Genomic DNA, 288,358 nt, shown 5'->3' with positions numbered 1-288,358 from the left:
GTTGGAGGGGATTGGACTAGATCACCCTTTTGATCCCTTCCAACTCCACAATTCTATGGCTCTATGAATGTTTTGTACTGATCCACATATGCACTTAAGTTCTCAGAGAGGTGGGAAAACGCCTAGCTGTACTTCATTATGGGATTCTTTGCAGCCACAGAGGAAGCAAGGAAACACCAGAAAACAGGGCCTTCAGGTAACTCTTCCTATGTTCAGTAGTATGCAGTGGCTCATGACACAGTATAGGAGGGGAAGTTGTAGTCACTCAGGGGCATTGTGCCTGCACTGTGTTTTGAGCCCTGAAGCACAGCGTGGGAAGATAGTGGTGTCCCTCATTGTTGTTCTTATTGTTATTTCCTATCCACCCTTCATGAGATCACAGAACAGGTTAAATATGCAATATTAAAAGCAGTTAAAACAGATTAAAATCAAAGGAAGGTGTGTGTGTGTGTGTGTGTGTGTGTGTGTGTGTATTCAGGTGCCAAAGAACAGGTTAAAGAGCTGTGCCTGCAGCATCCAATTAAGACTACATAATGAAGGTGCCTTGCACATCTAGCCACCAGTCAATCATTTCTATCTTCTGTGTTGCATGTACATCCTGTGATGTTTGCCCATTGTACTTGTACATCCTGTGATGTACAAGCACAATGGGCAAACACTGCCCATATTTGTCTACCCACCACCCAAATGAACAAAAGGTAGGTCTGTCTTCATATTCTACAAAATGCAAAGTGTTGTGTGTGTGCATATATGTGTGTGTGTGTGTGTATTGCATGTATTTCTTTGTGAACAGCAAAATAATTCTCCAGCAGAAAACTTACCTCCTAGCAAATAAAGCTGTGGCGATACTTTTTTTTATTTCTTGGCTTTCCCCATGCCATTTACATGTGCCCCTGCTCTACAGTACCTCTGCATGACCTCTATATTTCAGATGGCAATTTGGTGTGGCTGGATGTCATCTTTGCATTCCTTGCATTAGGGATGTCATCAAGTTAATGACCAGAACTGATCGCAAGCAATTTCTGCTTCAAGGCTGAATCAGCTGTCAAACCTTTATTATTGCCCAGCTTTTTCTTGTTCTCCCACTTGATAGTTAATGGCAATCCTAAATGATTTCAGCAGACCTTTAGAAAAGCAGAAGTTACTTGTGGAATTCCCTTAAGCACAGAAAGTGGGCAAAGATTTTCTTCACACATGTGTTGCTGTTGTTGTTTGTTGTTATTAGTCTTTAAGAACCAAAAGTCCCATCCAGCACAGCATCCATTTCTCACAGTGGCCAATCAGATGTCTATGGGAAGCCTGCAGGGAAGACACAAGTGCAATAGTGTTCTTCTCATAAATTGCTATACAGTGGTACCTCGGGTTACATACGCTTCAGGTTACATACACTTCAGATTACAAACCCTGCTAACTCAGAAATAGTGTTTCAGTTTAAGCACTTTGCTTCAGGTTGAGAACAGAAATTGTGCTCTGGCGGTGCAGCAGCAGCAGCAGGCCCCATTAGCTAAAGTGGTGCTTCAGGTTAAGAACAGTTTCAGGTTAAGTACGGGCCTCCGGAACGAATTAAGTACTTAACCTGAGTTACCACTGTACAGAAGCAAACTGCTTTTGTAGAGATAAGTGGTATCTCTACAATCAGCTGTTTGTACCATAGGCTTCTCTTCTGAAGGCCACAGTATTAAAATGATTTTCCACTGTATTGAATGGATTGCAAAAAGGTCACATCCTGAGCATTTGACAGGTGACATCATCTACACTGAGGTGACCAGCTTAACTCTTCAGGCTACTTTGTCCCTCATCAGGCCTCAGGCAAAGTGAACCAAACTGAAGCCATGTTTAAAATTGCATAGATTATATTAGGGTAGAGTTGTCTCCCAAGACCATAAGCTAGTAGCCAGTCTGCCAACATCTCCTATACAGTCTTCCACGAACAACCCTATTCACATGCAAGCAAAATGAATGACTCCCCCCCCCCCCCGGATTATTATGTCTAAAATGCAAAAGTGAGCATATGTATGATCACAATGAAGCTGCAACATTACTGACAATGTATATACAAGTTATGTGTCAATGAGTAAATGAATTCAATTGTACCACATAGGCTGTGTGTGTACCCCCAGAAAATATACCCTAACATAAAACTCCTTTGTGATGTTTTCTATTTAAGGTTTCTACCCACAGTCATAGTTGACAACAAATGAAAGAGCAAACAATTTTCCTACTTCACTTTAATAATTGATTTCTTCCTTTTTCTCCATATCTTTGCAGCTTATATGAAGTGCCAGTTATTAGTCTCAGGCTTACAGACATCACCCATGTCTTCATATTAGCAGCTTTCGGAAAGAGGAGAGATTGATGTTGGCTTCAGAAAAATATTTCTGCTTCCACAAATTAGCCATCATAAGCCTTGAACTGAATATCTGTCCGGCACATAATGCAATTACACAATGGAAGATTCCAGCAATGCTTCTTAGTCTGATAAGCTCGTTTGGTTCAGTATTTTATCTCTTTTTTGATTGATGGAACTGTGGCTTTTGGTTTTACAGTGTGTGTTTTTTTAAAAAAAACTTGCTCAAATTTCCTGATCAGACTATTCAGTCATTTCAGTGAGTCTCGGGAGACTGTTATGGTCAGCAGAAACAAAGGAAGGCAGTCAATTAATGGAGCAGAAGTGTGATATGGAATGTAATCTGATGCATACTTGCCATAACTGTCACAAGATAAAGATGTGATGTACAGCTGATTAGTCTTGGCTCACTCACTGTAAAGTTTGGAATGGTGTGACAGAATACTTGCAAAGCTAGGAGAGCACAAAGAACTGACATTCTTTTACTTATGTACAATATTCCAGGAAATAAGCTTAATAAGATGATTGGCTGTACGCTGTATTATTCACCACAGTGCTTCTGTGCTTAATACAGTAGTATAGCTTCAACTTTCATAGAGTTTATTTACAAAATCCCCTCTTGACTTCAGTGAAATTTACATTTGATATAAGGCTTTGAGAGTGAGCTGGTATAAGAGGGACCCCATACTCTCTGTTATTGGTCAATAGTGCACCAATATTTGGCTCCCACAGAGTTTCTACCATGGACTCACTATCTGCATAGAGCTCTGTTGGATCAGGACAAAGGTCCAGCTAGCTGGAGCAAGCCCAAGATCCAGCTAGTTCAAGACTCTCTTTTCAGTGACCAACCAGATGCCTAGGAGCAGCCTGCAAGCACAACATGAACACAACAACACTCTCCCCACTTGAAATTGTCAGCAACTGGTAGTCAGAGGCACACTGCCTCCAACAGTAGAGTCAGAATGCGGCCTTGCCCTCCATGATTTTGTCTGCACCTCTTTTAAAGCCAACCAAGTTGATGGCTTTTGCTACATCTTGTGGGAGTGAATTCAAGAGTTTAGCTATGTGCTGTGCATAAAAATTGGGCCTGCACCCCCCAAAAAGAGGTGAAAAACTTCTATGGATTTCACCAGAGCCATAGCTAATAGTAACAAAGGAGATCTGCAATGAAAATTGGCAGCTGTGCAGAGTAGAAGCAGGCTATGCACTGCTTCTGCTCCAGGAGAGAGTGAGGGTCACCCTTAATCAGGTAAACAAGGAGGAGGTTGCCAACGTGGTACCCTCCAGATGTTGCTGAACTATGACTCCCAATAGTCCAACAAGCATGACCAATGGTTGAGGATGATAGGAGTTGTACTCCGAAGCATCTAGAGGGCATCAGGTGAGTGAAGAGATTGTTAAGGCCTTAGAGGGCAGCAGAAGAAGCCCGTAAACCAGTAAGTGTCGAAGAGGACACCCAACATTTCTTCTCTTTCCATGTATACTGTCACTGCTCTTTTAAGTAAGGCTCCAAGGCAGAAGTGGGCAGCCTGCATGCATCAACACTTCTGGTAGGCTCCAATCAAAGCTTTCCTATCCAAGCAAGAAAGGAGGTTCCTGTCCTCTCCCCATCCAAAAAGGGAGAGAAGAACACTTCGCAAGTACTGACATTATATTGACATTTAAGGTGTGAATTTTTCAGCCCAGGAAAGTAGATAAATCAGAAATATTATTGCTTGAACAAATGAATCAAAGTCGTCATTGCTATCACTAATGATTTCTGACTGCCTTGTCAGACTTAATCTAAGATACAAAGTAAAGTAAAGATAGAGCAAAATTCAGCTGTGATTAATTTTACTTTCATGAATTTCTATTACCAGAAAGGTTTGTGTCTAGATCTTTAAAAAAAAAAAATCTAAGAAGGGGGGAAACAAGAAATAGGAGTTTTGTAGATTTCTTTTTTTGCAAAACAAGAATGCTGAATCAAAGGAGCCATTAAGTTCAGAAAATTTATGTAATTGGTGTTATGATTTCTCTGTGACATTATTAATACCTTAATACATCTTAGTAAGTTAAAATGGTGCCATCTCTGCTCTTGGAAAAGTGAATAATACATGTGACAGTGACAGAAAGCCACTTTACACCAGTGAGTCAGGCAGCAACAGAGTGGGGGCTTTTATACAGAAAGCCAATGTCATTTATGTGCACTATGTATAAAAACAAAATTTGCATTTGATAGCAGTTAATGAACTGATCTCATGTAGCATCACACTTGTTTCTATATTTCAGTGGTAAAAATTGAGATAAATAACATGCTCGTTATGTTATGTTATGTTATGTTATGTTATGTTATGTTATGTTATGTTATTTTTTAGTTAAAGCATTCTTACTCATTCTTCAACCAAAACAATTTCCAGAGACATGTAAAAATAAATAAAAATTAGGTTCAATGTATGTGTACTCTGCTGCATGTGTCTTGGTTCCCTTTCCCTCCCGCTCTTAAGATCCTTTTGGTAACGAAGAGAGCCACTGAAGCCAAAGGGGTGGTGAATAGGATTCTCCTATAAATATTCACTGGTTTCCACTTAGCTGTTTACAAGGGAAGGGATGAGAAGAGACACCCACATGTTTAAAGACCCAATAATGAGGGCGTAGAATAGGATTTTGTTTTGTTATTTAAAATGGAAAATAGCAAAGGGTGTTGCTTACCTGGGAAGAATCCATCATGATTTCTAGTTTCCATTCAGAGTTCCATTCAACTATAACTATGATCATGAGGAGTTAACAGAATAAAACAAAAAGACACTTGTGTAGCGGCAAGGCATATTTTAGCATTATTATGCTGACAATGTTTTTGACAATTCCCCCTCCCCCTTGAAACAACCTGGATCATTTTTTTTTGGGGGGGGGAAATATGTTGAATCTGTGGGTTGTTTCCATAAAATTAATACTTCTGGGGGAGTAATAACAAAAGAGTCCTTATGGATTAGGCCAAAGGCCCATGTAGTCCAGTATCCTTTTCTCACAGTGATGCCTACCAGATGCCTACATGCCTCACAAGCAGAACTTGAGCACAACAGCAGTTTTCCCACTTGTGATTCTCAGCAACTGGAGGCCTCCAACAGTGGGTGGAAAACATAACCATCATAGCTGTAAGCTACTGATAACTTATCCTCTATGAATTCGTCTAAATATTATTTTAAAGCCAACCAAATTGGTGGCCATCACTACATCTTGTTTAACTTTGTGCTGTGTGAAGAACCAAAGAATCCTAGCCCAGGAATCCAGAGTGTTTAGAAAGTGTAAAAGGTAAAGGTAAAGGGACTCCTGACCATTAGGTCCAGTCACGGATGACTCTGGGTTGCGGCACTCATCTCTGATTTACTGGCCGAGGGAGCCGGCGTTTGTCCACAGACAGCTTCTGGGTCATGTGGCCAGCATGACTAAGCTGCTTCTGGTGAACCAGAGCAGCACACGGAAACGCTGTTTACCTTCCTGCCAGAGTGGTACCTATTTATCTACTTGCACTTTGAAGTGCTTTTGAACTGCTAGGAGCTGGGACTGAACAACAGGAGCTCACCCCATTGTGGGGATTCAAACCACCAACCTTCTGATCGGCCTTCTGATTGGCAAGCCCTAGGCTCTGTGGTGTAGACCACAGCACCACCCGTGTCCCAATAAAAAGTCCTAGAAAGTGTAAACATGGCCAAATCTTCGGAGCATGAATATCTGGTCTCCATTTCTGCTCTAGAAGTGGCAGAAATAAATTATAACCATACCATATTCCAAGAAAAAAATCTAGTTCTAGTGATGAAGATCTCAAATGTAGTATATGGGTGGCTGAATTTAAATGATGCATATGGGAAGTTAAAAGTCCAGAAAACAAGAAAATAAATAAATAAATAAATAAATAAATAAATAAAAGCAGAAGGAGGGGAGACTATCTGGAGGAACAAGATTATGAATTTCTAGCCTAAACTACGCTTTATTATGCAATATGGTAAATCTACATAAAGTATGTCATGGAAAACACAAAAATTAATGAGCTGAGAAAATGAGAAGCCTTTTCCTACTAAGAGATGTGCATAAGGTCCCAAAGCAGATGGGTCATCAATGTAAAGATTAAAGTCCTGAGCTATCAAATATTTCTCCAAAGAACATCTCAAAGTTATTTGGAGATCAGAATAAGTAGAAGCAAGTGATCCAAGTGATTTAAAGCATTTCATGTGTGTGTGTGTGTGTGTGTGTGTGTGTGTGTGCTCCTCAGAAGTCATCATTCAATGTACAAGCAAGATGGCTGTATATTAAAAATGCATTAGAGAATCTGTCTTGACGAAAACATATGAATTCATTGTCTTATGAAGAAAGTTTAAAACAAAGCATATTTTAATTTCGTACTAATAAAAAATGAGTTGGAACCAGACTTGGGCTCAGTAGAAATTGGTTCATGCTGTACGAAGAGGTCAGGAACACATTGGCTTGCTGATTCTCCCTCCTCCCTGTGGTGTACCACCACCCACAGCAGTGGAGTTGTGTGATCCTACAGTGCCCGGGGTTGGTGCATGTGTGGCTGTGCCAGAGGGGTCAGTGCGTGCACAGCAGGTGGGGCACAAAGGCTAAAGGAGCCCACAACAGCACCCCAGCCCTCACTGCCGACACCACTGGAGAAAATCCACCCTGCCCTGGAGACAGGTAGAGCCTGACTAGCTGACAAGGCATTTGGCAGGCATGAACCAGATGCCTCCAGCCCAGTTCCCCCAGTGCATAACATCCCAATATTCCTTTCCGTGGGCATTGGTTCCTCCAACACCTGAAGAGGAGTATCAGGCCATAATGGGGGCACCTGCTTCACCCCCCTCAAAAATTTGCGCCTGGAGCTACGGTCCCACTGGCACCCCCCATGCTATTCCCCAACTCACTGTTTCTCCAAATGGTTGTAGGACTCTCTGGAACAGTTTAAAAGGTGGCACTGGGAACTGCAAGGAATAGGTATGATTGATAAAAGATAGGCTCACCACTCCCCTTAGTACAGTCAGGAGCTCCACTGGCTCCGAGTTTCCTCCACAAATGGAAGAAGCTTTTCATTCATGGAGTGGCAAGGCTGGGTCCAACGCTTAAGAGTTTGGATTTTTACATATCACACTGATTATATTCCAGTACTCTAAAAGTAAGGAAGCAGAAACTTAGTGTTTCCTTGTTAAATGCTTATAATCACGGTAACATCTGGGTGGGTGTGTTTTGGTGGTAGTCTAATTCTAGTTACCCCTCACCCCCTAAGCATGCCAAACAGTTGGGCTGGGCTGGCCCAAATCATATTGCTACCTGAAGTGAAGGAGAAGTTGCCAGCTGGACTGGCCATTGAAACCGACTTCAACACTGAGTAAAACCAATTCAAGTCACTCTTGAAATCTTTGTTGTCTTCTAATTCTTTTACAGGTGGATAACGCAACCAGGTGCATTAATTATCCCCCCCCCCACTCATTTCCTCATTTAGTGCTCTTGGATAATTCTAAATCTCATCTGTCTTCAAAGCTTGAAATTTGGATCGGATCCATTCATGTTCCATTACAGAAACTGCTGAAACAATCTAAAGGAGTTAATAGCACACATTAGAGAGAATGAGAGTTTGATTCTATAATGCTGTTGCCAGAGAAAGCATTCTGAAATGGCTTTAATAAATAAAACCAAGTACATTTATCCTAGCTGATGTTTCTGATGTTAACTAACCAGGAAAAGGTCTAAAAAGTCACCAGTGAAAAGGTAGCTTTTTCTGGGCTGATTCTTATATTATGGTAGCAGGATGGTTGTCAGTCTCCCAAGGTCACTTCCCTGCAAGACATCATATGATGTAAGCACATTACTTGCCTCTCTCATGTGACTCATTTCACTGATCTAATCTTACCAGTTGCTTGGGATGGAGCTCTGGGGAGAAATAAGAATTCATTCCTTGTTTTTCCTCAACAATCCATGATCTCTTTCTTCCTCTTGTTATCTTCCCATTCTCAAAATATATGTTGTATGCAGGAAAAATTAATTATTAAATCATGCGGGGAAAAGGACAGAAAAAATACAAATTGCACTTCCTGTTTCTGTAGTTTGTGTTTGAGCCCAAAGTGGAATTTTTGCTTCTTTCCCTGTGTTAAGGCAAGCTCTCAGTGCAGAGACAGAATTCCTATCTCTCCATTTGGCACGGACTGCTTAGCTACCTGGAATTCATTTGTGGAATATATTAGCTGTTGGACATGACAAATGCATTCTTCACTCTTTGATGTAAGAAAGGCTCTATTGATGTAAGAAATAAAATAAATAAAACTAGATAATGATTTAATCTTGGTCACATTCAGTAAAAGAAAAAGTACACTGGGCTTTTGGAACTTCAAGCTATATTGGTGAACTTCTTGGTGGGACAGGTGCTCCTTACCTGTAATTGTTGTGATTTGTTTATTTTGGAATGAAACAATTCCATTTCTTCTGTTTCTTAGCACATGGTTGTTGTCGTTATAATATTTTCTTGTTATAAATAAATTTGAAGTAGAATATTTTTAAAAAAACACACAGAGAGAGAACTGGAAAGAACACAGATCAATCAGATTCCTTAAGAACGTAAGAAATGTGTTCAGGGACCGTTTTCTAGGATGTAATTAGTGAGATAATAACATTGCTAGACAAGCACTGTGGAATTATCTCCATTCCCACAGACTATTTCAGTAAGTAGAAATAGTGCTGACAGGAACTACAATGCAATAACAGAAAGTATATTCTGCCAAAGTGTTGTTTTGTTGCTGTTTCCCCCTTGTTAGCTCACTTTGTGTGGACATTTTTAAGGTGACATCATTCTCATATTATTCAGAACAGGGTTCATTGTATCAAGATATAGTGGTACCTTGGGTTTCATACGCTTCAGGTTACAGATGCTTCAGGTTACAGACTCTGCTAACCCAGAAATAGTACCTCAGGTTAAGAACTTTGCTTCAGGATGAGAACAGAAATTGTGCTCCGGTGGCACGGCGGCAGCGGGAGGCCCCATTAGCTAAAGTGGTGCTTCAGGTTAAGAACAGTTTCAGGTTAAGAATGGACCTCCAGAACGAATTAAGTTCTTAATCCGAGGTACCACTGTATAACATTATTGTAACTTGTTACCTTCTTATGTGTACTTCTGTATCTCAAGGAAAACATAGCAGATTCTTCAAGGAGAAAATGGTAGATCTGAAAAAAAGTATCTTTCCTGATGTTTAGTTTCATGGCTGTTTAGCACATAATGATGTCAGTGGTGACATATGCATTTCTGGAACAATACTTACTTATGTTCTCTGGGGTTCTCTTTGCTTAGAAGTGAAGCAGGCCCCCAGGTTGTTTTTGACATTTGTTGAAAACTTTTCTCCAAAGCATTCCTAAAGGACAGAGCAATCTAACCCTACCCCTGCCCCTTAGATTGGGTGGAAATATTCTTCTACCCAACTTTCCTAGCTCAGCTGGCCTCCTGCTGGCTGCTGAATTGGGGGGAAGGGCAGGAGACATGCTGGTGGGTACTCTTTCAACCAATGAGAGCCAGCTGATAGCCCTGGAATAGGACATATCAAGGGTAGGGAGAGAACAGGGCTGAACCCACAGCGAACTCCTGGATCTAGAGCTGGTCTCACAGCAGTTGCACAAGGGCATCAGGCTCAATCCAGGCCTGGTCATCCTGCTCTCACCATCTGGTGCTATGGCTGCCACAAGCACCCAGTATGTGAATGTGGTGGTGGACCTTGCATGCTCATTGTAGCTTTGTTGCTTATGTTAATATTTTTATTGTTGTGGAATTATTTTTGTTTGTTTGTGCTGTATTATTCTGGAGCCCACTTGTGGATATGGGTCATTCAAAAAATTCAATAGGCATAGTTTAAATAAATTAAATTACAAAATAGGAAAACTTCATGTCTGCTTCCTTGTCAGTGGAATAGAAATACGATCAATATATCAAAAGTGTATGGAACATCTCCAGAGTTCGATAGAAATACTCTGTATGGGTTTAAGTATTCAGATGATGCCATCACAAATGAACTAGTAAAATGTTTTCTAGCTAAGTTAGCTACTATCCTTTGCATTTTTATCACAGAATTAAAGAATGGAAAAACTGGAATGGACCTTAAATGATCCGCTCCTGCATTTTAAGTAGGGACAATGGTAGTAAAGTCAGTGTACAGTAACTTGATGGAGTTGCTGATGGAGGGAAATGAAGTGACAGGAATTTAACAATCTCATCCTGGAAAGGAATTTATTATGTGTTATTAACCATGTACGAAGTCACATTGAAGACAATAGGGCTACTCAAGGTATTTAAATTATGTGGACCCATAAATTCTTCAATGGCTCAAAGTCTTAAGTGGCATACTGAAGGTCATGGTGTGCTGATAACTTTAACAGAGTACTGACTATTCCATTATCAGTCTAGGTAGCACACATTCTGTACTTTTACGGCAATGTAAAATGTGGAAACAAGTAGGGGGAATGAAAGATTTTTTATGTGTCATATGTTCTGAATGTGGATGATGTGAGAACTGACTTGGCACAACCAAGATCTCCTACCCACCGAAATATACATGTATCTTTAAAACACATAAAAGCCCAATGCATATTTGGTTAATTTAAATCACTTACAGAACTTTAATTAACAAGTTTTCATACCTTTCAAGAACCAGGTACCCAAGAATGGCTGGTGTGTGTGTGTGTGATGTATTTTGCACTGAAGGAATCACAATTTGAGACATGAGCAACTCCATCTTTTCTCCTTTAAGGTCTGTGTGGCCAGGGACCAGTTACAACATTTCAGGTCCGTCTTGGGACTTCCCAGATACACCTGCTCAACATAGTTTTATTGGATTTTTTGTTTCTGTTTTAAAAACTTTATTGAGTAATTAAAATATTTTACAATGCAGCAAAACAAAGAACCAAGATCTGTAATGCATGGTTGCAGCAGTATGTGGTGGATGTTTTGGATGCATATAAAAAAAGGGGGGGGGGACTTATGGCTGGCAGGTTCCCACCAAAATAGATTTTATTTGGTATTGCTTACATGTGGATACTCATTACTATTAACCCTCTTCACTTTTATGAAAATAATATTCCCATTCTTTTGACTGATCCTGGATTGAACCTTTTAATGGTCTGAAATAATATATCCACATGGAAATGGTAATTCTTTGTAAATAGCCCCAGCCATAAGGCAATCTAATCCATGAAGCCTTTAGCAACAAGTATCTAAGAAGTGATAAAGAGGCAGGGAGGTGCTTCACAAGATTGACCTCAGAAGCATGGAACTCCCCTGCTCAGCGCCTGAGGGCCCCAGTCCTGCCACTCAACACCTGGCCTAGGGCGGGGTCTGATAGGCTCTATAAAGGACTGCTGCCACTGCTGCTGCTGGGCAGAGAGGGCTCCATTTTGTTTTGCTCTTGGTTTTGTTTAAATTGCTGTTATTTTTTACCTATGCCATTTTAAACTGTGATATTAATGCTGTATTCTTAGTTTTAGATTTTGATTCATGTGGAAATTGTTTCCCATTTGGTTGTGCATTTTTTTGATGTGGTTTATTTATTGTTTATGATTTTTGTAATTATGTAAATCTTGTTATGCTGTAAGCCGCCTAGAGCATTGTTTTTTTAACTGTGGAAAGGTGGCATACAAATAAAAAATGATGATGATGATGAAAATGATGAAATTAATTTGCAATTATTATGCCATTCACACAGAGTGTCTTCACCCAGGGGTGTCTGAACATTTCTGAGAATTTTCACTCACTATAACCAAACAGAACCCAGGAGAATGAGGACAAAGCTTCTGAATAAATGTATGAAAAAGAACTTGTGGGGACCTACTTTGCCCATGGAAGTGTGATTAGAGGTCATGCAACTTGTTCATGCTTTCTCTCTCTTCTGCATGTAAATTTCATCCAATACTGCAAAAAATTAAACATTATATATTTTCATAAATATAAATAATAACCAAATTTTAAAAGTTCCCAGCACACACCCACACACCCTTTAGACCTGTTTGCCTGTAATTTGTCGGGTTTTATACACTCTGGGGAGGCTACTATGCCTGCAAATTCCATCCACTTATGTAAAAAGAAAAACACATAACTGTTTTTAAATTTCCAGATAGTGAATGGAAAGGAAACAAAGTCTCCTGTTTTTGAAGTGTCCTTGGGCCCTTAGACAAATCAGGAAGCTTCTGAAGTACTTCAGAATGAGACAAGCAGTTTTTCAAGATGACACATTAGGGTCCAAACCAAAATAACATTTATGTATTTTTATTTATTGCATTTATATACCATCTTTTCTCCCAGGTGCTAAAGGTAGGGTATGGGGTTCTCCCCCTCCTCATTTAATCCACACAACAATACTGTGACATAGGTTAGAATGAGAGGCAGTGGGTTGCCCAAAGTCACCCAGTAGGCTTCATGATGGTATGAAGATATTTGAACTCTGGGCTCCCAGGTCCCAGTCCAACATTCTAACCACTTCACAACCCTGGCTTTCTTCTGGTTGGTATATATTCATAACCAATCCACTTTTAAAACACAGTGATTTAACATTTTGTTTAAACTTGGTGACTGACGTTTGCAATATGTTGTTGAACGGAGAAAACGGTGAACAACACTTGAGCCACAAAAGGGCACTTCAGTCACCTGTGATTCTGTATAAAAAGAAGGCAGCAGGAGCCAATGTGCGCACATAATGATAGACAAAACTCAGAAATAAGGACTTGATCTCGGTATATAGAATGGACAGTACCAAGGTCAAGGGGAACAAAGGCATACAGAACAGAGATGAGGATATCATTTACTGTAGTGCAGGAAAGCTATTTCTATACTATGACCAGAACAATACCTTGATTAAAATCAGTCAAGGGTATTGTTGTGTGAGAAGTGATTTCAGAGATGATACAAGGCTACTTTCCTAAGCACTTTTTTTAAAAAAAGAAAGGGAGTTAGAAATGAGATGTTAGTAAGATAAATGGTTGGCAAGGTCAAGAGAGTTTTCAAAAGAGTTGTAATTCTGGATATTGTAAATCTTTTTTCCATTCTGTTCTTTTTTCGCCCTACTATTTTTGCGATAATACTGGACCATCCAAAATAGAAAAAAGTAGTACTAGGTGCTTTATTGAATATATCAGAGTGAGAAGATAATGGGATAAAAATCGATTCTAACAATGTAGGCTGGTTTGGTGAAAATGTCACAATCGTGGGAGAAAGTTTCAATAAAGATGCAGTGATCTGAAGAAACAGCAGCAGAGAAAAACACGAAGTTGTAGGCATTTGCAAACTATCTGAATTAAAAACATAGATGAGGGGGGAAAATATGTTTTATGTACATGGAGAAAAGCTAGCAGGAACAGATGAAAATTGCTTATGCTCAATGTTTGTGGGAAAGAGGGAATCAATCTATTTGCTCTTATATAGGTCCCCCCCCCCATGGTAGATGGCCACATTAATGCATGAAGGTCTAGAGCCAGAGCCAGAGAACATACAGTGGTACCTCAGGTTACATACGCTTCAGGTTACATACGCTTCAGGTTACATACTCCGTTAACCCAGAAATAGTGCTTCAGGTTAAGCACTTTGCTTCAGGTTGAGAACAGAATTTGTGCTCCGGCAGCACGGCGGCAGCAGGAGGCCCCATTAAAGTGGTGCTTCAGGTTAAGAACAGTTTCAGGTTAAGTATGGACCTCCGAAACGAATTAAGTACTTAACCTGAGGTACCACTGTATCCTGCATTGGGATGATTTTGCCCCATCCTCATACCCAGAGTAAGGCACTCTGGGATTCTTCAGTTGACACCAATCATATATAGGGGAGCCAGCCAATCAAAAAGGAATGTGGTTCGCCTATAAAATGTTGTTCTTTCCCTTCTCTGGACTCTTTAGACTCATTGAATAGTAGAGCTGGAAGGGGCCATCAGTCATCTAGTCCAGCCCCCTGCAAAGCAGAAATCTTTTGCCCAATGTGGGGCTCAAACCCATAGCTCTGAGATTACAAGTCTCATGCCCTACCAACTGAAGTACCCACAGGGCTCTGTTTGACTTGGTAACCCTCACCCCTTGTCAGTGTGGGATTAGTTGTTCACCTATTTGGGGACAGAGTAGGCATTTATTTGGCAATTCTATTTGCAATTCACACCTGGAATCATATTTCCTCCCACATATTCCTCACCACATGGTTGATCTGGATGTGGTTGCCTAATTTGCTCTTGGGGTTACATGTTTAGGCCTCAGCTGGGCAGGTAGTGTAGTCAGGAGGCGATATTAAGATAGCTGGGTGAAGTGATACCTTCCCAACTTGCCATTGCCAGTCAACCTGAAGGGAATAAGTGAGAGGAGTGTCACCCGAGCCCAGGAGGCTTCCTCCTTCTGAATGCTGGACAGAAAGTTTGAGGTGAGGCAGTCAGGGAGCCCCTTTGCTGGCATTTAAAGTAGGCCAAAAATGAAAGAAGAAGCATCCATTAAGAATGCAGGGCCTGAAGTACCTTTTCACACAGTAAGTACATTATTCAATCTACAGAATTTGCTTCCACAAATTGTGGTGATGGTCATCAGCTTGAGTGGCTTTAAGAAGGGTTAGACAAACAGATAAGGCTGGCAATGGTTATTATTCATGATGGTTCTGTATTTCCTTTAGTATTCGAGGAAGTATGCCTCTGAATAACGCTTGCTGGAGTAGGAAGAGTGGTGGGAAGAGCAGTGGTGTGTTCATTGTCCTGCTTGTGGACTTCCCAAAGTTTGCTCTGGTTGAGCACCTTGAGAACAGGTTCCAGGGCAAGATAAGCTTTTGGTCTGGTCCTAATGTTCTTAATGCTGTCTGCTATCTATCACATTTACATTTCTGTTAGGACCACTATAGCATTAAACAATACCTCGGGTTACAGATGGGTTTTTGGGTTGCGCCAAACCCAGACGTACCGGAACAGGTTACTTCCGGGTTTCAGTGCTTTGCGCATGTGCAGAAGCGCCGAATTGCAACCCACACGTGCGCAGACGTGGCACCGCGGGTTGCGAACGTGCCTCCCACAAGGATCACGTTCGCAACCTGAGCGTCCACTGTATTTCGTATTACAGAAGGAGGAGAGTTAAGTATTGTTCTACAGGTATTTCTACCCTATTCTTATAATGAAAAGGATTGGGAAAACACAGAGTTTCATCAAAATTAAATATTTAATTACCATTATTCCTTTCATGTGCGCTCAGGAATGTCTGCATATAAGCATTTCTCTAAAGATAATAGTAAGTGCCTGTATTCTAACTTGAGGGTTATTATAGAGGAAGTGATTAAAAGAACAAAATTTGCTGAGCTGTGAGGCAGTTATCTAGGGAAAGGGAGAGATTAGAGAACATTACTGGGGGATTATAAATATCTAATAATACTAAACTAGTTTGTAATTACAGCAATGGGAGTTCAAAAACAAAACTACAGAATTAGTTAAGATAAAATAAATAAAAGGCCACTTCATGACATGGATAATCAGCTCACTAAAGCAAATCCATTGTAAATATTTTTTTTGCCTGCTTTGGCTTTAATAACATTTTTGTAATGAATTCTGGCTTTTTCTATGCTTCATTTAAAGTTTGCATTGTTTGGTGAGACATATACTGGGTTTATTAATAACAACTAACTTAACTGAGACCAGAGATGGGTGAATAAGGGGATTTCCAGTCCATCTGATTTATCCTTAATTCTGGTCTTTCCCTTTCCCACTTCCATTTGCAATTTAAAAAGAAACTGAAGGTGTGAATCGAACATTTATTTTTACTTCTTTCACATACACATCCCTGAATAAATATGGATTTTCCAATGTGTTTTGATATATTTTTGAGCTGAAAAGTACTCAAGAAGGTCTTACTGTGCTAGTACCTGACTTAGCTATCCTGCCACTATGAAGGAAGATGAATGATGCCTGAGCCAGGAGAGTTGGGCTACTCTGGGAGCTGTCCAACAGAAGCTGAGGCAAGATCTGCCGGCAGTCTGGATCAACAGAGGAGCTGTCCAGCAGGAATTGAGCCTGAAGGGTCTGGTGAGGGACCTGCTTCATGGAGCTATTGTACTAGGAACTTTCTGGAGCTCGGCCAGCCCTTATTAGGAGCACATGCTAGTGCTTGATGCTGCTTCCTTCCAGGCTGAGGGAGAAGACCTAGATTGTCAAACTGGCAATGCAGCAATAGTGTTGGGCTTTGGCGTGACACACTCTGCACCGCTTTTCCTGCAGTGCCAGGGGTAATGGTGCAGAGTAGGGAATTGGAGTGACATGGCACTGGGTCCTTTGCTATTACAGCCTCCTTGGGCACCGTATTATCTGGGAGATAGACTCAGACTGCCAAGAGGGGATGTTGTCACCTTACAATTCCAGTTTATGCTGTAGGACACAATACCTCTCCTTTTCAGAGGAGCTCTCATCAGGTTTGACAGCAGTCACGAAGTTAAAAGATGCCTGCTCCTTGGGAGAAAGGTGATGGCAAACCTAGACAGCATCTTAAAAAGCAGAGAAATCACCTTACCAACAAAGGTCCGTATAGTTAAAGCCATGGTTTTCCCGGTAGTGATGTATGGAAGTGAGAGCTGGACCATAAAGAAGGCTGATGGCCGAAGAATTGATGCTTTTGAATTATGGTGCTGGAGGAGACTCTTGAGAGTCCCATGGACTGCAAGAAGATCAAATGCATCCATTCTTAAGGAAATTAGCCCTGAGTGCTCACTGGAAGGACAGATCCTGAAGCTGAGGCTCCAATACTTTGGCCACCTCATGAGAAGAGAAGACTCCCTGGAAAAGACCCTGATGTTGGGAAAGATTGAGGGCACAAGGAGAAGGGGACGACAGAGGACGAGATGGTTGGACAGTGTTCTCGAAGCTACAAACATGAGTCTGACCAAACTGTGGGAGGCAGTGGAAGACAGGAGTGCCTGGCGTGCTCTGGTCCATAGGGTTACAAAGAGTCGGACACGACTAAACGACTGAACAGCAACTCATCAGGTTTGAGATCTGGTACCAACAACCAGCTTTTTGAGGTGGTGGGGGTGGTGACAGGATATCTAGCAATGCGGAGGAGCATTTCAAAATGGCATCTCATGCCTGAAGCAATACTGATTGCTCTCCTACCTCAAATTTATGTCACTTTATGTATGTAGGCCACCCCATGGTTAAGCACATTATGCTATTGAAGTCAATGGGATTAAGCACGTTTAACTCTGTGTAATATTATGGCCAGTTGTGTTGTCAAACCACTTTGCAAATTAAACTTGTGTATACATATTAGCACACAGTCATTGCAAACATCACCTGCTTGTTCAGGAATATTAGGGCATAACTTTCAAAGGGGAATATATAGATATTACCAGAATACACTTTCAAAAAACAATTTGCCCAAAAGTAAGTGGCTTGTACGGGTCCTAAAGCAGTTAAAAAATAAAAACAAAGAAAAAAGCTCAAGCAATTACAAGGCTTCATTAAGTCCTAATCTTTATATTTACTAGCTAACTGTGTTAAATAAACCATTTCATTTTATTAGCAAAGCATGATGTAAAAATTACTTACCTATTAGGAGGACTTTGCCCCCCACCCCAAGCTAATGCAAAAACCTCAAATAGTGCACTTTAAATTAGTTTTTCCTCAAAGAAAGGCATTCATAAATATTTTTCTTGTTTTGTATCAAGAGTTTTGCATTGAATTCACACCTGGACCATGCTGACAGCAACCTTTCGCAAACAAGTTATCCAAGACAAATATACTTCTTAGGTAGATGACTATAGGTCCAGAATTAAGCTGAATGAGAACTAATCTCAAGAGATCCCACTACAGTGTAGTAGCTGATCCCCCCTCATGTATTTATTTATCAAATTTGTACCTCACCTTTCTTCCCTGGAGCTCAAGTTAACATAAACACTTCTCTCCCCCTCCCCCAAATTTTATCCTCACAACAACCCTGTGAAGTAGGTTATTCTAAGAGACAGTGACTGGCCCAAAGTTAGCCAGTGAGTTTCATGACTGAATGAGGATTTGAACCCTAGTTTTCCAAGTCATAGCTCGACTCTAACCAGTACACCACATTGGCTCTCAACCAGCTGATGTGGGCTTTCCAGGTTGTTGACCTCATCTGGCTTAACTTAACCAGGAAGCCTGCGTCATTTGCCCATGACTGTTTCTCTGCCCCTCAATGCTAGGTATGCAGAGAGCACTCTAAGGATAGAGAGACCTATTACAACGAGAGCATTTTCTCTGGTCACTACCCTCTGTGCTTCTTTTGGAGATGCAATACAAAGAGATTGGCCTCAGATGATGAAATGTGTGCCTGTGATTAGGCCCATGTCTAACTGCATATCTATATCTCTTAATGGTGTGCCGGAATTCACCCTACACCTGTATCCATGCTTTTTAAAAAATGATCTGCTTCTAAATCTGTTCACTTCAGTCTGTGACATGTCAGCCCTGTATCAGCCTGATTCACCTTATTATTTGGCCCCAGCACTGATAATATCTATCTATTGGGAGGACCATGCGACTGCACTAAAAACTACCTTATGTACAGTGGTACCTCGGGTTACATATGCTTCAGGTTACAGGTGCTTCAGGTTACAGACTCCGCTAACCCAGAAATAGTACCTCAGGTTAAGAACTTTGCTTCAGGATGAGAACAAAAATTGTGCTCTGGCGGCGCAGCAGCAGCGGGAGGCCCCATTAGCTAAAGTGGTGCTTCAGGTTAAGAACAGTTTCAGGTTAAGAACGGACCTCCGGAACGAATTAAGTACTTAACCCGAGGTACCACTGTATTGCTAAGATTATCTGCAGCAGCTTCTAACATATGTACTGAAGTTCAAAATACATAGACATAGTCATATTCAGATCATAGACACATACATAGTAAAGGGCTGCATAGGGGTAAACTTAGCTTTGTTTCTTCTGGAGTTTGTTGCTTGAACATGGCTTGGGAGCATTCCTAATTCAAAGTTACATGCCTAGTTTTGATTGCTGAAGTAAGGCACCTCTTGACCATGGATCTCCTCCTTTGGCAGCAGTGGCACCAATGCATCACACACTTGGCAGAAACAATTATTAGGGTGTCGCATGGCAGAATCATAATTCCACACTTCTGACATTTCCCACACAAAGAAATGAAATTGATTTGCAATGCATTCCTTCTGTCATTCTCTTTCACTGTGCCAAATTTATCAATGTCCTCTATTTATCTCCTTTGTAGGATGAAGAGGGTCAGGAAAAATAATGTGAAAACTTTTTATGGGGGGGCAGTTTCATTGTAAACCAGCTCTTCTGCTGATTGTGATAAATTTGTAATTTTGTTCCAAAAGAATTGTTCTGGGAGCCATAAACAATCCATTGGCCAGGCTTCTTTTTGCAATTCACAACTCCTATTTCACATAGAGTATTCTTTTTCGACCCAGTTCAGGAGCCCTGGGGAAAAGCCAAGATCCCTTAAGATTATTTATTTATTTATCTGGAGGAAATGCCCTCTCCAAGTAGTTTACAACCATGTACAAATAGGAATCCATAATACCCAACTGTAAAACCCGTTAAAGCAACTAAAATTTACCTGGGAGTAAGCCCCATTGGACTAGATAGCACTTACTTCTGAGCAGGCATGCATAGAATTGCATGGTAAGCTGATCAATGCCAATGAGCTATTTGGCATGCTTTGCTGATACGACCTCAACACCTGAAGTCTGTAAAGCACATAAATTTGCTATGAAATTTTGCTGTTGTTGATTTGCCTTGATATTTACACAAATGCACTTATTTATATGCCAGACATTAAAGTGTACACTCATATGCATTCTAGTAACAATCTCACCCTTACCAGCATTAGCTTGGAAATGTTTCCTTGCATTTACTTAGAAACTGTAAACATCTCAAGCACTGAATAAAGAAGAAGGAATAGTGCACACCTCATTTCCTCTAGAGAATCTGCACTCTTCATTTTCTAACAAAAAAGCCTTTCACATGTACAGAATCATTCATGACTTCAGTCCCAAGGCACCTTGCAGTACAAGCTTTTTCTCAGCGAATATGATAATCACATACTACAGATTGGGAGAGATAGAGAAAACAAGATCTGCTCTAACACTGCTCCCTGAATGCCAAATAAATATAGCAACAAGGTTGCTATACATATCTATACCTTATTGATATCTATTCAGATGGTGAGAAACAGGTAAGAAAAGGAGGCGCACGTGTCTGACTCCCATCAAGGCAGCATCATATTCTCTCTACATAAGAGGTCAAAAATCCTGTCAGGGGGCCAGAATAATTCACAATTAAAGCATATGGTGCAGTGCAGAGCTGGTTGTTCACTCCCTTGTCCATTTATATCAGGGATGCAGATCCTGCGGCCCCCTCGGATGTTGTTGGACCCCAGTCTCCGATGTTGGGAATCAAGCCTATATCGGGAGAAACTGGCAACTCTCCCAGGCACCCGGCTTGATCTCCGGTTGACCTCCCTGGCTGCATTCCCCAGCAAGATCCAGGCTAGGTCTCAATAAGCGACTCTTCCCAGCATGGGAAGAGCACACACTCCCTCCCTCCTGCTCCCCCTGCAGGGAAAGGAGATAGACAGAAACGTATTTACATGCTTTTATTTCTGTCTCTTCAGCATTACAGAAAACGTGTCTGTACTCCAGCAATCAAGTGACAAAGACTTCCTGTACGTTCTGTACATATGCAAGAGGAAGGTCTCAAATTACATTCTGAGCAAATTCTGGTGCATTGCCCTGTGAACTGACAGTCCCACTGATTCCCACGGACAGTCCCAACATTCCCATCATGTGATGTTTTCAAGCTAGCAGTTTGCAGCTGCGTTGCATCCATATCGTAACATCCATCAGCCCCAGCTGGCATGTCCAGTGCTCAAGGATTATGGGAGCTGTACTCTAGCAACATTCACATATGTGGAAAACAAGAAGTGGTCTGACACACACAACCCAAAGCATGAAAAGCAGGCAAAATAAGTTTGTTTCTTCTAGACAATTTAGACCAAAAAGTGTTGTTGTCCCTTCCTCCGACCACAACCTTACAAAACAGAATGGACAGTGCAATTCTCTGTGTATAACCCTATACTACTTAGCCCATCTGTCACTGAGCTACTTCCACAAAACACATAATTTCCAGGTGGGATTTCCAGCCGCAGTGTGTTGTTTTCATGGAGTTTCATGGATTTGTAGAGTTGGAAGATACCCCAAGGGTGATCTGGTCCTAGCCCCTGCAATGCAGAAATCTCAACTAAAGGATCCATGCCAGATGATCATCCAACCTCCGCTTAAAATGAAGCAGAGTCCACCACCTCCCAAGGGAGACCATTCCAGTGTCAAACAGAAAGGTCTTCCTGATGTTTAGTTGGAATCTGCCCTAACGTCCAGCCTTGGAGGCACCATTAGGGCTGTTGCTTTCATGTCATGCTGGTGGACCTCCTAGAAGCACCCAGATGTCCACTGTCGGAAGCAGGTGGGTGGATTAGATGGTCTGATCTGATCCAACAGGGATCTTATGTTCATGCCATGTCTTATATGGGAACATGGCCAGCGTGTGGATGCTGCCAGAGGCAGCATATTGTTAAAGGGCAGCATATTGTCAGTTGTTGCTGCTATTACACTTAGTATTGCTGCCTCAGGCACCAAAATGTTTTGTACTGCTAGACAGGGATTCTCTGGAGAGAGAAAAGGGCATTTGAACTGGCTTATAGGACCAGGTGAAGAGATTATACTCCCTCTGGGCAGAAAACATTCAACTTCTCATTTCTGTGCCTAGCGCACTCTTGTTGTTAGTAACTAGAAGAAAAAGTGCCACGAATATTCGGATTAAAAGCCAACTCACTTTACTGAACTACTCTGTAATGAAATATAAAGACATTGCCATTTTGCAACCAGATATTTTTCAAAAGCTCAGAATAGTCTCAACTGCAGACGCCCTGCTTTTTTATTATTGAAACAGGTGTGTAGAAATTTATAGACTTTGGAGTGTAATTATATGCTGTTATTATGTATGACATACTGGCAGTTAAAACTGTTTTGAAAATAACTTGATTTAGCTCTTTTTCTCTCTTCTCAAAAAAAATCATAGAAAGTAATATTTTTTGTTTGTTTAAAAGGGAAATGTATTAAATCATACTGCAAAAAAGAAGTTTAGATTTGCTTTCATAGCATGCTGCTCTGTGTTATTAGAAAGCAATGATGAAGTAAGAAGAATTTGCCAGCCCTCAAATAATGACTGCTCTCCACATTAGGAGGAGGGTGCTATTTGTGTGGCCATGTGCAGCACCCCTGATCCTATGTGACTCCCAGGTAAGCAGTCCTGGAGTGCCTCCCCAAGTTGCAAATCTGAGGTTCCCACCTTACTCACCTCAATGAACCAATTGCAACTGGGGAGGCGTAGCCAGGGGAATAGACCAGGTAAGGGGCGGACCGCCCTCTTGGCACAGTAGAGGGTGTAACCTACCTGGGAGTCCTCAGTTGGCTCCAGAAGTTCTCCCAACCTACCCTTCCTTAGTTTATGCCTTTTATTGCAGGTTAACATCTTCTTTACAGGTATGCTGGCACTGCTACAGTCTTTGATGGTTGCTGTTGAAGGACCGGGAAGGAATTTCCCTGCATTGGCAGGTTTTGCCTTCCCTGTAGCAAAACGTCACAACTTTGGTGATTGAGGCCTTGGGTGGAATCCTTTAGTCTATCTTCCCTAAATTGGGGGGGGGGGGGCGTGAAGCGGTGACACAGGCCCCCCTGCGGTGGCGATTCCAGGGTTCCCCGTTAAAAGGGTTGTGTTGAGGGGAGTCACTGGCCATACGCCATTAGGTTGTCAGTGCTCTCCCCTGCGTTGTGCCGAAATGGGGGGGGGGGGGCTCTCTGCTTAAACATACGTCTTCCAGAGCCAGCCCAAACCCCAGACAGTTTGATTAACCCTGATGTGCTCCAGATCCCCGACCGGGAACTGAGAGGGATAAACGCCCAATGCCTAAGCCAAGGTCTTCCTACATCTGAAAGTTTAATAAAGTTGTGGCCAATTTTAATCCCATAACACATTGTCACGAGTCATTATTCCCCCCCCCCCGGTGTTGCCTGGGGTCAGTAGGTCTCTGCCTGGGCATGCAATACTTCAGTTTAGTGAAGGTTTTGTTACTTTGTGACCTGATTCACAACCCAATGAAATCAATGGGACAAAACAGTCACAAGCACTCCAAACCTGAGCCAAAACTTATATTTTAAGAACTTTCAGCTCAGCCCCAGGAGTGACAACTGCACTGATAAACTATACCAAATCCCTGCCAGTGATTCTGCTGTTCCTGGAGACGGCAGGTACAATCTAGTTAATTTTAACTTGAAAGAAATGGGATAAGAAGTAGCAAATATGAAGTGCAATTGGCTTGGAGCCTAAATTCCTGTGAGCATATCTCTACCCACAGAATGCTTCCAGTGGCAGAAGCAGGGGAGATGGTTTTGGGTTTTTCTGCCCTTTCTACTCCAGCACCTTTGTGTTTTCTTGTGGTGAACCCTCCACAACATTTGGAAAACGTATCTGGGAGAAAGGAAAAATAAATGGAAATCACCTCTCCCCTTCTACAACGGCAGCCTCCACAGGGTCAAAATCCCTTCCATGAATGAACAACTTAGGAGCCAAGCCATCAATTTAAATGGCATTTAGGTAGTTGTTGCTTTCTCAATTGTGCTCAATGAGCACAATTTCAGCGTGTGTGTGTGTGTGTGTGTGTGTGTGTGTGTGTGAAGCTTGTGAAAAGCTGCTCAAGGTCCAGAAAAGTATATTTTCCTAGCACAAAACAACTCTGAGGTACATTTGTAGTCCCCTCTCTGCTGACAGGAAAGAATGAGAATAGGCTATGAAACCTGCAGACTTCGAACCACTTAGGTTTGAATGGTTTCATTAACTTCAGTGGCACTGTTCCAGAATAAATGGTCTGACAATTGCAGCTTTAGTTCTGGCTCTCCCCTCCTAGGGTCTGTGGATGCCCCTTTGGTACGATTGCAATGTGCTGTTTTCTATTCAGGGAGACTATATGGAATCAGACATTCTCCTTTACTGTCTGAGAGCTGTGCCTCTTCTTTCTAGCACTTAGCTGTGTTCCTGGAAGAAAAGAGAAGTCTTCCCATGTGCCCGGTGCTTTACAAAGGAAGGCACAATTCCGAATCATGGGAGGTCAAACATCACAAAGCTCGACCTTAAATTATTTTAAAGTCTAAGCCTGAATGTCAGCAGTTATTTGGAAACTGATTTATGCAAGGCGGGTTGAGGTCGAAGAATACTTTAAACTATTTCCAAGCAGCAACAAGATATTTGTGACAGAAATTTGGAATATTTTTCACTAACGTGGAACATGTTGGTTCATTAGACTCTAGTGGCCAATCTGCTCCATTTGTGCAAAATTCACAGTGTTAGTAAAATAATCTCATGTGCTTCAGTAAAGATATTTTACTCAACTTCTAAGCATTCCCAATAGTATATCCAGCTTTCTCACTGGCGGCCCAGTTGGCCTTGATGACTGGGAGCTCCTTTCAACAGCTTTAGCTGGTATGACAATTGCAACCATCCCTGGACTCAGATAGCTGGATCATTTTGGTCAAGGCATTGGTAACTTCATGACTGGATTACTGCAAAACAGTCTATGTGGGGCTCCCCTTAATGCTGGTCCAGTTGTAAATAAGGTCCCACAAAAAGTTTAGTAGTATCCTAAAAACTAACATGTTATCATGGTAAACTCAGGGTTGAACTGAAATTTCTTAGAAGATGCTTTGTTCTGAGAAAACAACTATTTTCTTTTTTCTTTTTCTTACCCCCCTTTAAAAAAAAATGGCAACTTTGTATAATATTCCCCAAGTATTCTGCACTTTTGTGTCTGGAAGTTTGTGATGACTGTCTCTGCCCCCTGCCCCAGAGTCACAATGCCTCAGAAAGAGGTCCAGGTCATTGTGGAGGGTTGAAAACAGTGACCAGGCTGCCATCATTAGGAAAAACAAAAAAAAGTTATGTTACTATGAGCAGCACCCCTAAGAAGCTGTTGTAGAATTTCTCTTCCACTGGAGAAATTTGGGGAGATTTTCAAGAGGCCATTCAAGAAGTGGGGATTATTGTGTCAGTTTTCCTGCTTATAATGCTAGCACTTCTGTCCTGGTTTCTAATGTTCCTCTTTTCACTGCATGACCTGTTGCCTTATGGAACTGTGGCTTTTTGATCAATACATTGCCATATCACTTTGCATTTCATTCACACCAGCGGGTGTGGTGTGTCACAACAGCAGACGTCATCAGATAACGCCACAATCACCCAAGTGTTCATGTGCACTTCTGTTCCCTCATGATTTACCCATGAAAAGAACTTTATGCCAGAATACTGCCCTCAATTTTGCCCTATGATTATTATTTTTCAGTTAATGAGGTTGCATGAAGATTCACACCCCCCCCCCCCGGAAACAATTAATACTGGAATGACCACTAAATTCCAGATAGATTTCCTGAAGTGGCTTTTATTTCCCGTGAATGGTAGCAAAAACTGCAAATATTATCAGGTAAGGAAGCATCAGTAATAAAGTACCGTTGGAATGAAGCTTTAGGTGCACATTTGAATAATGCACATGTCCTCTGATCTAGCACATGACTATTTGAGCCCATGCATATTTCCTTATTTAGATCCAGGCAATTGTCTTTTGCTTTTGTACTTTTCTTGAAATGCATGCAAAAATAAAGTCCCATTATTACCAGTGAGAATTAAAGCAAGAGTATAGAAGTTCACCAGCGTCAGGTGTGCTGAGGAGCCAGGCTCCTCCCTCCATCAATTGTCACCTGGCAGCAGCCATTATATCCCTCTTTTGCAGAAGTTATTCCATTTGTGCAGCTGACAGCCCAGCAATTTTGGTTCTTCCCGTCCTTGAACATTTCCATCCCTGCTGGTCCTTAGAAACCCTTGAGCTTATATCTAAGTTTGGTATTTCCCCACTCTCTCCCAAATCATTTTTCTTTTTTGTGTTGTGTTGTAAGCCTGAGGAAAGGGACATGTTTGTAGGGATCTGTAAACGATGCTGGGAGCTGAAGAGTGACAAAAAACTTTATATATATATAGTGTAGCTCCATTGGAGTGCACAGGTTTTTAACTATATGCTTCATCTTTTTCAACTTCATTTTTGTACTGAAATTACCTTATTACTGAACATCTGGGTTGCGGTGGGTCCTTTTCAGTTGAGAGAACAAATCTTTGTTGTTCTTTCCTTAGAACCACTCGTTTCAATCATATATCGAAACGTCTTGACATTAGCAAATTCTTTCCCTCAAGGCATTTTTTTTATTTCTTGTGCCTTTTTTTAATTAAGCTTCCTCAAATCCCATCACATTTAGTTATCTAGGATCAGTGATGAGACGAGTCTAATTTTTTTTTTTAATATCTGAAATGAGAAAGGCAAAAATGTTATTGAAGCATTGCTCAATAAATGGGTTTTTTTTAAATAAAAGAGAATCATTAACTTCAAAGATCAAACATCTTTTGGGCTGATGGAAAGTGTGACACTCTCTTCTCTCCCCCCCCCTTTCATAATTCATGGAGGAACGTAAATTTTCTTTTTGGAACCTGAATAAAGTTATTAGAGGCAGCAGCAGGTATTTTATCATTGTCATCAGCAGGCAAAGGATTAATTGCTGTCACTGTTCATACGATGGCACCTTGTGGGGTACAAATTACATTTTTGTAACCTCAGGACCTTAATCAAAAACAACACGATCAAAGCTCACATTAATCTGTTGCAGCCAGCAGCCGTCGCCTTACCCATTGCAAACGGATGCAAGGTCAGCAGTGCAGACTTTTGAAAAAGAGGGAACACACTTATCAGGAATGTGCACATGGTGTGGTCCAGGAGCAACAACATTGTGGAAATCAAGTGAACACAAAATGAAAAGGCACATTTATTTTAATGGCCTTTCAGTTGGTTTGCTAAATGCTGAATCAAAACAGTTGTGTGTATTCCAACCTCCCTGCCAAAAAATCTCTCCCCCCCCCCCAATGCCCACTGAGCCTTATGAATTGGGCCAGCGTGGAAATGTCGACAGGAGTGGAGGGAGTAATTGAACTTTTATTAAATAGACAATGGTCAAAATATTTTCCGATCCAAAATGCAGTTATACTCTTGGTGGCTAATTTCTAAAATAAGATCCACTGAGACTGCTTTGAAGTATTATGTCATGAAGTAGATGACTTCACCTTCTCATGTTGTAATTCCAGATGTGAGTGGGCTGGGCTGGGAGGGGGAGGCAGGACTATGATTATTAAGCACCAACACATGTATACCAGAAAAATAATCAAGATTGACAGCTATCCAGGGATCGTACCAATTCAGAACCTTGGTGGCAGATCTCAAATATGAATGCTTCATTTTATTATTATTTTAGCCTCCATAGTTATGGACATTTAGTGAATCATTGAGATGTTCAGTAAATTAGACCCCTCTCTGATATGAAGGAGCACAGGACTGCCAAATAGAGGACTGTCATAGGTAAGTAAGGACACATGGTCATCTTAGAAGAGAAGTAGATAGGATCTGGCCTGTGGGACCTGTTTTCTAGTTATGCAGTAAATGAAAAGAGGTTTTCAAGTTGCTTTGCTTTCAGAAGTAAATGTAATGAGTATGAGTTACTCATGCATAAACTGGTGCCTCTCTAGGCTAAGTTGCCTTGTTAAACCTTTCTGACTGCACAGCCCTTTCTCATCGTGGCTGCCTCAGTCGCTGGCAGAATCCATCAGTGGGCGTTTCTTGAACCTCTTCCAACATAAAAGTTGTTTGACACCCAGTCTCCTCCTCCTCTCACTGCGCGGGAGTCTTCTGCGCAGGGAGGGCGTGGGTAGCGGAGGACCTGTCCCCTCCTCACTGAGGTCCAGTGAAGAGTCCTGGAGCCCTCTCTGACATCCACCTCCCCCCCAGAACCCCCTCCACCCCTGGACCGACCTGTGGGATCAACTTTGTCTTCTTCGTCGGCCGACGAGGCGGGGAACCCCCGGAAGGAACTGTCACCATCTTCTGTGGATTCGAAACCCGCTTCCCACCCGCTCTTACACCTGCCAACGGGGTGGTCCTCCCAGTCTGATTCTTCTTCCTCCGAAACCTCTCCTCCCTCCTTATCGGAGTCAGAGAATCCCTCAAAACCCTCTTCATCATCTGTGGTTCCAAATTGCTCCTCCCAGAATCTCTCCAGGGGTTTGGGTTTGTCCGGGAACCGGCAGTGGAATACCTCCACCAGATACCTGTCCTCGAAGGCTTCCGTGGGAACCCACGTGTTTTCGGACCCGGGTTCCCCCTCCCAAGCTACCAAGCTACCAACCTGGTGCCCTCGCCACCTTGAGTCCAGTATTTCCGTGGCCCTGTGATGGTGTTCCCTTTCTTCTACCTGCGGGTGTGTGGTGACTTCTCCCTCTTGCCCCTGGAATTCCCGCCCCTCCCTATGCGGTGAGAACATATTCCCGTACATCCTCCCTCACCCTGGGCCACCAGAACTGCCTGGTCACGAGCATCATGGTTTTGTGCTGTCCAAAGTGCCCTGCTGTGGGGTTGTCGTGGAGTTGTTTGAGTACCTTTCCCCTCAGGGTCTCCCCCAGTACGTACAGCTCTCCCCTATAGTACAGTACCCCTTCCTTCACCTCAAACCCTTCTTGGGTCCCTCTTCCGTCTCGGAGTTCCCGGATTTTAGTTTGCGTGAACACGTCGTTTCTGGTCAGCCCGGCTAGTTCTCGTTTCCCCACCAAAGTTCCCCCACACACCCATCGGTCCTCGGGGATCACGTGCCATTTCTCCGGCGGCCCCTCTCCTTCCAGGTACTCCGGTTTACGCGAGAGAGCGTCTGCTCTTACGTTTTCCTCTCCGGGCACGTATCGGATTTCAAAGAAAAACTTGGAGAACTCCTGTGCCCATAGAATCTGTCTCTGGTTGAGTACTCGTGCGGTCCTCCAGTACTCCAAGTTCTTGTGATCTGTGCAAACCTGGATCTGTTGTTGCGCCCCTATCAGTAGATGATGCCAACGACGAAAGGCCGCGTAGATCGCCAGCAGTTCGTGGTCATACACCGTATAGTTTTGCTCCGACTTGCTCAGTTTTCTCGAGGAAAAGGCACACGGTTTCCATTCCTGCTTGCCCCTCCCTGGCTGCAAAAGGACCGCCCCGATGGCTCTGTCAGACGCGTCGGTCTCTAGCCTCAGGGGTTTCTCCAGATCTACGTGCAGGAGTTGCTCTTCCGATGCGAACGCCTTCTTCAGTTTTTCAAAGGATTGCTGGGCCTCTTCTGTCCACACAAACTTCTTTTTGCTACTGAGACAATCCGTGATGGGCGCTGTCAAGTGGGCGAAGTTCTTGATGAACTTCCTGTAGAAGTTGCTGAACCCTAGGAACCTCTGTACGTCCTTCCGTGTTTTGGGAGCCTTCCACTCCAGCACTGCCTGCAGCTTGCTTGGGTCCATCGCTAAGCCTTTGTCTGACAACTTGTACCCCAGAAACTCGACTTCTCTGGCGTGAAACTGACATTTTTCCAGCTTGACCCACAACTGGTGCTTCTGCAGTCATTGTAACACTTCCCTGACGTCTCTCACATGTTGTTCCTCATTGTCCGAATAAATTAAGACGTCGTCCAAGAAGGCTACGCAGTTCTTGTACAGCAGAGACCCCAACACGTGGTGCATGAAAGCTTGAAAACAGGCGGAGCCCGACTGTAATCCAAAAGGCATAACTAAGTACTCAAAGGCACCTAGGGGTGTGAACATTGTGGTCTTCCATTCGTCCCCCTCCCTCATCCTGATCAAATTGTATGCGCCCCTGAGGTCCAGCTTGGTAAAAAATTTCCCTTTCCTCACCTGTGTCAAAATGTTGTCAATCCTGGGCATAGGGAAGGTCATGGGTTCTGACACCAAATTGACGGCCCTATAGTCCACAACGAGCCTGGGTTTATTTGTGTCCTTTTTGTCCACAAAGAACACCGGACTGCCCCCCACCGCTTTCGATTCTCTTATGAAGCCTCTTTTCAGGTTCTTGTCAATAAATTCTCGCAACTCCTTCATCTCCCTGTCCGACATGGCATACAGCTTACCCACTGGCAGCTGAGCCCCCAGGAGCAAGTTGATCTGGCACTCAAAGGTCCTATGGGGTGGCAGTCTATCTGCCTCCTTCTCGCTGAAGACCTCCCGCAGATCTGCATATTGCGGCGGCACCTCTCCCTTCCGCTCCACAGCCATCCCAGCCACCCTGGCCATGCTCATCCTTGGGGTTGCTCCTCCTAGACAGTGTTCCAGGCAGTAAGCTGACCCAAAGGTGACTGTCCTCTGATGCCACGCCACCACTGGATCATGTTGTGCTAGCCAGCTCATCCCTAATATTATTGGGGGCCCTGCTAGTGAGGCGACGTGAAAGGCGATGGTCTCCGAGTGCCTGGACACCCTATTGCCACCTTGGGGGGGTCTGGTTGGGGCACTTTTACTGGTGGCTGGCCTGGCTGCTGTGCCCCTTGATTGGCAGCCAAGCGTTCCCGTTTCCCTGTTCCTGTTCCTTTACCACCTCCTCCTCACCCCCTGCGGCTCCCACCATTCCTTGCCAGGCCTTTCTTTGAGGGCAGGCGCTGGCAAAATGTCCTGGCCGCTGGCAAAGGAAACACTTCTTGGTGGTTTTCCAATCCTTTCCCTCCTTTTTGCGCCCTTCGCTGGCGCTTGAAACTTCCCGTGTGCGTGCCCCATCTATTTCCATTGGCTCTGCTGGCGGGGAAGGCTGCCCTGGTATTTCAGGAATGCGGTAGTCATGTCAACGTTGCTCTCTCCCTTCCCGCCTCTCCTGGGCCCGCGCTTCCTGCTGCACGCCAATCGCAAGCACAGCCTTGGTCAGCTGATCCATCCCCTGTGGGCGGGGTGCGCGGGAAAGCTCATCCTTAATCGTTGGGGACAACCCCTCCTCGAATAACATTTGTATGGGTTCAGAGTGCAGTTGCCACCCGAGGCGGTGAACTATCATGGCAAAGCGCGACCAGTAGTCCCTAACTGACTGGCTCCCCTGTTTACAGTTCATCAGTTCCCGCTTTGTCACACTTTGTTGTACATCACTGGAAAACATTGCGTCCATTGCCTGGAAGAATTTCCTCAGGTCCTGCATGGCGGCATTCTGCGTCGCCATAAGGGGCCTGACCCATTCCCTGGCCCCATCTTGCAGGTGACCCACAATATATGCCACCGTCGCTGCATCGTCTTCAAAATCGTCATGCTGCAGTTCCAATGCGTACTCTATTTCCGTTCGGAACGCACTATATTCCTGCGGCTTCCCCCCAAATTTGTGCACCAGTCCCGGTACCTTCCTTGCTATGGGTGTGGGCCTGACCTGTGCATCTTGAGACCGCCTTTCGTCCAGCCGCGCCGTCAGAATGGCCACATGCTGCTCCAACTCTCGGTTCCTCTCCACCAAAGTTTGCCCTCCAGCTGCTCCCTCCTGGGCGCTCGCTTCTCCGGGTTTGCTCATGATGCTGCCTGCCTGCTGCTGCGCACGAGCAACTTTCAGGGACTGACGGATTGCTGTAGTGGGTATGAGTTACTCGTGCGTAAACTGGTGCCTCTCTAGGCTAAGTTGCCTTGTTAAACCTTTCTGACTGCACAGCCCTTTCTCATCGTGGCTGCCTCAGTCGCTGGCAGAATCCGTCAGTGGGCGTTTCTTGAACCTCTTCCAACATAAAAGTTGTTTGACACCCAGTCTCCTCCTCCTCTCACTGCGCGGGAGTCTTCTGCGCAGGGAGGGCGTGGGTAGCGGAGGACCTGTCCCCTCCTCACTGAGGTCCAGTGAAGAGTCCTGGAGCCCTCTCTCCGATTCCCCCATCTGCCCCCCTTTATCCCTGGTGTTGCGCTTAAATGCTTCCCCCTCTACTGAGCTGTTTCTCCCCCTGAGCTATCTAACTGTTAAACAGCTTGTTCAGATAAAGTCACACTGCTCTCTACTTTCAAGAGTTTCCCAGATTCTTAAGCATCACCTTAGCATTTTGACAAGAGAGTCATGAAACTCTTGAAGCACATTGAGACATACTGTATTTCTAAAACTCCATTTGATGGCAAAAACTATTTTTCAACATCTCTTGTCTGAGAAATTGAGGTGAGATGAAGCCACCATGAGTTTGTAGGTGTGGAGGACAATTGCTTCCCCCACTGTAATTCTGTTCTTCTTTACAGATACATAAGGAAATGGTATCAGTTCCTGGAGGAATGTTTCACATTTACTAAATGCTCCCGGGGCATCAAGATAACCACTTTAAAATGTTGAACTATTAAACGTTTTGTTGATTCATTCTTTCACCTTATTTCAATTGAGCCTCATGACACATAATACCTTTGCCAAGTTAACAAGCTTTAGGGAAAGCCACTTACTCAAGAAATGCTGACTGCGCAAGTCTTTTGTCAAATTTCAGGTTGAACACAAAACTAAGTCTGCAAAGTTTTCCTTTCCACCAGTGTTCACTAGCGCCTTATGTGTGTGCAGACAAACTGAACAGGCTCTGGAAATGACCAGACTAGGCATTCAGTGACTGCTGACTTTGCAGGTAGTGACTCTGGAACCTTTCCAGTCTGCTTTTATAAAACAACCAGCATTGTTGAACAGGATTCTGAAGCCATATATGCCACCACTTCCACTATTTCCATCTTTAAAAATTAACAAGTGTTCATAAATTCATAATTTTTTTCCAGAGGCAGGCTGTTACCAGAATATAATCAAAGTTTTATATTTGAAATGAAAGACTTCCATCATGTTTCCATGAAAGAAAGAAAGAAAGAAAGAAAGAAAGAAAGAAAAAGAAAGAAAGAAAGAAATGTATTTAAAGCCCAAGGACAGAAGTATAAGCTCAGGAAAACTGTTTTTTCGGTAACGGAAGTATTTTCTTTTCTCCCCGTCCCCTGCCCAACTATCTGGTGTGTAAAATATATGGACACCTTATTACTTGTAGGTGGAAAGATCCTTTTCCTATTTCCTTTTATTAGGTCTATCCTTATTGGAAAAAACAAAACCATCACTCAAAGCAACTTGCTTATCAGACTTTTCAAACATAGCTTTCAAACATTCTCAGTCTAATATTTATATTAGTCTATAGTTGATAATAGACTTTTTTATTGAAGACAGGTTTTTGTGCATTAACGAATGTTTGCACTTTTAGTTATATTTTGTTTAGGCAGCAATCCTATACCCATTTCTCTGGAAGAAAGTCCTATTTAATTCAGTAGAACCTATTTCTGAGTGGACATAAGCATTTCATTGTTTTAAAGGTTGTTACTTAAAATGACAATTAGAAACAAGACAATTATAAACCCAAATATGGATTATTATTTTTTAAAAAACTGTAAAATGTGAAATTATTTTTGGAACATACACATCTACTGAAGGCATATGCCACTACAGTATAACTTCCACCATGATAAAATCAACACCCTTCAACCATTCCCCCATAATCCTTCCTTCTGATTTAATCAACAGAGCTGTGAAGATCCTACTTGTGTTGGTTATCCTTGCCCATTTCTTTGGCTCATACAGACCTTAAATAATCTAGCAAAACTAGAGAGCTGAAAGTGGTTTACAAACAATAAACAACAATAATATAAGAGTACATGACAAATATGAAATTGTATAGAATCATTAAGATTCCTCTGGAAACAGCTCCCTTATGAAGGCTCTTAGGGCTGGAGGGTGGGGCAAGGCAGGTGGGAAAAGCCATAGTTACTACTCATGGCTTAAAGGTAAAATCACTGTCTGTATGACTGAGGTGGATTGTTATCTATCAATAATATAGCTGTTGGTGATTCAACAGCCATATTTTCAGCTTTTGTGCCTCCACCTTGTCTCATGTCCTTTAAACATAGGAGATAGTAAAGTGAGGGGGGTATAACTGTCTCCATGTAAATACTGAGGGCAGCCATGTTTACTGCCCCACCCCTAAACTCAATGACATTCTCATGTGAAAAGTGGCAATGCCAGATGCATATCCCTTCCACATATTCAAAAAAGAAACAAGTATATTGATTTGTTAACTGTACATAAGTTATTGTATCATGACCTAAACGTGATTTTCAGCGTTCATTGGTGAGAATGTCCAGAAATTCCCTATCATACCAACTGCATTATTGCTCAGGATTTGTTCAGTGTTTGTGATCTGCGAAAGTACCACCAACTCAATTGGTGTGCACAGGTTTAACAAAGTGGAAATACTGCCCAGTTATGAAAGATGACATGTTACAAAATCTGAGCAGCTTCCTTAGCTGTTACTGTTGTCTTATTCATTGTGTCATTGCAGTTTTCAAATGTGCTGGTCCTGGAGGGTTAGACACTCCCAATGTCTCCACATATAACTCTTGTTTATCATTGAAACCTCCCATTGTGTTTATAAGGCACTCTTTACATTTAATATTTATGGTAGCTTTTAAAACGCAGACTAATTAGAAACTGTCACATTGTCTTCCGTTAATGTATCCCCCTACACAGCTTGAGACTGCAGGGAATGTTAATAGCTCTGAAAAATGCAGGCCTTGTGCTTTTACAAAATATAGCTGCAATGATCAACTTTGCAAAATCTTTATTAGTCAAGATTCTTTCTTAAGTTCAGTTTTGGGTCACGAGCAACTTCCTTTTCTTTCCACCTTGATTGAGGTGGGGTTTTCCCCCCTTCCCTTTTATTTGGTCAACCAGTCCAGAAAACTGAATCTGGACAAACTTCCTTGCAGAAGATAAAGTGAGAAAAACCTGGAGTCCTTGTTCTTAGTGAACTTTTTCATAAAACGATGGCTAAATCCCTATAATAATAATAATAATAATTTATTATTTATACCCCGCCCATCTGGCTGGGTTTCCCCAGCCACTCTGGGCGGCTTCCAAAAGAATATTAAAATACTATGATACATCAAACATTAAAAGCTTCCCTAAACAGGGCTGCCTTCAGATGTCTTCTAAAAGTCTGGTAGTTGTTGTTCTCTTTGACATCTGGTGGGAGGGCGTTCCACAGGGAGGGCGCCACTACCGAGAAGGCCCTCTGCCTGGTTCCCTGTAACTTGGCTTCTCGCAGTGAGGGAACCGCCAGAAGGCCCTCGGTGCTGGACCTCAGTGTCCGGGTAGAACGATGGAGGTGGAGACGCTCCTTCAGGTATACTGGACCGAGGCCGTTTAGGGCTTTAAAGGTCAGCACCAACACTTTGAATTGTGCTCGGAAACGTACTGGGAGCCAATGTAGGTCTTTCAAGACCGGTGTTATATGGTCTCGGCGGCTGTTCCCAGTCACCAGTCTGGCTGCTGCATTCTGGATTAGTTGTAGTTTCCGGGTCACCTTCAAAGGTAGCCCCACGTAGAGCGCATTGCAGTAGTCCAAGCGGGAGATAACCAGAGCATGCACCACTCTGGCGAGGCAGTCCGCGGGCAGATAGGGTCTCAACCTACGTACCAGATGGAGCTGGTACACAGCTGCCCTGGACACGGATTTAACCTGTGCCTCCATGGACAACTGTGAGTCCAAAATGACTCCCAGGCTGCGCACCTGGTCCTTCAGGTGCATATGGTGCATATGGTGAACTTGGAGGTATCTGTGGCTAGTCAGAGTGAAGTGGGATCTCTACAAGGTGGCCCAAGTCAATGCAAGGTTCCTGGTTGACCCTTGGTGATCTAGGCATTAAAAAATGCTGCAGACAAGAGTAATACTGTATATCTAAGTCTATTTGGTAATCTGGCACTGGCCACAGGGCTGTTCCAGCAGCCTCTTTCCTATGTTCCTAATTGTTTTCTATTGCTTTAAAATGTGGATTTATTTGGTATTATTTGCATATATTGGTGATTTTTTTAAATAATGCTCTAAACCACTTTTGGCAAAATATTAAGGGGTATATAAATTACCAGGCAAAAATAATAGCCCATAATCTTAATGAGGCTTCTTTCCTTCTTCCCTTTCTACCTATGGACTTTCATATGGACTTTGATTCTTCATCCTTCATTTTGGAAATGTGTGTTTGTGTGTGTACATGCAAGTAAGGGGAGGGGGAAATCTTGGCAAATATAATTTCTTTAAAAATGAGGGTTATGGCATCCATGGATGTTCTGAAGATGAGGGTATTTAAGCACCTTGATGAAATCCACAGCAGGGGCTGCATTCTTTATTAGTTAAAATGGTAAAATGTCAGCATGGATTGAAATTAGAATTCTTTCATATCCGCAGTCATCTCAGTTATTCTCCACCCCACTCATAAATACTTGTGAAGTGAAAATAGCTATTACTCCTGTTAATCTCGGCAGGAAATAACGTGCTCCTGCTAGTTTACACAATCTGTGTTGGTTGCTATGAGGCAAAGACAGATGTTGTCAAAGGAGCAACAGCAGGCATTCCTTTAAGAAGCATCTGCATTAGAACTGCATGATATCCAGACAGCAAAGCCAACAAGTTTCCTTTGGTTTGGGTTCATGCCACATCAAATGGGCATAAAGGTTGAATGTGATAAAGTGTTGGAATAAGTAGCTTTACAAACAGCCAACTGAATGTATGTAAGTAAGCAGGAAATTTGAATTATGTCCTGGATGGCAGCCCTGGATGAATGGCAGTCAATGGACTGAGGTTGAATCCCGACAAGTCAGAAGAACTGTTTCTGGTGGACAGGGGGAGGGCGGGTGTGGGGAACTCCCTGGGCCTGAATAGGGTAACTGTGGGCCTGAATGGGGTAACTGTCAACATGCAGAGGGCTGGGAGGCCAGCTGGCAAGCCCAAGCTGTGCCGTCTCCTTCCATTGGCCCGTGCTCTGACATACATCAGTGACCTGGACTTCAAAAGCTAGGGCATGCTATTAGCAGAGTGTACTGCGCACACAGAATAGGCATGAGGTTTGTGAAGTCATTCTACAGCTACAGATTTATTAAACATAAATCAGGACAAAGAAACATGTCATCTCTCTCTCTCATATTGTCTCAGAGAGAACAGTAAAAGCAAAAGCTATACACAAACAGAAGTTCCCAGCATACTGTGCTGGAATGTAAACAGTCATGTGACACACAACAATTCCACATGCCTGTTCCTTAAGGTGGAATGGAATTCTCAACAGTAACTGTGTCCTAAAGGACCAGGTGCACAGCCTGTGAGACATGTTGGACTCACCACTGCCCAAGGAGTTGCAGGTCAATTCTGTGTCCAGGGCACAGCTCCATTTGGTATGCCAGCTGATACACTACCTGCCTGCACACTGTCTTGCCAGAGTAGTACATGCTCTGGTTATCTCCCATTTGGACTATTGCAATGCACTCTACATAGGGTTGCCTTTGAAGGTGACTCAGAAACTACAACTAGTGGACAAGTTGCATTTCTATCAGAGTGCTCGTCTTCATCCCTTTCAGTGCTATGTCTACTTATTTATTTGTTGCTATTGTTGTTACCAAAATCAGTGTGTGTGGGATCGTGTGTGTAATAACTGACCAGGGTGCTTGATTAGACATCTGAACTGAGAATTAGCCACCCCTGTTCTAAGCAAAATCCTACTCCTGGTTAACCTTCATTTCAGCAGTATAATTTAGAGCAGAGGGAAGGAGTTTGTAGTTATTGTTGTTAAATACATGGGAGTCAGAAATGCTTGCCTGTCTCCTGCAAATCATTCAGAAATTTGCCAGGAGACCCCAGTCTGTCTTCTGCCTACCTGTGATCTATAATGTGAAAAGAAATCCTCAGCACTGGGACTTGAACAGCACTATGGAAGAAGCACCCAAGTCATTCTGATGAAAGTAATATTGGTTTTGTTTAATATATACTGTGGCTATATATGTATACTGTGTTATGTTAATTACTGTACAGACATAAATAACTGCTAGTATCAACACAGTCACTTCAATCTCATAAAACTTCCCCAACACTGTATAGTGAATGAACAGTCATGGCTAATTCATCCGATATTCATTAAAACTTGTGTGAATTCATTTCATATTCATGAAGTTGTCACAGAATATATATGCCCAGTGAAATTTGATTGTAGAAACAGTGATATACGCTGTATAATTTTAAAAAGGGTGAGGTATGCTAACTTTTCCCTTAATAATCATAGTAACAATAGTAACAACAAAACAACTAAAACAAACATGGTAGCTCAGAAAGAAAATGCATCTGCGTCAATAAGTAAACAATTTAATAGTAAAATCATAGTCATATCTAGGATTATGTATAGGTGTGTATAACATTGCAGTCATAATTACTTATATTTTAAATGTAATTTTTTAATATGGTTACAAAATCAGAGTTCAAAGTTCTGTTTCTGGTTGTCGCCCCCCCCCCCCCCCCCCCCGTTTACAGAAATTGAATTTTTCTTGTATCGTGATTGATTAAAATGCTATTACTTCAGATTGTGGCATTCTGCATTAACTTTGCATTCACTTCACGTGTTTTTAAAGGCTGGACACCCAATTATTTGTAGTTACTTTATGATATGGGTATGCAAGTAGGGAGAAAATGTCTGAACTCCCTATTCAGTCTCTAGACAGACAAGTGAGGCATACACTGCTGGGAGCTAGAAATGGCAAATCTTATTCTGTCTGACCTGTGCCACTTTCATGTAGAACCATAGATTTGTAGAGTTGGAAGGAACCCCAAGGGCCAATATAGTCCAACCACGTGCAATGCATGAATCACATCTAAAGAATCTCTGACAGATAGCCACCCAAACTCTGTTTAATGTAAACTCTGGGTTACATATTGTAACGCATAACATTCTTTTCCATTTGGTTATCACATTATTGTGTGACTTAAAAAAACAACAACAACTCAAACTCTTTAATATTTGTGACACTCACTGGTGATGGGATGGATTTGGATGGGAGGCCAGGATATATTATTTATTAATTATCCTTCCTCTTACTTCAGTAAGATTAGCATCTAGTTTAGAAGAGTTCAAAATGTACATCATCCTTTACAGCTTTAACATGGAAACTTGGGAAAAAGCTGTGTAGCTTTCTATAACTATCCAGGATGCCTTTGGCAGACTGGATCTTCTCCTTTATTTATCCATCTAAATAAAATAACAACACAGAAGTCTGTAATGTAAGAATATAAAAATATTGTTTACTTACATAAAGTTGCAGACACAATTGAAGCAGAAAGTGGTGAAATATGTCAGGCAAAATATACTTCTAGATTACAAAATACACGGCTTAGATAAAAGATGGTGCCTGTGCTCAGGAGCTCACAGAACCTGCATCCTACCCCCAAGGCTGTATGATGAGAAAGAGGCTGTTCCTCATAGGAGGAAGTAATAAGGAGGTAATCTTCCTACCTGGGCAAGCAGAGGAAGTGACCTCACAGTGTGACCTGTAGGAATCCGCAGGGAACTCCATGTGTTGCTCACCTAGCAAGTGTGTAATTTTGTATTGTGACTGGAGCACCATTTTTTCATAAGTGGTAGGTAGCCAGGTGTGCAATGTCACCCTTCTTCGCCACTCTGATCCAACGAAAGGTCCTGTCTCTATTCTGATATAGCTTAGTAATAATTTAAAAAAATGATAAACTTAATAGGAAGATTGGGTGGACACCAATTGGGTGGACACTTATGATACTACCCAAAAAATAGTAAGCAGTGACCATAAAGGGATGGTGACAGTTACTTTAATAGTCCACCTGAAGATTCTAGCATTGCAAATATTTGTGTTTTCAGGCATTTCCACATAATCTACATAAATGCATTACCTACATAAATGATGTAAATAAAACAAAAAGAAAGAAACCCAGACCAATGATTGTATGCACACAAGATTCTTGCATGTTGCCTTGTTGCTTAACTTATTGGTCATATTTAAGTAGCACTTTATAGTGCTTGAAAGTGTTTCACATACCGTATATCATCACATTTCTGTAATCTGTCAGTGTGCAACAACCCTACAAGGTTGGTTATGGTTATTATTCTAATGTTTCCTCTGTGCGTGGGTGCACGAGAGAAGTATGACTAAGGCCTCTCTCAATAGTGAATTCATAATACAAGAATATTTGTAGTTCAGTCTCCTTGATGCTACATATACCAGTAGTCAAAACTGATGTACTTTTTAGACCAATGTAATGATTTATTTCTGAAGTGGTAAATATATTTTTAGAGTTTTCTTTTACCCTTCCAATTACTCTTATCTCAAACCACCTAAGGTAAATTTCTAATGTTTAAAAATATACAACGGTTTGCATAAAAAGTAAGGAAAGTAACCTTGCATTAAATACCTCAGGGGTAACATAATCTCAAGTAAATGACTCCAGAATGTCAGCTCTGTGGAAAGTGACTGCAGAGAACATTTTGTGTGAGCGTACGTGAATATGTGTGTGTGCAACATAAAGCACATTGGGGAGAACAATTCAGTGTTAATGACAATACTGTGCCCTTGTGTTTACCTTCCTTTAGAAAGAAAATGGGATGCCCAACTTTATCTTGTTCAGAAAATGTCTTCAGGCTTGTTTGCTGTTCTTGCTCTTACTTAAAATTGTTAGTTATGTACCTCAGTCAAATAAATCTGTATGTTCTTACCTGTTGTTGTTTTTTAATGCAACCCCCGGAATCTATTACAGTTGTGTTTACTAGGCTTTCAAGAAAGAGTGGATCCATACCTGGTTCACATATTACTCAGAAGCAACAAAATGTGTCATCATAGATCTCATTTGCATTTAGTGCTGGGTTTAGGTGTGCCAAAGAGCTCCATGTAGGGAACTTGCTGCTGTGTGCCCAGACTCAGCAGAATTTTTTTCCTTTTGTATCAGCTGATGTGAAGGGGGAGCAATCCTGCTTAGCGCTGGGTCCCCACTTTGTGCAGAGCTTTAAAGGCTCCTGACAACCAGACAGTGGTGGGCTTACATTTGGGGGGCCCTGAAGCTTAAACTGTTATGGGGGGGGGGGCTTCACACCCAGTAACAAGGTCTGGATAACCACTGCTATCAGTGAGTTTGTATCAAAACAGATTAATACAAATTCTACATGAGATTGCATTTTTGGGTATCCACTTAAGTACATTCCTCTAAGGTTTTGGCCTGTGTTAAAAGGGGAGACAAAATACCAACTTATCACGGTGCTCCACATTTACAACATCTGTGCTACTGATTCTCAACCTTGGGACTGGTGAAATATATACAACCCCCTCCCCCACAACTGTACACGTGTGATTCAATTTGGGTCTACTAGACCCACAATTTTTAAGCAATGTGGACGAAAGTTGCTTCTGGGGCTCCTCCAGCATTAGGGGTCCTGAGGCTTAAGCTCCATTAGTTTCATAGTAGATCTTCTGCTGCAACCAGGTGGTTGCTGGCTCTTTGGGAGAAGATTTGGTCAAGCCCCACCCATATCTTTGTAGCATAAGGTATCATACAGCATAATCTCCACATATCTCCTCACACCCAGTGTAACTGGAGGATAGGAATGCTTGTCTGCAACAACAATGGATGTAAATGCAATATAGTAACACACACACACGACTGTAAAGATTTTAGAATTACCGTATCTCACAGATGGCTGTCAGTTTACCTCAGATTCCATAACATTTGCAAAAATACATTTTGCAGATCACTTATAAACTCATTTATCCAGATGGCAATTAATCACAACTATCAAAATAGATTTGACAGTGCTTTACAATTGCCAAAGCAAATTTAGCGGCTTGTTGCATTATCTCCGTATTATCATTAGCAAACAGCAATTAATTTTTGTTGTTGTTGCAAATTGGAATGCTATGGTCCTTTGAGGAGATAAGGAACAAAGCTTTGATTTGTACTTGCTTGAAAAGTGTTTCTTCCCTTCACTTCTGTGTTACATGGAAAAGGGGATGGTTCCAGGTTTTGCTGGATGGGGGAAGGATTTGGCAAGACGTCCCCCTCCCCTCCCCCCATCTCCTGCAAAGGGAGAGGGCACATGGTGGTAATGGCAGCCAGGTGGCGTTCCTTGCCATTGCTGATACTTGCTTATGCACTTTGGGAGAAATAGCAATGAGCAGCATCAGCTGTCACATGCTCACTCACCTTCCTTTTCCTTCTGGATGGCAGATCTTTGGCACACCAGCAAGCAAGCAAGCAAGCATCTCCAGTGGTGAGAAGCAGGATACACCACAGTGTCCACCCTCCCCAGCAGACAAAGAGGAAGAGATGTCATCACAAGTACATAGGAACATAGGAAGCTGATGAACTGAGTGAGACTATCTAGCTCAGGATTGCCTGTTTTCATGTCTCTGATGTCTCTCCTAGCTCTATTGGATATGCTGGAGACTGAAGCCAAGATCTTCCTCATGCAAAACAGATGCTCAACCATTGAGCCTTGCTAGTGATGAGGCATCAAAAAAGGGAACCCTGTTCTCACCACACCACTTGGATTGGCAGTGACCTCTGCTGGTCCTCCAGTATGGAAAGGGATGAGGGGTTTGCTAGCTTTAAGGGGTGGGGGGTTGGCAAGGAAGGGGACCAGGAGGTCTTGGTTTTGGCAAGGGGGCTCGGTACAGGGTAGGGGAGGTTGTTAAAAATGTTGCCTGCAGAGCACCAAAGAGCTCTGAATTGTTTCTTTAATAAGCAGTGGGGAATTATTTGAGAAGCACATGCAAATGCACAAACCATTTTGCCTAACTTGATGAATAAAGAAAAAAAAGTATCCTTGTGTTAAAGTATAATCTGCAGGAATTTTATCTGAGCCATTTGGTTCATTTATTAAGTTAAAATAACAATTTCTGACTCTCCTTATTGCCTACATGGCTGTGGTAGCTGCACATAGGCCGCATGTTTTGCTAAGTGCTGTGGAATGAAAATTGGGGATATTAAACCCAGTTTTGTTAGCCATCCAGCATGACCTGCAGTCAATTCAAATGAAATACAGTTCATGAAAAGTAGGAATCAACTGAAATTGCTATCCAGGGATGTGAAGCATAAATGAGATTTCTGTTTGTATAGTTTCTTCCTTTGGGGGGAATGTGACAAATTAATGTGTCGGTTTACCTGACAATAACTCAGAGAACAAACCACAGGATTACAGCTATTGCACATTTAACAAGTAAGAGCCCTTGACTGTGGAAGCAGGATTTCAGTACATAAAGTTTATTATTTTACACTAATAAACAATTACTTCCTCCTATTCTTTCATTCTTGCCAGATATGATCCATATGTTTGCTAGGTTTGGACTCTGGAAGTGTGGGAATTTCATGTTCTGTGTGGTGAACGCCATTATTTGAACTATTTATAATATTGGTGCAAAATAATATCACAGTATGTTAATGGTAAGGGACGCGGGTGGTGCTGTGGGTAAATCCTCAGCGCCTAGGACTTGCCGATCGCATGGTCAGTGGTTCGAATCCCCGCGGCGGGGTGCGCTCCCGTCGTTCAGTCCCAGCGCCTGCCAACCTAGCAGTTCGAAAGTACCCCCGGGTGCAAGTAGATAAATAGGGACCGCTTTATAGCGGGAAGGTAAACGACGTTCCGTGTGCTGCTCTGGTGCTGGCTCGCCAGAGCAGCTTCGTCACGCTGGCCACGTGACCCGGAAGTGTCTGCGGACAGTGCTGGCTCCCGGCCTACAGAGTGAGATGAGCGCACAACCCTAGAGTCTGTCAAGACTGGCCCGTACGGGCAGGGGTACCTTTACCTTTTTATGTTAATGGTATTTATATTGAGATTCAGTGCAGTACTGAAATCCATATCTACAAACAGACAAATTGACATGCTTATATTTCAGGATAAAATAAATTCAGGCTGCAGGCTCTTGAAGTGCCCAGGGAAATGTTTTTTCATGCAAGATCTTGGTGGCCATTTTGGGTGCTGTGCTCCTGTGCTCTCTTGCCCAAAAAAAGCACTTTTCCCAGGGCTATGATCTTGCATGGCACACAAAAATGTGCACTCTTGAGTGCTACATGAGATCTCACCCCCCCAAAAAAAATGCTTTTTGGAGGAAGAGTGAGGCCCAGGTCATGTGACTCATTGGGAGCGCATCCTGGAAGATGTGCACCCCAGTTTTCTGTCGGAAAAAGTTGGATGGTATGGCTCTCTCTGCCCAACCCAAAACAGTTCCACTAGGCCTCTAGTCTGGTGTGGAGCTCAATGTATTGAGAGCCCTTTTAGGCATTCTACTCATTAGTAGAGCCATCACATGATTTTACGCCATGACAAGTGGGGATAGTGCTCTCCACTACAGTGGTACCTCAGGTTAAGAACTTAATTCATTCTGGAGGTCCGTTCTTAACCTGAAACTGTTCTTAACCTGAGGTACCACTTTAGCTAGTGGGGCCTCCCGCTGCCACCGCCACCACCTTGCGATTTCTGTTCTCATCCTGAAGCACAGTTCTTAACCCGAGGTACTATTTCTGGGTTAGCAGAGTCTGTAACCTGAAGCGTCTGTAACCTGAAGCATCTGTAACCCGAGGTACCACTGTATTCTGAAGTGGGAAGCTCTTACACTCACAGAGGCTCCTCATGTGATTGTGAATAGAATGTAAAAGGATTGTTACATTTTCACGCATGCTGCAGCACCTTTGAGTTATAAGAAAGCTATTTTAGGGCAATTAAACGAGTTTCCAAAGAAAAAGCACTTTTTGCATTTATCAGATCTACAACACAGATATAAAATCTGCACCGGCAAGGATATAAGTTGATTTAACAATGTTCTCTTTAGTCTACTTACTTGCATTAGGATCAATTACACATGACCACACATAGTATAAAGAAAGCTGATAGGAATTCTCGCAGCTAAGGCCCAACTTTCTAATCACCCACATCCACCTGAACCCGAACAGTTGTGTCTAGTGCTCTAGCAATGAAAATAGGATGCACTTGACTCATGTCAGCATTATACCATAAGAAATCATCTTGTAGCTCTCTAGAGAGACTTCAATATGACCTTGTTGTTGTTTTTGTACTCCTAGATGACTTTGGCACTGCATAACTACTGAAATGTATGCCCTTCATTCCCATCTCTGTCTAGCAAACAGGTAGGAGTGGTTTCTTTGAGGTGACTTGAAATCTGTCCATCAGTTGGATGTGAAGTGAGATGAGGCTGTCTTGATGTGTGCTACAGAATGATGGAAATAACTTCTTCCAGAGGAGTCTCTCTCTCTCTCTCTCTCTCTCTCTCTCTCTCACACACACACACACACACACTGCATCAAGCAGCATTTTAAGTATGAAGTAGCACTCTAAAGTAGCATGTGTGTTTGTGACTGGACATTGCATGAATGAAACTGCACCAGGTTCCATTCTGGGGAATAATGTTCTTGACAGGGCAAGTTACAAACAGGGCTGACCAAAAAGGTCTGAAAGAGGTGTCCCCCCCCCGCCACCCCCATGGCTTAAATGTAAGATGGAGGAGGACAGGAAGCTAAAGATTTCCTCGTGGTCCTAGCTTGCCTTTCTTTTGCAGCTGTTGCCTACTCACTCTCTCCTCGGTTGCTAGGCACTATTTATTTCAAGTATCTTTCCATCCTTTTCTGTCTGGATATGAAGCACTGATTTCATCTTCTGCCCTCATTCTGATGGTATTCTCCTGAAGCCAAATTTGAGTGAGGAAGCTATGTTTCCTGTCTGGAGAGCAAAATCTAGAATGGGGGGGGGGGGCAGCACCCAGCAGCATAGGGGAGAGTGAGTGTCACTGCCAGTTAAACATGGTGAAGATTTTTCCCTGTGCAAAGGTCCTTCATTGCTGAAATGTCATTCATTGCTGAAATGCCCCCAAACTTTGTAGCTTATGAATAAGGTCATGGACTTAGGTCAGGCCATTTACACTCAGGTCTCTGTATACATGGAGAATCAAATACATTTTGTGCCCTTCAGAGACAGCTGAAGTGTTATCAAGTTCTAAATGCCAGTGTTAACTTATTGTAAATGGAAATGTTTGCTGTCACAGTGCCCCAGTTTAGTTCAATATTTCCCCCGCTTGAGTTTTACTTTCACCTGTCTTCTAGTATCATCTGGCAACCAGGCAGTCCCACCACTGGTTTTTGCACTGTATCTGCTGTACCATTGATTTTTGACAGACCAAAGAATTTGGGTTTTAGTTTATTCCAACAGACAGTCAGCACATAGCGTTTACTGCAGCTCTAGGCTGCCTGGTCACTGCTATGAGGTAAATATTCAGCAAGGTTCATGAGACAAGCCACAACTTTTATATTCCTGGCCCCCATATGATTCAACAGGAGTCCTTTGATTTTGGCCAGGTTTTAGCCCTACTGAAGATAATGTGGATATGTATCACATATATTAATGGTGAACACTATTCTCCAAGTGTCAGTCCTCATGCTTAACACAATGCTCTTTATGCTATCAGTGCCTCTGTATACCAAGTGCTCAGAATCACAATTGAAGGAAGTGCACTGTTGTGTGCAGGTTACGCCTGTGGGCTTCCTATGGGCATCTGGTTGTAAGAACAGAACAGTGGACTAGCTGGGCTTTTGGTCAGCAGGACATGCCTTTTTTCAGCAGAGAGATTTTGGTGGGTATGCTCTTCTTCTGTAGCCAAAATGGCACTATCCACAAAACAGGCTGATGTCAGCAGACTTGGGGGAAGTATAAGAGAAGAGGAAGAAAAAGTTAAAATAGAATTGGCGAATAAAACCTAGCAGGAGGGGAGAAATGAGAACTGAACACTAGGGTGGAGGGACAATGGAATGGAATGGCTAAAGATCCAATCCACATTCACACCATACATTTAAAGCACTGTAATACCACTTTAGAACCTCATGATACCCTCCTAAGGAATTATGGGAGCTCTAGTGGTTAAGGGTACTGAGAAGCAATAGGAAACCCTTGTTCTTCTCAAGGATCTATAGTTGGCAAAGTTCCCTGGGAAAAAGGATTGGCTGCTAAACTATTCCAGGAATTGTAGCCCTGTAAGGAAGATAGGAGGGACACGGGTGGCTCTGTGGGTTAAACCACAGGGCCTAGGACTTCCCGATCAGAAGGTCAGTGGTTTGAATACCTGTGATGGGGTGAGCTCCCGTTGCTTGGTCCCTGCTCCTGCCAACCTAGCAGTTCGAAAACACATCAAAGTACAAATAGATAAATAGGTACCACTCCGGCGGGAAGGTAAATGGCGTTTCCATGCACTGCTCTGGTTTGCCAGAAGCGGCTTAGTCATGCTGGCCACATGACCCGGAAGCTGTATGCCGGCTCCTTCAGCCAATAAAGCAAGATGAGCGCCGCAACCCCAGAGTCGGCCACAACTGGACCTAATGGTCAGGGGTCCCTTTACCTTTACCTTTAAGGAAGATGGGGGGCCGCTAGGGGTGCCTTGGAAGATGGCCGACAATACCATCTCTCCAGCTCACACAAGGTAATTAAGAGGCTGATATGGGAGTAAATCAGCCTCCCAAAATTCTTCCTGGGGAAGGGAAGATGCAGCCTTGTTCGCGGTTGCCCACAAATCACCCCCGAGTTCGAAAGAAGGAGGGGGTGAGGGCACTGGACGGAAAGCCCTCAAGTGAGCTTTGGATCTCCCGGACGCTGCTTCTGAGAGCGACGCTAGTTGCATTACTTAATATAAAATATTGGATATAAAAGTAATTGCACATGTTTCGAGCAAAGAAAAGGGTATATCAGCTGCTAATTAAGCCTGCCACTGAGAAGTTAAGAGTGATGGAATGGACTGTACAGAAGATAACATCAAAGAATACCTTTAAGGAAGATAGGGGGTCTCCTAACAACTTTCAGCTGCCTCAACAAACTACAGCTCCCAGAATGCTTTGAGGGAAGTCCTGAGTGTTTAAAATGGTATCATGGTGCTTTGAATATATGGTGTGGATGTGGCTCTGAACAGGAATACTCTACACTGAAACATCTTGCTGCACTTCCCACTTGTGCACTTTTGGAAGTGCGATGCATGAACAATTCACAAACAAGTCACTGTTCTCAAAAAGGAGCCTTCAGAGAAAACTGGCATGTGAAGTGCCCTATTTATGGCCCAGACAACATTGGATTCTGTTTGTTTTGCTTCTTACTTAAAAATAAAATAAAAATCAGACTAATGAGATTATGGTGTAAACTGTGCTTACGTTTGGAAAAATGAGAAATGGAGAGAAACCAAAAATGATAGTTTCATCTGTTCCTAGTTCGAAGTAGTTATAGCAACTGCTTCCCACCCCCTTCAGAACAGCTATATTACTTGGAAGAGTTTCCACTTTCCTTGTTTATTGAAACTCTGCAGTCTCCACCAGCTCCTTCTGATAACTGAATAGATTGGCTTTAGGTCACAGTATTTCAGCTGTGTTTGCTTTCAAAATCTCTGATAAAACTACAACAGAAAAAGTGCCAGAGATGATACACAAAACATTTCAAAGGACCAGGAGAGTCTTACATTAAAAGCCTGGATTTCTGGCCAAAAATAACCACAGCATTCAAAGAGGTAGGCAGGCAGGCAAACCTCTTTACAACCAGAAATCCTCCAAAATGGGTAGCTTCTCAGATTCCTTCCGATATTACTGTATGTCTTTGTCCTGTGTGATTACCTTCAATGCAGGAAACTTGTGGATGCGGCAGACTACAACTCCCACAATCTCTGAACGCTGCTCATGCTGGCTGGAGGTAATGGGAGCTGAAGTTCAGCAGCCTCTGAAGGGTCACAGGTTCCCATTCTTGCTTTAAGAGATAGTGTAATAGCCAATTGTGTGCCAACAAAGACAAGAGAGGTGAAGGAGTGGGGGAGTTATAGAATATTGAATGTGTCCTGGAAGTGGGGGGGGGGGGATACTGTTAATAATCCAAATCATGCCTCTACTACTTGGGGTTGCTGTGAACATCCACAGTTTTACATTTCAAGGGTGAAAACTGCATATTCATTATTGTTAATAGGTGTCCTGAATGGGAAGCCGGATTGAGACTATTATTGTGTGGTTCCTCTGAAAGCAGACAACGAGGAGTGCAAGCTGTTCTGCATTTGCAATGTGCAGTGATGATTAATTGAGCTTCTGTATGGGGAACACAGTGCGCAGTTAAGCCAACTGTGGTTGCTAACATGCAGGCAATGCACAACAATGGAGGATGAGCTTTCTCATTCTGATACTCCTCCACGAGCTGCCTCTGCTCTCTGTTCTGCTCTGCCTATCTCCCATTCTAAAGTTCTGCAATCCATTTCAGAATTGGCATGTGGACAATCTGTTACTGGGGCAACTCTCTGGTTTCCTTCCAGGTAATCTGCATCCATGAGCAATTTGACCACTGCAGCAAAGCAAATGGCAAACAAGGGTTATAGGAGTACCCATAAATTTTATGTATGTGATGCACAAGTCATGTCAACTGGAAATGCTGGATTTGGATAATTAGTTTCGGCTGATACGCACCTCTAGACACTCTGCTTGTCTTCCTTTCCAAGCTCTCACTTGTCACCACTAATCTCTTTCTTAGCCAGTGGTGATGGGGTGTTAACCAAACATGGCAATATCAACAAGGTTACGCAACCGTTCACAGTGCGATTTCTTCATAAGTAAGGATATTTAGGCAGGGTCTTCAGTAGGATCATATGGTTCAGTGAAAAGCAAGTTCAAATATTGTCACTGGATAAATAAGAAAATGGACTAGTTTTGTTTCTAAACTGGAATGAATAGATTGCCTCTTTACTAGGCAGCACCACAAACACCTATTTGGAAGCCCATGACACATACCCTCCAACATTTCTCCAATGAAAATAGGGACGTCCCCTTCCATAATGGGAATTTTATTATTTATACCCCACACATCTTACTGAGTTGCCCCAGCCATTCTGAGCAACTTCCAACATACATAAAAACATTATAAAACATTTAAACATTAAACATTAAACATTAAAAACATTAAACATTAAAAAACCTCCCTATACAGGATTACCTTCAGACAGCTCAGCGGTTGGATAACTCCACACTCTCCAACATTTCTCCAATGAAAATAGGGACATCCTAAGGAAAAGCGGAACATTCTGGGATTAAGTCAGAAACTGGGGTAGCTTCTCTAAATCAGGGACATTCCTGGACAATAGGAGCACTTGCTATAAATTCCTGTGCTGCTTTTTGGCTCCAAAGAGAACCCCCAAAGCAGTTTAAACCAAGAAAATATCAGTGTGTGTGTGTATTTGTGTTTAAAGCATGTAAGTCACAATCATATATCTTGTTGGAATCTATCTGTCTTGGGAGACAATGGAGGGGTGCACCTTTGGGAGTGAGGTCTACCTGTTGGAAGGTTGCAGCGCTTGCTGTGGCTGTAGAGACTGATGTGGGAGACACATGCTTTGTTGCAGATCAAGTCATCCAGTTGTGCTGCTGCAGATGCATCATGACATTTCTTGTCTCTGCTCTCCCAGCAGTCATTTCTCCCTTGGTCACTGCTATGTATACACAACTTGACTGCTTGTTTCCAGGCTGCTGTCATCTGCAAGGGATTCCCACATGGCAGAGTTGATGTTGCCAGCCTTCATGTCATGTTTGCAGACATCTTTGTAATGCAGAGTTGGTCTGCCAATTAGCCGGGTGCCGGAAGCCAGCTCCTCGTAGAGCACATCCTTGGAGATCCTGCCATCTTCCATTTTGTGGACATGACCAAGATGTAATGGATAGAATGCCGTTAAATTCTGGCAGAACAAAAATGGCTGATCAGCTCACCTGAAGGAAAACAGAGAAGAGGTATGTCTCATCTGCTTTGGCAAGGAATTCCCCAAATGGGGTACTACTACAGAAAAGGTCCTGTTCCATAATCCCCCCAAGCATGCCTGCCTCAGTGGCAGAACAGTCGATCTGAAGATGGCCATAATTGACAGGAGGAGGCAAATATCCTAGTCCACAGTCATTATTTTCTGCTTTCAGTGTCTGTATCAGTTCACACTGGCATTCTCAAACTGATATCCCACCTTTACCTTTTCCATCCACTGGTCTTTCTTTCATAGAACAATATCTATAAAAAAAATCCTTCCAGTAGCACCTTTAAGACCAACTAAGTTAGTTCTTGGTATGAGCTTGGTATGAGCTTTCGTGTGCAAGCACACTTCTTCAGATACACTGTATCTGAAGAAGTGTGCTTGCACACGAAAGCTCATACCAAGAACTAACTTAGTTGGTCTTAAAGGTGCTACTGGAAGGATTTTTTTTATTTTGACTATGGCAGACCAACACGGCTACCTATCTGTAACTGGAACAATATCTATGTGAGGGTTGCAAGTACCTAAATGATTCCTTAACCATTGCAGAATACTTGTCTTGAGAATAATAATAATAATAAATCCTGCATCATGTTCTTTTTATTAGGAGACTACTGTGCTTTATTTCCCAGCTCTTCATTTTGTATTTGAACCATGTTCCTCATGACAACGCCACCCCCACCCCCTAGCCAGGTTTGCTAATACATTTACAGGAGAAACCTATATTCCACCTAAATACTTTGCCCATATCCCCAGTAGCAACTGACAGAATAAATGGAAAATTCCAGAGTGGATGACAACTCAAAACAATAGATGACTATATTTTTGCCAGCTAGTTCACTGTGTCAGATCGAAAGCTCCATTTCTCACGAAGAGGGCTTTTTACGAGGAAGACGACAGATAAATGGCTGAGACATATTGTAGAGATAACTTATAAAATCTAGTCTCCTATTAATCTTTATTCTTAAGTCACTGCATTATGGAGCATTGCAGGGAACTCCTGTCAAAGGTTTATGATAATATATGGAGCATTTGCGATTAAATGCATAGCATGTGAGGTAGACATTAAAAGTTTAATTTGAACTAAATTGCATTTCTGTCTACTGGGAAACATTACTGAGCAAAATAAGAGGCACACAACAATATACATTGATTTTGCATCATATCTTCCCCTGATGCGTTCTTTCTTTTCCCCTTACAACATAGACATGGCTTCCCTTTAAAATGGCCAACCCCCAACCTTTTTTCTTTCTTTTAATGAAAGAATCACAATTGTGCAGACATTCCTAATTTCTTCCCTGTGCAGTGATCAAGTTGCTCAATTTGCATTTCCTTCACTGATGAGTGGGGAGATGTTTCGAAATGAAACTTTTTACTTAAGGCCCCAGAAAAATCATGATTCCCCCCATCTACTCTGTGACTTCTGAATCAAGCCATTTTGCCCTGTGCTGCCTACCTACCCCAGATTCATCAATTTCCCACAGATTTAGCCCACTGCATGACACGTTTAATGTAGTATCATACCACTTCAATAGTCATGGTTTTCCCCAAAGAATTCTGGGAACTGTACTTTGCTAAGGATGCTCAGAGTTGTTAGGAGACCCCTATTCCCCTCACAGAGCTACAATTCCTAGAAATCCCTAAGAAGAGGGAATGATTGTTAAACCACTCTGGAATTGTACCTCTTTGAGGGGAATAGCAGTCTCCTAACAACAGATGGGTCCTTTCATATTGTTCTCTTAGAAACCAAGTGGACGTGAAAATAGGGTAATTGCAGTCAAGGGGAAAGGGTTTAAAGTGGGAAGATTAAATCCCCACACAGTTACTCTCAGAAAACTCTCATGAGAATTTATTTTGCTTATTTGGTGTTGAATGAAACTCTATTGTTAGTTCATATTACTAGGCGGAAGCAATGGGCTAAGAAAGCAGGACTGGAAGGTATATAGCAGTAATGGGGAGCCTTTTTCAGCCAGAGGGACAGATCCAGAGCTGGCCAACGCTTTGTGAACCAGTTCTGACAAGTGGGTGGGCTCTCCAACCAGCCAGTCACCTGACATCAGATGACTTCAGATTATTCAAAATTCGACCCAGGAGCAGACATTTTTATTTTAGCAAACAAGAACTAATAATCTCCCTCCCACAAACGCATTTAAAAGACCATAGGATGTTAATCAGTCAAAGGCCTGGTTATAGAGAAACGATTTCGCCTGGCTCATAAAGATATGTAATGAAGGTTCCAGGTGAGCATCTTTGGAAAGAGCAAATGGGGAGCAACCACAGAAATGTTCCATTCTTGTGTTGCCACCCTCCAGACCTCTCATGAAGGGGATGCACAAAGAAGGGCCTCAGATTATGATTGCAGAGTCCGGGTTGGTTCATATGGAGAGAGGCAGTCCTTGAGATTTTGCAATCATGAGCCATTTACTATAGTTCAAAACCAGCACTTTGAATTGCCTGAAAACTAACAGGCAGCCAGTGCAGTTGGGCTAGTATTGACATTATATTCTCAAACCGGTGAGCAAACTGTCCGCCAAGTTCTGCACCAGCTGAAATTTCCTAACTTTCTTCATAGGTAGCTTCACATGCAACACATTGCAGTAATCTAACCCAGACCAGAGGTAAGACATCCCTTATATAGTGGTACCTCGGGTTACATATGCTTCAGGTTACTTATGCTTCAGGTTACAGACTCCAGTAACTCCAGAAATATTACCTCGGGTTAAGAACTTTGCTTCAAGATGAGAACAGAAATTGTGCTCCAGCGACACGGCAGCAGCAGGAGGCCCCATTAGCTAAAGTGGTGCTTCAGGTTAAGAACAGTTTCAGTTTAAGAACGGACCTCCAGAACGAATTAAGTACTTAACCCGAGGTACCATTGTATCCAATCTTAGCACTTGGCTCTTAAAGCAGAAATCCTGACAAAGTGTGTTCTCCCTCGTGGAGAGCACAGGTTGCGGGTGGGGCTGACAAGACACCTCACTGTTACTAGGCAAATGGTTTGGCCATCCTTTAAGCAGGGGTGGGCTGTTACTGGGGAAATCTAGATGTTGCCATTTGTTGATTGACAGCCCTATTTGTTAAATACAATGCTCGCAGCGAGGAACTTCCTCTTTTCGCTGCTTACTTCGGATCACCCGCCCTCCCTTCCCTAATTTTAGGCTCTTTGCTTGACCTTGCTATGCCTGTCATGGGGTCGTCTGCTTTGGGGCAGGGGCCTGGTAGGAATTTTGTCCATTTGGCTGATTAGTGTGTGCCACTTGGTTTTTGCCTACTGCGTAGCAAATCGTCACAACTTGTAAGGTTTGCGGTTAGGCATTGGTCTTGGAATTGGTTGGTGGAGGGGTATGGATTTGGCTGTGCCTGCCCCTCCAAAATGCTGCTGCAGCTGCTGCTTCAAGGGTTTTCCGTTAAAGGAACCCAGGGGCTCCCCATGCTTTTGTCCGAAACCCCCTGGCAAGGGGCTAGGACACAAGCCCCTGGGAGCATTCTGGGGAGAGGTGAGGCATGGTTCCCAGTCCCGTCTCTCTCCCCAGGTGACTTACCCTTGCTGACTTCGCGGGGGGTGCGAATGTCAGAGCTGTCCCCGTGCGGGGTCAGTTAGTGCTACCAATGCCTAAGCAACCACTCACATTGCTGTAATTTGAATAACGTTGTGGCCAAAATTATGCCAAAAACCTTAAACAAAAATTATGTGTCAATTGTGTTTTTCTTTGGGGGGGGTGTCTTGGGGACCTCGACGCGCAAAACCCTCTGACCACCTTTCCTCAAAAACGGGGTGCTAATAAGTGGCCAGTAGTTAGCACACAACACTGGATCCAGGCTGGGCTTTTTATGGAATGGATACACCACCACCTCCTTAAATGGAGTGGCCCCCACCCCATCATGGAATGACGCATTCACTACACCCTGAATCCACCTGTTCACCCCATTCCAGTTATCCTTAACCAGCCAAGATGACAGGTGTCTGAAAAGTGGGCTTGGTTTGCGTAAAATGTCCTCACAGGCCAAATTCACTGGCCTAGCAGGTCTAATTAGACTCAGGGGCCAGAGGTTCCCCACCGCTAGAGTAGAGGCCACACTCATTGCATCCTTCGGTGATATTAATATTAAAATGTTGAAAATTCACAGTTTCACACAAAATTCGTTGATGGTGAAATGGACAAAGCCATTTTGCAGAAGGAACTAAAGAAAAATGCAAATTTGTCAGGGTTCTCCCCCCACCCCCAGGAAATATTGGCTCAGAACTAAGACAGGATCAAAGCTGCAGTCTTGATCTGTGGAAGGTCATATCATGCCGTGAGAGGCATTAGACATGAGGCATGATGAATTGTCAAAACAAGAGCACCAAACATAACTTTTAAAGAAAGTGAACATATTTGTTAAAAGTTACCTTTAAAGCTGGCTAGAAATATTTTGGTCCGTTTTGTCTCTTCTTCAGTTTTTGTTTTTGTTGTTTTCTTATAATTGGCAACTTTCAGTAAAGGATTTAAATGGATAATTGTTTTGTGAATAGAGGCTAATTATGTAACAGTATGCAATAAAAAACACCAGTTGAATCATTGCGATGCCAATTATGGAAACGTATTGCTATTCCAGAAAATGTGACCTTTTCCAGCTGCTTAGCGCCTGCTATCTCTCAGCTGTGTGGGATAAAGATTTTCTTTCTTAAAACAACTTTTTACAACCAAAACAATGATGCTTGGAACCTTAAAGTAAGAGGCATGTTATATCTGTATTTATTCAGAATCACTATTAATAAATGCCGTCAGTCATTAGTCAGTTAAAGATCACATTGAAGCACTCTTTGTTCTGTGTTTGTTCAGATCTTTCTTACAGATACCAGGTTCTTCCTCCTTTCTTCTTTGCAGCTCCCTCCCTCCTTTACATGGTGGGTTTTGCTAGTTGTCCTGTTGGGGCTGATTAGGAACATTTTTGGGAGTCCCTGATTGGCCTTTGGGATGCTTCTTTTTCACGTACTGCAAACTGTTAGGTGATTCTGATTGGCTGCTGGAATGGCATGTATGAGTATTTGGTTTAATCTGCATTCAGTACACGCAGGTGAGGAAATATTAAGAACTGGTTTGTTCCGTGCCTTAGACATGGTTGGGTTAAAGGCACTCTTTAGTCACCTTATGTTGCCTTTGGCTTGGAGAGTCCTGGAGTTTCCTTTAGGCTTGGCATGCACATCTCAGTGAATGCTGGAAAGCAAGGCCAGAGTGCATGCATCAGGTTCACATACCCACTGTTTATATCGCATCATGGAGGAAGGGTTTTCTTCCAGTCCTTTGCTACAGGGCCGGTTTGTGATTCTAAAATTCCCAGACTCCTATGATTTGATTAGTCTACTTAATTACATTTACAGATCTTTTAGTTTTGTATTTTTTAACAAATATAACAATTTCACCATATATTTTGCATTTTGAGTCTTATTTAATCGGTGTTTTGGCGATTTCCTATTTTCTCAGCCATTTTTACTACAGCTAGGCTTGAATGAATAAAAGTCATGCACCATGATGCAGCTCTACTCACATGCAAAAATGGTGTCTATGTATGACTAGGTGTACCAGAGTAGAGATGGGGAAACCAGACAACAACTGTGTTTGGACTAGAGTGGAGCTGAAATTTCCCAGGAGACATTTTCTCAGAACATTTCTGAGATTTTTCTTTTTATCATCCCATTGAAAAAGAATGCCACTTGGCAGGGTTTTCTCCGAATGTTTCCCACCATTTTGTTGTGCTTTGGGCCACCATTGCCAGCACTGCAACAATTGCATGGAACTCTGCTAGGTCTGGGGCAGTCTGGAAGATACAAAATGGAGACAAGACTGTCAACACAGTTGAAAGGAAGGCACTGTCCTACTGTCACTGTTAATGATGAGCCCTACCCTTAGCAAAGTGTTGGAGAATTTATCTCCCCACTGGGGGGGGGGGAAATGTAAATTGTTTCCCTCCCCAACACACACCCCAATTTCTCAAATACTGTGAGAGGTTATTGGCTTTAACTCTTATAGATTGCTGCAAGGTTTTATATTGAGAATGCCCGGTGCATATTTCCTCATTGTGCTCCTCTTCTATTGCTTAGGTTTAAGAGTGTTGCTATTGTGATTATTAAAATTATTTTAAGGAACACTGGGAATCCCAACTGGAAATTAAGGATGGAGGAGGAATCCATTTTAAATCAATCATTACACTGAATTTGACAATTCTGGCCTGATCAAACTTTGCCTACTTAATGTCCGAAACACGTTGGCATTGTCAGTTGTTGTTATTTTAAACCCAAATAATTATATGCAGAACAATATGCAAAATATGTATATTATATGTATAAAATAGTCAAGCCCCACGGGGTACTAGGTTTCTGAATATAATTTTGTAAATATGAATACATGAGTAAGGTAAAGATAAAGGCCCTCTGGACAGTTAAGTGCAATCAGAGGCGACCATGGGGTGTGGTGCTCATTTTGGTTTTCAGGCCAAGGGAGCCGGCATTTGTCCACACAAAGCTTTCTGGGTCATGTGGCCAGCATGACTAAACTGCTTCTGGCGCAATGGGACACTGTGACAGAAACCAGAGCACACAGAATCAGTGTTCACCTTCCCATCGCAGTGGTCCCTATTTATCTAGCACTGGTGTGCTTCCAAACTGCTAGGTTGGCAAAAGCTGGGACAGAGCACCAGGAGCTCACCCCATCAAGGGATTTGAACTGCCGACCTTCCAAGTACTTTTATACAGTTATGTGCATTGTTTTATGCATCTGATTACGTGTCAGTTACTTTAGGAAACCTGAAGTGTATTTGCGTATAACTTGTATATAATGATCCATATAATGATGTGTATAAAAATGCATGTATTATGCAAGAATTATTTGTTAAATGAAACCAGTAATTAACAACTCAACAACAAGCTCTTATCAAGATCAAGGAATGAGACAGGAATGAGGAAGAAAATCCATGTGGTTATCTTCTTACTGAAGATGTTGGATGTAAATTCAAACTGAAAGACCTGGGCTCACACTTCAATTCCATGTAAAAAAGCCTGTTTTAAAATGAGATAGTGACGAGCCAAACCATGTTCCCTTTATATTACCACCTCACCATCCATGCCAAAACCAATAAAAATAAACTCATTTTAAAAGTCCCTTCCACGTTTTCTATTAAGACTCATGTGGGCTATCAAAAATCAAGGGGCTGTCTAAATCCCTTTAAAGGAGCACTTAGAGTTTACCAAGGATAAGAAAACAGCCATTTAAAACTTTATCGTTCTGTGCCATTGCTTTAATGCTTTTATACAGCCAGATGAGGTAAATTGAACTTTCATTCAGGAGTTCACCTAACAGAATGGCTCCTCGTATTTTACTCGAGTAACCAGCAAAAAATATTGGGTAAGCTGTTCTTTATTACAATGTTCATTTTCCTTGTACTGCACTGCCCCTGGCCTTGGCACATTTCTTGTGAGCTGATGCCGGAAAATTCTCTGTGCTTGGCAGGTCAAGAATTTATGATGTGCCTCTGAGCAGCACTGAGGCAAACAGCAAAAAGAGGGGGAGACTCAACACCCCCCCAAACAAAAACAAAACTATTATCCTTACAGCACAATCCTATACCTGTCAGCTCAAAAGTAAGCCTCATTGAGTTCAGTGGAGGTTACTTCCAGATAGATGGATACAGGGTTGCAGCCTTTGTTATTTCCGTTGCAGTACTGTCTATTAGATTGCACAGTAAATCTGAAATGTTAGCTTCAGATTCAAATAATGCTTTAGCATTGCTTCAGTGTCAAAGAAGCACCACCCCACTGTGATACTGAGCACAGGCACAATGGCACCACTACAGTGGTTAACATCTTTAATAATAATAATAATAATAATAATAATAATAATAATGATAATAATAATAATTTACCCTTCCCATCTGGCTGGGTTTCCCCAGCCACTCTGGGCGGCTTCCAACAAGATCTTAAAATACAATAGTCTATTAAACATTAAAAGCTTCCCTAAACAGGGCTGCCTTCAGATGTCTTCTAAAAGTCTGGTAGTTGTTTTTCTCTTTGACATCAGGGGCACAGTTACCCCATTCAGGACCAGGGAGTCCTCCACACCTGCCCGCCTCCTACCCCCAAAACAGTACTTCTGTCTTGTCAGGATTCAGCCTCAATCTGTTAGCCGCCATCCATCCTCCAACCGCCTCCAGACACACACAGGACCTTCACTGCCTTCACTGGTTCTGATTTGAAAGAGAGATAGAGCTGGGTATCATCCACATACTGATGAACACCCAGCCCAAACTTCCTGATGATCTCTCCCAGTGGCTGCATGTACATGTTGAAAAGCATGGGGGAGAGGACAGAACCATGAGGCACCCCACAAGTGGTTCACCCCAGGGGTCTGAACACTCATCCCCCACCACCACTTTCTGAACACGGCCTAGGAGAAAGGAGCGGAACCACTATATAACAGTGCCCCCAGCTCCCAGCCCCTCTAGATGGTCCAGAAGGATGTTATGGTTGATGGTGCCAAAAGCCGCTGAGAGATCCAGCAGAACTAGGAAACAGCTCTCACCTTTGTCCCTAGCCCGCTGGAGATCATCGGCCAGTGTGACCAGGGTAGTTTCAGTCCCATGATGAACCCTGAATCCCGACTGGAAGGGATCCAAATGGTCCACTTCTTCCAGGTGTGCCTGGAGTTGTTCAGCAACCACTCGCTCAATCACCTTGCCCAAGAATGGAAGATTTGAGACTGGGTGATAGTTGGTCATATTGGCTGCATTAAAGATGGTTATTTAAGAAGCGGTTTGATAACCGCCTCTTTTAGCGGGTCTGGGAAGGCTCCCTCACAGAGAGAAGCGTTCACCACCCCACAAAGCCCATCACCCAGCCCTCCCCGGCTAGCTTTTATAAACCAGGATGGGCAAGGTTCAAGGAGACAGGTGGTTGGTTTCACTTGTCCAAGCAGCCTGTCCACATCCTCAGAGGTAACAGATTGGAATTGATCCCACGCAATCAGACAGGACTCTAGCACTCTCCCGCCCTGGCCCTGCTCCCATGGTGGAGTCTACCTCTTCTCGAATCTGAGCGACTTTATCTGCAAAAAACTTTGCAAAATCATTGCAGGAGATCATGTGGCCCGTACTGGGCCCTGATGGAGCAGGTGGTTCCGCTAAATTGCGAACCACCTGAACCACCTGCTGCTGTTTTCTGCAGATGCAATAGAAGCGGTGAAGAAAGTCTCCTTCGCCGTCGCCACCTGGTAGGATTGACACTGAGCTCTAACCTGTGTCTGGTCAGCTTCAGAATGAGTTATCTGCCACCAGCGCTCTAGCCGTCTCAGCAATTGTTTCATTGCCCTCAGATCCATGGAAAACCACAGGGCTGTCCAGGTTCCATGCAATCGGAGAGGGCGCTTTGGAACCAAACAGTCAATAGCCCTGGTTAACTCCACATTCCAGCGGGCCACCAGGGAATCAGCTGAAAGGCCATCAACATGGGATAAAGCATCCCCTACCACTCTCTGGAAACCATTTGGATCCATTAAGTGGTGGGGGCGGACCATCTTCAAGAGAAAACAAAAGGAAAAACAGTGGTGACATCAGATCAGTCCCCACCCCAAGAAACAACCAAGCAGGTGGCAGCATTTTTGAAAACAAAAAGGGGTTTACAATGAAAAAGAATTTGGTGCTTTATGCTAAACAATTTGCCAAGTACTCCTTATGTTACGTGTTCTGTTGTTTCCTGAGTCATGCATCTCTGGAAGAATTAGCTGTAATATTGCAAAAGCTAAAAAAAAGTCCCACCCCCTGCACACACACACAAAAGGTAAATAAAGTCATTAAAAAGAAATTGTGATGGGCTTCACAATGAAAACAAAAAATGCAGCTTTTCTTACACCTGTCTGCCCCAGACTGATTAACAGCATTTAAATACAGCAGGCACTATAAAGCACTATAAAAAGGGATCATCTAGTCTCGTGTCTCGTGATCCTCAGATTATGAGGTTGTCTTTAAAGAAGATGGAAGAGGAACACAAGCTGAAGAAATCCAGCTCTCAATAAAACACTCAGTTATCCTATTAAATTCATAGGGTCTTGTATATGTTCAAAGGTCACACACACAAAGACATGGGGCCTTACCGAGGCTGAAGAGATTTATTCTCTGTCAACATTTAATTTCTCAAATACTAATAAAGGAAAAGAAAAAGCCGCTTAATGGATGTTGTCCTAAGAATGCTGAAGAGGCGGGGGGATATTGAGGAAGGACATGCAACACAAAATGAGTTTGTGTGGGAAATGAAATGGTTTGGACACTCTCCCTTAATTTCTAAAGGTCAGTTCACACATGCATTTTGATCTCCGCCTGCTTACAGTCAGCTGAGTATGATTATTATTCACAAGATTTTGGTAAATAAGGGAGCATGTGAAATGGGGACACTGGAAAAGTGCATCTTAACCACTTAAATGTCAGCCCAGCAGCAATTTGGCCAGCATACATCCAGCCACTATGGAATGAGTAGATGCCTAATATATTGGAGGCCCTCATTATAAATTGAAAAACTGTAACACCGCATTGCTGTTGTAGATTATAGCCAAATTTGGGTCACAATGATACCGAGCGGCACATATCTTTGATTATGAATTCTGCAACAACAACCACACACACACACGCACGCTTTTAAAAAAAGATGTCTTTTTATTTTTTAAAAAAATCATTAAAGTAATCAATGGAAAACATTCCTCTTTGTTTCCCCGTGCTGCAGCTTTGCTTCTTAGATCTAATCCCATCTTTTTAATGAGAATCCAGCTCAAGATGTGTGTGATGGTTCGGAATGCTAAGTTGTTTATTTCATTGACTGCCTCAATTACTTTCTACCACTCCAGTTTGTCTTCGTTCAAAGGTTGACTGATTTATCAATAAATGTGCTTTTCTTGACAGCTGTTGTCCATTCTTTTAATCAACTCTTTTTTTATTATGTTTTCCTCTCACTTCTAGATCACTGTCTGTCACACCAAGCCTATTTTATTTTTATTTTTGTAAAGTTACCATCCTGGAGGCAGAAGTCACGACTCTGGGGACCAATTTTGAGATGATGAGCTAGTTATAGCAAGCATGCCATTCATATACCACCACTCTGTTCTCGAAGGTGATACCCGGAGAAAGAGAGATCCAGACATTTCAGTGAGACTTGTATCCCAGTAAATGGTCCAGGATTGCAGTTTAGGGCCTTCTGGACTCAAGCATCCTTGAAACAGAAGTCAAAAATATTCCTGGAATAAAACTTACACTGTGAATTAGTTTGTGAACTTGAGGGGCATAAAGTCAAAATGCCTTTGGGGTGGAACAAAAATAGAGGAGTGGAGAGCTCACCCCAAAAAGCCACTTTCTCCTTACTGTTATTTTCGCTTTAAAAACAAACAAACAAACAAAACCCTGCTTTGGCACAGTAATGGCAGTGCTCCCCCCAACAGCCCCGCTGCCATGGTTTCCTCACAAAACCTGCTGTTTGTGGGGTGGTCTCCCCAGTGAGGTTCAAATGGCACCTTCATTGTACACCTTTAGGTGCCAGGCAAAACCGTTCCTCTGTAACTTTTATTCCTGCTTTTATTTTTATTATATATTTTGTGTTTTTATATTGTGATTTGATGTTGTGAACTGCCCTGAGACCTGTGCATATAGGGTGGTATACAAATGTAAATAATAATAATAATAATAATAATAATAATAATAATAATAATAGAATCACACTACATCGTGACTTATAATTGTAATGGAATATTACTCCAGGTGCATTGAAGGGAGTTCCATAAAACTAGGCCCATGAGACCCAATGCAGGGCTCCTGGTGTATTCAAGGGGGAACTGACTCTCTCCAAGTCCTCCATACAACCGGACAGAAATAAGTGTTGAAGTGCTGAACAAAAGTCTCCCCACCCCCTTTTACATTGACATTCAGAAAACGCATGTAAAAAGTAAAATGGGTTGACTATTTTATACATGAAATGATTTGCATTTAAACTTGCTCTACAGTATCATGCCAGCTTCACTTTTTTCTATCCGTTTTCTATTGTTTTTATCCTGCTTGGAATATTATCTCTGAAGCTTGAAACACAAATTAATTTTCCCACTATACTTATCTCAAGCTTTCCTCTTTTTTAAAAAAAGAAAAGAAAGAAGGAACCAAAATATTACACTGATGTGCCATTTTAATAAGTCTGCATTTGAATATAATGATATCCTGATGGATGTTAGAGATGTAGTACTACTACCCACCAGAGATTAATCTTTTGTAATAGAATACCTCACAATTACATTTCAGCACTATTCCCAAATGATACAATGAAATGTTTATGAGAATGATTACCATTTTTAACCAATAAGCTACAAAGTAAGGAATGCCCCCCAATATTTTCATCTGAGTCTATGCTTCAATAAAACAGCCTTTCCTGTGGAGTGGATTACTAGAGGGAAAATGTTTGTATCATTTCAACTGTAACTAAATCTAGCATGGGATTCCATTATGTTTCCTGTATTCATCTTCATAGTCATCAGAATTCCTGATTATGAGAGTTCTCCGAGGGGATGATCGTCTTTCAATTGCCAGGTGGATTTCTAATGGGAAATCCTAAAAGTTTGCCCAAAAACACTGTACAGGGAAGTTTTTAATGCTTGGTGTTTTATCGTGTTTTTATATTTTACAGGAAGCTACCCAGAGTGACTGGGGCAACCCAGTCAGATGGGATGCATATAAATAATATTGTTATTAAATTATTGTTGTTGTAAGGAGTCTGACAACCAAATGAAGATGTTTTACGTGCAGCATGTCTGGCCTGCTGTCTACTGTGCTGGGTATAGGTAGTCAGAAAGCAGAAAGCAGAACTGCAGTATTTAGTTCAATTGTCAAGTGATAAAAGGAAACCAGAGTCTGACTGGGTTCCTCATAGTTTTATGCCTGCTAACAGCTGACATTGCATCTGGAATGACACCCTGGAATATTCTCAGGCTAGATTTGAAGTTTGATTCCTGTTGGGGCTTAGGATTTATACACCACTGGATATTTAAAGCAGGTTTACATTAAAGCAAGCCTGATGAGCCTCAATATACTGTTACACTTGAATTGTGTGGCAAGGTCCTGAACCCTCCCCACTGTTGGAATAAAGACACTAGACACAAGTATTTTAGGTTAATGGGCTAAAAACAGCCACAACTTTATTGGTTACAGAATGTGAGTGGTATTGGCTTAGGCATTGGAACCAAACCAACTACCGTATTTTTCGCCCTATAGGACGCACCGTCCCATAAGGCGCACCTAGTTTTTTTGGGGGGAAATAAAGGGGGGGGGAATTATTTCCCCCCCAGGCGCGGGGCTGGGGCGGGGGAAGCCCGAGCTTCCCCCGACCCCAGCCCCCAGAACAGGCAACTCTCCGCAAGCCGTGGGAGCCTGGAGCCGGGCTCCCGTGCCTTGCGGAGAGCTGTGCGAAGCCTGGGCGCGCTGAGCTCAGCGCGCCCAGCCTTCGGCATGCAGGCAACTCTCCGCAAGCTGCGGGAGCCCAGCGCTGGGCTCCCACGGCTTGCGGAGATCTGCACGAAGCCTGGAGAGCGATAGGGGTCGGTGCGCACCGACCCCTCTTGCTCTCCAGGCTTCAGCGAAAGCCTGCATTCACCCCATAGGACGCACACACATTTCCCCTTCATTTTTGGAGGGGAAAAAGTGCGTCCTATGGGGCGAAAAATACGGTATATCTGACTCTTGCCCACCTGCAGGAAGTCTCAGAAGGGTTAATCACCAGTACGGGGAGCCCTGCCGATGCTCATAAACTAGGAACTCCCCCCAGGGTCACCGATAGGGGTTGTGCCATGGCCCTAGCCCCCACCTAGACTTTGGACGGGGATCACGCCCCCCCCCCTAGATTCCTTTAACGGAATACCCTTGAAATAGGAGGGGTAGGTGATGGCCACTACCTCCCCTCACCTCCAACCAAATACTCCAGTGCCTAACCACCTTACAAAGTTGTGACTATTTGCTACAGGGTAGGCAAAAAACCAAGTGGCTGGTGTCAATTTGCCAAGTGGAAAAAAAATTCCTACAGGCGACCAACCGAGGTCCATAGCAAGGTCAGATGATTAAGAGCCTAACCATAGGGAGGGAGCGAGAACTGTGAGAGTGGGAAACAGAAGAGAAAGCCTGCATATGGCCGGAAGCAGGGAGGGTGTCGAAAGCCCAGGCCTGTGCAAAACAAGGCTTTGTTTGCTGGCACTGCTTCTCCAAAGGCCAAAAGCAGATTTATTGTCGATTCTGGAGCCACGAGGCACATCTGTGGAAATCAACCCTGTTTATTTCCAACCAGAAGCCGAAGGGGTGATTGGTCGGCCTAGTGAGTGACGCAGCCGGGGACTCCCTATGACGCTGGGGCTACCTATGTCCCCCTCACATGGGTTGAGCTCATGACCGGCCCACAACTCCATTTCTCCGGGGAAGGGAAATGGCTCTCCCATCAGCTTCAGTCAGCATGTCTGATTGTCAGAAATGTTGAGAACTGCAGTTCAGCAATCTCTCTCTCTCTCTCTCTCTCTCTCTCTCTCTCTCTCTCTCTGTGTGTGTGTGTATGCGTTTGTAAACATGTTCCCCAATCCTGTAATAAATGCCAACCACTTTATTATTGGTAACATCAAAAGCTTCTACAACTGGTATCCATTTTCTACACTCCCATATTCAAGAAAATAGTTTTCTACCTGTATCACATTAGGAAAACATCTTCATTTTTGAATCCATGTCCTGCTGTGTACTAGTGTTTTCAAATAACAAAATAGTATAGTGAAAATCAATATAGATCTCAGCTTGCAAGACTATTTGAGGGTGGTGGCTGCTGTTTTTAATGGTGGGATCATTCCTATAACTCTTCAAATATAATACAGCTATGTATCTCCTTTAGGAAATCAATACATTCTCAGCTTATGGCCAGCAAGATTCTCAAGACAGGCTACAAATGCTTACAATTGCACTCCACACATTTCGTCCTCCCGTGCCATTGTTTGTTGGAAACTGATAGTAAAAAGCATTGTGATGCTATGGCTAGTGTCACATGCCTAGCTCCATTTAATTCAGTGGGACTTATTTCTGAGAAGAACAACTTTAAATGCCTTACCTTTATGAAGAAGGAAAATCAACCTTAAAGAGAAGAAACATTTGAAACTACGGACAGCATTGCCGGAAATTTCAAAGCCATGAAATATTTTTCTAGGATTGTAATCCTGGACACAAACTTACTTCTGATCAGACATGGCATAGGATTTCACTGTAAATTACCTCCACAAATTTAGAAGAGAGATCCCTACTGATATTTTCATATAAAATATTATTTTTAATTTGGTTCATAGCTCCGATTTTTCAGGCAAACCTAGAATTCTAATATTTAAGGCATGGTTCCTCAGGGATATTTGTTTCCCTTCAAGAGACTGTTCATTCAGAAATAGTTTTGGTAGTCTGTGTTCTTGCATACAAATGGAAAGCAGCACCCAGGGCACTTATTTATTTCAAAAGTTGTTGACTTTCACAGCAAATCCTCACATAAAAAACCTGTATACCCCCCCAACCCATAATGAAAAATATAAAACATTACCCATGCAAGTCTACTTAGAAGCAAGCCCCATTGCATTCAGTAAGGTTTACTCCTAGGTATAACATTACAGTAGTCACAATACAGAGAACCACATGTCTAAATCAAAAGTTTCATTATCCTGAAACTTGATTTCTGTATAAAACATCTGTTTAAAAGCCAGTAAATTCAGAACCATATGCACTTTTCTACGGAGGGAATTACACAGATAGGTGCCTACCACTGAAAAGATTTGTAGCAGGGGGTTTGGGCTGGGTGTTCATCAGTATGTGGACGATAACCAATTCTACCTCTCTTTCAAATCAGAACCAGTGAAGGCGGTGAAGGTCCTGTGTGACTGTCTGGAGGTGGTTGGAGGATGGATGGCGGCTAGCAGATTGAGGTTGAATCCTGACAAGACAGAAGTACTGTTTTTGGGGGACAGGAGGTGGGCGGATGTGGAGGATTCCCTGGTCCTGAATGGGGTAACTGTGTCCCTGAAGGACCAGGTGTGCAGCATGGGAGTCATTTTGGACTCACAGCTGTCCATGGAGGCACAGGTCAATTCTCTGTCCAGGGCAGCTGTCTACCAGCTCCATCTGGTACGCAGGCTGAGACCTTACCTGCCTGCAGACTGTCTCATCAGAGTGGTGCATGCTCTGGTTATCTCCCACTTGGACTACTGCAATGTGCTCTACGTGGGGCTACCTTTGAAGGTGACTTGGAAACTACAACTAATCCAGAATGCGGCAGCTAGACTGGTGACTGGGAGCGGCCGCCAAGACCACAGAACACTGGTCCTGAAAGACCTACATTGGCTTCCAGTGGTGAAAGGCTTCTGGGAGAAGATATATAATGAGATGAAAAAAATGTTGAAATATACATTCGTAAAGAAACCAGAAGCATTTTTACTGGGCATTGTGGGGAGTGATATAAATAGAAAGGAATGTAAGCTCTTTTTATATGCAATAACAGCAGTAAGAATATTACTGGCCCAAAAATGGAAGCAAGAAGAATTACCGATGATTGAAGAATGGAGAATGAAGTTAACGGACTATGCAGAACTAGATAAACTAACAGGAAGGACTCGAAACCGGTGGGACCAGAAATTCATGGAAGACTGGAGTAAATTTACAGACTACTTGAAAAGTATTTGTGAAGATCAGACGACGTTTGTAGGTTTGCAAGAAGTTTTGTGAGGAGTATTATTGGAAGTATTGCAAAATTGGAGAAGGGGAAGGATGATTTGTTAAGAGATGTAAAGGCAATATAAAGTTAAGAAATGCATAAGAAGTGGTTAAAACAGTAGATCATCAGAGGTGCTGTTGGAAGTCTAAAAAGATTGTATAAGTGATAAGTTTTGTGGTACATTTTATAATTTATATGTTAAAATCAATAAAAAAAATTAAAACAAACAAACAAACATTGGCTTCCAGTACGTTTCCGAGCACAATTCAAAGTGTTGGTGCTGAACTTTAAAGCCCTAAATAGCCTCAGCCCAATATACCTGAAGGAGCGTCTCCACCCCCATCATTCTACCCAGACACTGAGGTCCAGTGCCAAGGGCAACAACCAGGCAGAGGGCCTTCTCAGTAGTGGCGCCTGCCCTGTTGAACGCCCTCTCATCAGATGTCAAAGAAATAAACAACTATCTGACTTTTAGAAGACATCTGAAGGCAGTCCTGTTTAGGAAAGCTTTTAATATTTGGTGAATTATTGTATTTTAATATTTTGTTGGAAGCTGCCCAGAGTGGCTGGGGAAACCCAGCCAGATGGGTGGGGTATAAATAATAAATTATTATTATTATTATTATTATTATTATTATTATTATCACCATCATCTTAGGCTTTGTTTTGGGTCATTCAGTGGGCAATATCTAACTACGCGAGCACAATTCAAGGTGTTGGTGCTGACCTTTAAAGCCCTAAACAGCCTCGGTCCAGTATACCTGAAGGAGCATCTCCACCTCCATCGTTCTGCACTGACACTGAGGTTCAGCGCCGAGGGCCTTCTGGCAGTTTCCTCGCTACGAGAAGCCAAGTTACAGGGAACCAGGCAGAGGGCCTTCTCAGTAGTGGCACCCGCCCTGTGGAACACCCTCCCACCAGATGTCAAAGAGAAAAATAACTACCAAACTTTTAGAAGACATCTGATGGCAGCCCTTTTTAGGGAAGCTTTTAATGTTTAAAAGGTTATTGTATTTTAGTGTTCTGTTGGAAGCTGCCCAGAGTGGCTGGGGAAACCCAGCCAGATGGGTGGGGTATAAATAATAAATAATACTTATTATTATTACCTTGCCAGGACAAGGATTTCTCCTTGCACAATGTAATGTTCCCCCCTCCTTTCCTTGCAGCATTCCATACCCTCTAAAAATCTACTCTAGATTCTTAGAAGAAAGCCCAGAATGGTTTCAAGGGGTACATGGGAGGAGGAAAGGAGAGAAAGTTCCATTGCACAAACAGAAACCTTTGTACACATAGGACAAGCTAGTTGCACACCACCCAGTGAAAATGGGACTTAAAACAGTTAATTCAATGGTGTTTCATTGTACACAACTCACTCTGGCAAAGGGGGAAACACAAAGAAAAATTAAACTAGGAATATAAATTCTTTAGGGTTTTTTAAAGATCATATTAACTAATGTTCTCCCCTTTTCGTCTTTTGTCTGGAAGGATACTTGACATAATTATTTTATTTGTTCCGCCCACAGATAATGAAAATGGAATTGCCTTCCAGTCTCACAGTGGATGGCTGCAATGATGGCTTGTTCAAAAAAGGCCTCTGCTCTCTAAGATTACACTAATGTCAAAATTTCTTTATTCCTATTCTGCAAAAACCAGGGGTCAATGCATTAAATAGTGTAATGCATTATTTTGTAGATTGAACATCATCTTTTTTTTTCTTCTAGCGTAAAAACCAATTTAATGAGATAATTATCATTGACATTCATGTTTCATTTCCATAATTATTACAAGAATGGTGCCTAAGCATGTAAAGGAATTAACCTTGAGGAAGTAATTATTTGCCAAAGACTTCACAAAAACTTTTAAATACATGTAAAAAGAGCTCATCAAACAAGTTTCAACACTGCAGTTGTTCCGTTAAGGGATCGTAGCATCTTTCTTGTGCCTTCAGCCCTCTAAGAGTGGAGTCCAGAACTAGGGTAGGAAACTTGTTTCAGTCTGATCTTGGCATCTCAGCATCTTCCTGGATGCAGAGAAACAAATGTAAATTTTATCTTTGTACAGTAGGTGAATTCCAATATGCACTCACATAACATTTTTGTTCTTCCATCCAAGCAACCAAGTTCAAGGGCACCTTCAGGTCGATGTGAAGTAGGGTTTGTGAGTGGCGTGGATTGGGAATGAAGGGTGTGGCTGAGTAGTGGGTGTGGCCTGGGGAGATTCTTAAGGGCTAGATAGCAAGAACTGCATGTCAAAATTTTGCCTCTGGGCCTGAAGTTTCCCATGCCTGGTACAGAGTTTGCTCCCACCAGTAAGGCATCCTGTGAGCATTGTTCTGCTTAGGAAATTGCCACTGGGCAAAGTAGAAAAGGTGACCTCCCATACTATTCTAGAGTTTCCCCTGAAGCAGATTGTCAGGGAACATAGAGAGATGCAATGAGAGGGAGGCATGGGCAGAAACTAGCTTCTTTCTTGGATTAGAAAGCTTCTACAGTGGTACAGTGGTGCCCCGCAAGACGAATGCCTCGCAAGACGGAAAACTCGCTAGACGAAAGGGTTTTCCGTTTTTCGATGCGCTTCGCAAGACGAATTTCCCTATGGGCTTGCTTTGCAAGACGAAAACGTCTTGCAAGTTTGTTTCCTTTTTCGTAAAACCGTTAATACCCAGGGTGCATTGCTGGAAGAGGTGCAGTTGCGGCTTGACTTCGAGGAGCAACACATTGCACGCGGTGTGGTAGCCTTTTCTGAGGTTTTTGAGGACTTTGCTGATTTTTGAAGCTTTTCCAAAACTTCTTTTGCAGCTGTTTGGTAAGTTAAACTTTTAAAACTTTTTTGGGGGGTTTTTGGATTTTGGGTTGGGGTGTTTGGAATTCAAGGGCTTGGTGTTGGGGAGAGGTTTGCAAGAATCTGGGAGCTTGTGTGGTTTTTTTTCTGCATTTTTATGATTTTCTGTGACCATTGGGGCACAGTCTCCTCCTACTCTCCCTGCGTGGAAGCCTTCTGCGCAGGGAGGGCGTGGGTAGCAGAGGACCCGTGCTCTCCTCGCTGATCTCCGGCGAGGAGTCCTGGAGCCCCCTCGCCGATTCCATCTGCCCCCCTTTATCCCTGGTGTTACGCTGATTTCTTTCCCCAGCTGGTGAGCCGCCTCTCCCCTTGCTGGGCCCTTCTCCAGCATCGCTTGAGAGCCTAGCCTCCGCCTCTGGCTCCGATGTCAGTTCCCTGACATCCACCTCCCCCCCAGGACCCCCTTCACCCCCGGCCCAACCTTTTGATCCAACTTCGTCCCTTTCCTCGGCCGACGATGCGGGGAATCCCTGGAAGGAGCTGTCGCCATCCTCTGAGGATTCAAAACCCGCTTCCCACCCGCTCCGATCTCTCCCCGCGGGGTGGGCCTCCCAGTCTGATTCTTCTTCCTCCGAAGCCTCTCCTCCCTCCTCTTCGGAGGCAGAAAAACCCACAAAATCCTCTTCATCGTCTGTGGTTCCAAATTGCTCCTCCCAGAATCTCGTTAGTGGCTTGGGTTTGTCCGGGAACAGGCTGTGGAATTCCTCCACAAGATACCCGTCATTGATTGCCTCCGCGGGAACCCACGTGTTTTCCGACCCGGGTTCTCCCTCCCAAGCTACCAGGTACTCCACCTGGCACCATCGCCACCTTGAATCGAGTATTTCCGTGGCCCGGTTGTGGTGTTCCCTCTCCTCTATCTGCGGGTGTGTGGTGACTTTGCCTTCCAGAAACCAGAGGCCTTTCTTCTGGGCATGGTCGGCCAATTGGTGCGAAGGGAGGATAGAATTTTCTTTATGTATGCTACAACAGCAGCAAGAATACTCATCGGGAAGTACTGGAAGACACAAGAATTGCCCACCCGAGAAGAATGGCAGATGAAAGTGATGGACTACATGGAACTGGCTGAGATGACCAGCAGAATTCGAGACCGGGGAGAAGGGTCGATGGAAGAAGATTGGAAAAAATTCAAAATATATCTTCAAAAGTACTGCAATATAAAAGAATGTTAGAAAGAGGTCGGAAAAAGAATATTAGGTCGTTCTGGTAGATATGATATAATGGACTAAGCAAAAATGAGTTGATGAAATTGATGAATTAGAGGAGGTCTAATCACATTATTTTAATTTTAAAATACGTAAATGAAAATAAGGTTAGAAGGATTTGCTGGAAACACGATCTGAACTAGAATACAAAACTGGGAGGTGAGAGGAGGTCATGGAAATAAGTAAAGGGAAAAGGCTATGTAAAGGTTTAATCTGTTTTTGTTTTATTTTAACTCAATGTATTTTTATATTTTTTGTCAAGTTCTCTTTTTTATTCTATCTTATTGTTCTTTTTTACTTGTTTATTTCTTGCTTTGTTATGGCTAAAGTTTTCTTTGTATTTTGTATGGTTTTTCTTTTTCTTTTTTGGAACTTTAAATCTGGAATAAATATTATTATTATTTTTTTTAAAAAAAGAAGACTTTGCCTTCCCGCCCCGGGACTCCCCGCCCCTCCCTGTACGGTGAGAGTAGGGACCTATGGAACACCGGGTGTATCTTCATGCTGTCCGGCAACTTGAGCTTGAATGCCACGGGGTTCACCTGCTGTGTTACCTCAAATGGCCCCAGCCACCTTGGCTGCAACTTCTTGCACCCCCCCTTAAAGGGTAACCCTTGGGTTGACAACCACACCCGGTCCCCCACCCGTATAGTCTCCCCTTCCCTACGGTGCTTGTCTGCCTGCCTCTTGTAAATTTCCTTGGCCCGTTCTAAGTTCATCTTAAGTTGCTGGTGCAGAGCCTCCATTTCTTCCACAAACTGCTCTGCCGCAGGTACACTCCACCCTTCCTCCCCACTCCCCGGGAAGGCCCTGGGGTGACACCCATAATTGGCCATGAACGGGCTCATTCCCGTGGACACATGTTCAGCGTTATTGTACGCAAATTCAGCCAGCGCTAGTTTCTCTACCCAGTCGTTCTGCCTCTCGCTGACGTAGCAGCGTAGGTATTGCTGGAGTACACTGTTCGCTCTTTCTGCTTGCCCGTTGGTTTCCGGATGTCTCGCCGTCGAGAAGCTCACCTCTACCTGCAGCAAGCTCATGAACTTCCTCCAGAACCGGGAAGTAAATTGTTTCCCACGATCCGAAATTACTCTCAAAGGGATTCCCATGCAACCTGAAGATGTGATCCACAAACAACTTGGCTGTCTCCTCTGCGGTCACCGCATGTGAACAAGCTATGAAATGGCACATCTTTGTCAATAGATCGACTACTACCATCTTTGTCAATAGATCAACTACTACCATGACCATGTCTTCCCCCGGGACTTGGGCAAATCAGTCATAAAATCAATGGACACCACCTCCCAGGGTCTTCCCGGCGTGGGTAAGGGTTCCAGTAACCCTGCGGGGGCAGCCCTTTCCCCCTTTGCCCTTTGGCAGCGGTCGCAACCCCATACATATTCCCGTACATCCTCCCTCACCCTTGGCCACCAGAACTGCCTGGTGACGAGCATCATGGTTTTGTGCTGTCCAAAGTGCCCAGCTGTGGGGCTGTTGTGGAGTTGTTTGAGTACCTTTCCCCTCAGGGTCTCCCCAGGTACATACAGCGCCCCCTTATAGTACAGCACCCCTTCCTTCTCCTCAAACCCTCCTTGGGTTTCTCTTCCATCTCGGAGTTCCCGGATTTTAGTTTGAGCGAACATGTCGTTTCTAGTAAGCCCGGCCAGTTCTCGTTTCCCAACCAAGGCTCCCCCACACACCCATCGGTCCTCGGGGATCACGTGTTGTATCTCCGGTGCTCCCTCTCCTTCCATGTACTCCGGCTTCCGGGAGAGAGCATCTGCTCTTACGTTTTCCTCTCCTGGCATGCATCGGATTTCGAAGGAAAACTTGGAGAACTCCTGTGCCCATCGAATCTGTCTCTGGTTGAGTACTCTTGCGGTCCTCCAGTACTCCAAGTTCTTGTGATCAGTACAAACCTGGATCTTGTGCTGTGCCCCTATCAGCAGATGTCGCCATCGGTGAAACTCTGCATAGATCGCAAGCAGTTCGCGGTCGTACACCATATAGTTTTGCTCCGACTTGCTCAGCTTCCTCGAGAAAAAGGCACATGGCTTCCATTCCTGCTTGCTGCTCCCTGGTTGCAAAAGAACCGCCCCAATAGCTCTGTCGGACGCGTCGGTCTCTAGCCTCATGGGTTTCTCCAGATCAACGTGCAGGAGCTGCGCATCCGAAGCGAATGCCTTCTTCAGCCTTTCAAAGGATTGCTGGGCACTTTCTGTCCAGACAAACTTCTTTTTGCTACTGAGACAATCTGTGATGGGCTCTGTCAAGTGGGCGAAGTTCTTGATGAACTTCCTGTAGAAGTTGCTGAACCCTAGGAACCTCTGCACGTCCTTCCGGGTTTTGGGGGCCTTCCATTCCAGCACCGCCTGCACCTTGCTTGGGTCCATAGCTAGGCCTTTGTCTGACAACTTGTACCCCAGAAACTCGACTTCTCTGGTGTGAAACTGACATTTTTCCAGCTTGACCCACAACTGGTGCTTCTGCAGTCTCTTTAGCACTTCCCTGACGTCTCTGACATGTTGCTTCTCATTGTCCGAATAGATTAAGACGTCGTCCAAGAAGGCTACGCAGTTCTTGTACAGCAGGGACCCCAACACGTGGTGCATGAAAGCTTGAAAACAGGCGGAGCCCGACTGTAATCCAAAAGGCATAACTAAGTACTCAAAGGCCCCCAGGGGGGTGAACATTGTGGTCTTCCATTCGTCCCCCTCCCTCATCCTAATCAAATTGTATGCTCCCCTGAGATCCAGCTTGGTAAAAAAATTTCCCTGCCTCACCCATGTTAAAATGTCGTCAATCCTGGGCATTGGGAAGGTCACGGGTTCTGATACCAAATTTAACGCCCTAAAATCTACGACCAATCTGGGCTGGTTAGTCCCTTTTTTGTCCACAAAGAACACCGGACTGCCCCCCCACCGCCTTTGATTCCCTTATGAACCCCCTCTTCAGGTTCTTGTCAATAAACTCCCGCAACTCCTTCATCTCCCAGTCCGACATGGCATACAGTTTACCCACCGGCAGCTGAGCCCCTGGGAGCAAGTTGATTTGGCAGTCAAAGGGTCTATGGGGGGTAGTTTATCCGCCTCCTTCTCGCTGAAGACCTCCTGCAGGTCAGCATATTGTGGTGGCACCTCCCCTTTCGGCTCCACCGCTAACCCAGCCACTCTGGCCACGGTCATCCTTGGGGTTTCCCCCCCCCCCAGACAGTGTTCCAAGCAGTAAGCTGACCCAAAGGTGACCGTCCGCTGATGCCATGCCACTACTGGATCATGTAGTGCCAGCCAGCTCATCCCTAATATTATTGGGGATCCTGCCAGTGTGGCTATGTGAAAGGCAATGGTCTCCGTGTACCTGGAAACCCTCATTCTCATTGGTGGGGTCTGGTGCATCACTTCCTCTCCCAGAAGCTCCCTGCCATCAATGGTGGTCACTTGCAAGGGAAAATCCAGGGGCAGCAGGTGGAGCTGGTGCTCTAGGGCGAAGTCCTTACTGAAGAAATTGCAGGAACTGCCTGAATCCAACAGCCCCTTCACCTTGACTGGGTGCCCATTCGGGAGTTCTAGCACCACTTCTATGGCTATGGCCGCTCTGGGGGGGTCTGGCTGGGGCACTTCTATTGGTTGCTGGCCTGGCTGCTGTGCCCGCTGAGTGGCAGCCAAGCGTTGGCGTTTCCCTGCTAATGCTCCTTTCCCCCCTCCTCCTCACCTCCAGCAGCTCCCACCATTCCTTGCCAGGCCTTTCTTTGAGGGCAGACCCTGGCAAAATGTCCTGGCCGCTGGCAGAGGAAACACTTCTTATTAGTTTTCCAATCCTTTCCCTCCCTTTTGCGACCTTCATTGGAGTTTGAAACCTCCCGCGCGCGCGCGCCATCAATTTCCATTGGCTCCGCCGGCGGGGAAGGCTGCCTTGGTATTTCAGGAATGCAGTAGTCATGGCAACGTTCCCTTCTCCCTTCCCGCTTCTCCTGAGCCCGCGCTTCCTGTCCTATGCCAATCGCAAGCACAGCCTTGGTCAGCTGATCCATCGACTGCGGGCGGGGCACGCGGGAAAGCTCGTCCTTCACCGTTGGGGACAACCCCTCCTCAAACAACATCTGAATGGGTTCCGAGTCCAATTCCCACTCGAGCCGGTGGACTAACATGGCAAAGCGCGACCAGTAGTCTCTAACTGACTGGTTCCCCTGTTTACAACCCATCAGTTCCCGCCGAGTGACACTTTGCTGCACATCACTGGAATACATCGCATCCATCGCCTGGAAGAATTTCCTCAGGTCTTTCAAGGCGGCATTTTGCGTTGCCATTAGGGGCCTGATCCATTCCCTGGCCCCATCCTGCAGATGCCCGACAATGTATGCCACCCTCTCCCCATCGTCCACAAAATCCTTATGCTGCAGTTCCAAAGCGTATTCTATTTCCGTTCGGAACGCGTTGTAGTCCTGGGGTTTCCCCCCAAACTTGTGTACCAGTCCCGGTACCTTCCTTGCTACGGGGGTGGTCCTGACCTGTGCATCGTGAGCCCGCCTTTCTTCCAACCGTGCCGTGAGAAGAGCCACATGCTGTTCCAAATCTCGGTTCCTCTCCACCAGATTTTGCACTCCAGCTGCTCCCTCCGTGGTGCCAGCTTCTCCGGTTTGGCTCATTCTGCTGCCTGCCTGTCGCTGCGCACAAGCAACGTCAAGGACTGATGGATTGCTGTAATAAATGTAGGGGTTGCTCGTGCGCAAGTTGGTGCCACTCCTGGCTAGGTTGCCTTGTTAAACCTTTTCTGTCTGGACAGCCCTGCACTTCATGGCTGTTCAGTCGCTAGCAGAATCCATCAGTGGGCATTTCTTAAACCTTTTCCAGCATAAAAGTTGTTTGACTCCAAGTCTCCTCCTACTCTCCCTGCGCGGAAGCCTTCTGCGCAGGGAGGGCGTGGGTAGCGGAGGACCTGTTGGGTGTAGTGAAGGGTTAACCTTCTGTGTCTCGAGGCTGAGAGGAGGCGCTTACAAGGGAAGTAAGCCAGGACGTGACGAAAGCAGCTTGGAATGCTGTGAGCTGAGTGAAAAGTGAAAGCAGCTTAGTTCCGCAGCTGCAAGCTGAGAGAGAGAGACGCAGAAATGCAGCTTCAATCAGATGGTGTCTAAGAACTGTAAATATGCTATTTCTGAGCAAATAAAGTGCTATTAGGAAAGAAGAAACGTGTGGGACGTCTTTTACTGCTCTTTCTACACGGACGCTGTGCAATTCTGCTAATTGCTTTATGACCTGCAGAGGCCCGCAGGGGGAAGTGTGCTGGACGACAAGAGTAAAGCAATAAATCTTACCTAACATGGTTATGGGTCAACGTGAAGAATGTGAGGAAGGGCTTTGAAGTTTTATCTGCTGATCGTCAGCTTGATCGACTGCCGGAGACTTCAAAGAGGCAGATCGGAGGAGGCTGACGGAGGCTGGGAGCCAAGAGCCATGACGTCCGGAGTTTCCAGTTTGACTGCTGAGTGAGTACCTTTGGGAAAAGCCAACAGAAGGTAGGGCAATGGCTCAGCCCTGTGAATATGGCTTTGAGCTTAAGCTGCCATGTCAGAAACTGACTAGCCAAAATTGGCTGCAGTGGAGCTTTCAAGTGGAGCTTTTGCTGGTGGGGGAGCAGCTGTGGAATGTAATTCACCCCACACAGAATGCAGCTGGGAAAGCAGAGGCTGATAGGGCTGCAGAGCAAAGTGAAGTGGAGAAGCGTGTGCTTGCTTTTTTGGCAGAAAGTGTGGATGCTCATCTGGTGCCTGTTGTCCTGGGTGCAAGAAGGCCAGAGGCCGCTTGGCTAGCACTCCAAGAAGCTTGTGGAGCTGGAGTGGGAAGCAAGGGCCGAGAAGGGGCTGCATCCGAAAGGGGGAGGCAAGATGGCGCCGGCCACATCCTTGACTGCCGATACACAGCTGGGCGGAGCTGTGAGCCCCCACAGGGGGGCGAAGGGACTGTTCCTGTTGTTGTTGCTAGCAATGCTGCTTGTGCTTTTGCTGAGCCTGGGAGCTGTGTGGATGCTGCAACGTGTCTGTGTGAGAAACCTGAAGAGAGGCCAAGTGTTAAGAGCCCTTTACCCTTCAGAGGGGGTGCAGAAAAACGTCCTCAAGACCCCATGAGCAGTGGGGGGGCAGTGAGCAGTGAAAGCTCAGAGACGCCTCTTTCTCCAAAAGCTGCCAAGAGTTGTTTACGTCGTGAGTCGGAGCCTGGGAAGCTGAAAAGTGCTAGAGGCTTCAAGGTCAGCCACCTGCACCAAGTAGAGATAAGAGCTTCAGAGTTGTGTGGGAACGCCGAGACAAGTCCAGTCTCCATGGCAACTGAGAGAGTTGCATCTACGGAAGCTGTGAAGGTCGTGGGCAAGTCTTCCTGCCGGGGGGAGTCTGTTGCCGTGACAACCAGAGAGAACATCTGCAGAAGCCCCAAGGAGGGGGGTAGTGAGGAGATTGTTGCCCTGGCGACCCAGGAATGTAAACAACAAGACTTTCTCACTGTAATAATAGACTCTGGTGCCTCAAATTCGCTAGTGCCATCTGCTGATCTTTTGAGGAATTGCAGGACAGTAAAAACTGAGAAATATGTTACGTTTGCAGGTGGAAGCAGAAAAAAGCTGACAGAGACAGGACTGTTCTTCTGTCCTTTCCTTAAGCATGAAGTCAAAGCTTATGCAGTGCCCGGTTTAACTAACTGTTTGTTAAGTGTGCATGATCTATTGATTGATAATTTTCAAATTTCTTTTTCAGGTGACAAATGTGAATTTTCCAAGGATGGGAAACACGTGTACACAGTGCAGTCTAAAGATAATTTGTTTGCTGTAAATGTGCCTTTTTCCACAGGAGAGGATGACACCGAAGATGCGAAGGGCCAATGTGTGAATGTAGCGCCCCACAATGGTTGTTTACATATTTGGCACCGACGCTTCGCTCATTTAAATTGGAGATTTCTCCAGAAAGCACCAGAGCTGACACAAGGGTGCAAATTTAATGTTTGTGACAAATTTCTAGATTGCAATGCATGTAAACAGGCGAAAGTTGTGACATGCTCATATCCAAAGTCAGAGAGGCAGACCACGCAACCCTTTGAATTAATTCATGCAGATTTGTGTGGGCCCATGTCTGTTGAGTCACTGGGAGGTTCGAAGTATTCTTTGCTTTTGATTGATGATTTTTCGAGGTCTGCTTGGACCTTCTCTCTGAAAACGAAAGGGGAGGCAGCTAAAATGATCAGGGATTGGATCACTGCAGTTGAGGTAACCTTTTCCACCAAAGTTCGTGGTTTTCAAAGTGACAGAGGTGCTGAATTCACTGGTTCTGCTTTACAGGATTTCTTTAGGGAGAAGGGGATTAGCCACAGACTGACCGCTCCTTACTCTCCGCAACAGAATGGGGTCGCAGAGAGAAAGAACAGGACGGTGCAGGAAGCTGTGTCTGCGATCCTGTGGGACGCAGGGCTACCCCAGAAATTTTGGTCTCAGGCCTGGCACTATGTGGTCCATACGCAGAACAGAGTGTACAACTCTAGTGTAGGAAATACACCGTATTTCTTACTTCATGGAGATAAGCCTAAGGTACACTACCTTCGTGTGTTTGGTTGTGAGGCTTGGGTGCTTATTCCAAAGGCTCTACGCAAAAAAGGTGAGCCAAGATCTAAAAGGATGATCTTTGTAGGGTATGAGCCTGGCTCAAAGGCCTGGAGGTTTGCATATCCAAGTGGAGACCAGTCTAGGTTGGTTATCAGCAATAGCGCTGAGTTCTGTGAGCAAGCTGGTTGGAAACGTCTGCACGCTAATCCAGACGTGCTTCCACAGCAGTTCTATGACTCAGATGTTGAGGAGGAGGAGGAACTTGGAGCTGGAGACCACGGTCCAGAGGGACAGAGTCCAAGGCAGGGACAGCTCAGGATCCCTCAGAGGGGGGAACCTAGAACACCTCCTCAGGCAAGTGTCAAGTTTGAGCCAAAGAGTGAGCCTTCTTCACCTGCTGGACCAGCTGTAAGGCCCAAGAGGCGCAGCAGGTCAGAGGGGGAAGACACAGAGGATGATTTAGCTGGACCCAGTGAAGTGGCAGGGTCACCAGGAGTCACACTGAGGAGATCAGCGAGGACAAGGAAGCCTCCTGATCGGTACGACGCTTCAGGCGTCTGGGTAGGTTCTGCAAGATGTGAACCTGAATCCTTCGAGGATATTCAGAGTTTACCTGAGGAAGAAGCAGGCAAATGGCACAGGGCAATGGACAAAGAGATGAAGTCCATGAAAGATCTAGGTGTGTTCTCACTCACAGAGTTGCCACCAGGGAAGCAGGCGGTGAGTTCCAGGTGGGTTTACCGCTTGAAACCCACTGACGCTGGAGAGCCGCAGTATAAAGCCAGGTTAGTTGCTCGAGGATTTACTCAGAGGAAGGGAATACACTTCACAGAGGTGTATTCGCCAACGTCACGAGCGGAGACTTTGAGAACGCTTTTAGCTTGTGCGGCACAGAGAGGCTGGAAGGTAAACCACTTTGATGTGGATGTTGCCTACCTTAACTCAGATCTCCAGGAGGAGCTGTACATGATTCCTCCTCCGGGGTTTGAGAACTGAAGGCAGGATGTTGTGTGGAGATTGCACAAATCCATCTATGGATTACGTCAATCTGCTAGAAACTGGAACATGTGCCTGAATGAAGCTTTGGAGAAGCTAGGTTTCAGGAAGAGTCTTGCTGACAGTTGCCTGTTCCTTAGAGGATCAGGAGACTCACAGGAACTGGTGTTGTTTTTTGTTGATGACGTGCTTTTCGTCTCAGAAACAGATGAACAGGCGGAGAAGTTTGCCAAAGAGCTAGGTAAACGATTCAAGCTTAAACAGCTTGGTGCTGTCAAAACCTATCTAGGTGTCAATGTTGAGCGTGCACAGGATGGAAGTTTTTTGCTCAGCCAGAGAGGTAAAATTGAGCAATTGCTTCAGAAGTTCAGAATGAGTGATTGTGCAGGAGTGAGAAGTCCTATGGAGACTAGTTTTGTGAAGGACAGCCAGCAAGCAGAACGCGCTGCGTTCGAAAATACTGAAGTGTTTCAGTCAGCTCTAGGAAGTTTGTTGTACTTGTCCCAGTGGAGCAGACCTGATATAGCGTTTGCTGTCAATCTGCTCAGCAGGGAGGCATCAAACCCTAGTGTGCAAGCCTGGAATGGCGTCAAGAGAGTTCTGAGGTATTTGCAGGAGACCAAAGACTTTTGTCTTAGGTTGCCAGCACAAGGAGAAGTGAAACTGACTTGCTTTGTGGACTCGGATTGGGCGAATCTTGAGGATCGCAAGTCTGTGTCTGGCCTAGTGGTGAAGTTTGGGAACTCAGTAGTTGGATGGAGGTCCAAGAAGCAAAGTCTTATAGCGCTCTCATCCACTGAAGCTGAGTTTAGTGCTCTTTCAGAGGTGTGCAGAGAAGTAGAGTTCTATGCTTGTTTGGTGCAGGAACTCTGCGAAGTGGATTGTCTGCCGATCCGTGTTTTCGAGGACAATCAACCATGCCTGCGTTTGGCAGAGTCAGGTCAGTTCAAGGCCAGAACGAAACACCTAGACATTCGCTTTCGGAATGTGTGCCAGAGTGTTCAGGAGGGATTAGTTGCGCTGAAGTACTGTCCCTCTGCCAAGAACCTAGCTGATGGGTTCACGAAGCCACTCACCTTCCAAAGACATGGGGAGTTTTGTGAAGGTCTGGGTTTGGGACGACCAAGGGTCGATTCTCCCATCAGGCGCGAGACAAGAGGGGGTGTTGGGTGTAGTGAAGGGTTAACCTTCTGTGTCTCGAGGCTGAGAGGAGGCGCTTACAAGGGAAGTAAGCCAGGACGTGACGAAAGCAGCTTGGAATGCTGTGAGCTGAGTGAAAAGTGAAAGCAGCTTAGTTCCGCAGCTGCAAGCTGAGAGAGAGAGACGCAGAAATGCAGCTTCAATCAGATGGTGTCTAAGAACTGTAAATATGCTATTTCTGAGCAAATAAAGTGCTATTAGGAAAGAAGAAACGTGTGGGACGTCTTTTACTGCTCTTTCTACACGGACGCTGTGCAATTCTGCTAATTGCTTTACGACCTGCAGAGGCCCGCAGGGGGAAGTGTGCTGGACGACAAGAGTAAAGCAATAAATCTTACCTAACAGGACCCGTGCTCTCCTCGCTGATCTCCGGCGAGGAGTCCTGGAGCCCCCTCGCCGATTCCCCCATCTGCCCCCCTTTATCCCTGGTGTTACGCTGATTTCTTTCCCCAGCTGGTGAGCCGCCTCTCCCCCTGCTGGGCCCTTCTCCAGCATCGCTTGAGAGCCTAGCCTCCGCCTCTGGCTCCGATGTCAGTTCCCTGACAGGCACCATCCTGAAGATGAGGGAGAAGATCCTTGCGACTGATGCAGCCAAGGGAGTCACCAGGATCGTGAAGAACCGCCCAGCTGTTCTGGAGGAGGTCGAGAAGTTGCTCCTCATCTGGATAGAAGAGAAGCAGCGTGCAGGGGACACAGTGACTGAGGCCGTGATTTGTGAGAAGGCCAAGGCCTTGCACGCAGACCTCATCCGGGAACAGCCAGGAACCTCAGGCGAGCCAGAAATCTTCAACGCAAGCAGAGGCTGGTTTGACCGGTTCAAGACGAGATCTGGAATCCACAGCGTGGTCAGGCATGGAGAGGCTGCCAGTTCTGATGTTCCTGCGGCTGACGACTTTGCCTTGGAGTTCCTGGAGGTTGTGAAGACGGAGGGCTACGTTCCACAGCAGGTCTTCAACTGCGACGAGACCGGGCTGTTTTGGAAGAGGATGCCCAAAAGGACTTTCATCACTCAGGAAGAGGCCAAGTTGCCTGGCCACAAGCCCATGAAGGACCATCTGACCCTGCTCTTCTGTGCCAATGCAAGTGGCGACCTGAAGATCAAGCCCCTGCTGGTGTACCACTCGGAGAACCCACGGGCCTTCAAGAAACACAAGGTCGACAAGGAGCAGCTGAGTGTCATGTGGCGATCCAACAGTAAGGCTTGGGTCACACGTGTGCTGTTTGTGGACTGGGTCAATCTTGCTTTTGGCCCTGCTGTCAAACAGTACCTGCTGGACAACGACCTGCCGCTGAAGGCTTTGCTTCTGATGGACAGTGCTCCTGCTCATCCTAAAGGCCTTGAGGAGGACTTGTTGGAGGAGTTCAGCTTCATCAACATCATGTTCCTGTCGCCTAACACCACGCCACTGCTCCAGCCGATGGATCAGCAGGTCATCGCCAATTTCAAAAAACTCTACACCAAGGAGCTTTTCAGGCGATGCTTCGAGGTGACTGATTGCACCACCATCACCCTGCGGGAATTCTGGAAGGACCACTTCGACATCGTCACCTGCTTGAAGATGATCACCACGGCCTGGAAAGGGATCAGCCAGAGAAATTTGAATTGCGCTTGGTGCAGCCTGTGGCCGGACTGTGTGGCACCAAGTGACTCTGATGCACCAGAGTCAACAGTGATGCAGGACATTGTTGCCTTGGGGAGGACCATGGGCCTGGAGGTCACAGAGGAGGACGTCAGCGAGCTGGTGGAGGAGCACGACCACGAGCTGACCACCCAGGAGTTGGTCGAACTGCAGGCAGAGGCTGCGCAGGAGCAGGCCTCGCTGGAAGAGGAGGAAGCAACTGAGGAACGGCTGTCCTCCAAAGAACTGAGGGACATTTGCCTGAAGTGGAAGGATGTGCAGGCTTTTGCAGAGCGGAACCACCCTGACAAGCACATGACACGTGACCTTGCGAACACTTTTGATACAAGGGTCATGTCATCTTTCAGGGAGGTGCTGAAAAGGCGGATGAAGCAGCAGACCATGGACAGGTTCTTAAGCAAGAAGCAAAGAGTGGAAGAGGAACCTTCTTCGAGTGGTCCCCCAGAGTCTTAGAAAATGTAATGTACCCTTTTTTGATTTTTAAATGTTTTTCCTGTCATGTTTAGAAACTTAATTTATTGTTCCTTCAATTTTTGAAATGCTCTTTACAGTATGTGTGACTTTAAAGAGCAGTTAATAAACTCTTGTTGTACCAAATTTGGCTTTGTTTGGACTTTTTTTGACCATAGGAACACATTAATTGGATTTCAATGCATTCCTATGGGATTTCGTGCTTCGCAAGACGAAAAATTCGCTAGACGAAAAAACTCGCGGAATGAATTAATTTCGTCTTGCGAGGCACCACTGTACCTCGGGTTACATACGCTTCAGAAATTGTGCTTCAGGTTAAGAACTTTGCTTCAGGTTAAGAACAGAAATCGTGCTCCAGCGGCGCAGCGGCAGCAGGAGGCCCCACTAGCTAAAGTGGTGCTTCAGGTTAAGAACAGTTTCAGGTTAAGAACGGACCTCCGGAACGAATTAAGTACTTAACCTGAGGTACCATTGTATAAATAAAAAGTTCCCTTCCATTTTCAGGAGGCTAGTTCTAGACCCAGATCCAAGAATTTATGCTTTTAACATGATGCAAAAACTGTGCCTCATTAAAAGTGGACAGATGTGCTGTTATCTTCTTGCACTTTAAAGAAACATCAGGATTCAGAAGCTTAAAAATACCCTGATACACATGTGAGAAGTTTCCATTTTGAAAGGATCCTGAGGAGCTTCCAAAGTTGGAAGATCAAAGTTGTTCAGATCTCATTCAAGTTAGTTTGATAAGGCAAAGTGATCAAGTTCACATTTTCCTAAAAATGCCAAAGTATGCATGTATTAGTGAAAATAGCGCACAAAAAAAGCAATACTTTAGGAGAAACTGCTTGGCAAAAATGTGCATATTAGGTAGAATCGTTTATACAGATGTACATAGTAAGAGAAATTCACACAAATGGAGATGAATTTTCATGAGCACTTAAAAAAAGAAAAGAAACGGATGTAGAAATGCGGAGAACTGAACTTAAGTTTGGAAGAATGAAAAACAGAGAGAAACCAACACTACCATATTCTCCTATCCCTGGTTACTGGGCTTTGCATAAACTGTTGCTTTGTGTGAATTGGAGATGTGGAGAGGAGGAAGTGATTATGATGTAAATATTGGGTTGTAAGCAAATGATGAGACAGCAGAGTTCTGCTAGTACAATGGGGATTTCAATTCCTCCCCAAAATAAAATCTGTAATGATGGAGGTTGTTGTTGTTGTTGTTGACATCCCCTTAGCGTTAAGGACTTGTCTATTTGAGGAGTCACAGAACCTGGGCAGCTCCTTCGACCTTTAGTTTCAGTTATAGCAGAGGGTCTTAGAAGCTCTTCTGAATAAAGCCCTTTGATAAAACTGTTCCTCATTCTTGGTGCCTGTTCTTAGATCCAGAAACATTACGAAATCTGCTCCAGGTTCTTCTCCCAATCCCCTGGAGCTGATTTTGAGGGTGTTTGGGTAAAGTGGAGGGAACAGGAGAGAGAGAGGAAGCTCTGTTGTCTGTTGCACCATCAGAGCTGCAATGTTGAATATAATGCTAAATTTAATTATTTTCTATTTAGACTATTGTTAATGTAAGTTTACAAAAATTCTGCCTTGGGCAGAGAATGGGAGCAGTGAGTTAAACATATATTGCTCATTTGACAAGATTACATATTTTGAGGCAATGCTAAGCAACTTAGATAACAAGAATCACTGGGGAATGATGGATTGCTTGTAAATAAAAGGCCAGCCAGCTGAGGTTTCTTCTTCTTCTTAGCTTTGTCTGGCAAATACCTTTAGATATCTTTAGACTACATATAGTCACATTGTGCTTTATTATGCACATTTTTATATTATAATTTTATAACTCATGCCCATCTCTTTAATGCTGAGCTATAAGGATTTACTTCCCTGACAGCTCAGATTTCTTTCCTTTTTGTGGTGATGGGGGGAATTGTTGGAAGTGGGCTAGAAATAGACGTTGCCAATTATTTTTACTGTAAATATATTCTGACTTCACTGAGGACACATGCTGCAACTTTCTTAACAAGGAGAGAATAAATGTTCAAAATTCCAAAACAATACTTTGCAAAATAATGATATCCTAGTAAAGCACAATGTTTGAGAAATATCATTTCTGATCTACCCACCTCCTTGTAAATGAGTATTGGAATCAAGCAGCTGTTCAGACTTGAATTTCTGAATTTCCACACCAGCTTTTATTCTGTTTTCTCAGTCTCCAAGTCGGATGTCAGATTTTACATTTGGTCTGGCCCTCTCAAATACTGATGAAGGAGGGGGTCAAGCTGGTGTTTGCACATGAAATGTAGGATTGTGTCCTGAATATGCACACTATTTTTCACAATCTCAGCACAACCATTCTCTCAAACCTCGTAACATTGGAATGAAATTTGGCACCCATTGTTAGACCATGGTTCTAGGTTCAGCTAATATCAGCTGAACCTGTCACTTGTTTACACAGCATGGAGGGACAAGCAAAAGATATTGGGATGGGTTGAAAGGTTAGCTTCTTAAAATGAAACTTATTTCATTCATGGGAAGAGAACCGTTGAATCCAGCCTAGTATAATGCAGTGTTTGAAAGAAATATAGGGTTGTATCCAACACTGTAGTTCAGTAAACATAAGCATTTTCCCTTGTGCAATGGAACATCCCATTCGTCTCTTCTCCTTTCCCTCTGTACCCCTGAACTCCTGTGCCATCAAATGCTACCAACCATTACTGCTTAGGTTTGTATGTTTTATCATCATCAATCTTTATTATGGTCCAGAGACCCAACAAATCATTACAAAGCAATGCACAATTCAGACAGCCTACCTCCAGGTTAAACAAACATTTTGTTCAGACTTAAAGATAGGGATCATTGGTTCTTGCAACCACCGATAAAAACTTTGCCACTGCTAATCTTCTAGTGTTTGTTCGGTCTTCCAATAGGAACCTGACATGGTGAGCGTCTGATTTTCCCGGGAAAGGTACCAGCAAGGGTAATATCAGTTCATCCCTGGCTTGTTCATATTTCGCACAGTGCAGCAAAATATGTTTCATAGAATCGATGTCTTGAACATGGTAGGTTTTATGTTTGTCCAGTCCTCTTTTAAAACCATCAAAGCTGGTGGCCATCCCTACATACTTTGGTAGGGAATTCCAGAAGTTAACTAAGTGAAGAAGGGCTTTCGTTTGTCCCAATTTTTCCAATATACAGCTTCACTGGGTTCCTCTCAGTTCTAGAGTTATGAGAACTCTGCTCCACTTCCTGTTTGCACCAGAGGAAATTGGGAACTTTTGCTTCTAGTTTTAACATATTTGCATTTCCCCATGATGTCAGAACTCAGAGAACTGTGATTTCTTTAAATTGTGGTAAGTTGTTGTTATATATTTATTTATACCCAACCTTTCCATGATGGGACTGAAGGTGATATGTGAAAACTCAGGATCAAACCATGTTTACAGCTCTTGACTTGCTATGGAAACAGCATTTAAACACCATCAACTGTCCTATGAAAAGAATCATGGTTGTTGTTTTTTAGGGTGCTAATGTTGTTTACTGTATTTTGAAAATAGGCAGTTGAATGTTACTTGTAAACGGCATTGAATTTGGGCATCACCCAGAACTGTGGTTAGTTTCTTCTGATTTCCTCCTCCAGCACATGAAGGAGAGGGGGTGTATGAACCATCAGCTGACTGCAGCTTGTTCACTTATCCAGAAACCATGGTTTCCCATTACATCTGAGCAGGCCTTTCAAGTTGGAACTAAGTTTGAAGGAGCACTGGTGGAAACCTCAGTGTTTAAAACACTGTTTAAAACACCGAGTTGCAAGTCAGCTGCTGCATACAGAATATATGGTAAATAAAAGATGTGTTTTCACATGCAGATGGACTCAATTAATAGCCCTTATGTGCACAGAAATTCACTGAAAATTATAATTACAGTCTGTATTTGAAACATGTTGCTTGCCATTACTCCATTTCAAAGTCATATAGGAAAATTTCCATTTACATTAATTAAAAAATAATCTTCTCCACAGTAAGCAAAGTGCTATGCACAGTTCCATTAGCAGGAAGATATTTATTTTGACAGTTCTGTAAAATATTTGAATCTTGCTTATCAATATAAATGGAGAGCAGCAGCCTTATATGTCAAATAATTCATTAGTCCAGAAGCGTGTAACAAACACCATTTATCAAAACAGCGTTGTGCAGGAAATAACCCATGCTGTGTGTGTTGAGATAACAGTTATACAACGTATATCTCCTTTTAAAAAGAAATTTTATAGAAATGTGGTCTGTATTCCTTTACATACACACATATGTATATTAGTAAAAAACACAAAGAGGTACATGTGTATGTTTAATGACATCTCAATTCTGCATTCATTGATAAAAAGCAAGCTTCATTTTATGTACTACATACAAGCAAAAATATAAGAAAATTAAAGCTATCTGAGTACTGCAACACTGGTAGAACAAGATGGCATTCAAGTGGCCAATCTGCCAAATGAAAAAATTCCTACCTGGCCCCGTCCCAAGACAGGCGACCAACCAAAGTCCAAAGCAAAGCCAGAGGACATCTAAAATAAAGGGCGGGTGTTCGGCAGCGTGAAGCAGGTGCCTGACACATGTCACGCTGCCACTTTTATATCCCCTCACGATCATCCCCCACAAAAGTGATTGGCCAAGAAGCCAGGGTGATCGTGGTGCCACCCTGGCATGACGGCATTACTCCACCCACACCTGGGGGGGGGGGGAGGAACCGGCCTGGGGACCTGCCCGCGACCAGGACCATCCTTAAAGATGATCCCACTTAGCAGAAGGAAGAACAGTTGGATGTCATCCTAGTGTGGATACTTTGAACAATCTTTTTTATGTTTAACTGACAGACAGAACATTGGAAGTCCTTTTTATTTTATTTATTTTATTTTACTTTTGTTTTCTTCCTTTCCCTATTTCCTTTTTTTGTGTATGTGTGTCCTCCATTCTGAGTCACTATTGGGATTATACACACATGAAGCTGATGGTTGGTTGGTGAAGGACCCTGTGTGATAGGCTGGGAGAAGAAAGGGAAGCTCCCAAGTGAGAGCTGGGAGGGTCCACCCTTTTCTGTATGAGACAAGGGTTAAGATCCACCTTTTAGAAAGCACTCAGCATTTTCTTTTCTCTTTCTCTTTTGTTTTTGTTTTAATATAAATTAGATTGTTTTTGTATTGTATTATGAAAAAAGCTTCAATTAAAAAATTTACAAAAAGAAAATGAGGCTGGTTATTGCACAATCCAGAGGCTTTGGGGAGCCAATAAAAACCTTCCTGGTGGCTGGTGGGTCTGCTATGGCAGGAGATTTTTCACTGCCATTGTTGTAGCAGTGGCACTTGTGGCAACAAAAACAATGCACTGGCTGGCAAGAGCTAGCCATGTCATATGACTGCAATTTAATTCTCGCACGATGCCCCTGGGTCCTGAGAGTTGTTTCACATTCACTGCCTATCAGTAATTATCAGCCTCCAGGACTGCTGTGGAGGCAAAATGGAGTCACCCTGCATATGCTACCTTCATTTCCTTGGACAAAAGAGTTTACTTGCGTTTTGAAGAAATTCTCTGGAGATTTGATCATCAAGCTATAGCAGCAAATTGATTTTGATAATTGCACATAACAAGGCTACATTATGTAGCCTTGTTAATGAGATTTTAATTCACCAATTCATCTTATGAATGAGTGTAAGGAGTGGTAGTCAGCCATAATGCGTTGTTAGATACTGTACACTTATTAGCCAGCCCATGGTTCATTGTTTATTCAATCCCAGTAGGAAAACCATTTCCCCCTCCCTCCAATTTCAGATACATGTTCTAATACTCAACCAGACAAAGATGAGCTACAGTCTGATTTATTTAGTCCCCACCCCCACCCCCAGGAACATCACAAAGAACCGTGCTGTTCATCTGCACAATGAAAACATCTGCTTTTCAGAGTCTTCCCCCCTTCCTGTTATATCATACTGCAGGTCATTCCATGGTGACCCATGCTCTGGTAGCCTTTGTTTGATATGGGAGGCTACCTTTGAAGCTGCCTAGATACAGGAATTGATTCATTTGGCTGCTAACAGGGACTGGGCAATAGGAACACATCTCACCAGTGTAGAAATAAGTCCATTTCCAAGTACAATTCAACCTTTCAAACTTGACTTGGTTTGGTGTAGCACTGATGGTAGATCCATTCCTTGATCCAGATCAGGATTTCAGAAGACTTTGACACCTTGGAACATATAATAGTCTGGCAGAGCAAGAGCATTGCTGGAAGAAAGAACACCAGCCTACATGTAGCTATGTGTAAGGAAAGAACTCCTAAATAATCCAGAAGCTCAAGTTAGTCAACGGTTGTTGACAGGAGTGAGATCCTGCCAGCATATAACAACTCTGCTCAGAGTACTGAGTACTGGTTGCCAATTTGCTATCAGGCCAAGTTCAAGTTGTTGCTGTTAGTATATAAAGCCCTTAACATAAGAGCATAAGAAGAGACTGCTGGATCAGGCCAAAGGCCCATCTAGTCCAGCATCCTGTTCTCATATTGTCCACTAGATGCTTGAGGAACTTCTGCAAGTGGGACCCAAGTGAAAGGAAACTGTCCTCTCCTGTGGTTTCCAGGAACTGGTATTCAGAAGCATACTGTCACTGACTGCAGAGGCATTGTGACACTGATAGCCTTAAACTCCATGAATTTGTCCAATCCTCCTTTAAAGGGATCCAAGCAATCCAAGTTTGTGGCCCTCGTTGCCTCTTGTGAGTTCCATAACTACGTGCTCTGTGAAGAGGCACTTTCATTTATCTGTCCTAAATTTTTAATTTATAGAAATGTGTTTTCTCTCTTTGTAGCTAGTGCTGATTTTAATATTATTTTCAACATGTGTAATAATGCTATTGGCTTTTATGCCCCACCGGCTGCCCAGACAGGCGGGCAGCCAATGCCCTTTTAGCCAGCAAGGTACACCCTCAAAGAGGAGGCCTCTCATTGGCCAATTTGAAATGCAGGAGCTGGTGGGAACTCTAGCCAGCTGCCCAGATGGCCTGGGGAATTCTCCAATGGTTGCCTTGCTGTGTGAGTTCCGCCTGCCTGGGGATGGCAACTGGGTGTGAGGATCTGCAACAGCCACCCACCCAGTGGAAGGAGTGGACATCCATTTTCAACATTTTTAATACCTGCTTTTAACTGTTTAGTAGTAGATAATTTTAATGTTTCATTTTATTTTGTAAACTGCTTAGAGAGATAGGTTCTTTTTACAATCAAGTGGTATATAATTTTTGTTAAAGGAAAGAAGGCTATACATCCACAGAAATGTAATCTGTACCTAGATTCCAATTTCTAATAGAGTCCCAGACCACTGAGCCCAACATCTGGATCCTGCATACTGAAGAAGAGCCCTGCTGATACATGTTGAGTCATCTTCAGAGGTCATATTATGAGTGCCCTCAGTATCTGAGAGGCAAATCAGATGGATGGATGGCAAATGGAAAGAGGGCTCTCAAAGCTATGGTGTCCCAGTTATGGCATATCTCTCCTATTTTACTTGCTGCCTTTATATTGTTGTTGATTTATTGCTGTTGATTTTGTTTCTGTCATTCATCCTGGAAATGGTTGTTGTTTTTGTTAAACTAAAGGGAAGGATGTAGGGAAGGATTTATTTCATATAACTGTTTTTCTTCTGTAGGTAGCCAGGCTCTAGTTCTTATTAATAATGTCCCTTATGCAGCACCTGTTGAGATGCAATGTGATTTTGATGGCTTAAAATCAGTGAATGCTATACCACATCATCTACAATGCATCCTTTATAAATATTCTATAAAACAAACTATTAAACTGCGATGATTAAGTTCATGGTGTTATAATGCCAAGGCATTACTCTGTCCAGTCTACAGCCCAGTTAAACTCAGGCTGCAAATCTGTGCCGAGACACATTGCTTACAGTGGGATTTTCTTCTAAGTAGACAAGTATAGGATTGTGCTGCAAAATACGTGGTGTTAAATAAATTCAATCAATGGGATTAAACAATACTAAATCCTAGTATATTGCTTCAGTTGAGTTCTGTATAGAGCAATTGGTCATCCTTTCTAAAATGGCTAATGTACAATTTTATTTTATTTTTTTATTTTAATAATATTTTTTTATTGCTTTTTCCAGGTACAAATATATATTCCGGTAAATAACAAAAGCAACAGAACAAAAAGAAAAAGAAAATAGATAAAATTCATCTTTCCAGAACATCTGTTCATAACCAACCGGACTTCCCCTCATCTCCCTCACCCTGCATTCTTTACAATAAAGATGTCAGCAAATTGTTACCTTGTTTCATGCATTTTTTGTGGTTTCAAATAATTATACTTTAAATTTAAAATACTTATTATCAAATTTCTTTTATCCTAAAATAGGCATATTTTAAGTTTTGGTCCTTTCATAGTTATAACTTAATTTCCCAAATCATCAAATTTTATTGCTGAAGCTAATTTTTCCCAACCATGCAAAATCTTAACATTCATATAACTTATGATGTTTTTGTAGATAATCCTTAAACTTTTTCCAGTCCTCCTCCATTGTTTCTTCTCCCAGATCTCGGATTCTGCCAGTCATTTCGGCCAATTCCATATAGTCCATCAATTGCATCTGCCACTCTTCCAGCGTGGGTAAATCTTGTGTCTTCCAGTATTTAGCAATAAGAATTCTTGCTGCTGTAGTTGCATACATAAAAAAAGTTCTATCCTTCTTTAACACTTTCTGGCCAACTATGCCCAGAAGGAAGGCCTCTGGTTTCTTAGGAAAGGTATACTTAAATACCTTTTTTAGCTCATTATAGATCATTTCCCAGAAGGCCTTCACTTTCGGGCAAGTCCACCAGAGGTGAAAGAATGTCCCTTCAGCCTCCTTACATTTCCAGCATTTGTTGTCAGACAGGTGATATATCTTTGCAAGTTTGACTGGGGTCATGTACCACCTATATATCATTTTCATAATGTTTTCTTTCAGGGCATTACATGCCGTGAATTTCATACCGGTGGTCCATAACCTTTCCCAGTCCTCAAACATAATGTTATACCCAATATCCTGTGCCCACTTTATCATGGCTGATTTAACTGTCTCGTCCTGAGTGTTCCATTTAAGCAGCAAGTTATATATTCTTGATAGAACCTTAGTCTTTGGTTCAAGTAATTCTGTCTCTAGCTTCGATTTTTCCACCTGGAAACCTATTTTTTTATCCATTTTAAAAACCTCTTGGATTTGAGCATAATGTAACCAGTCTTGCACCTTGTTTTTTAGTTTATCTATGCTCTGCAGTCTCCAATTATCACCAATTTTGTCTATTATCTCCCAATATTTTGGCCAACCAACCTCCATATTAAGTCTTTTACGGGCCTTAGCCTCTATTGGTGATAACCACCTCGGGGTCTTGTTTTCCAACAAGTCCTTATATTTAGTCCAGACATTAAATAAGGTTTTTCTGACAATATGGTTTTTAAACATTTTATGAACTTTTGCCTTGTCGTACCACAAGTATGCATGCCATCCAAAAGCATTGTTAAACCCTTCCAGATCTAGGACATCAGCGTTTTCTAGTAAAAACCAATCTCTCATCCAGCAGAAAGATGCAGCTTCATAATATAACCTTAAGTCCGGCAGGGCAAATCCCCCTCTTTCTTTTGCATCGGTTAATATTTTAAATTTTATCCTGGGCTTTTTGCCCTGCCAGACAAACTTCGAGATATCTTTCTGCCACTTTCCAAAACATTCCACTCTGTCCACGATCTGTAGGGTTTGAAACAAAAACAACATCTTTGGCAATACATTCATCTTTACGGCTGCAATTCGTCCCAACAAGGAAAGTTTCAATCTTGACCAAGTTTCAAAATCCTTTTTGATTTCAGACCAGCATTTTTCATAATTGTCTTTAAATAAATTCAAATTTTTAGTGGACAAATTGACCCCTAGGTATTTCACTTTTTTGACCACATTTAACTCTGTCTCCTTCTGATACCCATCTATTTCTGAAGTTGTCAAATTTTTTCCCAAAACCTTGGTTTTTTGCTTATTCAACTTAAATCCCGCCACCCGACCAAATTCATAAATTAGTTCTAAAACTCTTTTTGTACTAGATTCTGGCTCCTGTAATGTTAAAACCAAGTCATCTGCAAAAGCTTTCAATTTGTATTGTTTCGCTCCGACCTGTATCCCTTGCACCAACCGGTCTTCCCTAATCAAATTCAGAAGCACCTCCAGGACTGAAATGAATAACAGTGGGGAAAGAGGACACCCCTGTCGTGTCCCTTTTTCAATTTTGAATTCTTCTGTCACCACATTGTTTACTATCAATTTGGCCTTTTGCTCTGAATAGATTGCTTCTATGCTATTTTGAAACGCCCGTCCCACTCCCATCCCTTCCAAATTTTTCTTCATAAACTTCCAAGAAATGTTGTCAAAGGCCTTCTCTGCGTCTACAAAAATTAAAACTGCTTTCGTATTGATATTAGTCTGCAATAATTCCAAAATGTCAATAATATTCCTGGTATTATCAAACAAATGTCTACCTGGGAGAAAGCCTGCCTGGTCTTTATGAATTACTTCATTTAACACTTTTTTAAGTCTGTTTGCCAAAATGTCAGCAAAAATTTTGTAATCCACATTAAGGAGTGAGATGGGACGGTAGTTCTTGGGTTGGGTCTTATCAGATTCCAATTTAGGTATCAATGTGATGAAAGCTTCTTTCCACGATTCTGGTGCTCCTTTCCCCTCCATGATCAGGTTACATACCTCCATTAATGGTTGAATCAAAAAGTCTTTTAATGTCTTGTAATACTTGGAGGTAAGTCCATCTGGGCCTGGAGATTTACCTAGTTGCATATTCTGAATGGCACCCTCGATTTCCTGTTGTGTTATTCTGTAATTCAAGTTTGTTCTCTTCTCTTGAGATAGTTTTTGTAGTCCATTAGTTTTTAAAAATTGGTCTATCTCAGTCTCTTCCTGAGGCCCTTGCGTGAAGAGTTTTTTGAAATATCTCTGGAAACACTTTCTAATTTCTTCTGGTTTCTGAATATTTTTCCCTTCAACCTCCAGATTGGTAACAAAGTTCAATTTTTGTCTCTTTTTCAACTGCCATGCTAGCAGCTTTCCACATTTATTCGCCGATTCGAATGATCTTTGTTTCATTTGTTTAATTTTCCATTCAACTTCTTGATTTATCAAATTCGCATATTGTGCTTGATGGAATTTAATTTCTCTTAAAACTTCTTTTGATTTTGGTTTTAATCTCAATTTTTTCTCTCCATCTCTTATCTTCTCTAATATCTTATCCTTTTTTCCATTCCAGAGTTTTTTCTTAATCGTATTCTGTTGTATCAGAAACCCTCTCATTACCGCTTTACTTGCGTCCCAGATTGTTCTCTTTTCCACCGAAGTGTTCAAGTTTATTTCAAAGTAGTCTTTCAGCGTTTTTTGGGCCTTCTTCACAGTCTCCTGATCTCTTAACAGGGTGTCATTCATTTTCCATCTGAAGGAGCCGATTGGAGTAAGTCTCAATTCCATTTTCAAAGCGTTATGGTCGGAGCAGGTTTTTGGGCAGATTTCCATTTTTTTAATCTTAGGTGCCAGCCCTCTAGTTGTCCATATTTGGTCGATTCTTGTCCATGACAGATGGGCCTCGGAGAAGAATGTTCCCTCTTTACCTAGGGGGTTCTTTGTCCTCCAAATATCAATCAAGTCCATACTGTCAGTTAGTTCAAAAAAAGTTTTAGGTAGTCTGCCATCTTTAGTTAAATTTTGACTTTGTGACTTGTCCATGTAGGTAGAGACCACCCCATTCATATCTCCCATCATAATGATGTTAGTATAGTCTAAATAGTCCAGCATTGTTTCATGCAGCTTCTTATAAAATTCTGATTTCCCCTCGTTTGGTGCATAAATTCCTACTATCAAAAATTTTTCTCCTTGTGCTTGTATTTCGATTGCCAATATTCTTCCTTGCTCATCTTTAAAAAGAAATTTCGGTGACAGATTCTCCTTTGCATAAATCACTACGCCTCTTTTCTTAACTTTGTCTGATGAAATAAATTCTTGGCCTAATCTTTTGTTAATTAACACTTTCTTGTGGAGTCTAGTCACATGTGTTTCCTGCAAACAGATAATGTCCAATTGTTCTTTTTTCAATATGTGAAAGATCCTTCTTCTTTTCTCCGGGGAATTTGCACCATGAATGTTCCAACTAAATAGCTGCAGAGACATCCTGACTTGTATGTCTTATAGAGGTGTGTCTTCCTTTTCGTTCAGACCCGAAGGTGGTCCTGGTGTTAATTCCGGTGCAGGTGGTTGCCAGGCTCCTGCTACTCCTTTCCGAAGGTCCTCCCCGTATTCGTTCAAAAACTTCTCCTGGTCCTCTGCTGTTCTAATTTTTACTTTTTTCCCTTTGAAATTAAAAGATAATCCTTGGGGGAACTCCCACCTGTAAGGAATTGTGTTGTTTCTCAATAATCCTGCTAGGTCTTTATATGTAGTTCTTAAATCCAAAAGTTGTTTCGGTATATCTCTGTAGATTTCTGCTTTTTTACCTTGGATCACCAGTGGATTTTTAAAATGTAGGCCTAGTATGTTATCTCTTTCTTGCCTGGATCTCAATATGACCAGGCAATCTCTGGATCTATCCTTCCTCACCAGTCTTCCCAATCTAAAAGCAGTGGTGATTTTAAAGTCCTTATCTTCTTCTATGCCCCAGAACTTTGATAATTCTGCTGTCAAAAAACCAATCAAATCTTCTTTTTCAAGTTCTGGTATTGCTCTCAATCTGAGATTGCTTTCCCGGTTTTTCAATTCCGCCATAGACAGATATGCCTGTTGTTCATTGATTTGCCTACTCAGTGGCCTTACTTCCCTTCTTACTTCCTCTACCTTTTTATTTGCTTGTTCTGCTTTTTGATTTGCTTCTTCAGCCAGTTTACGATTCTCTGCAGTTGCTGTTTGAATATTCCCAATTGCTTGTGTATTTTGAGAGACTTGCTCAGTCAATTTGTTGATAGTGGCTGTCACTTGGTCAAATTTTAAGGCCTGTTCATCAGCTTTTTTGTTTAAATTAGCCAGTTGTTCCAAAATTTCTTTAGAAACTGGGTCAAGCCCTCCTGAGGCCATATCCCCTGAAGCTGGCTGTTTATCTTCTCCTTCTTGCAAGCTTAAAACCGTAGGGACAGATGATCTACATGGCTGCACAGTCAAAGTTGTTTGCAACAGTTCAGATTGTTTAGCTCTTGATTTGGCAGCCCTCGTTTTTCCTGCGCCACTCATTCCACAGCTGTCTATGTGTCAAGGTCAAGTTGTAAATCCCATGGGAAAGACAGTCCAGAATATAAACATCCAAACAGAAGATAGACAAAACAATTTGCAGTTCTCAGAGACTAAATATTCCACAGTCCTCTAGGGGGAGCTCCCCAGTAGTTAGAGAGAAAAGGGAAAAAATTTTCCACCATTAAATTCCCAGTGGACCAAAAAAGAAAAAGAGGGGTGAGACCCCTTCAATGTCCTTTTAGAATTGCAGAGCTTTACCTTAGTTGAAAACAAAGTCTCAATAATGGTGCAAGCAACAGTTTCTTATTTGTATCCCACCATAAGGCTCAAATGTAGCACTTTCAGCTTTAGATACAGTTTCCGCAATTTGACAGTTCTTTTATGTCCTGACAGCCCCCAGACTGGTCTCTCAAAATTTTTGTAATCCACCAAGGAAGAGTACAGTCCCAATCCAAATCCAGTCCATTTACACAAAAATAGTCTTTTTTTTTTTTTTTTAGCTTCTAAATGACGAGTTCTAAATTTGCACAGTAAAACCCAACTTCTTTTAAAGTCCCCTTTTCAGCGCTTCCCGCTTGTCAAAGTCTTTGCTTTGAACTCTAAGCAGCATCGGGAGATGGACTTCCTTTTGACGTCTCCCGTTTTCAGCCAAATTCAGTAATTTAATTCCCCAAATCTTGTAATTCTTACTCACGAGTATGTTGTTTAAAATCGAATGTTCAAAGAAGAAAGGTCAGCGCTCATCAGCAGCAGCCGCGCGGCTTCGCTTCCGCGGAAAGAGCGATGAACTCACAGCACCGCCCCCCCTTTCACGTTCCGGAGCCCCTTACGGGGTTCCTTCTTCGTTTCCAGGGTTGCTTTTGGTGCCCGCCGAGTCCCACGACCACAGGCTCACTCTACCTGTGGGTTTTCTTAACGGGTCTCCGCTCTGCCGCAGCGGACGACCCTTTTCCGCGGAGCCCCTCTTCACAGCGCAAAGAGGACCGCCATTGCTGTTTTGCGCCGCCTCCGGAAGTCTAAAATGGCTAATGTACAATTTTAAACATCATAATGGAGAGTCTATCTACACATTCAAAACAACTCTGCATAATGCTGCCCCATTAATTTTTTTCTCTTTGGATTGAAGGTAGCAAGTTTTTTATACACCACACATTAAATATAAAAAAAATCATGCTCTCTATGCACATAGAAAACCTTTCTCCTGATGTGCTAGTTGTCTTAGGGCTGACAATTTATTACACAGGGGAACATTTCAACCTGCAGTCTGAAGTAGTACAATCCCACATAATGATGTTGAATGTCCAAATTGAATCTGTTAAATCCTCTTCTTGAAGCCTACCATTAGGGGTGTGCATTGGCTCTGTATGATTGGCATCCATCTGTCTTGGGAGACAATGAAGGAGTGTGCCTTTGGGGGTGAAATCAAACTGCTGGAAAGTTACAATGTCTGTTGTGGCTGTGGAGACCAATATGGGAGAGACATGTTTTGTTGCAGTTGGGGCAGATGAAGGCATCTGGTTGTGCTGCTGCAAATGCACCATGGTGTTTCTTCTCTCTGCGCTCCTCCCAGCAGTCATTCCTCCTGTGGTCACTGTCATGTGAGAAGGGTATTTGAGAGCAGAAGCAGTAAAGGGGTCTAGAAATGTTGTGAAATGCTGAAAAGCTGCAGAATCTTTTAGCATGCTGAATCATTGTGACTCATCTTGAGGATGACTCATTCTCTGTATAAGTATTGTATCTGCTTGCAGGCAGACTAGGCAGTGGTGGAGCCTGTGCTCAGTAAAGACTGTTGGCGCGTAATGCCTCTGTGTGACTCAGTAACTCTGTGTATGATCTGAAGCTAGTTTAATCTTCTGTTCACTATGCTGTTATTTGCAAACAAGTTTATTTTAACTCAGTAAAGCTTTTATTCTTTTACTGAAGAAGACTTTGCATGATTAATTTATGCTGCACGTCAGTCACTGCTATGGATGCATGCTGAGACTGATTGTCTCCAGCTACTGCAGTCATCTGCAAGGGATTTTGACATGGTGGGGTTAATGTTGCCAGCCTTCATGTCACATTGCAGACATCTCTGTAACACAAAATTGGTCCGCAAACAGGCCTGGTGCCTGAAGCCAGCTTCTTGTAGATGGATCCTGCCATCTTCCATTCTGTGGACATGACTAAGCTAGCATAGACATGGGTGGGCAGAAGTATCACCCACCAATTCCCCAGAAAAAACCCCCCAAGCAGGGTGTGCTGGGGGCAGGGCCTATTTTTGTTCGGGACCGCATCATCAGCATATAAGAGCACTGAGATTGGTTTTGTGGCCAATTTAGGAGCGTGGAACTCCGGAGATGTTAAGCTTTTAACCATATCATTGATATATAGGTTAAATAATGCTGGGGCTAAAATGCAGCCTTGCTTAACCCCTTGGTGGCTGGTACAGGGCCTATAAGTTGGGCATTTGTGGAGGATCTTACGTACAACACAGTATCTTTATATAGGCCATTAATCAAAAATAATAATCTTTTATCTATACTGGATGTATTCAATTTGGCCCAGAGTCTTACTCGTGAAATTGAATCAAAGGCCACTATCTGAATGATAATCTTGCTCATTTGATTGTCCTTTTTACCGATTGTTGTCTTTTTAATTGTATATATTGCTTGTTTTATGTTGCTATAGCCGTTAGCTAATGCAAATAAAGTTTATCTATCTATCTGGGGGCAGGGAGGAGGTGGTCCATATTAAAATATTTTCCAACAACAGAACTACCAGAATTGAAGGGGAGGTGGGGGGGATTAACAAATTCTTGGAACAAAATGGATGCTTTGCTCAAGAAAGCATGCTTTTTCATAATGACATTATTTTACACAGATTTCTTACACATGAATGCCATCGAATGTCTATTACACTCGATTAATATTATTGATATTCCTTCCCATTTTAGTAGCTATGCATCTATAGACTGATCAGCCGTGTGGTCTCCGTGTCTGCTTCTGGTGGCCATTTTGGTGGAGTAGCGGCTAACCTTGAAGATCTACGGACTCTGGGAAGTGTGTCCTATTGAAGCAAGTGGTAGTCTCCGTGGCACGCAAGCAATATTTCCCGAATATTCAGACCCAAATGTCTCAAATACATTCATTTTCCCTTCCACACAAAAAGTCCAAAAGTGGTTATCCAATTACTGTTATTGATGGATATAAACAGCCAGCCTCATATAACGAACATGCTTAAGTCTAATTAATACCACAGAGTAAGTTGTCCTGCCAGGTTTAGCTATGTCTACTTTCCCTCACCTTGGGAGAAACTAGATAATCAAGCCTATTGTTCTCTTTCAGTTTACTTGAAAATCTCAGTGTGTATGCTCTTTTCCAACTTCCCCAGGCCCACTGTGTGACCAGTGCTGGCCCCTGCTACACTTCTGCCTCAGTGTAGCAATGCTTGCGAACATCCCATAGTCATTTGGTTAGCCACTGTGAGAACAAGATACTGGACTAGATGTGCCTTTGGTCTAATCCAACACACCTCTTCCTATGTTTTTACTTCAGAATCTTAGATTGTTCAGTGAATTTATCTTACTTTTTCATTTACATATAATAATTCTAAACATTTTAACTAGTATCCACTGTTGAATTAAACTTCTACTTGAAGGAACAAGAAGACCGTTTCTTTAAATAAAAAACCTGGTAAAAAATAGGTATTTGCTAAGGTCACAGCATAGTTATTTTTCATTTGGATGCATCCATTCTGCTAACTTTCATTTGTACTTTCTGTCTACAGATTTCAAAGATCTCACCAGATGGGATTTATCAGACATGATGCATTTACCTTTGTGAAAAAAACCTGCTCTTTAGTTTACTGTGCAAGTGGCAGGGTGACATTACAATTTGGCAATCGGTTGGAAATGAATCAAATTAGGAAGCAAATCAAAGACCAAAGGTCACAACAATGGAAAGAGGCTTGCTAGATCAGGCAGGGGGTCCTGTTTTCTACAGTCACTTAGCAGATGCCCCTAGAAAGCCCAGTAACATATTAATGACCCTCTCCTGCTGTTGTCCTGGCCCCCAACTGGTAATAAGTGGCACATACTGTGCACACTTTTGTATGTCTACTCAAAAATAATGAAAATCTGTAGGACTCACTCAGAGGCAAATGTGCATAGGATTGCAGCCAAGACCTCTGAATGTGTTACCATACAGCAATGATGGGTAAAAGCTGCTGATAGCTTTATTTTCCATGAATTGGTCCAAACCCCCTTGAAGCCAGCTACTAAGCTACTAAGTAGAAGTGGCTGCTACATCCTTTTTCTGCAGAAAAAGGGAAGGAGACATAACTCAGTGGTAGAGCACTTGCCTTTCATACAGAATGTCCCAGGTATAATCCCAGGCATCTCCATGTTGGGCTGGAGATGTTTCCTGTCTGAAACCTTGGAGAGCCCCTGCTGGTCAGTGTAGACAATAGAGAAACAGATGTTCGAAGGCAGCTTACGATATTCCTATGAATTACTAAATTACCGTTGAGTTGTGTGAAGAAGTAAGTACTTTCTTTTCTCTGTCCTAAATCTACTACCAGTCAATTTGTTGGGTGACCAGAAGCTTGAATATTTTGGGAGAGGAAAATACAGTTTCTCTGTGTCTCAGAAAAATAACTTTATTAACCGCCATCATGCCCCCTTTTTAGGACCTAACTAACTCAGTTATTATGGGACGCGGATGGCACTGTGGGTTAAACTACAGAGCCTAGAACTTACCAGTCAGAAGGTCGGCGGTTCGAATCCCCGTGACGAGGTGAGCTCCCGTTGCTCGGTCCCAGCTCCTGCCCACCTAGCAGTTTGAAAGCACGTCAAAGTGCAAGTAGATAAATAGGTACCGCTCCGGGGAGAAGGTAAACAGCGTTTCTGTGCGCTGCTCTGGTTCGCCAGAAGCGGCTTAGTCATGCTGGCCACATGACCCGGAAACTGTATGCCGGCTCCCTTGGCCAATAAAGCGAGATGAGCGCTACAACCCTAGAGTCGGTCATGACTGGACCTAATGGTCAGGGGTCGCTTTACCTTTAACTCAGATATTAAAGGTGACTTCCTATTTAATATGTTGTCGACTCCAGTATTCCAGATTTGTCCGGGAAAACCCGGATGTATGGCAACCCTATTTTCCAAACCCATGATCATTTTGGTTTCCCTTTCCTGCAAATTTTCCAGCTCTACAGTGTCCTTTGATTCTAAACCTAGCCTCTCCTTCCCACAGAGCAGAGGTGATGCTACCACAAGGAGATAGAGCTTACCAGGAAAAATGAAATCTAGTGCACCTAATGTAGCTTTTCGGAGTTGAATTATATGTAAACATGGGACAGAATCCATTTTTATTAGGATTCAGTTCTTATGCCTAGAACTACCTCTATTCAAAATTTAGGATCTGAAACATTTATGTTTGAGAAGACAGTTGCTAACTTACATTCTACATTTGTTAATCTGTGCCACAGACCCAGTTCATTTCTTTAAGACTGAGGCCTGAAGACCAATCCAAAGTTTAGCAGATATTCTAAAATGCATGTGGAAGTCCTACCTGGGCAATTGCTTTGCCATTCATTTCAAGGGCAGCTCTGAGGAAGATTCCCCTGATACTGAATCAAGGACTAGATGTGAGCTCGACTGAATGTTTTGCTTTAAGTGGGCATTTGGCCTTCTACATATGAGAATGGGCTCTATATTTCAATGTCATGGCAATTCTTCAATTTCTTTCCTGGACTCTTTTTCTGGTCAATTTATAGACCATCCTTCGAGCACAAGGCTCCTAGAATATTTCAATTCTTTTTCCTCCTAAGATTGGTTTGTTTGGCTTTACTTTACAGAACATTCCCCCCTCCCCTGAAGCCAAAACATGATAAGAACTGCAAAATACAGCAGGCTGGAGATAAAAACACACTGCAAATATTACCTTGCTTCTGAGCGATGTCTACTGCCCACAAAGTATGAACTTGATGAAATTTTAGATCACTTTCACCATAAATTGGATGTGATTCATGAAGTGTCATCAACTCCCTCCAAAGCATTTTTTGGGCAAACAATATGTTCATCCTCATCCTCTGCTTCTGTAATAAAAGCTAAAAACCAATTTGATTGTTTAATAAACAATAAAGGAAAGGTGTCAGTTCCATTACTGCCCACGTCTTTATCTGGCACCATTATCCATTCAGGACTCATCCTGAATGGCTGATATTAATCTATCAGATCAGACTTGAGCTTAAGTAGTGACATTCAATTTGTGAAGCCAGAATGTTCTGCAGTTGATTTATCATTTGCTGTTGTTGTTTTTTGTCCTCCACCTTTTCAATTCATTGCTCTGGCTGATCTCTTGTCTCCTGAACATATTAGTTAAAGCCTTATCATTTGGCTCCATGGTGCATCAATATTTTCTTCCTACCATCTCTAACATATTTCTTTAATACATGCTGGAAGAGAGATGCTGTTTACTTACAAATAATTACTCCCCAAATGAAAACTCAGTACCTTCTGCTAAACAACAACATTTTGAATATGAATATCAAATATGCCATGGAGAAAAGGTATTTGACTGGCTGAATGCTGAACTGAATTTCCCTATAATTAAGATTTGACTCCATGCTTTATTGCTTCATATCCCATCCTCTCCTGTGCTTGTCTAGAAGACAATATTGTTCTGGATGACACTGATATCATTCCATGCTTACATGCACAGCATAATGACTGAGCTGCACATGAATAGTGAAAGCTATGCTCTGATTTACATTCCATTTAGTTGTAGCTGTTGGCATGTAAAGAGCTTCAATGCATCTATATTTTTACCCATTTTGCATTAGAAAGCAACTTTGTAGCATTTGGTCGAAAACTGGAGTTGATGTTAATGTAATGGACAAATAAACACACAGTTTCTGCCAGCATATAGAAGCAAAATGCATCGTTTATATACTTTTAGATGGATAGCACCCCCCTAAACACTTTAATGGAAAGTAAATGGTTCTAATATTACTCGTTCTCCATGTTGGGAAAAAGCACACTACACTGTGTGAAGATGTGATGAGCATGTTTACAGGAGCTGTGTTCATATTCAATTCCCAAAGCATGTGGTATGTGAAGAATTATTGACAGTGTAATACTAAGCATGTTTACTCAGAAACAAGTCTAATTGAGTTCAGCAGGGCTTATTTCAAGGTAAATTGGTATAGGATTGCAGCCTAGATCTTACTAATCAGATTGTTGCCTTGCTGAAGGGCATGGATTGACAAATGCAGCTCTTGGTTTAGGTAATAAATTGAGCCATGAAAATCTGGTCCATAAGTCTTCTCTCCAATACTAATTCTTCTAAAGCGACTTCAGAGAGAGTAGAAAAAGGAAGGATTTAAACAGATGAGCAAAGTGGTAAGCCTTCTTTCCCCCCTCATTATATGGTATAAAACCAATATTTTTCAAAGGAACAGAGATGGGGGACATTTTATATTTCCTGCCTTGGGTGGCTATTGGGACATTTTATTTTTTATTTTTTTTTGCCATTGCCAGCTTTAAAATAGGTTCAAGCATGGAATTGTCTCATTTAATTCCCCAGAAGGTAGGTAGATAGATTTCTCAAGGTTATTTCATGGTAGAAAAGACATCACTTTTTAAGGTAAAGCTGCAATGCTATTTCAGGTCTTCTGGACAGTAGCCAAAGAGTTCATACGAGGTACTATAAGCTCTTCCAGTTTATTGGGGATTCCAGTCCTATTTCAGTTCATTGCATTCATTCAGTTGATTCTTTGGGTATGTCATTTATATGGACCATCTAACAGCATGATCCTAACACTAGATAAGCCAGAATGCCAGGATATTGGCTGACTGAGTCCCACAAACATCAACAGAATGACAGGTGCTTTTTTTTAGGCTGCAAACCTACAGAGATTTTCCTATTGATAAATAAGAAATGTTTATTAACAGTTAATGCTGTTTTCTTCTGCAAATTGTGTTTCTTGAATTACGGCTGTGACAAGAGAGTTTCTTTCTTTAAAAATCCTTTATTATTCATTGCTTTTGTTTTGTTTCTGAGTGCATGTAATGCCTGCACAATTTTTGTAGTGTAAGTCATTCATTCTAACTAAAAACAAAATTAGAAATCCGGAAAGAACAGTCATAAGCAGTCTTCAATTGGTAGGTCATCGTGACCCACTTTGGGGTTCCAGTATCACCTAAAGCAGAACCAAACAAATCCATGGAAGGAGGAGGAGGAGGAGGTTCCTAAATGAATATTTGAGTTCCAGGAATGAAGGACAGAAACTTAGTACACAAGGAAAAAGTAGGTGGAGCAATGGAACTTCAGTAGATTCCATTCCTGAAAGGCAAGCAAGAGGCATTATCACAGTTTAATGACACATTTGGCCCCAGGGCCTGTGATTTCCAGCCCCCACTCTAGAGCAGTTTATGACACAGGTCATTCATGTTAGCATCTGTCTGAGAGACAATCAAGTTTGCCTCTGGGGGTGAAGTCAAACTGCTGCATCAGCAGCACTGAAGTGACCTCTCCAGGCGCAAGCCTCGGCAGTGTGAATGGAGATCCTGGGCTGCCCAGATGACAAGACCCCTCTTTCAGCCTCACCAATATGTTCCAAAGGAAAGCAGAGCAATACATTTAGTACCAACTTGGCTGCAGGGAGTTGCCAGAAGAAGGCGTACAAGACACCATCCAACTGTCTTAGGGGCTCCACTCTGGATTTGTGCAGGGTTTACTCCTTATCATTTTCTCCTCCCAAAGATAACCCGCAAGGCAGAGGAGGTTTAGGATCAGAGTTTTCATCCTAGATTGGCTACCTTCCCAGGTTGACAAGCTCCAAATTCCCCTCACTTCCCTCTACAGCAGGTGCAGAAACTGCCTTTGGCTCCACTATTGTCTCGTCCTCTCAATCTGCTGGAGACTGTCTTCATATGTAAGGGAAGTCCCTAACTCACCAAGCGTTTGAGACCCATTAGCTACTCTCACCTGGTTTAGCTGGCGGTTGAAGCTGTTCCCAGGGTGTGGCTGCTGTTGCATGCTGACTGCTTTTAGGAGCCACAGGTGAGAGCTGAGTGCATGGTGGTGACCCAAGGTGGACAAACTACCCCAGAAGGAACACAACGTGTACCCCACCAGTGGTACCTCCCCTCCCCTAACACCCCATACACCCCACAAAAGACATTATAATTCATTATAAATTAGGAAGCAGGCATGTTGGCACAAGAACAGAAAAATATGTAAAGAGAAACCACTCAACACATTCCTGCCCCTGTACAGTGTTCATTTTGTGCTGCTGTTGTTATTTACAAAGTATAATGAGCTATTGCAATAACACTTTTTAATGTACCAAAAATTATTTCAGTATATCATGTCACAAAGCACAATTGAAAGATAAACTAAAATGAATCATCCTTCCGAGTAGGGAAACGCAAACTTGGAAATTTTAATTAAAAATAAATGTGTTGTTACTTCTCCTTCACTGTGTCGTGAAATTCCACCAATGTTTCTTTAATTAAGCACACTCTGGTATTTTTATTTTTATTTTTAATGAAATAACTCAATTACTCCAGTCTAATTCTGTATCTAGCCCATAGAGTGGGTGATCATCCAATACTAAATATCATTGTTGTATATTGTTAGATAGTTTGGGTTATAAAATCATATTTACCATTAATACATTTTCAAAGGTAACTATTTCCACTTTGTATTAACTTCAGGGTTTGATGTGCTGAAAGAATGCAGTGAATTCTTTACCAACAATGCACATCCAATGTCCCAAATGTGGTGGAGAAGTATGCTTTGGAGTATCTCCAAACATCCTTTTTTGTTGCGCAAAAACTTCCCACTTCAACTGTCTGGTAAGGTTGATTGGATTCTTCCCTTTTTCTTGATGTTGATCTTTATTCCCCATGTATTCCTGATGGAGATCTTCACTCACCCCTTCTTCCCTGGCCAGGGGGAGGGCGCACATATCTGTGGCTGTATGTAATCTTGGTCACATATTGTCATTGTACAGAAGTTAGTTCCCTCTGCCTGGCCCAAACGGGTTCAAGCTGGGGCAGTTTTATATAACCAGTCAGGATCGTGGCCCCACACTTAATCCCAATTCTGGCTGACACACTCCTAGGCTTCTACATGCTTTTTAAACCCTAATATAAATTAAGATGGGTTAATTTTGCATGCCATTGGTTTTGCTGAATGCTAAGCTTGGTGGTAGTTAAGTTTACAACATCTGGTAACAAAAATAATCTTGCCAGGCTATCTTTTGTTGTGTAATGTATCTTAAAGCAATGTAGTTAGCCAATGTAGTTTGCTCCAGATGTTGTTAGACTCTAACTCCCTGCAGCCCCAACCAGCATGACCAATGACATGGGATGGTGGGAGTTCTAGTCCACCAAGATCTGGAGAGTATTATATTGGCTACCCCTTTCCTTTTTTTTAAAATGTATGTGAAGGAACAATTTGCGTCTTTAAGGACTAGCCTCATCTGAGACATTGTGCTGGAAAACCACAAGGCAAAGTCTGTCCTTGTGAGAGCCCATATATGATTTAAAAGCCTATTATGAACCAGTAGTACAAGGGAAACAAATAATTGAGCACCACAATGCCAGCATGAGCTAGGAAATAATATTCTAAAGGCACAGCTCCTCTAATGAGATTTCCCTTTACTATTAGTATTACATTCATCCAAGAACTGCTTCCTTATCATGAAGTACAGGAGCTCCTTATTCAGCAGGCCTGAATGAGATTTTAGTAGTGTGAAACAGCAACAAGACTGTTTTATAGATGAAAAGCAAACAGTGATTGTTTTGCGCTTCCCCTGCTTCTCCAATCAGTAGGAAGTTGCAGAGGCAGCCAAGTCTTTTCTCTGTGTGAAGAGAGGGTATGTGTATTAGGGATGCTGCTGAATCAGACCAAAGGTCAGTCTAGAGCAGCATCCTGTTTTCCAGCTGTGGCCAGACAGATGGTCCTGGGGGGAAAAGTCCTCTATGTAGCTAGCATCCCAGCAACTAGCATTGGGACACATAATAATTCTGAATATGAAGTTTACTATATGGCTGGAAGAGCCATTGATAGACCAATACACCACAAATTTGTCCAATTCTTTTCCAAACCATCTAAGCCTGCATTCCCATTCCCATTATTGTGCACTCACTGGATTTCGAGTTCTGTGCTCTTAATCTGTGTCCACACAATGTTATTGAAATGCAGATGTATCCCATACTTCCCTATATGATACAATTTTCATAACACTTACATAACTTTTTCTCACCAAGTTTAAAACTCTTTCCAGACTGATAATCAAAAGTCAGCAATGCCTTTTGATGATAATCAAAAATACCCCCCTTCTATACACACAACACCCCTGGAAATGATGCAACGTCACAACATAGCATTGTTCCAATTGTATACAGTGGTACCTCAGGTTACATACGCTTCAGGTTACACACTCCACTAACCCAGAAATTGTGCTTCAGGTTAAGAACTTTGCTTCAGGATAAGAACAGAAATCGGGCTCTGGCGGCGTGGCGGCAGCAGGAGGCCCCATTAGCTAAAGTGGTGCTTCAGGTTAAGAACAGTTTCAGGTTAAGAACGGACCTCCGGAACGAATTAAGTTCTTAACCCGAGGTACCACTGGATTTTATAGGGATGGAGGATAGAAAGGGTTGCTCAATGTCTTAAGGGGCAGTGTACCTTGTTCTATAAACAAATAAGGGAGAAAGAATTTTGACCTTCTTCCGCCTTGTCTTATTGCTTATTCCTCTAGTGCTACTGGAAATTTTGCCCTCACCTTGAAGATAAGACAAGCATTCACCTGTCCATTTTTTGGCCTCCCCAAGCCCCCCCCCCCCGAAATGCAAAAAACCAGAGAGAGAAAAGAGCAGGGTGAATAATCTGCTTCGCTCTATCATATTTCCATAGTTTTTGCACTCAGAGCAAGTTGTCCTCCTGGGACTGTACCACTTCAAAAGCAGATGGAAGGCTGCATGTTTGAATGAAGCTCTACATCAAAAACTGCATGCAGAAAACCAGGCAAGAATAATTCTCCCTAACATAGCAGCTTTCTATGGCCAAGGTTGACGTGTGGTATCGTTCTGAGCTGTGAATATCATCTGCATGTGGCTAATGCCACTTGTAAAGATGCAGCCAATGGATAAGGATTGTTTATTCCCCCCAAATCTACATCCAATCCAAAGAAAGTATGTACATTGATACTGGCAGAACTATTTTCATGAACTTTTTAAATTTCAATTAAAAAGATATGAATGTAGAAAACCTTTTGACATGAAAGAAGAGCATGCATCTAGAATTATACAAAACTAATAATGGAATAATAATTGCATAGGCCAGCCTTACCACGAGGGAGTGTAATATAGCCATATCAGGAGGCAGATGCTGGGGAAGAGCAGTGGCAGTGCCCCTGGCCAATCTTCCTGAGACCCTTGACTCTTCCTCCTGAATTGCTAGGCCAATAGCATCCTCCTGAGCCGGTATCCTGATGGCAGCAATGCTTCCTTGTTGATGGCATGTGTTGGTTGTCTTGCCTTGTAACCTTCAGGGGTGGGAGAAAAATTAGTTTTGTTTTCATTTTAATGTGAGCCTGCAAAATTTGTAGCTTGTGAAATAAGATGGGAACCAAAACACAGCTCTCTAGCAAAATCCACACCTATCTGAATTTTGCACTGCAGTTCCCCAACCAAGAAATGGGCATAAAAATGTGCATATTAGTGAAAAGAATGCGTAAAATGCATTCTATTGAAGAAAAACGGCTTGCAAAAATGCATCTACTGGGGAAAATAGTTAAAAATGCATTTTTTAAAGAAACCTGCAAAAAAAATTGTGTGAATTTTTATATTAACTTCTTTAATGATGATGATGATGCAGATGTATGGAGAAATGGCGTGAGCATGAACAAAGATGATGGTTGCCTCTAACAAAGCTGGAACAAACTCCTAATAAAACTCATTTTTAATTACAAGCAATTTGGCACACTAGAGTCAGGGCCCATTATATGTACAGAAGTTACAAATCACCAGTAAGGAATATTTTGGGTGCTCAATCTATCTTAGAGTTCTGTACAATATGAGGGAGAACAACTCCTCAGTGGTAGAACATCAGCTTTCTATACAGAAGGTCTCAGGTTGAAACCCCACTATCTCCAGATAGGACTGGAAAAGTCCCCTGCCTGAGACCCTGAAGGGACACTACCAGTCAGTGTTGACAATGTCTAAGTGACCAGCACTGGCCTATGAGCGCTCCAATTGGAGAACAGCCTTTACCAAAGGTGTCTTGTGCTTTCAAGACGCTTGAACTCAAAATGAAAGAGAAAAATGTGCTAAGAGGAAGGCACACTTGGCAAACCCTCGCTGTGATAAACTTCCACCCAGAAACCTATTTCCCCACTGTGGAAGAACATGTGGATACAGAATCAGCCTTCACAGTCACTTACGGACTCACTGTTAAAACCACTCTCATGAAAGACAATCTTACTCAGCTATGAGCGATCGCCAAGAAGACGCTGCTGCTCTCCAAACACTCATTTGCCTTCCCTTGGAGCAGGCTTCCTCAAACTCAGCCCTCCAAATGTTTTGAGGCTACAATTCCCATCATCCCTGACCACTGGTCGTGCTAGCTAGGGATCATGGGAGTTGTAGGCCAGAAACATCTGGAGGGCCGAGGTTGAGGAAGCCTGCCTTGGAGTGAAGTTCAGTCAGTGTTTGTTTATGGTCTTGGCAGGGATAGAAAGACCTTGGTATACTTGTGCTTTTCTCTATCCTGCCCATATAGAACATCTACAACGCACTATGCAGAAGGGCAAAGTGCAGTCATCTCATCTTTCACACAAACTAAAATGAGCTTCAGAACTAAAAGTATTTGTTAAGATAAATAGGAAATACAAAGAAACTATACTTTATGAAATAATTACCCCCTCCCCAAGTACAGGGATGTTTTGAACAATTATGATAAATAAGCTGATTGCTTTTACAGCTTTCTCAATCCTTTAATTATGTTCGAATGTTATTTTAAGTAATGTGTAATTTCGGGATGGTATTTTGCTAAAGGTCTTAATTAATGATTGATGCACGAACACTGAAAGTAAATGAGCATCTTGTAAAGGCTTTGAAAAAAGAACACAATAATATATAGTGTGCGTGTGTGTGTGTGTGTGTGTGTGTGTGTGTGTGTGCATATTACGCATCAAGGTTAGCTGTATGGAACATTCAGAGTTAGTCCAGTCATCCATAATGCACTGCTGTCTCCAAGATCTCAGGAATTTGGCATAGAACTCCAGAGCCCCAGTGAGCAGCATGAGCAGGATGGCACCGAAATGCAACAGAGCGGGCTTAACACATTTTAAAATGGCCGAAGTAATATACATTGCCATCTAAACAGGGGGTGTTTAAGACCATTAAGTCTGTAGACTAAAAATAGCCAACTGTCAAGATATCATCCTGCTTAAAGATCATTTAAATAGAAATGTCAGAAATTGAATCTGTGACCTTTTGCATGATATACCCTAACACTGAAATATAGCCCCTCCCTTCATCCAGAATATATTCCTTTATCAAAGATGGGCTGTTTCCCCTCCTGGCTCCAGCCTTTTCCTCTCTGCTCTGATCTGTCTACTAAAAAAATCATATTCTCTATATCTTGTCCTAAAGCTAAAAACGGCTTTCCAAAAACGCTTCCCCCCCCCACTGCCTATGATCTACAGGCTTAAAACTAAAAAGCCAACAGTGACATTCAGATGTTTGAAGAGGGCTATTAAAGTAAAGCTGCTTAGAATTACAGAAAGTGGGGGGAACAGATGGGAAAGGAGGAACCTTAAAGAAAGAAGACTCTTTAAAGGAAAAGAAGAGAACCACACATGAGGCAGAAGGGTAATTTGGAAAAGAGCATAGAGAAGATGATAAACTTGGTAGGAAGCATCTTAAAATAAATTATAAGGCTGCATCCTGTTGTGTCACTCTGCTGATGAGATGCTCTTTGATCCAGCAGAGGATTCCATGAGCAGAACTGGTTCCTTCCTTCCTTTTCTTTCTTTCTTTTTTCTTTTGTAAGGGGGTACTTTTCAGTTGGAAAACTAGCCCCCTCGGGAGAGGCTGGCAACTCTCCCAGGCTCCCGGGCTTGTTTACCGGTGATCTTCCTGACTGGCATCCCCGCAAGTCCAGGGTAGATCTTGATAGGCGACATTTCCCAGCGTGGAAAAGGCACACCCCCTCCCTCCTTGCATACCAGCAAGAGAAAGGTGATAGACTTTCTGACTGATTTACATCTCTTTATTCCTGACTTTACAGCACTACAGAAAACATGACCGACCAGCTCAGTCTCCATCGAGCAAGAGACTCAAACTTCCTTTACATACGCAACAGGAAGGTCTCATATTACACACTGAACAAAGCTTTGTGAAGCCTGTGAACTTCCGGGAAGATTCTTTCCCACAGCTAGCCACATCATGTGATGTTTTCACCGAGCTGCCAGTTTGCAGCTGCGTTGTACTCATATTGTAACAGTTACCCCTTCACTTTGAAGTCCACTGTTCTCTCATATCTGCTCCAGGAAGCTGGGAGAGGAGTGGAACTGGGCCTGTAAGAGAAAGGAGAAATTTGTGAAAATTAACGCCGCCCCCCGGCCTTTCACATATTCAAACTGCAAATTGGATCAAAGAGCCTTCTGTCGGTGGGGGATGCAGCCCTTTGGATATGGCTCACAATAGGTGGGATCCAGAGAAGCACAAACCAAGTTCCAGTCCTGCCACAGGGCTATTTCTCTGAGTCAGGAGATTCTTTGGACATCTGGGAGACTGCAGCTGCAGAATGGAACAGATGAAAATGGAAGAACCTTTGTTGTGTGGTCAGAAGCATCTTGCCCTTATGCGAGGATTCTAGTGGATTGTGAACACCATAGTAGCAGGGTAGGAATCAAGGCAGAAGATATAACTAAAAGAGGTGCTGAGAATTCATGTCTTTCCAAATTCTCTTCAATTAACACATGCCCCAAAGCAAGTACTAATATTAAGATGAATATAGAATATTATGTTCTAAGCAAGAGAAGTTTAAAGTATTTTTATTTTTTTTATTTCAGAGAGAGCAAATATAAGGTAGTATTTAATTTTCCACTTAAAACCAATTTAAAACTGCTTAACTCTAGGAAAGTTGCCCCTGGTATGCTTAATAATTCAACCATGAGTTAATAAAAATGTATAAAAGCCTCAAAGCTTAGCACTGGTAAAGAAAAGAGCAATTGTTCAGTTGTAATGGGTTCCAAGACATTTGAAATAACTTTTAATACCTGAACCTTGAAACAGAAGATTGCCTTAAAAGGAAGCCAGTTTGGGAACAGTGGACCAGGGTGAAGTGATTAATTGCACTGGTGGGAGCCAGGAAAATGAGTCCCACTAGCACAAAAGGACTGTCCCTCTTTCTTCTCCCTGCCCCCCTGTCCCCCAAATCAGCGGGGGGGGGGCTGTAGAGTACCCCAAGAACAGGAGAGGGGTGATCATTCCACCTGGCATGTTGAAATGTTTGCACTGATGAAACTATTGTAATATGACAACATTGCATTCTAGCCACTGATTTTTGAGACTTAACTGGATTAAATATAAGCATTCTGGCTAACCTGTGGTTAGATTTAGGGTTGGACTAAACTAATTTTCTGACAAATCTTTAAAATTTTTCTTTTCAAATTCCTCCTGAATTATTGGAGATTCAGTCTTTCCTTGGTGGATATTTGGAAAATGCTCTTTCATTACATTGCAGACAAATAGCACGGAGGCAATTTTCACTCAGCTTTTCTTTTATAATCTATAATTGCATGAAAGAGTCCATTGCATGGCAGGCACTGATTGATTTTACCACAAAATCAGCCATTGAGGGATTTGCATCTCATCAAACACATAGCAAATAGGGAGTAGGAAGGGAATCAAATACAGGATTGCATCTTCTTCAATATAAATTCCCCAGTCTCAAATCTTTCAGTTAATACTAAATAGAGGAAAATCTATACCATGTTTTTTGTATTGTTATTTTTTGTTTTTGTAGATTTTCCAATTTCCTACATTGTGAAATTTATTGAAGTTTGCATATGGAAAATTTTCTGGAACTTGATTTTGTCTTGATTCATTTCCTATGAATTGTAGTATGGCGTTTCATGCTTAAGCACATTATAGTATTAATCCATCAAAAACACAGCCTAACTATTCATTCATTTTATCTTGCTAGTTTGTCAGTAAAGGTCCTTCAGTTCTGCCAGAGCCACATGACTCTGTGGAGAAAGTCCACATTGCAACAGTCATTGATAAGTGATGGGCCCTTGCATCCTCCACATGGATTTTTGGGGAGCTGGCCTCTTCTCTTGAAGAGATAGCCATCTGTATTGATTTGCACAGGGAAGGTGAGTAATAGAAAAATCCCAAGGGAACAGCCAGTGTCTCTATTACACATCAAAAGGGCCTTCTTACCCCAAGAGTCAATTGGAGGGTATTCTTCGGCCTTATATTCATATATGTAACTCACATATACTGTAATAATAGACATGCCCATCAACATGAAATATCCTCCCACCTTCTCAATCTCTGGACATTTTCTTTGTCAGCTTCATTTCATTTTTCATGGAGAAGGTGTGTGTGTGTGTGTGTGTGTGTGTGTGTGTGTGTGTGTGTTTTCAAGAACTGAGGCCACATTGCCACTTGAGAGCTTAGAGAATCCCTCATCTGTTTGGAAATTCCTTGTTAATGGTGTGATCCAACTCAGAAATGTGAGATCCTTTCCTGAATCACATAAGTTCACCCATGATTCAGGATACACAGAAAGCTAATGCATACCTCGTCAAGCTTTTGGGGGGAACGCAATAATTTCACACTGAAATCACACTGAAATTTTTGTTTTTTATCTGGCCATTCTCTTCTCAGTTTTATGAGTTAACTTCACAGAAGATTAATTTGAAATATATTGAATTGTGGTTAAAAATAGATATTCAACTAAATTAATTATAGATCATCACCACAGGTGTTTACATCTTTTAATGCTGATACCAACAGTGCAATATCCCTCCTTCTTAAAGAATTGCATCCCTTCCTTCCTGATTTATTACATATAACCTTCAGTATCCTAGATGGGCAATTTCATTTCATCAGGCATGGTCATGACATTGGACTTTGATGAGATACATTTCACTCTGAATAGTGGCACAAGGTCAATGACATGCCCCTCAGTTTTGCTTCAGCTTTGACCTTGTGAAAGCCTGCTTAGAATTTACAAGGTGTAAAAGCATATTCTGTGATGATGGTTGAAGGACAGTACTTTTTGACCTGACTTTCCAGTGGATAACAATGTATCACTTGGAAGAAAGCTGCCTCACACTTCATCTAGCATAAATCTGAGGAGAGTCTAAAACTCTCCTTTAAACTGGTCACATTTATCAAATCTTCAGTTTTCAGAATCTTTGTAATTTTCCAAGCACGGTGATTCATATTAGCTCTTAGGATGCTTTGTTTGGTATACTACTCTGGAGTATGCACTTCCTTTGCCCTTACATCCTCTTTTAAATTAAAATGCAAATGGATACCTACAAATCCATCAGAGAAGATCCAGTTAGTTCTATCACTAGCCACAATTTGGATTGGGGTCTTGACTCAGGGCTATATCATTGAGAAGCCTGCTCCCTGTCCCTCCTGAAACTTGCTAGCCACCTCTCTCGTTCAGAAGACCTTTCCTAGATGTTCAATGAACACATGAGTTGAGAATGAGAACTAGCAATGCTGCACCAGCAGTCATACAATTAGGTGTTATTGCAAACCAGGGTTCCTCTACCCTGGCTAATTAGGGTTCCAGATTGCATGAATGTGACCAACATGTGTACTCCTGAAATGCTTCTAGAAAACAGGTAGAGAACTTTTTTCAGGCCAAGGGCCACTTTACCTTGTGTCTATCAGAACAGGTAGAGACCAGTCCAAATGTGTGGCCAGACCTACTCATAGGCACATATAACCCACCCACCACTCAGGTGCTTAATTCTTGGCAATTCTACTCAAATTCCACCATCTCTTTAATTCAGGCTTCTTGTTTGTTGTTGCAAAGTTTGAAACAGATTTTATCCAAGTGGAGCTGAACTGCACTATTTAAACGCCCACCCCCAGCTCCAAAATGGAATTGCATCCCAAAAAACTGCATGAATGCAGTTGCAAAATGCACAGACCACTTTAAAAAGAAATACTTTTAACAAATCTCAAGTCTGCTGAAAAATTCCCTTCTCTGCTTGCTTTGATCTTCTTGTATCAGAGCCCCTTTCCATATGCACTGACCAGCTGATGGAGTGGAGGCCATACCTGTTGTAGAAGATCATCTCTAGTTTGTTCAAATGTTTTCATTTTAGAATTATATGAGTCAATTAATATCTGAGGCTAATTGTGGGGGAAGGTATGGGAGCTCAAATTATGAATTCTCAAATCTGACATGCTGTGTTTTGAGTGTGATTTGGGATGGTCCTGCTACAACTCTCAACTCAGCCATGAATTAACTGACAAGATTTAGATAAGTCAGCCACTGTCTGGGAGACTCAGTACCTCTCCCTCAATCGGTAGTACAAGCATAATAGAACTCACTTACCTTGCAGAGATGAGAGAGTTTCATTATTACCATACGTGAGCACCCTGAACACCAGAAAAGTGCTCATATGATTTATTAGTTGCTTTATTCTGCTTCCTTGCAGACAGCCATACAGGAATAGAATGCAGATGTGCCTATCTGAATTTCAAAATCCTTTTAGATGATGTTTGACATGCAGACTTGTATCAGAGCCACACTTAGGTTTGTCAACCATGCTTCTTTTCTTAAAACCCACATAGTACTATGACAGGGTTCCTGCCAGCCAAATTGGCTTATCAAAAGGCTATGCAAGAAACTGCTTTGTCCCAGGGCTCTCCAGGGGCCGAATTGAGCTTTCATGTCACAGTACTGCACTGAAAGAAGTTACACAGTTGCTATTTGGTCTAACATGTTTTTTAAAGGATCAAAATACTAGAAAGGGAAGGGGAGAGTTAAAGCAAGACCAAACTCTGATGCTTTCATACAAAGCATATTTCTTTTTTTTTTTTGCTTGAGTCTTTTGACCCAATGAAGTATTTTCTAGAAAACATTATTTTCAGACAACACACATGAAAGCCAACACACATGAAAACTTTGTCACCACCTGAAAGAAATGAGAACATCATGCGAACATTCCAAATAGATGGTTGGATCAAGGCATTCTGTGTTTATGAACAGAGTGATACATATTTTATCATCTGAGCGCAATATGAATTCAAGCATTCAAATAAATGAGCCTGAAGAGTGTTCATGTAATTTCACCAAGGAAATTGTAAAGAATTGTAATTCATCCTTTGCAGCATGTAGATAATTTTAAATTGCTGTTAGCACAAAAAGATTTTTTCCCATCATAGCAGTCACTGAAATCAAAGAAATATTCTAACAATTAAAGAGTCTTGGACCTTAATTAAAAACCTCAGCTTTTGAATCAGCGTGATTTTCCCAATTCAATTATTTTTATTAATTTCCCCAAATGAGTCCATTTCTGTAAGGTTGTGAAGCATTTTCTCATGATAATCGTATTTTTTTTTTTGCAGGGGTCACAAACATGAAGTTCATTATAACTGTGATTGTTGGGGAGGGAAACATAAATGTAACCTATGCTCTTGTTTCTACAGTATTTTGATAAAACAGTAGGAATGAATAGCTTTTACTTATACTAGTCTAATGAACCATTTCTGATCTCCTCCCTCAGAAAAGAAATATATTTAATTGGAAGCAAAGGCGATATTCAACCATGTTTTACTCAGAGTAGACCCACTGAAATTAATGGACCAAACTGTGAGTAAAATGTAGTTGAATAATTGGGAGATTAGAAGCGTGACAGGGTCACAGCTCAAAATGGCTTAATTTGAGCTATATTCACATGAACTCTTTTGGGGTGAGCCCACCCTGATCTGAGGCTTATCTGTTACTCCTTTCTCTGTAACTTTGATAGAACTTGAATTACTGCATTTTTGTACAGTCATTATAGTATCTAAAGAGAAACACACAGTGTTCAGATATATATTCAGCTTGGATGTGTATCCACCCTCCCTCACAAATCCATCTTTGTGGACTCAGCCTGATTATCTGCTACTAAAAACATGTGCATAAATGTACTAAGAACTTGTTTTCAAGGTAATATTACTTTGCACCTTTGCATTATAGAATAACAACTTCCTTTCCTTTTTTAGAAAGAATTTTACTGGACATCACTATATCACCTCCCAAGAAATACCATGACAGAATTTTGACATTGCAGCATCATTTAAACAGACATTTATTGAGACTGGTTTCGTTTTATTTCCATTTAGTATTCAGGGGAACATCTCCACAGGCGTACAATGACATTGTTTAGTCTTGACATTATAACATAATCTGCATAAATTTGCATAAAGTCATTAGGCAACGCTTGTGAATCACAAGCAATCATGGTATGTGTTCTGTGGTCTCACCTCAGCTGACAAAACCTATATAAACTTCATTTCATCCTGAAAGGTCATAAAGAAAACAAAACTTTATTTTTGAACTCTTTAATAAGGGAGAGAGGGAGAGAGAGAACAGATTCACAACAACTCCCCCCACCCAGGGAAACTCAAAAAACATGTTGTATATTGGATAGTAGACTCTTAGATTGTCTGTACCTGATTCATTTGATGCCCATGTTCCCCCAAATATGCCCAGTTTGGCTCTAGTCTCTGTCAAAACTAGTGCATAGCTCTACTTTGAGGGACTATAAAGGATCACAGGGAGTGGATAGGAGGGTAATTCTGTCTTTAATCTGAGTCAGAGAAAGATTTTGGGGTTTATTAAAGCTCACTTTCCCTTTGAGGCAGAGCTGAAGTTTTAAAGATGAGAGAACTTGCTGTATCCCTAACACAGAGATTCCTCCATGTAATACATGCATTAATCAAAATGCTTATCAATACACTAAGCTTGCAGCTCTCTCTGTGCCATTTTCTAATGTCTCCTTGGCTTGTGGGATATTTTGTGCTACCAGTGCTGGATATATCTTGGTCACAGAAGTATAGAGCAGCATACAGATGGATCATGGAATATAGAAAATGGGTCATGGGAAAATTTCAGCATGCACTTGAGTATGATTGAGTATAGCTATGAATTCAACAAATCACACATTTGTCCAAACTTTGTTTGCTCACATTTCTTTAAAAAGAAAAGAAGGAAAGATAGTTTGTACATGCACTGTGCCCTCCAAGGGTCTTGATTGTAAAAAGAAAATGAAATAAATGATCTCCTGCAAGACTGTTTCATAAATAATTTGTGTTGCAGAGAGATGCTGTTCCATATTTCAGCTATTACAGTATTGTTATTTTGGAAGCCCTCCATGTGAATGACATGTTTTCGCTACAAATCTTTCTTTACAGCAGTTTTGTGTGGTGTAAATCATTAACATTGCCATCCTGTGCCCATTTACTGGGGAGTATCCCCATTGAGATCAATAGAACTTACTTCAGGATATATATTTACAGGCATGCACTGTCTGTTGGCTGAAGTGCCCCTGCACAGGAATAGCTGATCACATGGTAACAGCCACCATGCAGAGGTGGATAAAGCATTTTCTATGTGAAGGATCAGGGTGGCGCTGTGGTCTAAACCACAGAGCCTAGGGCTTGCCAATCAGAAGGTCGGCGGTTCGAATCCCCGCAACGGGGTGAGCTCCCATTGCTCGGTCCCTGCTCCTGCCAACCTAGCAGTTCGAAAACACATCAAAATGCAAGTAGATAAATAGGTACCACTCCAGCGGAAAGGTAAAGGGCATTTCCGTATGATGCTCTGGTTCACCAGAAGCATCTTAGTCATGCTGGCCACATGACCCGGAAGCTGTACACCGGCTCCCAGAGTCACACAACCCCACAGTCATCCGCGACTGGACCAGGGGTGATTCAGGGGTCCCTTTACCTTTACCTATGTGAAGGCTATTATGTATGTACCGTATTTTTCTCTCTATAAGACGCACCAGACCACAAGACACACCTAGTTTTTGGAGGAGGAAAACAAGAAAAAAAAATATTCTGAATCTCAGAAGCCAAAAGGAGCAAGAGGGATCGCTGCGCAGTGAAAGCAGCAATCCCTTTTGCTGTTCTGGCTTCTGTGATAGCTGCGCAGCCTGCATTCGCTCCATAAGATGCACACACATTTCCCCTTACTTTTTAGGAGGAAAAAAGTGAGTCTTATAGAGCAAAAAATACGGTAATCTGTTCCACAGCATCACATGATTCTAGATATTTATTCTAACCTTCTATTATAAAATTTTCTGATTATATTTCATTAGCATCCCAATTCAAACCTGATAGTAAATTTTAACAGATCCCCCACAGAATCCCACTTCATGCCTTCTCAGAGTGAAATATTATTATTAGGTGAGCAATATCATAGCATATGCTTCAAAGACACCCCCCTATTTTATTTACAAAAGTACCATGCAAGACCATACTGTGTGCTCTCTGAAGCATTAATTGCATGACCTCCAAACAGGGAAGGCTATTCAGATACAATACCAAACGGGCATTATAGTTGGGGTTTGGCATTATGAGACTGAGCCTTGAAGCTCCTTCCCTTATTCCATCACATCTGGTGACTAATAACTTTCAGTCTTATTTTTCAGCTTACTGGTTTGCCTTTACACCCAAATATGGAAACTATGGTCTGTGCTTGACTGCAAGCCATGGTCAACCCCCCCCCCAGTGGTGGTGTTTTATCTGAACAGCACAAGGATCATGCAGGCAATCATGCCCATAGAAAGCAGCCACATCAGTCGGCACCTAAACTGTTAATAATTAAATTACATGTTTTTAATAACAAAGGAACGAAAACGCAAGGTTTGCATTTTATCTTTGATTTTGAAGGACGGGTTTTCAAAGAACTTCCAGATAACTCAGCCACAGTGCACATTGCTCTTGCAGGTAAAAAGAGAGATGTCTATCATCGTGCAATTAATTTATTTTGCTATCATTATAACTTTGAGGAACAATGTCCTTTTATCATAGTTTATTCCATTTAGGAAAGATGTATTTCTCAACAGGGAGAAAGGGAGAGGGAACAGGAGCGATGATTTTTGAAAGTGAAATTGGACCTGCATGAGAAATGTACCATTAACTCTTCTTATGATCTGTGTTCTATTTACTCCAGGGAAGTCCTAATAAAACAAACAGAATGATCATTACAGTGGTACCTCGGGTTACATACGCTTCAAGTTACAGACTATGCTAACCCAGAAATAGTGCTTCAGGGTAAGAACTTTGCTTCAGGATGAGAACAGAAACCGTGCTCCAGCGGTGCGGCAGCAGCAGGAGGCCCCATTAGCTAAAGTGGTGCTTCAGGTTAAGAACAGTTTCAGGTTAAGTACGGACCTCCGGAATGAATTAAGTACTTAACCCGAGGTACCACTGTATATTTTTGTGGATTGTTAATTTCTGCAATATGCCTCCCTCCCTTTGACTACAAGTCAAAACTAGTCAAAATACCCTTGCCTATGTCCAAAAGGTAAAGCAGGCACTCATATTCTATACATCCACCTCCCCTAGATCACCCTGTAGTAATTACACTGTTATTCAGGATGATGCAAAGTGTTGTTGCTCTTTGCCTCCCATCTTGGCAGTGAGTTATTCGTAGACCAGAGAAATCCCAGTATAAATTTCACCCCTCCCAAACAGCAATTTAACTTCTTCAATGAAGAGCACCTATTGAAAGCAGTCTCTGTGACCCCTCCATCCCGGCCAAGCTTGGATCCAGCAGTGATCCCTAATCTGACTGCTGTTTTGAGAAAGGGGAACTATCTATCCTAAGTAACAGGGATATAAAAATAATGTGGTGCATTGTACCCTTTGTATGAAGCTCGCTCTTGGTCAAGTGAATGTGTTAGAGTCTATGCCCAAATGGTTTAAATTATCCTATAATCAAAGTTCTGGTCTGCTTAAACTACAATTACTCCATCTATTTTCATTAACAACTCGGGGGTGAAAGGGTAAAACAGAATTTTTATTTTTATTTTAAATTACTTTCATTTTTTCTCCATCAGAAAATGGAACAGTGTCTATGTAGACGGCACTCTTAGTGATACTGCTCTGTTCAGATACAAGAATGGCTTGGATTATGATTTCTTTTGCTTTTAAATTGGGCTCTGCCAGCTAATTAAACAACAGTAGATGAAACATTAATTTGTTTAATCATCTAATGGAAATTCTGTTTTTTTTCATACTGAGTGGATATTTGATCATTCAGTTTATAAATTATAGTTTAATATGCTGAATTAAATGTATGAAGAGCTGATTTCCCAAACCAAGGTTCCTATATATGAACTAGAGACTGAAACATGGGAAATAAATTGTATGTCATTCCTAGATATGTAAGTTAGGAATTGAAGGGCAGGACTCACATGACCACTGGAGATGGAAGGCAGGGAACTCAAGCACTGGGTGTTGCCAGAGCCAATGACAGGCACAGCCAAATTATAATAGTTTTGCCCCAATCCTCCTCTCTACCAAGTTCTACAGTTGTGTAACATGTAGGCAGTGCTTTAGATAAGGAATAGTCACATTTGGTATATTCAGGTCTTAGCTACACTTCCTCTTTTCCCACTGCTTTCCAGTTGGGAAAACTGCTCTTTAGTGCTCAATTGGACCAAACAGCAAGTTGGTTTTTCTCTGGATTGATGTTTGCTCTGATTTCAAGCTAAAGGGTGAGTTTCCCCTGAGAAAGGATGGGGGGCAAGGGCAAAACCACTCAAACTGATGCCTAAAAAGTGAGGGTCAAGTCGAAAACTGCTCGGACCCATGCTTTCTGAACATGGGACAAGAATAAGTGTGGACAAGCCCACTTGAAAATAAAGCATTGAACAGGAAGAGCTTTGCCATTAGGCACAGAGGCCTACATGCATAGTGGGTGGGGGTATAGATCCATAGAGAAGTATAAGGTTAAAATGCAGAACTTCTCCCTTTGCTAGTTTTGAACACAAATTTCCCAGTGAGTGAAACTATGCACCATTTTCATATGACATCTTGATTAATATTTGGCAGGACTTCTGGGGCCTAGGTAAAATTGCTTGGGGGCTGAATTTGGCCTTCCAGCAGCACAGCAGTCGTTCCAGCTTTAAACAACATTCTCTTGGGCAGAATCCACAAGTAATCCTTAACATTTATTGTGTTTCCTGCATCAATAAAATGCTGCTACGTTATCTGCAAGGCACATTTGATTTTAAAAGAATCTTCCATTTCAACAACAACAACAACAACAAACACAATTCAACTGTGTGAATAAAAATTAATGCCAGGCTGACATTTTTCTGGCCAGTTTAACATAGCTGTTAGCCCCCTTTGCAAATTCAGACTTTCCTTTCCTTTCCTTTCCTTTCCTTTTTTAAAAAAATAATATTTATTAATAATTTCAGAATTACAGAAAAAAATAAAAAAATAAAAAACAACACTACAATACATAAAAAGAAGAAAAAACGCAAAACATAGAAACCAATACAACAATACAAATATATATATATAAAGGAAAGAAAAAAAAGACACAAATCCCATATAACTCCCATTTGCTTGTTTCGTTGATCTCCTCGCACCTCCCTTTTTGTGTTCTAGTTTAGTTATTTCAGAAAATTCTTTCCATCTTTCTCAATTTTTATTAAATAATTTATCTTAACAATTTAACCTATTAATTAACTCGACAGATCCTTTCCATCTTTCCCCATATTCTGTTATTCAAATTACCTTAATTTATTTAACCTTATCTTACCATAAAATACCTTAAAGCTTGAAACTTAATACTCATTTATACATAACCCCTGATATCATTTCTGCTAGAGTCATATAGTTTCATTCCAACATTTTCCCTAATATTCATTAATTTTAGGCTAATTCCCTAAATAAAAATTTTTCTTTATAAATTTTCTTCCAATCTTCATCCAACGTCTCTTCTTCCTGGTCTCGGGTCGTGTCAGTCTTTACTGTCCATTCCATCTAGTCCATCAACCTGGAAGCCTTATGTCCGAGGCCCTTAAGTCTCTTCCATGTCCCTTCTGCAGATCTTCTTCTTCTTGTTTATACTTGCACTTTTCCTTGTCTTTTGTTGGTCTCTTTCTTAATTTCTTTCCTTTCTCGTTGAGGAGTAGGTCTCTGGGGGGTTCCAACCCAAAGTTATCTCCGTCTCCCTTCATCAAATCAGCCCATTCCCCACAGTCCCACTCCCCACAGTCATCAATATAATCCAAAAAATATTTGCGAGCATATTTCGAAGTCTCTCCAAAGTTAAAAGCCTCCTCAGCTCCAGACTCCCCCTGGCCGACTCCAACTTCAATCTTCAAAAACAACGGCTTATGCTCCTGTGTGGCCTTGGGCCTCTCCATTTGTATTATTTGAGGTGCAACCGCAACCTCCTCCATTGCCTTCTGCACTTGCCCAATCAATACAGGTTCCTGAGTTGGACCCTGGATGGTTTCTGTATCACTATTCACTAATTGTCCACAATTATTGGCCACAACAGTCATCAAATCCATTCTCTCATTCATCAAATCCATCTTCTCATGCATCTGTTCCAACAAAGCACTTGTCTTGCATAGAGCAAGCACCAAAACTTCCTTCCAGCTCATATTTAATCAAGGTCAAAAGGACTAATCCCACGATCTTAATCTCACAGCTGTGGCTGCAGCAACAATTTAGCAAGCTCCCTCTAGAGGAGACAATTTCTATTTGTATCCATCTTTTTAAGGCAAGTCCAACAAAGGAAAATTACTTTCATTTTTTCAGATATTTTGTTTCTTTAGAATGCAAATGGCAACATTGGAATCAGTTTATTTCTCTTCTTTAGCTATCTGTCAAAGTATTCCATTCACAGTCAATGAACCTCTCCAACAATTTCTGTCTCTGACACCCCGTTCCCAGGTTAGAGACGGTGGAAACTTATCTTTCTTCACTCCCTCTCCTGCAGGCGTTACACAACCCCCCCCTTTTCTCCTGCTTCCAAGGGGGTTTCAGTAGTTGTAAATGAAGGAAATTTAGGCTTTTTTAATGACTTTCCAGGCTTTAGCTTACAAGGTTTTTGCTTCAGTCTATATACAAAAAGCGGAAGGCGGACTTCCTGTTTTGAACCTTCCCGCTTTGATGTCAAATTAAGATATTTCTTGATCCAATTTTCCGTTTCTACTCACGGGTACTTGTTTTAGATCTAATTGTCCACAGGAAAAAGTAAGCGCTCTCCGGTGATGGCTGTGCGGCTTCACTCCGTGAAAGTAGCAGTCAGTTCACAGCACTGCGCCGCTCACCCCACTTCACTCCGGAATCCCAAAAAGGGGTTCCCCGTGAGTAGGGGGGCGCTCCAGGTGCCCTGCCGAACCCCACGTTCCCAGGCTTCCTCCGCCTAGGATTTCTAGCAGGTCCCCACCTTCGCTGTGGCGGGAAGACCCAGTTTCCACGGAGCTAGTTCCTCCGGTCGGAGGAACTCCGCCATTCGCCGATGGCGCTAACCCGGAAGTCTCTTTTCTGCACCTTTTATAGATACAGCAATGATATAAAAAGTTTTAGAGGGACAATTGTACTGATTTTCCCAGGACTTTCCAGAATTACAGAAGCCATTCTGGCTTCTGTTTTGATCCCAGAATGTCCCGTTTCCCCCCTCCAGCGCTGCCACTGCTGAGCTCAGAGGTGGGGGTTGATGAGCATGAGCTGGTGCTTGCAGTGGCGTCCCACTGTCATAAGAGCACAGCACCAAAAGTCATGCATCCCAATTTACATCATTGGAATATTGGAGGATATGGGACAGGGCTTATTCGACTTAATTTATTTCCCTGGACTAGGTGGCTGAGGCATCAATATTTTTCTTTCTCTTTTTGTAAGGAAAATCTCAGCTCTGTAGCCCACAGCAGCTCAGAGCTCAAGCTGGTTTAAAGCGTGGCAGCACTTCATGGAAGCCCCATGTGACTCTGCAATGTTGCTGTAAGTTGGCATAGAGAGCTTTCTGTTGCTGCAAATATGCACAAGTCTTTAAAAAAGTATTTAAAGAGCAGATTTGCCACTAAGTTTATTCTTAGCACTTTTCAAAAGGCTTGTAAGAACCTCTGTTGGAAGGGACTTCCACAAATGTGAAATCAATGCTAAGAAGATCCTCTATTTCATTCCCAGGAACTCAGTTAATCAACCAGTCATTGCATTTATAACCCATTTTTTTCTCCAAGGAGCTCCAAGTGGCATATGGTTTTCCCCCTCCTCAACCACTCCACACAAGAACCCTGTGAAGTAGGTTAGGTTGAGAGGCAAGGACTGTAGTCTCCCAGGTCCCAGTCCAACACAGTAGGGCACACAAACAGGGCCTCCAAAGTTGGTCACAGGATCCCTCTCCTCAATACATATATTTTAAAAAAATATGTTTTCTCTTTCTTGGTATGTGCATCTGAGTGCATGTGGATCACTTATAGGGATATCTATTCGCTTCAAAATAAATACCTTCTTCCTCCACTGAAATGAATGAGCCAATCTGCGCAGGATTGCTCAACCCTCAGATCAGAACTTTTATGCCTGTAATGGATCCTTTCCCTCATTTGCTTGAAATTGGGTGGGGAATTGTTTTGGTCTGGTGGGCTACATCCTCACCTCCACCCCTCTGCCCAGACCACCTTAACAGGCAGATGGGGCAGCTCACCTGATAATCATCAGCCAATATGACAACAGAAGACAACTTTAGGTGATCAGCAGTGTCAGTGAATGTACTTTAAGCACCCAAATGTTCTTTTGCAGCAATATCTTTATCTGCCACACACCTGATGCCACATAGGATATAAGGTGTGAGACGGGTGGTTGTGGTTTAGAGAAAACAGGGTTATGGGCCAAATTAGGACCCATACCTGGCCTAATGAAGCATGTGTTCACCACCACTGCCTTAATTGTAACAATTCAAATCTCAGGAGTAAGCTTCTCAGAAGAATCCCAAAGAGCCAATCCTATCCTCTCACAACATCTGGTATGACAGCAATTAGATATCTTGAAATGGAATTTTGATCAGAGCCCTCTTTGTGGTAATCAGGTGTGACAAAATCATCTACCAAATAGAAGCAACTATTGTCATTTCCCTGAAGAAATGAGAATCAAATTTGGATGTACTTGCCAAGGGAAAGCCATTACGATTAAGCAACTTCTCATTCCAGATCAGTCAAACCTAATTTACTGAAGTGATTGGAGGAAACAACTGCAAGAGCACATTTCCTCTGAAGAGGAAGACGTTGTCAGGCACTGGAATGCCGCTTGCTATTGTACATTGTTCTGACATGTAACATGATCTCAGCTTTATTTTATCCACAAAATTTGGATGTTTGGTTCTCGTGACTGAAGAGGAATAAAAGTACCACTTGTCATCCACTTCTACTTAGCCGAGTCTGCCTAAAGGATACTTCATCAAGTTACCACATCTGAGCATGATTAATCAAATAACTAACCAATGCTTTATATGTGGAAGAAACAGGATTTACTCAAAATGCATCACATGGTACTTAATTTAGTTGTAACTGGCACAACTGAAAATGAAAGTAGCCTATGCAGTCAAATTTTTCCTCAAATGGAAGAAGTGTATGTGAATTTTCTACCTGCAAAGCAAGTCAGCATATTCATGTACAAAAGTACTGTAAAGAAAATATGCTCAGAAGTAAAATTGGGCCTACTCTCAGATAAGGTTAAGATCACAGCCTAAGGCTTCCATTCACTAGGACTTTGGGTATTGCTTGGGGTGTTTCGTTGGGTTTTTGTTGTTGCCATTATTTTTTGTATCTTTATTTTTAGATCGTATTATGATTTGTATGGAAATTTGGTTTTTGTACTTTTTGATGTGTTTCATTTATTGTTTATGACTATTGTTATGTTTGTAATTATGTAACTCTTCTCATATTGTAAGCTGCCTTGAGCATGGTTTTAACTATGGAAAGGCAGCATACAAATTGTATGATGATGATGGTGATTTAGGCAGTGATCAGGTTCAAATCCACACCCAGTTATCTTCACCACTATTGCTACGCTGTCAGACCATTCGCTAAACATAGTCATTTCAATATACATTGCTGAATAATAGTCAGTAAACAGTTTAATCTCTGTTTAGATAAAAGAACCAAATTAGCTGCCTTGTACCAGGCCAGACTATTTATGTTTAACCCAGTATTGTCTCCTTTGACTGTCAGCAGCTCTCCAGGCCTTAGACTTGCAGAGGTCTTTCAAATCAGCTGCAATCTGATCTCTTTTCTTTTAAAAAATGAGATTCCAGGAAAAGCATGAAAAGCATTTGCTGTCCTTACAAATATACACAAGTGGTGGAATTCACCTAACAAACTCCCTCAGTTAAAGTCCTACTCAGGGGCTTCTACTTGCACAACAGTTTCCCCTTCTCCTCCCCCACCCCCCAAAATTGACTGGGGGGGTTGCAAGAACTCCCAGAACTCACATGGCGTGGGGCAGCATGGGGCTCCATCTGGTAAGATGGTATGTTTGCACAGATGGTACATTTGTAAGAGTGTAATGTACAATTCCACCCACTGGATATATTTTACGCATTCCTATACAGATGTCAATGAAAGGCATATGCACATTATTCTTCATGTTAAAGACTGAAGATGTTCAATTCCTGTGTGTAAAGCTTCAGTTGTCCATCCTGATCTTTTTGCTTAATGGTGTTCAACGTCCATTCAAGGTGACAAAATCTCTCTGGGGTGATCATTAGGCACAATGATTGGCTCTTCAGATGTTCCATCACTGTAACGTACATTAAAGACATGTACTGAGATAACAGCCCATCATCTCCTGGAAAATGCATGAAATGTGGATTTAACAAGGAGACATTGGCAGTGATCTTGTCTCTGTGACATTTCAGAATACTGAAACTTCTGTTGCTATGACAAAGAAAAAGTCATACCATGCTGGTGGTCCCGCCTCCAATGAACGTTTGAAAGCACAGTCTATGTTGCTCAAATTAAGCTGGGGGGGAAACTTTGGATCCACTCCACAGCTAAGCTGATAATTCTCAAAATGTGCTTGATGAATAAGCATGTTGTTTTGCTCAGTCTAGAGTAATAAGTAATTGGAAGTCTGTAGCCTAGGAAAAAATAGAATATGGAGGTAGTATGTGTGTTCTTGGCATGATTTAACTTTGTAGGGCAGAAGGAGTTATGATGCTCATCCTATCTCAGACAATGCTCATAGGTGTGTGCTTAACATGTAGCAGGCATATACTAATCTTGCTTTTCCTTAAGTAACTGCAGCATAAAGAAGCTTGATTCTCACTTCAAAGGTAGCAAATGGGGAGGGGAAGCTTATCTCATCCCTCCCTCACTGCAATCAGAATAGAATTCTCTAGACTCCCACTGATGGAAAAATCCCCACTGGTGCCAGTGAGGAAGAAAACCCCGCAGACATGGCAGGGGCAGAGGCCAGAAGCATAAAAGTGAGTGAAGCAACAGATGGGACTCCTTCTGCAGAGTGGCCTACATTCCAGGCATGCAAAATCCCAACATTTCTACAGCCTTCCCCCACAAACCCCTCTCCATGAGGCAAGCAAGTGGAATGATCACAGTTCAACATTCCAACTAGGAATAAACATTAAAGGGGGAAATAGAGCAGGATCAGTGAGGGCTGTGGCTTGGGAGGCAGCTTGACCGAGAAAAAGTCCTGAGGGCCAAATAAAGAGACTTGGGGGCCACATTTGTCCCCTGGAGCTGAGGTCTATATGAATAGAAACCCCATGATTTTTCCTTCTCAAACAGGGAGATAGCATTTACCTCCGCCATATTTGTGTAGTGGCCTCTGCAAGCAGCATCCCTCTCAAAGGTTACCTTAAGGTATATAATGTAGGAAATGGAAATTCTCCACCCCTTCACAATAAGCAGAGGATTGCCAGATGGTTAAGTGTGTAGACAGGCTCACTGTTGGGAATTATGGCATCACAACTCATTCTAACCAACACACAAATTTTGTCTGCTCTATTTCTAACTTTATAGCATGACAGATTGAATAATATAATGTTCTTCATATCCTGAAGATACCACCATATCAAGTTTGCAATCCAGGCATGATATAGAAATGCAAGGAAAATACTACTGTATTGTATTTATATCCTGCCTCTCTTCAATAAAATTCAAGGCAGTGAGCAAACTTTTCCCATCCAGAAACTGGCCACATCCAGATCTGCTTTGCTTCCTGAAGGTTACTTTATTATGTCCGTAAGGTATCATGAAACATGGCAAATAATGAAGTAAAATGATTAAAAAGTTAAATATCACTTTACAGTGCAAAGGTCCCGTTTTCATTATATGTACTGTTTGCTCTGAAAACTTCACCCAGCAAAAATTATAACCTTTCCGTTATTCTGAGCAATTATGCCTCTTGATTCAACCGAAGAGAACTCGTTTCATTCTGAGTATATTGCAAACTAATATGGATTTTGAGGGCCTATTAAGTACAAAAAATTCATGCCCTTAAGAATTTAGAGACCTAATACTATTATTGTTATTATTCAGTCATAGTTTATTTTTGGTGAAGTGACAGGGCTGCCTGCGATTAGGCGATGTGATATACCTCGCCCCACCAGAAGCAGTCTTGGTAGAGACTGGTGAAAGAGGAGTGACCCAGGAGGGGAAAGTACAGAAGTTGGAGAATTTGGATGAAAGCAGAAACAGCAGTGAAAATCACTGATGTTCACTTATTTGCCCCATGTTCTGAATGGAAATCAATCCATCAGATAAGATCAGGGGTTTTTTTTGCCAAAAATGTTATTTTTATTTCAATCAATCCCAGTGATAAGTAACACGAATTGTTTTAAGGACTGGCAGAGAGACATTTCAAGATTTATCTGGAGAGGCAAGAAGCCAATAATAAAATACAGTGATACCTCTGGTTACGTACTTAATTCGTTCCTGAGGTCCATACTTAACCTGAAACTGTTCTTAACCTGAAGCACCACTTTAGCTAATGGGGGCCTCCTGCTGCCGCCGCGCTGCCAGAGCCTGATTTCTGTTTTTATCCTGAAGCAAAGTTCTTAACCTGAAGCACTATTTCTGGCTTAGTGGAGTGTGTAACCTGAAGCGTATGTAACCTGAAGCGTATGTAACCCCAGGTACCACTATATAAGCTATTAACAGATCTTAAAGAAAGAGGTGGCTTCTCGCTACCAGAAATAAAACTATACTATGAAGCCTCTTGAAGAGGCATTAAGACAGTTCAATGATCAGGCAAAATCACTCAATGAGTGGGAAGAGCAGGACTCTGTAGGAGCAAAGCCTTAGGCAAGGAGGTGTGGCCAGGGAAGGGGTGTGGTCTGAGTTCCAACATTGAGGACTGTATTCTGTCTCAGGGTCTTAAGTTCCTCACCCCTGTTATCCAGCCAGGGGAAACCTGTGGCACTATTGCATTTTGGCCAGCAATAAGGGAAGGATACTCTAAGGGGATACTTTTTAAATGATAGTGACATTTTTGTGTGTGAAGGGCTAAATTTCCTCAGGGTGACCTATCAGGGACTGCATCTCACAATTTTTTATTCAGCTCACATCTTGACTCGGAAGAGGGGTACTGACAAATAGTGCGGCCTATCATGTGGCAACATAATATATACCCTTGGTAAATCAAATTCAATCTTCCATAGATTCTTCAAGACTGCCCCAAAAGAGAAAAGCATACAAAACTACGTCTGCACTTCACTGCACAGAAATGCAACGACTGCAGTGTACGAGGAAAGTTCCAGCAAGTGAAATAATTGAGTAATTTATTTGAACAGATCAAGAGAGATAATTTATGTAATGATTTTGGAATGATGCAGTCTAAGCATCCAAAAGCCATCTCATTCTGGGCCTCCTTATCAAATGAAGCAGCAACGCTTAATTTCTGTTTTAACAGATTCCCCTTCCCCTTTCACAGTACATATTTAAACCTGTCAGGAAGATACATTTGTTTTGCCAACAGCTAATTAAATAAAATAGAATTAAAATAACTGTGCAACATAAATAATTCAGCAGGAAAAACAGAGTTAAAAGCAAAGCAGGTCTGTCTGGCTTTCTCCAGGTGGAATTGTCTTGACCTATATTTTACTAAATGCCTTGGAACCTTTTCTTTTTGACAGGCTCTTCTCACGCCATGCTATGGTTGAAATAAACTCAGGCACACAATCTGCTTGCAATGTTCTCTTATGAAAATGGAAAGGGCATCACAGTGTGCACCTTAAATACTGTGTGTGAAATGGTTTGCTTATATGACTCAATTTCTCCCAGTTCCCCTCTAAACAAGCCCAGATCCAATCCCCAAGCATGCCGGAAAAACTCTTGAATATCTGGCTCTTGGCAGAAGTCATTTTTACTGTGGATTGACACATGTACCTGGCAAGAAATATATGCTGGAACACATGCAACATGACTGCAGGATAAGTATTCTGAACACCCCACCTTTCATTCTTTTAAAGATAGATAGACTCTAGTTCTTATGTTTGCTAATATCTTGAAATACGGATGACACAAGCCTGATGGAAGAAGAATACAACTTCTGATGGCAGGGCATGGACCTTCCCACCACTGACGGAGGCAGTATGCTTCTGACTACTGGTTGCGTGGAGAGAGTGGTGTTGTGGTTCGAGGACCCGAACCCCGCACAGTGGAATGAAACACAAGGACGCGTGATATAAGGTTAATGGGCAAGAAAAGGCCACAACTTTATTGATTACAGCAAGTGAAAAGGTATTGGCTTAGGCATTGGATTACGTCAGCTGACTCCACCCACTCGGAGAGGGGTGAGTCTAAAAAACAAAGGGGGTTTATTCACCAGTAGGTGGAGCCTGTTGATGCTAATCCAACTATAAGCTCTCCCCTGATGTCACCGAGGGTCGTGCCATGGCCTCCCGCCAAGCAGGCATCGGACAGAATACACGACCGCCGGATTCCTTTAACGGAATACCCAAAAATTGAAGGCGCAGGCGATGGCCACACCTAGCCCTTCGACACCACAACACATTATTCCAATGCCTAACCGCCACCCGAGCCCATGTCGTGCTGAGGCTCTGCTTGTAGGCTTCCCCTATAGGTATCTGGTTGGCCATTTGAGAACAGGATGCTGGACTTGATGGAACTTTGACCTGATCCTGCAGGGCTCTTCTTATGTTCTCCCAAGAGACTCTCATTCATGGTTAGTTTAGTAACGTGAGTTAGGGGCATGCTGCCACAGAAACTAAATAGCTGGAGATGTTGCTAGTATGATGAAAGAGGACATCTTTCTCCCACCCACCTTCCTTCTCTGGCTGGAGGTGATGTCATCATAGAGGGACTACACTATGTGTGCAAAAGGAGACAATTGATGGACAGTCATGGGACCAAATCTGAAAGGGACACAGAAACTTGATTTGCCACCTGTGAAAATCCTGTGCTATAGCATTGGGGAGTTCCCTAGAAACCTAATAGGGAGATAGATCTGTTGGCGCGTTGATGCTGTGAACCACCATTTTTTTGCTCAACCTGCACATTTGCAAATAAAGCCATAATTTACAAAAATGCTACACGTCCATAGTAACCTTATTTAAAGGAAATCAACCCAAGGTACACACTGAACCCCATAGAACCTCTCACCACTCAGAGATAGGGGTGCACAGGGCAGCATTTGAAACTGCCAACAAAGGATAATGATTTGTTCATCTAATTAATTAATCTCTACTTCATTAAAGCTCATGTTTTAATGTTTTTACTGCACAATAGTAACCTTCTAATATTGAATAAGGCATTCTGAATCTTTAGACCTTCTTATCCAAAACTTGAGTGTTGTTTTTTTCTGTAGCCTCTGTTCTCCAGTTGTTATTTCTGGGGACTTTGGAGACAGCTCTTGTCAGTCATCTTATCAACCTTATTGGTCTGTCTAATTGCTTTTTGCTGATAGCATCTAGTAGCTGCCAGCCTTGAGTTATGCATAACCGAAACAACTCACTGCTGTCGTGAAAGTGCTTTGTTTTGAATTTTGGGTGAACTGCAAGGGAAAATGTTCTTTTAGCAATTGAATATGGTAATACCCTAGTTCCAAAAGCTTTCCATGGAATTAGGTTTCACAGAAATCAGTGGAACTAACTTCCAAGTAAATGGGTTGGTTCTGACTGAGGTGTTATAGCTACATTCAACAATACTATACTCTTTGACATTAGCCCTGCCAATTAGCCCTAACATTAGCATTTTCAGGCTCTGGAGGGGATGCTTCCCCCATCCCCAATCTCCTCATGAACCCTGGCTCCATCCTCAAACTACCCAGACTGAGCAGAGAGGTCTGAAGGGGATTATTAGATGTGTAGAGTTGAATGCACTTAGAAGCCTCCCCATGATCGAGAAGCCTTCATCATTCGGATTCTTACTCATCATCATTATCATTATCATCATCATCATCATCATCATCATTATTGCCAGCTGTTCACCCTGAGGTCCGAGGGCAGGTTGCAATAATTTGAAACACACGTTAAATACAATATAAAAACAATATTAAAAAATACAATATAAAACAACTTACACTCACAAAAAAGGACACTTCCTAAAATGTACATCAATGTGGCAGGTAAAGAGGTGTGTCTTCGCATTTACTGAAAACTGTATAATGAAGTTTCCAGACATACCTCTGTGTGGAGAGAGTTCCACAACTTAGTGGCTGCCACACAGAATGCCCTCATCTAAGCTGCCCCCCCCACAAGCTTCTGAGGGTGACAGAACTACCAAGATGGCTCCCTCTGCTGCATGGTCTGTAGGAGGCAGTTTTTTCAGATATTTGGGTCCTAAGTCATTTTACATAAAACTAACATGCACACCCTGAGCTGAGCTTGGAAATGAACTGAAAACCAATTAGCAAGTGCTCTTAAGAGCTTTCCACTCAATATGGGAAGGTCAGTGATGGAATGGGTCAGGGGGTGGGATGAATGCATATGCAGAAACTGGGAGTGGGACTTACATGTGGAGCCTCATGCCTCCTACCCATGTTTTGATTCCCTGTTCAGGGATAAGGCCTTCTCAGGTCTACTAAAAATGTGAAATATGGAAAAGCCAACTAAATTTCCATTGGGCAGTATTTTATTTCCTTGTTGCTTTTTTATTTTAAAAAATGAAATACTGAATGTGCCAAATTGCCACTATCTGCCTAGATCAATGGCAGTAAACATAAGTATTTATTTGGGGCAGAATAAAGAGGAAAGCATGTGCTAAGGGCAGATGTTCACTGAAGTGAAAGAAAAGAATAACAAGGGAAAACCCATTAGCTTCTAAATGAGGACCAAATTTCACACATTATTTTATTCACGTTTCCCAGAAAAAGCATGCTCCTACTCTCCACATTTAAGATGAAGAAAAAGCAGCTATATGGAATGGGTTCTCTCTATATTCATTTATTCCATTGAACATATGGATAGTGAATAACTGGCCAGAAAGAAAGCCAGCTTTATTAAACAGACAAGTGTTCAAAAAATTTAAATATTCATCAAGAATGATGAAGTCATGAGCCAAATAAACAATACATTTCATGAAAGCACAGTGATGGAGATCATTGGCAAAGCAGCCAGTCACTGAACCCAAGCTAATATTCCCTCCTTACCATAATATCTACCAAATTTTCTGTAATGAGATCTTCTGGTTCTAGTTGGAAAAAAACCCTTTTGCACTGCATTATGGAACATGCCATGCTAAATTTCATTCACACCAGTAGGTGCGGTGTGACACAAGAATACATGCATGCTTCTGTTCCACCATGATTTACCAATGAAATGGTGGGAAAGAAGTGTATGTCAGAATATCACTCCAAATTTCATGACATGGAGTGATCCATGAAAATGGTGGGGAAACTATAGCACAAAACCCCTGCAATTTTGGGGACTAATGGGTTGCAGACAGATATTTCCTGCAAGCAATTAACACATAAATAAATGCTCAACTTCTGCTATAGAAGTGGTTTTTACATTGCATGAAAGATCACATAAAACATGGAAATTGTCAAGTAAGGGAATACTATATGTCTTGAACATATTTCTTGGTTCCTCTATTTTTATTCTTCCACCCCAACTAATTATTCATTTAGTCAGCTTGATAATTTCCTGTTCAATTAAAAATATCAGCTCCATATATCTGATTGATGAGTCCATTATATTTCTAACTATATGCTTTTACTTAACTGGGAGTCAACAATAAAGGTACAGTTATCACAAAATAATGCACTCCTGCTGATTCTATTGAGTGTTCTTCTTTGGCATTTGTCTGCTAGTGTCCTTGGCTGAGCAAGGCCTACCAATCACCATAACTCTGTCCAGCCTTATGCCTATGACAAATGATGTCCTAGAGAAGAACCTCTAGATCATGTGCAAACATGAAGTGTTCACTATGTTTCTTTGCTAATGCTTATGGCAATAGATGAGAACAACACTCTTTGCTGCCACCTTCAAAATACAGGGTGGGATTCATCTAACTTGTTGTGTGCATGGAATAGTCCACTTGTACAATGGGACTTCCTTCCCTCTCCTCCCCCTGTGAACCTCCACATCCCCTAAATCTGCTTGGGAAAGTTTGGGAACCCCCAGAATAGGTTTAGGGGTGTTCAGGGGGTTAAGGTGGGAGGAGAGGCTGGAAATGTCTTGTTGTGGAAGTTGACTTTGTTCCACAAATGCATACCCTCCTTAGTACTACATTGAATTACACTCATAATCCATAGCTTCATTGTAAACAAAAGTTTCAGCTTTAAGAAACCTGGGGTTTTATAGGCCCTTCTTTTTGCAATACACTTATGAGTCTATTATAACAGGACATAAATAACAGTCCCCATCCAAATCAGGAGCACATTCTGGATCACTTCCCTGCAGCTGCTTCAAAATTAAAGTGAGCAGTTGAAGCATACTTCTAAAAGACAGGAATGACATATGTAGACTTTGGCCCTGGGTCTTTGCAAAAATGTCTTGGGCCAGCCATACCATAACTCTATGGAGGAAGGGTAGGATAAAAATACAAATCATATCATATCATATCATATTGGCTTAGCATGCCATTATATACCTTACATTAGAAATTTAAAAAAAAAAACCACTCCAACATTTTCTAATTATCCTATGTAATAAATAATCCTGAGGATTAGTTGTAAATTCAGGAAGAATTTGTTGTTTTCTGAGTGCTTGTTAAAATAGGCTTTTGTCATGCTCAGGAGTTTTACTGCAACAAAGTATTTTAATCAGACATGCTTATATTTATTCCTGCATCATTGTTAACTACTGAACATTCCTTAGCCCATGAACCTTTGATCTCACTCTTCCAATTTCTCCTAATTACCACACCAGCTAGAACAAGCCAATTTTGTTTTGTTCTAAGCACTTTGTGATTATCTTCCAGCAGCATGCATGCAGACGGAGCCAGGCTATACAAAGGCTGATAAATGAACCATTTATTTGATACAGTAATAATCTTATTTATCAAAGGCCCATGCATTGGCAGCCTTACAGATGTATTAATCAGTAGCCTCTAGCTGAACTTCCTCAAGGTGACAACTGCCTATGTCCTTCCAGAATGCCTATTTCCTTCTGTACCGCATACAATACTTTGATGTTTGCAGTTGCCTGAGAACGGCACTGAAACCTATTGGGGGGGTCACTTCTCCCCTTCACTGGGATATTTTTAGATAACACTGAGTGATCCTTTGGGTTTTCTCTATGTAATTCTGTATATACTTCTCTAGCAGTCTAATACAAAATGAGAGAGAAAGCAATTTTACAATTAATGCATGACTTATACATCTAGAATGTTAGGTGGTTTATCATTATGGTTTCAAATGGGCCTGGGCTTTATTAAGAGACTAGGCAAAAGACATAATATTTTATGTCAAAGTCTCTCAAGCAAGGAGAAATATAAGACCCCCAATGTTTCAATATTCCCAGATCAGAGATGCCTTATGTTCCTTAATTAGAAAATGTGGAGAATGAAAATTTTCATCTTTGAACAAAAAGGAGCTAATAGCTAAATTTGATTCAATATTTATGGGAATAAGGAATAAACGAGGAACATTCATGGGAAAGTGGGCAAGGTACATAGGGGCAGAAATTCTGCAGAGTGGAATGGAGCTGGATTCGGGTAAAGATTTTGCCAAGATTGACAGCAGTAGACTTGAAATAAATTTTAAAGTAAAATTATATACTAATGATATGTAACTAGTACATGCAAATGCAACACTATAGAATCTGAATGTGGCTACCCACACCCCAAAAAATTGCCACGAGCCTTATTAATATGCCCTATTTTTTTGCAACTGAGCAGCAGCAATGCCCGGAGGGGGGAAAATACCTTGTGATGCTTATTGTGTTTTTACCTATATGGTCTAATCCTGCAGTCACCCAGGTTGCCAAGGAGATCAAGAATTTAGCATGAACTGTGCTCAGTTTCTGACTGGTTTTTTGAGCTCAGATATCATGAAGCAATGCACTAGAATCCTAAAAACAAAAACAAAAAACCACAAAAAACCAATTTGGTCATGCCTTGAGTTGACTTAAACTTCTTGGATTAAAACCCATTTGACCAACAACTCAAAGAGAATGATTAAAATCACAATGAATAGCAGAAATTAAGATTCAGTATAGGCAGATCCTCTCATCTGAATGATCTAAACTTTACACAAGGGAAAAGTCAGACCCCTCACCTTCCTAGCATAGTGCTATAAGAACCTTGCATAACCCTCATGGAACCCTCTCCTAAAATGTATGGGTGTTTTCATTAGAGCCTTCAATGTGGTATGCAGGAGCTGTAGTCAGAAGAGGATAAGGAGATCCTAGTGCTTAGACATAAACATAAGTTTTTTTAATCTCAACATTTTAAGGCCATTGGATTGCTTTGGTGCGCTGTAGTTAAAATGCAAATTTCCTGACGTCTTGGTTTCTGGGTGTAAAAGTGGCATCAGAGAGGATTTTTGCCAAATTGGAAAAACGTCAGGTGAAACCTCGATGTATGGCATGATGGAAAAAGCAGTGAAAATGGCGCCAAAAGTTTAAAATCACTATTTTGGGTGGAGGTTAATATTGACTGAGATCAATATTTCTCAATCGTTACTGAGAAAGATCCTCAGAAACTGAATCTCACATAAGGAAGAGCTCACTGATCTGTATCGAAAGAGAAAGAGAACATGTGTATATATTGCTGGAAATTCAAACATTGAATACAAAATTCAATCAGTTGAGATATCACCGTGCATATTCAAAGGTCAGTTGACAAGTCATTGCATGGTCTAAAGAAACCTGCCTATTCTACAGACTATTCTCAACATCAGTGTTTCTATGTGGTACTTGATAGTATCGAAGTAAATAAATAGTAAATCAAAGCATGTGTAAATTTGGAAAGTGGGAGTGCTAAAAACTGTCATAAGTGCAGGCTAGTGATTCTTATCAATCTCTAAGCCCTTCTTAGCAATCACAGCCCCTATATGGTTTCTAGACCTTTATGTGAACCTGTGACAGAAAAGGAGATTTCCTATGTGCATATGCTGCATACATAATATATATTTAAAGCAAATGGTTTGCCCCTAAATATCCCGGCAAATAAAATTTACCCCTCACAGCACTACAATTCCCAGCAACCTTAAAAAAAATAATAATCTGGCTGCTGCATGTTGAACCGATTGAAGTTTCTGAATTGTCTTAAATGGCAGCCCCACATAGAGTGCATTAGCATGGTGCTGAACTTGGATGTGTGAACTCGTCCTCATACACCCAGCAGTGGTATACTGAACTGAGGAATTGGTTTATGTCTTAGGAGTTTGAAAAAAAAATGAAGATGGGGAGGGAGGAGGGAGGAGGTTGTCCCTACTTTGGTAGTGTTCATATGCAGTGCAATTCATGTCAATTCAAAAGTAAGCCTTGCTGAGTTCAATGGGGCTTACTTCCAGGTGAGTAAAATACTGCGGTTGAAGCTTCTTCTTTATACTTTCACAGCATTTTAACTTTTAATTAATGAGAACTGAAATCCTAAAGACAGATTTCCATTCTAATAATACCTCATGTTCAATGAAATGTCACACATTAAAGCAGAATTATCAAGAAAAGGGTACTTGAATCTGACATTGAATTTTGTTTCTTCGATGCTACCATATTCGGAAAATTTATTTATTTAATAGTGTGAAAGCAATTGATGCACCAGTTTTTAATGATTAAAGAGTAGATGTTTTCCCAGTGAATACTGACCCTCCTAAACTTTTATTTGCCCCAGGAATGAAACTTTCATTGATGCTTGAACACCGGTTTCACTTTGCTGATCTTCGTTACATTGAAAATACGTATTATTATTATTATTTCTTCTATACCACCCTACCTCTTGAAAGAAACAGTAGCAAAATGCAATTGAAATAAAAACATATATCAAAAATTTAAAACAATTTTAAAGACAGCCACATAGCCTCACAGCTAACAGTTTCAAGGTTGCTAAGAGCAGGGTCTTTCATCCATCCAATGCCTAGTTGAAGAGGAATGCTTTTAACTTCCTTTTGAACATCAATAATGCGCCTCGCTGGGACAAGCCTTCCACACATGGGGAACTACCTCTGAGAAGGCCCTGTCACATGTCAGGGCCAACAGGGCAGCACCCAGAGGTGACACCACCAATGGGATGAGCTCCCCTGCTGATCATAAGGTCCAACATGCAATAAGGGTCGTCCTGTCTCTCTATGGTGATCAGCTGTTATGAGTAATAAACCCCACATTCCCTCCCAGGAATCCCAGAGCAGTATAACATCTGGGTGTAAACAGTTGTGGGATTGGGAGGTGGGTGGGGAGAGAGAGAATGCAAGGGCCTAGATTACCATGCAGCACCTCCAGCTAAACATTCTCTGACAGGATGGGATTTGATCCAAATTTTAACAAAAGAAAAAGGAGGGAAGGTAAGAATCATTCCACATTGCATATGCACACCCCCTTTCTTTTGAAACTGGTTTGGGAATCAAATTGTAGTAGATCCAATTGATCCTGGATAGGTTTCCGCTTTCTTCTATCTGCCACTGGAATGCTTTGTTTCAGAGCTTTGTGCTGGCACAAGCACACATTTGGCTGGCAGACAGGGAACTTTGCACTTGTGGGGTGATGCTGGCATCACTCCACAGGTGGAAGCCAGCAGGAGGCTGGTAGAGACAGCTACCTCCACCCAATCCAACACCATCACTGCCCAGTACAAAGCAGGTTTGGATTGCTATGCCTATGAGAATGCGGCAGAGTAAGTAGGGACTTATTTCAATTGGTTGCATCCTGTTGATGCACAGCTAGCCCAAACATTTACTTTTGCAGTTGTAGTCCAAGGACACATAAGATGGTCTAAGAAGCCCATTCACGTGGCTCCCAGACTGTGCGAATGTCAGCTTTTGCTAGCTGAACAGTGTCATGCCCACAGATTTCAAGATGCTGTCTGTAGCACAGACCCTAGTTCTTTCTCCTCTCAGAAACACTCGTCCATTGGGCTCAATCTCTGACTTTTGTCTTCTGGGTTTCTGGGGTTTTTCCTGTTGTTATTCTGTCTCTCACAGCTACAATAAACCATTAAAATTATGGACTGGTCATTTCTTCGTCAGAGGGCAAATTCAGCAGGGGGTCAAATACTTTCCCCCCTCACTGTAGGTGCACTGCATTTTTTATCACAGTCAAATTCAATTTCCATTTGGTGGGCAAAAAACACATGCTTTAAATAAATAATAATAATTATTTTGCTGAGCTTTGAGGAACACATAAACTCATATTATCTACTAGTACCTCCATCGCTCTTAGCATAACATGAAAGGAATGTCATTAATAACTTCAATCACAGCATGAAAAATGGATATATATTTTCTTCACTTCAACTAAATGTGATTACCTTTTCTTCCTATTTTTTTCCATACAAAAAATATCTGCAGATATAATCACAGCCACTAATTTGTGTGTATTTTCTTTCTCATTTCTTCATTTTATTTCTTCCCTGTGATGCATATTCCCTATGGACAGTTGAAAGGAAATAATGTGGTTCATTTGTAGAACAGAGTGGCACAAAGCCCTTCTAGGGGTTTCTTCCCATGTGCTTACAGATCTCTGTCTACCACAGTTGGCAGTAGAAGTTCAATTCATACATACATAAGGTCATCTATTCACATAGTTTTCCTCACTTTGCTGATATGTGTTGTATTAAAATTGTAGCAATTCTTTCTAAATTTACATTGTTACATATACTTTGGCACATGCAGATTTAAACAAATCTGCCCTATGCTTGGGCTAGCAAATCAGGTTTCCTTCCTGTGATATCTCCTGGCTGCTGGTGACAGATTTCGCCCCAAAACTGAATTTCCATACCAATATATGGTCTAGATGTGTAACCACCCCCCCACCCCACCCCACTCACCAGGGAGTTTGATCCATTCTTAATGAGAATACATTCCTAGGGAAGAATGATTAGGGGCTTCAATTTGTTGAAATTAAAAGCCAATTCATTTTTGACATGGTGACATATCTTCTGAGTGTTTTGGCATGATAAAATAGCATCTGTTCACAAAATGAATATCAAAATATGGGCTGATCCAACAGGTGTTGATACGCAATTTACTCACGTATCATAAATGGGCTTGAATTCTCACAAGAGCATCATCCCTAGATGCCAGCTAATTCAACAATTTCATCACAACAAAGGTCCTAAGGCCCTAAGAAATTATTATTTTCTTGACTGGGTAATATATATATATATATATATTAAAAATACTTTATTCATTTTTTATGTTTTCAAGAAGACATATTTCCTCATCCCTTCTGTTACATCAGCAACATTCCCCAGGGGAATTTTATGCATTAAGAGTTGGAAGGAACTGTGACCATGTTATACGCATGCCAAGCTGGGAGTAGAGTGGATTTGCATGGCAGCTGCTCGTTGCCGTCTCTAAACTACTGTTAATACCAACCAAATACGAATTTATCTGGAAAAATCTGTTATAATCTCCTCCCTTGCTACTTTGTACATATTCCTGGCATTTGCCATTCACTCAAATGTCTCTGGCCTCTCTGAACTGCCCATCTCACAAAGATGAGTATCACCTCAACATGAGCAAGGAAGAATATATTCCTATTCTTCTTTCTTTATCTTTTGAATTTTCTTGCTATTTTTGAATAGTCATAAATATTTAAGAAAATGCAGGGACCATCACAACAATTTTGCTAGTCCTATCAAAAGCATTCTGGCTTCTTTCAGAATTTTTCAGACATATCATTTGAGGCAAAACTCTCAAATTTCCTGCAAATTCAACTTCGGGGCAAATTTGGTGAGAACAAAAAAATGGTGAAATTTGGAAAACCTTGCTTGCCTTGTAAAAATTAGTTTCCTCACCTGAAACACTTTTTTCCTTTGGAGGTTTTGCTTGAACAGTATTCAGACAAGCTCAAACATTGCTTCAAATGAAGTTTTGGTTGCAACCTAAGCTATCAGCTCACTGGTTCTCTGCCTCTCTTTTGGTACGATGAACATTGTCCAACAACAAACAGGAGCAGTGGAGCAAATTTCCCACTGACCAGTTAATATTTTTTTCTTACAATAGGAGGGATACACTCAGTGGCTGTGCTTTATTTCAGGGCCATTCCTCCAATCTACAAATGAAGAGAGGAAAAACTCTGTGCGAGAGAAACTCTGCTGCTTTCCACTTTGTAAACATGTCTTAGGATGACAGAAGATCAATACATCACCAGCTGGATTTTCCCTTCTGTTGTGATACCACAAAAGGAAAAAAGACACTCTCAACTAAGTTAACCCTTGATCTTAGACCACCTCCCCCAAAAGTTATAAAGTCTACCAGACAGTAATGAAACAGCATGACATTTCTTTTTTCCCCCTTGTTGGGTCATGTGGGGTATGTGAGTTAAGAGCAAATAAAAAACTGGGGTTAATATGTGCATGCTATACGGACTTATGCTAGGTCAGACAACCACTGGTCTCTTTTGACAAATGTTATCTGCCTTAACAGGCAGCGTCTCATACAGGGGCACTTATCAGCCCTGCAACTTGAAATTCGTTAACTGGAAATGCTGGGCCATTTTGGGTTCAACTGTTTTTTCTTTGAGGGGAGTAGGGTTCACCCTTAGCTTGTGGCAGTAGCACAGTTTCTTCCTGCCCTCGTTTGATGTCATCATTGCAAGTGGGGGGATGAAACTGTTCTGGCCACAGCTGTGCATCTTTCACATTGCCCCAAGAATCATTCTGGGGTACTGTGCATGTTGTGGAATGGTGGTCACCACAGAAAATATTTGATGAGCGTTTAGCAAACTGACCTTTTTCTAGGGGGCATGAATGAGAAAAAGAAATAGCCTAAATGTTCTCAGAAAAATGTCTTCTAAGAAATTTGAGCTGAGCTCTTGCATCAACAAAAGATAACATTTCATGCATCCATTTAAATGGACTTAAATCTTTGGAAGCTTCTACCACAAAGAAACTGTGTGTTTTTTTCTCTTCCCTATTATTACGTATCAACAGACTTATATTACTACTTCTCTGTAATTTCATTTAAATTATTTCAATACGGAATCGCTTTCATGAAACTTCTCATGCCATATATAGATTTAAATAGTGTATTCTGAGTGGATTTGCTGGTTTTTCAGCACTGTCTAAAAGAAACATTTTCTTTAGTCCCCTCTCTACATGCAAAGCAGATTCATCAGGAAAGATCAAATAAAATGCAAATGAGCAGGATGTGACTGGCTTAATTGTCCCAGGGTCACTGACACAAACACACATAATCATAAACAAGAATTTATGTCTTTCTCTCTCATACACACTTTAATCATTTTGGAAAACCATTGTCTAATTCTCTTTTTAATCACTTTGGAAACCATCCAAGCAAGGTGGAATAATTCAGAATTGGATTCTGTTCATTATAAAAGGCCTTTGCACATGATCTAAAATACAGTCCTCATAAACTACTTTTATGAAGCTAATTAATAAAATGATTCAGTTGATAGAGTGACAGGTAGAATTATATTAAATTGATTTAATTGCTGTGGGAAAGTGTTGTGATGCTTAAAATCATAGAATTGTAGAGTTGGAAGAGATCCCAAGGGCCATCTAGTCCAACCCCCTGCAATGCAGGAATCTCAACTAAAACATCCATAACAGATGGCCATCCAACCTCTGCTTTAAATCTCAAATGAAAACTTCTTTTTTTCCTATCTCTCTCTCACACAGACACAAAAATCCAAATACAGTAAGCTTTCCTTGCAGGGAAGCTGTTCAATTTTTTATCATTATGGTTCTTCTTTTCCACATCTTTTCAAGGGCTAGAATATCATGAGATGGTAGATTTATATTAAAACGTTACTCTTCTGGCCACCTTCATCTGAATTCCTTTCCAAATAATTATTGCCTCTTTTGCTCCTTTTACACTTAGTGTTCATGTTTTCAGTGATTTATCCATCATAACCGCAAGATCTCTTTCCTAACTGGTCACAGAAAATTAAGTCCCCATCAGCATATATGGGAATGTCAATGCTCACTGACAAAAAAATTGCACCCCCTGTAGTTCAGAGTAAAATATATTTGAAGACTTTCACCTAAATGTCAGAAAGTTTTGAGAACGGAGCAGCCGCCTGATGAGCTCAGCTTAGAACTCAAAATAAATGGCCTTCAATCCTTGAAATTTCCCACTGTTTTCCATGCCAGGGTAAGTTATTCTGTACTTCTTCCTCACAGAGAGCTCCCCACTGGTGTCAGTAGGGGGTTTGTTCCTGCCAAACCTGAAAGTGCACTTTCAGTTCCAGGTGAAGAGGTTCCTTAAGCAATCTGGAGAGGGCAATTTAACTTCTCAGATCCAAATAGCAGTGTGAAGGAATATGTAAACAAGCCGCAGTAGTTTAGCTGTCCAGCAGAGATGTGTGTCAGTTTATGTTTTCAACCATTTCCAGTTGAGGCTCTGAACAACTATACCGGTACAATGACTAATATCTGTCAGGGAATGATCGGAATCAGAGGACTGGGAAATGCCTTCTCAGGCAACTCAGCCTGAAGAGGTGCAGGAGGGGCAAGATTACCCCACTCCACCCCCGTTTCCAGCGGTTTCATGAGTAGAGAGAGACACAGACACTGAGCAGCTTCGACAGGAGTTGCCGAGTTATGAAATAATGGAAAGAGAAACAGAAGGGAGGGAACAGCCAGCAGAGATGTCATTAGAGAGTGTGGGGAACCCTCCCTCCCCAAGAACTAGGAGGTCTGTATTAGAGAACAAAGGATGCAGAGAGAAGGAACTTCCCGTTGATGCCCAGGATGTTGCTGGGGATGGAAGAGGGAGGATTTAGAGTAGCCAACTGCTCTCCTTGTGGAGAGATGTGGATTTTTGCTTGCAACCAGATGACCAAATAAAAGGGACTGTAAAATATAAACTACTTGTTAATTCTTGTCTGTGAAGTTACTGAAGAGAAGGGAGGACTCTCCACACCCTGACAATAGCTAACCTGTTTTAAAATGGATTTCTGATCACAGACTGACAGGTGCAAACACAAAAGCACTTGAAATGACTGTAGGTGTTTCTGCCCAGGTTTCCCTGGGACTCAAGCTAGGTAAAGGTAAAGATACCCCTGACCATTAGGTCCAGTCGTGGCCGACTCTGGGGTTGCGGTGCTCATCTCGCTTTATTGGCCGAGGGAGCCGGCGTACAGCTTCCAGGTCATGTGGCCAGCATGACTAAGCCGCTTCTGGCAAACCAGAGCAGCGCATGGAAACACCATTTACCTTCCTGCCGGAGCGGTACCTATTTATCTCTGACGTGCTTTCGAACTACTAGGTTGGCAGGAGCAGGGACCGAGCAACGGGAGCTCACCCCATCACAGGGATTCAAACTGCTGACCTTCTGATCGGCAAGTCCTAGGCTCTGTGGTTTAACCCACAGTGCCACCTGCGTCCCAAGCTACACAGCTGCAAATAAAAGGTTTTAAGTGTGCTTTAACTGCAATATACAATGTGACACTAGATGGTGAGCCTTATGGAATATTCAATGCATTTTCAGAAGGTTTTTTAATATGTGTGTAGATTGCACCCAGGACGCTGGTGGCGCTGTGGGTAAAACCTCAGTGCCTAGGGCTTGCCGATCGCATGGTCGGCGGTTCGAATCCCCGCGGTGGGGTGAGCTCCCGTATTTCGGTCCCAGCTCCTGCCCACCTAGCAGTTCGAAAGCACCCTTAAGTGCAAGTAGATAAATAGGTACCGCTTTATAGCGGGAAGGTAAATGGCGTTTCCGTGTGCTGCGCTGGTGCTGGCTCGCCAGAGCAGCTTCGTCACACTGGCCACGTGACCCGGAAGTGTCTCCGGACAGCGCTGGCCCCCGGCCTCTTAAGTGAGATGGGCGCACAACCCTAGAGTCGGACACGACTGGCCCGTACGGGCAGGGGTACCTTTACCTTTTTAGATTGCACCCAGGAGCAGGAATCTCTGGAACATGGGCCAGAATCTCCAGATGCATTCTGAGGGTCTCCCTTCCTGTCTGCATCCCCCATGTCCCGGTGATGAAACTTTTTAAAAGTTTCCATTGATGTGAATTGAGGCAATTCTAGACTACCTGAAAGAGTCAAAGCAGAAGCACTATCAATACAGTGAATTATATTCAGGATAGTAATTAATTCAAAGCTGCTTGGTCCAGAAAACTTTGGAAACTTTAGGGTACTGTGTCCCTACAGGGTAAGAACTGTGATTTATAAGCACTGAGGTATTATAGTGATAAATGGGCAACTTGCTTTTCCTTGAATACAAAAGGTATACAGAGACAAATGACCAGTCTACTGAAGCACCTAATTTAAAGAACCCCTCTTTGAGGGCTTGCTCTGTATACCCTAGATAATAGCAGAGCATCTATGTCTATTGGATGCTGAACAATTTTGAGTTTGCTACATACCAGACAACCATACCTTTAAATGGGTAATTTTCCTCCTCCTGCCCTTTATTTGCTTAAAAAAAATATGCACAGGTCTATCCTATACACGTCTATTCAGAAGTTACTTTTATTCAATGGGACTTCTCTCCATCTCTCTCTTGCATGCTCAACATTGGCCAGTCAAGAGGTGTAGCAATTGACAGTAGAGTCAGTCCCTGGAGGCATAAGTTAGTTAAATGTAAACTGAATTGAATTTCTCCATTACAACTCTTGAGGGAGTTTTTAGATCAGACTGCTCAGTTTTGGCTTTATATTTTATTGCCACCATTTTACTTAGAAAGAAAGTGTGCTGTTGATTTGTATGTTTATTGGATTTTTGTATGTTTCTTTTGTGAACCACTTGAAGGTTGCATTCAGACATCAGGTTTATTGTGTTTGTTTTACTGACTGAAATGCTGCACTTCTGTCCTGGTTTCTAACGTTTCTTTTACACTGCATTACCCGTTGCATTATGAAACTGTAGCTTTGTGATCAATATGCTACCATCCCATGTTAAATTTTTTAAAAGCCGAGAAGAATTATATGCCAGGATACCACTCTACGTGAGCAGCATTGACTTGAGTGTGGAAATTACAATGCAGAATATCTGTGAGTTAATGGGGTTGCAAAAAGGTCTTTTCTGGGAACAATATGGAAATGAGCACTAAACTCCCACTAGATTTTATGTTGTGCGAAAGATGACATAAAATGTGAAAATTATCAGGCAACTAAACATTGGTAAAACAAAATAAAGCGCTCACTGGATGCTACTACAGCAAAGTGGCATATAAACTATATTAAATAAATAAATAACATGTTATTCTTCTCAAAGTAGGTACCTTTTCTTAAACAATTAACATGGAAGTATTGCTCATTGATTTCCAATGAAGTTGAATATCATTGTATTTAGAATTATGCCCTAAGATATTGAATTCAACTCTTCAAGCCTGCCTGAATTTAAATATGCTTTTTTAAAAATAGGAAACATTAAGCTACTTCTTCCATCTGATTAATGTAAATCAGATTGTATGCTTTTCACAGGAGCAGACAATGGGTCAGTATCTTTGCTTTTTTAAAAAAAGATCTTCCCCTAGTAGTTTCCCCCTAGTAGTTTATGTATCTAGATAGTACATAAGATACGGTATGACCTGTGGAAACAGAATAACCTTCTGTTGACATTTACAGAAAATGTTAAATTGTTGGGACATTGTCCTTTACACAACCCTCATTTACTGGTTTGCAGAGGAAAGAAAACTGTATTGAAATATTTGGCTTGGATGTGCCTGAGGCCTCGTACATATATGAGTTTATAGGAACATTTCTGTGGTGGAGAATTCTGAAGCAGAAATGTCTTTTAAAGGTCACAAACAACTAAGTAGCAAACCCTGCAGATAGTCTGAAGTTAAATGTGCATAATCTAAAACAGGATGTGAGGAGTTACACGGGGCTCTCATAAAACTAGGAGAAAGAACAGCAAAATGGCAGATAAAATTCAGTCGTGATGTGTGCACAGTGAAGCACACTGAGAAAAATAACACCAACTGTTCTCAGTGAGGGTTGGACAGTACATTACTTCTGCCACTCATGACAGAAACCCTGAAGTAGAAAAGAGACGGCTATTGATCTGAAAGAATAATCTATTGCAGGATTATAAGAAATTATGAGTGGGCAGGAAAAACAAATACTGGAATCAGAGACATTAAATTAAATTAAATCTTACCAGGTTAAAATACCCCCCTACATACCAATGATACACAGTTGACTGTTAGAACATTCTTTCTAGGACAAAAAATGTATAATCTAGTTCAGTAGAAGACAAGAAAAAGGAATTTACGATGGGGACATTAACAGCAGCTAGGAAAGCGATACCATCTCTTTTTGATGCTTGAAAGCATATACTCAGACATTAGATGCATTGAGAGCAATCCAGAGAGTGTTAAGTGCTTTTAAATCACATTCAAATGTATGTGAAAAGCTTCTCCATGGCCTCCATTAATGTGGTGAACTGAATCTTGCATTCTGCTAGATTTCCAAATTGTTATATGGGGTGGTTATGGAAAATTATTAATTGCCAACCACATAGTCAGTTGAACATAACCACACAGTTATGACAGCTATGCAGACAATGGCAACCTGATTCTCAAAGATTCAAAATCAATGCTGATTCATCCTGTGGCACAGAAGATCTAGATCTATGCAGACATTAAGATAATGTTTAAAGATAGAGATTTACAGACAAGGTGTTGGATCCATCTAACTTTTACTGAGAATAGATCCATGGACATCAATGGGCATGACTATCTTAGGTCCACTAAATTCATCCACTAAATCCATTAATCTGCCTGGAGATATATGAATGAAGGGCGGTATACAAATATCATCATCATCATCAACAACAACAACAACAGATGGATCTACTCTTTGTAGAGCTCACTTGGATACAATCCGGGGTACTGAAGTCTAATATATTCCTTGTACATATTCTTATGGGCTGTCTTCTATCTTTTGATTTAACTGCTCTACGGTTCCTTTTAATTTTAGGTCCTTTGGTGTGTAGGTCCTAGTGAAATGGCTTCTCCTTTCATGCCTTTACTCATCAGTAAACTTCAGTTGAGATAATGCAATTTACTCCTGAGTGACGCGGGTGGCACTGTGGGTTAAACCACAGAGTCTAGGGCTTGCCAATCAGAAGGTTGGTGGTTCGAATCCCCGCGACAGAGTGAGCTCCCGTTACTCTGTCCCTGCTCCTGCCAACCTAGCAGTTCAAAAGCATGCCAGTGCAAGTAGATAAATAGGTACCGCTCCGGCAGGAAGGTAAATGGCATTTCCGTGCACTGCTCTGGTTCGCCAGAAGCGGCTTAGTCATGCTGGCCACATGACCCAGAAGCTGTACGCCGGCTCCCTCGGCCAATAGAGAGAGATGAGCGCTGCAAACGTAGAGTCGTCCATGACTGGACCTAATGGTCAGGAGTCCCTTTACCTTTTTAAGGGTCAGTAGGATTGCCCTGTAGATGCAAACAACAGAAACCTTGAGTTTCAAGGATGTGATAACCTAACACATTTTACTTTGAACCCGAAGGTGTGCAAATAGCTAATCATTTTACTTGCATAAAAATCTATGGTTGACTCATATCATATTATCAGTGCTTTTTTCTAAACAAAATGTTTAGGGATACTCTCATTTTCCTACTCATATTGAAATACTGCCCCTCAATGAGGCCAAACTTAGATCCGCAAAATATTTAGGGATATACGTACCCCTGCATCCCCCAAGAAAAAAAGCACTCCATATTACTATATTCCTTATGAAATCTCTTATGTAATCATTATATATAGTCATTATATCAGCTATAGCGAACAAATGGCAAACAATTATTAAGAGTTTACTCAATTCTTTTATACCAGTTTTGATTGTTTATTTGTTTTCGTGAATATTACTACATGTTTATTCTACCTTTTCTCTGGGTAGCATATCATTTTATATTCACAACAACCCATTGAGATATGTTACAGTAAGAGACACTGACTGACTGACCTAAGATGATGATGATGTTGATTTATTAAATTTGTGTACCGCCCTTCATCCATAGCTCTCAGGGTGGATTACAACACAAATTTACAATACAAAAAACACAAAATACATATTAAAAAAGAACACATACAAACCAATATTTCCCCCTACTGCACTTGATAATGTTTGAATTGCCATTTTTAAACATTTCCTTCCTTTTGCTGAATGTTCAATTCAATTCTCTTCTCTTATGGTTCAATTGAAGAAATGTAAGACAGGAAACCAGGGTTCTTGAAATCAACCATCAACAATTAACACCTAGATAGGCACTTGATCATTCTTCCCTACAAGGGGCAGAGTACTGCTATTCTATTTGAAGCAAATCACTACTCTTCCCAAACATTACAGTGGTGCCCCGCAAGACGAATGCCTCGCAAGACGAAAAACTCGCTAGACGAAAGAGTTTTCCATTTTTTGAGTCGTTCCGCAAGACAAATTTCCCTATGGGCTTGCTTCACAAGACGAAACGTCTTGCGAGTTCTTGCGAGTTTGTTTCCTTTTCCTTAAAGCCGCTAAGCCGTTAATAGCCGCTAAGCTGCTAATAGCCGCTAAGCCGCTAATAGCCGTGCTTCGCAAGACGAAAAAACCACAAGACAAAGAGACTCGCGGAACGGATTAATTTCGTCTTGCGAGGCACCACTGTATCAAAATTACTGCATGGTAGACACAAATGATGACATCCAACATGATGCAGTTGCAGGTGTCCCCCACTCAGATTTTTCTTTGCCCATACTGCACCTTCCACGAATCAAAGAGGCAAAGTACCACATCCTGCCTGGTGAATGACACTTATTTCCTGGGAGTGGCAAGCACAAGATAAGACATGTTTCTGTGCAGTTAAAGTCCAGCTAAGGTCCAGATGGCAAGGGCTGAGGAACTGCTTCCAGAAAGGATGAGAGGGTGGGGGTTCCAAAGTGCTACTTTCCCCCCACAAGTCACTTTGAGAACGTATTTAATTGAAAAGTGACTTACAAAATAAATAAAGAGAAATAGGTACGACAGAGCTGAATGTTCATGCATGTCTGCATGAGATTAGCTAAGCATCCAACCAAAGAGGCTTGAGGTTTACGCAAGAATGGTCATTGTTGTTGTTTTTTTGCTTTTTCACAGTCATGTTCATCAATACAGAAATGTCAGTTCAATGGCAGCTGCCCTATTCACTTTAGCTCCTCATCCACATGAGGCTTGAAAATAATTGAGTGCCTTCTTAGATTTAACTTCCTTCTTCCAGACTGGAGATGCTATTTGAAGCTTAACATCTTCCCTAATCCACCAAAAAGAGAGTCATCCAATGGAACAATATCACACATTCCCTTTGCTTTCATTCCTCCATCTTTCATCATTTCATTGCTAATCTCTCATGTTATTCCAAAACTGGAACTTCCTCTTGGATCATTTTAGCTCCCTTTCTAAACTGGAAAGGCTGATATTTGTCAAGAAGCCGATGCTCTAGTCAGAAAGATTATCCAAATATTTATTGGTGATGCAGTAGAGATTAATATATCATTTAATGCTTTGGTCTGCCATGTTGATTCAAAATGGCATCTGGTGGTATCCAAGTTTAGATTAAAACCTGCTCCTTCATCTCAGCAACTGTTGTGCCAGGTTTGGTGATAATGTCTTCAGAGGTACCCAAACGCACAGAGAACAGACAAACCACTTCCTAAAATACATAGCAAAAAAAGAGAACTAATGATGATTATTTAATTACTATCCCTCTTAAGAATGTCTATAATGTGTATGGAAAACTGAAGCAAAAGTAGGCAACTTTTTTAAAAAAAATCAACTCTCAGCTCACCCACAAAAGTCTTACAATGAGAAGAATTCCTGGAAACAGCAGACATCAGACTAGTATCTCACTCTAGACTTGCTTTTTATGGGCAGGTCTAATGTGTCCCACAGCTGTGTCCCATTCAGCTGCACTCTCCACACCCAGTTCTGGGTATGGCAGGTTTTTTGAGTTTCCCAGGAGGTCCAAAGGATGGGAAAAGCCCCCTTCCTCTAGCTGCTCTTTTTTCATCCCTACCCTCTACTCTTCTTCCAGAGTCCTGCACTCCCAGACCAGGTGGAAAAAGGCCTGCAAGACAGAGAGCAGGTCTTCCAAGACTCACAGCCAAGGAGCTCAAGAATATAATTGGAAGGGACCACAAAGCTCATCACTACTGCCATCACTACCAAATGCTACATGCCTCAGTGGAAAAAAAATGTTGACTCATGATGATAATGTATACACCTAAGAGCATGACTGTGTTCTTGGGAATATCTCAGGTGGTTCGGCATGCAAAGCAGGAAAAAAGACAGGCGATACATTACCTACATTAAGTTTCACTGCTTTGGGGCTTTTAAAGGGACCAGAACCTATTGACTGACAAATTAAAACTCAACCAGACAGTCAAGCTTAGCGATCAAATCATGGAAATTAGTTTGTACTCCTTTCAGAATCTTATGTCTTCACTCATTTCACTGCTTGGAAAACACTAATCCAAATGTATAATCCCAGTAATTCTTGTTTGCATGTGATAAGATTGTAATTAAAAGTCATAAAATCACTGGAGATTTGCAGTGTTGGTCCAAAGAGCTCTGCAGCATAAAACTGGCTTGACTGAGCCAGCAATGTTGTATTTCTATGCTGAGGTATATTTTGAGATCTACATATTTTTAATCCTTGGATATCTTTTGCATTGTTAAGAAATGGCTTGTATTCCCCGCCCCCTTCTACTTTCACGTTAATTTCCCCCAACACTTTGCAGCCTTCATGGATGCTTCCCTTCCTGATCTGAAAAAGACCCATGAGAGGAATTACCTCATGGTGGTCTTTAAGTGAAGTCAAGTCACCCCTGAAGGTGACAGATGGCAGACCACAAGTGAGATAATTTTAGAATGAAAAGGTCCATAACTCTTTGGGCACCCCAGAAGTAAGGTAACCATGACAAAACCCTGAATCTGACCCACAAGAATTTAACAACAACAAAATCTCCTTCCATTGATAATTTAAAAGTACAATTTATTTTCTCATTAATTAACGGGAAGTGCTCAGAAAAAGTGGAAGAAAGTTTTGGCACAGCATAACATGTGCCGTCTGCCTTTCAGCTTCTGTGACAGCACAACAGTATAGCCAGTGAATGTTCATAGACTTCATAGATGTTCAAACTGTGCTCACCTCATTTTGAGTTCCTCTGTGCTTTGGGGAAGGAACATTGTCAAAACAATGCTTTTTGTGGCAAATGCACATCTAGGCTTAAACAGTTGTTTAGAGATAGGAGACCTGGGAGGCACAAAGGTAAGAGATAATGGTAAAAAAAAAGTCTTAGGCTAGGAATAATAGATGCTGGATGCTGTTCCTGGGAAGAAGTTCAGAGAGGTAAGGATATTGGAACCACAGACAGTGAGTTAAATTAACCAGATCTGGGACTGAAGAGCTCTAGTTTTCAGATCTCCCACCAGCAGCAGGAGAAGAGTAGAAGCCAGGTCAACTGCAAAGTAGGTAAAACTTTTGTTACCATCTTCCTGCTTCACTTTGCTACTGTTCCCCTGTGAAAGCAGAGGAAAGATGCAGGGTCATTCCTGGAGGACACTGGACCACTGATTTGCAACAGCTGGTCTTGACACCCGGCTTCTGGGTGGGGTGGGGAGCGTAAGGTAGAAAAAATGTTGGTCCAATGAGAAGGTTTGTTGGACTAGGTGGAGGTGGAGATTTGGTTCAGTTATATTTATTTGTTAATTAGTGGGCAAAATATTGCACTGTCTATTATTTGAGTATGTTTTTATGGATGCTATGCTATATGAAATATTAATGTATTATATGATTCCCTCCACTCCCTCCCCCCCACCCATGGTATTATGTATTGCATTTCTTCTTCTTCTTCTGTAAGTCGCTTGGAGACCTTTGGATGACAAGCGAATAAAAGGTCTAATAAATTATATGTATTTAAATAGGTATTTGTTTTGCCAACACAGCTCACTGTACAAATCATACATTGCCTAGTTCTTGTGGGATGTAATCCACTGGAGCAGTCAAATGCAACATTCCTTATTTCCCTAGAGTGGGCACAGGTAGGAGGACATCCAGTCAGTGTAACTTCCTGTTCCACTGGTCTGGAGCATCCTGCCCCTGCATGTGACCTGGGAGATGGACATGGCTCTGGCTGACTCCATAAAAGAGCCAAGTCATGCAGCCATTTTCTCAGTTCATCTTGATTAGTCGTCTTGGTTCTTGCTGTCTTGTTGCTGCTCTCCTGCAGCCATTTTGTCCTATTAATGTAATTTTACTGTCTGCTGGGTCTTAGCCAGCAGCCCATGAGTTCCATATGGGATTAACTCACAGTTTCTTTGTGTAACTACCAAGTAAAGTCTGCCTTTCGGGATCAAATTGTGAACTGAAATGTCAGTAATTTTTTTGTTACTTTACTCAGAAAGACTCTTGTGTCCTTATTCTTTTAAAAGGGATTAAAGGGGACACCAGGAAATAATCTTAACTGAGAGATTCAAACGGATCTGCAAACTAGCTTCCAGCTATATTGAGGGGTATTTGCTCTGAAGGATAATGCTTATCTGATATATCCTTTCCTACTATCTTTAACATTCCCACAGTTCTGACATTTGCTGGTATCATTTGACTTATCACCTGATACCCATTAGATGTTCTTTAACAAAATATTTTGTGACTTTTGCATCTGTAATTGTCACATTTGACTTGCCCTACCTATAGCTAATCAACTGTATTGAAACAGCTGTTGGTCTCTCTCTCTCTCTCTGCCCCCCCCCCCATGCTGTATTTCAGATGCCAAAGTACATTGGATAGGAATGAGCCAATATGTGATGTGAAATGTACTCAAATGAACAGTATACAATAAAACAAGGCAGATTGCTACCAGCATAGACTTTCAAAGAGATTGTAAAGTTTTTGAAATGGAGAGCATTCATGCGAATCATCGCTCTCACAGAGTGAAATAGATGGCCTATACAATCTTGCAACTAAACAGGGCAGTGAATGTACCCAAAAGAGGTTTTCCAAACACATCTAGGGGAAAACATGATTGCAGCTTGGGTTCCTACCTCTTGAAGAGGAACAGCTGCTATGAACACCTGCAGTAGCCTATTAGATAGTCCCCTGATACTGTCTTGTTGTTCCACATGTCTATGAAGCCAACTAAGCATGTCATTATTATTGTAATAACAATTATTACCTTTATACCAACTGTCAAGTAAGGTACATTTTTGTGCTAAGTTCTTCTGATGGGTGGCAATTTCTGTGGATGTGTGTAATAATATGCAAAATTCATCATCATTGCTTTATTGTTTAACCCAAAGGCCTCTTTAACAATGATAATCACTACAAATTGAACACACAGCGGTACAGTATCACTCCAGAACAATAATATAATCATTTAAGTCGTAGCTTAGTATAAAAACTCTTTACCTGGTCTAGCTGCCATACCTGAACACTGAACTACTTTCTGGAAAACCTTCCGTATTATACTGTTTAGTAATAAATAAATCTCAACTGGCATATCCATAAAGATAATCTGATTTAAAATTGGCTCATAAAACCTATCTCCAGTGCCCTCTGTGGCACTGCAGAGTCTGTATTGCTCCTTAGTATTCAGAGTATTTGCAGACACTGAAGCAAGTTGGATTATGTCTGGAGTGCAAATGCTGTAGAGCTTGCTGTGATGAATGTTGGAACCCTCTGAAGTCTGTTCTGACAACTTTGCAATGCACTTTAAGGATAAAATCACTCTGTTTTGTGATGGCTTGGATGCCATTGTTCTAACAGTTCATCTGAGATGCCCAGCACACCATCTAGTCAGGTGTTGTGGGATCATTTTCAGCTTTGAAAGCCAGAGTACATTGACAAGGTATTTGCAGATGTTCAGCTCTTGACCTTGCCCACCAGGGTTGATTCAAGCAAGCTAAGGAAAAGGGTGTCAGCCCAGGATGTGGTAAAGTTCCCAAGCTTGGAAACTTTAGCTGGTGCTGGGAGCTGGAAACAATGTTTTGCAATGCTGCTTCCTTCAAGGCAGATTTCAGACAGTGGCACTGAGTGACTATATCTTGTTCTTGCAACAGATATACTGTGGGGAACCAACCTGTCCTCAGCTTCCCTCTCCGCCCTTGAAATGCCCTTTTTCGGGGCTTTTGGTTGGCCTTCATTAGTCTGCTCACATGGAGTGATACACTCTCAATGGCAGCTGGCAGGAGGCTGGAGAAGCGAGGAGAGCTGAGCAAAGGGACAACTCTGCTCAATCCACCATCACCCCAGCCTCGCATAAGTGGGGTTTAGAATGCTATGTTAATGGAGATATCGTCTTAAACCTTGATATAAATGAGAGAAATAATAAGACAAGTCTTTAGAGACTCCTAGAGCTATAAATCATTCTAAGTAAAGTACTATTCAGAATATAATACCGTTGAAAATACCAAAAATCCAATATACAGTGCTTATGATTTTCAGATTCATTAACAGCTTTTTGAAGGAAAACACATGCACATTTGAATGTAAAGCATAACTTTGAGGTTTTTTTGGCTTCAGAACATAGGATCTATGCTATATACATCTTCAAGTATCACCTGCTTGGAATATTTTTCTTATTAGCAACTTACATAATTAGAGCATCTATTATCCATCTCAAGATGTAATAGCTTAACAGTTCTCAGTGGCCTCAATTACTTTCTGGCAATATTGTCAATCTGTGTAAATAACAATGTATTGCATAGTTTTCCATAAATCTGAGTCTTCATAGTTACATTTCAAGACAGTTTTTTTATGTCACTTGGGCGAATGATGCCATGATCGAGTAATGTCATAAGGAAATATTATGTGACTGTATTTGAATACAGATTATTCTTTTGTATCTGCACAACATCTGAAAAGAGTCCTCTTTTATTCCTTGTTAGTCTGTTGGTATGTTTTGAATCATTACCAGAGATTGTATGTTAGCGTTTCAGTTGAAGAGGCATCGGCTGATAGGTCAAATGAAATGTCCATGCATCTCTCTGCATTTTATCATGTAATTTAAAGCATATACAGCTGTACCTTGGAAGTTGAACAGAATCTGTTCTGGAAGGCTGTTCAACTTCCAAAATGTTCAGAAACCAAAGTGTGGCTTCTGAATGGCTGCAGGAAGCCCCATCGGACATTCGGGTTCCAAAGAACGTTTGCAAACCAGAACACTCACTTCCGGGTTTGAAGTGTTCAGGAGCCGAAAGGTCCAAGGTGTTCGGGATCCAAGGTATGACTGTAGTTTTAAAAATCCAAATCCTGATTAATGAAGCCCCTGTAAATTGTGATTCTTTTCTGGCAAACATAGAGTGATGGAAAAGAGAGTAATCCAGTTGTTATCCATTCAGATGTCATGTTGCGTATTTATGATTTCCATTCAGATTACAAGCACAGATATAGTACAGTGGTACCTCGGGTTACAGGCGCTTCAGGTTACAGACGCTTCAGGTTACAGATGCTTCAGGTTACAAACTCCGCTAACCCAGAAATAGTACCTCGGGTTAAGAACTTTGCTTCAGGATAAGAACAGAAATCGTGTGGTGGCGGCGCAGTGGCAGCGGGAGGCCCCATTAGCTAAAGTGGTACCTCAGGTTAAGAACAGACCTCCAGAACGAATTAAGTTCTTAACCCAAGGTACCACTGTAATATAATACAGAGTATGTATATACTAATATAATGCATGTCAAGCATTAGTAAATCCTGTGTTATGTTCATCAGTCCAGAGAGTGCTTATGTGTATTGTGATGAGAGTTTGTAAAAAAAGAGAATTTGGATTTGATATCCCACTTTATCACTACCTGAAGGAGTCTCAAAGCGGCTAACTATCTCCTTTCCCTTCCTCCCCCACAACAAGCACTCTGTGAGGTGAGTGAGGCTGAGAGACTTCAAAGAAGTGTGACTAACCCAAGGTCACCCAGCAGCTGCATGTGGAGGAGCTGGGACGCGAACCCCGTTCACCAGATTACAAGTCCACTGCTCTTAACCACTACGCTAATTGATCATAAGGAAGGTTATTTGGGTTTGGTGCATTCAGACAACTGAGGAACAGTAGTGTGCTAAGGTTTGGTGCACTAGTGGCTGGGACTTATGGGTAGAACTTAGGGATCCTGGGAATGTAATGTTTTCATCTAAGTAATTGTGAGCTGCCTAGAAATGTACAGCTTTAAGCAGATTCTAAATTATTGTCTCTACATTTTCTTGCTTTCCCCCTCCTTTTGTGTTGGTCTGTCTTTATTAAAACATAGTTCAATAATAAAAGCCATAATAACCACCTTTTATTTCCAGCAGCTTCATTAACAACCATTCAAGGAAGTGTCAAACAGCAGACGAACCTTGAAAGTTCTAAATACTGCAGAGGAAAAAGGGTGGAAAAAAAGAAAATGCCAAGTTCCAAGATTGACCTTATTCATTCAGTTCTCTGGGTTTCAATGAGCTATTTTCTTTCTTTGTCAACAGTTCACTAGTACCTTTATTTACCCACAGTCTAAAAGACACATATTTCTTGTACAGAAGTGCAAAGCTGAACGTAGCATGGGATTTGTATACAATTAAATACTTGGAACATTTGGAAATAATCTCTTTAAAGGCCAGATTTAATTCTCTCCCGACATTCTGTCACACTCTTATTTTACCAAAGAATGGCACTAGGAGAAAGCCTGGGCAGATAGGGGCTGGCTTGGTTCTCAATGGCATAAGCAGGAGCAGGGTGAAAGTTTAGTGACCTAGATGGTGTTCCTCTGAGTGTATGGCTTTGCTTTATCCTGTACAGTAAGTGAATGGTTGGCTTTTTACTCATGTGGGTAAATGCATGCTGCTGCCTTCTGCGACACTTCCTCAGCATGGGCAGGACTTACCTTCCTGAACCTGGGTGGTCTGTTGTCTTTTAATGGGGACCCCACATGTAGGGACAGCAGGGACGTGGGTGGCACTGTGAGTTAAACCACCGAGCCTAGGGCTTGCCGATCAGAAGGTCAGCGGTTCGAATCCCTGTGACGGGGTGAGCTCCCATTGCTCGGTCCCTGCTCCTGCCAACCTAGCAGCTTGAAAGCACATCAAACTGTAATTAGATAAATAGGTACCACTCCAGCGGGAAGGTAAACGGTGTTTCCGTGCATGGCTCTGGTTTGCCAGAAGCAGCTTAGTCATGCTGGCCACATGACCTGGAAGCTGTACGCCGGCTCCCTCGGCCAGTAAAGCGAGATGAGCTCCGCAACCCCAGAGTCAGTCATGACTGGACCTAATGGTCTGGGGTCCCTTTACCTTTACCTTTTCACCACATGTAGCATGTATCTCTTTGTATCCCTTCCCATCATAATAATATGTATTTTGTGAGTATTTATTAAAAACAATGGCAGAAAGGGTGCCAATTTGAATAAAATCTTGGGGTGGTGGTGGTAGGTAAGCTGTGCCCCACATGGCATGGCACACAAACTCCATTTGAATGGCAATGCCTATCCACTTTTGGGGGCGGCCCCCTCAAATATTTTATTGGGGGGCAAAGGGACCTCAGCCCCTAGGAGTTGGCTCCTATGATCATCAGGCATTTTGGATGACAAAGGGTCCAGGTTAGAAAGTTATAGATGATAAAAGAGTGTTGATTTCTTCATCACATACACACACAAAAAGGCAAAAGAGGGGTGCATTGTTCTTACCCATTGAAGATAATAATGATGATAATCTCCACCAGCCTCTTGAATTTCCAGTTGTCAAAATCCCACCATCCAAAATGAAAAAGGTATGATGAATAGTTTTCTATTGAATCAGACACTGCTGAGGTTCATAAACGGAGTCACACCAGCAGCTTTCACTGATGACTTACAATGAATGTTTAGAATGATTCCTCCCTCTCTAAACAGCAGCATCCATTTTCATTCTTCTCTCTGCGCCTGTTGTATTGAGTTTTAAGTGGTCTGTATCTTAAACAGAAAGGCAGGGGAGCTATTGTTTACATTGAACACATTTTACTACAGATGTGGAGAAGCAATCTTTTAAAACTGATTAAAGACAGGCACTTAGGGGACCGTCATGTTCAGAGCTTATTATCTCCAGCAGCATTTAGAGAAAAGGAGGGGGTAAATCTTTAAACACTGCAGTGTTAATATAAAAGTAGAACTAACAGACAAAATGTACCCAAAGTGCAAACACATCTAGCCAACACATGGAGAGGGCAATAGAAATGCTCACCCCAGGGATTTTCACCAGGCACTTTCATTATATATTTTTAGGCACCAGGTGAAAACGTTCCTTTTCAACCAGGTCTTTGGCTAATTAATATTCTACAGCCTTATAAATGTGTCTGTGGGAAGTGGGGGTTATTGTTTTGCTGTTTTGTTTTACTTATTTACTGGTTTTTATCCTGTATTTTTTCTGCGAACCACCCTGAGGACTTATGATGAAGAGTGGTAAATAAGTAAGTAAGTAAGTAAGTAAGTAAGTAAATTAGTCCAGACCCAGTCTCAATGCCCATGTGCTGCCATTCTCCATGTGTTCAGCTGAACAATGGGAAGGCAAGACTATGGGCATGCACATACAAGTATATGAACAAAGGTTCTTCACCTAAACAGGAAACCTGAACCTCTAGGCTCTCAGTGAAATAGTTTGCATCTCTTTGATTTATTTATTTATAAAGGTATTTATATAGCACCATCTCATACTGTATACGGTGATCATTAAAATGACTGGTTACCCAAGAAAAACTTAAATGACTGCATAGACCTGTTAGTATTATTATTATTATTATTATTATTATTATTATTATATTAAATTTATAACCCAGACTTCCCAAGAAACACAGGGTGACAAAATATTACACAGAAGCAATTTTCTTCTATATATTTATTCCTAGCTGGAGGGAAAATTACTTTAAACCAGGAGTTGTGCTGCAACACTCAGTATGACTCAGTATACCTGAATGCGAGTAGCTCTTTGAAGGAATCGGGTGTTTGGGAGAGAAGCTAATGGAGCAGTTTCAATCCCCACTTCCTATTTGTTCTTCCCAGCCAAACAGCAGATTTTTGCATGGATGATACACTTCCGTAGTTTTGAGTCAGGGTTAAAGGGTTTAGCAAGCTACAGAAACCATTCTGAATTTCCTTCATGTATAACATCATGCAATCAAAGGACAGATTAAATTGTAAATTCACTGTTTAAAATATTAGACTTCATTGGAGTCATGAGAGATAAGACTCTTGGTGACAATGATTACTCAGGACAACTCTAGAAATAGTCATACTGATTTAATTCCACAAAGGTTAATGGTGGACCATCAAAAAGTCAGTGATTCAGAAAGAGATAAATAATCATTCATTTTGTCTGAGCACAATGCTTCTACTTAATAATCACTTAGGATTTCTGAAAGCCAATTTGCAATGAAGGGAACATATGGCATTGTAGTTTGGTGATGTCAAGGAATATATGATAGAGGAAGACAGGTACCATGTTACATTTACACAAATCTGGACAACATAAACCCAATAAAGTGATTGAATTGAATCAATTGCCCTGTAATTTGACACACTGTTAATCATAAATCATCTATATGCAATGTGCACTGACCACATTATTCAGTTCAGACCCCATTGGGTGCTTTGAAAAACAACCCACCTCAGTTTGAGGCATGTCATAGGTTACCCAGTTTAACTCTTGAGTCAAATCTGAGTCATCTCTTTTTGGTATTCAGTATTAGAAATTTAAAAAGGCTATGTGTATATCTCTATCTCTATCTATCTATCTATCTATCATCTATCTGTCTCCTTTGCATAGAAATTTATAAAATTTATAAAATTTGCAAGAACAGTAGCACCTCCAGAGTGAATAAAGTCTGCCAAATCGCAATGAAATGGATCCAGGGGTTTTTAGACACCATTAAAGCTGAACTTTGGGTGAGCAGGACTAAAGAGGCTTTGCTTTCCAGGTAAATTCATTCCAAGCTTTACCTGTTCGTCACAATGGAGCTGCCCTCTGCCCTCTCCTCAACGTGGTGTTTGTTTTCCCTTTCCCCATCACCTCACCCTGCTGTTGTGGCATTATGTTAAGCTCAGGAGACATTACTTTTACTTTGATCAAATACTTGTCAGCAGCATTTCTTTGATATATGGATCTTCAAGGCACCACAAAGTACACATTTGACCAGCCCAATATGGCTCTCAGGCACCCCTGCTCCACATTGGGTTATGAGATTCACCCAAATATGATGCACACTCATTTCTTAATGATCTTAATAAATTTCATATTTCACACACACACACACACACATTTTGGTAAAAGCAAAAAGAGTGGAGTGTTGCTGCAAAGTGAGGCCAAGGGGCCATGCAATACAAGGGGGGGGGAGTATGCTATTAATATGCAGAGTCAAATGCAAACAGGGACCAGAAAAATGATAGTCCTATTGCAAAAAGTAAAAAAGGAAACTAAATAATATTGAGGTCAGATTCTTGGAACAAAAGGTGGGTTTGGGTTACATAACATTTTTTATCCATACCTATATGATTGCTGAAAAGAATCTATAGGTGTGCATTTAATCTGCTAGTTTGGACAAACATATTTTTAGCTTAATAAGATGTACACTAAATGTTTGCTTATGCCCAAATTCCCTTCATGCAACCATGGTTAAACTAGGAAACTTCTAATTAATCATTGTTTCTCATTTTGTCTAAACTGGGAAACTATTATTATTATTATTAATAATAATAATAATAATAATAATAATAATAATTTATACCCTGTCCTCTCTGGCCAAAACCGGCCCAGAGTGGCTAACAGCAAATGTATAACACATTAACCTAAAATCAGGCAATCCATTGAAATACATCCTAAAATCAGATCAGGATCAGAATAAAATCCAATCAGATGGCAACCCGCAGATTAGGATTGGGAACCTTAAATGCTCACCAGGCCCAACTGTTTCTGCTGAACTTATATGGGCCTGTGAGAAAAAATGGGAGGCCACTTTCATGCAAGTTCTTATGGAAGGGGAGGGGGAGTCAGACTGAATCCCGACCAAAGGTGTGGCGGAACAGCTTCAGAAAATGTCAGGATATTAAACTTCCTTCAAATCATGGTTTAAGAACATAAGATAAGCCTGCTGGATCAGGCCCACCACCCATCTAGTCCAGCACCCTTTTCTCACAGTGGCTGGACAGTTACTTATGGGAAGCTAGCAAGCAGGATTTGAACACAAGAGCATTCTCCCCTCATGTGGTTTCCATCTACTGGTATTCAGAAGCATGGCTGCTTCCAGCTGTGGAGGCAGAGCATAGCTATCAGGGCTAGTAACCGTTGACAGTCCTCTCCTCCATGAATTTATCTAATCCCCTTTTAAAACACTCTAAGGCAAAATCTACACACATATAAAAAAGCTGTTAATTTTTTAAAAACATTTTGAAAAAATGTTTTGAATTTGCCATAGCTCACTGTCGCCATCTAGTGTCACGTTTGTATATAGCACTTTACAACACACTTAAAACATTTATTTGCAGTTGTCTAGCTGAGTGGTGGCCATCGCTACCTCCTGTGAGTGAGTTCCATAGTTTAACTATGTGTTGTGTGAAGAACTTTCTTTTATCCATCCTGAATCTTCCAACACTCACGTCCATTGAATCTCCACAAGTTCTAGTGCTAATGTTTTGTTCTGCTTATACCACAAGTGGTGGGCATGGCTCCCTGTGGATGAAGCTTCTGGGTCAGGTTGCTTGCACAGCGGAGGGAATGTGTGAATGAGCTGTGTTCACCAGCAAAAGGCTTGTTTATATCTCCTCTTACTAAGCCAAGATATGATTGTCAACATGGGAACTGTGAGAAGAGCTTCTCACAGGGGACATGCAAAATCTATCAAGGGCAGCATGATTCAGCTAGAGAAGCTGAAGGACAGTGACATGGTGAAACTCAAACTGTCAGAATGTGCTGGGGTGCTGTCAGTAGTTATCATGATACCATTTCTAGGAAGTGATAAAAAAATGGTTCTCTTCAGAACCATTTCCCTCCTTTAAATATATCTGAGTGAAATCAAGAGCTTGCTTTTTCCATTGTATTGTTGGAGAGAAACAATAAAGTCCTTGTCTAACTGGAAGATGAAGTGCATGGTATAAATTTGATGAAGTGCATGGTATAATAATAATAATGATAATTTACTGACTGTGTGGCCACTAAGCCTTTCATGACAGACATGCTGTAGAAAAGTGCACCAGGAGGCACAGTCGTGCCCCTTAGAATTGGTAGCCTTCTCACAGGCTTCTGTAATGGTGTTCCACATCACATTAGGGTAACAGAGAAGGCGGGAAGAAAAGGGGAAACAGCCCCCCCCCACTTTCAGTGTACCACTGCTACCTATTCCGTCACTTCTTGTTAGGGATTTGGGAAAGGCTTGGGGGTAGAAAAGGAAAGAGAAAAGCTGGCAATTCTTCATTCTTTTGTTACAAGCCAGATAAAGATTCAGAAAGCTTGTGTCTCCTTTGAGGCCACCTTGTTATAATCTCCCAAAACTAATTTCTAAACCATGCTTGTGAAAATTTCCCTGGCACCACTAACATATACTTCTCGAGAAGAGCATCTGTTTATGTTCAGTTGCAAACATATGGTTAGTATTGGAATCTTGTACAAATGCCAATAAAGGTTTGAGAATATGAAAAAATGGTTACTACTGCTGAAATTGTAGGAGGGTGCTATCAAAGCTGTTAATAACAAACCAGCAATTTTACAGTTGGTAGAACAGACTGGAAGTAGTTATTTTTTCCAGTAGAAGTTCCTATCACTCCTTCACTGCAGCAGGCAAATTTCTCTCCCGCAGCCTTGTTTACTCTCCCCTTCCAATGTCCCCAGTCATGCAAAGGAAACTTTTGGGCCAATGGGTGCTAGGTGGTCCAATGGTAGAAGATTGTGCTTCAACACTTCAGCAGAAAGCCTTCCTTCAGCACCCTGAGAGGATAACAATAAATGGAATTTTAACCACCTGGACTTGTGTAATGTAGCTTTATACACCAGTGCGTGACTAATTCTAACCATGAAAATTCAGTTCTGCTTTTTCACTCCCACATAAATAAAATATAATACACAGGTTTGGGTTTTCAAATGCATCACAGCTAGGATTGGGGAAAATGTTTATCCCCAGCTTTTCATGAGAAACTGCCTAAATCACACTTTTCCAACCAATATGTGAACAGAAACAATTATCTTTCAAAATTTGCACTTTTCTGAATTTTGTGATACAATTCTCCCACCAAACAATGTGTACAAAATGCCTATATTAGGCAAAAGGTTAATGAAAATGCATGTGTTAATGGGGGGGAAATGTACAAAACTACATTATGTAAGAAAGAATACAAAAGTGTGTGTATTGGGAGAAATTCACATTCAAATGCTAATGAGTTTTCCCCAAGGGCTTTTGAAAACAAACACAAAATTGCAGGTTGCTGCAAAAATGTGGTAACTGAATTTAGGATTGGGAAAATTGTGACAACCTCCACCCCACAAAATTGGCAGATTCATCAATATAAACCAAAAAAGAGAATTTATCTCCAAGATGCTGGAAGGGATTAATGTTTATCATTAAATTAGCCCCAAGCGCTTCTGTTCACGTGCCATCTTCAGGGCTTTATTTATTTGTTTCTTTATAAATTGCTCAGAAATATTCTGTTCCAAAGAGTTGCAGGACAAAAGCTGATTTCCACCCATACATAGTCACAACATTTCTTTACTTTGGACCCTAGGGGCTTTCTAATTTCTCAGCTCCTTTTCCTCATCTAATTACTGTTGATCTGACAACACTGGAGAGTTTTTCTCCCCTTCTGATTTCTTCGCTGAGGTCCCTTGTATCAGGACACCAACAAAATAGCCTCTGTGCACCTGCTGTAGCCATGGGTGTGCCCAGGATTTTTGTTATGGGGAGGCAGGCCTTTTGTTGGGGTGATAGAATCTAATTTTGCTATGTATTTTAGTGAATTTTATTGACTGACGGTCAGCTGCCCCTCCCTGTCGGAGCTTGCGTTCGACCGAACTCCTCCTCCGGTCGAGTCCTTCGGAAGCGCCTCTGACGATAATTAATGACCTGAGCCTCTGATAAGGCTCCAAGCACATTCCCCATTCAGCAAAGTTTCAAAGCAGCACAAGTGATGAGATTTATGAGCTACATGCTAAGAGTTTTATTACTAAGCTACACAGACAGAAAAGAAATACATCCTCTCTCTGTGAGAGCAGAGAGCAACAGAAAAACAAAGGAACAGGAAACCAGTAACATCACATCCGTCTCCTGTCTTCCGTGAGACTTCCAACAGCCTGGAATGTCTCTGGAATGTAAACAGAGTTTTGTGACTCCAAGAGCACTGCACAGTGGCAACACACAGAAAACAACACTCCCTACCCCCCTCCTTGGCTACAGCCATGCACCTAGCCCATCTTAATGAGCATTTTCATATGCTGCAGGACTTTCATTTGGGTCAGCACCTATAGCCTCCTACTTTGAAGGTAGGGCTGAAAATGCCCCAAGTCCGCTCATCTCTCTTGGTGCGGCGGCATTGCTGGATGGAAGAGGCTTCACTGGGGCCCCGGTGGTGGAATTCAAATGGCAGTGCCCTTCCTGATAGGCGGGGGGGTGGGGTGTATATGCCCCGAATACCTATCAGGGGCTGCACCCTGCACCTTTACCTTCTTGTTGCAGGAAAAGGCATCAGACTTCCCATACCCCAACCCATATAAATAAGAGACCAATAAGAAGTGTTGCAAGGGGTTCACATTTTTTAAAAATCCTCCCTCCCTATCTTGTTGACCTACTTAAACCTGGGTCAGTCTGGATTCCTGAGGTAGGCACTTCATATGCAGGCCCAATTCAGGGACCATAATCATGTCACACTGTTCCTAGGACTGTGGGCGATGACTGAAAGCAGACTGTTCAAGTGTCCCTATTTTTCAGGGACAGTCCTGGATTTACAGAAGCCGTCCTGGTTTCTGATTTGATCCTGCAATGTCCCACTTTTCCTTAGGATGTCTCCATTTTCATCCAAGAAGTGTTGGAGGGGACATCTCTGTGTGGGTATAAAAAGAATAGCATTCCCTACATAGCAAATGGCTGCTGGACTTCTTTATTTAATAAAATGCAATTATATAGTAGTTCCCCCTGGCTGGGAGCCAAAAGGAATTGTCTGCACCAAGCATCCCTCCATAGTCGGCACAAATCAAACTAGTAGATGCAAGACATTTTCTACTTTCGTCCTAACTCTTTTCATATGCATCAGGCAGTAGATTCAGATTTGCTTATTTGGTATCTAGTCATCAGACTATCACAAAAGAAAAGTTTCAAAATGAAAGTGACACAAATTGACATCAATGGAAGTTTTCTCAGACCCTTTGCATCAGTTGGGGGATATTATTCCTTACATAATCAACAAGATGAAAGGGGCATAAATGAAAATGGCAGAAGCAAACAAAACAAATTGAAGAAACAGCACAGTTAACCATGACTCCTGAGCAGAACATAATGGAAAAAGAATGCACTGTGCACCTTTAAAGCAGGTGCAAAAAAAAAAATAGCAGTAAAATGCAATGCAAGAGGATACCATTATAAAGACTTAAAATTACAAAAAGCATAAGGGAGAAAGATTATTTTGACTGAGTGTAGTTTGATTGAAGAAGAGAGAAATGGCAGGGAAGGACACTCATAAACAGCAGATTACAGTAATCACGACAAGAAATGTGCAGAGGGGGCACAGGCATTTGAAAAGGAAAGACAAAAATGTCAGGTTTTGCTGATAATATATGTAACAAAACCTGTCCAATTTTAGTATTAATTTAATAGTATGCATGTGTGATGAGAACAATTTATGAGATATTAGAAATTGCTTCAAAAAAGGATGGGCTTGTGAAATTATTTAGGCCTTTGAGGTGTGGACATAACAACAAGACTTACAGTATAATCTACACATGCTCATGCAGCAGTAACCCATTGTGCTCAGTGGGGATCACTGCCTAGGAAGTGTGTATTGTTAGGATTGCAACCACAATGAGATTTTCTTTAAGTCAGTGATGTACAGAAGTCATGGCCCTATTGGTGCCTACAAAAGAATGCAAGTGTGTCCACATCTTGCACTGAACACAGGTGCAAGCTAGGCTTACCTGCTCTATTCCCAACTTCCTAGCATCACTGGTGGTTAGTGCTCATTGTGGCTAGAGAGCCCAACAGTAAGTAGAGCCAGAACCAATGACAGGCAGGGCCAACAAATTCTGATTTCTCCCTGCTGAGTTCTAGGAGGGCAACACTGAGACCAAGGAGCAGGAAGATGACAAGCAGTGGCACCCCCGGACTGGTTATAAGGAATAAGACAGGCAGGTGGCAGCAGACTGAGGCTAGTGGGGCAGTGCCCCGTTTGCCCTAAGGGGTCAGCCTAATTTGCCCTAAAGGGGTCAGGGTTCAGTTAGCAGGCAGTCAGAAGTAGTATTAACTTTCTACTTTAATCATGCTCCCACAGTTTGATCTGCTGCAACTCTCCTCTGCTCTGAAGTTAATAAAGTTGTGGACCTGGTTACCCTCATGTCAAGTGCTTCACCTTTTTGTTCCTAGATGGAAGTGCAGAGCTAGAAAGGAATGAAAGGGGGGGGGGAATACAGGAGACACGGTGTCACAGGGATAAAGATGGGCACTCTTGCGATATCTGTGTGAAATGTATGAGAGAAGGAAATATCACAATGAGCAAGATAATCAAGTGCCCATTAAGGTAATAAGAACCAAAGCAAGCTAACAAACAAAAACTCAGCAAAAAGTGTTTCTTCATTTCTTCATGAATATATTTTTAAGATTTTTCACAGGTAGAATTCTACCAGCAAGGAACTTATGACTGTGCTCACGTCTTTTAATTTTTAAACATTTCCATCTTCTGTTTTATATCCCATAGTGCAGATCTTTGCCCGGTGCATTGCTTTATAGCACCACTTTGCCATCCTTTGATGGCTCTCGTGCATCCAAACAAGGATGCCAATTCACAATCCTTTGGGAATGACTACTTGGAAACCATAAAGAATTAGGCAGTTACATTTCTGCAGCTGGCCTAGAATAACAGAAAATGCTGAGACCGTGCCTGGAACATTGCTGATGTGTCTTGGCAATGCATATTTGATAAGCTGTAAAAATGTTTGCATGTGGCCACCAGCCTTTGTAATAGCTCAAGCCCATTTCCTCTTCCCAGGAAAAATTACAGGCAACTACCCACTTGTGTACATTCGAGTCATGTACGACCTCTGACACATGTGCCATGTTTGATGTCAAAAGGGGACATGGCAGGGACAGAATGAAGCACAGCGTGGGTGGAACAGAGCAGACCGGACCAGAAGGAACTTATGGGTAAGTGGGGATTCCCCTGTACTTCATTCTCAGGGTGCACTTCCAGAATACGTTTAAGAGCAGAAGGTAAATAGCAAGATTTCACAAGTATTCTAACTGTCAATCTGTTGGCATGTGAGTGGGTATGGACAAATCTATTTACTTTGGTTCCTCTAAGTTTTCTGCATCAGTTTGCAATTTTTCTCCTAGTATACACATTTTTATACGTAATTTTGCACAATATACACATTTTACATGCAGCATCCTCTAATATTTTTGTGTGCCCCCACAAATATATGCATTTTTATCCCCAATATGCACAATTTTGTGTGCATTCTTCGATTGGAAGTTCACGTTATTTATGGGAGTGCACATTAAATGGCAAATTTATCCTAACTTCCCAATTCAAAGCAATGTTACATGGCATTATTCATTTGGAACAATTCTACTACCACCACCCCAAAGCTTAAACCCTAGGCTGCCAGATTTCTATCTCAAAAATTACAACACTGATAGATCTGTACCAGCAGACACAAAGAGCCTAATTCTCAGCTAGTGAGAACTGGAGTAACATGACTGATTTCAGTGTTGTGCCTAGAAACTGTGGAGAATGAGGTCCGATGTGTTTCCCTATGCGACAGACAGATCCAAACCCATGCACTTGTACTCAGATGAAAGGTAATAGCTTCTTATGAATCACATCTCATCTGCCTTCAACAATTAAACTGAAAATTTGCAAGCATGCTCTTGATTGTGTATGCCACTGCTTTTCTGTTCAAAGGTGGACTGCATAATGATAGTATTGAGAGCAATTTAGGAAACAGCTGTTTCCTCAAGCTTTTACACCTGCACACAATTTGGGAAGGCAATATTGTTCAAAACAATACAGTGTCCACCCTGGCTCAGGAACCTCAGGCTACCTTAATTGAGTGTGGATTTTTTCAATGATTCACTGACCTCTCAGGCTGAATTCCCCTGCTCCAGACTGTGTGTAATTGTTCTGACTGTGCTCTTCAGCAAATCAAGGTGATGCAGTGAATCACTAAATTCTCACTCCTTACTTCCTGTCATAAACTGGCAGGACAACAGAGAGGAGAAAGAGGATCCTGGTGAGGGGTGCAGCTGGGACTGGCACACACTGGGTAAAGCTGGGGATAGGAAAGGAGAGGTTGGTTGTTGTTGTTTAGTCATTTAGTCATGTCCGATTCTTCGTGACCCCATGGACCAGAGCACCCCTGGCACTCCTGTCTTCCACTGCCTCCCGCAGTTTGGTCAGACTCATGTTTGTAGCTTCGAGAACACTGTCCAACCATCTCGTCCTCTGTCGTCCCCTTCTCCTTGTGCCCTCAATCTTTCCCAACATCAGGGTCTTTTCCAGGGTCTCTTCTCATGAGGTGGCCAAAGTATTGGAGCCTCAGCTTCACAATCTGTCCTTCCAGTGAGCATTCAGGGCTGATAAACCATATATTATGAAGACGCCACAGTCTCTGCTGTGCCTCAGTTTTCCAAAAGGAAACATGGACCCTGTGTAAGCACTCCAGGACTCTTGCACTGCTCTGAGGAAGTTTGTACTTACTCCAGTCTGAATTGTCATTCTACGAACAAAGACTTGGATAGCAGCTCTGCTCCCAACCTCACATCAGCCATAGATGTATAAGGACTGCATTATACAAGCCATTGGTCTCTTAGCCCCATCTGCCTCTTGGAGCTAAAAGTACTAGATTGCATTGGACAACTAAGGCAATGTCTATGAAGAACTTTACACACTTGAAATGCATTAATATCTGCATATTAATGTATGGGCCGTAACAGCTAAAGAACCATTTTATATAGCAAAACAGAAGTATTTGTTGGTGCAGAGCTGCATCAGGGTTAGGAAGTGGGAGCATTGCTGGCAATTAGGATTCAGAATAGAGATAACAGGTAATCCTGCCTCTCTTCTGTTCCATCCATGTCTCACCAAAAGCCTACTAGAAGGTGCAGAGTCATTTCAGGTTTCCAGTGACTGCTGTTCTGTGTCAGGAGGCATGGCTGAATTTTAGTGTTGGAGTAAGAGAAAGATATAGCTCTGTATGGTGCATTCTAGTCCTCACACCCTGGCCAATCCAACCCTTGCTGACCCAGAAACCACATATGCTGAAACTGGCTGGCCCTGAATTAATTCAGGGATGGGGGTAATATGTAATGAAGGCTTTTAAAATCCTAGTTAAACAGATGGTGGGTATCGGGGCAGGGGAAGAATGAGAGCAAGAGGCTTCTGTCCAGGTGTAGGACACTTCTGAAGGAGCATCTCTCAGCATTGAATCTCAACTCATGTTCCCCAAATACCCCCACACCAGGCCTCCTCATGTCCTGTTGCCAAGGGAACCGCCCAGGCCCACCCCTAGCCACAGCACACCTTCCACAGCAGGGACTGGGTCTCACTTGGGTTCTACTTGCCAGGGCTCTCCACTTGCTTCTTCCTGACCATGTTCCAGATCCACAAGCCCTGCAGCCCTCACTTGCAGCCCAGCAGCAGCTGGTGGTCAGAGGTTGTCTGGGCAACAGAGATTTTAGGCATTGTTTTCATTCCTAACTGGAGGCATACCTACTCGTTCATAAGAACAAGAAATATACAGGGAAGTGATTTGCATTTTATACCTGATCAGAGAAACATCTGCAATATATTTGTAAGACAAAACTCAATAATGTCTCTTGAGAGTGCAGTGACAGCTTTTAATATCTTAATTTGACAGCTGGTTAAATTTCTTCACGAACTTATCATTTCACGTCATGCACTTCTTTTCCAGCAGAATCTGTAAGAATGCTTGAAACTCACAAAGACTAAAGTAAGTATAATGAAGACTAAGTAAGTATAACAAAGGGTTGCTTTTATTTTTATCTGCTCTCAAGCAGACAAGAAAATAAAAATAAATCACACGCTTTCCAATCTCCTTCCCACCCACTGTTATGTACATGTAAATTTTGTCATTCTGCTTTCCTTTACAGATGTGACGCCATCTGTAATAAAATATTGATTTTACCTTGAAATGGAAATAGGCTACCCATTTTGTGACAAATATTTAATTTAAGGGCAATTGATGGTTGGCAATTTGCTACTGGGCTAAGCTCAATGTGCTGTTTTGGATGCATAAAGCGCTATACAACTTGTGGCCAGAATACCAGAAACATTGTCTCACTTCTTACATACTAAATTCATCACTGTGTCTCTTGCAGATCCTATCTTACTTAATCCATGGCAGATCACATCTGCTGCCAAGTTAATAAAAGTTGTGACTTTTGTTAACCCAATTTCAAATGTCTTACCTCTTTATATCAGTGTGTGGCTGCAATCGCTGAGCCATCCTCACTTAAGCACATTTGACAACAGATTGGAAGGTATTACCGTTGGATTTCACAAGATTACAGGAGCAAGTTTGGCACAAAGGGGTTAATATTGTGAGATGATGGATGAATGGGTAGTGCTTGTTTGTAACAATGGCAATTATTAGTCAGCCGCTGACAACTTATGAGGGTTCATATTTGAAGCCTACGAGGCTCAAAATTATACAGATTTCAAAGGAAATTAAAGATTCAAATTTCAAATGCTGCTGTGAAAATGCGCAAGTCTGAATATTAATAACAGGAGTTCTAATTTAAAAATGCAGAGTAAAATGGGAAAATTCATTTACTTCAGCTGAAATACCAAGTGTGTATGAGAGAATGATGCAAACCAGAAAGTGACATGTTTATCAGGTTTTCTATATGAAACTGATTGTGTATTGTCTGGGCTCCATTAACTTCATTTCAAGTAATCTTGGTCCAGCTGGAGGATCAAACTGTTGAATCCTATTTACAAGCACCTTAAAAGACTCATCTTGTATAAAGGATATTTATACAAATGGCTTCCAAACTATTATTCTACCAGTGCTTTTACTTATACATCATTTTACAAAATCAAATCAAATATAGGCAGTGACCATTTCATGTGGGGGTTCCATTCCCAATGCCCACATGTGTCGGAGACGTGTGCATAAGCATGTCCCACCCTGTTATGCCCTATTACATCCCACACCTGTTACACCCCACTCTGCCCCCGTTCGACTCCCATTATGACCTCTTCCAAGTCCAAAAGGACCCGACCATCGGTGATCATGCGTCAATTGGATGCAACAAAAATGGTCTCCACCTGTACAGTGGTACCTTGGGTTACATACGCCTCAGGTTACATACGCTTCAGGTTACAGACTCCGCTAAGCCAGAAATAGTACCTCAGGTTAGGAACTTTGCTTCAGGATGAGAACAGAAATTGTGCTCCGGCAGCACGGCGGCAGCAGGAGGCCCCATTGGCTAAAGTGGTGCTTCAGTTAAGAACAGTTTCAGGTTAAGAACAGACCTCCGGAATGAATTAAGTACTTAACCCGAGGTACCACTGTATACCGTCATCATAAAATTGCTATCATATGAAAAATGAAATGCTATATGCACTTTTCCTTGTTTATTTGTTCATTTTGTAAGTCAATGAACTCTTTAATAAAAAACTAATTTTTAAAATTACTATTATATGGGAGTGGAAGAAATAAGCCTTTAAAGCAGTAATGCTATATAGGGATCTCCAGGAATATCCAAATAGTTTCGAGATTAAAAGGATGAAAAAGAAAATCCAAGTATGGTTCCTTCCCTTCTTTTCTTTTTTAATGGTCAATTCGTCACTACCTGTTCTTGTCATTTTAGTACTGCTTTATAGCTGTAGCAAACTATTCTAAAAATATAGTGCTGTTGACATTTCTACTTGTCTGAAAATGTATCTCCAGTGTGAAATAGTCATGAGTGGAGTGGACCTGAAATGCCTAGTCCTTCTGGGCTTGCTTTTAAAGCTCGTATTGGTATTTCTAAATCCAGCAGACATGATGTGAAGCAGACTCTTAACAATGTCACTTCTCAGGTATGAAATGAATGAACTGCATTTCTAGAGTGGCATTCACAGTATCAGGTAAAAGGGCATGGGGTTGCCACCTATTTTTTATGTTTCTGGCATGGCTCCTGTGCCCTTAACAACAAGATGAGTGACGCTCATCTGTCAGTACATTTCCATGTTCCCTCAAGAAAAAGAAAAAATGTCCAGAGGTGACGCTGCTGGCACACAGTTTGCTTTAAAATAAAAACACTTTCATTATAGTTTTCCAGCTCTGTTTCCTCCCTGAAGGAGATAAACAAACCCAGACTATTCGCAGTCACAGTATTCCTCAGGCCATAGAAAGAAGTTGCAAACTTTTCTTCACCCAGAAATATTCTTCACTTATCTGATCCTGTAAGATTCATTAAAAATTGTTGTTATTCACAGTGAATGGATGTTGTGATATTGTATGAATGTTGCCTCTGTTTGTTCTGACAATGCTCTTCTCTGTTAAGTGATGGACAACATACAGAAATTCAGCAGGGAGCTTTTCAGTTTTTCAGCACTTCTGTTTTCTAGATATGTTCTGGTTTATCATCCCTATTACACAGCTAGAACCTATCACTGTTTCTTCATACCCACATAGGTGTGGGACCTGCAACAAAATGTTGCAGTTCACCAGCCATTAACCTCCAGGATAGCCAATTTCATTCCAACTCCCGGCATCAGGCTAGTGTCTTCCATTCACCATCCCAGTCCATTCCACCTTTCCAAGCCCCAACAGTGAGTCAATATTCAGCTGTGTCGGCTTGGCCCTACGGCTGGGGTTACCTGGGGCCCTGCAGCATACATGGCCCTGGTACCAAAATTTGTGGGTGCCTGGCCCCTTCATTGGGGATTTTGTGGGTCCCTGTGCACCCAGGGCCCCAGGGAGTTGGCACATATGCTCCCTGCAAGGAACTATGGCAAGAGTCTTCAGAAATATGAAAGTACATTATCAAGACAATAGAAAGCAGCATTAAAAAACTCTTTCTGGTAAAGGAAGAATTTAATGAATTATTAATAGTACAATAATAATCATAGTAGTTACCATACTTTCCCATCTATTAGATGCCCCCATGTATAAGACCCCCCATATTTTGGGGGACTCAATTTTAAGAAAATGAGGTGAGGTGGCCCAAAGTTGTTGAGCCTCACTCCCCATGCAACTGCGGACAGGAAACACTCCCTAGATCATTTCCTGCAGGCAGGTAGGGAGTGTTTCCCTCATGCAGCAGCATTGAGGGAAGTTGCACTCCAGCCAGCCAGCCGGTTGGCTGGAGGGCACCTTCCCCCATGGGAAATGATCCAATGAGTGCTTCCCACATGAGCAGCATCAGGGGAAGCTGTGCGCTGCCAGCCAGCGCCCCCAGATCGCTCCCCACGCAGCTGCGGCATCTCCCTCCCTCCATGCCACTATCCATGTATTGGATGACCCTAGTTTTTTGACATGATTTTGGTGTCAAAAAACCTCGTCCAATACATGAAAAATACAGTAATTAATAATTAATAAATGCAGGTATATGGGGGAAGAATTCAGAAGCCCACATGAAACCCAAGTTAGTTTAAAAGACAAGGATGATAATTTTTTTTTAAAAAGCCTTCACCTATCACTGAAAAGATCATAAAAAGGAGGTGACTCTCTCTCAGAGGCAATTCCATAGCCAGGGGTTTATCACTGAGAAGGACCTCTCGTTAGCAGGCACCCTCTTCTCCTCATTTGGCCCCTGATCTTATATCTTTCTTTTTTTAGTTATAAAAGCAACAAACAAATATAATCTATATCACTGAGTGCCAAAACAAAATCAAAATATAATATCCTGTGCATAGGTAGAACTGCAACCAGCCTACACACGTTTTAAAAATCACAAATCTGAAATTTTGACCAAAAAAAGTGGAGCAACTGGTTGCTAAGCATTTCAGTTCTGATGACTAGGCCCTGCCAAGCTTATTAAAAGCTGCAATAGAGAAGCCACCTCATCCTACAATGTTAGCAAAGAGGAAGAACTTCTGGGTGTACACACTGGACGCATGAACACCACATGATCTCAATCTGGAGGATAGGGCCAGCATCACTTCTCTTCAATAAATGAAACCTTTCTGAACAGTCCATTCTCAAAATTCTATAATGGCCATCTTGGCAACAGCATCCTTTCATTTTTATCAGAGCCACTGACGAACATGGAAGCTGAAATGTTTTATCAAATAAATAAAATTTCTACAAGCACAATGCACAATGTTTTCATGTGGAGTAGTGCTTTCACGCCCACTTCAATTTGTAGTCTGTTATCTACTAGCTTTCATGTAGTCTGACTTAAAAGTAATTCAGTGTTGTTATGTTTACAAAAAGAGAATCTGCTGCTTCTATTAGTTTCGAATGATGAGTGCTCATCAGTCTCTGAGTGGAGTTGAAGTCTCTCACCCAAACTTGTACATTTGGCCGTAATCATATAGGAAAGTGGAAAAAAATCCCCCCTACCCATTATGAAGTTTTGATTTCTTGGGCTCTCAGCATCAGTTTTTCATTACAAACAGTAATTTCAGGGAGTGGAAAGTAAGAAACACACAGATTGGTTGACTGAACATTTTGCAGCTTTCCTAGATACCTTCAGGCACTTTTAAACTTTTTGGATTTGAGGCAGTTGAATATCAACTGAGGTATAAAGCAGGGCTTATTGAGCATTAAAGGAAAATCTACTTGAGCATTGCAAAAGGGTTTACAAGTTGATAAGTATTCTCGTTGAGTATTCATGGTAAGCTGTAGCTCCTTCATATGTGTGCACTGCCTGTAAATTGCTCATCTCCAGCTGAAGTCCTTCTTTTGGGGTTCTACTGATGTGTGAAGTTGTGATGGATGAAATTGCCTCATCTCAATTTGTAATTGGCTCACTCTTTCCCATACTTTACGGGGGAAGCTACTATTACTTTGGAGAATTCTCTTCTAGCTTGGGTACATGTACACTGATGATTCCCGAGACATGCACATAGGACTCTGGGACTTTGGGGGCTTACTTGTTTCACACTTAGAGTTATGGGACACTGAGGGGGTGTGAGTCAGGAAGGCTCTTTTCTTCACACAAAAGGGTATTGCATGGGAGGGGGGATAGCATAATACCCACCTCTCCCATACCCATTCATAACAAGCCAAGGATTTCGATAGTTATTGAAGCATTTTCCTGCACATTGCTTCCTTATGCAGATCTAAAGCTATATATTTAATAATGTGGTCCTAGATTTGTCACATCTTTTGTCTTCCCTCTTTATTTCAGGCTCTTCACACAAGTAGACATTTTTTTAAAAAAGAATTATGCAACTCAAATCCCCTCACAACAAAGATAGGGTGTCATCAAACCAGTGGGGATCGACATAGATTTGCTTTTACCAGAGATTCTTGGAAAATGTCAATACTTCCAGGCAAAGGAGGATGTTAGATTCAGGAGCTGAAATAGGAATGTATGGGTTCCACAATACTCACAAAGAAGGGAAAAATGAGAACTCCCCACTCCACAGTAATACTGTAATGTAGTCAACTACAACTCAAGAGAAAGCAACCACCCAGTCTTGACCTAGGAACAGAACTAGGAAGTTGAGTCAATTATTTGTTGTTGTTGATGATGTTGTTCAGTCGTTTAGTCGTGTCCAACTCTTCGTGACCCCATGGACCAGAGCACGCCAGGCATTCCTGTCTTCCACTGCCTCCTGCAGTTTGGTCAATTATACATACTTACAAATGAAACTTTAAACCAAATAGCTCCTTGGTGAAGTCTATTGGGAGATTATTTCTCAAACAAGTATAGGGATTATAACTGGAGACAAGCATGCAATACATTTCCAAAAGAGAATAAGCTCACCCAAAGTGAGTACAGCAATGGATTCTTAGCTGTGCACACACACCATCTCCTGATATAAATCAATTACCCAACATGAGTCCAAGTTTAGTACACTGATACTTTTGGTTACCTCTGGATACAAATTTAATTCGTCCCAGAGGTCCTTTCTTAACCTGAAACCGTTCATAGCCTGAGGTACCACTTTAGCTAATGGGGCCTTCCGTCACCATCGCGTGGTCGCTGTGCGATTTCTGTTCTCATCCTGAGGTAAAGTTCTTAACTCGAAGTACTACTTCTAGGTTAGCGGAGTCTGTAACCCAAAGTGTTTGTAACCCGAGGTTTTTTTAACCCGAGGTACCACTGTAAAATGTTTATGTACAAGTGTAGCTAGGGGTTCTATAACCAGGCTGTGTAAGATATATTTATTTAATGAGAAAATTGTAACTGTGTCATGTGTCAATCATCACAAAGGTTGATATTCAACTTAGTTTTACTCAGAGTAGACCAAATGAAATTCATAAACAGCTAAGTTTATTAAGGTCTACTATGAGTGAGATTTACTTTACCTTTTGTATATGCATGTTTTGAATGAGACGCAGAAATGCAAGCAGTGTGTTATTTGTTCAGGCAACAAGAGCATCGCCAGCTGATCAAATTCACATTATGAATCAGATAATTACAAACATCAGCCTCATCACAAGCATGGAGTAGCAAATAACTACTCAAACTGGAGTCTTCCCCATCAAAAAATGATAGCCTAGCTGTTCAATAACCTATTCAATATCCTGTTGCAGTTATTTATGAATGCAATTCCCCACCCTCCCAGGCATTGGATTTCTTAAACCACAGAAATGTTTTCAGCAAATGAACTAGGAAGGAAGAAGCCAACGTATTTGTGCTTTTAAAAGAATGCAGTCATTCTGCTAGTCATTGGTAAGCTCTTCTGCGACAGGCCTCTTAAGTCAGCACATGCCTGGCTGCTGATGGTAGGAAAGACCATATTTATATAGATTATTATGGATGCTAACATGCCATTTTATTTTATTTTTAATCCCAGAACTTTTATTTGTATAACCCAGAGAATAGGTTGCAAACCGGGGTAATTTTAGAAAAGGAGCCATCTTCCCACGGATGCCCCAAACCCAGAGGCAAGCTGTGAAACTCAGAACAAGAAGAGCTGGCCAGTGTGAAAATTATCAGCATTATATTTCATGTTCAAAAAGCCTCCAATCTGTACAGAGTTAGGCTGCTAAAATCCCCCTGAAGTCCCTGAAATTTAGACAGCATAACTCTTTTTGGAGATTTACAGCCAAAGGACTTCAAGTGATGTTCCTTAATGAGGCTATTGGCAGTTCACAAACATCAGCTGTCTTTGGACTTATGGATTTCTCCACAGACATGTTTTACTTACCTTTGAAATTAAGTCTACCAAAAATATGTCATTAGTACCAGTTTAGCAAAATGTATATCTAGGCATGATCTGAAAGCATTGGGCTCTGGTGCAAGACTGTTGGTGCAATGTCTATTCATAAGTAAGTCTCACTGAGGTCAATGAAATTTACTCACAGGTAACTGTGTTTAGGACTGCAGCCATCTAGTTTGGAAAGTTGTTTGTTGGGCTGCTCACTATACATTTGGACATCTCAAAATATTGTGACCAAATTCTGCATGATGGTTCCTGAGATCAAGGAGTAGGTTTTCGTCTATGTTTTAACACAGTTGAGTGCCATTATGGAAACTTTTCCAACGTGCACTTAATTTTTTGTTTCTTAGTATTCCAGAGCAATGCTGATTATGATAATACTAGTAACAATCTGTATATTCCATTGCTGTTAAATATAGTATTTGTACTTGATAAATATTTTTTGCTTTTCGTAAAGTTATACTCATTAAAGATGGATGGAGGTAACTGGCAAGTGTTGCTTAGTTAGGGACGAGCAGGTGTCCTTCACTGCAGCAGCCTTCCAGTTTAACTTGAATAATTTTTTTAAATTAATTTCAGTGTTGCGACCTGTATAGTTCACCACAATTTGTAGTTCATGCCTTCCCCCTCCCTACAAGTTAACTAATGCATGGGAGTTGATTAAAGCACCTTTAATAAAAGAAAAAAAGAATATTGATTGTGTCATCACATCAGGGTTCCCCCCACTGTGATTTAATCACTGTGCATGAGCCATGTGTACACTGGCTAAACTGAAAGGAATCTGCGAATGTGATCCTGCTATGGTGGACTGCCTATGTATTGGTCCATTCCACAAACAAGTTCAAGTTATTAATTCAGATCTCCCAAATCCAGATAAAAATTTGCATGGGGAGATGAGCATCCCTAGGGTCAGGCTTTATTTGGATAGAAAATAAGTTTGTTCTGCTGAGAAGCAGCTTATTTATTCTTTCTTTTTTATTTTCCCACTAGAGTCCTTGGAGGGGAGGGGGGAGTCCTGTACAGCAAATACTTAATCTCCCCCTCCCCTGTTTCTGGACTCTCAAGATGCACTTAATTGATCAAAAGCCGGATTCGAAGTACCTTATGTTAATAAGAACAAGAAGACATGCATTATTCAATAAGTTGACCTATATGCAAATAAATGCAGAGGAGAAATAAAAGTGATTTTCTATTAATCTTATCCTTCACATCACAGTAGTGTGGCATGTTCATGTAGAATCTAAGTCTTTGAAATGTAACTCACAAAATAGTACAATTTTGTTTTGTCTTTTTGCTTGCAGATGGCAGAGCCTCGTTTAATGAGTGTTTGTGCTGGTCACTGCTGGAATACTAACTTGAATCCTACCTTACTTTTAGTGGCAGTGTTGCCACTGATAGTATGACTTAGATTCTATAGGTGTTCAGGATTCAGAAATTTAGAAGCATAAAGCATTCAGGTGCCAGTGCATGCCAGTGACAGTGAATGACACAGACCACACTGAACACTGCTAAGTCCCAACAATTGTCCAACACGGAAAGTAGAATCCTAGAACTGTAGAATTGGAAGGGACCATGAGAGGCATCTAGTCCAATCCCCTGCAATGCAGGCAACTTTTGCCCAATGTGGGGCTCAAACCCATGTACCCAAACACACGGCATTTCTGACTGGGTCATGCCAATTACAAATTTGGTTTGCTATCATTAGCATCCTATGCGTGTTAATATAGAAGTAACCTCAACTGAGCTCAGTGAGACTTGCCTCTATGTAAATATGCTAAGTAACTGAAATGCTATCACACAGTCCTGTTGAGCCACAAGTGGTTTTCCTTCCTTACTCCTCTGGTGCTTGACACTAAAGAAATGCCAGTTGTTGTATACAACACAGGAATGACCAGAGTGGCTGGGGAAACCCAGCCAGATGGGTGGGGTATAAACAATATAGTAGTAGTAGAATTGTATTTACCCAGGTAGACGCATTATGTGATCCATGAGAGCAGCAAAAAACAACAACAAACCACTGTACAAGTGATGGGATAAAATCAGGCCAAATCTTTATTGACAGCAGTAGGCAGGGTAAGGATTGGTATGACATTGGGTCCCAGGATCAGTTCATCATTCCACAATCTCCATATTGATGGAATGGATCCGCTGGGTTTGGATCACTCCAAACCTCTACAACGGGAGTCGGCCAGTGTTGAACCTTGCCGTGGTATAAGCCAAGCAAGCTAGGTCTCAATGGGGAACCAGGGTGCTGATTCCAACAAGGCCTGGTGTCTTCATTACATATCTGATGCACCAGGCAAAAATGTTTCTGCATTAACCAGGCCTTTGGCTGACTGAACATTGTATTGCTTGTGAAATGTGTTTCTGGGGTGTTATTGGTTTGTTTATGTTTAATTTTGTGTATTCATTTTGTATTTTTATGTTGTGAACTGTTCTGTGATCTTCAGATAAAGGGCAGTATATAAATCTAAATAATAATAATTGAACTATGAGTGAAGAAGTACCTGCTATTATCTGCCCTGCATGCTCCAACATTCAGCTTCATTGGATTTCCATGAGTTCTAGTGTTAGGAGGAGTGAGAGGGGGGAGAAAAACCTTTCTCCTTCCATTTTCTCCATACCATGCATAATTTTATAAAGTTCTTTCATATCACCTCGTACTTGCCTTTTCTTGAAACATGAAAGGTCCCAGACCCTGCAACCTTTTTTCATAAGGAAATTACTCCATTCTCTTGATCATTTTGGTTCCCTGTGCTGAACCTTTTCCAATTCCATTATATATGTTTGAGATGAGGCAGCCAGAATTGTACAATGTATTCCAAATGCAGTTGTATTTTTTTCACAGCTGTTGTACATAGGATCGACATCTTCCCCCAGCTATCCACTGCAGCCCCAAGGTCTTGTTCCTTGTCAGTCACTCCCACTTCAGATCCCATGAGCATATATGTGAAATTCAGGGGTTTTTTGCCCTTGTACTTCTTTACAGTGAACTACACTTGCCATTTTGCCACCCATTCATTCAGTTTGGAGAGGTTATTTTAGAGCGTTTCTCAATCTCTTTCTATTTTAAAGACTGAACAATTTAGTACCGCCAGCAGTCCTGGCGAACAGATGCTTTCAGAGCACCTGATCAAATAAGGACACACATGCATACATAAATACATAGCTTAATAATTTTCCACCACTTGATGTCACTTCATTAGCTAACAGCCAAACACAAGATGCTTGACGGACCTTTGCAGAGAAAATATGCCCAAGCAATTCACAAGGTGTGTCTTCATTTATTAACCAGTCCATCCACACTAGTTCCATATGCAAAAGAATTTATTTTTTGTATCTGATTATCTGTGGAACAGGAAAATCCAGATTAAATGGGGAGAAAGTGTGGGCTAACATTTTGATGAGGGCAACGTCATTTGAACACTCCCCCCTAAAAATCTTGCATGCATGAAAAGCAGCAAATCCATAATAAACTCTCATGTAGGCAATCCCATCAAATGAGATGAGAAACTATGAGTGTTGAAGTGATATTACAGTGCTTTAAATGTATAGTGTGAGTGTGGCATTTATCTTTACTATCTACTGTACTGTGTGGGGCGATAGAAGAAAATGCTTACAAAAGAAGACGATAGGTGGAATCAACATTTAAAAATCTCCAGTGGATCTACCAGGCTTTTTAAATAAATGCAGCACCTTTGCTGCAGTTCTGCAATGAAGAAAAATATATTTTGCAGGCATGTCTACACCTGGCAAAAATCCCTAGTGGACAAGAAGTAAGCAGCAGCACAATCTTTTATGTTGCCCTTTCGGTCAAGTGAACACTATCACCTGTCTGCTGCCTTTAGGTCGTTCCCAGTCTTTGATATTCATTGGAAGAAACTACTCTTTCCCAGAAGCCCTGAACAGTTCAGTTGTTTGCTCCCAATACTCAACAGAAGAATGGTGAGCCTGTACTAAAGATTGCCCATAGCTGCTACATTTTTTTTTTTTTTACCTTACAAATGAAATAAAGCTAGACTGCTCAAGACTTCCTGCAGTTTCTTGCTAACGGTTCTGTGTTCTGCCATCCTTGTTTTAATCAAGGTCTTTGAAAATGGTAATTGTCCCTTTCTTCTTTCGCTTCACTGAGCTGGTCCACAAATGTTGTGAATCAGTCCCATCTTTGTGGTTAGACAGAGCAACATAAAACAGAATGCAGATGTTCATATGTCATCTGAGAGTTATTTGTTACAAAAAGACCCATGAGATCTTAGGAACATTTAAATTATTGCGACTCACTTAAGCATATTTTGCACTGTGCAAATTTCATATTCAGATGCAAGTATGCATTTTAATGGAAACTGATTTATTACAAATTGATAGTTTTATGCTGAAGGAACAGCAGGGATTGATTCCAGTTGCACATATTCTATGTTAAATTAATGGAATTGATTATATTTCTGTTCTGGCAGAACTTTAGATTATCGGCTGGCAGACTTCAAAGGATTTGAAGGTTGGGAGAGCATTGGAGTTCAGAATGCAAATTCATATATGACACCAGACTGAATCTTAGTGGTGACACTTAACATTTCATTCCTGTTCTTGTGACATTTTAATTGGTTTTATCATTTTGATTTTTTTAAAAAGGCCAGCCCTACCATTAGCATTAGGCAGATTGAGGCATCTGCCTTAGGTGGCAGAGTCTGTTGGATAATAAGTTGTTGGCCTGCTCTGCACCCCTTCGCAGGTGGTGGTGGAAGATCATGGGTCAATTGCCAGGCTCCTTGGCTTTTGTTGATTGGAAAGAGGGGAGATGCATCTGAGGCAGCAAAGAGCCTTAGGATTTCATTTCTTTATAACAGAATAGCCATGGTGTGAGTGCTGTCCCATGCTGACAGCTTCTAGGAGCCACAGGTGAGAGCTGAGTGCAGGGTGGGGGTCAAAGGCGGACAAACTATCTCAGAAGGAGCACAATGTGTCCCCCACCTCAGGAACTACCCCTCCCCTAAAACCCCATATAGCCTGACATAGAAGCATGTTCTCAGCAGGGGCACATCAAGTTTTACTACATCATCTTAATGTGCAAGGGAGATACACAGAGTCTGCCCATCATCTGATTTTGAACAAAGGCTTCACTTGGCTCAGACAACAAACATATTTTATTTCAGAGGACCCTAAACTTTATAAAAAGCATCTGAAATGTTAGCACTCTCACACTCTAATTCATTTCAGAGGAAAGGGGGAAAATGTTGATTATTCAAAAACTGCCAAGTACAAAGATCCAGATGGAAATGGGTAGAATTGCTTAAAATATTTACAACACACTGACAGACTGAAACTTACAACTGTAATTTCCAATGTGGCCTGATGCCAGAAAATTAGCAAACAGCAGTGCTTAAGGAAAGCCTCCATGTTCTTCATTTTATGATAACTTGCTTCTCTAAATATAGGCTATAAATAAGATTCCACAAACAAGCCCTAAGAGTTATCTTTAAAACAACATTTATTGCACACATAGTGATGGGATTTTAACACAGCTGCATATGGTGACTACAAGGGGGGGGGAGGGACCTAGTAGCAGGTGAGGAAAGAGACAAGCAGGCTTGCAATCTTCAGAACAAAATTGATAATGGATCCAAGGACTGAAAATACTTCTGGGAATGAAATTGACATGCAGAGATGCTGGAATTTACAGTGGTACCTTGGGTTACATACGCTTCAGGTTACAGACTCTGCTAACCCAGAAATAGTACCTCAGGTTAAGAACTTTGCTTCAGGATGAGAACACAAATTGCGCGGCGGCAGTGTGGTGGCGGCACGGCAGCAGCGGGAGGCACCATTAGCTAAAGTGGTGCTTCAGGTTAAGAACAGTTTCAGGTTAAGAACGGACCTCCAGAACGAATTAAGTACATAACCACTGTATGGTACCACTGTATCTCAATAGCAACTGATTTCCTGTTTCCCCCCTCTTTTACTTTATTTTGCTAATAGACACCCAGGGACTTAGCACACTGCTGAGGCAGAAACAGAGGAAATGTTCCATTTCAGTAGTGGGAGCTACTGTCCACCCAGATTTGACACCAGGTTCCAAGGAGACCTCATCTATTTGCTAGCCCCCTTCTATAGTATTGAACCCTTCATCCTATGGGCTTATCTTCTGGTGGTGACAGTGTCAGCAGCAGCAGCACTGTGATCTGCACGAGATAGTTAGTCCCGTGGGAGATAACATTGACATTTTCTATAATGCCCTGATGACAGACTGTATTGCAGACATTGTGAAAAATTAAAATGGTGGGCAGCTCATGCAACCAACTAAATGAAAAGGGAAGCCAGATGTCAATTGTGGGTTGTGGTGGAGCCCTTGGGCCCTGGCAGCTTTCTGTGGATACTACTAATGCTGGTCCTGTTTTCACCCAGTCTCCAATATAATAGTTAAAAAAGCATCCTGGATTCAAGAAGGACACACTTTTCCTACTATGTATGTACAAGACATATGTGCAGGTCCATTAGGGAACCCTCCTTTTCCAAAAAGCTTTGGAGAGCTGCTCAAACACACTACATCCAAATATATGTTGTATTTATTTTACACAATTTATGCAATGTGCATGCAATAAAACATAACACACTATTAAAAAAAACAACAGTACAGATATAGCCTATGCAATCGGTGAGATGGCTGAGCACCTTTTCATGCTTATAGGGTGAATTTGGTGTGCTGCCTTTTCCTAAGATGCCTTGGCCATGAATGATGGCTATTGTCAGATGCGGGTGGTGGTTGCTCGTGAGTAACCAAGCAGGAGTCTGACCTGTCTTTTACAGATTTTATTTGGTACAAAATTATTTACAGTGCATGACCATAAAGTTCACATCCGTCTTAGTCACTTGCAGAATCCAGGAGTGGCTCTTTCTGGCTTCTCCCCCAACATAAGAAGTTTGGCACCCCAAGCCTCTGCCTCCCCTTCCTTGTGTTTCACCTCTCTGCACAAGGTGGGCAACGGAAGTGGCGTGTATGCCTCCTGGCCAGCCGGGCTAGGTAAGGCGCTTGGGCTCTGAGCAGCATCTTCGAGCCCTCTCCTCGCTTGGCTGGCCCCTTCCCTCTCTGCTCCATTGGAGGTATGGCTTTCCCCACCGCTGGACGAGGAGCTGCTCCTCAGAAGCGTCGGAGGCTCTCTGTATTCCCCTGCCTCCCTCCCCTGTTCCGATGGCAGTCGCCTGACAGCTATGTTGTACCTTCTTAGCTGTTGCTGAGAATCACAAGCAAGGAGACTGCCGCTGCACTCAGGTCTTGCTTTCGGACTTCACATAAGCATCTGGCTGGCCACTGGCATAATAGGGTGCTGGATGAGATAGGCCTTTGGGCTCTTCCTATGTTCTTTTGTTGGTTTTTCAAAGTTATGCCTCTGTTTACTTTCAAGGGGTAAAGCTGAGATGTTCTTTGGAAGGTTAGGGCCACCATTCTCCGACCCCCGATCCCTGAGAACTACTCCTCAGTGCTGTACATCCCTTGGAGCTGTCCCATATGACCCATCCTGTCATATGTTTCTGCTATTTCATACGTACATTACTGGAATAGTCTAGGGTGCAATCATGCCTCTTGGTTAAAATAGGAATCAAATGAAAGAGTGGTTCAGAAGGAGCTATGGGTGACACAGTACGTAGAGTGGCAAGCTGCTAATGTTTAATTTTAAAGCTTTTATGGGTCAATGAGTTGTTAATCCTAAAAGCTGCTTCTGAGAGCAACTCCGCAGTTATTTCCTTCTATTCCGGGAGACAACCAAGCTGTATGATTAATGGAGAATGGTTTTGATTATTCTATGACTAGATTTATCATCTCACTGTTTGTTCAGCTGATTGTCATTTTGGGAACATTCCCCTTTTAACAGTTAGTTTTTATTGTTTTCAGATATAACAAACAGAGGAACATACACACCTGCCTTGAAGACTACTGCATCTTTTCAAGCAAAACATCCAGTATTCTACACATTGTTTCTCATATCAAACAAAAATTTCTACCATATGGATTATTATAGGAATATTCTTATATATGCAATTAGAATTGAGTTCAGTGTGAGGAATATATTTGTTTCATATTCCACACTTCCCCAAGCATTGAGTGAAATGTTTCTGGGGGCATCACTGCCTGTGTTAAGTATCCTTTAGATGTGAGCACTGGAGGCTTATGACATTTTGGTAATATTTGCTTTATTTGCATGAATGCATGCTGAGCATAAGTGGAGACAAAAGAAAAGCAGTCTTAGAAACCTGTGAATATCAGATCCCTAGAGAGAAGTTCTTGCCCTTGAGGTGCCTTCAACCAGTTCACCATGCATGCTGTTTCATTCTATCTCTTTTCCAGAGTGCTACCTGCTGAACTCTCTCTCTCTCTCTCCCACCCCCTTGCTCTCATGCACACACTTTTCCTCTTCCTCTTCCCCTTGGGATGAGTGCCACCTTCTCCAAGTTCTGGTAGATGTGGGGGGGGGGGGAGAGAAAGAGAGAGAGAGAGAGAGAGAGAGAGGAAGGAGAGGAAAAGATATTTCCAACTCTCTTCTAAAGATTTGCACCTATTGAGTAAACATCAGCCAATAGTTCTGGTCAACTATTGAGCAAATTTGCCTAATTATTGCTCCGATATCTATGGCCCTATTCAGTGTGCTCCCCTAAAAGCACATTGTTTCAATGCTGTCCATAAACAATGGTTCCTTGTGCTATCTACGTATTACTGGCTAGAATCAGGCTATAAGAGGAAGAAAAATGATGGATTTATTGTTGAATCATGGAGGCCAGGCTATCTCTATCAAGGCAGGATCATGCTTAAGCTGGTGGAAGGCACCCTATGAATGGGGCACTGCCTTACCAACTTTGGTATGTCTTTATCAGTCCAGCGGGTGACATCCTCCTTAGTCTCAGGATTGCCCTTGTTAGGGGACAAACTAGAACTAGCTGTCTGTGCTGGTCATTGGCTCAGTCTACTGTTGGCTTCCCTATCTTCTGCTCTGCCTGACCTAATGAGTACCAGCCACTGTCATGGAGGAAACCTACATCGTTAATGACAAAAACAAATCAGTGGTGACCTTCAGGGGGCATGCCCCCTATTCAGACCAAGGTGAACACCACTAACACAAACAGATTATTGTATGTCAGTCTTGTTTTCAAGCTTTTCCGTATGTTTTCTTCTTCCAGGGATGTAGCAATTAAATGCTAGTGTGTGCAAAGCAATATCCCAGGTGGTACAAGTGATTTAGCCTTTGCAAAGCCTTTGCTTCATAGGCACTGGTGCCTAAAGCCTGACACCTAAACTAGACACCATGGAAGAAAGCCTTCTGCATAATTCCAAGGGCCAGCACTAGAAGCTTGAATATGCATGTTCCTTCATTAAGAAAGACAAATGAGCATTGACTGTAAGCAACACCATGGAATTACATGAGCTTCTGATGCTTCTGTTTCAAAGTTCCTTAATAGAAGCCAGCTGAGTGTAGTGGAACTTCTTTCGGAATCACAATGCTAATGATGCTGAGATGAAATAACAATCTCTGTGTTATTCCAGACACATACTTTACTCTGTGTTTAGCCTGCTCTTCTACAGCAGATGTTTTCTTTCATTTTCTTGACATCAGGGCTTCTTGGAATACACATAACCTCTTGGCACACAGCAACTCACCAACTGAGATAACAGTACTGATTGTACTTACAGAACATGTTTTGATATTGATAAAAATACTTTTTCCTGCTCTAGTTTATGGTACATCATGCAAAAGAAGATGCCTTCAGTTCATGCTAAAAGCCCCAGAACTTGTTCATTACTTACTGCAACAGTGTGCATCAGAACGTAAGCATGCATAAATGTTCACTTTATCCTTCGTCTTTTCTGTATCTGCAGCTCTAGTAGATCTCTTAAAACAAGGGTGGAGTATCTCAAAAACCCCAGAGCCAATGTGGTGTAGTAGTTAGAGTGCTGGACTAGCTGGGGGATCCAGGGTTCAAATCTGCACTTAGCCATGGCATTTACTGGGTGATCTTGGGCCAGTCACTCACTCTCAGCCCAGCCTACCTCACAGGGTTGTTGTGAGGATAAAACAGGGAGAACAATGCATCTTGAACTCCTTAGAGGAATGTGGGATATAAATGTAATTAATAGTAATAATGATGATAGACTATAACTCCTATCATCCTAGACTACTGGGCATCCTGGCTGGGGCTACTGGGAATTAGGATCCAACAAATTCTGGAGGGCTGAAGCTTCTTCATCTCTGCCATAAAATTCAGATGATTATAAATGTTTTCATTTGTTCATTCAAAGTATTTATAGCCTGACTTTCATTGATACTCATGCCAGAGTTGGGTGTAATATACAATAAATCATAAGCAACAAAAGACACTTTTAAACACAAGCTAAAACAGCTAAACAGAGGTGAAGGCAGTGGATGCTGGTCCATATGGGCAAATGGGACACTGACCCCAACCTCAGTCTGCTCCCTTCAACCTGCTTGTCTTCTCACTTTTAGCCAGCCCAAGGAATGGCACTATCTCTCCATTTCCTCCTGCTTAGTCTCGGTGTTGCCCTTGTAGAACTCTGCAAAGAGGAAAATGGGGACAATAGTAGTTGGCTCTACCTGATGTAGGTTCTGGATCCATATACTGTTGACCTCTCTGCCTTCCACCCCACCAGTCTCACCAGCTGCCTGGGGCCATGTTGCATTACTGCAATAAGAACATGCTGACTGTGTAGCTGCAGAAGATATAAATTCACTCCCCAGTCGAGCTTGGATTGAATTAAGAAAATATTAAAGTGCATTTGATCCAAGTCTTGGTTCTTAAACATATGATGAACATACAATATTCAACTTATGAACTGACCAACTTCAAGTTTTGGTAGCATCACACATTGTTATTTGTTCCTCTATGCCATGGACCTATCAGAGCTGTTTAAAGCTTACAGATCTCTTTTCTTGCTATCTTTGCTCCATTCTCTTGTATTAGCATTCTGCCCTATCAGTCACAATGTGCACAAGCCTAGCCGAAGGCTAAAACCGACATTCATTAGAAACCCCAAAAGCCTGAATAAACAGGCACATCATCACTTGACACTGAAGTGACAATACTGTTGGCATCTCATGTACTTATAAGATTCATATACAGAGCACTGTCATGGCTAGGCTCTATTCTGTGTTATATCAAGCAAGCCTACCTGAATAGTAGAATGCGAAAAAGAGACACTGCTGACCTTGTAATATCAGCAGACTGATGTAGGGAAAGGCACTTATTTAAGTATTTAGGACTTTACAAGCAAGCACAAGCACTTTGAACTGGACTCAGAAGCAAAAAGCCAGCCAGTGCAGTTGTTTGGAAATCAGTGAAATATGACCCCTTCTGGCCTGTGTCAGTCAAAACTGTGTCAGTCACACTCTGTACTAGATGAAGCTTCAAGTAATCTGCAAGGGCAGCAACAGAATATAATACATTAGAATTATCCAAGCAGAAGGTTACCAGAGTATAGACCTCTGGGTCCAGGTTATCCTTATGTAAGAATTACTATAAACTGGAAGTAACTTCACCAAATCTGAGAAATACTTTTGTGTTATATATTTTGCTGGATAGTTCCTATTTGTGTCATTAACATGCTCTGCTCCACATGTATCAATCTGGCTTCTTCAATGAGACACTTTCTTTCTTTCTTTTTAAAAAAAGACTAATTAAGAGAAATGTCAGTGGAGGGGAAAGTTATCATAAGATATTAATAGTCACCTGCTGCTAGGTAAATGCTAAGGCAATAATTGATGGAGATGAAATCATTTAATCTGATAGGTGTTGGTTCTGTGGGCTGACAGTTCTTGGTGTGCCATTATTAAGTCTCCAGAAGATTGTCATTGTTGAAAAGATTTCATCCTATTTTTCAAGGACAGGCTCTCTTTGTGTTTACCTACAATCATTTTTTCCCATCCCTCTGCCTTGCACTGGTAGAATTCTCCCCTTTTTAATACACAAAACAGCACAATTAGGCTGTGATCCATGTAAGCAGGAATTTCCAGTGATCTCAGAGAGCCAGAGTAGTGTAGTGGTTGAGAGTGGTAGACTCGTAATCTGGGGAACTGGGTTCGTGTCTCCGCTCCTCCACATGCAGCTGCTGGGTGACCTTGGGCCAGTCACACTTCTGTGAAGTCTCTCAGCCCCACACACCGCACAGAGTGTTTGTTGTGGGGGAGGAAGGGAAAGGAGAATGTTAGCCGCTTTGAGACTTCTTCGGGTAGTGATAAAGCAGGCTATCAAATCCAAACGCTTCTTCTTCTTCATAGCGCTTACATCCACATAATAACTCAGTACTGGAAAGTAGTCCTTCACGTCTAGGGTGAATATTTTGAATTATTATTATTTATTGAATTTATATGTTGCCCTATACCTGGAGGTCTCAGGGCGGTTCACAGAAAAGATCAAGATAAAAACCACAATATATATAATCAAAATAAAACAGCAACCCAATTATACCTACCCCCAAAGAAAGATCCACATTTTAAAAGGGCAAAGGATGTCAACCACACCAACCAAAGGCCTGGTTAAAATGGAATATTTTTTCCTGGCACCTAAAGGTGTATAATGAAGTCGCCAGGTGAACATACCTGGGAAGAGCACTGCAGAGAAGGCCCGTTCTCATGTTGCCACCCTCCAGGCTTCTCAAGGAGGAGGTACATGAAGAAGGGCCTCAGAAGATGATCTCAGGGTCCAGATAGGTTCATAGGGAAAGAGGTGATCCTTAAGAACACAAGAAGAGCCTGCCCATCTAGTCCAGCATCCTAGACCCACAGTAGTTACCAAGATGTTTGTGTGAAACCCCCAAGCAGTACATGAGAACAGCAGCACTCTCCCTGCCTGTGGTTTTCAGCAACTGATTTTTTAAAAATTTAATTTTAATTATAAAAAATATTTATACACAGACATCATTTAACCATTGGCATACAGAAGCATTACTGCTAGTAGCTATTGATAGCCTTAAACTTCATGAATTTATCTAATCCCCTTTTAAAGCTATCCAAGTCATCACTGCCTCCTGATGGAGTGAGTTCTGTAGTTTATCTATGAATAGTCCTTAGCAGGGTTCCATCAGTATGCCTATGACTCTATGTTATTTTTCTTGATAGCATCTGAATCAGGAGAGGCTGCATGGGCCCTGGACTGGCGCCTGAATATAGTGGTGGGAAGGATGAAGAAAAACAATATGAGCTTCCCTCCCAGCAAGATGGAGGCATTCTGGTTTGCAGTTCCCAAGCCATCTTTCATCTCAACTCAAGAAACACTTGCTGAGGAAAGTAATGTGGAATAAGTGACACACACCAATGTGTGCATGCACAGTCATAAGGGGCAAAGAAAAAATTCCTCTTGTATCCAAAGAGTGATGAAACTCATGTTATCCTCTTCAGAGATGGGTATTAGTCTGATGTGAACTGCTGTAGGATCTGGGAGAAGAGGGAAGAGGACCAGTATATAAGCCCACAGAAGCTCTACTTCCTTTCCCATCCACAACGCAAGGAAAAGAAAAGGAGGAATTCATTTCTGTGAAGCAGAAAGTCAGTACTGAACTCTACCCCACCCCCCTTTAAAACCATTTTAACCAAAATGTTACATGCTCACGGTTAGTTAAACTGGCTTGAATTTTTACAAATGGGTTTGGGAACCCTGCAAAATTCTCTTCCCATGCTGATGACTTATGGCTCACTAAACTGCAGCAGTCAGTTGGCAAGAGGGTAATCTAACATAAAAAAGGTATAGGTGATCAATCACAATTGTTTGATGTGGAAAAATGGAGAAACGCAAGGCATGGAACATTGTGAGAAATTTAGCTTCAGGTTGTAGCTGCCTGAAACATTTCCATCAAGATCTCTGATGGATGGTCATCACCACAATATTATTTGTAGGCTGCAATCCAGGATAGAGTGTTAGGGCTGGTTAAGCCCCACTGAAATCAGGCGTGCATTGGTGTGCATAAATCCACTGTTCAATTATGGCCATACAAAACAAACTTGTGCATATAATAAGTCCCACTGTAGTCATATATTACTCCCAGGTATTGTGTTTACACATAGGATGACTACCACTGTGTCCAGTGCAACACTATTTGGGTGGAAGCACTTTCCATATCCCTCATCCTCTTTCAGGTTCACTTTTCCTTGCCATGCACCAAAAATTCAAACTTTTCTTCCTTGGTGTTCCTTTATTATTATTATTTTTAGTAGCTTATCCCACCTTTTTATATATATATAAAGGAAGTATATGAGCTCTTTGTTTTAAATAGAAATTGAACTCTGTACACCATAGACTATCATCAAAAGCATTCGTCTGCAAGACCAGTTTGAGTGTTTTAGCTGTAATTTACAGGTCATTGACTTCTTCATTATGGGAAGCTCTTGGGTAAAAGTAGTTGCTAAGGCACCTATGGTAGCTAAGCTGCAAAGAGTGGGCACTGCAGCAGCTTGCCTGAGACTGCAGGATTTGAATATGCATTTAATAAACATTTGCATCCAGCTTGTGCTTACTAAACAAAATTAAGTCCTGCTGGGAAGAAAAACAGGAGATGGGACAAATGGAGACAGTCGACAAATTTCCCTCCATTTCAAAGAGTGATATTTCGCAACATTAAACTTTATTGCCATTCAAGACCTATAGCAGTGTCTGTGTGTGTGTGTGTGTGTGTGTGTGTGTGTTTTAATGATAGGAGCAGTTTTCAAAATGACAAACCTGCGAGAGTATCATAGACACCGTTTAAATTCTCAGAGGGTAAAATGGGTTTCCCAAATCACTTTGTGGTTAATAGCATTGCCTGCATATGTTTCATATTAACCAACCTGTAATATCTCAGTTGGTGTGCTCTTAGTACAGGAAAAGAGTTCCTAAGTAACATAGAATTTTGCCTGTAGTCACATACTGAGACATACAAAGGATGAGCAGATATGACTAGGAAAAACCCATCCAGCTACATCAGTCTGTTTCTTTGTAGATTTAGAGATGTTTTCAAAGCTCATGAAAAGATATTTCTTTTACCTATCAAAGTGCATGTGCACCTAAATATGTGCTTGCTCTGCCTTTCTGTCTTTTTTCGGGGGGGGGGGGGCAGGCATGGAGAGCAGAGATGGTGGCATCCATGACTCTTACCTAAAAATCAAAATGTGCCCAGATCATTGCTACCTAGAGGGGTGGGGGACATGGTTATGAGTTTGCAACTAGGAGTTAGGAAGCTTATATTGAGTCAGAACTTTGGTCCACCTAGCCCAGCATTGTTGACATGGAGTGACAACAGCTTTCCAGGGTTTCAGGCAAGGGTTTATCCCAGCCCTTTCTTGAAATGCCAAGGGTTTAATCTAAGAACTTTTGCATGTGAAGCCTGTACCCTGCTGCTGAGCTATGGTCCTTTCTGATGAACATTATATTTTTAAATCTCCCAGATCAATGGACTGACAGCTGGGCTTCTGGATAGAATACAAGAGGAGAAACGACATACAATAACTTCAGCCCAAGATGAAAGACTTAATAAGACATTGAGAAATATAATAAACTATGGGATTAAAACCCATCTGTGTTGGGTATGCCTGCTCATTGTGGTGATGAAAGTGACTACCTTAGGCAGCAGGTGCTTTCAGGTCGGGAGCAACAGCTTTTTCAAAGCATCCAGTACCTCCTCTGAATGTGCTGATTCCAGTTAGCAATAATGACTATTAAGTGTCAATGGAGGTGTCCCAAATAGCAGATTCACTGAATTGTAGAGTTGGAAGGGATCCCAAGGGTCAAATAGTCCAACCCACTGCAATGCAGGAATCTGAACTAAAGCGTCCAAAACAGATGGCCATATAACCTCTGCTCAAAAACTTCCAATAAAGGAGAGTCCACAACCTCCCAAGGGAGTCCATTCCACTGTTGACTTGCTCTTACTGTCAGATAGTTCTTCCTGGTGTTTAGCTGGAATCTCCTTTCTTGGAACGTGAAGCCATTGGTTCAAGTGCTATCCCTCCAGAGCAGGAGAAAAGAAGCTTGCTCAATCTTCCATGTGACAACTCAACTCTGTAGATGATGGCTACCATAGCTCCTCTCAGTCTCCTCTTTCCCAGGCTAAATATACCCAGTTCCTTCAATCATTCCTCATAAGGCTTGGTTTCCAGACCCTTGATCATCTTGGTTGCTCTCCTTTGCACATGTTCCAGCTTGTCAACATCCTTTTTGAATTGTGGTGCCCAGAATGGTCTGACCAAAGCAGAATAGAGTGGTACTATTACTTGATCTGGACTCTAGTCTTCTGTTGATGCAGCCTAGAATAGCATTAGCATTTTTTTGCTAATGGATAGGGATGGGTAACCTTTGGCCTAGGCACTGAAGATGTTATAAGGCTACACCCCTTAATATCTCTGTCCACTGGCCATGCTGGCTGGCGCAAATGCCAGGATTTGGCACTTTCACACCTGAAGCAACACCTTGAGGTAACAACTCCTGAGTTCATTTTTAATGATACTCAGCAATGGTGACTCAGTAAAGGAAAACAGCACCTTCTGTGGAATCTTTTGCCTGACATGGTCAGTTTGTGCTAAGACTGGCCCTGCTTAGTACTAAGAATTTGCACCTACTCTCCCAAAGTAGGGTCATTTTGACCATAGTGAGATTTATAGTTTGCTTAAGCCACTGATAAGGAAGGTGGACAGTTTACTTTATTAGCACTAATAGATAACTACTTTAGTTTTTTTATCAGATAATAAGATACAACTAAAGAGCCAATCAATTTATCAACATGGTGTGGCTATTAGTGTGCTGAGTGGGGTAAAGGATTTAAAAGTAATCCAGGTTCTTTGTTTATTTTTCAAAGCATAAAGGAGGGGAGAGGTACTAGAGAGAAAATAATTGTTGTATCATTTGTATGAACTCATCCAAACAACTGTGAAGGGGTGAAAATACTGTGTTTGAGGGTTATAGAATGATGATTAGTTGGAATGGATGTGCATTTTGAGCATAGATGGTATAGATTAATCAAATATGTGAACCTCTAACACAGGCTTCCAGAACCTCGGCCCTCCAGATGTCTTTGGCTCACAACTCCCATGATCCCTAGCTATAAGGACTAGTGGTCAGGGATGATGGGAATTGTAGTCTCAAAACATCTGGAGGGTTGAGATTGGGAAAACCTGCTCTAACATAAACAGAATCAAAAGTTGCTTACATATTATTAAATAGGTATTAATCCACAATAAGACTCTGTCAGTCAGATTCCCCGCCACAAGACTACATTAATATTAGTATCCCCCCTCAAAGGGATTTGTTACTGTTTCACCAGGAAAATGTACCCATCATAATGCAGTGTGCCTCTTGAAATGTCACACCACTTTAAATACATTTTACTTAAAAGTGGAAAGAGAAATAACTTTCCAAAGTTCAGAAATAATAGTGTATCACTTAAGAGTATATCATTACAACCATCAGCTTTAAATGATGCTCAAATAAATTGCCACCCAAACTCTTTGCAACATATAATTCTCCCCACAGACATTTCATGTACCGTACTTCAATTACCTTACTTTATAATCTAGGGACCATACTTCCCTCTATGCCATGGGGCAGGGGGGAGAGAACCTGTGACCCTTGAGATGTTATTGGACTGTGGCTTCCCTCAACCCTGATCACTTGCTAAACTGGCTTGGGCTGATGGGAGCTGGAGTCTGGTGGGCCACGGGTTCCCATCTCTGCTGTAAGCTGTAAATATTTTAAAAACAGGTTTTTAAAATTAAGTAATCTCTGTTACAGGGACGTGGGTGGCGCTGTGGGTTAAACCACAGAACCTAGGACTTGCCGATCAGAAGGTCGGCGGTTCGAATCCCCATGACGGGGTGAGCTCCCATTGCTCGGTCCCTGCTCCTGCCAACCTAGCAGTTCGAAAGCGCGTCAAAGTGCAAGTAGATAAATAGGTACCACTCCGGCGGGAAGGTAAACGGCGTTTCCGTGAGCTGCTCTGGTTTGCCAGAAGTGGCTTAGTCATGCTGGCCACATGACCCGGAAGCTGTACGCTGGCTCCCTCGGCCAATAAAGCAAGGTGAGCACCGCAACCCCAGAGTCGGCCACGACTGGACCTAATAGTCAGGGGTCCCTTTACCTTTACTTTAATGTCTGTTACGGTGTCACAAGGAAATGGTTTTATCTCAGTGACAGTAGGGAATCACACTACTTATCTCTGGGTGTTCATCTTAATTACAATGGTGTGTGGGGCACAGCATGATATGTTATGTGTGCTTGTTTTTCTTTGAAGTTGATTCTATATTTGTAAAATGTTTAGAAGCCACTTTAAACAGTATCTAATAAACAACTGTTGTTGTTGTTGCTGCTCACCTTAAACACAGGGTTGCTAGATTCCCAGTTCACTGTGTGACAGGAAAGAAAATGTTCAGAAATTTGGGACATACAACATTTGTAATCTTTTAATATATGCCAAAGAAGCTTTCGTTGAAGAAAGGTGAACTATAATCAACTCTGGTATCTGAATTATATGCAGTGAATTAAAAGTGATTTGCCCAAGCAGTGTCCCTCTCCTCTTTTCTCCAGTGAACTTTCTTTTTGAGAATAATAAATACATGGAATCATATTCCAATGGCAACAAAAGACATCAATCTTTGTCTAAAACTGGTTTTGTTTCTGTTTGACAATTGTGTGCAATGTCTGGTAATTCTGTGTATAAAATTCACCCCTCAGAAGTTACTCTTATGGTGGGGGAGTAGGGGTAGTTTTACCATTTGTCATCCAATACAAAGACCAGCATCACAGAAGTAAGTCGAGGAAGCACATTTGGAAAGTTATTAAATTTTGTGGAGCAGTGTTAGCTGTCATACTTTCTTAATGTGGTCTTATGCATATCTAGTTCAGTAAGGGCTAATGCTGATGATCACCAAGTCTCTTAGAAAGGTAGAGCAATGGGAGTGAGAAGAGTAGAGGTGAAGGATTTGGTCCTTGGGTTTGATGTAGCCTTCAAGCTACCTACTATTTATGTGGTGACAGCAAACTCATAGGCATATCTAGAGTGAGTGCTTTCCTCACGGGACGCTCTCCAGCCAAAAACACAGAGAGTTAAGCACCAGCCCAAATTTCTTCCACGGAAATCATGGCACTTTAAAGTGTGTTATTTCGCTTGGATTGTGTCCAAACTGAGTTTCTGTTCAAGGTGACTTCTGTTAAACCAACATGATAATAACTCCATTTCCATATCATTGCACCACATTAGCTTTAAATTAGGTTATCAGAATTTGGGATTAGGATGTGGGATTTCCATGTTTTTCATCATCTTACTCACAGACTCAAGAAGGACACTGTAGTAAATGTAAATGAGAGAAATGAACCCCACGCACACACACCCAAAAAACCTCCATATACCATTTTATTGCAAAAGTGTGCTAATAAGCCATTAGGGGCTTATTTAAGAATTGTTAGGTCACATTTTTCGTTATTTGGTGCATGTGGAACTGAGAACTATAGCAAATTGTTCATTAAGGAGGAGGAATCTGTGTTCCAAATTGCTCCAATGTAGGTGTCTACTGTATATTCAGCACTTGTTCTGCTCACATGCATCACACTGATGAAAATGGATATCCACACAGAGTAAGGTGATTGCACCCTGAGGCCCCCAAGCCCTTTCCCTGAAAATAACTTCACACTGACATGTAATTTTAGTTTAAGTTATTGGGCAAAATTTAGACCACAACTTTATTGATTACAGCAAAGTGAGCGGTGTTGGCTTAGGCATTGGCAACAGACTATAATTGACTCTTGCCTCTCTGGCTGGTACTCCGAAAGGGTAAACACCAAACGAGGAAGCAACATCGATGAAGACCAAGAAGCTCACCCCGGGGTTCCTGTGGTCCTGGCATGGCCCTAGCCCCTCAAGAGGACTTTGGACAAGATCCAGGACCCCCAGATTCCTTTACCGGAATACCCTTATTCATGGAGGGGCAGGTGATGGCCACACCTCCCCTCCCACACACTTCAATAAGCCAATGCCTAACCACCAAACCTTACAAAGTTGTGACGATTGCTAAGGGCATAGGCAAAAACCAAGTGGCTACATCCAATCTGCCAAATGGAAAAAATCCTACCCAGCCCCTGCTCCAAAGCAGGCGACCTAATCCAAAGCAAGGCCAAAGCAGCAGCACCTAAAATTAGGGAGGGAGGGCGGGTGTTCGGCAGCGTGATGCAAGTTCCCTCAGTCACGCTGCACTGCTGCTTTTATAGGCCCCAGGAATCGCACCAACTGATTGGCCCAAACAGCCTGGCGCGATCCTGGGGCCCAACAGTTAAGGCTTGGGCCACACCCAGCAACAGTCTCCCAGTGGGGGTGGCTTCGGGGCCCGCACGCAACCAGGACCCTCATTAAGGAGGATCCCATATACAAGACAATGGAGCACAGATAGCAGGAGGAAAAAAGGAAAAATAAACTGCAAACAGCTTTGATGGGTCCCTGGTGTAGAGGGACAAACAACAATGAGTGATGCTACCAAAACTTGAAAGTGGTCAGTTTGCAAGTTGACTCTTGTATGTATGAATGTATGTATGAATGTAGCCAAGATTTCATTATACATGAACAGCACTTTAGTATTTTCTTAATTCTTAATTCGATACAAGATTGATCAAGGAGTGAATTTATATCTTCTGCATCTACATAGCATGTTCTTTGTAAACTTACAGCAGTACAAGGTGGTTCAAGGCAATGGTAGCTGGTGCCCACTGAGACTGATGTAGTGGAAGATAGGAAGACCAGTAATAGCTGGAGCCAGAGCTAACATCAGAAAGAGCCAGTTCCAGTTTTGTCCCCATCTTCCTCTTCCCTGCTGAGTTCTACAAGAGCAACACTGTCACTAAGGGCCTGACAGCCAGTGCCACCACACCCTGGACTAGATATAAGTAAGCAGTCAGGCAAGTGGGGCTGAATGAAGTTGGTTGAGTAGTAGGTCAAAACAGCGGCAGAAATAACCTTGGAAATGGCACTACATGATAATTTAGAGCCATTTCCAGATACAGTAAGGCGGTGAAAAGATGGCTGCCCTCATGTGGAAGAAGCAGTCTTTTTTTCTCTGTACAGATCCTGCAACAACTGTATACAGTTACATGTGCTTAGGACTAAGGGTAAACAGGAGGCTGAGGCACTTGCTTTCCAGAAAGAAAAACTTTGCAAAAGGTAAGCAACGCAGATCCCACCCACTAGGCAGAGAAGGAGCAGGATCTTGCTTTGCTCTTTCCTGCCAGAAAGTATACGTGGGTGCAACTGGCAGTGGCCCTTAGACTGCAGTGCTGAAGGCAGACCCTCCAAGCGTCCCTTTTCTAGAGACGTCCCTGATTTAGAGAAGTCATCCTGGTTTATGATTTGATCCCAGAATGTCCCACTTTTCCTTAGCATGTCCCTATTTTCATTGGAGAAATGTTGGAAGGTATGGAATTATCTGACCCCCAAGCCGTCTAAAGGCAATGCTGTATAGGGAAGGGTTTTTTTTTTAATGTTTAATGTTTTATTATGTTTTTATATATGTTGGAAGCTGCCCAGAGTGGCTAGGCAACCCAGCAAGATGTGTGAGGTATAAATAGTAACATCATTATGGAATGGAATTTCCCTATTTTCATCGGAGAAATGTTGGAGGGTATGTGAAGGGCAACACACTTTAGCCTCTGCTGCTAGACAGGGAATCAGGGCCACTGGAAGTACTGTAAAAAGATTTGAACAACAAATGAAATATCAACAAGTGTGCCATCAATGAAGATCACAGTGTTAACTGTAGTCCTGAAGTGCGGGTGCTTATTGTTCATTATCAGCTATCACACTCGACTTTCAATGGAAATTTAAACAGAGCAATGTTAAGATGTCTTGTGTGTCGACACACACCCTCCCACACGTGAATAAAGAAAATTTGAACTGTAAGCAGTTCTTTTTTAAAAAGAAAGAAAGAAAAGATGTTTGAAAGACACTCAAGTATTCCATTAGAACAAGAAGGATGTCAGTGATTTCGCTATAATATCATAAATCAGTGGCCCAAATTTTATCCGTGCTGTAATTCCACTGAGTTCAGTCGAATCACACTGGGGACTAATTTAGCTCATTATTGTCTTTTATTACGATCCATTGACAACCACATTTTAATTGCATCCCATGAAATTTTAATAAGGACAGGTTGGGAAAGTTCTGTGACCTTTGGGGAACACTGACACTATTTAAAAATTAAAAGGAGCATATTTGCCCCCCCCTTTTTCCAAAGCCAATTCAGAATGCAATTAATCAGAAGAAACAGACAAACATCGCTGTGAGCCGCAGTATTAGCAATGAAAAGTTTTCATTTGACAGATGGTCCAGAGATATATTTTGCCTCGCTGTAGCTGAGCTATTTTTGCATGAAATTGAGTTCTCCAATTGCCTTATCCGTGCCCACCATATTTCAAAGTTAGACATGGATTTATAGCCCCATTTAACCCTAATGTAATTGTTACATGTGAATTGAGAACAGGCATTCTGCTATGGATAACACATGGACCAAGCCCAAAGCAACCATTGCTTGAACTGAATTGAACCTGCACCATTAGTGCACTTTTGAAAAGTTTCTGGGGTTTTTCCCTTTCTTTTCTTTTTTTAAAGAAAAAAAAACGCAAACCAAATACACACAGATAGCTGCAGACATTCTGTCAGAAGAGAAGTGAAATCGGGTGAGTTGTGGCAACAAAGGACAAACTGCAGCCATTTAGAACTCATGCTGTAATTCTGTAAAATGAAAGTAACTTCTTGCTATTAAAATGTCAGAGGCAAGACGGGCTTCAAAAGAAATGGCATGATGAAAGAGGACATCACATCTGCTCTGCCAGCCTGTACATGGAGACCAAAGGGAAGTTTCTTATTTTCCCAACAGCAAACAAACAATCAGAAAAAGATTGCAATTATTTATGAATGTATGTTTCAGCCTCTCCCATCCTAGTGCTCTCCAAGTGTTTTGGATGACAGCTCTTGACCATTGGCCATGCTAGCTGCGAGTTGAAGTTCAAAAACATCCCAAGGCCACCAGACAGGGGAAGTTTAAAGCCTACCACATTTGCAACTTGGAATACAACCCAGTAAACATAGGCCAGGCCCTATTGTTGTACCTCACCCTTTCCCCCCGAGGACAATGGGGCGAAGGCCTCTTATATACCTGCTGGGATTGACAAGGCATCTGACGCTCACCTGAATCTCATAACTCTCCTGACAGGTGATTTGGTCTGCAACCACAGTGTGGAAATAAAGGATGAGAATGCCTACCAGATACCAGGCACTCTACTATTCAAATTAGGCCCACTCTCATCCTAAACATGGGACTGTGGAAATGTGTGTTCCCCCTTTACTAAGGAGGTCACTCGCCCTAAAAGCAAGAGTTTTGAGAACTGTGCTGCTTTGCTTTCTGAGGCGATCTGTATCCCCTTGCTGTTCTCCTCCCTCTGATGCGGCAGGGGAGCAGCAAGGTCCTTTGGCCTCTGCTGTTGCTGAGACAGTGGGAGCTGAAGTTTTCCAGCCATGGAACACCAGCCAGTTGCCTGGGCTTTTCCTGGCTAGCTGCCTCCCTCCCTCACCTCCTCCTTCATCTGGCACAGACATTGTGCATGACCGCAGGTGGACTCTTTCTCCTGCCATGGTGTCTCTCCCACGGCCTCCCAGCTCCTCCAGCTCCTGCCTGACCCAACCTGTCTGTGTCTGATGGAGGGAGACTGTGTGTTGTGCCTGTCTCCCTGGCAGTCTCCCTCTCTCCCTCTGCAAAGTAAAAAATATGAGAGAAGGTGATGGGAGAAAGAAGAGGTAACACTTCCTTTTTCGCTCAGTTACTTCATGAGGGAACATCTGTCTCTCCCCTCCTCTCTTCCTCTGTAAAGTTAGGAGAAATCAACCAGGAAAGTGAGTGGGGTGGGTGTAGGGCAGTGATGGCCAAACTTTGTCCTCCAGCTGTTTTGGGACTACAGTTCCCATCATCTCTAACCACTGGTCCTGTTACCTAGGGGTGATGGGAGTTGTAGTCCAAAAACAGTTGGGGGGGCAAGTTTGACCATGCCTGGTGTAGGGGGTATCATGAAGAGATACTGTTATCATCTGTTGAAGTCCCATATTGACTTCTCCTTCCACGTGTTTCATCGTGACAACATTACACCATGCATTGCTCCATCTCTGTTGGTGGTAACGAATAATATGGAGGTACAGCAGAGAACTGCACAATGTAATGGTGTTAAGACATGGTATAAGTTGCTTTGTTTGTTTTGGGGGTAGGTGGAGCAAAGACCTCAACGTGAAGCTGTCAGTATCTGTGGTAGCTCCATATATCTCACAACGAGTAGTTCTGTTTATCAGGTTTGTAGTTCTCCCAATTCCACTCCTTCTTACGCTGTGAACTCAAAAATATTAGATATATGGAATTTCAGGAATGTAGCACAAAGTCTCTGCTTTGCACTATCTATATGGCAGTTTCGGCTGATGAATAATGACGGCATAGAAAGAACTTTATTCATGTCCACTGCTTGTCTCCCTCATTTTAACTTATCAGGCTTGATTCATTGCTTAACTTTCTAGAGGGTAAATGAGATTAAATTTCCATCAATAAAAAAGAAATTAAATTAAAGCAACAAATGTGGACAGGTTTTGATTTAGTGAAATAAAAGGACCTCATGTTAATCATATTTTTCCCAGGAATTCTATACTGTTCATTTTTGGAGTATTTATCATCAGTGTACCATGAAGTATGTGTTTGTGTATGTGTGTCACTCTATCTATCATCGTATTGTAAGCACAAGCTTTCATAACTTAGTTATATTCATAACTTAGTTCTACCCAGTCATATGGGTGGGGTAATAATAATAATAATAATAATAATAATAATAATAATAATTTAAACCTTATTTTATTTAACCTTTCTTCTTTAAGAGACGGTGTAAATACATAGCATATACTATTTATGCTTTAGCCTTGTGCTGCACAGCAGGTTGGTTTGGAAAGTAGGTATGGGTAGATATGCCAATTTCAGTTCCTCTGTTTCTCTTTTCTCCAGTATTAAGTTCAGCTCCCCACATTTCCACATAATTTTTGGATTTTTTAATTAAAAAAACCCCATAACTCCTCATAAAAAAATCCATCAGCATTTTAGTGTAAATTTCTCCTTATGTAAATATCTATTCATGGAATTTTGCCTAATATACACATTTTTGCAAGGCAATTTTCCTGAATAATGCAATTTTTATATTTTCCCTCACTAATAAATGAATATGCACACTTTACCCTATCATATATACCCTAGCAATATTTGGCTGGAGAATCACACTGCACTATTCAGAGAAGGGCGAAGTTTCAAAGGATGTCTGTATTTTAGTTTGCATATTGTTTCATAAAATGTGAATTAGTTAGGCTTGCCTCAAGAGATTCAGATTTCTCCCCTTTTGGAAAGTGAGTTTAGAAAATATGTGAGGCAAGTATCTGCCGTCTGGAGTGAAAAAGTCAAAACTTCTCTATGGGCAGTGCTGGCCAATAAAAAGGTTCTCTAGGTGAAACCACCAGTCACCACTATGTGGTGAGGAGGGAGCGACCATTCCACTGTTACCTTTGGACTTCAGGAGGTAGCAGTGGAGGTGAAGGGTTCCCTTAATGCTTTGTCAGGCTTGCAGCCTCCATTTCAATTCCCACGCAGTGGCACATTCCACAGGACATTGTGGGGGAGATATATTCATGAAAGCTGCCACTTTCTCTAAAACGCCTCTCAGATTGGGGAATTGTGGGAAGAATAACATGGTGGCCACTAGACCAATGGAGCTCCAGTAACTTAAGTTTTGTCTCCATTCTCCAGAATTAACCAAATCTACTAGGGTAGTCCAAATGCTTTCCTGCACTGCCACACACAAAATTTTGGAAGGGATGGATTGGGTTCAACTCGAGAGAACAAACACACATCCAGATGAATCCAGAATTTGGATCCATCACAACAATGTGGTCTAAATGTCCTGATTTGTACAACCACTGCTCACAAGACAAGATCATGACCCTATAGTGTGTAGTATAGGAATAGTCAGACACTGGAAACAGCATAAGTTTAGACTGATGGGTCCCATAGCCTGAGTCATTCTGAATCTGTGTTGTTGTTGTTGTTGTTTTAATGTCAAGTGAAGGTAATATGTCATTCATTTTTTTAAAAAGCAAGGATATACAAAATGAAACAGAAGGGTTATGCAATCATTAAGAGAATTCATCCTTAACACAGCATGAGTCTTGTGTGTTTCTACCTTCACACCTTGGAAACTTGATCTCTTCATACCACTCATCATTCAAGTGTGGTCTTTGTGTTTCTGCAACAGGGGAAATGCAGTGAGAGAAAAATACAGCAGGGAGACAGAGATTAGCTGCAAGTAGCCACAGAAGCATGAGATCTTAATTCAAATATTGCCGTCAGGTGTTACCTGTCACTTCTGACAAAATATTGAAGTGGCAAAAAAAAAAATATCCTAAGCAAAACTGGCAGATCCAAATTGAGTGGAGGGCCTGTAATTTAAAGCATCAATGTATACGTATGCTTTCATTTTCAAACAAAAGGTGATGTTCACTGTGGTGTAGAAAACTGGGAGCATGTTATACATAATCCAGAAGGCTGTTTTAACATACCAAGGTCACAGTACAGAGGAGCAAGTTTTGGAGAATGAATAGCAGCATAACTTCCGAGAGCATACTACTGAGGAGACAAGTCACTTTTGAAACAGAGCAATAACTTGTCTCTTTGGCAACTGGATGAGCCGTTCTCGCATTGGTAGGCACACCAGTTGGGGGGAATGATTGTCCAAATATAATGTCATATCTCATGAATTAAATCTATTCTGACTTGGAATGTTTGGTTTTAGCATGTTCTTGGATCTTGATAATATTTGCTTGCTAGAAGATTTAAGTTATAAGAGGAAACTTAGACCACAGAATTCATTGAAGCATAGAATTGTAGAGCTGGAAGGGAACCCACGGGCCATCTAGCACATTCCAAGAACAGTCACTTCAAAATCAAATAACATGGAATTTTTTAAAGGGTTGTTTGTATATACAGTCGTACCTCGGGTTACAGACGCTTCAGGTTACAGACTCCGCTAACCCAGAAATAGTACCTCGGGTTAAGAACTTTGCTTCAGGATGAGAACACAAATTGCATGGTGGCGGCACAGCAGCAGGAGGCCCCATTAGCTAAAGTGGTGCTTCAGGTTAAGAACAGTTTCAGGTTAAGAACGGACCTCCAGAACGAATTAAGTTCATAACCTGAGGTACCACTGTATTTGAAAGCTGGCTGGTAGGAAGCATCTAGAAGTACTGTAAAGGAGTGTTCTTCAACCTTGGGTCCCCATATATTGTTGGATTACAACACTCATCATCTCTGATGATTGGTTAAACTGTCTGGCGCTTATAGGAATTGTGGTCCAACAAAACCTGAAGACCCAAGGTTAAAGAACACTGCTGTACAGGAATGGCACTGAATTCTTACTGAAACTCTTGCTGTTCAGGAACTATGCCATGCAGTAACTTTCTTTCTCAGCCAGTGTTTAAGACTTTGTAGGAAATGCCGAGAAAGCTGTAGAGATACGTGCTGCTATTTTACAACTTGCACCTTGTCCCTATTCTTCTTAATAATCCATAATGCAATGAACTCAATGGATAATTGCCATTCTTGAGATACAATTAAGCACAGGACGTTTAGTCTGTGTAAAAACAAAGCAGCGTCACTACTGTGGTGTGTTCTATGCATTCCTAACAGCTTCCATGTATAAAAGAAAATATATTAATGTCTGGCTCACAAAGGCAATAGCAGAGTCAGTTGTAGATGTACATGGCAAACGAAAGTCATTTGGATGCTTTCATAAGACTAGTGTAATAAGGTTGTTGGCATAGGATACCAAGGCTGCCACAGTTTACTTATTAGAAATAATAAATAATAATAATAATAATAATAATAATAATAATAATAATTATTATTATTATTATTATTATTATTATTATTTACATTATAGAACCCAAGCCCTCATTTATCATTTGCAGTGCTCCACCTGCAGATGTAAAGGGGAAAAAGAGCTGACAACATATTCTCAAACTCCAGGACTCACAGCAATATGGATTGGCCTTTCTTCTTAGATGCAGCTATCATCCAGCAACACCATGCTAAACCATGGTCTAGTGCAACACACATGAGACACAGCAAGTATGTGGGTCTCTCCTGGCTTCTCTCCTCCTGCTGCAAAATCTGGAGGGTACCACATTGGCTAGTATAACATAACCATTTCTCGCATTTTCAAAGTGAAAGGCTAGCTCATCATCGGCAGTTCAACAGCTTCTGTTAAACATACGGCATGTGTCACAGAGGGGAAGCGTCTATATTTAAAGACACTGAACCACTGCTTTCACTTCATGAATATCCATTTGTACTTAGCTAATGTACAAATTAGAATGCATTCTCAAATTCATTCGGCACAAACTGCAAAGTAATTAAATGACTTGAATTTTACATATACCGTTATGCATAGCATGGAGATGAAAACAAGTTGTTATCAAAATTTGTTACTTAATTTAGTAGCTTCTCTGAGGCCGCCTTAGCACTAGCTTAACTGTCTTAGAAAAGTTCAGAAATGTTATCAGATTGTGAACATTTACTTAGATCACAGAAAATCGAGCCTTTCATAATTAAAACCTTATAATTAGTTACTGTGACATTTGATGCTAGATGCTTGTGAAGAATATATATTTATTGGTTTAGCTTTTTTAAAAAAATCCAAAGATGCCATGACAATAAGTTTATATACTCATATGGTGAGGTAAAATTCTATCATGGTTTGTCCTGAGATGATTTTTTTTCAGGCATACAATTCTGACATTAGCCATTACCTATAATCCATGGCAATTCCAATAATAATAACAACTATTATTATTATTATTATTATTATTATTATTATTATGCCTTCAACTGAATAATCTTAAGGCAATGTACAATAACAACAGCAACACAACAGCTAAAAACACTAAAAAGCTGATATGGAGAAAGATATGTAGATAGATGAAATAAAACATTTTTGCTTTTGGTTTTAAGCAATATCTTCAGTTTTCCTTGTCTCCAAATGATGCACAAGTAGGATGCCAACTGTATGGGTGTCACTGTGGTTTTGAAAAAGACTCTCCTCCTGCAAGAGGGGCGGGGTTGTGGGCGGGATCTGATCCCCGCCTCAAGCAGGGGGCGTTAGCCCCCTGCCTCCCACTCACCTGGCTGGCGCACCACACCCACGGGCAAGCGCCCAACCAAGCAGCTTGGAGGGGCTGTGGATAGCAGCTTAACTTGCTGCTGCGCCAGCCATGCGGCCTCACTTTCTGCCGTCCCGTCGCGAGTCATCTCGTTCCGAGAGGGTGTCGTCCCTCCTACGGTCGTTCGTCCTCCGGTGCCTTGAGTATAACATAATTTTTTTGGCCAAATTTATACCGGGGGTCAATAACGATATAGCGGATGCCTTGTCTCATTTCCAGATGCCTCGCTTCCGGTTGCTAGCACCTGGAGCTCAACTGTTGCCCGAACCCTTTCCGGAGCACCTGTGGAACCTTGGAGACACAAAGTGATTAAGGGAGTATTAGCGTCTGTCGCACCTTCCACCCTCAGATCTTACAAGAAAGTGTGGTGCGATTTCATGGGTTTCAGGTCAGGGATACCGGGGCTTTCGCCTAACGTGCCACCCTCCACTGATGATGTTCTGCAATACCTCTCCCACCTTGACGATTTGGGCCGGGCCTCCAAAACTTTAAAGATACACGTAGCTGCCATCAGCTTCTTTTGTAAAGCCATGTTTTCCTCTGACCCGTGCAGCGACTTCCTGATCCACAGAGCTATTGAAGGTTGGGGTAGGCTGCAACCCCCTAGAGCCGAGGGCCATAAGCCAATTTCTTACGGGTTGTTTTCTCAGATATGCTTAGGTCGATCTGCTGGACCAAGTTTGAGGCCCGCCTTTTTTCTGCGGCATATACTATCACCTTTTTTGGCATGTTTAGGGTTGGTGAGGTAGTAGCCGAGGTTACCGCAAGTGGCTCAATGCGCGGCCTCCTCATGGAGGACGTGCAGATGTCTGAAGCTAGCATGACAGTGCGGATACATCAATCTAAAACCGATCAGGCTGGGAAGGGTTCCCTTGTTAAATTTACAGCTTCTGCGCAGCAGGGCCCATACGCAGTCAAGGACACCAGGCGGTAACTTTACCTCAGACCGCCCGGTCCTGGCCCGCTCCTGGTTCACAAGGACGGGTCACGATTGATGAGGCACCAATTCACAAGGGTACTCCGCAAAGCTATAGATGCCTGTGGTTTATCCTCCCAGGATTACGCAGCACACTCGTTCAGGATCGGCGCCACTACAACAGCTGTCCGCTTGGGCCTGCCGGCAGATAGGATTAAAGAAATGGGCCGCTGGAAATCCGATGCTTATAAAGGCTACATTTGTTAGCATGCGCGGAACTTCGCTACATTATCTCCACTTACCCGTCCTTTCTTTCTTTTATCCTTAGACGTCTTCAGAAAAAGTGTTTGGATCTGCGGCCACAGTATAGTTCATTGGGCCCGCGTACGGTCAGCAAGCTGCGGCCTCACCCCTAATCTCGGGTTGCCATCTGGGATGCGTGTTTCCTGGTTTTCAAGGCGAGGCATGCGTTGGGAAGAACTCATGCCATTGCTGAGAGGAAAAGTTGCCGTGTTTGGCCCCCCTGACATCCTTATCCTTCAATTGGGGGAGAATGACCTCGTTAGCAGAAGAAGTGTGGACTTGTTGTGGAACATAAAAAGAGACTTGGATGAGCTTGCTGCCTTGTGTCCTGGAACAACGGTGTTCTGGTCCTCCTTCCTAAAGAGAATAGTTTGGCGCGGTGCGCAGAACACTATGGCCATAGAAAAATCCAGGAAACTCTTAAATCGCGCAGTAGCATGCTGGATGCGCTTTATGAATGGCCGAGTCATTTCTCATGACCATATCCGGATTGGCGATCAGGCCTTGTTCCGGAATGACGGGGTTCATCTTTCAGATCAGGGGAACGATATTTGGTTAGGTAGCATCATCAGCAGTATCAGGGATTGGTTACAGCTGTGAGGGTATTGGCGGTGAGCCTTTTGGGCTCGAGTGGCGGTTAGGCATTGGAATGTGTTTGTGGTGTGTGAAAGGGCTAGGTGTGGCCATCGCCTACGCCTTCAATTTTGGGGTATTCCGTTAAAGGAATCCAGCGGTTGTGGATCCTGTCTGATGCCTGTGTGGCGGGGGGCCATGGCACAACCCTCGGTGACATCAGGGGAGAGCCTATAGTTGGATTAGCATCAACAGGTTCCACCTACTGGTGAATAAACCCCCCTTTTAGACTCACCCCCTCTCCGAGTGGGTGGAGTCAAGTGACGTGATCCAATGCCTAAGCCAATACCTTTTCACTTGCTGTAATCAATAAAGTTGTGGCCTTTTCTTGCCCATTAACCTTATATTACTTGTCCGTGTGTCTTCATTCCACTAATTTTTCAAAGGGGACTGAGAATGACTCCTGTCCATCTGCCATCTTCTCCCCCGGGGCTGAGCCTACTCACGTAACCAGCAGCTCCTCTTGGCACCCGGTCCTGAAGATGAGATCCTCCCCAGCAAGCTTCACTGCCTCAAACATTAGGCATGAGCTCCAGCTGGCTTCTCCCCCCCACAGAGGCACGACGTGGCAACAGCTTCCAAAGCTTGGCTAGCTCCCATAACCTGCTGAGATAAGATGGCGCCCGGCACACTTCCCCTGTGCCGATGGACGCTTGTGCCGATAGAAAAAAACTTGAGCTCTCTCTGAAGCTCTTAGCAGAGTTCTTAGCAGAGTTCTGCAGCGGTAGAAAGTGTTGCCTTGTGTGTGGATAATAAATCAGACTGAACGTAGGCTTCTTGCTAATCTCTAACAGCCTTTAATGAGAAGAAAAACATCATAAATCAGTCCCGGCGAGAGAGCAGGCATCCTTCTCGCCTCTCAGCCAAAAACGAAAGGAAACTCACACACAAAGAAAGATTCCCGTATGTGAACCAAACTACGCCTCAGAATGTGAGACGTCACACAGAACTGTTTAACCCTGTAAGTTCTGATTCTCCTCACAAGCGGGGATCGGGTCCTCAAACCACAAAGACTCTCCTCCTGCAAGAGGGGAGGGGTTGTGGGCGGGATCCGATCCCCGCCTCAAGCAGGGGGCGTTAGCCCCCTGCCTCCCACTCACCTGGCTGGCGCACCACGCCCACGGGCAAGATTTTTTTTCAGGCATACAATTCTGACATTAGCAATTACCTATAATCCACGGCAATTCCAATAATAATAACAACTATTATTATTATTATTATGCCTTCAACCCAATAATCTTAAGGCAATGTACAATAACAACAGCAACACAACAGCTAAAAACACCAAAAAGCTGATATGGAGAAAGATATGTAGATAGATGAAATAAAACATTTTTGCTTTTGGTTTTAAGCAATACCTTCAGTTTTCCTTGTCTCCAAATGATGCACAAGTAGGATGCCAACTGTATGGGTGTCACTGTGGTTTTGAAAAGCTAGTGTTTTATTTTGCTACACCTGACGCAGAAAGTCCAAAACTTGTGTTGGTGTGAAAGGCTAGAGCTTAGTAGTGAATTGCTGACAGCCACCAAGGGAGTCATGCCATATATCTAAAGCATGTTTAAATCACATAGGTAAAGGGACCCCTGACAATTAAGTCCAGTCGCGAACGACTCTGGGGTTGCGCCGCTCATCTTGCTTTTACAGTTTTTCCAGGTCATGTGGCCAGCATGACTAAGCCGCTTCTGGAGAAACCAGAGCAGCGCACGGAAACACCGAACAATGGGACCGAACAATGGGACCGAACAATGGGAGCTCACTCCGTCGCGGGGATTTGAACCGCCTACCTTTTGATCCACAAGCCCAAGGGGCACAGTGGTTTAACCCACAATGCCACCTGTGTCCTTAAACCACATAATTTCCCACAAAGAATTCAGGAACTGCTGTTTGTTACAGCAGTTCTAGTAAGTGTAGCTCTGTGAGGTATAAACTCACTTTGCGGGATTCTTTGGGTTAAGCTATGACTGTTTGCATTATAAATGTACTTTAAATGTACAGTGTGAATGTGACCTGGTACACAAGCACAGCAGAGCCCATTTGAGACTTTGGCTGGATGGGGCAAAGAGGTTTCAATGGGAAAGAATGAGAATCACAGAGTTTGGGGATATATTCAAGAGTAATTGTAAAACCACAGCAGCAGCCTAGTATGTTACCAGACCTTTTCATGTCCCCAGGTGAACCTGTAATTTATGCTTCTGTTCACAGAAATTTGGGGAACTGATGTTTTTGTTTTTGTATTGCAAAAGATATGGTTGCTTTAGAAACACCAATGCTACCTTACTTATCTGGGGAGAAATTGTTACTACAAATAAATGCTATTATCATTTTGCTTGTTTAGGAGAATTAGCAAAAATTGCACAAATTACTGTGATTAAGCTATTTATTTACACAAAATAACAAACAATAAACACAATAGCTTAGTGGTTTGATATGCTGAAAAGAAAGATAAACAGCAAGATAATTTGTGGTGAAAAATTACACGGGTTTCCGAATCTTTGTGACCTGGACTATGAGCTTGAACACTTCCCAACAGAGCGATACAGAGATAGGAGACTCTATGCCTTAGATGGAATTCTGAGGTGGACATTTAGAATCCCAGCAGTACTGCAGGGAAACTGAAACACACTAGGTCTGTGTGTACATTTACTCTCCAATGTCCTGCTACTACTCATTTGAGAAGCAATTTATACACAGTGTTTGCCAGAATCCATATCTATCCTAGATCTATCCTGTTGTTTCTTATGAAGTATAGTATTTTGGTACACTTCCCCTCCTCACCTGCTGAAATCTGAATTGTAAAAAGAAGCTGGTAATGCAAAGCCATAGAAAGGGGGAAAGTTCACATGCAAATGACAGATACCCAGATCTTACAAGAGGTGCAGGTGGGCTAGATCCATGAAATAAGAAAGGAAGAAGGAAGTGAGGGGGTGGTACGCAATGAATGCCTGGGTCAAGGAATGGACAAGAAAGAGAAGTAGATCTTTGAGGTTCCACAGCCAGGTAAATGTGCATAGTTGATCTGAGCATTGGAATTTCTAATGGTTAAGCAGACGCATAACTATTTTCCTCCACTGATTGCTAAAGCAATTCAACCAGTCTTCAGATGTTCTTTGCCCTATTGCCCAGGCAGGCGCATTATGTGACCCATGAGAGCAGCAAAACAACCAGACTGTACAACGGTGATGCGATAAAATCAGGCCAAATATTTATTGACAGCAGCAGGCAGGGCAAGGGTTGGTATGGCATTGGGTCCCAGGATCAGTTCATCATTCCACAAGCTCCATGTTGATGGAATGGATCTGCTGGGTTTGGATCACTCCAAACCTCTACAATGGGGTGTTGAACGTTGCCATGGTACAAGCCAAGCAAGCAAGGTATTAGTAGAGGACCAGGGTCCAGAGTCCAACCAGGCAGATACGGAATCCATGCTTTGGTTTGCCATGGTCAATCCCCTCAGGCCTCTCAGGGGGGGCTCCTATACTATGCTGATCCTGACCAATGCCATTTCCACCCTCATACAATGTTCTTCCACCTAACAAAGGAAAGCCATGATTTCACTGAGGGAAAGGCGGGAGAACCCCCCAACCAAGTGTCAGTCAGGTTGAGAGAGAAAATTCCTTTCTAGCCCTGTCAACCAATGATCCAAAATTGCTCAGTGAAGGCTCTAACCCTAGGGTAGGCAGGCGGGAAGCTCTCAAAACAAAATGGCTGTGAGATCCAGGCAAAGCAGCTTTACATAGGCTTTCGCCTTACCTCTACAGCAAGGGCTCATGGGACAGCTTTTTCCCATGAGCCCATCACACAGAGAATATACTGGGCAAAACCTTGTCCAGTATTTTGCTTTAATCTATAGGCCACAGCACCGCAGGGCAAAGGCGTCTCTTGATTGTTGGGACTTAAGGCTCAGGCTTAGGCTATGTACACATTAGCAGCGTGCAACACAGTTAATGTAACTTTCTCCTGCTTTTTTTATGTTGTTGTACACACCAGAAAGAGGGTGGGGATGTTTTCACCTGATATCCATTACCTGATTTGTTTCCTCACACCAAACTCTCACTCACTGAAGATGTCGACTTTGCATGTGCTGTACCTGTGCACAATGGCTGCCTGAAATGAACACACCTGAGCTTAACCATGGCTTCCATTTTATAATCAGATGGAAGCTGGTTTGAGGGAAAGTGCATCAGATGTGAATATTTCTCAAGGAGCTAAGGGATGCCTATGGATTGTGACTATTGTCGTGTGTACTCAGCTTCAGACACCTGCAGTGGGAGTGCACTGGATCCAGAGTAAATGGTGGTGTGTACACAGCCTCATGTCTGATTCCACTCTGCATCCCTTGGTCCCCTACAATCAAGTTATAAAAAGAAAGAGCAAAGACACTACTAGGAAATGCATCCTGCATTCTGGTCAGTGACAAAAGTGAAATGATTCATTCCTAAGAATTCTAACTAGTAAACAGTAGACCCCAAAAACATGGAGAGAGGAGGGAAGGTTAAGAAATGGGAATGAAAGCCATTTTTAAATTACCCAATATAGTAAATAGGAGCATTTGGATTGAAGTAGCAAACTGAAACAGGTTTCTTCTGAAAAAAATCAGACTTATTCCTAAAGGTACTAATTCTAGGTGAGTCAGATGGCTGCTGCACAGCCCACTTTTATCACATATTGAGCAGTATAAAACCAGCATATTACATGATCAAGAACTAAAAAGTAGATTTTTTATTTCACTTTTTATTTTTATTTATTTATATCAGGTATGTAGTTTACTGGTTAATATTCAGAATACAAAAAGTAAAAACAATTAAATTTCATCATTGGGACCATAAATCATTTGCACAAGTACTTTGATTTCAGAAATCTTCACAGCAGAAGGGCCAAAGTTATCTTTTTTAGATCTTGTGAACTTTATAATAACCGTTGTAGTTTTGATAGTCTGCAGCCTCGTTGCATCACAGCAGCTTCCCTAGAATGTTTCTCAGAAAACTGGGTGGCAGTTGAATGACTGAAATGCAGAAGTTTTCATTGTCTATTTTCATTTATGGAAAGATGCAACCTTTTAGCACACTCTTTGACTCTCTTGATAAAAAAGTCTTACTTTGGAGTGGACACTGAACCCATTAAGGGATTAATTTAACAAGGAACAAATTTCCCAGGGGATGTTTTTATTGTTGGTTTTATTGTTTATAGATAAGAATGATAAAGAAGAAAGACTGGGAAAAGTTACTACAACTTCTCAGTCCTTGAGTTCTTAAGGAATCACCTGGGGTCACTACGCACAATTTTCTTTTATTAACTTTCATCGTGGAACATGCTTAGACAAGGCTTCTTGCTCAATAGAATTGATCTGCTATATGTGATGAATATAATAAAAGGAGTTTCCAATGGCAAAGTTTTAATGCAGTTTGTTTCTTGTTTCATGGGATACTATTTGCTTACTGAAGGTGCCTTCTCATGGCCAATCCTAGTATGAAGTACTAGGTATGAAAGTACCCTTTTCTTTCTAACAATCAGGTCCAGTCTCTTGGTTCAGGAAGTCTGACAGAACATGGCAGGAATTTGTGAGGTACTCTCCCACCTCACTCCCCAAATAAATCAGGCTTTTTTCTTTGAGAGTTCTTCTAACTAAGCACTTGGAAGACCTTGAAGGTGTGTGGGGGGTGTGTGTCAATGGTTTATTTGGAACCTTTAAAGCCAATCCAGATTTCATAGCCATTCCCTCTTCCTTGCTAGCCCACTCCTTCCCAAAGCTAAGAAACAAAGGATTGTATCCATAGCAGCACTATGTCACCTGTTAAATGAGCAAAATAATTTTTGCTGGTGCAATTACACCCTCCTCCCCAATTCTGGGGTTTGCTCCACCCTGTGAAACCATTTTGGCAAGTGGAGGAGAGGAGTGGGGGAAAGTTCTGTTGTGGAAGCATAAATCCTTATTTTGAAATGGGAGCTAAGGGTCCAGGGATTTTGCTGGCCTTGCCCCCCTCCCCCAGCCAAAGAAACATCCCTTGCTATCCATCTACTGGTGGCCCTGCCTATTCCCATCATAATTTGGGAGGAATGCAGTGCTGATGAACAGCCCTGGTATGCAATCTGGTATGTTGTATGAATGCAATTTCCATGTTGCAGTCAATGGGAGCTGAGCGTGCATACATGAGCATGCATACCTTTATGACTTGCTCTGCGGGCTTTTTGCATTTACTCTACATCCACCTTGTTTCACTCTGTAATTTGGATGTCTAAATGTATACCTCTTGGGTATTTATGGGAGTAGAGATCCTACTGCAGGGCAGGGCGTGATTGTATTACTCTAAAATTTCAGTTTCAGCCTATAATGGACACTGTAAATCCATATTTAAAAAATAGAAATGCTTTGGGTAACATTTCTTTTTATTGTGAAAATAAACAACCTATAAAATAGCATAACAACTGATAAAATAGCATGATTACATATTGTGTAATGAGAAATGCCTGTTGTTATTTTCCATGGAGTTTTCTTGGCAGGGATACTGGAGTGGCTTGTTGGTTCCTGCTCCAGGTGGATCACGTTTAGTCTAAACTCTCCACTATGACCTGTCCATCTTGGGTGGCCCTGCACGGCATAGCTCATAGCTTCTCTGAGTTATTCAAGCCCATCGCCATGACAAGGCAGTGAAGGGAAGAAATGGAGGCAGTGACAGATTTTACCTTCTTGGGCTCCATGTTCACAGCAGATGGTGACAGAAGTCACAAAATTAAAAGATGCCTGCTTCTTGGGAGAAAAGCGATGAAAAACCTAGACAGCATCTCAGGAAGCAGAGACATCACCTTGTCAATAAAGATCTGTATAGTTAAAGCTATGGTTTTCCCAGTAGTGATGTATGGAAGTGAGAGCTGGACCACAAAGAAGGTTGATCGCCAGAGAATTGATGCTTTTGAATTGTGGTGCTGGAGGAGACTCCTGAGAGTCCCATGGGCTGCAAGAAGATCAAACGTATCCATTCTGAAGAAAAGCAACCCTGAGTGCTCACTGGAAGGACAGATCCTGAAGCTGACTAAACAACAACAACAATGAGAAATACCTACATTTTCTTTTCATTCGCTTTAGTCAAAGATTGAATTTCTATGCCTAATCAACATGAGCCTTAATTGCAAATAGAATTCCAAGAGCTTTGTAATGTTTTGCAACCCGAAGCAAACTTCAATTATGAGATAGATACACTGGATAATAAATCAGTGGCATTGTGAGTGCAGTGCCACTCCAAACTCCTCATATAGCATATTAACTCTTGAATGATAAAATGAGAGCTATAATTCTTCTCTACTGAAACTTAAGCATTGTTTAAACGAATGTACAGACAAGGAGGTACATTTTATTTCCCATGCAATCTTCCATGTTTTTGAGATATAAAAATAAAGATGCTCAAGATAAACGTAACCAAAATTGGCAAATTAACTTTGGATTTAATTTTTAGACATATTTTTTCTCTAAAGAACAAATATAAATTCATGTAAGTCACTCCTAACTGACTAGGCTGTAGCCTTTTTCTTACTGCACGAAGTGGCAAAAATTATATGGCTTACACTAACAATTCTCTACTGTGCTAGTCTTTAAGTATAGTAATTTAAGACCGTTTTTAAAAGAGTTGTCTGAAAAGGAATATAGATTGAGAAGTTTAACTTTACGGGATAGAAAGAAGAGAATGCTGTTTTTATTCTGATGGATTGTATAACGCAATGACAAATGGGGCACTGGTCATTACTGTTATTCTTTATAGCACTTCACAAAAAATCTATTTGCTGTTCTTATATGAATCAAAACATTATCTCAGGCTGCATGGAGAATGAATTGGACAGAATTCCACTTACTGATTTAAAAGGAACTAGGAGCCATGTTTAAGTGGTCAGTGTGTTCCTTGTAAGTCTGTAAATCAATTCCATGGAAATCATTTCTTACTATTTGACTAGGTCTACATTTTATTTTTTAAAGTGTCTTCATAATAAATCTAATGTTGAAATCTAAGCTCAGTCAGTGAGATCCACTTCTGGCAGCCCGCTATCTCAACAGAAAGCCCAATTTTATATAACTGACTTTCCAGTTGAGATCAGACAGGCCTCCTGTTGAACTTCCTTTTTTGGGGGTAAACATCTTTATTGAACGTTTTCAACATAGCATACAATAAAAGCCAAACTAATCTAAAGAAAAAGAATAAAGAAAAACCTAAAGAGAAAAAGAGAAAAATAAAGAAATAGAGAGGGATGAGATTTTAATTTTTTTTTTATTACAAAAGTCCTCTATCACAATTATATCAAATCCCTTTTTCCATACACAGAAAAGTAGACCCTCCCAGATCTGACCTGGGAGCTTATCTTTCTTCCCCCAGCCTCCCAGCCTTATCTGCCACCTTCTTGTATTTTTTCATCAATACAAAATAGGGGACTTTTCTGACAGGACCTGTGCATTCTCCCGTTTGAAATATTTCTGATGTAAATTCTCTTGAAACTTAGCACATCTTGGCTTTAAGTTCTAGAAGCTGTGCATGCAACATTTGCCTTACAGTGATTGGTAGGGAGTTCAGCATTATGTTTGCCATGTTTCTGTTGGTATTCTATTTCTGTTGGTATTCCTTTGGCTATGGTCCTTCCAGGACCTTAGTTCTGCTTGCACATTCTTTTTTTCAGATAATGACAGGCTTCTATTTTACCATAAATAACACATACTGGGAAAAGATTTATAGGTGTTATAAATTAAAACACCCATTTAGATCTACTTATCAGTTGGGAACTTTCAAATTCTTCCGTAGTTAATAAAGCTTCTTGATTTATTCTCCATCCTGTTAATCAATGCTTCAACATCATCCAGCAGCCTGCTTCTTCTATGTACTATTTAACTGACAGACAGAAAATCCAATTCTTCCTTAATTCCAATCTTAATAATAGTTAAAAGAAAGAGGATTCACTGACCTGATGCTCTAATTATGCAGTGCGTGGGCTTGGTGCTGTCTCCTCGCTTGAGATGAATCTCCATCCCTGAAAACTTCAGTCTTTGATGAAAAGAAATGTCTGCTTCTTAGCATATGAAGTTTTAACCCTAAACCCCTTTATATCAAAAGGCAGTTTTGACAACCAAGATTTGACAACCAACCTTAGTAATCTTAATCACCACATTATTATCTCAGCCGACGGGAGTGCCAGAAGACGATGACTTAGTCCACCATTTTCCTCTCCAGAAGTCCCTGTCTCTTGAACTTCCAATGCCTACTGAAAGTTCTGTTTTATTCCAGCGGGGAAAAGATGTCATTTCTGATTATATAGTTTTTAACTAATTTTATATTTATTGTATTGTTGAATTTAATTGTGCACTGCTTAGAAACAACTGTGATTATGTAGCATATAAATTGCCTAAATAGCAAAAATAAGATAAACAGCCATTCCAGTGACAGGAGCCTCATTCCTAACACTGCACAGCAGCTGGATCCAATAGACAGTGGGGGTTGGATCTATGTAGAGCAGGTAAAGAAAGAAAAAGACATCAAGAAGCATTCTGATTCTCTCAAAAAATCTGGTCTGCAGGCAAAAATTCCTTCCTCATCTGCACCTACACTCCATCCCCACTGAGAAGTGGTACTGAGATGATTGAAAGAGGGGTAGGTGAGGATGGCATGTCCCTTCTATTACCTCACCTCAGCACGCATGCACATGCAACGTGTCTCTTGCCCATGCCACCTTTCCTCCATCTTTATGGCGAACATTCAAATGATAGGGGAAAGAGATGGGATTTCTTGTGATACCCCACAGTATTTCATAAACACAATTAAATAATGTTAATATTGGTCTTGTTTTCTTTCTTCTAAGAAAGCCAATTCCTCCTCCTGGGAGGTCAACGTTGTCATTTATAGAACCAGTTTTTGAACAGAATAATGTAATTTGATAAAGGCCACAAGATAAAATTGGTTTGCATGTGGAATACACCCGATAACATCGCTATAAATGTTACTTTGTGTAGGAGACTGACATTTAAATTATTTTAAAAATGTTATTGTTTCCCGACAGCATTTTCAGAATGCTCTCTTACATTTATTTAATCAAAATTATAAAGGTTACCATGGTATTCTTTGAGTGAAAGTCTCCTAAATACATTTCATTAATGCAAGGCAATGATAAATACCAGCAAATATGTCTCTAACTTCTTATTCATTGAATGGCTTTTCTACTTTATTATTTTTTTCCGTAAAAGGTTTGAAGTTTGAGTGCAGAGGTAAACTCATAAAAACAAAGACTGGGATTAGATTTTGAAGAAGAAATCAGTAGTTTGCTTGAAACTAACTGTGTTCCATTTGGTTGCTTTGTTGAAAGGTCTTGGGACAATAGTTTTAACAAACAAGCTAAGCTCCATTAGGAAACAGAATTGCACCAGCTTGTGTAATCTGTTAAAGCCACCACAGGGAAATGGTTGTTGTGTTTTGAAATCCATCTTTCTTTCATGCAGCTTAATCCCCATTTTAAGAAAGGAAGATAAAAGCCGAACCACCTGCATGATTATATGGGGCAGTATCCAAATGACAGGTTTTGTCAGTGCAAGGATTTAAGCTTGTGCACTGGAACATTCCACCTCTCTTTCCCTTCACATGGAGCCTTTCCCCCTTCCCAGGTAGTTGGGAGAAGCCCCAAAACAGAATTACAGTGGTTACAAACTTAATTCGTTCTGGAGGTCTGTTCTTAAGCTGAAACCATTCTTATCCTGAGGCGCTCTTTCGCTAATGGGGTCTCCCGCTGCACGCGTGCCTCTGGCGCATGATTTTCATTTGCATCCTGGGGTAAAGTTCGCAACCAGAAGTGGCTACTTCCAGGTTAGCTGAGCTCATAACTTGAAGCGTTCGTAACCAGAGGTACCACTGTATGGACTTTATGGTGGAGGAGCTGGGCGGGGAGCTCTGTTGTGCAAGCTTAAATCCTTGCGCTGATGGAAAGAATTAGGACTATTTTTAATATAACCCACCAAGTGTCAGAAGCCAACTCTGGAAACCATGTATTGGGTGGGGGTATTTGGTGTTTTCTTGGTGTCATGTAGACAATTAATCTTGTCACACCGCTGATAAAACAATGACATCCACACAGATTATGTTGTTAAATCTGATGATCCGATGATGGGAGGGACTATAACAATTCAGATATCATTAGATTCAAACACTCATCAGCCACAGCCAGTATAGGATTGTGGGAGTTGCAGTCCAGCCATATCTGGAGGGCTGCAGTTTTCCCCAACTCTTTCCTACTAAGTATCTACTAGGTACAAACTGGCATTTGGGTTATCTGGAAAGAGAATGGCAAAAGCTAACAAGAACACTCTTTCCCCATGTCTTTATCTGTCAGTGTGGTGTAGTGGTTAAGAGCGGTAGACTCGTAATCTGGTGAACCGGGTTCGCGTCTCTGCTTCTCCACATGCAGCTGCTGGGTGACCTTGGGCTAGTCACACTTCTTTGAAGTCTCTCAGCCCCACTCACCTCACAGAGCGTTTGTTGTTGGGGAGGAAGGGAAAGGAGAATGTTAGCCGCTTTGAGACTCCTTCGGGTAGTGATAAAGCGGGATATCAAATCCAAACTCTTCTTCTTCTAAATGAGATAGTATTCTCCTGCCCCCTTCAATCCACAGGTAAGTGATGACTTAAGTGCAGTGCTGAACAGGATTACAGCCCATAGGTTCTCTCTTTGTGTGTCTCTGTCTCGCTTTCACACACACACACACACACACACACACACACACACACTATAAGCTTTAACGTTCCCAAGCACAAAAACCCTAGGCCTTTTGTTATTATTTTTTTAGATTTCTTACCCAGAGGCACCTGTCTCATCTGTCTGTGCAATTTTCAGACCAATTGCCCAGAAAACACATGGGGAGATTAAGTGTTTCCCTTTTTTTACTGACCCTAAAATTGTAAAGGCTGCCCTTGCAGGATAACTACTGCATCTCTCCTTCTGAAATTTGGCAATTCACGGAATTTGATTTTCAAGAACAAATGCTGAAATGACACTGCAGAGAGAAATTATGCACGACTATATATATATATATATAATGAAGAGAAGAGGAGAAATAAAATGTGACTGCTTGGAGGAATTTCCCTCTGCATTTTATCTCTCTTGAAATCACGACAAATTAAGTAGGAAATAAAACTGCTTACAGACTGGCTATAAAGGAGGATTTAAAGTAGGTAAGTGTTGGTTGTTTAGTCTGAAGATAAAGCAGGCAGCTCAATTGTCTAGTGTCATGAACCTGAGTGGTATTACATGTGTGTTTCTGTTCTGTTATCAGAGCTATGAAAACTCTTCCAAGGCACTCAATAAAGGTGTTTAAATGAGGTGCTGGAATCCTGCAGCTAAATATTTCTTGTTATTTTTAGTTCAATATGTAAACTTAATTCACTTTTCCCATTCTACCTTCGTTCCATTGAACTCCATGGAAGTTGTTTCCAAAACAGGCTTAGGATTGTGCTATAGCGCCTTTCTGTGGCCTCCTCTTCTCCCATAATTCCTCTAGATCAGTGGTTCCCAACCTATTTTTGGCCATGTGACTGCCCCCCCCCGTGACATATAATTCTTCTTATTCAAAAAGTGAACTCCTACTCATGTGGAGGAAGCCTAAAAGGCCATTATCTGTTAATAACTCATTCTCGAATTGCCCCCCTTAAAAATCAAATTGCCCCACCAGGGTGTATGTGCCCCACATTGAGAACCATGGCTCTAGATGAAAATCTCTTCAAACCAAAGCCTGCTTCCTTCTCAGAATCTCTGGGTACCCTTAAACCAAATGTAGAATAGACAAATTTTTTGTTTTATCATATTTTAATTTTTTTTAAAAAATGATATTTATTAGATTTTCGGGGGGGGGGAAGAATTACACAAAAACAAGAAAAGTAAAAACAAAAAACAGAAGTAAAAATACCGGAAAAATACAAAATACAGAATAAAAGAATAAAAAACACTTAACAAGAAAAAAAGAAAAATAGATCAATTTTTATATACCTTATATTCATATCCTTGTTTCCCTGACCTCCTCATACCTCCCTTTTTTGTATTCCAGTTCAATTAGTTAATTCAGCAATTTCTTTCCCTCTTTATTTTCTCATGATCCTATAATTTAATATACTATGACTTTAAATTTTCACCTGTTAGCAATCCTTTTTTACATACACCTTTATAGCATTCCTGCTTAAACCACCTAGCTTCATTCCAACATCATTCTAACATTCATTAATTTTGCAATATTTCTGTAAATAGTCCTTTAATTTCTTCCAATCTTCTTCCACCGACTCTTCTCCCTGGTCTCGGATTCTGCCAGTCATTTCCGCCAATTCCATGTAGTCCATCACCTTTATCTGCCGTTCTTCCAGAGTGGGTAGGTCTTGTGTCTTCCAATACTTTGCAATAAGTATTCTTGCTGCTGTTGTGGCATACATAAAGAAAGTTCTATCCTTCTTTAACACCAGTTGGCCGACTATGCCCAGGAGAAAGGCCTCTGGTTTCTTCAAGAAGGTATATTTAAATACCTTTTTCAATTCATTATATCTCATCTCCCAGAAAGCCTTAATCCTTAGGCACGTCCACCAGTGGTGAAAGAATGTACCTTCAGTTTCTTTACATTTCCAACATTTGTTATCAGGCAAATGGTAGGTACATTTTTTCACCTTTGGTGGACATGCCCAAAGATTAAGGCTTTCTGGGAAATGATATATAATGAATTAAAAAAGGTATTCAAATATACCTTCCCCAAGAAACCAGAGGCCTTTCTCCTGGGCATAGTCGGCCAAATGGTGATAAAAAAGGATAGAACTTTCTTTATGTATGCAACAACAGCAGCAAGAATACTCATTGCAAAGTATTGGAAGACACAAGAGCTTCCCACACTGGAGGAATGGCAGATGAAACTGATGGACTATATGGAACTGGCGGAAATGACTGGTAGAATCCGTGACCAGGGAGAAGAGTCGGTGGAGGAAGACTGGAAGAAATTCAAAGACTATCTGCAGAAACATTGCAAAATTAAAGAATGTTAGAGTGATGTTGGATTAAAAATAAGTGGCTACCAGCTGTTTAGGATTTAAAATTATGGATAGATTAAGATTAAGGATTAGGATTAAAAAAGTTTAAGGAAATGGAAATTTGGTTTTTAAAAGGTAAAATTTTAATGTTATATTATATTAAGAGTTAAGATTGGGATTTAAAAAAGAGGGAAAGAAATTGCTGGACAAACAATTTGAAGTGGAATATAAAAGAGGGAGGTACGAGAAGGTCCAGAAAATAAGTAAATTTAAAAATGGAGATGAAAAGATGATACTGTTTTTAATTGTTCTACTTTCTTTTTTGTTTTTTGTTTTCTTGGTTTTTTTATTTTTTATTTTTCTTTTAGATTATATATTGTATATTTTGAATTGTGTATTTCTTTTTTATGTTTTATGTTTAATCTTTTATTGAAACTTTAATAAATATCATTTAAAAAAAACAAAAAACAAATTTGACCAAATTTCTAAATCTTTTTTCACTTCAGCCCAGCATTTTTCATAGTTGTCTTTAAATAAATTCCCATTTTTTGCTGTCATGTTAATCCCAGATTGTATCTTACTTGTATCCCAGATGCAGAGTTGACTGTCAAAGAGTACTTTCAGCAACAGCGCATTTCACAATACGGCTTTCATACTGTTCACTGGCAACCCGTCCCAGGGTTTTGAGCGGTAGATTTTAGCTTCTTTTCCTCTCTTTCTGCAGGGAAATACAGTTCAAACCTTTCCCCCCTCCTCCCCTGCAATCAAGGGGGGGAAATCGCTTGTTTGATGTTTGAATTATAATCCTTTTCTGACGTCTTTTAAGGTTTCCGCTTACAAGTTCATTGCTTTACTCCATTTACAAGAATGGAAGGCAGACTTCCTGTTTATGCCTCTCCGCTTCGACGCCAAATTACTTGTAAAGTTCCTTTAATTCCGAAATTAGCCTACTGACGGATCGTTGTTTTGCAGCCAAATTGTCCCAGGAAAAAGGCAGCGCTCTCCGGTAACGGCTACGCGGCTTCGCTCCACGGAAGAAGCAGTTGACTCACAACACCGCGCCACTTCCCCGCTCCGCTCCGGAGCCCGTAGTCGGGTTCCTTTGCCAATTGGGGGGGTGCAAAAGGTGCCCGCCGAGTCCCACGGTCACAGGCTTCACCTGCCTGTGATTTTTGAAGGGTCCCCGCTTCGCCGTAGCGGTGCAGACCCGATTTCCGCAGAGCCGGTTCCCTCCAAGTCAGAGGGAATCCGCCATTACCGATGGTGCCACCCCGGAAGTCCTATCATGATATTTTAAAACCATCCATTCCTAGCCACTCTGAACTATAGGACATTGCGCTGAAGAGATCAATAGAATCATATCCATATTCTCATGGTCACACACTCACACCTCTCCATAGAAACAGTTTCAGTTGACCATCCTTTAAATTCTGAATGCCAATAAACCTTCTGTACATAAATGCACAATTGCAAAGAATGAGCCACTAAAGAACCATTTGCCTTTGCATATATAATCTAGAATTGGTTTTCCTAAAATAATGTAGAAGGTTTTTTCTGTAATAAAGCAGAAGAGAAACAAGAAAACAACCCAAGAGTGAGTGTCTCCTCTAGAACAGAGCCAATAATTAATTCCACATGACAAAACTCGCATTACTGACTATCAATTTCATTGTTAGGAAAGCAAGCATGCCTAAATTTGAAAGAATGGTACTTCAAATGAAAAATGAGCTAGTTCCCCCAGGACTCTCAGAAGACTACTGTCCTTGTAACTCAAAAGAATATAATTTATATTTACAATTTGTTTTACATTATCATTTGACTATTACTGGTTTGAGAAAATTAAAAGGCACTCAGCCAAATAGAGTTTTCTTTGATAATAAGCTGAAAGAAGCAAAATTGATTCCCCCACACCATCACATACAAAGCCTCTTAGAGATTTCTCATCTACTGAATTTGGGATCTCAGTCATGTCTCATATGTTTCAACAAAGTTCAACAAAGGTCATAGCATTTTATTTTTAAGATAACCACACAAATACTTTTTTGCTGAGATTTCCAGATTTTGTCTTCCAGCAAGTGTAGGAATCTCAATTAACAGATGCACCCAGATATCTCAAGGAGACAACACATTCACAACTAATTATTTATGAATTCAAGTTGATTTCAACGTTAGATAGGTAGGTGACTGAGGAGGTGTGCATTTTGTTCAGATGAATCCTGAAACTGAAGCCAAAATGGGCCACTTTGGAGAGATTCAGGTCCTTCTGAAACAAAAATGAGTCTCTTCTAAAGTGTTTTGAAATCAGGTAGCAGCTGGACCCTTGGGGCTGTTTTGGAGCTTCCAATACCCCAGAGAATCCAGACAGGGTTAATCTGTCTCTTTAAAGTCATTACATTTCCTCAAGCTCTCCATATAAGGATGGTGGGGAGGGGTCACACATTTGTGACTGACAGATCTAGCCTCCAACCTGGAAATAACTTCACTGTTCGCCCACCCCCCAACACAGTACTTTTGGGCAGGATATAGAAGGGCCCTGATTTATTTGCAGGTATCAGCTGAAGAAAAAACAAAAAGTAAAAGCCTCATTAATAATAACTCCCAATCTTCTATGCCATTTTTTCACATGCTATTTACCTTGGGCACCTCACAGAAATCCCTAAAATAAAACAAATAAACAGAGGGGGGTTAGTTTATTTGAAAACATTAGGCTTTATATGTCATCCCCTTGCACAAAAATCACTGCAGTTATTCTTCTGAAATCTTGCAGGCTACTTACGGGTGCCCCTACAATGTACACCATTTTCATACAAATTAACTTCAAGTCACAAGCGGCTAAGCAACCTCTTTTTACCTCCAAAATGTAAGAAAACCCACCCTTACAGAAACATAGACACATGCACACCAACACAGATATCCCTGTATGTGCCTGTCTGGTAATTGATAGACATCAGGGCCTAGAGGCTATTGAGCTGGGAAATTTGAAGCAGTGGCCCAAGATGCATGTTGGGAACTGAAAATGACATGTGGCTACAGCCTTGACTGGTGCTTTGCTTTACAGTACACAGCCTTCCTAGTAAAAAAACGCTTTGGAGGGACCCCTGCCTGCTGACAACTGGCAAAGGTTGGGGGAGCTTCAGGGTGGTCTGAACCTTTGTGTAGGGCTCCTTGGTCATGTCCCCTCAAATCTCCCAAAGGTCCTGATTGCTCGCCATGAGCAGGCAAGAGATACAATTCCTTAAAGAGGCGCACAGATCTCTCAGCAAACAGGCTTTCTATATTAGCAAAGGCCTCTTGATTTATGCCATGAAGAATGAGAATAAGCTCTAGGCTGATGCTAACTCAGTCTGTCTTTAAAATGGAATGGTGCCATGTCTTACTTTTTGTCAGGTCATTCTACACAAGTTAAGCCATGTGAAGAAATTCCCCTTTCACTATGATGTATAAAAGTAAACCAGCTAAAACAAATGTTTCCCTTCACTTCAATGGGCTGCCTCACTTTAGCTCACTTAGCTTCCATCCCCCTCCCCAGACTATTTATTGTGACATTCTTAAAGCACTATTCGCTGGATGTTCTCTACATCATTTGATGTCATCACAAATCTGTCGCTACTGAGCAGAAGATTAGTGTGCTGAGGGACATGACGAAAGTACTAACAGGTGCGGAACATCACGCAACCTGTATTGAGTATGGATGAAATTCAAAGACTAGCAGAATAATTGCAACAGGGCTTGGAGACTGGTGTTTTCTGCAGGTGCTGAACAACAGCCTGACCTAAACTGCTTTATAGGGTCTTTGAAGGCCTGCTTTCTTTAGGGCTGGTCAGGGAGAGGGGAAGCAGCCATTTTTTGTTTGCTAGCAGGATGCATTAATCTCTCCTATAAAATGCTTTCCTTAGCTACATATGAATCGTTTTCAAAATAAAGAATAAATGACAGGCACCGCTGTTTCTATTGAATTCTTCATTAAGTGAACATGATATTAAGAAGCAAACGTAAAGAGAAAATCCTTTATTGTATTTCACTTTTGATCACATAGAGATAATGGTCAATAATGATTTAGCCACAAGTGTCAGAAATTGATGGTAAATAAGAGCTCTACTATGAGAGCAATCGTTCCAGTTTTCCAACCTTTCTCCTATTTATTTTTTTGCTGGAAAGCATACAAGAATAAAGAGTCTGATCTTTCTTTGTTGAATTGTTCACAACTTTGGGGTTGGACTCGGGATGGGGTAATTTCACCTTGTGTTGGTCTTGTGGCATGTAATCATAGGGCTGTCCCTTCCTGCAGTGCACTGATCCATTCCATTCTGTCCCACTGTATGCATTTTGGTGCAGAATTTCTGCATGCTTTTTAGGTAAAGTATGCATTCTTGATATAACACACACAATTTTGTGGGGGAACAGTTTCACTTGATGCAATCAGCTGATGTGGACAAGGAGCTGATGGCAATGCATTGGACTACATGCTCCCATCAATCCCTGTCCTCAAGGTTTATCAAATGTATCAGAGTAGGGTTGACTGGTTGGGTCAAGAGTGTGGTTAACACTTCACTGCATAAGATGGTGGTCCCTGCTGCACTGAAAGAGGCAGTGGTGTGACCACTCTGAAAGAAACCAGCTCTGGACCCTTTGAACTGAAACAGCTATTGGTCAGTGGTAGGGCAACTGCAGTCATCATTGGAAGCCACAGATTATTTAGATCCATTCCAATCTATGTTCAGGCCTGACCACAGAACTGAATTGGCCTTGGTCATGCTGGTGGATGACTTTTGCTAAGATTGAGACAGGGGGAATGTGACCTTGCTCCTGCTTCTTGATCTCTCAGCAGAATTTCATATCATTGACCATGGTATGCCCTTAGATCAGCTCGAAGGAATGGGAAGTGGGAGCACTGTATCACAGTGATCCGAATCCTACCTTCAGGACCAGGACCAGGGAGTAGGACTGGGAGAAAGCCTTTTGGCCCCCTGGCAGCTACATTAGCTCCAGTGCCATTGAATGAAGCCATAGGGAGCAATCATTAGGAGTGTAACGTGATTTGCCATTTTAACTTGGTAAAACAAAGTCATAGGGCATTGGTGCCCTACCATGTTGCTTCACGGGACAAAGCAGCCTCTCCCCACTTCCCTGATCTGGCATTGAGTGTAGTATCTATGAGTGGTCAAATTAGTTTGTCACTTGAGACAGAAGGTCCCACAAATAACTTGGTGCTTCCTGATGGTAAAAATACAATAATAATAAATTCAATACCCTACAATTTGTTGATACTCAAAAACAGCTGCCTGAAGCAGTTGCCTCACTCTTCCTATGGCAGGGCCACCCCTGGTCATGAAAGTGGGGTGCACATCATAGATAAATATGAATAGACACTCTTCTTAAAAACAAAATGAGAAAAGCTCCTGAGATGGGTGTTGAATTTCGCTGCCACTTCCAAATTATGTCATCCCTCAGAAATGTTCTGGGTGGCGTCAGATTCCCTTTTACTCCTCCGTGGTACTACAACATTTGAAGCAAAAGTTATCCATGCAGAGCTCTTGTTGCAGTACCACTACAAAATTTTAGCACTGGGGTAACAGAGACTGGGCACAATCAGAAGAGATTAAGCAAATGGTACTCTTTGTGGCCACATATGTATTTCAAAGCACCGAGAGCTGACTTCTTTTGAAGAAGAGGATATTGAACCACCAGTCTGTCTGGCCTAGTATATATTTTTTCTTGTGATTTCAAGGTTTTATGTTCACATTGTGAATGGTGCAGCTCCTCATAACATCAGCTTACTTGGGCCAGGCAGAATTTAAGTATCACCCTGGCAGAGCTCTAATTGCTCTGGTTCTGCTTTAATCCAGCTAACAGATGCCATTTTATGTCAGCAGGAGACTTTTGCACATCCTGTGGTCTATTTCCTCTTTACAATGTTCATTTTATCACTGGGTCAGACCTTCACAAACATAAGATGTGCTTTCATTCTAAGGCCAATAAAACCCAGATTTCTCTCCTGCTTGGGCCTGAAATTGATTCAGCTGGCATCTTTTGCAATGCGTAATTTTACAATAAATGTAGTTACACTGAATGTGCTTAACGTGGAAGACCATTATAATGTCCAACATTAGACATAGCCTGGAACTGATTATGAAAGGAATCAAATAATTCAAGTTAGACCTTTAGGTCCTATTGCATATTTCAAAGACACAGAAAAAAATGCAGCCACTCCTATAAAACCCCTTTATACCAATTGCAATTAGTACTAAATAGACATAATGAGAAGTAGGGAATGAGTCCCCCTTCATGGATCACTGCCTTGCCGTGGCGAAGGGGCTTGAATAACTCAGAGAAGCTATGAACTATGCCAAGCAGGGCACCCAAGATGAACAGGTCATAGTGGAGAGTTTTGACCAAACGTGATCCACCTGGAGTAGGAACCGGCAAGCCACTCCAGTATCCCTGCCAAGAAAACTCCATGGACAAAGAAAACAGGCATATAAAAGTTATGACGCTGGAAGATGAGCCCCTCAGGTCGGAAGGTGTCCAACATGCTACTGGGGAAGAGCGGAGGACAAGTACAAGTAGATCCAGAGCTGATGAAGCGGCTGGGCCAAAGCCGAAAGGACGCTCAGTTGTGGATATGCATGGAAGCGAAAGGAAAGTCCAATGCTGTAAAGAAAAATATTGCATAGGAACCTGGAATGTAAGAACCATGAACCTGGGTAAGTTGGATGTGGTCAAAAATGAGATGGCAAGAATAAATATTGACATCCTGGGCATCAGTGAGCTAAAATGGACGGGAATGGGCGAATTCAGTTTGGATGACTATCATATCTATTACTGTGGGCAAGAAACCCGTAAAAGAAATGGAGTGGCCCTCATAGTCAACAAAAGAGTGGCGAAAGCTGTACTGGGATGCAGTCTCAAAAATGATAGAATGATCTCGATACGAATCCAAAGCAGACCTTTTAACATCACAGTAATCCAAGTTTATGCACCAACTACTGGTGCTGAAGAAACTGAAATTGACCAATTCTATGAAGACTTACAACACCTTATAGAAGTGACACCAAAGAAGGATGTTCTTCTCATTATAGGGGATTGGAATGCTAAAGTAGGGAATCAAGAGATAAAAGGAACAACTGGCAAGTTTGGCCTTGGAGATCAAAACGAAGCAGGGCAAAGGCTAATAGAGTTCTGTCAAGAGAACAAGCTGGTCATCACAAACACGCTTTTCCAACAACACAAGAGACGACTCTACACATGGACATCACCAGATGGGCAACATCGAAATCAGATTGATTATATTCTCTGCAGCCAAAGATGGAGAAGCTCTATACAGTCAGCAAAAACAAGACCTGGAGCTGACTGTGGCTCAGATCATCAGCTTCTTATAGCAAAATTCAAGCTTAAACTGAAGAAAGTAGGAAAAACCACTGGACAGGTAAGATACAATCTAAACCAAATCCCTTATGAATACACAGTGGAAGTGAGGAACAGGTTTAAGGATTTAGATTTGCTGGACAGAGTGCCTGAAGAACTATGGTTGGAGGCTCGCAACATTATACAGGAGGCAGCAACTAAAACCATCCCAATGAAAAAGAAATGCAAGAAAGCAAAGTGGCTGTCCAACGAGGCCTTACAAATAGCAGGGGAGAGAAGGCAAGCAAAATGCGAGGGAGATAGTGAAAGATACAGGAAATTGAATGCAGATTTCCAAAGAATAGCAAGGAGAGACAAGAAGGCCTTCTTAAATGAGCAATGCAAAGAAATAGAGGAAAACAACAGAATGGGAAGAACCAGAGATCTGTTCAAGAAAATCGGAAATATGAAAGGAACATTTCGTACAAAGATTACCATAATAAAGGACAAAAGTGGCAAGGACCTAACAGAAGCAGAAGACATCAAGAAGAGGTGGCAAGAATACACAGAGGAATTATACCAGAAAGAAATGGATGTCTCGTACACCCCAGGTAGTGTGGTTGCTGACCTTGAGCCAGACATCCTGGAGAGTGAAGTCAAATGGGCCTTAGAAAGCACTGCTAATAACAAGGCCAGTGGAAGTGATGGTATTCCAGCTGAACTGTTTAAAATTTTAAAAGATGATTCTGTTAAGGTGCTACACTCAATATGCCAGCAAGTTTGGAAAACTCAGCAGTGGCCAGAGGATTGGAGAAGATCAGTCTACATCCCAATACCAAAGAAAGGCAGTGCCAAAGAATGCTCCAACTACCGCACAATTGCACTCATTTCACATGCTAGCAAGGTTATGCTTAAAATTCTACAAGGAAGGCTCAAGCAGTATGTGGACCGAGAACTCCCAGAAGTGCAAGCTGGATTTAGAAGAGGCAGAGGAACCAGAGACCAAATTGCAAACATGCGCTGGATTATGGAGAAAGCTAGAGAGTTCCAGAAAGACATCTACTTCTGCTTCATTGACTATGCAAAAGCCTTTGACTGTGTCGACCACAGCAAACTATGGCAAGTTCTTAAAGAAATGGGAGTGCCTGATCACCTCATCTGTCTCCTGAGAAATCTCTATGTGGGACAAGAAGCTACAGTTAGAACTGGATATGGAACAACTGATTGGTTCAAAATTGGGAAAGGAGTACGGCAAGGCTGTATATTGTCTCCCTGCTTATTTAACTTATATGCAGAATTCATCATGCGAAAGGCTGGGCTGGATGAATCCCAAGCCGGAATTAAGATTGGCGGAAGAAATATCAACAACCTCAGATATGCAGATGACACAACCTTGATGGCAGAAAGTGAGGAGGAATTAAAGAACCTTTTAATGAGGGTGAAAGAGGAGAGCGCAAAATATGGTCTGAAGCTCAACATCAAAAAACTAAGATCATGGCCACTGGGCCCATCACCTCCTGGCAAATAGAAGGGGAAGAAATGGAGACAGTGAGAGATTTTACTTTCTTGGGCTCCATGATCACTGCAGATGGTGACAGCAGCAACGAAATTATAAGACGCCTGCTCCTTGGGAGAAAGGCGATGGCAAACCTAGACAACATCTTAAAAAGCAGAGACATCCCCTTGCCAACAAAGGTCCGTATAGTAAAAGCCATGGTTTTCCCAGTAGTGATGTATGGAAGTGAAAGCTGGACCATAAAGAAGGCTGATCGCCGAAGAATTGATGCTTTTGAATTATGGTGCTGGAGGAGACTCTTGAGAGTCCCATGGACTGCAAGAAGATCAAACCTCTCCATTCTGAAGGAAATCAGCCCTGAGTGCTCACTGGAAGGACAGATCCTGAAGCTGAGGCTCCAATACTTTGGCCACCTCATGAGAAGAGAAGACTCCCTGGAAAAGACCCTGATGTTGGGAAAGATGGAGGGCACAAGGAGAAAGGGACGGCAGAGAATGAGATGGTTGGATAGTGTTCTTGAAGCTACCAGCATGAGTTTGATCAAACTGCGGGAGGCAGTGGAGGACAGAAGTGCCTGGCGTGCTCTGGTCCATGGGGTCACGAAGAGTCGGACACGACTAAACGACTAAACAACAACAACAACAACAAGGGAATGAGTCATGTTCCTATTACCATTTAAAGCAGCTACAGAAAAATTTTTTGCTGGAAATTTGGAAATGCATTTGGTTCAACTTCAGTCTGTTGCTCAGCTAGTGACTAAAACACCATCTTAAACCAAACAATACTCTTTAAAATGTGCATTTGCACATTTTTCATTGTGCTTTTGCTTTCAATGGGGTTCTCTTGAGCTAGATTCACAGGGTGTGGGTTAAATTCTTTATGCTATAGAGTAGGGGTGTCCAACTTCCAAGAGACTGCAATCTACTCCCACTATAAATAAACTGGCAGTGATCTACTCATTGGGTTGACCGGAGTTGTCAAGGTTTTTTTTTGGGGGGGTGAGTCAAAGTTGTTGAGCTTTTATTATGGGGGAGGAAAGGGTCCCACAATTGACCAGGATCAACCAGGTACATCCCACAATCGACAGGTAGATTGTGATCAACCTGTTGGACACCCCTGCTATAGAGTAATGGGGAAATGAAGTGCCTATGTGCCTATGTTCCAAGGCATGGTGCTCTTTTTAGCCTAAAGATGATGATGTTGATTGCTGTATCAGAACTGAATCAAGATCACTACCAAAACTTATTTTAAAAACAAACAAACACCTGTCTGAACTAGAACCAAACCAGAGAGTAAAGAATTACTGATGAATGTGAACTGCAGCTGAACCCATAGAACTGTGAGGAGAACCTGAGCTTACAGAGTTAAACAGCTCAGAGTGTACGCCCTGCCTACTGTGGGGAGGGGGGAGATTCTATGTCATATCCGAGAGTCTCAACCCTTTGTCTCTCTCTACTTTCGCTTTTGAGAGGAACGGACGTGTTTTTCACGATGTCCGCTGTGATAGATAATGGATAGTTTTCTGCTGTAAATAAACTGCTTTTAGCTGCTAAGATCCTGAGTTGGATTTTATTTAAGTACACTGAAGAAAGCACTGGAGCTTTCAGCTTTCTCTTACCGCTGCTGAACTCTGCTTTTGCTCAGAGCATTGGAATGCGGAGCTTGGAGAATGCCGAGGCCTGGCAGCAGAGCTGCGCAGAGGGAGCGCGCCGGGCTCCAAGATTTATCTGAGCAATAAATCAACCTAAGAGGTTATGGGTGATGACAGATACGCAATTAGAGGAAGCCTGCTTTGAAGTGCTGTGTGCTTAACAAGGCTGAGAAAGCTGAAAAGCTGCTGTTTTGGCTGCTGGAAGAAAAGACCTGCTTTGAGGCTCTGCCTGGGAGAAAGCAGGGAGTCTGGCTGCAAGCTGTGTGCTGCAAACGGACGCCGGAGGCCTATCCTCGGAGCCGGTTGGTACGCGTGAGTACTCCAAAGCCCCAAGGGGGGACCGGGGGAGGAGATGGCTGAACTCCAGGAGAGTTTCAACGTTCCCTTTGAAAGATTAAATCAGCAAAACTGGGAGGACTGGTCAAGAAGAGCACAGGCATGGCTCACAGGGAAAGGCCTGTGGGGCTGTGTTCAACGTGAACCTACCCCAGCAGCTGCTGGTGCTGATGATGCAGCCAGGCTGCAGGCAGCTACAGCACAGAGAAAGACCAGAGGACTTATGGGCTTTTAATCCTTGCCTTGGATTCATCCCAACTCCCTCATGTTGATGGTTTGACCACTGCGAAAGCCGTCTGGGACGCTTTGGAGCATGTCCACCAGAGAACGACGGCTGGGGCCAAGATCCATACTACTAGGAGCCTTTTTGAGTTGAAGCTGCAGCCGGGGGGGTCAATGCAGGAGCATATAACCCAGATGCTGGCAGCGTTCAACAGGCTCCGGCAGCTACAGGTCCCTCTCTCTGAGGAGCTCAAAGTGTACATTCTTTTGAGCTCATTGGACAGGAGCTATGAGACGTTGTGTCTGACCTTGGAAGCGATGCCGGCCGACCAATTAAATCAGGATCACGTGGTGGGCTGCCTGCGACGAAGAATCCCGCAGACAGAGAGCTGGGGTGTGAGCTCCAGGCCCAGGCTGTGCTCCCAGGAGTGGGGGTGCAGGGAATGCAGGAAGAGCCGGAGGGGAGACTGTGAGAGCTTTTGCTTCCCGTCGCTGTTATCGCTGTGGCTCCCCCTCCCATCTTGTGAGAGAATGTCCAGTGGAGGCCCAGGAACAGCCGAAGGCCGTCTCCTGTAGCAACCAGATAAAGGGCTCTTCTTCGAAGCGTGGGAAAGGAAAGCAGAAGGCAGCTGGCAGAGACACTGAACATAAACATTTAGCAGCCTCTATGGCAGCAGTCAAGAGTTGTCAACAGGACACTGTGCTGACTTTTGTAATAGACAGTGGGGCCTCCCATCATCTCGTGTCATCTAGTGGGTTCCTGTAGAACTGCACCTCTGTAACTTCTGGAAGGACTGTCTATTTAGCAGATAGGACTAAACATGCTCTCACGCAGGCTGGCTCACTGTTTTGTTCTTTCTTACAGGATTCGATCCAGGCGTTTGTTGTTCCAGGACTGTCCTGCGCCTTGCTATCTGTCAGTGCCCTCCTTGCTGAGAAGTACAGAGTGTGTTTTGAGGACAATATGTGTTATATTTCTAAGAAGGACAGCACCTAGTCAGTGTTGAATGTAAAGACAGGCTGTTTGTGATAGATGCTTCTTTTGCAGGTCCTTCTTTTGCAGATGACACAGAGGTGGCTCAAGCACAGTGTGCCAACGTTCCAGTCCATGATGCGTGTGCCCACCTCTGGCACAGACACATGGCTCACATGTCGTGGGGGTCAGTGAAGAAGATCCCAGAGTGCACTGAAGGGTGCAAAATGAAATCATGTGCTAAGTTTCTAGATTGCAGAGCATGCAAATCCGCAAAGGTGAAAACATGCACATACCCACGGTCTGAGAGGGTGACCACTAGGGCTTTTCAGTTAATTCATGCAGATTTGTGTGGTCCGATGTCTGTGACCAGTATGGGTGGAGCCAAATATGCGCTGGTTCTGATTGACCACATGTGCAACTCCTGGCTGTTCACCCTCCAACACAAAAGTGAAGCTGCGCTGCTAATCAAAGACTGGTTTGCGGCTGTGGAACTGCAGTTTTCCACACGGGTGCAAAACTTTCAGAGCGATCGCGGTGGGGAGTTCACCGGGTCTGCACTGCAAAGTTTCTTCCGCAAAAAGGGGATTCAACACAGGTTGTCTTCTCCGCACAGTCCCCAACAGAACGGGATTGCGGAAAGGCGGAACAGGATGCTAGGGGAGATGTCCGCAGCGCTGTTGTTTGATGCCGGGCTCCCACAGTGTTTTTGGGGGGAGTCTTGGCGAACGGCTAACTTTATTCTGAACAGGTCGTTCAATTCAGTGGTAGGAGACACACCCTACTTTCTGCTGCACGGAAAGAAGCCTAAAGTGCATTACTTCCGTGTTTTTGGCTGTGAGGCTTGGGTCCTCATACCAAAGGCCAAACGCAAGAAAGGTGAACCCAGGTCCCAAAAGATGATTTTCTGTGGGTATGAGCCAGGGACCAAGGGGTGGAGGTTTGCTTATCCGTCAGGGAATCAGTCCAGGATTCTGCTCAGCAACAGTGCTGAATTCTGTGAATAGAGTGGCTGGGCAAGGATACATGGGAACCCTGACATCCTGTCAGAGAGTCTGCTTGACTCTGCTGATGAAGAAGAGGAAGAGGTTGCATCTGCTCCTGAGGCCCAGAGTCCAGACCCAGTGCAGGCAGAGGGGAGAACTTCTCCCAAGGCTGTGAAGATCGAGCAACGCAGTGCTCCATCTTCTCCCACAGGTTCGGCTGAGAAGTCCAGAAGGCGCAGTAAGTCAGAGGGGGAACTCTCTGATGCCAAGGACGTTCTGGCTGGCCCTAGTGGGTCAGAGGGGGTTCCTGATGTAGTGTTGCACCGTTCAGCTTGGACAACGAAAGGGAAACCTCCTGAAAGGTTTGCCGTCACTAGCGTGTGGTTCGGAATGGCACAATGTGAACCCGAGAGTTTTGAGGATGTTCAGAAACTGCCTCAGGAAGAAGCCAGGAAATGGCATGAGGCGACGCAGAAGGAGATGAACTCAATGGAGTCGCTAGGTGTGTTCTCCCTTACGAAGTTGCCGGTGGGCAAACAGGTCATGGGTAGCTGCTGGGTTTACCGTCTTAAACCCACAGTGACTGGAGAACCGCAGTATAAGGCCAGATTAGTAGCGAGAGGATTCACGCAGCGCAGGGGTTGCATTATATGGAAATTTGTGCTCCCACCTGTAGGAGTGAATCTCTACGTTTGCTCTTGGCCGTTGCTGCACAAAGAGGTTTGCTGGTGCATCACTTTGATGTGGATGTTGCCTACTTGAATTCAGACCTCCAGGAGGATCTGTACATGCTTCCTCCTCCAGGGTTTGAGGGCAATGAGCAAGGTACTATATGGAAACTTCACAAGTCAATTTACGGCCTGAAGCAATTGGCCAGGAATTGGAACTTGTGCTTGAATGAAGCTTTGGAGAAGCTAGGTTTCAGGAAGAGTCTTGCTGACAGTTGCCTGTTCCTTAAAGGATCAGGAGACTCACAGGAAATGGTGTTATTTTACGTTGATGACATCATCCATATTGGAAAGGCAGACAAACAGGTGCAGAAGTTTGCCAAAGAGCTTGGAAAGCGGTTTCAGCTCAAGAACCTGGGTGCAGTAAAGACCTACCTGGGCGTCCAGATAGCGAGAACTGAGGGTGTAGCTTCTTGCTCAGTCAGAAAGGCAAGATTGAGCAGTTGCTTGAGAAGTTCAGAATGTCCGATTGTGCAGGAGTTCGGACACCCATGGAGACGAACTTCGTGAAAGATAGCCAGCAAGCAGAAAGTGCTGAGTTCGAGAATGCTGAGCTCTTTCAGTCAGCTCTGCGTGGTCTGTTGTATCTGTCCCAATGGAGCAGACCAGACATTGCCTTTGCTACCAATCTGCTAAGTAGGGAAGCATCAAAGCCAAGTGTGAGTGCTTAGCACGGTATCAAGCGGGTACTGCGCTACCTGCAGCATACCAAAGACTTCTGTCTTAAGCTGCCAGCTGAAGGTGAGGCGAAGCTCACATGCTATGCGGACAGTGACTGGGCGAATTCGCAGGACTGCAAGTCTGTGTCTGGGTTGGTGATAAAGTTTGGGAAGTCACTGGTTGGGTGGAAGTCCCGGAAACAAAGTCTCATTGCGCTGTCTTCTACTGAGGCTGAATTCAGTGCACTGTCAGATTTGTGCCGGGAACTGGAGTTCTATAGATGCTTGGTGCAAGAGATCTATGGGGATTGTAGCTTGCCCATCACGGTTTGGGAAGACAATCAACCTTGTTTGAAATTGGCTGAATCTGCACAATTTAAGGCCAGAACCAAGCATCTGGACATACGTTTCCAAAATGTGTGTCAGAGTGTTCAGTCACGTTTGATCCGGCTGAAGTATTGTGCTAGTCACGATAACTTGGCCGATGGATTTACCAAACCTTTAAGCTTCCAGAGTCATGGGGAGTTTTGTGGTGGTTTGGAGTTGGGGTAAGTTCTGTACTTATTTCCCCACAGTAGCGCAGGGCGAGAGGGGGTGTGAGGAGAACCTGAGCTTACAGGGTTAAACAGCTCAGAGTGTACGCCCTGCCTACTGTGGGGAGGGGGGAGATTCTGTGTCATATCTGAGAGTCTCAACCCTTTGTCTCTCTCTACTTTCGCTTTTGAGAGGAACGGACGTGTTTTTCACGATGTCCGCTGTGATAGATAATGGATAGTTTTCTGCTGTAAATAAACTGCTTTTAGCTGCTAAGATCCTGAGTTGGACTTTATTTAAGCACACTGAAGAAAGCACTGGAGCTTTCCGCTTTCTCTTACCGCTGCTGAACTCTGCTTTTGCTCAGAGCATTGGAATGCGGAGCTTGGAGAATGCCGAGGCCTGGCAGCAGAGCTGCGCAGAGGGAGCGCGCCGGGCTCCAAGATTTATCTGAGCAATAAATCAACCTAAGAAGAACAAAGGTAATAATATAGTAATCAAATTCACTTTAATGAGTATATTTGTGTAAATGGTTGCTGAAAACAGTACATTAACAACACAGGGCACAGCATACTGGCAGATAAAAATCTATGTAAGAGAACAAGACTGCGGGCAGGTGGTGGGAGACCTTTCATGTTTTATTGCTGGGTTGTATGTTTGAACAAAGTCTTCAGTTAGTTGCTAAAAGCAAATATACTGGCTATGGAATAAAGGAGCTCAGGCCAATTTACTTACTGTGTGATCTGGCTGTTTTGCTTCTCCAAATCTAATTCAGTACAGCATATATGAGTATAAAAATGAAAGTGTTAAGAAGTGTTTCCTTCTTCTAGTTCTGGTTGGTGTCACATCAGAAGTTCATCTTAACAGTAAAAAGCATATAAGGAAAATGGCCATATTTTAAAAAAATACTGCCCCAGTAATTTTCATTCTGCTTAACTGTATGGAACAAGTTTTCTGATTTGCAATAAATAACCCCACTAAAGCATGAAAATGAACTCTATTTCCTTAGTAATTTGTTTTCTGAGATTGCATCTTTCTCTTCTTCTTCTTTAATGCAGCTGGATTTTTCTGGGCTTGTGTTGGAATGAGCAGAGAATCCTGAACAAATTTAAAGCAATAGCTGATGTGTTTATCAAAATGATCCTGAAAATCACAAAGGACTGGAATACTATTTAGATATTAATCAATATCTAAATAGTATTCCAGTTCTTTGTGATTTTCAGGATCATTTTGATTTTCTAAATAAACATATAATTTGTTCCTGAATTTCCAATCCTGGAAGCTGCTATGCTGAGATTAAAGTTCACATCTCCAGGTTTACCTTGGTGTCAGTATATATATATATATATATATATATATATATATATGGCTTGAATCATAATATATAGCTGTAATAGCAACAGAAAGGATTGAACTGATATGGCTGCAGAGTAGAGCTAGCAAAAAAAAAAGTAATTTGATCAAAGAATTGTGAAATTGACCCAATAATTGAAAAAGAAAACCATTTTGTGAAATGGCTCCCCTTTCCATATTTTGTGAAATGAATCTTCACTAATTTATTTTGCTGATTCTTCAGCACATTTCTTATGTGTAAGTCACATTGAGCCCAATGGGATTTCTTATTATGCATAGGAGTACACTGTTAAACTCTGATTCCTAACCCACATATAATTTATTTCTATACTTGTGCATGCACGCAATAGCCACATAAAGTATGTGGCATAGAACACTTTTTAGACTTTTGGATATGCTTTCAAATAAAGCATTCTTGCAGTATTTCACTACTTCACTGAAAAGGCAACAAAGTAAAACAACACATTCTGATATCAGTGAAACAGCTTCAGAATGATTGTCGTTTTGAGCCAGCCCTCGATAAACAACACTTTTGTTTCATTTCTATTTCGCCTTTACGCTATAATCTTCTGTCAAGATGGCACCTATATCTTGGGAGAGCCCCCAATATGTTTCTGGAAAACTCTGCAGGCATAGATGTACCAAAGACCATTTGGTAGGAAAGGGGGATGCCAGACCATGGCAGTGTTGAGTCAGGGATAGCCTTCTATCTGCAGACTCAAATGCCCCCTCATTCTGCTGGCATGCTCCCAGCAAAGGTCCAAAGCTGGAGTGGGCATGGGCAAATCTTACTCCAAAGATGTGTCACAATCTGGGTACATCAACCAATAATGAATTTTATATTGCAACTGCCAACCGTGCCTCGGATAAAGATGGGACATATAACCATAGCTATCAACTGTCCCTTATTTGGCGGGATAGTCCCTTATCCCAGCGCTGTGTACTGCTGCTGTCCCTTATTGATGATGTCCCTTAAATTTCCTGGGTTTCAAAGGAAGCAGCTCCTCTCCCTCCCTCCCTGCCGGCCAGGGAGGAGGGAGACTCCAGCTGTGTTGCTTGGCTGCGTTGCTCACCCAATAAGGAGTCTAAGAACGACTGGGGGGCAGAGCTTGCATGCCTTGTGCCGATCAAATCAGCTGCGTTGCCTGGGGACTCACCTTTGCTCAGCGCTTCCCAGCGGAGAGGTGACGGTGGTTTTCCTTGCTGCATCCCCTTTGCTGGGTTGCTGTGCTGTGGGAACCACCGCTTGAGGCTTTGTTTGGCTGCTGGCTGGGTTTTCTGCCTTTGGCTCGGAGGGGCTCAGAAGTCGAACAAACCTGTGTTCGGAAAATCCCTTATTTTGGCTGCTGATCCCTTATTTTTGAGGCTGCTGGTCCCTTATTTTCAAATCTGTAAGTTGACAGCTATGCATATAACAGGTTCTCCTGTGAGGATCATAGTGGCTCTAAGTCTATACATTTTCTCTATCAGCAAAAACAACAACCACCTTACGGCAGCACGGTGGCATAAGTGCAACATTTACCAGTGTCCCAGTGGTGGTGAGGAAGAAATTTCCAGCTGTTGTTCACAAGGAACTATGTGCTCTATTTGGACCTGTGTGGCACCAACCCTCTTTCCTCGTGGCTTCCTGCTGCCTATATTGTCCTGATCTATTGGGTGAAGAAGCCCTTTCCCAGAGAGATGATGGAAATTGGCCCTGAGATGGCATCCACCAGCCATATCTGATAAATTATAAATGAATTTTATTCACTGTTGCGTTTTTGATATGATTACCTTGATACATTGTTTGCAATGTTATTGTTGTGAGCTGCTTTGCTGCTGGGAAAGTAGCAAACAAATATTAAATCAAATCGGAACATTGATGAGGGAATGCACAAGACAAATGCATTTTTCACATGCCAATTTAAAAATGCAGCCCTTTGATTAGGCTATCAATTTTGAAATATTCAGGCAAATATAGATACACAGATAGATGGCAGATATAGATAGATAGATGATAGATAGATAGATGATAGATAGATAGATAGATAGATAGATAGATATAGATTCCTAGTAAACCTAATGCCTAACAGCCAAATTAGTCAGACTCTGAGTAGGCCCATTGAAATGAAATGACTTGAGTAACACACATTGATTTAAGTTGCATTACTGAGTAAAAGTAATATTGAATATTACCTAGTATATAGACTTGATTATTATTCGGGAAAGATTAGTCTTTCTTGTTTATCAGTAAATAACTTTTTACCCACCTCTAGGGTGGTTTAGTGCCTAAGTAGCATTTAGTGTTATGTAAGGCTTCTAGAAGAGTTTGTACACATCAAAATTATAGATAATATCAATGCAAGTCAAATATTTGTGCCTTCTAATTTTCACTCCAAGATGGATGACGGAGCTATCATTAAATTTACAGCAACCTGAAATTAACATTATTTATTATGCATTCAAAAGGGGGATTTCTGTGACTTTAAAGTAGTTCGGCTAATTAACTTTTGAAATGTTTTTGTTCCATTGACTGAATTCTTGTGGGACAATGGGTATGTACACTAAGCATAAGAAGTTAATTTCAAGCAGCTGTGGGTGCAAATTGCATTAACTTGTTTGCAGAGAGATTGTTTGAACTCATCTATTCAGAACAGGACTTCACTGAATGTCCACACATTTCCATTTAAGAGCCAAACAAAACAGACCTGGGGATTTAAACTGTTGTACTATTCCCTTCTTGCTCTGGTCTGTTGCTACCTTGTTACTTTTTTTTTTTTTTTTTTGGCAAATGATCCCTGCCCCATTTCTAGAGTAATCTCAGCCAGTCATGAACCACAAATGCATGTTCCTACATAAGCCCTATTCCATTATCCTCCCATCTATGCAATTACCATCATGTGAGGGGGATACAATTGACATTCCTGCAGCCTGTGTGTGTGTGTGTGTGTGTGAGAGAGAGAGAGAGAGAGAGAGAGAGAGAGAGAGAGAGAGATCTGAATCAGGAAGCTTTCTCTGCTTGAAAGGGCTTCCCACATTATTTAGAAAATTACATGGAGGATTCTATATTTTCTGTGAGGAATCTTATCGGATAGAGCAGCCTTTCTGCTTCAAGAGTTCCACCCACAACATATGGAGGGGTTACAAAAAATGGCAACAGACATGTGTGAGAAAGGCCAGTAGGCTGATCCTTACTCTTCTCACAAGATAGAATTCATGCATTTGCTAGAGGAATGACTGAAAAGGTCTATAGTCAATAGGTCTATTTGATGCTGAGGGCAGATGAAGCCACCTGAGAGTGACAGGAATACTGTCTGCATCATTGCTAATGATTACAGCAGCCAATTGGATTACTGAGTTTTCCCACAGGCCATGGATAAGAACTTTGAGAATCTTGGAAACCTTAGCACAAAGTCATCAAATTATTCTACAGGTCACACTATTCTTTGCAATTGTCATTTTATTTGACGTCTTCCATATTTTCTCCTATTTTGGTAGAGACGAACATAGTTGTTAAGTGTCCTACTGTGTCCTAGGTATTGTATCTTAATTCCACCCATGCATACTGTGGTCTTTATAGTTTTGTCTTCCCAGGATTCTTTTATTTATCATGTGATTTTGATATCCTTAGTGAGGCTAAGGGGCTTGGATCCCTAACACAGGAGAAGCAGAATTTCTTCCCACCCAATAATGGAAAGGTAGGCTGTCTGGTGAAGTGGAGGCCTGGCAGCTTGGACCTTTATTCATGGGGAGGCCGGTCGGTGCCAGAGATCAGCTCTTAAAAATCATCAGAGTTCTTCTGCCTTTTTTTGGGGGGGGGGAGGTGGGAAGAACTCTTATCATTTCCAATGAATCTGTGGCAAGTTTGCAAGAGTTCACCCATCTCTATTCTGGATCAGCGATTTTTGTCTTTCCCTTATGACACCCCTGTCAAAACAAACAAAAAAAAATGCTCAAAATGAAGGGTGTTTTTCTACAGTGCCAAAAGCATTTCGTTAAACAATGAATCTCAGTTCAATGCTAATTCAGAAGTAACCTCTCGACTTTCCCCCAAATGTTTACCTCATAATATAATGTAGAAAATTACATTCACTTCAGATTCATTACATTCATTTAAAAAAAAATATTCAGAGCTACAGCTTCTGACTGAAAGCAATTAGCAAATCTCCTGTTTACGGTTCTGTATATTTGGTAACACAAATACTAAAGCTGTGAAATGGCATGCAAACAAATATATTTTCAAAAAGTAATTCTAGCTCATGGGAAGATATATTTTTGTTAAATGCAATATATATATTACAATTATTGGCCACAGTTATTCATAGGAGTGTTCTATGAACTTAAGTATCTAAACACATTATAAAACTAGTTACCACGGAATGATTTGGAGATGAAATTATGTACAAGGCAGGACACAGTTTAATAACTTTTACAATAGAAAGAGGCCTTTACTTAAAATGATAAAGCTTGTAACCATAGGAAAAAAGCTCCCATGGCATTTCATTAAAACAAATTTGAGCTCAAATAGGTCTACTCTTTGATCCCCCCCCCTCTTTATTTGGGACTTTGACCAGACTCTTGTGGATAACAGGGTAGATTATATTTGGCCATCAGATATTCTTTTCACACAGAATGTTTCCTACTATTATGTCAATTTCCAAGATAATTGCCCCACAGAAGGTAACATAGTTTGACTCGGCCCAGCACTACATAGCCTCTACCACAACATGGCCAAAACCCAGGACACCATCTTCCAGGTGTGAAATCCTATGTGAGTGACGTGACGTGCATGAGATTGTGGACCTGGAAAAAGCACTTTTTCCAGTATGCCACCCAGAAATGCATGTTTTGGTATGCCACATGAGATTGCAGACCTGAAAAGTGGTTTTTTGGGTATGGTGCCCCCAAACGTGTGTTTTGGAGCAGAGTGTGAGATCATGGATCTACCAGTATCTTGACCTGAAATTGTGTGAGAACAATGCATCCAAAATGGCGACCGTACTCTCATGGGGGGCAAGGAGACACGCCATTTTTTTCCTAGGTAGTTGATGGGTATGGTACTATCACTGACTTAGCATGACACTTTCTTTTCTATTTGTAGATATGGCTGCAAACTTTTCAGACATATACTGTAGCTATGTCATGAAGTTTTTTTCCTGGCCATTGTGTAGAGTTTCCCTTAGCTTTCCCACCACCACCAAGTAAAAAAATGTTAAATTAACATGTTACGGTAGGAAGCAAATGATGGCATTTGAGACACTGGAACAGAGCAGAATTCACTAACGCTAATGTGAAATATTTCATAAGCATGCTACTATATAAGATTAGTTCTGCAACCACACACAGGCAGACTGCTTGGTTCCCATTAAGTCTACAAAGACATTTAAGCTGCCTAACTAGGTACAGGATTTCAGCCATTTTGGGTTCAGTGATCAACGTACTAGGGTCAATATCAGGTTTGGCGTTCAGCACGATCAGTAAAATTAAGCTACATTTATCTAGTGTCAATGCAACTTAGCATAAATGAAAGCCATTAAAGGCTCAAACAAAAGCAATGTTCCAGTACTAGCTAGAAGATTCAATTCATTTCTCAGCTTGACAAAATATCACAAAAGGGATGTTAGAGGAGTTGATGTAGCATCACACTGTATGGAAAAAGTTTTGCATGCTATCTAAATGGCCTTAATACCAGGAGGAGGAAGCTTCAAGGAGGGGGATACAAAAGCATAAGTGATCTAAAAGCTAGACTGTATCACCAACTGCACTAATCACATACCCTCCAAGTGTCCCTATTTTCCAGGGACAGCCCCAGAATTACAAAAGCCATCCTGGCTTCTGATTTCACCCTGGAATGCCCCGTTTCTCCCGCCAGTGCCACCACCACTGAGCTTGCGGAGGAGGATGAGCTGGTGCTTGTCTTGAGTGGTGATGGCAAAGGAGCATCCTGTTGCCTCTCCATGGCTTCTCCATGGCCACTGCTTCCAACCTCCTTCCTTGGGCATCTCATAGTGGCTGCTGAAGAATGGGTGAGGAGGAGGAGGAGAGGCTGCTGCCCCCGAGCTTCAATCTCGTGTAACACACCAGCTCTGAGGAGCAAGCAGTGGGTACGGCTGCCCTGGTCAGGAAGAAAGGGGGAGCAGAGCAGAGCACAAGGAATCTTGATTTTTTTAAAAATGCTTTGTGCATCCACATCCAATCTTGCCCCTTTCTAAAATTTATTTGTTGCTGTGTGTTTATCTTTTTGTAAATCTACCAAAGAATAAAATAAAATCAGGATTAAGGGGTGGGGGGTTAGGACAGTGCAGGGTATGTGTATTTTGTCATAATAATAATAATAATAATAATAATAATAATAATAATTTATACCCTGCTCTCCCCGGACAGAGCCAGGCTCAGGGTGGCTAGCACCAATAAAATCACAGCAAAAACATAATAGGGGGGAAAGAGGGGGGGGGAGAGAAAAGAAAAAAGAAGAAAAAAACCACAATTTAAAATACAGGTTAAAATGCAATTTAAAATGCAGCCTCATTTTAAAGTAACTGATTAATGTAGTGGTGGTAACACTCACCCTTCTTCTGATAGGAAATGCTTGGTGGCGGCAGCACAGAAATGGGGGGCTGAGATCGTTTAGCTGTGGGAGCAGTGAGAAATGCCCTTATTTTTGTCTGAGGAATGTTGGAGGGTATGTAATCAGTTGGAGGGAGGGGGGGAAACAGCAGAGCTAAATTCAGCTCCTTGCTCTTCCTCTTGATCATCGTGAAAGCCCTATTCCTGGGGTATATGTGTGCAGCAATTGTTTCAGGACTGGGTGCTCATCAGAAGGTCCTGCTCACAGGCTCTCCATAAGCAACTGGTTGACTACTGTGAGTACAAGTTGCTGGACTAGATGGGCTCTTCTTATGTTCTCAAAATAAACAGTTTCTATGTGCAGTTGCTTATCTAGGGGGAATACAACTGCAAAAACCTGCTTCTGTGTGCATATGCCCCCTAGCTGGATCTATGTAAATGGCTAGGAAAAAGGTGTTGCTATTCTAAATTTGAATTACATTAATACATAAGATGGCATAGCAGAATTCTGACCACGGTGTGCCTCTGGGAAGGATGTCAAATGTTAAAATGCATGTACAACTAGCATCCTTCCCAGATGCATTGGAGGGAGGGAGGCAGAGTTAGTGGCTTTTAAACATTAAAAAGAAAAAAGAAGGGAGGGGAGGAATGAAAGAAAAGGTAGGACTGTAAGAACCACCATTATAAGTTTTTCTCCTTCAATGGTGCAAATCACTTTGTGCCACCCCTTCTCCCTGATTTGGGTTTTGCTCCTACCACCATCAATTAAAAAACATCAAAATCTGGGCAGACCCTGAAGTGGTGAGGTGCTAGATCAGTCATACTTGAAACATGTTGATTGTGCAGGGATTTTACAATGCACCCCCAAGCAGAAGAGTAACTAGAGGAAAATAAAAACTCTGACGCCCGGAAAATATTGGTGACAAAGGCTGGAATAATGGAGGAGTTGGATATATATTTTTATAGAGAAGAAAAGAGACAAGTGTTTGAAGGAACTGGCCTGAATACAATAACAGTGTGTGAATATGAACTAAAGATAGTAGCACCCATTGTCCTGAGAGGAGCTGCCCAGAAAGATGGAGTATTTTCTTATAAGGCCTACATAATTAAGATTATTGCTTTGGCCACAGCGTGTAAAGACTGCATGTAATGTGCGCTATCATTTAATTGGCAGAGTTCAGCCTTCTCACTATCACCACATAGAGTTCCTGGGGACAAAGAAGTGATTAAGTGGCTGACTGTTTGTTCCTAACCATTAAAGTGAAGCACAACTGCTCAATGAGGTTATGAAGGTTGGCTCATGAAAGGTTCATAAGTGGCTTCTTTACAAGTAAGAAGTCAAAGAGCAAGGAGTTGGAATTCTATCCTTCCTGCAACAATAAAAAGCATTGCTGTTTCTAGCAACAATGTTATAGGAAAGCATATTTTGGATCAACTGTTTGAAGTGCAGGGCTTTTTTTTTTTTAATCAATTGAAACTTCACTTGAAAGAATAGTTGGTACACCTGATATCTCTGACCAAAGGACACAATTTCCCTGATAAATGCACAGCTATAATGGCAGGTAGAGTGGCTCATAGTGGTGTTACTACAGGGCATCATTACTTTAATATAATACATTCATAGTCTCTTTCAAAGGTTACAGTTGCTATCAAAGTAAGATTACTAACAATTAAATTCTGAGATGATAATTATAAGCCCACAATTGGAATACACTCTGTACTGCATTGGACATAGGAGTAAGGGCCGCTGGGAGATTTCACATATACACACACCATTTCCCAGGAAAAGAAGGGGAAGATCAGCCTGGCCCTAAGGGGATCCCACATACCATCTCTGCCAGAAAGACTAATCTGCCTGAACTCCTAGTTACCCTGGGACTACAGAGCTGGAGGGCAGCACATTCTAGCCTCATCCATTGCCAAGTGGACTAAGGGATACTCACTTGAGTGTATGGGCTCTCTTATTACTGTATGAAACTGCCCTGAGGATAATTCCTCTTTGTGGGGCAAATAGAAGAAGAAGAAGAGTTTGGATTTGATATCCCGCCTTTCACTCCCTTTTTAAGGAGTCTCAAAGCGGCTAACATTCTCCTTTCCCTTCCTCCCCCACAACAAACACTCTGTGAGGTGAGTGGGGCTGAGAGACTTCAAAGAAGTGTGACTGGCCCAAGGTCACCCAGCAGCTGCATGTGGAGGAGCGGAGACGCGAACCCGGTTTCCCAGATTACGAGACTACCGCTCTTAACCACTACACCACACTGGCTCTCTGTAAATACCACTGTACAGGGCAAATAGTTTATGGAGGAAGATCCCAGATATATGGGGTGGGATTCACTTAAGCAGCCCTGTCACAGGAAGCCCTGTGCAAGGACTTCCACTTACACAAATAGGCCTTTTCTACCTCCCCCCACTATGCACCTAAACAAATTCTTGAATTTGGTTGGAGGGGGGATTGGGAGAATCTCCCAAGGTGAAATGCTTGTGCAGGTGGGACCTTGGTTGCGTGGTGAGTTCCCGCCTCCCCCGGTGGAAATAAAGACACATGACACAAATATTTAGGTTAATGGGCAAAAATGGCCACAACTTTATTGGTTACAGGAATGAGCGGTATTGGCTTAGGCATTGGTCCTAACTGACTATCCAGCTTCAGCCCGATTGCTTGAAGACCGGGAAGGGTTAACCACCAGTAGGGGGAGTCCTGATGATGCACATCAACTAGGAACTCCCCTGGGGTCACCGCTGGGGGGCCTGCCTTAGGCCCTCACCTCCATAGGCTTCGGACAGGGCCATGTCCCCCAGAATCCTTTACCGGACTACCCTTCGATATTTGGGGGAGGTGATGGCGCTTCCTCCCCCCTTCATCTACATGACAATATCCCTGCCAATGCCTAACCACCAATGCTGAGGAAGATGTGACGATTTGCTATGAGGTAGGTGAAAAACCAAGTGGCTGGTGCCAATTTGCTAAGTGGAAAAAATTCCTACCAGGCCCCTTAATGGTGACCAACCGAGGTCCATAGCAAGGTCAAAAGGAAAACCTAAAGGGTGGGAGGGTGGGAAACCCGATGAGCTGAGGCGGCAAAAGAGGGAGATCCCTGGCCGCGCCAGTGTGATATCACGCAAGCCATGCCCCCCCTAGGCCAGCCGATTGGCTGGCCAGGGGATGACACGGCCAGGGATCCCCTCAATCGCGCCAGCCCCCGCACACGTGGAGAGGGTGTGAAGCCCGCAACTCCACCTCCTCTCGAGTTCGGAAGTGGTTTTGTAGGACAGCATTGAATTCCACCTGTGACATTCAGTTCGGAGACATTACTGTTTACTGAGGCAGAGCCCAGGAATAGTGCTCACTCTTACCCCCCCCCTCTAATGAGAGCAGTCTCCATAATTTAGGGCACATGTTTGGCTTTTAAATGGTGGGGGTGGGTACAGAAGGTCTAAGACAGGTAAAAAAGTGAGAAACAACAGGATAAATAATTTTCAGGAATATGTACAAGGTTCAGAATGTCCCCAGCTGAATAACTGAGAATTGATGAAGTGCAACGGAATGTTACTGCTTGACTTTGAAGAAAGAGCGGTAGATTCTTGTTTAAGAAGCAGACGCTTTTCCTTTTGTGCAGGAGATGCCCTCTCGGCACCAGCTTTGCTGCAGCTTACCTGGGTGGTACAGAGGTGAGGCATGGCTGGGATACGTTTGGGGCTCAGCAGACACACTGGTTGAACCTGTTGGTGTGTCTGCACAACCTCATCCTCACCACATTCCCACAACTCTGCCCAGGGCTGGATTTAGGTTTGATGAGACCCTAAGCTACTGAAGGTAATGAGGCCCTTTATATGTCCAGCTGTCCTTTGTCAACAAGAAGTTGCCACTTTTTTGTGTTGAATATATGCTATATGGTAATTTATGGACCTAATACGTATCTAAAGCCATTTGTGCATGTAGAATGTAGGCATCCTATATATAGAAATGAGCAAACCAGTGATATTTTAGGGAGCAGGCTAGAAGGTGGGAACCATTACTTACATTATAGGAGCCTACACAACACAAAACACTGTTGCTGTATGTAGGTTTTATTTTATTTGTTTTTTATGTTATATTTTGGAAATGTACATCCAGGTTTTTTTCCTTTAAATTTTTTGGGGCCCCCCAAGACAGTGGGGCCCTAAGCTATAGCTTGTTTAACTTATATATAAATCTAGCATTGACTCTGCCCCATCCAGATAAGTTGCCATGACACCATTAATCAGGAAGGTTCCATCCCACCCCATGTTCTATGTTGTTTTTGTGTTCAGTTTATTCCTCAGCTTTCCCTGATTTCCCTGTTGCCTGATATGTATTGACTGGTTATCATTGCTGAGTGAAAAGGCCGGCATTTTGCACATGCTCAGTGGCCTTATTGATAATATTCCCAAACTATGCCTTGCCGTTCATTGAAAATAAGTTCAAGCTGAGCTCTAGCAAGCAAATTAATGTTACATTTTCTATTTTGTTGGGTACGCACATGGTTTACTGTTCTTTAAATAAGGTCTTGGTATATAAATCCATACAAACATCTGAAATCCATCTATACCAAACAGTAAGAGTTTATTGGTCAGTGGAGCAGAATACTAAACAACCATTAAAAAAATGAAAGCAAAGTTATTTGAAATATCTTTAGACCTATGAGGAAAATGACACATGGAAAAACAAAATAAATGAAATAGAAGGCTGTAGCTATGATCAACCATCCATAGCAGAAAATAAAGAAAACTAAATTAACTTGGACACATTTGACATATGGGCTTGGAGAAAGCAATGAAAACTTTATTCAAAGGAAAGCAACTAATTAAGCAAGGCAACATTCATACTGTTATTTGTGTCAGCATCGCCCTTGAGCCAGTGCCACCAGCTGGACTCATCCACTTCAGCCCCGACTGGGCTAGGCGAGCTGGGTAGCACTTCCAGAGACCACCTTCTGCACAGGAACAGGTCAAAGTGCTGTGGACTCACAGCTTAGAGTTGTGAGCACCGGATTCACTCCCACAAGAAGACAGTCATCGCACAGCAGAGTACAGCAGAGTATACAAACAACTTGGAGAGCAGCTCTGTAGAATATCTTCTTTTATTCTATCTACAACTATACAACTATATACAAAGCTTAATAGGTCTAAGCATAAATGAATGCTGCACTGCACTGAGTGTCTGCAGCTGCTCTTAGCAGCAACCTTATCTCTACACACGATCTCTAACACTCAGTCTCTCTCTCTCTCTCTCCGATACTGACTGACTGACTCGGTGCTGGAGCAGAATAAGTAGAGAGCAGAACACGCCTCCTCCTCTCTGGAGAATCAGCAGACTCCTCAGGAGATTCTTGGATATGGGAGGGGTGAAATCTCCTCAATTTGGGGTGTTAGGCTACAGGCCAAGTCTCTTCTCATTCATAAATCCAGCAAGTGTTAAAAATTAATCAAGGTTCCTAATTCTTGGAGTAGCCATGCTAGCCACCTGATGAGATGATCACCTGGGTGATTGGCCCTTATGGGGAACAAAGGAAGTGAATCTGTGTGAGATAGCAAATGGGCAGCTTTCACACAACTGGATGGTAGTTAGAAAAAGACAAAGGTGAGAGAGTTTTGCTAGAGGCAAAGCAGCAAGTTGGAGAGAGACAGAGTACTGTCTATGTCTGTTTGAATACAAGGCTGTGACTATGGGAAAAACAAGACTGTCTTGGGGTGTTGATGCTGTGAACCCCTCCATTGTAGGCTTGTGTCCTATATCTGAGTGTAAAGAAACCATAGATAATAAAGAAACCACAGTTTCTTCTGTACCACATTCCTGAAGAAAACACAACCCCTGGACATAGCTGTCAACTTTTCCCTTTTCTTGCGAGGAATCCTATTCGGATTAAGGGATTTGAAAAAGGGAAAAGTTGACAGCTATGCCCCTGGGTAAGCACTTGGAAACCCTGGAATCTCCAACTATTCAGGTTTTGGAGTGGCATGCAACAATACAAACAATGGTGAGCGACCATGTGAGCAAATATTTGTAGAATTAGGATGTTAAACCTGCAAATAAAATACTACTAAAAAAACAACACCAGGTAACAGTTGAGAATTAAACAAGAAACTAATGTGTAATTCGTCTTACCCAATTATTACAGTATACTGTAATCTCTCTCCTACACAATGTGGGATAGCTTTAAAAGAGAATTAGACAAATTAATGGAGGACAAAGCTAACAATGATTACAAATCATGACGGCTATGTTCTACTCTACCATTGGAAATCGTATGACTCTGAATATCAGTTGCTGGGATTCACAAGTTGGGAGTGTGCTGATGCCCTCAAGCCTTCCTTGCAGTCTGCTTCCCATGGGCATCTGATTGGCCATTGTGAGATCTGGATGCTGCACTAGATGAACATTTGGCCGTCTTATGATGAATTCCAAACATTGGAAGGGAAGTTTCAGACCCTTAAAATTGTTCCAGACATTTCAGCCTTATTCGGGCATTATGCTTGCATGTAAAATAAATATGTAACTGGCATGTGCAGTGTTGGTTTCAGCTTCCCTGCTCCAGCCCTTCAGCTGGATGCTGCATTTTATTTTAAAGATGCCAACGGCACAGATTTTTCTGCAGGCAAGGCATTAAGAAGTGACTATTCTTTAAGGCCATAGAGAAACATGATATGACTGCCACAATAAATATGAGGCTCTAGACTGATATCGTTTTAGGCCACTTGAATCTTTTTGTTGCCTGCAGCTTTGCCTCCAGTCTAAATCTTAGCCACTGAGCTAAAGCTTATGATACATGCTATTACTGAGTTTTCCCACAGCTGAAATCTGGATCTGACCAGCTACTTTCAAAAAGAGGATTTTCATAGCTGAAGAAAAAATAAAGATTGCAGTTGAGCTTTCATTTACCAGAGATGGATTCAAAAGTGGATTTTACAGCTTTTTGAATATAAAATCCATATTTTACTTGTTTTTTCAAGTAATGAAATAGTCTTTATTGTAATTTATTATCTCCTGGTTTTCATGTCAATGTGTTAAAAATAATAATGAACAGATAATATTCAAGTCTCTTTAACCTTCATATAATAAGATACATTTAGAAAGCAAAGGAATGCCTCCTTTCTTTTTCTTTTTAATTTAATCTTTATTAAATTGGACAACTCACAAAAAGAAAAAGAAAAAAGTGCAATGTGCAAACTGAAACACAGCTATCTTTTGAAACTAACAGTACTCTGAATTTTGCAATGCAATTCTCTAACCAAAAGTACTTTATGAACATATATATATTAGGGAATGACAGGCATCACAATTCTTATATGAGGAGAAATTGCTCAGAAAAAATGTTTATGTTAGGCAACATTATGTTAAAATATGTGTATATTAGGAGATAGGTGCACTAAAATAGTGATGACTTTTCATGAGGATTTTAAAATAATAATAATCATTGCAAATTGATGCAGAAATGTTACAAACTGAATTTAAGATTGTAAAAATGAGGAACTGTGAGAAATCAATGTGGGAACCTTCGTTCATGTCTAGGAAATCTCTCTGGGCAGTTCTGCCACTGCCACTAAGTGGTGCTGTCCATGGTACTGAAATGCATCAACAAGGGTGACAGTTTTGAAGTCCTTTATTTTATTGCACCTTTTATCAAATCTGAATTCTTATAATCCTTAGAGTATGTCAGTTTTCTTTTTATTTCTTGCAGTGCAATCCTATACAGTCCTATGCTGTATAGTGGGACTCACTCCCAGGAATTGTGTGCATAGAATTCCAGCTGTAAATGTCCTATATATCCAGCAGTCCAATGCTAAATGCACGAGTTTATCCTTTACACGGGATAATTACACTGCTTGCAAGTTGGAGAACCATTTTGTTTTCAATAGGCTTTGCAAAGCAATTTTAATTAAAATCTTGTCAATTTATCCCCTTTACTAAACATTCTTCAGTGTCCCTGAGACTTAATTTAGAGCGCTGGCAAACTTCATGAAATAAACATGTGCCGTCTACAACAATTCACATCCTAGCAGTTTACATTGTGAGCCTTCCAATGTAATCACATCAGATATGTCTGATTAGAAAGCAGTGATTAATCCAAAATAAATGCCACAGAGGGAACAATGTGATGTTTCTTTAATCAAAAGTCCAGTGTTAAATGCCAAGCCATGGAATAGGGCCCAATTTAGAGAAAGGCTGGTTTTGCACATCATGCATGCAACTGTTTCTGAATGGCTCTATTGATGTTGACTCAATCAGCATTCAAAGGTAAAGTACATGTGGGAGAATGAGAGGGGTGTTCTAATTTTCAGCTTGAACAATGTGAAATAAACCATCAAAAATAAACTACTGATACTATAATGCAGTGACCACATTTGGCATACTGTGTACAGTTGTGATCACCTCACCTCAAAAATAATATTGTAGTGATGGAAATTGTTCAGAAAAGGGCAATCAAAATGATCAAGGGGATGGAGAGGATCCTCGTAAGGAAAAGCTGCAGCATTTGGGACTTTTCAGCTTAGAACAGGGTTTCCCAAACTTGGGTCTCCAGCTGTTTTTGGACTACAACTTCCATCATCCCTAGCTAGCAGGACCAGTGGTCAGGGATGATGGGAACTGTAGTCCCCAAAACAGTTTGGGAAACCCTGTCTTAGAGAAATGGTGATTAAGAAATGAGATTATAGAAGTTTATAAAATTGTGCATGGTATAGAGAGAGTGGATAATCTCATGGACATCCCATGAAGCTGAATGTTAGAGGATTCGGAGCAGATAAAAAAACACTACTTCTGCACACAGTGCATAGATAAACTATGGAATTCACAAGAGGTAGTGATGGCCACCAACTTGGATGGCTTTAAAAGAGTATTAGACCAATTCATGGAGGGTAAGATATCTATGGATACCAGCCTTGGTGGCTATACTTTGTCCCCAGGGTTGGAGGCAGTATGCTTTTGAACACCAGTTGCTGAAAACCACAGGAAATGAGAGCGCTCTTGTGCTCAGGTGCTTGTTGGTTTCTCATAGGCATCTGGTTGGCTACTGTAAGAAAGGGATGCTGGACTAGATGGGCCATTGGCCTGATCCAGCAGGCTCTACTTCTTAGGGTCATTCTGGTTGAATTGTACTATTTGATTATTTACAGTTTCCATTGTACGTACTTAGATTAGATAGATAATTTCCTTGTTTGAGAATGTGTCTTGTATTACAGGCTACTTATATTATGTATAAAGTCTAGTTGTGTATTCATGTTTCTCCCTCACTGAAGGTCATCTGACCAAATTGGTATGCTAAAATATGAGATAGATTGACTGTCGTGTGGTGAGGCAGACTTGATAAATCGCACCAGATGCAAAGCAGTCTGCAATGCCTGCATCAAGAAGGAGGAGAAGAAGAAGAAGAAGAAGAAGAAGAAGAAGAAGAAGAAGAAGAAGAAGAAGAAAAAGAAGAGTTTGGATTTGATATCCCGCCTTTCACTCCCTTTTTAAGGAGTCTCAAAGCGGCTAACATTCTCCTTTCCCTTCCTCCCCCACAACAAACACTCTGTGAGGTGAGTGGGGCTGAGAGACTTCAAAGAAGTGTGACTGGCCCAAGGTCACCCAGCAGCTGCATGTGGAGGAGCGGAGACACGAACCCGGTTCCCCAGATTACGAGTCTACCGCTCTTAACCACTACACCACACTGAAGAAATGACCGCCGGGTGTGGAGCACACTTCTACTTGCAGACAAGCCACAGCTGTCTGAACATCACGCCCTCTGTCTAACCTTTGCTCTCTTAGTAGTCTGCCGTGCCCTGTCTGTGACCTTTGTCTCCTTCGTTATACATTGTTCAAGGGGGAAATGACACGGTGGAAACAGGTGCCAAAATAACTTTGTACCACCCCACGATCGTGTGATTGGAAGATGTGTAAAGGGCACAGTCCAAAACGTATCTGACTGGTTTTGCATATTGTGCTAATAAAAAGAGCCTTGGCAGAACTAGCTGGCAGCTTGCTTGTGCACAGCTCACCTGCATTACCAACTCCTGTCTGATGTCCCTCACTTCAGCACCACTGTTCAGTGCCCATGATGCTGGGCAGCTTTCTGGTGGTCCAGTGTCACTTGAACACTGGGCACATGGTGAAAAGATCATATGCTTCCCTAGGCCCTGATTCAAATTCTCAACACGAAAGCTGGTTTTCGTTTCTAAAAATATTTGAGCCTTCACAATAGCCATGATAGGCTGTATTTCTATATTCACTGACTCAGGAAGAAAAGTAGACATTCTTAGGATCACGCTGATAGAAGATTAATCTTACTAGGGTAGAAAATCCAATTCATAAAAATTGGAGGTGTGGAGAATGGATAATTAGACTATCAATTACAACACTAGAAGTTGTCGTGCAGAACAACTAAAAAAAAAAAAACTTGATAGAATGTTCTCAGTTTTGTTTCAGGTAATTGCTATTGAGCATTTTATTTCTTCACTAAATTTGAAGGCATTTATTCAATAGTTCTGTATGCATAATGCTAACAATAGTTCACATCAAAACACTTCAGACAAAATCTTGGCTCAATCGTTTTAATAACTCAGCTTTCCCTAGAACTGTTAATTATATAGATAGTTAATGGATTGCTTACTTCACATGACTGCACTCATTATTTCATTTCTTTATGTGGTATTTATTGTATGTTTAATAATAATGGACAGCCTCTCTGGGAAATAGTGACTTCTTCTTTCTACATTGTGTAAAAAACTAGAGGTTTTCTGCATGCCTAGGTGCTTTAAAACATTACACAAATTTCACTTCAAATGAACATTTAGGCCCAAGTATCAAAATATTTTTAATAAATAGTAAAAAATCACATTTGACATATGGAGCATGCTCCATTCTCATACATAGTCCAATCAACCTATATGCCAAATTTCTGAAAAAGAAAGTTTTGTTGGGTATCTGTTTCTAATGCCCAAGCAGACCACCTGTTGAGAATAGACAGGTGCACCTAGCACAGCAACAGCTCACCTGGCTGAGGGCCAGCCAGGGCTCTCTTCATTATAAATGTTCTGAATGCCCATATATCAAGGAAAAACTAATTGTCCCTTAGAGTTTTAAATAAACAGAATGTTTTATCTGAATAATCTCTCTCCCGTTGCATGCAAGGTTGCAACAGAATTCTCCAGCAGGCTGAGTTATAATTAATTTGGCAGTGGGGTGGGCAAGCTCAGATGTATTGGTTAAATTGTTTAAAGTGTGTATATACAATGCTAGTGGTTATAACTCAAGGTCTGAAGGATAGAAGATGAGTTGCGTCTCAGAATTACCTGGAATGGATTTTGTGTTAAAAGAAGATTAAAAAGGATCAGACTGATTCTGCATTCAAACTACAGGAAGGAAGGGAATTATTTGATTCCAAGAAATATTATGAAATTATAAGCTGCTTTAAAAAATGATATCCCCAAAACTAAAACACACAATATAATAATAATAATAATAGGGTTGAGCCAAAATGGGAGGGGTGGTTTTTGTGTGTGTAATGGCGGCAGAATCTCACAGCAAAACACACAGTGATTTTCAACATTTTTTCTGGATGGTGTTGTGGAAATAGATTGAGAGCATTTAACATTTCACAGGACAGAAGAAAAATGTTGCCCTCACTCTGATTTGGCTTAGTGATAGCATCACATAGTCAAGCTGATTGGCAGCTTCCAATGTAACTCTTGATTGGCAAAGATTGCCTCAGGAAAAAGCAACTGTTTCTAGACAATGTTGGTGGGGGAGGAACTTGAAAGGGATAGCAAAGAAATATTAAGTACAGTGGTACCTCAGGTTACAGATGCTTCAGGTCACAGACGCTTCAGGTTACAGACTCTGCTAACCCAGAAATAGTACCTCAGGTTAAGAACTTTGCTTCAGGATGAGAACAGAAATTGTGCGGCAGTGGGAAACCCATTAGCTAAAGTGGTACCTCAGGTTAAGAACCGCTTCAGGTTATGAACGGACCTCCAGAATGAATTAAGTTCTTAATCCGAGGTACCACTGTACATATGAGTTTGACCAAACTGCGGGAGGCAGTGAAAGACAGGAGTGCCTGGCGTGCTCTCGTTCATGGGGTCACAAAGAGTCGGACATGACTAAATGACAAAACAACAACACCACTGTACATTGTTTAGGAATCTGAAACTACCTTGGTCACCCTGGTTGATTACCTTTACCTGGAAAGAGGTGGTGGGGAGTGCCACCTTGCTTATTCTCCTTGATATCTCAGTGCCATCAACCATGGTATCTTTCTGGAGCATCTCAGGGGTTTGTGGAAACTCTATTATTTCAGTGGTTCCACTCCTACCACCAGAACCATTTCCAGATAATTGTCACAGGAGGCTACTGTTTAAGTCCATGGGAGATATCTTGTGGTGTCCTGCAGAGCTCCATCTTCTCCTCCATATTATTTGACGTATATGGAAGTGGCCATTAGGAGATTTGGAGTGAAGTATCTTCAATATGCAGATGACACCCAGCTCTATATCTCTGTATTCCAACTGCATCAAGAGAGGCAGGAGAGGTGTTAAACTAGTGCTCAGAGACAGAGGCGGCTTGGATATGGGTCAATAAACTGAAGTTGAATCCAGAAAATTCTGTTCTCCTTCCACCCTCAAAATGATATGCAGATTGGCGGGTAGAAATAATTTATTATTGTTATTACTATTACATGTGAGCATTTCAGAGGTAGGGAAAAGGAGGGGCTACTCTTGCCAGGATCTGTTGGATCCTGAGCCAGTGTCAGTGCAGTCATACAATTACATTAGACTCAATTGTCCTGCCCCCCTGCCACCTTACACTGTGGCTGCCACAGCTCCAGGGATGCAGATGTTGTGGAGGCCCCTCCACTCTTCAAAGACCCATCAGTGAGGAGGGAGGTTAAGACTGCACTCTGAGTCTGCATTATGAATTGATTTGGTCTTCAGGTCCAAGCAGTTGCACAAAACAAGCTCTTGAAGTCAGCGGTGGAGGAAGCCACTCGGACGCCTGGGGCAGCGTGCTCAGGGACTGGGCAAGCCGCCCATAGGGACGGGGCGAGGGAGGGGCACACCGCAGGGCCTCCAGAGTCTTCCGGCCTCCTCCCACTCAGCCGCCCTACAGCTGGGGGGGCCAGCTGGCAGACCGTTTGGGCAGCGGGGAGCCTGTGCATGCCCAAGCCACTGCATGTCTCTCCTGGCTTGGGCGTGCTGCAGGCCCCGCGATGAGTGCTGACCAGCATTTTGTCACCCCCCTCAGTGGTGACACCCTGGGATGCCTGCACCCACAGCACCTCCCTTCCTCTGCCCCTGCTTGAATTTTCATGCTTGGAAGGGAGGTTAGAGCAATCCTTTGCTCTGACATAATTGCCTTTTTTTTTTTAGAAGGCATGGTTTTCACTGCCACCATGCAGCTAGTTCTCACTAACATCATTTCCAACCAATATACTGATGTTTCAGTCAGTTTTTTCTCTCTAAGCTATTATTGTATTTCCACGACGAGATAATATGCTTTCTCAGAGGACTGAGCCGGTGAACGCGGATCCAGGTGTCCGACACCCATTTACATGATGAACATGAGTTTAACATAAAACTCTCAATGAATTGCCATGAACATTCATCCTGGAATGTGCATCAGGAGAGATCTCATCAATATTAGAAGCAGGCAGGCTTAGGAAAGCTCACTTTCAAACAAATTGCTTCCGAGATTGCCAGGTTCACGGGCCTCTGGCTGCTTTCAAGTCAATCGAGAATTTATAAAGTGATAAAAAATGTAGGACAATAAGAAATATTACACGTAAAATACTAAATTAGCTGGACCCTAATGAGGGCCATAATTAATTCAGTAGGAATGTGTCAAGGATAGAGAATTTCTTCAGGGAGCAGCAATGAAGCGAAATGGGGCAAGCAGGTGCGCACACAAGCCGTTTTCTAATGGCAGACTATATAGGGAAAACACGTTTAGGTCATTTGTGGCATATTATAACTTCAGCAAATATCCCAAAATGCTGAGTGCTATCAAACACATTTACTTATTCTAGATTTAGCAAATGCAAGCTGTAATGCAACACAGCAAATCCTTGGGGTGGAAGGAGGGAATCCTTTGGAGGATATTGCCATGAAATTCTTGTATTCTGGTGCACAGTCTACTCAGTGGTACAATGCTTTAGCCACTCGCTGGTTCTTCCAGGTGAGTAGCAGTTGCCCCATTGAGTAGACAGGGGGCAGCACTGAGGATGCTTTAGGACTTATGGCTGTTCCGCATTTATCATTCATTGTGGTACAGTTGCTATTTGATCTTTAGTTTCAAAGCGTGAATTTGTAGCTGATTATCTGTATCTGCTGCTAATATTAGAGAGTAGGAAAAGTTCCATGGCTGGAGTCGCATTCCTTATGTGCCCTAATGTTCCTGTAGGAAATGTCAGAGTTATGACTGTGTGCATGGCAATAGCCATTTTGCCTTTACATATATATATATATATATATATATATATATATATATATATATATTGTCTTCAATGCCTAGTATTGCAGAATACTGATCTTGTGGGACTACAGGAAATTAGAAGAGGGATTACATGTCTGCCTGAGCTATGGTGAGCCTCGTGACTGTGATGAAATTTTCAGGAGAAGAGGATTTATTCTAATAAGGTCCATTAACAGTTATTGTTTTGCATGTTATAGAATTGTAAAACCAGGTCCATAATGGGCTTCTTTCTTTCTCCCAGAGTCCCAACTGTTATTTTGTATTCTCTAAGAGACAAAGCGGCACATTTATGGCAAAGCCGTTGTAACATATATTGCAAATCAGCCGGTTTATTGGTACTTTGCCACGGCATTGGATAAGTTTCAGCTCCCTGTCGTCCGGGTCAATTGAACTACTACAGGCTATCATTAGAAGGACTCTCACAGAAAACCTATCAATCCAGCAGCAAGCTAAACGATCCATCAACTTTCCCCAAGCACATCTGTTGCCATATTAATGACAGCCTTGCTCACATCTGTGTTTTTGATCAGATGAAATAGCAGTCATGGATTCCAAGCGAAGCACTGAGAAATTGTCCACAGCAGCTGGCTTGGTTGCTTTTGTTCAAAGCTGTGATTGCACAGTTGCACCGAAAGAGAAAAAAAAAACCAAATGAAGCTGAGCTGGTCCTTTATGTCTATAATCAGAGATGCCTGGAATGGCAGTGGTTGTGGAATAAGCAGAAAGCAGAAGATGCCCTGCTTTTCTCTGTGATTGGTTCTTTTCTCTTCTTTCCAGGGCTAGCCCAAAGTGTTTTGCTACCTGAGAACAAGAGGCACACAAACACACACAGAAGCCAACGAGTTGAATCCTACTTCGATACTAGTGATGAAATCATATCCTCCACTGTAGCTGAGGAGCTGGGCTAGACACAATTCTGTCCCCCAGTATTTGCCTCCTGAGATGGCTACTCCATTCCGTCTAATGGTAGTGCCGACCCTGATTCCAGTCTATTACTACAGTACATACCCATCTTTCTGGCTACCAACCCAACACACTGACAAAGCTAAATTTGCGGCTGCTACTGGAGCTCATTGGCCTAACATCTATTTTCATCAACTCTTGCAAACAAGCTTTGGGCAAATCAAGCCCTGGACTGTCGCAATCACCCACCCTATATGGAGATAAACAAATCTCCTAAAATGTTAAAGTGCTTATTCATGTCTGGGCTTTACTCTATTTTCCCTCAGCCAAAATTAATGGAGAAATAAGTCAAAAGGCAGAAAATGTCTCAAAGAGGTGGAACAATACAAGGGAATGTGGAGGAGGAGTGAAATTTGCTTCCCTCCCCCAAATATTCTTTTTAGCATACCATGTTAACTTCCAACCTTGCCTTACAGCTGAAAAGGAACACATACTGTTAATAAACATGCTAATATCTGGTTTGTTCATCTGTCAATAGGTTTGGAAGTGCAACATCAGAGATCAGTCTGAGTGAAACTAAAAGGTCAATTCTGTTAGTATTAAAGTCAACCAGGTAGCAATGAAGTAGACTGGCATGATTTTTGCTCGGGTAGCAAGTGCCCTGATTGTCTGTGGGAGTGTTTCCTCTGTATATGTGGTTGAATATTTCCTTGCTATAAACAAGGCCTGAGGTGAGAAAGACAAAATTTATTTCGTTAGCCTCAAATTATACACTGGTTTTGTTCAGTTTCCTCAGTAAAGTGCTACCAGGATTTGCTTTCTTTCTAGACTCTGTGTTGTTTAAGTGACTTTGCTAACAAATGCCTTATTCCTCTTCAGGCATTACCATTCTATGTGAAGATATCATGTGGCACAGGGGAGGGACAAGCATGCTTGTTCCATCCCCACCCACACATCATTCCCATACCTACGAATGTTCCTCCATGCATTTTAGAAATCTGTAAAAACCAAGGTTCTAAAACACATGAGGACCTTCCAAGAACACAGGGAGCTCTATGTTTCATGTAGTCTCCCATCCTGCTATGAGTTGAGGGTGATGGGAATAATTATGAGGGGAACAGAATGAGTGTAGTCATATCTGCTGCCTCTGCTCACATGATTTCATCACAAAATGACAATACCTCCAGAGGGCTATTGTGATGAGATCAATTGGCCTTACAGTTTGAGAACATCTGCCATAAAATAGACCATTTTGAATAGTCACTGGGGCTGGAACAAGACGCTTCAAAGAAGTGATTCAGTTAAAGGTGTTGTAAACACATATGGAGAAATCCAGTAGGGAAAGACAGGACTCCACAGCGCTATCTGGTGTCACAGTGCTAAACTGCATATACAACGCATACAAAACACTTTTTCTTTACCAATCTTACTGAGCCCTAAGACGCATGACTGCCATTCACATTAGGTGTAAAATTCATTCCCCACCCCGACCCCGTTTTGATGCTTGCTTTGTTTTTATAAAATTAAATTTTCACAAAGGAAACAAAGGGAAACAATTTTGCTTTAAATGCACCATGGTGACATGCTTCACTTGCGCTGATGATAAACCTGCAATTTAAAGTTAAGCTACTGACTGGAGGAGGGAAAGCATTTCTGCAATGTGTCACCCACTTGCAGGAAGAATCTTCAGCGGACATTCTGACAATCTCTGATCACTATGAAGCCTGCTGCGTAAATATGTATATACACAAAAGATGCTCTCTATTTCCTGTTCTTCCTCAGAAGTCCCACTGATGTTGACTCGATTTATTCATTTCTTTCTCTTATTTCTTCCACCCCTGCAGGGAGCATGCAAAAGGTTTTCTGTTGCACAGTTTATAGAGCAACATGGAATTGCTTAGAATTACATATTTTTAATCCGTTGATGTAATCATTGCAGTTTGCCATTTTCCATTATACTGTTTATTTGATCCAGTGAGCAATGGGAAAATGACTGCATTGATTTACACAGAAAATGTAGTACCCCATTAAAAACCACCTATAAAAAGAAAATAATAAGGAATTAGAAGCCTGAAGCCAGTGTGTGTGTGTGTGTGTGTGTGTGTGGTTGGAAGAGGAAAGGAAACATGGAGAAAATTGATTAAATTAACTAGATGCACTATGGTCTGACTCTATACAAAGCAGATCTGCATATTTAACAGTATCACAGATCTACAGAATGACAGAAACAGTGTATGGATTTTGTATGGCCGCACTGAAGATGAAAGAATGGCACATCTCTGGTCGGGGAAATGATTAATATTAGTACGTTCAAGTCTGTGTTCCACTATAATTCAAATTTTAAAACAGCAGTGAAATTGCCACAGTAGTTCAGGCATCGGTTGCTTCAAGAAGGGTTTGCTGCAACACACTCTATGTGGGGCTTCCTTTGCGCTTGACCTGCAGTTAGGGCAGAATGCTGCTGCACAATTGCTGACTGGAGTGAGGCTTTGTCAGCATATCACACCTGGGCTCAGAGGTCTGCATTGGTTGCCGGTTTGCAACCAAGTGTTGCTATCAGTATACAGTGGTACCTCAGGTTACAGACACTTCAGGTGACAGACTCCGCTAACCCAGAAATAGTACCTCGGGTTAAGAACTTTGCTTCAGGATGAGAACAGAAATCACACGGCAGTGGCACGGTGGCAACAAGAGGCCCGATTAGCTAAAGTGGTACCTCAGGTTAAGAACAGTTTCAGGTTAAGAACGGACCTCTAGAACGAATTAAGTTCTTAACCTGAGGTACCACTGTACAAAGCCATTAACAACTTGGGACCAGTTTACCTATGAGATTGCCATACTCCACATGTACCCAATTTGACCTCTTCAGTCAGTGGAACTGGCACTACTACAGGCTCCACTTGTTCTGCATTTGTAAGAACTCAATCATTTAGCGTGGCAGTGGCTACACTTTGGAACTCCCTGCCTATTGAATCAAGCAGGAGCCTTTGCTGTACTCTTTTCGGCACCTGCTAAAAACATTCCCATTTAGACAAGCCTACGTAGATGCTTAGAAAACTGAGGTAATCTTAGTCTGTTTTAGTATTTTAACCTCTGTATGTTTTAAAGTTTGGATTATTCCCCCCAATCGATTTTTTATTGTTTTATCTTTTTGTTAGCTGCTTTGAGGGTTTTTTTTTGGGGGGGGAGGGTTACACTCAAGTGGTGTATACATTTTAACGAATGAATGATGCCTGCATCAATAATAATAATAATAATAATTTATTATTTATACCCCGCCCATCTGGCTGGGCTTCCCCAGCCACTCTGGGCGGCTTCAAAAAAAATATTAAAATACTATAATACATCAAACATTAAAAGCTTCCCTAAACAGGGCTGCCTTCAGACAAGAGCTTCCTGTTCCTGTTTCACAGGTGATTCATTCTGTATTTGCATGTGCAAAATTTACTGGCCAGCTTTCCTCTGTACATAGTCAAGGCTCTTCATTATTCTGTGTGTGAAACATTTATGTCCAGCATTTCCTTATAGAAAGCTCAAGCTAACAACAAAATCAGAACATAATTTAACAGGTGGCCTGGGTGATGTGGAGTGCCTTCCATCAGCTTCTGCTGTTGGCCCAGCTGCACCCCTATCTGGACAGGGATAGGCTAACTTCTGTCTATGCTCTGGTAACATGTAGGTTAGATAACTGCAACGGGTTCTATGTGGGACTGCCCATGAAAATGGTTCAGAAACTTCAGCTCGTGCAGAATTCAGCAGCCAAGTGGCTAACTGGGGCAAGACAGTTTGAGTGTTTTACACTAATCCTGACCTGATTGCACTGGCTGTCAAATAGTTTCTGCGCCTAATTCAAAGTGCTGGTTTTGACCTATAAAGCTTTAAATGGCTCAGGGCCGCAATACCCAAAGGACCGCATACCCTCCAACATTTCTCTGATGAAAATAGGGACATTCCATTCCATAATGATAATTTTACTTTTTGTACTCCACACATCTTACTGGGTTGCCCCAGCCACTCTGGGCAGCTTCCAACATATATAAAACATAATTAAACACCAAACATTTTTTAAAAAAGCTTGCCTATACAGGATTGCCTTTGGACAGCTTGTGAGTCAAATAACTCCATACCCCCCAACATTTCTCCAATGAAAATAGGGACATCCTTAGTAAAAGTGGGACATTCTGGGATCAAATCAGAAACTGGGACGTCATCTCTAAATCAGGGACATCCCTGGAAAATAGGTACACTTGGAGGGTCTGGGATCACCTCTCCGCATATGAACCCACCTAGATCCTGCATTCATCATTTGAGGCCTTTCTTTGTGTGCTTCCTCCATGAGAGGTCCGTAGAGTGGCAACATGAGAACAGGCCTTTTCTGTGGTGGTTCCCCATTTGTGGAATGCTCTCCCTTTAGGTGCCATTCAAAAAACAAGCCTCTTATCCCAGGCTTTTGGCTAATTAAACAATCCATGGCCTTTAAACTGTGTATGGAGCTATGTGTTACTATGTTACACATGTTTGTGTTTTTATATTGTAAACCACCCTGTGACCCTTGGGAGAAGAACAGAATAATACAATTATTCTGCCAATAACTAAGTTGGGAGTGAGGGCAGTCTGATGGCAACCTCTGTCACCCATTGATCACCAGGGCTGATTGAGCAATGACTGTTTGTTTTCTGCCCTGACTGCTCTCAGTTAAAACCCCACTGTAACAAAACAAACTTGGTAAACTTTCTTCTTCCAGAGCCTGGAATAAAGTCCAAGTGTCAGGGACTGGGCAGAGGAGAAATGGCAGAGACCGCCTCCCCAGCCTGATGCTACCAGAGAGGAGGAAGAGAAAGACAGTTTAGTTTTACAACAGGGGGTTGTGGGAGGTCACAGCTCAGAGGCAGATGAGGGGAAAAGTTGGGAGATAATGGGAGAGAAGGAGGAGGAAGCAGCAGAGGGGCGACAGCTGATGGACATGGCGTCTGTAGAAAGCATTCCAGACCCCCCCCTGCCAGAACCCAGCGAGTCTTGAAAGTAGGAGAGCAAAGAGCTCAAAGACAGAGGGCATGTAGGAGCACCGGTAGAAGTGACAAATGAGGAAGTGGGAGAGACAGGGCATGGAGATTCACTTGGGACAACACCATTATCCAAGAGGCTGGGTTGTATAGCCTCTCTCTGTAATTATTGAATAAAAAAAGGCAGTAGGAAACCTTCCCTTGTCTTTATACTTTCCTGGGCAACCAGCTGGGAGCCGCTGCCAGCATCCTGACACCAAACTTTGTTCCACTCGCTCTCCAGACATCATCCATTCTACTTCATTGCCCTAAGCACATTGGAAAACCCGGCTGCCCTCCAGGCTCTGCAGCACTGGAGAGGGCACTTGGGAGTACAGTATTCCTGTTGGCAGCCTATTCCATCTTGCTCTTCCATAGTGAGATTGGGACCTTGACAGGAGTGCCAGAGATGCCAACAGGAAAGTTCCCTCTGAGGATTCAGAGATCCTTTGGATAACAGAAGTCTCTGAGGGCAGCCCATCTTTATTTTCCCCATACCACTACAGGTATGAACTAATGTCATCAGAATAAACCTCCCATGGAGATTGTTCATCTCTGTCAAAGGTGCACATTTGATGGCACCACCCACAGAACTGAAAACAGCGCTCTTTGTGGTGAGAACCACAGTACATATCATATGCTTTATCAACCATATGCATAAATTCGGTCGGGAAACTATGTTGCAGCAAAATGTGCCCCATTCTTCATGTTACAGCAGATTGTGTACCAGATTGCGCTACAATACGAACATTATTTTGTGAGAAAGGAAAGCTCTGCATTGAATCTCCTGACTTAATCGAAAAGGAAAGATTTTATCAGGAAGCCAAGGCCTATAAAACAACATGCCTTCAAAAAACCAGCACAGTAAATAAAAGCACAAATACAAGAGCATGCTGATAGTGGAGGAGATATATAGATATAGGTATATTGTGATTATAATCAAGGTTGCTTAAGCTCCTGTGAAATTGAATGAGCAGTTCACAGGAAGAAACAAAAGGGGAAAGAAATGTTAAAACAAAATGACAACAAAGATTGGCATTTGTTGATTTTAAAGCGGATTAATAAATGTGGGCATAGATACTGGAAGACATGGTATTGCATACTCCAGGCATCAAGACTTATTGGTGTGTGCCTCTGTTAAAAGATCCCCCAAATTGCTAAACTGAAGTGCTCATAAAGTGTCATTTAAATGCCCATGATGCCTAAGCAGCAAGTACTTATTAAAATTTAACAAAAAGTTCCTTAGGGGACTTGAAATTTGAATTCCAAGATGTGCAAAGTCCATCTGCTACAGCTTTGGGTTCCATAGCTTCAGCAAACTTATTTGACATGAGAACAGGTAAAACCCATGGCAATTGCAGCAATCATATGACTGTCCTGCTTTCAGGAGCATATCATCTAGATATTTTTTGCCTATTCATATGAACATTATATTAATGTTCTTTTTATTTTTGTATAGATCCAAACAAAAAAGTGATGGTGGCATTTGGAGTAGTGCCCATACGGGGTTCTTTGTATATTTCTGTGACCATAGCTTGAGTTCAGAAAAAGGGCAACTTTATTAGATACTCTCTGCTAGATTATGTCCCTGTGAAGTGTCTCGAGTGTTGCTGTCAGCTGAACTCCACATTTCTCATCTTCCTAATCACCAGCTAACAACTGAAGGCCATATATAACATTGGTTTGCCATTTGCAAGGCTTCTGTGAAATGAGTGATGTTCACTCTGACAGGAATTACAACCACAGTTTCTCAAGCAGCAGCATTTACAAGAAATATGTGCTAAAAAAAACACACCACATTTCTGCTTTTAACTACAGAGCTGACATTTACACCATACATAGCAGGGATGGTTATCGAGCAGGTAGGGACTGAAGCAGAAATAAAGGAATATGTAACACATCAGGAAGACCAAAGGAAAGATTTTTAAAATAAACAAAATTACAGGTGCCGTCCTTCTTTCCCTTTAACCACTCCCCAAAAGAAAATGCAAAGGGAAGAACAGATAACAGAATTTATACACTGCTTGATTGTAAAAAAACCAAAAACAAACCCTCAGTGTGGTATAGGATTGCAGTTTGCCTTGAAGCTAGCAATAAATGAGCACACACACCTAGACAATGTATTTTGCAGAGTAGAAGGCCAGCAAAAATCAAGTGTAGTATTCAAACTTTTATGTATGGAATCAGAAGGATTTGCATCTCCAACAGTCATCTGTGTGTGGATTAATCTCAGTCTACTGTCATGGGTGACTTGCTTAATATTGCAAAGGGCCTTCCCCATTGTGTATTGCAGATATTAATATAGCACAGTTTGAAGCAATTGGATGCATAAAAACTGACTCCTTTTGAAATAAAAAATGTCCAGAAACTTCATATCATTCAAAGTGTTACTAACCAGAACTTCTTCGAAACAGGTACAAAAACAAAACGATACATGCAAATACTTCCATAAGACATATGCTTATCAAAGCATGGGCTCAGCCTCTTCTTAGAAATATATTCTAAACAGACCTAGAACCAAAGGTATCTCTCTCTCTCCCTATAGCCTCCATCAGCCTGCATTCCAGCCTGATGTTGTTGCTCCTCCTGGAGAAACTCATGAGCCTCTCTTTCTCCCACTGTGCCTGGCAACAAAAGACCAAGAGGCAACTCGCTTCAAAATGGAGATTTGCAACTCGCTTCAAAATGGAGATTTGCAACTGCATACCTTAACATTGTGACCTACAGTTAAACACTCAAGTGAAAGAGCAGAGAACATCAATGAGTTAATTATTAACTCATCTAAACACCCAGTGAGCTTTAGTATATCTCAATGGAATTTTCCAGTGTTAAACCTTTCCTCAGTATACATACAGTCATTCTCCATTTCAGTGTGCAATTAAATATACTTAACATTGTGCAGATGTTAGGTTCCAGTTATGCTTAACTTTGTGTATATCAGGCCTTAATGTGTTACATCCAAATGTGTATGGGCACTTCCTGAGTTTTCTTGAGAAGGTATGGGTGTGTGCTGTTTGCAGGAGAACTGACATTTCCACTGCACTCAGTACATGAAGGCTAATTTTTGCAATTATGCTGTACTATTATTGCCAGGCGGCTGCAGTGGGAAGATGGAATTCTTCTTGGACTGACCAAATGTTTTGAATGCATTATTCCATGTTACAGTCTGTGAGAGGTACAGGATATCCTTCTCGGCCAAAGTTTTCCATAGATGAGAATTACTGGCTATTGTTCCACGTGGATTGTCTTAGATGGTGAAGTTGACACAGGCAAAGTGCATTTTGGCACTTGGCATTTCTGGCAGTGCAGCAGCCATGGCAGTGGTGGGGTGAGGTGTGGGGAAGCAGCCTATGTTGCAGGATGCCCCAGGTGTTGAGAGCCTAGTGCTTCCCAGCTCTCTAGCCAGACTACATAATCTGGTCCCATATGTACTCACTGTGGGATTTTGTAGTCTCCTTCCTGTTGCAATTAGTATCTAATTTGTGCAATTAGGAACATGATATGCTGTTTGTAAGTTTGTGAAGTTGCACCCCAACTGGTGAACTCCCCCTCAGGAATATCGGCCCGATGCCCTCTTTATTGTCTTTTAAGCAGCTGCTAAGTTTATCCTGTTCTTCTGAGCCATCCACAATTCATCATTTTGCTTTGGCATTGCATTATTGCTTTGTTTGAGGTATTTTCTTGCTTCTTAGCTGCTTGTGCTTTCTGTCCGTGTTTTCATCTGCTGTTTTAAAGCAGTGTTCCTATGTATTTTTAATCACCTGCTGCTTGGCTTTTTAAAATTTATAATGCCTTTTTGTACAGACTATTTGAAGATTTTTGTGTGCTACCCTTCAATACTATTTGGGATCAATAAAGGCAATCTTTTCTTGGACATTCCAAGATGGGGGGAACATCCCAGAATCCCTATTTGGGATGGGAGAATTTTCCCTCACTTGCTCCACCTCCACGGCCTCCTTTTCTCTGTCTCTCTTTCTCCCCACAGTAATGTCCTAATATTATTGTTCCATATCAGCAGTTTTAATGGCAGCTGTGAGGATGCCACTTGATTACCTATGTGAGGAGAGGTGAAACTGTCAGGAATAGGAAGTGAAGCGTTTGTTCCATTTCATGCTATTTTATTAAGACCTAACCCATTTAATGAATATTTTGATTGTTCATGGCATCTGCCTCAAGTTTGCGTGTGGTCACGCAGGGAAGCATCCTCTTTAAATAGAGCATCTTTTTACATCTAACATTTAATCTGCCTCAGAACTTTCACAGCAAACTCCATCAGTTGACAAATCAAACAGATATTTCTTCTCCACCCTGCTAACACTGCAAGCTCAACATAGCATGCAAAACTCAAGCTGTGTCCTTTCTGCTTCATATAATCTCCTCAATAAGGAAATTCTTGAATCAAAACTCAGCTAGCTATTTTATTGATATTGCATGCATGAGGTGGAAGAGAATAGAGTGTTAACTAGGCTGTAGCCCTGTGGTGGTGCATACACATGGGAAACTTTCTAAAACTCAAGATTTTTTTCCACATGCCTGCAATGTTGCGATGGTAACTTTGTAAAATTGGCTGAAATTTTCAATGCCTGTGAACACTCCTGTACTTTGCTTGACTGGCATTTAGGACAGGCTGGTTTTGTCTATCCACTGCCTTACTGAATGGGGATAAGTGAAGGAGAAATCTCACATCCACAATGGCTTATGTGTAACTGAGAATGGGAGAGGCTATGTTCACCTATTTCGGTGACATATTTTAGTTCTGCCAGGAAGTAGTGAACCTGTGAGCAGGTACCGCTGGGTGGGGCCCCTCAGGCAGGTGGCAACAATCAGTCCCTAAAATGGGAGTGTGTGATGGGGCTGGCTGGTTGCCAACATCCCCCAGCCCCTATAAATCTTTGATTTAAGCTGCCAGGGGAGGAAGAGAACATGCCGTGTTTTAGACTTGCTGTGTGATGTTCTGTAGCTGGTGCCAGAAAAGAAGCCAATAAACCCTGGTAACCCATTCAGTGCCTGCGTGTGATTGATTAGCAGCTTGGAAGGAGGACTCAGGAAAGGGACCGCCCTCTTTGACAATGGCAAACCACACCCCTGTGTTAGTAACAGTATGTGATTAGACAATCAGCTATAGGGGACTGAGCAGGATCTTTTCGGGTAGATTCCACAACTGGCCTAAAGAACCACATTTTTTGCCTGCTCCATTCTGCCCAGCTGAGGGTGAAATAATTATGACCTGGCTGCTATTTATGACCTAGTCATACCTGGTATAGGCACATGAGGCTACCCAGTGAGCACCCTGAAAGGTGAAGAGACACTGTCCTAACATACCTCTTATTACTGGCCAGCTAAAGAGGACATGGGCCCTGTTTGGGCATGACTCTATTGAATGCTGGCTAGCAAGGGTAGAGGGTACCCCCTTGATTTACTTTTAAGGAAAACATCAATTGAAAGGCTCAGTTCAGCAAGTTGGCTGCTCTGAGACCTTGAACTATGATGATGTTACCTGGAAGTCTTTGAAAGTGGAGGGAGGGGAGTTTTTTGTTTTTGTTTTGTTCTTGTTTTTATCATGTACTTTGTGTTTTCATATTGTATTTTTATGTTGTAAACTGCCCTGAGATCTATGGATGAAAGGAAAGAAGGAAGGAAGGAAGGAAGGAAGGAAGGAAGGAAGGGGGTCATTAACTGGTTCTATAAGAAATAAATATCACCCTATGAGCTAAGGAGCCATGGGTAGAGGGATGACAGAGGTTCTCTTGGCCTGGGATTGGGAATGTTGGAAAATTCCAACAGAAATGGGTGTGGAAATGACTGGTGCTCACTTATTTGTCCCAGGTCTGAAGCAGAAATCAGTCCAGCAAATATAATCAGTATTTGGTGCTGCTGTTGTTTTCAGGCCTCCACAAATGATATATAATTGATTATACTTTTTCTATGCATGACTCTGTTCCCTTTGCATTGAAATGAGTATTGTGGAATACTGTACTGATAACATACCTAATTACGTAAAATTGCAGCACAGTGCAGCCAAGTAACATTTATGTCGGCAGCTGAACAGCAGCAGAATGGAAACAGCACTGTATGCAACCAATATGGGTCAATGGAAAGTAACGTACTCTTACATCCATACCAGGAATTGCCACTCTTTTTACACTAGTGGGCATATTTGGATTTTTGAATGAGTGCCATAAGCACTACCCACTCTGGCCAATTCTTTCCCCTGATCCTGCCCAGATCAACTCCTGAGACATGAAAAGAGAGAAAGATGCACATGCACATACAGACACACTTTACTTTCCAAGAAAGAACAAGGTAGTTACCATCACTGCCTCCTGACCAGGTAGAAGCAGTTCAGAGGCTTTGTGGGCAACAGGGAAAGACCTAAAGGGTGCTAATGCACCCACAGATACCACATTGGTGATCCAATTCCAGGCAACAGCGCCAATAATTCAAAAACTTAACCTTTTTTAAAAAACGGTATTACTAGCTATATCCCAAAATCTTCAGCAAGCAAATGCTTTCTAGCAACCAGCAAGCCCTTCCTCCATACTGGATGAACTGCTGTGATGCCACAGGTACCCAAAGGTTGATAGGAAGATGAGCTTAGCTGGGGATTGGGCTGAAAGGTGGGACTAAAAATAATAGCTAACAGAACGTTACAGGAAGCAAATGGCCAGAATTCAGCATAAAGCAATGAGAATGAACTTTCTCATGCATTTTCTCAGGCTTCCGCTTCTGCTGCTACTACAATCCAGTCTGATGACAAATGTATAAGGTCTAAGTGCAAGTTAACATTCCAGTATTGTTTATTCCCCAAGATACTTGTCACAACGGAAAGGCTTTTGATATATTTTTCTTCTTCCAGAGCTCATTGCCTTAAAACTTTTCTCATGAATTGCTATTGTTGTACATTACACCCAAGAGCTTCAGGAAAACTGAAATATATGCCATCACTCATTGTCAGCTTTTTGAATCTTCACAATTGCACGTTTCAACCAAGTATTTAAAACTCTTGTTGGTAGCATTAAGTGGTGGGTTATTGTGCTGCACCTTGGGAAAAAACAAGAGTGGTTGTCCCCTACATATGGTAATCTTCATTGTGGGGCAAGATGTAAACTATAAGGCTTTAAAAACACACACCCTGAACCCTTATTTCACTTATTTATTTAAAATAATTGTATATAATCTTTAAAAGTAAAGACCTTCTTCCTATGGTTTGCAAAACATAATTTTATTTATTTATTTTATTTCATAAAATTTATATACTGCTTGATTGTAGAAAACCTCAAAGCGGTTTAAATTGGTTATATTTATTCCAATTAACTAAAACAGAAGCATTAAAGCATTCCAAATCAAAATAATACTGTCAGTAATATAGCTATAGTCAGTAGTGGTTGACTATGGGGTGAAAGGCAAAAATGCTAGCATTATATGCAGCCAGAGCGTATGCTAGGCAGAGCCAAATAATTCAACTTTTGTCCTCATCTTCCTCCCTGCTGTGTTCTATAGTGGCAACACTGAGATTAAGGAGGAAAAGGCTAGCAGCAGTGTCTGCTTGTAAGAAAGATGGCAGGCAGGCAGCCAGGTGGGGATTAGCTGAAGGCAGAATGAGGTTGATGGGGACAAACCCCAGTCACTGTAAGGAATCAGCCTCTGCTGGTAACAGTCAAAATTGTAACATGACAAACCAATTAAAAGCAGACTAAAATATCCATGCGTGTAAAACCCCATGTAAAAGTAGCCAGGGAAGTAATCAAGGGTGCCACATGGAAAAAGGCATTTGATAGAAATGAGGCCACAACAAATAGGACCCTGTCACTTCTGCCAACAAATCTGTGGGGATATCAACAAGGCCTTTGTGGCTGATCTTAGAGCGAAGCATATTTCTGCAGGTGGACCTTCAAATAAACCTCACACTGGATAGACTTGTGATTGGTTTATCTGGCGCTCCTGAGGACTAGGCAACTGGTCTTCAAACCATTATAATGTCGGCACAAACACTATTCCTTCTTTCTGGACTTTCTATTGGAGTAAATAATTTGAGAATATTCTTTTTAAAAAATCCTGCCAGAATAGTTTGTTCAACATAATGTTGACCCTTTGAAAAGCTTTTCCTAAGCTGTTCTTGAAACTGGTTCAAGTCTGAACTCTGAGTATTTCCTAGTGTTGAGAATAATAAATTTCAATCCCCTTGAGAAATCCTGCTATATGTTTGGGAGCTAGTTCCCATCTTAAGCTTGAAAAATGTTGGGTTAAGAACAGGTTTTGCCAACCATCATATGTACATCACCTCTAAATGTGATTATAAATGATCCTTAAATGCCGACTTTACTGAACATAATCAGCTTATGCCAGCAACAAATTTGAGTTCTCTTTTTACACCCTCCTAGGATCTGTCAAGGTCAATAATGCTGAAGCTGTACATTTGAGATAGTTGCTTCTGAAGAAGAAGGGGAGAAAAGCAATCATGCAGCTTGTCAGCATGTTTTGTAATTAATCTTGAAGTGCTCTGTATATTGCGTAAACTTTGAACCAATTAAAGTATGTACTTTACTAACAAGGTGTAAATCAGAGGAAATCAACATTAGAGAAACATTGGCAACAAGAGCAGGGTTCAAATTAGTACCATAATAACAGGTATGCTTTGGCTGTAGCTTGAAACATTGTCTATTCATGTTGCATTCCACTCCCACAATGAATACTAAGAGGCTTGGCCCTCCGGAGAACTTTAAATCCTACCACGCTGCAAGTAACAAGCAGATATTAGTCTTTCTGCCAAAGAAAGTCAAAGAAGAGAACTACATATGTATATTCTCTCTCCCCCCCCCCCCTTGCCTCCTTCTGGTTTTTGTAATTTTAGCATATGCATAAGAAGCTGCCTAGGGACGCGGGTGGCACTGTGGGTTAAACCACAGAGCCTAGGACTTGCTGATCAGAAGGTCGGCGGTTCAAATCTCCACGACAGGGTGAGCTCCCATTGCTCGGTCCCTGCTCCTGCCAACCTAGCAGTTCAAAAGCACGTCAAAGTGCAAGTAGATAAATAGATACCACTCTGGCGGGAGGGTAAACAGCGTTTCCGTGTGCTGATCTGGTTCGCCAGAAGCAGCCACATGACCCGGAAGCTGTATGCCGGCTCTCTCGGCCAATAAAGCAAGATGAGCGCCGCAACCCCAGAGTCGGTCACCACTGGACGTAATGGTCAAGAGTCCCTTTACTTTTACTTTAAGAAGCTGCCTTATACAAAGTCAGACTGGAATCAGCTCTCCAGGGAGTCAGACATGGGTCTTTCCCCCAACCTATGAGTGTTTGATATTGAACCTGTACATTCTGCTTGCAAAGCTCATGCTGCACCACTGAGCAAGGGTGCGAAACATTCTGCAAACATTTTAAGCCCAATTCAAATTTTGTTTCAAAGTGGATACCCTCATACTGGGTTGCTGCCATGTATCGGTAAACAGAAGAATGTTTTTGTGTGTAGCTTGCTGCTGTTTCTACTGTATAAATCTTATACAGTGGTACCTCAGGTTGTGAACTTAATTTATTCTGGAGGTCCATTCTTAACCCGAAACCGTTCTTAACCTGAGGCGCGCTTTCGCTAATGGGGCTTCCTGCTGCCGCCGTGCCGCCAGCGCGTGATTTCCGTTCTCATCCTAGGGGAAAGTTCTCAACCCGAGGTACTACTTAGCGGAGTTTGTAACCCAAAGTGTTTGTAACCCAAGGTACCACTGTATAGTAAGAGAAGTAACAGTGACCCAGTGCTATCATCTGCTCTATTGAACCATTTGAGTCTTACAGCTAGGAGCTGCCATTTTTATTTCATGGGGTCGGGTTGTCAGAGAGGGTAGTAGTACCAATGGGGTATTTGGGCAGTGATTGACTTGGAATGGAAGAAATTATCTAAAAATGGAAGAAAATCTAGTAAGATTTTAGAGAATACTTTTGACAACATTTGTGCACCAGCCGAGTGTCATTCACATGTAACTGACCTCTCTAGCAAAGCATTAGTGAATTCAGCTCCCCCAACTCCACTGGTTATTACTTCAGTAGCATCAGCTAAGATCCTTGTAGAAGATGAAACCAGATCTGCATTATATATTTAAAAGATATTCAGTGCACATTTAAAGCAATGACTCCCCCTCATAAAGCTACCATTTCCAGCACCCTTAGCAAACTACAAACTCCAGCATAGGAGCCAACTCCTAGGGGCCAAGGCATAAATTTCTAATGGAGCTGGGGCCCCAGAAGTTGATGGGCATTGCCATTCAAATGATGTGTGCACACCAAGACATGATCAACTTTGCAGGGCAGGGCTTATCTGCCCCCTCCCCAATATTTTTTTCAAGTTGGCACACCTGATCCCCAGAATTCCTTGGGGGAAGCACTGTGCTTTAAATGTGCATTAGATATGTTTTGAATGTATAGTGTGGATCTGCCCAAAATTAGATATTTGCTCCAAATTTCACTGAATATCAACTCCAAAGCCTTAGTTAACAAAGACTGGACAAAATTCAAATTAGTATTGGCCAACTACGAATTCATTGCAAGTTAACGATAGACCTTTTGTTAGTTTTTGACAGTGGTGCATCATTCATGTTAGACTCAAAAGCATCTCAGATGTTGTTGTTTTCTGTACCTATTCAGGAAAGGAATAATTTCAAGTCATCCATCTTACTTGTTTTGTCGTGTGCCTTTCAATATAGCTGTTTGCTACATATGCAGACACCCACTGCCATTCATTCTGTGCTTGACAGGTTGAAAACTATGTTTAGACAGACTGTTCAATCATTTGGACCAACATATGTAAAAGTCAGGAAATATTCCAGAGGATTTTTTAAAAAAAACCACACAAGTTGATCAAAGAGGATTTATGCATCTTACGAAATGTGAGCCACCAGCAATTTCTTCTAGACAAGACTACTTTTCCTATGATCTAATTAATGAAAATCCCAATCCGGTCAGCGTTAAGTGCTTTTAAAGCCAATTGATTTCCATTTCCCTTCAGAAATGAGTCAAGCTCAATATTAGAAGATGTGCTCCATATTCATAAGGTTTTATCCTGATACATCCAATTGAGAAAATCTCAAAGGAACATAGGAAGCTGCCTTATACTGAGTCAGACCAATTAGTCCATCTAGCTCAGTATTATCTCTACACCGATTGGCAGCAGCTCTCCAGAATTTCAGACCAGGCTCTCTCCCAGCCCTACCTGCAGAGTCCAGAGATTGAACATGGAACTTTCTGCATGGAAAACAGATGATCAAGTGCTGAGTTGCAGCCCTTCACCTAACAGGACTGGCATGGGACAGACCCACACAAGAGATCTTGGAGAGCCACTGCCAGTTGAAATAGATAATATTGGGCTAGATGGCCCAATTCAGTGTAAGCAGCTTCTTATCTTTTTACTCTCTTAGTAAAAATCAATGGGACTTACACATGCAAGTGAAATCAATGGACTTACAAGTGCAAGTGAAACCAATTGGATTTACACAGTGTAATTGTGCAGCATTGTAGCATTTGCTGCTAAGGATTATGGACTATAGCCATATGTTGAAAATATACCGATAGGCATGGATTTGCAGCTCCTAGTACTCTTATGTGATTTTGTATTTACCAAAAGAGACAAGAAATTCGTACGGGGGATCAAAGGCGAGAAACACAAAACAGGCACGTGCTTTCCAAGCAGAATAATTACTGTGCTTAACACATTTTGTATTGCCAAGACTGTCTAGTACACTATATTCTTTACAAAGTGTTTGTATAGCCTTTTAAATAATAATGTACATTTCATTTTTATAGCCAGCCTTTTAAACATTTGGCCACATTATGAAACTGTGCAGAAGAGATCAAAGCAAAAAGTTTATTTTATCTGGCACTAAAAAATTGCATTAGTGTGAAACGATGTATGTAATTATTGAGCCACAACTTACATTGTGCCTTGGATAAAAATGAACATGACAGTCTTAGGAAGAAGAAAGAGAGGACCAATAAAAAAAGAATTTCTGGGTTTAATTCAAGTGATGAAGGAAGGATATCAAATTGCTTTATTTGGTATTTGAGCATTTTTCATTCCCATGTAGCATAGTAGAAAGAAACTCCCCAAGTAGGATTTATTTGTTTGCTCAAAATCAAGATATGGTGATGGGTAGAGAAACGGAACATTTAAAATGTGGGATATTTTAATTACAAAAAAGAAAGCAATATCTTAGGCAATACCTTAAGTAATGCCATTTCACACATGAACAAATATTATTTTTAGGTACAAAGGTAGGAAAGTAATCCCAGGAAATATCACTCTTGGTGACCTAGAATCATAAGCATATTTATTTGGTAATACCTTATATTTGAATGAATGCAGCTAAATAAAAATATTTAGGCTTACATATACAGATATTTTTTCCAGACAGTATCAATATATGCAAATAATGATGGTGATGGTCATTCATATTGATATATTCATCCCACTTCTCTGAATGGTGAAGGTTTTGGGGACTTTTGTAAGGACATCATCAGAAATTATATAATAGTGGGGTTTATTTGCCTTAGCTACACTGTTATCAGTTTTGTTTTCATAGCCCCTCCCCGCAAAAAAACCCCCACAACCACTACAACAGATATGCTTACAGAGTATCTGCAGTTCAAGACAACACAAAAAACCATAATAATATATTGCAGAAGACAGTTCAAACAACCAGTGTAGAAAATTCATAAAACCATCGGCCAAAAGCCTGAATTCTTTATAAAATTTTTACATGTTTCCTGAAAGCAGTGGGAAATCTGTTTATCCCTCTCTTTTCTGCTTTGGAAATGCACGCTACTGACTGCTGACAGGAGAGGGTGCATTTTTTAAAAAGTCTTCTGTAAGTCTGTTGTATAATGCCAGTGTAGGGCACACAGACAATTCCAATACACAAAAGCAATGACAGTGATTGAAGCAGACTTATGAGCTAACTCTCAGATTGAGAACAGTGATGAGACATTTGGGGTGAAAGGGTTATCAAAAGATCAGTATCAAAGACTTCTTGCAAGCTTTCACATGTAAGGAAGGAGACAGGTTTCTGAGAGAGCATGTGACCTTTTACGGACCTGGTTCTTTTACCATCCTTACTAATTATATGAAGAAATATTATACAATACATATTTCAACAGCATAACTTTATAAGTCTTTTGGTACAGTTATGTGCATTCTTGAATGTGTTTATGTGCTAGTTATTTTAGGAAATCTGGAGTGTGTACATGTATAGTATGTATACAATATGGTGTGTGTGTGTGTGTGTGTGTGTGTGTTTTTAATGGAACTGGTTAAAAAAACCTTTTGAAATCACAGACTGAGATACACGGTGTGTGTTTGTATGAGTGGATAAGCTCAATATCAACATCAACATGTTCAGAAAATTCCAGCTCTAATCTAGATCAGGGTTGATCAGGTCTGTACTGCAAATACAGGAGATCATGACATTGCTCCCCTCTCATACATGGTATAGTGTCCCCACCTAGCAATTGCCTACCTTTAGTATTAGTACAGACCACCTGGTGCATAATAAGCCTTCATCTCTGTGCTATGTGCATAATAATCCATTTAACATCCTAGACTCTATTGCTTTCATTTGGCAACACCGCTTTCATTATAGTAGAATTACCTTAATGTTGAACATAGCATTGGCATTACATTCCTCCTACATATATGCACCTGTTATATTTGGCATTTGTGGAAGTGACTTTGTATGGCAACCTATTTCAAAGCAAGCATTTAGGCTTCGGCACTAGGTTTTTTTTCCTCCAACAGAACAAACAAAACTGCAAGCAGATGTGCCCTCCCTTCCCCTACAGCATTTTGCAAAATGGAGAAGACACTGCTAGCACCATTTTTCCTGCCAGGGATCATGGGACTTGCACTTCAGATCCCATGATCTTTGGGAGAAACGCTTCTGGTTTCATCACCACACCAACAATGCCTTCTTCAGCTTGTAAACACAGGAGAAAGGAGACAGACCTACTGGCCTCATTCAGGATGGAACTTGCTACTCTGCCCTGCCCACCTCCCCTTATTGCAGAAGCAGATTGCAAGGTGGCATGGAGTCATTACACTAGTTTCCTGGCAAATGGGTCACTGCTTGTTACTGGAGGGGATGTGGAAAGAGGTCAGCACCATGCAAGTGCACCAGCAAAGCCAATCAGACACTCCTGCTAGTGTGCTTGCACTGTGCTGACCTCCTACTTGAATGCTTGTCCAACCATAGCAGGCAGATGCTATATTCCCAAATATGTACCCTATGTAAGGTCACATACATATCACACACACACACACAGATTGTGTGCATGCATGCGCACACATGCACACACATGCAGTGTTAGAAATTTAGCTCCCTGGGTTTTCCAGACCCTCCAAGTGTCCCTATTTTCCAGGGATGTCACTGATTTAGAGAAACCATCCCAGTTTCTGATTCGATCCTAGGGTGTCCTGCTTTTCCTTAGGACGTCCCTATTTTCATTGGAGAAATGTTGGAGGGTATGGCATTATCTGACCCCCCCAAGCCGTCTGAAGGCAATCCTGTATAGGGAAGTTTTTAAATGTTTAATGTTTTATTTTGTTTTTATATATGTTGGAAGCTGCCCAGAGTGGCCACCCAGTAAGATGTGTGGGGTATATTTTCATCAGAGAAATGTTGGAGGGTATGAGTTTTGTCATGACCCAAGGAAATTTAGAATTCTAGTACATCAAGCCACTGTGACCCATCATGTCAATATATTTAGGTTCTATGGAATTATTATTGGTGAATGTCAGCCACGAGCCAAATTCATCCTGAAAGTAATTCCAGTGAGGTCAAAGAATGAATGATGGATGCAACTGAGCAGTAAATCTTAAAAAGTCACCTACTCCATGTTCTCAGACACACTGAGATTTGAAAACCTGTTTTGTAGTTGTACAGAATTAGCAAGGGTCCTATTTCAAAGTGAAATCCATTGTATGTATTTATATTTGCTAAATCCAATTGTGAACCATAATAAAGAACTATGTGCAATACATTTCTGCCCCCACTGCAAACATTTTAAGGAATGACTGAAAACATTTTAATTTGTCCAGGAATTTGGATCCCAAAGTATATTTTGTGGTGCAGCTCTAATAGCCTTTTCCTATCCTTCTCTTCATTGTATTGTGTTGTGTTGTATTTGGTGGTTTTTAATAATACTTCTGTCAATGTTATGGTATTCTGATTTAATTGTTAAAGGCCACACCGCTGTAGTTTGGATGAAGGGTGAGGTACAAATAAATAATATTAATTTAGATGATTAAGGATACAATCCTGTGATCCTATAAGGTATTTTGCATTCATTGAGGTTAGATCCATACATGTAAAGTACATTTGAAGCATTTGGTTTCCCTCAAAGAATCTGAGAATTGTACTTTATTAAAAGGAACTTGGAATTGCAGATCTGTGAGGGGTGAACTACAGTTTCCAGTATTATTTGAGTGAAGCTATGTGTTTTAAATATATGATGTGATCTTGTGTCAGAAACTGGCTGGACACTGAGGAGTGGTGTCTAGATACTGGGTACCGGAAGAAGGCGGATTGGAGAGTGAATTGAAAGAAGGGATCAGTGATCAAGAGGAGATGAGAGTCAGAGGCAAGAGAAGCTGCAGGACTAGAGAGTGAAGAACAGGTGCAGAAGGAGAGAGAGATAGGTTATCCTGGTGTACAGTCAAGGACTTCCACTCCTCCTCCCCTGCTCTGCTGTCTCCCAGGACCAGGCGAGGATTGAAGAAGGAGGAGCAGAGCAGGTTATACACAGACAGAGTCTTTGCCTGCTTGCGCGCAGCTCAGGTGGGGAGATACATAAGTTGAGGTCAGGGAAAGGGTTTTTCTGTTGCTGCAACGGCTTCATTGCATTGGTAGCTGAGAGATGTAGGACTGATGGACATGCTTTTTCCTAACTTGTAACTGCATTTTTGACAATAAAGAGTTAATTCCTCATTCTGGACATTCCTTGCCTGACAGCTCCGTGACATCTCAATTCAAAAATATATTCCACTGACGAATACAGAAAATCAGATTAATAGATGGAACAGTAGGTGTTCCTTTGGGGCATTTTTATCAATGGATCTGGTTCAGCATCCTGTCCTTACAGTGACTACTCAGAGGCCTTTGGGAAGCAGTAGCACTCTTCCCACTTGTGAGTCCCAAAAGTGGAAAATGGAGGCATACCGCCTCCAAGAGTGGATGTAGTCACCAAAGCATCATTCTCACCTCATGCCCTGAGTGGAGCATTTGGTAGAGAGCAAAAGTGCTGTGACTTCACAACAGAGATAAGTAGAACTGGATGCTACCGAGAAGGAGGAAGGAACTATTCTATACACGTGGTGACTGTTTTCAGTACCACTTCACATCTAGATTATGGGCTCCAGGCACTTGCTGTACACCTGACATATCATTGATTTGGGCTATATTTCAACTTTTGAGGACACTGCGGGAAGAAAATGAGTCATGCATCCATCATGGCAGTATTTCAAATGACTTGTCAGAAGCAAAAGCAGACGCCATGAATGGCAGACATCCAGGGAACTATCATACACTGATTAATTAATAGCCATGGCTGATCTACTGTCTGTAAAGAAGGATCCATAATCTTCTGGAACTCAGCCTGCAATGAGAATGGAATTTGCTGGGATGGGGGAAGAGGTGACCAGGGTCATAGGTGTAAATCAATGAAATCTAATAGGACCTGATATTTTGGCCCACTGCTTTGTGAGGCAGGTGAGAATGGGTTCTATAGCTTCTGTCCCACCAAGTGTCTCCAAGCGGTGCTTGTCAATGTAGGTATGGCCAATATATGTGCATATATATACACAAACAAACACACACAGTACACACAAACATATACTCAGATGGGTGGGCTATTATTATTATTATTATTATTATTATTAATTGAAACTTCTTTCCAGACCATTAGGCCTCTTAGGCTGAAAACATAGGACTATAAATTCTGCAGAACACTCATATACACTCCTGTATCCACACTCCTGTACCCACATGGTCAGTGTTTTAAAACCTCCTCACTCCAGCATTGGCACTGAGTGACTAAAAACAGTGCTTTGTTTCCATCCAACCCCACTCAACCACTGAGGTGGGAGAAAATGATGCCTTTCATTCTTAAAGAGCAGGCCATGGTCTTTATCTCTAATCTTAGCCCTGAGGTGCTTAGCAGCAAGATTGAGAATAAAATATTAATTTGACTGAAAGTTGGCCTAGGGGTATGCTGCGATCACAGAATGAGTTAAGCTGCTGAGGCAGAGAGTTGATTTGGATTTGGGTGTGGTTCGGAATGGATGTTCCATTTAGGCCTATCTCCTGCTGAACACAGTACCTTTCTTTGTGGCTGGTAATTGGATGGGTCAGCTGTGATGTTTTCAGGATGGATGTCTTATGTGTTGAGGGAAATGGTAGTGGCAATAAATGCTGTCCTAGCATATCATAATCAGAGGCAGGCATATTCAGGTTGTGATGAGGTACCGTATTGAGCTCTATGATTTCCTATAATGCAACAATAGGGAAACAGTGGCCTTCCAGTTGCTCCTTGATTCCAGGTCCCATCAGCCCCAGCCAGCATAGCTAATGATCAGGCATGATGGGAGTTGTAGTCCAGCAAGATCTGGAAGGCCCTAGGTTCCCCATCCCTACTCTATAGACGTAAGTCATCTAAGTGTGAACAAAACAGTATTTATTGAGGTAGAATTTCTGTTACTCATTATCAGTGAGGTTAGTGTCACCTAACAAGACAAAAGTGTGGTGGGTTTTTATTCATGAGATGTTGTTTGAAGATGATGCAACCCTGACAGTGCACCCTGAGGAAGCTCTAGAGAGACTCATCAACTGTCTTGCCCAAGCCTGTATGGAGTTTGGCGTCACCATCAACCTGACAAAGACCAACATCTTGGATCAGGATGCCAGCAACACTCCATGCATCAGCATTGATGACCACATGTTTGATGTGGAAGACAATTTTGTCTACCTGGGTTCCACCACAACCAGCAACTTTTACATTGACGCTGAGCTAGACAAACACATTGTCAAGGCAGCTACAGCAATGGCTCACCTGTCTAAAAGGGTATGGGAAATTGGTATGCTAATGACCAATACCAAGATTTGGTATTGCGTTTTGAGTACGCTGCTTTATGGAAGTGAGTTGTGGGCGTTTTATAACCACCAGGATGAAGCCTCGATGCCTTCTATATGCACTGTGTCAGGAATATTTGGGACATCACATGGCAGGACAGAGCCTCAAATAAAATGTGCTCTCCCAAGCTCACATTCCCAGCATGTTTGCACTTCTGCCTCAACATCTTCTACACTGGTTCGGTCATGTACATAGAATGGAAGATGGCAGGATCCCCAGGGACGTGCTCTAAGGGAAGCTGGCTTCAGACACCAGGCCTGTTGACAGGCCAATTCTATGTTACAGAGATGTCTGCAAACATGACATTGGTCTCTACAGCCACAGCAGGTGCTGTAACGCTCCAGTGGTTTTACTTTACGACCAAGGACACACTCTTTCATTGCCTCTCGAGACAGATGGATGCCAGCAACAAGTGTCACATACACAAATGTGGTCTGACCACAAAACTGGTAAGAACTAGTTAAGGGGGAACTAAACAATGACAGTTAAAGTGTTATATATATACTTTTGTATAAAGTAAATGCAGTGGTACCTCAGGTTAAGTACTTAATTCGTTCCGGAGGTCCGTACTTAACCTGAAACTGTTCTTAACCTGAAGCACCACTTTAGCTAATGTGGCCTCCTGCTGCTGCCGCACAGCTGGAGCACAATTTCTGTTCTCATCCTGAAGCAAAGTTCTTAACCCAAGGTAATATTTCTGGTTTGGCGGAGTCTGTAACCTGCAGCGTATGTAACCTGAAGCGTATGTAACCCGAGGTACCACTGTATAACATATTGTTAGGATTTTTATCTCACCAGCTGCTCAGAGAGCAGCTCAATGGTTGTTTACATCATGTGAGTGTCTGAGAGCGTGAGACAGGAAGTCTCAGCACAGTCTCAGTACTGAGAAAAG

General features: G+C 42.0%; 1 protein-coding gene across 1 annotated transcript; it reads left to right on the top strand.

The window, feature by feature from the left end:
* The first annotated feature begins 82,060 nt into the window (after nt 1–82,060).
* On the top strand, nt 82,061–268,465 carry LOC308458118 (tigger transposable element-derived protein 1-like). The gene is made up of 2 exons (XM_080972831.1): nt 82,061–83,606; nt 268,350–268,465. The coding sequence occupies exon 1, from the start codon at nt 82,069–82,071 to the stop codon at nt 83,599–83,601; it is 1,533 nt and encodes a 510-aa protein (XP_080828957.1). The 5' UTR covers nt 82,061–82,068; the 3' UTR covers nt 83,602–83,606; nt 268,350–268,465.
* Nucleotides 268,466–288,358: the final 19,893 nt, after the last annotated feature.

Source organism: Podarcis pityusensis, assembly GCF_964106645.2.
Source record: "Podarcis pityusensis genome assembly, chromosome: 11".
NCBI lineage: Eukaryota > Metazoa > Chordata > Lepidosauria > Squamata > Lacertidae > Podarcis > Podarcis pityusensis.
The sequence above is the reverse complement of the archived record's forward strand: the minus strand, read 5'-3'. Positions and strand labels throughout refer to the sequence as shown.

Bases quoted from the DNA above. Each gene is read 5' to 3' on its own strand.
- LOC308458118 (XM_080972831.1), top strand. From the start codon at position 82,069: ATGAGGGAGAAGATCCTTGCGACTGATGCAGCCAAGGGAGTCACCAGG.